Source organism: Zootoca vivipara, chromosome Z1 (genome assembly GCF_965207765.1).
Source record: "Zootoca vivipara chromosome Z1, rZooViv2.hap1.1, whole genome shotgun sequence".
NCBI classification, from domain to species: Eukaryota; Metazoa; Chordata; class Lepidosauria; order Squamata; family Lacertidae; genus Zootoca; species Zootoca vivipara.
In genome coordinates, this window is record NC_142583.1 from 45354302 (window position 1) to 45642659 (window position 288358).

At 42.0% G+C, this 288358-nt stretch overlaps 1 protein-coding gene across 1 annotated transcript; it reads right to left on the minus strand.

Annotated features, from left to right (window-relative positions):
* Positions 1–83792: 83792 nt before the first annotated feature.
* FAT4 (FAT atypical cadherin 4) lies at positions 83793–223701 on the minus strand. The gene is made up of 17 exons (XM_035111643.3): positions 218283–223701; positions 150380–150511; positions 146872–147133; positions 144586–144936; positions 139141–140063; positions 138018–138192; positions 128107–128287; positions 123426–123676; positions 118349–122698; positions 110351–110455; positions 105246–105553; positions 101701–101786; positions 99954–100133; positions 95093–95217; positions 94002–94222; positions 91337–91598; positions 83793–87465 (listed from the first exon to the last, which is right to left on the minus strand). Exons 1-17 carry the CDS (start codon positions 223554–223556, stop codon positions 85598–85600), a joined length of 15054 nt encoding a protein of 5017 aa, XP_034967534.3. The 5' UTR covers positions 223557–223701; the 3' UTR covers positions 83793–85597.
* Positions 223702–288358: the final 64657 nt, after the last annotated feature.

Genomic DNA, 288358 nt, shown 5'->3' on the forward strand with positions numbered 1-288358 from the left:
GTTCACTTCCTCAGTAACTTGGCTGAGAGGCCTAAGGCATAAAGATAAGGTTAGCCAGACTTCCCTTTCGCTGCAATCAGAGCACACCAGATTAATGAACAACAACAAAAAATGCTAAGTTTATTAACAAAACACACAGAATATAGATCTGCAGTCAAGGAAATAAACAGATGCAAATATCAGTTCTCTCTCAATATCTTGGCACTAGTGGATCTAGTGGGCATCTCTTATATGGCACCCAAAAAAAACCTCAGCAAAAGGCAGTAGCTGAATCAAGTACATCTGTGTTCTCCTGGCAGAAGAGGCAGCATGAAATCTGGGAAGGATAGCTTCTGCTGACTCCAAACTGAAGAGCCTTAACCCAAGATGTGGTTGCATATTTACAGGAACTTGCCCTCAAAATTGATGTAATAGCCGAGCCTGCTTTAGGATATAAGGCATGTGTGAAACAAAGGCACTGTCAATAGTAACCATATTTATTCATTTATATGCCACATTTTACCAATGCTTTGAGGCAGATTACAGAAATTAAAACAGCAAGCAGAACAACAATAAATACACACCTGTATCAGCTCCAGGTTTTAGGAGCCAGGCTATCAGTGGTTAAGTTAGACCCAACTGGGCTGCTCATTTTATCACATTGTTGGATAAGCATTTGAGAATTTGGGCATTGTTGTTGCTGTTGTTGTTTTAAAAAATTGTCTCTTAATTTATTTTACCTGTTTGTCTCCCCCCAACTTTAGTTCCATCTAGCTTTGTGTAACTTTATATTATTTTCCATATCTAAGCAATATTCTTACAATCTGAGGTGTTTTTCTTTTTTAAAAAAATAGTTAATATGCATATGAACTGCACTTTTATGAGCAGGAACGCACAAACAGCTGAGAATGCTTCTTCCTCACATAATTCTCCTATTCCTTTATTCCACTCTTAACATGATGCAGATTTAAAGATCGGCCTGAATGATTATTAGACTCATTTTACTTGGGTAAGGCTTTCGTAGATAATCTAAAGAGATGAATAAGGAGATCACAAATTCCTGACTGTAATCATTGGGCATTTGTTTCTTTTTAAAAAGGGATTTCTAACCTAACATCTGTTGTTTGAAGGGTCTGTTGGAATACCTACTTTTACTGGATAGTATTAGCAGGTGGGTTTATAATCAACTAAAATAAATGCTGTCGTTAATATTCCAAGTCTTTCTTCTTCTTCTTCTTCTTTTTGGAAAAGAAACCTTAATACAAATTCTATTTGTAGCAGCAACAGATTGCGTTTACATTTGGTAAACTAAGACTGAAATATATTGCAATTCTTCTTAAGACTCAGAAGCGATATTAAGAGAGGGATGGAGGGAAGGAAGAAGGGAGCTCTGCAGCAGGCGCTTGATAAGCCATGATCTTAAATATTTTCCTCTGAGTGAGGGGTTTAAATCACACACTGCTCTTGTGGCAATGTCATATTTAGGCTCCTCACTCCACAGTCTTAAGCATCACATGATTTGACAGCAGATAATTGCTTCTGGAATGTTAGATAAGTTTGGCACAAGTAGAGCTCTACAAAATATTGCTACTTATTATATCTGACAGATGCAAATTGCAGTGGTTTTAAAGAGGTTTATTCCAGAACCTAACCTGTCACTCTAATTATTGTGTAGTCCCCCCACCCTGCCAGAGAATATCATGTTGATAATCTAAGTGGGTGCAGCACTGAAATAACTTAGATAATTTAAATGCCTTTAGCCTAAAGCATGGAAGAGGCAAATCAAACTAACGTTGAGTGCAAATATGAAACCTTAGAACGACCAGTTCAGAAACACATCTCAATGTGGCTGTAAAAGTTCTTCGCGTGCCAAGGGAGGGTCAGGCCTACCTTTGGCTCTGTTGAACTGTAGCAGAGCTACATGGTATCCTGTGCAACATTCCCAGGGCCAGTACAGCAGAACATGTGATCCCTTTGTCCCCACCCCTGGATCCAAGTCAGTCATGTTGCTGCAGCATCAACCACTTTGCACAATGGCCTTCTGGACAAAAAAGGGGATGGGAAGGGTGGAGCCAAATATGGCACATTTGCAGAATCCAAGAAAATAAGCCTAATTAAGTACCCACAAGGGAGAACATGGGGCTATTAAGTGCTAGGGCTGTGAGCTAGATCTGGATGAATCCTGGTTCTTGAACCAAATTGGGTGGATTTAGGTTGACCTAGGCCAGATCACTTACAGACAGCCCTGGCTTGGATCAGGTCCACCAGGAGCAATATGAACAGTTTAGTACAGAGAAACTTCTCCTACAGAGAAGTTATGTTTCTATTACAAAATCAATGGAGAATCTTGTGGCACTTGGAAAGCATTTATTCTGTTATACATTTATTATATGCATAACATTTATTATGTTATACATTTTTGCGAACTTGTTGTTGTTGTTGTTTAGTCGTTTAGTCGTGTCCGACTCTTCGTGACCCCATGGACCATAGCACGCCAGTTTTGCGAACTATAGCGCGCTAAATCAGATGCATGAAAGTGTTATCCTGAGTTGCAGAGTGGTTGAGATTGAAGGCTTTTAAACAATGAGCTCGGATGGAAATGAGATATGCAGAAAAATACAGATTATTATGATGAAGTGGACTAGGACTATAATCCTCCTTAGTGGCAGTGTTGCAAAACTATGCAGTAAAGAGGATGGGGTAAAATTAGAATTAGCTGCCTCTCCCTGTCATTGGCTCTGTGTTCCACCTACTGTTGGGCCTCTTGCCTTTCGCCCCACCCATCCCAATGGTCACTAGTTAATCCTAACCAGCAGAGTGTTAGCACCTAGTGAAACAAATATGTGATTGGTTGAATGATTCTTCAGTGATTCTAAGAAAGAGAACAAATCAGCAAGATTTAGTGCACAGATGTATAATATCATTCTTCTTGTAACTCATTCCTGGTAACTCTCCGAAGGAAAAAGAAATCCCTACAGCTTTGTGAGCTATGGAGATATCTGTGAAACTCTCTTCATTTGCCAAACAACAACCTTCGAACATTACACCACATGTCTGGGCTATCTCAACCCTATCAACAAGGCTACTCTGTTCATTCCGGGAGGAAAGATTATGGAAGGCGGCATGAAAAGGAGAATCTATCAAACCCCAAAACGACTATCAAGGGATACACTTACTTTTATAAAAAGATCTACTTAGAATACCAAGTCATCAGGCTGTCTCTTTGTGGAGTTCAGAAGGAGGTGTGCAACAAACAGAACTGCAAGCCATTGATTCTCTTCTGTGTTTAGTCAAGGTCACTGGCACCAGGCGGCAGCAAACAAATTTGTTTGTTTGTTTGTTTATTATTCCAATGTGCTCAATTTTACATTTTCTAGTAGTACCTTTCCTACTGCAGTTTGTAGAAGAATTACAATTCTTCTTATTGTAAATGGTTGTAGCCAGGGCTTTTTGAAAGCTGGAACTCACTGAAACTCAATTCCAGCACCTCTCAGGTGGGTGCCATTGCCATTATAAGAGAACGAAGGGAGGTGTTCATGGTCAGTTCAGGCACCTCTTTTTCTAGAAAAACAGCAGTAGCTGAATTTGTTATTCCATTATATTACTCTAACCTGTCTTGAAACTTATGGTGAAATGTGGGTAAATAAATACATAAACCGAGTTAAGTCTCTAGCGATGCTTCATTAGCCATCAAGCAAAATAACTCCTCTGAGTTACTCCAGTGCCCATTATCTACACACATTCAAGGAGATCATTAGTTCATTCATGTTTTGGAAGAAAAAAAGTGGGACTGAGTAGGGAAAATCTACCAAACCACTTGGAAACTTTTGATTTAGTTCTACTCCTGAATTTTTAGGAAAAAAATTACTTGTTCTTTTCTTTGCTAGAAGTTGACTAATCCCAGACAGCTTAAAGATTTCCAGGTTTACTAGTGACCTCATAGGCATGGAATAGTGGCAAGATATCTGCTTCCACAGTGGGAAAAAACAAACCCAACTGTGTATAGTTCTAATTATTGAATTGCATGAAGATAAATAGCAGCCTCAAAGGCGTCTTGCAATCAGCTAGCAGGAATAACTGAATAGGCACTAAGTTTTATTTATCATGAGGAGAATGATATAGAGCAAATATTTTTCAAGGGCTCCAAAAACACTGCCATGTCTCAATGGCTTGCAGAAAGGAAGAATTCACAAAACAATCTATTCATTTTATGTTGAAATGTAAACACTTCTGTAATAAATACAGATAAGTCAGTGAGTTCATCACTTGGCAAATGCACAACTGTTCCAAGTCTATTGGAGGGAAAAGTTAAAATTTCAGTCCTGAAAATGAGCACAAGCACAATTTTGAGAAAGTCTCACACTTAAATCCCATTGACGCCAACAGTATTTAAATGTTTAACTGTACACTGAAGTCTAATTGAGTTCCATTAACATTCTTTGGATGGCAGCAGTGCTATTCAAATTACAAGTGATGCATTGGAAACAATCCAGATTATTGCAAGCAGAATAAATAAAAATTCCATGGGTATACGAGTCACACGCACTACTGGTTGTAGAAAAAATTTTCTGGCAGTTGCTTCATTTTTCTTACACTGAGCTGCTTTGCGTATGGAAGAGAAATTTCTGAATTGTGATTGCCTGAGACCCTCACCTTAAGATCCATGAAAAAATGGTCAAGGGGGAAATGTCAGCAGTGCATTAAGGCATGGGGTTAAGATTCAGAGCAAGGTTGAACCCTACAATAAAGCTGTCCATCATTATTTTAGAGCATTTGTTGTGTTCTATGTTAACCAGACATGCAGTGCTTCTGAGGCAGGGGTGGCCTACAAGGCAGCCTCCAAATGTTCGGACTCCAACTCCTATCATCCCTAATGATTGACCGTACTGGCTAGTGTGGGTACCTTAATGATGTTTTTGACTGCAACTCCCATCAGTCCCAGCAATTCTGACCAAAGATCAGGGATGATTACACATGGTGTGATGGCTGAGGTGGTCTTTATTGAGTGAAACAAACCTAGCATCATCATCATCTAATCATCTTTATGAGTTACCATTAATATAGGGACAATATATAGAGAGCAGTCACCTTAACTTGGTGCCCTCCACATGTATTGGACCACGTCTCCCGTCACCCATGACTTTTGGTCATGCTGGCTGGGCTTATGGGAGTTGTAATCTAAAGCATCTGCAGGACAATGGGTTAAGAAAGGCTAGTCTGGAGTATCCATACTAGAAATATAAATTATGGATCATTTGGGGGGCCCTTTCCCTTTCAAATAAACATGCAGAGATTTGGTTCTTTAAAACAAAGTTTTATCCTTATCCTATTTTCATTTGGAAATGAATTGGCACTGAGTTGGCTTAATCGGTAGAACATGAGAGTCTTAATCTCAGGGTTGTGGGTTCGAACCCCACATTGGACAAAAGATTCCTGCACTGCAGGGGGTTGGACCAGATAATCTTTGCGGTTCCTTCCAACTCTACAATTCTAAGAAAACCTTGGAATGACATGAATAAACATCCTGAAAATGAACACAGTTACCAACCACAATAATAAAAACAGTAAAAAGGTAAAGGTACCCCTGACCATTAGGTCCAGTCGTGACCGACTCTGGGGTTGTGCGCTCATCTCGCATTATTGGCCGAGGGAGCCGGCGTATAGCTTCCAGGTCATGTGGCAAGCCTGGGTCCCCTAATAAAAACAGTAGTCCCCCATTATTGAGATGAGCAAATATTTAAATCATAGGTGCTGCTGAGTGGCTTTTGTTCTGAAACTGGTTATGATTGAACACTAAAATAATGAGATTCTTTATCATTTAAAGCGCTCAATTACACCCACAGCTCCGAAGTCCAGACCTTAAATAAGTTTAATCATGACCAGCACTTGTCAGGCACTTAGCAAAATGAGAGCCATCTTTTTGGAGTAGTTTATCAGCTTTTCATGCCTTGTAGCAGTGCTTCAGCCTGATGCTGCAATCCAGTATACTCTCATGAGTTAATTCCATTGAAACTGATATGATTTATTCATTTATGAGTAAGTGTCATACTTGCAGTACTAGGGGCTGTTATGGTTTTAGGGAGAAAGAGACAAAAGGACTATAGGTTAGCAGGCCAGAACAAAATCCTCAGACAAGTAATTAGCAAGGGCAAAGAGATTCTCATTAGCAGCTCAAGCTACAACTCCAGCTTTTCTCTTCTCACTAAAAGCTTTTGAAAATGGATTGCCACATTCAAAAATAAAGAACAGAATGCTGGAACACACTTTTAACAAATGAGACACAAGTGTGAAAATATAAAAATATGGAAAAACAAGCTTCTATGCTGTACTTTATAGAGGGTGATAAATATATCTCCAAGCTAACAGAGCTAGGGGAACATACACAAACATTTAAATCGCATATAATGTGATGTTATAGAAGAATACTAAGTAGGAGGCGTAAGTCACAGAGGGGAAGAAAAACACGCACTGATTATTGAAATGTGGTAGGTCCATATATAATAAAGTTTGCAGCAATTTTTCTTTCTTTCTGGAACAGGCATTGATCTGACTTGAGAAACAGCAGTTAACTAATGAGTCTTGGTCTGGTCTTGCTTTCTATTACTCTTGTCCTCTTGGTGTTTATATGCATGTGAGCTGTCCCAGCACCAGAAATTCCAAGGGATGCATACCCAGGGCTATCATTTTCAGTGAAATGAATGGGACCATTCTGACTACAGGAGTGGGGAACCTATGGTCTCCAAGGTTTGCTAGACTACAACTTCCCTCATCCTTGCCCATTGGCCATGCTGGCTGGGGCTGATGGGAGTTGGAATCCAACAACCTCTGAGCAGGCCACAGATTCCCCAGTCCAGCCTTACTTGTTGGGCAGCTGCAAACATGTGCACAAAGGGTTACTCTTGTCTGCAGCAAATTGCAGGCCCAAGCTCTAAATGACTTGGAACCCAAGTTCCTAAAATACTGCCTTAACCATTTTGGGCTCTAATATGGGCAGGAATGGTCCTGTTGATTGTGCCACCACTGGGGGCTGAATGGCAGTGCCTGATAACAAGGTCTTATTGTTAGGGCCCCATCTGAATCCCCTCACTGCTGAGGTAACAACAGTAACAATAACTTTTAGGAATAATCTAAAAACATTTGATTTACTGTTTGTTCAAAGGATTTTATATTGCCTTCAACAAAAGTAATAATGGTCGTGATGTTGATGATGATGATTGCAATTTAGAACAAAAGGAAAAAGCAATGAAAAGGACTATGACCCGAAAACAAAATCTTAGGAAGTATCAAAACCATCCAACAGAAATAGTGATTTAAAAACCTGTGAAAATACCTGACAATTCTTTGCCTGGTGTCTAAAAGATAACACTATGGGTACCCAGTGAGCATCTCTAGGGAGTGAATCCCATAACAGAGTGCAACACAAAGAAGGCCCTCTCTCCACTCACCACCTGCATCTTTGAATTCTGCTCAGAAATGGACCAGGAGATGGTAGAGGTCTTTAAATCCTGGCAGGATATGTTCCAAGCAACAGGGCCCAGTTAGGAACCTTGCTGCTGTTTTGATCATAGTTACAGTACCAAGCATATCTCAAAGGCAGCCCTTCATATAATCCATTGCAGTAGCCAACCCTGGAGGTAACTAGAGCATGATTAAGACCATACCCAGGCTACCGTCCCATTTCATCCTATCCTATCTGATCAGGAGTAATGCCATGGGGAAATTCTCCATGTCATTGCTGCAGGTACTACAGGCGATCAGTCCCCCAGGCTTAATGTTCACTTACTGTCTGTTTAATGTTTACGTACTGCTTGGCAAATGTCCCTCAAGTGTTTGTCATAGCACATGACCTCAAGCCAATAACCAGGTAACAAGTCTTCATTCTGGTATCCATTAATCCCTAGATGTTGACAAGGGTGTATTAATTTATCACAAACACGCTGTGCTTCACATTTAGGTTTTCACATAGCTGGGAGTATTGCTCTTCAAAGATACTAACAAAAGACAGACTTAGTTAACACAGTGTAATTAAGAGACTTTATGTGTTTTGATACGGAACTCCAAGTTAAGAACAGACCACAACCTCTGTATCGGTCTAAATTTTACATGAGCCAAATAATATTGAGAGCAGGTTATGTCCGAGACTCCAATTTTCATTCATTTCCAAATATACTCAGGCTGGTGAGGAAATATATATTCTGCTTATCATAACAAAGTTATTTTAGCACTGTGGCTCTTGTGCTGAAAAAAAGAAAATGTCAGACTATCATTCCACAAAGGTAATGAGACATACACTGTGCATGTACAGCTTTTTAGTTATTCCGTTGTCATTTGTCTATTGCCTGAAACAAGACCTTTGGTAAATCATATCTGTCCTAACACTTGAACTTGCCACACAAAACTGAATCCTAATCTAACCTATCTCTGAGCCAGCTTGAAGGGCCATTTTTCACCCCTCCTTTTCTTTTCAGGATGAAAAAGTCTAATATGCTATGGAATGATCCAGATGTAATATAAATGGATTCTTAAATGGCACCTCCAGCACTCTCCTCCAACTTTGCAAACCACAAGTATTTGTAATGGGCTTCAGGAGCTTACTTCTTGAGTCAAGTTCTGCTATACACTTTATGTTTAGCATTACCCTTTCCACCCCTCCCAACTCTCCCCCTCCTCCACCCACAACAACATCATGGAAAAATAAGCTTCTAAGCTTATGCAGGAATGTAAATTGTTGCTGGGCCATGCAAAACACTGCCCTAGAAGGTAGTTGCAGATCTCGACTGGCCAAGATAGGAGATCTTGCACTACTGTGCTTTTTATGATTCCATTTACATTGCAATCTCCATAGGGTGATTGGAGCTATGCAGAACGGCCATAACTCTTGAGCATCTGCTTTGCATGGAGAAGGCCCCAGGTTCAAATCCCAGCATCTCTCCAGGTAGAACTGGCATAGTCTGAAATCATGGAGAGTGTTGTCAGTCAGCTCGAAAGACCAAAGGCAACTTCCTGTGTTTCTTCCTAGAATTGGCCTACAAATCCTAGCAGCTTTGAGGTAATTGAGGTTAGGGTACAGCACAAACGTGCTGCTTCTGCCTCTCTCACAACTCTGCCCAGTTCTAGCAGTGGCTGTGGCAGGTGGTGCATTGTGGGTTGTGTGATGGCAGCGGAGGTTGGAGGCTGGGCCCCCACAGGCCCCCACAGCAAAAAACTTGTGGGTGCCCAGGCCCTGGGGCCCTGGAGATGGAACCAGTGCTTCAGACTCTCCCTAGCCCATGACATCTTCCCACAGTTCTCACTGGCCCTGCTCCACACCTTCCTTGAGTACTTTTGCCTGAGTGGAATGTGTCTTTGAACAATGATAATGCCTATTCCCTGCCTGAAAGGGTGACCGAAATTATGTACATGTATAGAAACATTTGATTTATACATGGCTTGAACGTAGCCTAGTGAAAGCTAAGACTCACATCCATTGCTCCACCCAGTTTTGCCTCTCATCTACCAGAAGGTTCCCCACGGAAAAAGTTCCCCACCCATGATGCTGAGGGACTATCATCTGCACTGAGGGTAGGGCCCATGGACCTCTGAAAAAGTGAAGACGCTCTAAGCTTCCTGCTCTCCTTCAAGGAATATAGAGTCTATAGCAGGCCCTCCAGATGTTTTGAGATTCCCATCATCCCTGACCATCATCCCTGTCTACAACATGGAAGTTGTAGGCCAAAAACATCTGGAGGGCTGAGGTTGAGGAAGCCTGGTCTATAGGCCTATTGTGATAGATGAAGCAAGCCTGTGAAAAAAGACAATAAAGGAAGCATATATGTGTGTTAGATGCAGTTTAAATACTTTTTAATAAAGTAGCATTGACATCGGCTTTATTCTTTCCAGAAGAACATGAACAGATCTAAGAACCTTTAGAAAGGTAAACACGTATTGGAAGCCTCAGTTGAAGACTTCAAGGTTTCTATCTGGTTTCACAACACTCTAAACATCTATAGAAAGGGTCTCCTTTGAAGATTTCAGCCTGCTTTTTCTTTCTCCCTTATCTGTGCAACCAACATCTTCTATCAGCTTTGGCTGGCTATTTTGTGAATTTCTAATGACAGCCTTTCTTTGTGGGCAAAGCTTAATCTTTTGAACTTGAGGAATAATTGTTATTGCAAGGGAAGTGTGTGTGGAGGTTATTGTGTGTGCCGGGGAGGGGAGAGAGTTGACCAAGGGGAAAGTAGCTATGGGGTCATTCATTGCTTCCAGTCTCTCTGCGTAGCAGAACAATAACCTATTTGTTAGTGTTGGAATGTGGTCAATTTTACCGGAGATTGACACTCCATCTACCCAGGTTAACCATATTGCAGCGTATCATAAAAAGTGCATTTAAAAAAGATTTACATCCACTGTTTCTGTTTTTAGGTGCAAGGAACCCATTTTTAAATCTTCAGTGGTTATAGTCACATCACACAATTTCCTGAAAGTATAGAGTGGCATTTGCCTTTTTAAAAATGAGGATTTTCAAAGATGCTTACTTGCATAGGAATTGGGGAAGGGGGGGGGCTCACCTGACCTTTTCCTGTTCTTTTCAAACAGAGGTTTGATATGCAGAAAGCATCAGGTTTCACTTGTAATCCAATTCAGTGTTGAGTTACATGATCATGCACTAATTGCTTCAATCAAACTGCTGCTAAGAGGGCACCACGGGGCCTAATTGCCAACCCTGTGGCTTATGTGTTTTATTATTCAGAGTTAACACCGTCACTTATGACAGATTGATATCAATGAGACTTCTAGGTCTTGATGAACCGAACTTCCATGGATTTCAAGGGAGTCTGCCCTAAATAGGACAAGGTCTGGATCCAACCCAATAGTGTTCTGATCAAAAGCCATCATGAACTTCCTTTGGATGTGTCATGGCAGTTTATTTTATTTTAGTTATATTTGTTGTTGTTATAACTAAAATAAAATAAACTGCCACGACAAATCCAAAGGAAGTTCATTATTTATCTATATATTTTTATCTATCTATCTATGTATACTATTTATAGTTATAATTATCCATTGCTAGTATTTCTAAGTTGCCTTTCAGACCGAAAACCTAAGGTGCCTTACATTTAGAACTGGTGCACATGGCATCTCAAAAATCTTCACCCTCTTTGTGGGCAGAAAAACAGGGAGTCATGTCACCCAGTTTAAGAGCAATTCTCCAACTGTTTCTTGGACGTGGCACTCACTATTATCTGTGGCAACAGGATGTCCTCTTTTTTCATAAGTTTTTGTTTCTTTCTGTTGCTGTAGCTACTGCTGTACAGGAGCTTTTGGGCGAGTGGGGAAGTGGGAGATTGTGGCCTCCACAAAAAAACAGAGGGGAAGGATGAGAAAAATAAAAATAAAGACGTCTTTGGGGCTGAGATCTTTGGCGCTAGCCCTGGCAAAGCATACAAAGTGAAAACATAAAACACAAACTTAAGGCAGCAGGTTCTTTAAAAAAGAAAGAAAATAAAGCAAGATGCTATAAAATAAAAGATCTGACACACTGCCTTTAACTAAATGCAGAGTGAAACAGAAGAGTTTTCAATGCCCTTTAAAAATTGATCAAGAAGAGGCGACATATATATCCCTTGAGAGAGTTCTACAAGACTGAGGCCACCACCGAGAAGGCCCTGTTTTTAGTGTAATACAAAGCACAAAATGCAGTTTGAAGCATGATATCCTGTGCCTTTTTACAAGTGGGGTTATATGTTTTTACATAAGGTAGCATTTAAAAAAATGTAATGCCCTCACCTGCAATCTCAGGTGGTACATGCAATTTCAGCACAGCAGAACTCTAGCCTCTCATTACCACCACTGCTGCTGCCTATGTTGATCTAGTCTCAGATGAGAATAGATGGGGATGCTTCATATAATATTGGTTGAACTGATGGAGTTTAGTTAAACTGTCCAACAGGTTAGGCCTAATATTATCATTTCATAGCTGTAAATAGCCAGCAGGGTGATAATTTTTTGCACTGCACAGCAGTGAAACCTAAAGAGTTTTGAAGAGTTAGAAGCTCACTGATAGGTGTAAAGCAAGATAACAGATCATGATCCTGTAAGCAAAAGACCATTTTGACCATGAAGATGATGAACAAATCTCCACCGAGGTTCAACAAATCATGGGAACAGATAGAACTGGTGAAGTTGGGACTGCTATATCTAATGGAGGACTTTGTTTCAGTGCTGCCTGGATTTCGAATATGTCTCTTAAAAACCATTTTTTACTGGAGCACAAAGTCACTAACATGACCGATGCCACATATGGCCTTGATTAAATTGTTTTGTTGCTGACTCACATTTTGGGCTATTATGGTGATGCATACAGATTTGCATGTCTGTAAACTTGTAAAAGTAGAACCCCAAGTCACAGGGGAGGTAAGATACAGTGTGTGCAAAAGATAACAGTTTCTTGGCATCCCCCCTCCTTTATTCAACCATGTGTCCATGTGCATGATTGCATTAACATTCCTTTCAGTAAGAGTGATTCATTTTACCGAAGTAAAAGTATGCTTTAAAAAACTTCAGTTAAAACAAAGGTTCCAGCTGATCTAACAAGCACCCGACAGCTGATCTACTCCACCCATAAAATTATCCTAGGGCTCTTTCCTAGGTGCGTCCCAATTAAGAGATATTTGAAATAATATATTTTATGAAGATTTGTACACTTGAGTCCCTGAGCTGAGGAATGCCAGTTATAAAGGATAAAAGTCAGTTGTGCGGTATAAGCTGGGAAGGTATTCAGAGTTCTCTGACTCTGGAGGAGCTATGGGAACAGCGGAGCAGCAGCCTCGTTCCGGTAGGACCCAGAGTGCCTTCTGGAGACAATAGTAATGGCAATGCTAAATTTTCATGTGCGGGAGCTCAGCATGGCAGCTGCCATCACCCCCCACCCAGGAGAGTCCAAAAATGCAACCAGTCATGTTGATCCATAGTGCACAACCCCCTGTTGAAGGGTTTGTAGTGCTGTATCACAGTCCTGAGTTTGCAGGAAGTTGCGGATAGGGAAGCAAATGAGGAAGTAGGTTACACAGCAGCAGCACCCATGGTATGTTGGTGAGAATGGAGGGACACTGACAAGGGGAAAGTGGTGGTTTAAAACAACAGCAGAAGTTTTAGGTGAAATTTAAGAGACAGAGGGAACTGAGAGGAAAAATGGAGGCTTTAAACAACTACAGTGGAACCTCGGTTTATGAACACCTCGGTTTATGAATTTTCAGTTTACGAACGCCGCGGCCCCATCTGGAACGGATTAATTCACTTTCCATTACTTTCAATGGGAAAGTTCGCTTCAGTTTATGAACGCTTCAGTTTATGAACAGACTTCCGGAACCAATTGTGTTCATAAACCGAGGTACCACTGTACACACTTTTGAATAAAGCAGGCATGTAGGGACACAGAGGAAAATCATGGTTTTAAGCAACATGTTACTCAGGAAATTGCCACTCATATATTCACTGAATATGTGAGGGGCAAGTGGAGCCACCCAACTCGCTCTTCCTCCAGTAGTGACACTTTCTGACACCTGTATGTGCATTATTAGTATGCAAGGGCCCTAGTCATGTATAGACATACACACATAGAGACCTTTCAGACTAATGCTGTACGCACAGCTGAGGCGCATGCAGGCTTTGGTGGAGGGACATGCTTTGAGAACATGGCTGAGCATGGTCACACCAAATGCATGAGGGAGATTTTGACTAAGGAGCCATATGCACATATCTGAAACAAGCTTGAAACTCAGCTGCATGGGACAGTCACATCTTCATGGACTCTCTTGTCTAGATCAAGATGTTGCCCTTCTGTTCAGCTCTTATTCCCATTAGCCAGCGTGGTTCTAATGGAACCATAGAGTTTTAGGTTGTAGAGAATCTAGTCCAGGCATCCCCAACCTTCGGCCATCCAGATGTTTCGGACTACAATTCCCATCATCCCTGACCACTGGTCAGTTGTAGGCCAAAACATCTGGAGGGCCGCAGATTGGGGATGCCTGATCTAGTCCAACCCATCATTGATGCAAGAAATCTACAGCTACAGCATCAAGAGATGGCTGGCCTGTCTCTGCCTGAAGACCTCCAGCAAGAGAGAGCCCACCATCCCACTAGTTCCAGCAGATTTGGTGAAGAAATGTATTTTATTACATAGTGGCTATCCAAATTCAGTCTCTCCCCTACCTCCCAAGATTGAAATGCAGCTTAGAATATGCCTTTGTCTTTGCACATTAAGATTTGTACTTATAATTAGGATCCGGGAAAATAAAAGCCCTCGGGATAGTAGTGCCAGTGCTCGCTTTTATTGCTGTTTTCATTAGAAGAATCACTCCACAGAGAAGTCATCTATGAGAGATTTCATTGGCTCAGAGCTTCCACTGGCAGCATAATATAGCTAATGACATAGTTATTCCCTAAGATTATTCATATTGGCACACCACTTCGGCACGATTGATCTCTGCTAAATAATTTTTCTTTCTCTTCTTTCAATTTCTTCCTAAGTGGAAAGTAGAAAGCTACTGGTGTGCCCTCGAAAAGTTAACAGCAGTTTCATTTCCTAGTTAAACTATATTATAAATATATGACAGCATGGACCAGTCTTTGTCATTCATTCTAGAACTCTTGCTTTCAGTTTTTCAGTTTTTGGAGTATAATTAAATGTGAGTCATGGGAGCACATATGATCTAAAGAACGGAAAATAAAAATCACACAAGCACAGGTGGCACGGGAGTAGAATTGGCGATACAGCTACAGCATCCAACTCAGTGCCAGCCAAGGTCCAAGGTTTACAGAATGTGCAGTGGCCAATTGAACAAACATTAAATGGCTAGATGAATGGTTTACTTAATAGTAGAATGGGGAAGGAACTAGTGGCCGTCAGCTGACAAAAAAGAAAGAAAAGAGAATATTTTCAAAGGCTGGAATCCTATTGGTGTGCTTTTAATCCAGCCAATGGAAGGGGCCATTTTTAGCAGTCTGCCCTTCTCCCCTAAGCCACCACTACTTCACACACTGTTGAGTCTTCCAACTCTTTGGAGACATTTGGTGATGGGGGCACTGGGGCTTCAGAGGTGAGAAAGAATCAACAAATATTACTTCCTCTTTTCTTACATTAGTGGAGGCATCTGGTGTATTAAAAGCCCTTATTTGAGCACAAGGGCACCCAACTAGATTCCACCCAAAGACTCCAAAACCTCCCAAATTTATTACTCCTAACCGTGAAGGATTCATATAGCTTTTATGGTTTAGATCCATGTAGACCTGCATCCTTTGAGATATCTGGTATGAATCTGGCTCCTAGGCTGCTTTGCAATATAGCAAGTTCTCTCTTTCGTCTACAGTCTTCTTCCAAGACTCATCCTGCTGCCAAAGCAAATCATGTCTTCTTGCCCTGTCTCATTGTCACACTGGAGTGAAGCAATCCTCTTCTCATAGGGAAAAAACCCTAGTAAAATAGCATGTTTCCTTCTTGTAGCTCCTCCCATCTCGTTATATATTTTGTCGAACAGGGATATTTGGATTAAAACTGATAAGATGATGAAAATAGGGTAAAAAAAGAAGGCGGCAGCAATAAGAATTTTTGATCCAAGAGCGCACCATGCCTCAAATACATTTGGTTGATTTTATTGACAGCTATTCACCCCACTCCAACCATCTGCTTTAGGGGCAGAACTTACCCTTATGTGTGAACCAATGAAATCAGACATAAAAGGAAGAAAAACAGTTTGTAGTGCAGCTATTTTATTTTTTAAAAAATAATTTTTATTAAGGGTTTTCTTGGTTTACAAGGAAATGTGCAATGTCTCTCTTAACATTTTTACATATCAGTTTCCTTTGTTGAGACATTGGTGAGGAGAGGGGAGGGAAAGTAGGTGGGGGTGGGTGGGGTGGGTGACAATGTTTCTATTTTGCTTAATAGGTGTGTGGGGGGGGGGGTTCTGTCAGCGTTGCTCGTGTAGGTTCTCTACTGTTCACTTGTTTTCTTTTGATGGTGAGAGATGTTGGGGTTGGCCTAGGACAGGCATCCCCAAACTGCGGCCCTCCAGATGTTTTGGCCTACAACTCCCATGATCCCTAGCTAACAGGACCAGTGGTCAGGGATAACGGGAATTGTAGTCCAAAACATCTGGAGGGCCGAAGTTTGGGGATGCCTGGCCTAGGATATGGTTGTTCCTTTGTGGTTGGCTGTGGTAGTTTTTGCTTTGTGTGAGAGTGGGGTGGGTGAGTGTTTTGGGTCAGGTTAACCATATTGATTCGTATGCTGTTGGTGGATTTTTGTCATTGTCTTGTTGGGCTGTGTATGTGATAAAGGGGAACCATACCGGGGTGAAGCCGTCTTCTTCTGTTTGTCCCCGTGTCAGTTTCAACTTATTGGTTAATTTTTCTAATAGGGCCGTTTCCCATACTGTTTGGTACCATTGGTCCATGTTTACTCCTGACAGGTCTTTCCAGTGTCTGGTTATGGTGCTTCTGGTTGCGGAGAGTAAGTGGGTTATGAGTTCTTTGTGGTGCAGGTGGGCATTATTGTCCTGGAAGATGTTTAGCAAGGCCAATTCTGGGGTAAATTCTAATGTTTGTTGGGTTATTTTACCTATTTCTCTTATGGTTGTTGTCCAGAATCGTTGGATTTTGGGGCACTCCCACCACATGTGGAAATATGTGCCTGCTGAGGTCTATTTTGATGTAACGTTGTTTTTATTAAATTTCTATACCGAACATCTCAAAGCAGCTTACAGCATAAAAAGACAAGATAAAAACACAAAATACATAATAAAAGCAAGAACAAAACAAAACAATATCCCTGATCTTCCACAAATACATTTAAAATGCTGACCTCACACAGGGCGGAAAAGGTTCACTTATACTGAGCCTTTACAGTCAGATGCTGCTGGAAACCAGTTGCTGGAAATCACAGGAGGGGAGAGAGCTCTTGTGCTCAGATCTTGCTTGCCAGTTTCTCATAGGTATCTGGCTAGCCGCTGGGAGAACAGGATGCTAAAATAGATGGGCCATTGGGCTGATCCAGCAAGCTCTTCTTGTGTTCTTTAACCTGTTCCTTGACACTTCCTTCTATGGAAAGACAATACCACCCTATAATTCAGAGTGAGAAACAAAGCAATGACTACGGCTTAAGGCCAGTGAGTGAGGCACAGTGCTCCTGGCAGCAATGCTGCTGGTCTGCCTCTGTAAATAATACACTGATTGTTCCTTTGTAGAAATAACTTTCTTTTCCTGGTAGCCTTGCCTGTTTAAAAATAACATATCCCAGAAATGAAGGAGGGGAAACTGCAAGCAACAGGACACATGAAAAATGCCAAAGGGACTGATACTTCCTGGCATTCAAGACAGGAAGGCACAGCATCAGTGGGGATTGTAGAGTATGATATACACACATTGTTTTAAAGGGTCTAAAACATAGCCGAACTGCCAAGTATACATAAAAAATATAAAGCTGGACATTAGAAAAGGGTTTTGCCAAGTTAGGTTGTAATTAACCTTTCTCCAGTTTTCAAAACAAAACCTCTGCAAAAATTCAATTTACCTTTCCCCCCTCCCAATAGTAAAGGTCTGCATGCATAGAGCAGTGTCCCTATTTCCCCTGATTTTGAGAAGTTGTCCTGGTTTCTGATTTGATCCTGGAATGTCCTACTTCTCCTTAGGATATCCCTATTTTCATTGGAGAAATGTTAGAGGGTATGGAGTTATCTGACCCCTGAGCTGTCTGAAGGCAATCCTGTATAGGGAAGGGTGTTTTAATGTTTATTGTTTTATTATTATTTATTATAATATTATTTTTTTATATATGTTGAAAGCTGCCCAGACTGGCTGGGGCAACCCAGTAAGATGCGTGGGGTATAAATAGTAAAATTATCATTATGGAATGGGACGTCTCTATCTTCTTCAGAGTAATGTTGGAGTATGCAACCTTCTATAAGCACTATAAGTAAGGGAGGAGAATTCTTCTCCCAGTCACAAATCCCAATGGTATGTGGAGTAGCAATGGAGAAGAAAAATGCTCAGTCTGTATTTTAAAGCTAAATGGCCAGATTTGCAGCCATGAACTTGCAGTCATAGCAGCATGTAACAATTGGTTGTTTGTGACTATATCATGTTCAGATTACACGTATTGAGCTGGCAGTTCTGCTAGCAGAAGCCAGCACAAGGACTCCTACTAGCGCAAAAGAATTTTCTCTCCCCACCTTCCTTCCCCATGTGCCCTGTACCTTCCCTAGATTTTTTTCTGGAGGGTCAGGAGAACCCCCAGAACAGCACATGGGGGAGGGAAGGGGTGATTGTTTCATCCGCTGAGCAGAAATGCAAGCACTGGCTGCATTCCACAGCATCTCCTTAGAACTGTGTTGAACTCCACCCACTGAAATCAAGTAACACAACTTACTTAAGTCCATTAATTTCATTGGGTCTACTCTCAGTATGACTTAGTTCACAGGTGGCCAATCTCTGGCCCATAGGCCTAATTAGACCCACCAAGCAGTTTCAGCCAAGACTTGTCCACCTGTACTTTGGGAAGCATTGCCCAACTTTGCAAACCGAATGTGGTTGTAATGGGTCATGTGATATCACTGATGTCAGTAGGTTGCCCAGTGTCAAACTTGGCCTGTAAATGTTTGTGGAAGTAAGGGTTCAGCCCGGCAGCTGGATCCATTTCCCCACTTCTGACTTAGTTGGATCAAATCCCATTATCTTGATTTAGAAGCTTCAATCCTATATACTCCAATCCTATATACACTTAGGCTATATGCACGTACCTGGGAGTAAGGCCCACTGAACTCAATAGCTGTTACTTTTAAGTAGACATAGTCAAGATTCTGCTGTTACCTAGAAGTAAGCCCCATTAAATGCAGCAGGCCTTACATCTGAGGAAGCATGCAATAAGCTTGCAGCGTCAGAGATACAAACTTGATGTTGGGATATTTAATTCAGATGGTGCTAATGAGATGTAGGAAACCCGCTTCTCATTTTGTGTAAACAAAATGGGGCTCGGACTGTATTTGTTTTGCCGTTTCTTCAGATTCCTGCTGTCATTTTTAGGAAAATATTTAAACACAATATAGCATAGTAAACTCAGTTTTTCCAAGGTTATAGCTTGTTGACATTGAAACTCATGCAGTTTTACACTGTCTGCTCAGGCTGCCACAGTGCTCTTAGATCAACAGCACCAGCTGCTCTCCTAATTCCTTTGGGAGCCAACATTTAAGTGCAGCTAAATATTAGGTCTAGGCCTAAATCTATTTTGTAAATATTGTCATTAATGGAGAGGAGATCCTTTTTAACATTTCTTGCTTTGTTGACAACTCCAGCTTTCCATATATATAACTTTTAAGGATCCCCATAAGAAGTGTTTATTTCAGCTAGTTATGTTCCGCAATCTATTTATTTTTTTGCAATGTGTCATTTCTTCCTCCCCAGTAATAAAAGCAGTTGGTCACTCGGCAAAGAATGTCATGATGACATGATGTCAGGTCACACTGTGTATGTGCGTGGTGGTGGGGAGAATTCAAAGGAAAACAACCATAAAAGACTGGGCCTTAAGTCTGGAACACAGCATTTGCAACTGCATTGAATTGAACTCAACATAAAGAAATGGTCATCAGTTCAGATGTGGAAGTTTCAAGGAAGAAGGTCAAGCAATGCAACATGGCTGATAAGTGTGGTGCTATTTGCCTCTTTCCGCTGCCCTTTGGATGTTGCTGCTGCCTTGAATTCCTTTTAATTATTACATTTCTATCCCTCCTTTCCTCAAAGGAGCTCAAGAAGGCATAAAGTGCTCTCTTTCTCCCCATTTTACCCTCATAAGAACTGGGTGTGATAGGTTGAGCTAAGTGACAGTGACCGGCTCAGAGTCACCCAATGAGCTTCACAGCAGAATGGGGGCCAGAATCCCAGTCTCCCAGGTCTTAGTCCAGGTTTAATGATAATTCTGCAGAACTGTAAAGTTTCACTAAGTTTATATAGGAACAGCCATTTGGAGAACTAATTCCTTTGTACATTTGCTGGCATCTTCTCAATATATTTTCTTCTCTTATCATATTACATTGGAATCGTCCCATGCAATTGAGCAGAATAAAGCTCCTATTGTGTTGTCAACTGTTTGTCAGTCACTTGACAGTAGGCAGACTGCTTTAAGGGGTGGAGGTATTTAAACAGAGAAGGAAATATATCTGGGAAGGTCCAGTTTTCTCCTGCCCTACAGATCTTGCATTCTGCAGAAGGTTGAATTACACAACCTCTGGAATAACTTTCAGATCTTTGATTCTATGAATTTACAAAAGATAAAACCCATACCGACAACTATCCATTTAAAATATGATAGGCTAAGAGCTCTACCTTTTTAAAATACTACATTTTGCAACCCGCCTTTCCCCCAATGAGCTCAAGGTGGCCCCTCTCTCCATATTATTCATATTATCAACCTTGTGATGTAGATTTGACTGAGAGTTGGTGACTGACCCAAGGTTACCCAATGAGTTTCATGGCCAAGTAGGAATTTGAACCCTGGTCTGTCAGGTCCCAATCTGACACTTTAACAGCTACACCACACTGGTTCTCATCTAAATTAAGGATAACATGTACATGAGAACATCAACAACAAATGTTCGGTAATACTGTATGGTGGCTGGTTACTGAAGGCAGGGTCTTTTGAGTGGTGGTGATCCTGGCTTTGGAAATTGCTCCCCAGAGAGGCTTGCTTATTACTGGGAGGTTATCAGAGCAAGCACCACTCTTTTTTTATTGTTTTATTCTGGGTTGGCCATTAATTTGATGATACTTTATTTCCCCCTGCTTTCAGAGCATGTGAATGTATATATTTTACCATGTTTGAAAGATTTTATATATTGGATAACTGGTCTGGCTGTTGGTTTCAGATCTTAATAATAAATAGGAGATTGATTGACAGTGTGTTTAGTTACAGCTAGTCCTAATGAAGCTAAAGTTACCTGATGCTAAAATTACACTTTTGTAATGTTCTCCTTTGATCATGTAGTCAGCAATTTCACGGTCCATTTTATGAAGTTTTATGGAGGAGGCTGAAGGGCACAGCACTGAATTAAAATGCTTTTTATTACAAAATTCGTAAGCACTGAAATCTAAATCTTGTAGTTTGTATTATGCTCTATGTTTAGCGAAAGGGTATTTGGCCTTAAGCAACGCTGTGCATTTTTGCCTATAGAAGATGAACTCACATTGAAACTGCTTCTGTTATTATGGTGAATTTGTTTTCAATGAAAAACAGGAAAAAAGAACAGTACTTTCCAAGTCCACTTATGGTGAAGATCATTTTTATATTATTGCATAGTTTTCTGCCCATGGAAATAATTTCCAAGTGATCTAAAAAGCTGGTTGCTCTTCACGTTTTCATTCTTTGCATTTAAATGCATCTGGCTTATCAAACTTTTCAAGGAAATGTAAGCCCCGAAGCACAGGAGCCGTACATAATTTGTCTTGTGTAGTCCCGGAGGCAGCCTCTGCATTCTTGAAATCATTTTATAGTGTTAGGGCAGATGTTTCTTTGTAGGTCAGGTCAGTTAGTGTAGTGGGGAATTGAGAAATCTAGGGGAGAAATTGTATTTAATGTCACAGTAAGTCTAAAAATAGTTTCTTTTACTCTAAGATTGCATTGCCTCAAGCTCAAAACAGCTCACTCCGTATAGTAAGTATTAAGTATCTGACTCGTATTCAGAACCGTGGCACTGGTTTGTGGATACTCAGAACTGACCTGAATTATTGGGTCATTCCATATAAGGTGGGTTTCCTGCCATTCCCCTGAAGGTTATCCAAAGCAAGTAGGTTTGAATGGTAAATCTATTTGGAGAATACAGACCAGGATACTGCTGAGAAGGCATCCTGATGCATATAGCAGATGTTTGATTCAGCAATGTGCTGCAAACCTTCCATCCTGAAAAGTCTAGTGCTTAATGGGCTGAATCTCAATGGAGGGCGGTATGCCTAACAGATTATCTTAGGACACCCGTGGTGGTATTTCTTCTTGTTGTGGCAAATGGTTCAAGAAAGGAAAATGCAGCATTTCTTGTTTCACAGTGGCTGCACATTTTGCAGCACTACAACTCCAGAAGACTCTGCATTCAACCTAAATTATGATACCACACATAGGTAAATGATGGCTTCTTTAAGATGTTAGAGAAATTTTCATTCCAGCAGTAGCATGTCCATTGGGATGTTGGCTTTAAAGGCTTGCTTACCAGGAGGGGCAGATGGACTTCACAAAAACATTCTGTTCCATCTGTCCCTACATTGTCCATCACCCAGCAAAATGCTGAGGACAGTGGCCCAAATTCAAAGGACGTCAGTCATTCTAAAGTCCTGTTGAAATTCACAGGGCATAAATTGGTTGCAAGAAACCTGTCCTACTGATTTCACTGGGATGTTGGCCCTACTTTCTCAGGATGCAACCAGCAAATGATACTTGAGTGCAGAGTCCTTCAACCTTGGGCTCCATATGCTGTTGGATTCCAACTGCCATAAACCTCAGCCAGTTTAACCAATGGCCAGGGGTGATGAGAGCTGTAATCCAGCAACATCTAGACCCAAAGTTGAAGAAAGTTGCTTTAGTGTAAATGCGTACTGATGAGTAAGACCTACAGAGCTCAAAAGGCACCTGGACACCAACATCATCATCATCATCATCATCATCATCATCATCACCATCATCTATTTATACCCCTTCCATTGGGTTTCCCAGCCACTCTGGGTGGCTCCCAACCGAATAATAATAATAATAATAATAATAATAATAATAATAATAATAATGATGCAGTAAAGCATCAAGCATTAAAAACTTCTCTAAACAGGGCGGCCTTCTGATGTCTTCTAATAGTCAGTTGTTTATTTCTTTGAGATCTGATGGGAGGGTGTTCCACAGGTTGGGCGCCACTACCGAGAAGGCCCTCTGCCTGGTTCCCTGTAGCTTCACTTCTCGCTAGACCTCAGTGTCCAGGCTGAACGATGGGGGTGGAGATGCTCCTTCAGGTATACTGGGTCAAGGCCATTTAGGGCTTTGAAGGTCAACACCAACATTTTGGTGTTGGTCCATGGGGTCACGAAGAGTCGGACACGACTAAACGACTAAACAACAACCAACATTTTGAATTGTGCTTGGAAATGTAATTCTATACAAGAATAATTTAGATAAATAATTGGCAAATGTTCAAATTATTCCACAACCTTTGTCAAAAAGTCTGCAGAATTGCAAGGAACAAGTTAATGATATGTCCTATTTAATCATCCTTATTCTCAAATTGTTTTAAAATCAGCTAAAGTGGTGACTGCTCATTTTCATTACAAGTGCGTCAGAGGCAGACTTGTTTCATACAGACATAACTCATGTTTTCTTTGCTACCTGCACATTCTGGTTCTGAACATCTGCTCTTGATCTTCTCTTATGAATACTTACACCTTGAATGTAAAATGATCCCTTCAGACTTTTTGGTAGGCCACCCTTGCTCTTATTCTTGTTTCAGAAAATGGAAAACATTCAACAATTGAAACCACCTCTTACTTCATTTACATGGTTCCCCAAAGGATGTTTGAGACTTGAAATTCTGGTGTTGTTTTGGATATGTGGATAGCACAGCTTATTTATATTGAACCAGTATTACTGTGCAAAAACACAGGGTTATTTTTAACTGCATTTTTATTTCGATATCAAGTCAATTTTTATTTTATGTTACAATATTGACTTGTAGTTACCTGACGATAAGCTCCACGAGACATTTAAAAGATCACTGGCCTGCAGTCCCCAAATATTTGCCCATGAAGGGTTGTTGTCAAGTTCAGAATAGTAGTGTTTCTGTAAGAAGGGACAAATACTATAAACAATATGAACTGTTCTGCATATAAAATTGGAGGGGAGGCTTAATGATCTCCTTCTGTGATGCAGCAAAAAGAAGACCGTAAATGGCAAGGGGAGTGCATCTCATTTATGAAATTGGAAAATTACAGTTTCTTGCTAAGTTTCAACTAATATATGCACTTTTTTATACTGTACAGATGTAAAGAGCGGTTTTCATGATGGTGTTGATATCCCAGTCCAATTTCCAACCTAAAAATGTGCAGAACTAGGATTCAGTGAAACTGTCAATTTTGTTTCCTCTCAGTTTCTCATTTTTTTCTCATCTAAAATTCAGTTCTCTGAATTTCCACACCAGTTAGTTGTTTTTTAAAAGTTTTAATGAAAATTAACCAGCATTTTGCATGAATCTCTCCAAATATAGATACTTTCCCCCAGTACAGTGGATGCTCGGGTAGTGAACATGATCCGTGCGGGAGGCACGTTCGCAACCCACAGTGTTCACAACCCACAGCGCCGTGTCTGCACACGCGCGGGTTGCGATTTGGCGCTTCTGCACATGCGCAAGCACTGAAACCTGGAAGGAATCCATTCTGGTACTTCCGGGTTCGGTGCGGTACGCAACCTGAAAACACACAACCTGAAGTGTCTGTAACCCGAGGTATGACTGCACATGCATTTCTGTACACATTGTTTAGCGGGAGAAGTGTACTGCAAAATTCAGAGAATTGCAAATTTCAAAGGAAGGCTGTGTTTTTGTTTACATATTGTTTCAGAAAGTGCATATTAGGTAGGCTCATCTTTAAATAATAACTGAATCAAATACCTCCCACAGCTGTGGTCAGAACGTATAGTCTGCTTATTTCACTTGGGCATTTTATACTGAAGATACCTTTTGCATATTTGGTGCATGAAAGACAACAATGCAATTTTGTGAGGATGCCACAGGAAGTACATATAAAAGAAAACAACAGAAAAAGCTGTGGCATTTGCCATCCTGCTTCCTGAATTATAGAAATAAAATAAATGGAGGGTGCTGGTGACATGTCCTGAGGTTTAGTAGGACTTTTCTTTACAGTTTGCTGATTTTTTTGGCACTCACAAATCAGTATGACAGCTCCACAAAGCTCCGGGTCTTCAAACTAGACATGTCAAAAGAACTATAAAGAGTAAGTTAGTGAAATGTCCAGTTCAATATCTTTTTCTTTCAGCATTTGCTATCTCCGTTGTTCTGTGACATTGTCATAGCTGCCAAGTTTTCACTTTTCTCGCGAGAAAGCCTATTCAGCATAAGGGAAAATCCCTGTAAAAAAGGGATAACTTGGCAGCTATGGACATTGTGCTAAGAAATGAGAATGATTATTTCTACCATAAATCCATAATCTTTACCCAATAAATTGTGAACCACAAATGAATGCTCCCCTACCAACTCAATTTACTTAGGAGGGATACATTTATTTATTTTTAATAAACAATATTTTAATACTGCCTTTTGGTCCTAACAAGAACCCTCAAGGTGGTATACAAGAAAGGGAACAAGAGAACAAAAGTCTAGAGAACAAGAACAAAGTTTGTTTCTAAGCCACTCTATGAATTGGAGCTCTGTTAGAGGGTTTCCCAACAACTCTTAAAATACTTAACAAACCACATCTCCCAGAATTCTGTGGGGGAAGTCATGACTGTTTTCAGTGGTATCGTAGTGCTTTTATTGTATGGTTTGAATGTGGCCATGGGGAACCAGGGGAGAAAGTGGTACAGTCAAACCTCAGTTGTCAAATGTAATCTGTTCCGTAAGGCCGAGGCACAGCTTCCGATTGGTTGCAAGAGCTTTGGAAGACCGTTCGACTTCCGAAACATTTGACAACCGAGGCGTGGCTTCTGATTGGTTGCAAGAGCTTCTTGCACTCAAGCAGAAGCTGCGTCAAACATTTGAGCATTTACTTCTGGGTTTTCGGTGTTCAGGAACCAAAATGTTCAAAAACGGAACACGAAAAAGCTAAATGAGTAATCTTCCAGCATAAATGTCAAAATAAAGCATTTTCTCTGAATGCCTTGATGTTTTTTTCCAGTGGGAAATAATGCATCTCTCTCCCCCTCCCCCACTTCGGATAGACCATTAGTATATTTGCTATCAGAGCTGTTAAATATTATATTGCCAATCCTGACAACAGGAAATAACTGGAAAGCAAAAGGGGCAAGGTAAAATTGAGTTCAAGGACCCTTTCAACATACTTTGAGTCTTTGAAGTTCATATGACTAACTGGGGGTTGTAGACTATGCATCCACTGGATAGCAAATGACTTGCCATGGATTTATCACTGTAGGAAAGCAAGGAGTGGAGAGCATGATTTTCAAAGCCTTATCTTTATTGCACTTGATGAGAGACCTATCACATATAAATTACTTTGCATACAGCAGTGGCTTCTATATATTTATGTCAAGAACATAAGAAGAGCCTGCTGGATCAGGCCAAAGTCCCAGCTAGTCCAGCATCCTGTTCTCATAAAGGCCAACTGGATGCTTATGGGAAGCCCAGAAGCAGGAACAGAGTACAACAGCACTCTGCCCATTTGTAAATCTCAGCTACTGGCACTGGAAGTGGAACATAGCTGTCCCGACTAGTAACCATGGTGTTGTGTTATGTTAACTTGATCTGAAGCTCGTGCTTTAATTTGAGTAATGAATGGAACTCCCTCAAATCAGCCTTACAGAGTAGTTTAGTCTTGTTTAGAGTGACTCGTGGAGTGTCCATGGTCAGTCAAATGGAATTTGGACCTTGGTTTCTTATACCCAGCCTCAAATATTAGGCACCACATCCCACAGGTTAAAGGTGTAATAACAATATGCTGAATATGTGATTGTGAGGGGCATCCCAATTTTATTTAATTCTTCAAAGCTACTTTGGTTTTTCACACCGGGCTTAAAAATCTTACCTGCCTCTCACTGTGAAATTTTGCAACATCCTCTACAGTTGGCTTGTGAACTTCAGCACATTGGGAGTTAACAATTTATTGAAATTAATTGGACTCAGTATCAAGAACATACACTCAGGCAATCTGGGAATAATGGAATTAGGGCAGGTTTCTTCCCCTCCCAGAACTGGCTATCTCACTCAATCACACACTCTTTATTCAGTATAGTAAAACTGTACAATTGCCGCCACCCCTGTCTTATGGGGTGTTTTTAATGTTTGAGGTTTTGCTCTGTTTTTATATGTACTGTAGGCCACCCTGCAGTATAATAATAATAATAATAATAATAATAATAATAATAATAATAATAATAGAAATCTCCATGATGAAACAATGGTGATCTATTACAGAGTTTTCTTTAAAGTCAGGTAGGAATTGTGTGTGAGCCATGGCCCCAGTCTCAAGTGCAGAGTTGGAGGAGGATGACCAGATTCCAAGGCTGCTGTACTACCAGATGGGAAACTTATTATTATTATTATTATTATTATTATTATTATTGGAGGCTTTTAATGTTTAGTAGATTATTGTATTTTATTTTTCTGTTGGAAGCCGCCCAGAGTGGCTGGGGAAACCCAGCCAGATGGGCGGGGTATAAATAATAAATTATTATTATTATTATTATTATTATTATTATTATTATTATTATTATTATTATATTAACTTGATGCTGCTGGTCAAGAACCTGTAGAACCCAAACTGTCATGGATCCCTTTCCCTGGGCACTCACTTTCAGGCCAGGGAGTTGGCTTTTTAAGCTTTCATACTTTTCAGGCAACAGAAGTAGACTAGATGGAGGGACTCAAGCGGCTTAGGTTCAATTCTAGCCTTCATCAGTTCCAGTTGTCCTCTTGGAGCTGTCCCTGGTGCTACAACTCCTGCCTTTCCTTGTTGCCTTGTCTCCAGGGTACCTATACTGCAGTGAACAACAGTGCTGGTCTGTGACTGTTTTCCAGTGCTGGAAGGGGAAGGCCAAGAGCATGTGCGGAAGGCCTCAGGTTCAATCCATGTCATCTCTGCGTATGGCTTGGGAAAATGCCATATCTGAAATCGTGTTAGTTAGTTAGTTCTGTCTGTCTCTTTGTTTGTTTGTTTGTTTGTTTGTTTACCAGATAGGCTTCCAAGCAGTTTACACAATATGTAAACCAATTGCACAAACAATAAAATACAAAACATTGATAATTGAAATGTGCAATAAGACAATCCCAATAAAACAACACAGCAATTTAAAACACAGATGTGGGACGAGTAGCAGTAGAAGCAATTAAGCCAATGCAAGACTTTTCAAGCTAAAAGTTTAGTGGGGTTTCACCTCTTTTGGAAACTACATAAAAATGACCTAGTTGTGGGTCTGACAACTTTTATTCTAGAAGAGAAACATATTTGTACCTAAGAAATGTACTTGGGCTGCAACTCTATACACCGTTACCTGGAAGTAAGCCCCACTGAAAACAATGAACAGCCATACATAGAAATACACTGTTAGTATATTGCAGCACAAAGACAGCGTTCTCTCCAAATTAAAAAACCGGTTGATAAATGTCATCTCAGCAACTTCTATAAAGGTTTCTTGTGTTATCAAAACTGGCAGACATTAAACAGAACATTTTTCAGAATAATGGCTATGGATGAAAGAATAAGCATTTAGACTCCCAGTAGCCCAGCCACCTGTGCAAACAGCAATCCAGCTTCAGTCTGAATGCCTGGATTCTGAAAAGCAAATTATTGGAGGCTTTGTGAAGAACATACTGCAGAACATATTATCCAGACACGTTTGGATATTCTTATTAAATGGGACTTTCACAGTGCACTTTCACAGTGCCCCAGCCCCCACTCCCTGTAAAGTTACTCTTGGTATGTTTCAGTTTTGTGAGATCAGTTCTGCTGCAACTTTGGTGTATTTGCCATCACACATTCTAACAAGCACCCCTTTTTTACAATTTAAAATAAACTGATTTTTGAGTTTTCTGGCATTGTAAAAGCATTTTTAAAAGTGTGTCATTAATGGCTATAGGAGCGCAGGAAATGCCCTTGGTCCATCTAGCTCAGGCATCCCCAAACTTCGGCCCCTCCAGATGTTTTGGACTACAATTACCATCTTCCCTGACCACTGGTCCTGTTAGCTAGGGATCATGGGAGTTGTAGGCCAAAACATCTGGAGGGCCGCAGTTTGGGGATGCCTGATCTAGCTTGTTATTGTCACCACTGATTGACAGTGGCTCTATTTAAGGGAGAAGTCACAGAACCACTTGCATGCAAGGCAGATGCTCTACCACTGACCTATAAATTCCCTCCACATGCTGAGGCAGCATGCCTCTGAATACCATTCCTGGGGAATAGCAGCAGGAGAGGGCTATTGCCCTCCTGTCCTGCTCGTGGACTTGCCTGGTGGCATGTTGATCGGAGTGAATGTCTTGGGCCTTGCGGATGAATGTGATCTCAGTCTCCCCTGCCCCTCTCCATAGTTTGCCCTTGAGTACATGTGTTTTCTTAGAAAGGTAAGATAAAAGAAAGGATATAGAGAAAAGGACAGAGACATATTAATTGGGAGAGTACTGTCGATACCTGGCATCCATTCAGCAACAGCTGGTCATTAAAAAGTTAGGCTGCTTTCAATCTGCTTTGCTGAAAAAATCAATCTGAACGGGTTGCTGCCAGGTGTCACTCCAAAAGCATCTCTGCTGTAGAAAGTAAGTAAGTAAGTAAGTACAGTATTCACTGGTGGAGCCCAGTCAAAGTTTGTCCTTAGAATGTCAAAGCATGTGGAAGCACCATCTTGCAAATTGCCTGTGCACAGTATTTCGTTTCATTGCAAATTTGTCCTTCCCCTGTTTACTAATATCTCTGCTCATAAAAGGAGGAATATTTATGTGGCTTCATGTCAGATAATGCTATCATGTTTTTTTGTGTGCCCCCCTGTTTCTCTCGCCTCCCCCCTCTTTTGAATTAGTAAACCAGGACCTCTGTTTCCCTTAGCCCCCCGGCAATGTGCTTAAGTGCTTTTTTATGTGTTGATATACATTGTAAACCAAACAGCGGCTGGCCAACTTTGGATTCCCATTTTCAAAACTGTATATATTTGGCTCGGAGGCTGCAAATGACATGAATGGCCTGTCACAAAATACAGCTCTAGGAAGGCTTTCATCTTGCCCTCTCCGTTCCTTTGCAGTTATTAACTGAGCAAGAATAGTTGAAGGGGGAGGCAGGGGAAACAAGACAAACAGAAACTCCAAAAAATCCCACCCCTTTCCTTTCCAGCTGAAAGGCTCCTGGTTGCACACTCTTAACTGAAATAAATGCTCAAAAACACATCATTCAATTTAGGCCACAATTTCAGCCCCTTCTTTGCTGAATGTGGGAAAATTGGCTTTTTCACCTTGAATGCTGTCTGGGGTAGATGAGAAATGTAGTCCTAGAGGGCACCAGGTTGAGGAAAACTGTTCTTGAAGGATTGAAACCTGAGGTACCTCTGGGGGTCCATATGCCAGTGGAGTGTGTGGCCAAAAGTGTTTGTGGCCACCCCACTTCATTGCATGTGCACCCTCTCATGTACACACAGAGGACTTGGTTGCTAGTCATAATGGCTATGTTCTACCTTCACTGTCAGAGGCACTATGCCTCTGAATGTCAGTTGCTGGGAATCACAAGTGGGGAGATGTCAGGGACTGGACTGGACTTAGGAGGAATGGTGGGAGACCCCCCTCCTTTTCTGAACCTTCCCAAGGGCAGGAGGACAGTATTGATTTAGAACAGTGGTTTGCAGAGGGACATAGTCCGGGGGGGGGGGGGAGCTGGGAAATACTGGGTGAGGAACAGCTAGAAGAGGAAACACCAGGAGAGAAACAGCCAGCAGATTCACTGTCATTAGAAAGCATTCCTGACCCGCCTTCACCTAAGAATAGATGGGCTATGAGAGTGATAGAACAGAAAGTGCAGTGGCAACAAACTCAGATTACCTGACATAGGAGTGACGTAGATTAATGGGGACAGAGGGGGTGAACCTTTACTGGGAGCAACACCATTTTTTAGAGAGATATGCATCCTTTGTCACTCACTGTGATTATCTGGTAAGAACGTTCCTTTCATTTGATCTGCTTATTTACTGTTACCGGGAGAGGGATCCAATTCCACAAAGCCTGACAAGAGAGTAGTGCTGGTCCTGACTTTGGTCTTCCCACAGGCATCTGGTTGGCCACTATGAAAACAAGAGGCTGGACCAGATGGGCCATTGGCCAGATCCAGCAAGACTCTCTTATTTTTTATGTTCGTAATGTCTTATGTAGCTTGTGTTTTCACTGATGAACCTGAAGAGCCCTGGAGAGTGGCACAAATACTTGTTTCTTTTTAAAGCTTTTTAAATGATTTTTTAAAAAAAGGAAAAAGCAAAGTTAAGAGAAAGAAAAGCAAAACATTTCTTAAAGTGAGCCACCAGTGTGTGCAAGATCCACCCCCCCCCATTTTGTTACTCCGTTCAACTTTGTTTTTATAGAGCACATTTGTTTCATTATTCGTTCAGTAATGCAAATCACATTCATTTTGTTCTTCATTTGTTGCAGTCACATTAATTTTCATTGCTCACATTTGTGGTCTGTGTGCAGCTACTGTGTTTGTGTAATGGAAGCAAAAGTCTCCTTGCCTCCCCATGGCTTCCTAGTGGGCTCCATTTTAATTACCCACCATATTATATACTCTTTCTATTTTATTTTTAAAAAACACCCATGTCTACTGTCAGTATTTTCTAGGCTTTCTTGCTTGCATGCTAACCCCTACTACTTCATTCGCACATTGTGCTTGCTTCCTTCTTCGAGGAAGAGGCATAGCTCAGGGGTAGAGCATAAGGACACAAGAAGAGCCTGCTGGATCAGGCCAATTTCCCATGTAGTCCAGCATCCTATTCCCACAGTAGACAACCATATTCCTGTGGGAAACCAGCAAGCAGGATCCAAGCAGAAAATCACACTCCGCTCCTGTGACTTCTAGCAACTGTTACTTACACTAGTGGCCAAAACTGTGGAAACCTTTTGGAAAAAGTCTATTTCTGAGGTTTGATGGCTCATAACACCACTTTTGGGGAGTAATACCATAAAATTCTATAACGATGGAAAGATAATTTAATGAGGAATGTAATGCAACAAAGTTTGTTCAACTATCTGTATTCTGTCAAAAGTTATAGCCAAATAACCAGGAAAAGAAGCACAACTTGCTTAGCCTGATATGCAGTAGCTTTCCTTCATTTGAATGTAGCCAACAAGCATGAGTGTTTAGAGAGCCACACAGGTGTTATGAGCCATCAAACTTTGGAAAACACTTTTTCCAAAATGTTTCCACAATTCTGGCCACTAGTGTAGAAGTATTACTGCTCAACTCTGGAGCCACAGCATAGCCGTCATGGCTAATAGCCATTGATAACCTTAAACTCAATTCATCTGCCCAATCCTCCTTTAAAGTCATCCAAGTTGATGGCTATCACTACTTCCGGTAGAAGTGAGTTCCATAGTTAAATATGTACTGCACAAAGAAGTACTTTCTGAATCTTCCAGCCTTCAGCTTCCTTGGATGTTAATGAGTCGTAGAGTTATGAGAGAGAGAGAGAGAGAGAGAGAGAGAGAGAGAGAGAGAGAGAGAGAGAGAGAGAGAGAGAGAGAGCTTTTCATCCACCTTCTCCACACCATAATGTTATCTGCTTTACATACACAGCATTTGCTTTGCATACAGAAGGACCCAGTCCTCAGCATCTCCAGGAAGGGCTAGAAAATACTCCCTGCTTGAAGCCCTGGAGAGCTGCTGCCAGTCAGTGCAGACAACATTGTGCTAGGGGGAGCAGGGGTCTGACTCAGTATAAGACAGCTTCTTATGTTGCTACACTCCACAGTGCTGGTGTATTATTTTGTTATCCTGGCTGTTTTACTGCATAGAAATAACATCCACTTATGACAATATTAATTCTAATAATGATACACTTCTTCCCAGATGTAATAGTGGCTTGAGACAGCTGCAGACTCTACTGTGGAGTAGTACATAAGTGGGATAACAGCCAGGGGAAAGCCTAGTAATAAAGATTAGTTACCTATAATCTTATTTTCTCCCATGAGAGGAAATAAAAGGATAGAGCTTAACAAATGGAGGGATATTCTGGCAAGGAAACTGAAAAGTACAGTAATATATAGAGAGGGTTTTTTAAAAAAAATTTTTAATTAAAAACATTTCATCTTCTCTGTCAGAAGTTATGTCTTCCTATCTACTGTAATAAAGAATATGCCTAAGTGATATTTTTTTAAGGACTAACATTTGTTGATGGCTTTAAAAACAAAAAGAAATCCGCTTTGCAGAGCTCTATTGAAACAAAACAAAACAGACAATTACTTTCAACAAGTTTGGAGGAAGGTCATTAGCACATCAACTCAAATCTTTGTCAGCCGCAGCTTTTGTGATATATAAGGATCACAAAGCAGTTTCGGAACCTCTGAGCATGGCCTTCGTTTTCTCATGACTTCAAACCTATGGGCTTCTTTTCAGAATCAGTTGTTCTGGGATAATGAGGAGATGGATCAATTTGTCCAAATTAAGTTTCTCACTTTTGCAACCTTAAGTTCAGCTCGATTTTTTTTCCTCATTGAAAATTCATTCAAATTTCTGCTAATGTATGCATTTTTGCAAACAGTTCCCCCAAATATGGCTTTGCATGTTATTCTATCATGGAGTTCTCAAATCCCAAAAGTGTGCACACCATTGGGGTTGGAGAACAGCACCACAAAATTTGGAGAAGTGCAAATTTTGGAGGATAGCTATGTTCTAGTTTACTTATTTGTTAGGGAAGTTCAAATTAGATAGGTACTTCTTAAATTGTGAATATGACACTTTTCTCCCTCCTTAACACTTCAGCCCATGATTTCTTCATGTATCCACACAACTGCTAACAATCTGAAGTTAACTAAAGTGGAGGAGAGCAATTCCAGTTTAAAAAGGGGCACTTCTTCACATTGAGATAAGTGATGGTGTAAAACAAGAATAGAGAAGTTACCTTGGAAACATAGCTGTCAAGTTTTCCCTTTTCTCGCGAGGAAGCCTATTCAGCATAAGGGAATTTCCCTTTAAAAAAGAGAGAACTTGACAGCTATGCTTGGAAATTTACAGGTAGTTGGGATGTTGAACTTCCTGAATAGCCATAGGGATTTAGGAATAATTCAGGAAAGTAAATGAGTCACAATCCTATGCAGTTTTACCTGCAGAAAAGAGAAAACCAAAATGATCAGAGAACTGAAATAACTCCCCTGCAACAAAAAGGGACAACATTTGAGGCTATTTGGTTTAGAAACAAGGCAAATAAGATTGGACATGATGGAGGCATATAAAATGATAAATGGTGTGGAGAAGTCAATACAGAGATGTTTTCCCCCCTCTCTTGTAATACTAGAAACCTGAGGTCATCCAATGAAACTAAATGTTGGAAGATTCAGGACAGGCAAAATGAAGTACATAGTCAAGCTATGGAATTTGCTTCCACAATAGGTAGTGATGACAACCAACTAAGGCAGTTTCAAAATGGGATTAGACATTTTATTTTTTTATTTTTAAGAGAAGGCTATCAAGGACTACTAATGGTCTCTGGCCATTGGCCATGCTGATTAGGGCTGATAGAAGTCAGAGTCTGGCAGTATCTGGATGGCCACTAGTTTCCCATCCCTGAACCTCAGCAACCCACAGATGGAGCTCCAAGGAAGTAAAATCCCCCTTGTCGCTTTCTGTGAATTAACCGGATGCAATTTAAACAGCTTGTGTCTGTCATCAGAAACAGTGGCGAAGAAAATCTTTTACTATGCTTATGCACCTGATCACCAATCCAGGGAAGTTGGGAATGGTGCCGCTATTTTCGCCAGTTGACAGGACAGCAGTGGCCAAGTGTCCCTTGGCAAGTGTCAACGTGCACATTGTGGCAAGTTACCACTGAGTAAGTGCTCATCTGTATTCGTCCCATGCATTCCCATTGTGAAAGTATGATTTATGTCCTTTCCCTCACTAACGTTGAGTTTCTACATTTGTTCTGTACAAATTAGTGCAGCGCAGTGTTGCCAGATGAGGTCATATTTGGCTATAGTATATTTTTGGGGACCGCTACTTGTAACCATAGCAGCTGTTTTCTCTGTTTCTTTCTCTCTAGTGCAGAGGGAGGGAACCTCTCTCTTTTTTTTAAGCCCTCAGGCCTCCTCATTCCCACATGGGCAACCTTCCAGGGACTGCATGCCAGTGTGTGGGTGGACCCTGAGGCAAAAGTGGCCAGAGTAACAGATATGACTCTTTCCTTTGTACAGTAGGCTTCATTCCAGCCATGTAAACATATATTCTATGTTTGTATACAGCTCCACTTGCACATGTATCCGTCCTCCATCAAGGCAAGCAAGAGGCACCATAATAACGAAAGAGTCTAAGACAGGCATCCCCAAACTTCGGCCCTCCAGATGTTTTGGACTACAATTCCCATCTTCCCCGACCACTGGTCCTGTTAACTAGGGATCATGGGAGTTGTAGGCCAAAACATCTGGAGGGCCACAGTTTGGGGATGCCTGGTCTAAGAAGAGCCCTGCTAGATCAGTCATTGGGCCATTGTCTCCAGCAGACTGTTCTCACTGTGGGAAATCCACAAAAAGGAGCTGAGCACCAAAGGACTCTCCTCTCCTGTGGTTTTCAGTTACTAGTATTCAACAATATTACTGCCTCCAACCATGAAGGCAGAGCATAGCCATCATGGCTGGTAGCTCTTGAAAGCTTTGTTCTCCATTAATTTGCTTGGTGCTGGAGGAGACTCTTGAGAGTCCCATGGACTGCAAGAAGATCAAACCTATCCATTCTGAAGGAAATCAGCCCTGAGTGCTCACTGGAAGGACAGATCCTGAAGCTGAGGCTCCAATACTTTGGCCACCTCATGAGAAGAGAAGAATTCTTGGAAAAGACCCTGATGTTGGGAAAGATCACAAGGAGAAGGGGACGACAGAGGACGAGGTGGTTGGACAGTGTTCTCGAAGCTACGAACATGAGTTTGACCTAACTGCAGGAGGCAGTAGAAGACAGGAGTGCCTGGCGTGCTCTGGTCCATGGGGTCACGAAGAGTCGGACACGACTAAACGACTAAACAACAACAACAACAATTTGCTTAATTCTCTTTGAGAGCCGTCCAAGTTAGTGGCCATCATGGCCTCTGGTGGGAATGAGTTCATGCACTACGTGAAGAAGTATCTTGTCCTGGTCTTCCAGTATTCAGCTTCATTGGATTTCTATGTGCTCTAGTGCTATGAGAGAGGGAGAAGAATATCTCTCTATTCACATTCTCCATGACACGCATCATTTTATAAACTCATATCCTGTCACAGGATGGAATGGACAGGTGGGCAGAGACACTGAGCACCTCTGGTGTGACAGACCCACTGGCCAAGAAGAAGAAAGCCAAGGAGGCTGAGTGAGTAGGGGCAGTGAGACACATGGAGGGATATTCTGGCAAGGAAACTGAAAAGTACAGTAATATATAGAGGCTATCCCCCCCACACACACTCTCCAGCTCTCCCCTGCTCTTTTTGTGCCACTTTTGCGCCATTTCCTGGTTCAAACAATTTATTTATTTAATTGACATAAACACAGTCATGAGTAAGTGGAAGGCGCTTAAGGGGGGTGCCTGTAATTTATTTATTTTAAAAGCATTTTGTACATTTGTTGGTTGGTTATAATATATGTATATAAAGTATTCAAAATGGAGGGTTTGGGAGTGATTTAAGTCCTGAGAAACGGGGTCTAAGGGAGATCCTCGGAAGATATAACTGTTTGGTAGGGCCTTGGATAAACATCAAATTCTGAGGTTAGCCCACCAACCTGCTTTGAGATGTTATGACCACACTTTTGTTGTTTCTGAGGCTGCAAATAATGTGAAAAGGAGGGGAAACCACCACTAATGAAGTTCACAGCCCTTCGGCTTGATTTCAGACAGCACTAGGTATTCAGTTTTAGAAGGATGGGGAAGCTTGTTCTCTGAAAACAGAACAGACTATTCTTTATATTCCTAAAAGGCATACAATGCATGTATTCTTTGCTTTTACAATAATTGCTGGTGATTTAATTGCATGGGAACTACCATATATTTACAGAGAAAATACATGGATATTTTTGTTCTCTAAATCACAGTGCAGATTATATCATACAATAATTATCCTTTGGACTCTCAATAAACAGTCATGAAGTTTGAGAGAACAAAAGTGCTCTAAAGAGACAAACCTTAAGGCTGGCTGGGTGACTGAACATTTCTTCCATCCCTCCCATTAACCTGCTCAACTAGCTATAAGACCTCTTTTTTTTTTCTTTTTTTTTGCTGCCCAGCTAAATAATCAGTCTTCAGTCATGAACCACTGATATAGCATGTCAGTTGTATGAGGAAAAGGTGGAGGTGGACAACCTGGATGAAGCACCCACTAACAGCAGTTATCCTAGCAACTAGGACCTACCATTTAGTTTATCACATGCCTTATGGCAGGGATGCTATGAAGGTGTCCATCTTCTACATAGAGCATGCCTATTGGATATTTTTATCTTGCCTTTCTTCCATCATGGAGCCCAAAGTGTCATGCATGTGGTTCCTAGGCAGTCACCCATCCAGACACTGACTTGAACCTCCTTAATTTGCCTCATGTGTCTTCAGATCATAGTCCGGGTTATGGAACCGCATAGCTCTTGTGAACACAGCATAAGGAGTACAGGAGAAATGTCCCAGGGAGTTATTTATCTTTACTTTGATAATGTGGGGTAATAGTGTAATTCCATATGCCATTTTTCCTCTTTCGTTTTCAGTTATTCAGCAGGAGGGAGTGGACTGTGGTTCTGTATAATTTTGGTAATGCGGATGGAATTTTATTTAAAGCAAAAACAATCAAACTTAAAAGCACTATTTCTTTTTTTAAGGTGTAAGATTTGGCAGCTTGACATTATGGAAAATGTAGAAATAGTGAAGGGACCTGGAAGGAATAGAAGCTACATTGGTGTGTCAGTCAATCATTTAACACTTCTGTCCATTTGTATTACTCATATATTATAAATGGCCTAACACTAAATAGACAGGTGGTATTATGGTGCCACTGGTACGGTAACTGCAATTGGCTTTCGCCATCAACTGACATCATATAACTGTCAAAGTTGCTATTGCATTAAAAAAGTGACTTGTAGGAAATTGAAGAATAACCAAAGAGCATTGTTCTATTTTATAAATAATAACATTTGGCTGATGCCACTCTAAGGACAAGATTTACAGTGTTTTATTTCTCAAAGAAAATGGTTTAAATACACATTTAATATGCAGAACAAATACTGTAAATATTAAACCCATTGTATTTTAAGGACCTTCAGATCTTAGAGAACAGATAATGTTTTCATTGACCACCTACCTACCTTCTGTCATTTAAGTAGTTTTGCTACTTCAGGATGAATAACTATGAACTCTAGTATTTCATAGTTTATTTATGATGGTAATGACCACCAGTTTAAGGCAGTCTGAGATGGCTGGCTTTGATATTTTGACTCTAGGTTGGTGAAATCTCTATGTCTAGGAGGATTGTTGAAGTGAGCTGTTGTTAGATACTTCTGCCATGTTTATGGTATTAACTTTATATTATACAGTGCATATTTGAGCATGTAAAACTAGTTCACCAGGTGATTGTGCCATATGAAATGAACCCACTTGAGTATCCATAACCGGATTCTGGAAATTATATGTAAGAAAATGCAACTCTGGAAATATTTACACCTTATTGTTGACAAAGTTATGAACAAATTGCCCAGCTCCTCTGTTCAAGATTTTGCTGTTGCTGATCCTTCAGCAGCACAGATATTTGCCTCCTGTGAGATATATGAAAAAAGCAATGTTGTGCAATATTCAAAGCCAAACCACCATTACCCAACCATGTTTATCTTTTGAGAACCATTTCCTTTGAATTTTAGTCTCTACCCCCACCTCCACTTTGCTTTTTTATTATTGGGCTGCTTTTTAATTTATTTTACTAGACTACATAGAGATGTATATTGTTATCAATAAAACATTTTTACACCATCAATAACAATACATAGATTGATTGTTTTACAGATGAGAAACTAGTGTCAGGCTTTTGGGGAAATCAGCTCCCTCCCACAGGGCACCCCAGAATCAGAGAAACAATAAGAGTTCTTACCAAGTTATTTATTCAATAATTCACATAGAATAATAATACTGTCATACCTCGGTTTAAGTACGCTTCAGTTTGAGTACTTTCAGTTTAAGTACTCCGCGGACCTGTCTGGAACGGATTAATCCACTTTCCATTACTTTCAATGGGAAAGTTCACTTCAGGATAAGTACGCTTCAGGTTAAGTAAGGACTTCCGGAACCAATTATACTCATACCCGAGTTAAGTACGCTTCAGGTTGAGTACTCCGCGGACCCGTCTGGAACAGATTAATCCACTTTCCATTACTTTCAATGGGAAAGTTCGCTTCAGGTTAACTACGCTACAGGTTAAGTACAGACTTCCGGAACCAATTGTGTACTTAAACAGAGGTACCACTGTAATAATAATAATAATAATAATAATAATAATAATAATAATAATATTTATACCCTGCCCATCTGGCTGAGTTTCCCTAGCCACTCTGGGATGCAGCCTTCCTAAAAATAGAGTTGCCCCAACTGAGCTCTTCCCACCTCCCTTCCTAGCAACAGCACTTCCCCTTAAGATGGCCGCCAGGGGCTAATTGTCTCTGAGTCCTTTGCTCTTCCACTTTCAATGCACGCCGGGTTCTGGGAGAAGGGGGGGGTCAGAAATGCTCTCCAGTGATAACGTGTAAGCTGGCTGCTCTGTCTCTGTCTCTTCTCCCAACACCTCCCAACTTGTCTGTTCACCTGTCTCTGAGCTGTGACCTTCCTCAAACCACTGCTGTAATTCTATACTGTCTTCCTCTTCTCTGGGAGGAGGTGGGACAGTCTCCACCATTCCTCAGTCTCGTCCCCCTCAGTCCAGTCCCCGACACACTAGACACAAAGGGCCCTTTTGCATATTACATTGGCAGCAAGACATTGCGGTGCGGCTTCCTGATATCATGTGTGGCAGGAAAGCATGTCTTCGATGATATTTGAAGTTCCACATAATTTCCCTAGCAGTGCAAGATGAAGCAGTGACACAGCACCTCCAATACACACAACGCGACCTGAGAAGGGAGTGAAGGGTCTCTGTTGATCATCATACCCTTTCCTAGGATGTTCACATTTACAGTGCCATTAATGAGCAAGCTTATTTGTGGCAATCTGCTTGGAAGGCTACAGACTGTAAAGGTTCTTCAGTAATACTGCTCCTGAAAAAAAATAGCTCTGATAAATCTAACCAAATGTAAACAAGGCAGAGAATGTATGCCAAAAAATAAAAGGTGACCTGACTCTTTTAAGTAAACACACTGCAGACCACCAGGCTGACAGTCAACAGTGTGACCACAGGACACAGTATTAAGCAACGTAATGTGTTCTTCGTAGCTTTTATTTAAAGAAAGTAAGGTTTGATAGGCCAGAGTTTGCTGTCCACTCCACCTCTATGAGAAATGATGCCCTTGAGTGTGAGTGTACACAGAAGATGCTTTGCATTAGATCTCTTCTCTGCATACTCTCAGACAATAAAAGATCATAAAGGGTTGAGTGTGGGGTAGCAATTGCAACACTTTATAGTACTTTATACATCACAAATGGAGCAGAAATGGTATGTTTAATTGTATAACACCTTGTTCATTTCTATTGAAACCCTATATGGGGTAGTTAGTGTGGTAGTGATTTAGGTCCTTTTATGGGCATATACCTAGCAAATGGAGCAGAAAGAATATACAGTGGTACCTCGGTTTAAGTACACAATTGGTTCCGGAAGTCTGTACTTAACCTGAAGCGTACTTAACCTGAAGCGAACTTTCCCATTGAAAGTAATGGAAAGTAGATTAATCTATTCCAGACCGGTCCGCGGAGTACTTAAACTGAAAGTACTCAAACCGAAGCATACTTAAACCGAGGTATGACTGTACAGTATTTAATTGTAGAACATCTTATTTATTTCTGTTCAAACCTCAGCTCAGGATAGCTTAGAAACCAGCTAATAATCTATTACAATAAAATCATAAGAATATCTACAGTAAAGACCTTGTAAAATCTATAATACATTCAATCAGGCACCCAATTAGTCACAGTACATCAATAATCTGTTTCCACATCCTTTTGCTACTGGTGTCTTCTTAGGAAACCTTTGAAACTCCTAGTTCTTCCCTAGGTATAGGAACTCCTTTCCCAGGGGGCAAACCATTAAACAGGCAGAAGATCAGAGCTCATATCTCCTCTGACAGCAGTTGTGTAACATGATTGTATTTGAATGCTTCACTGGCAGATTAAAAGCACCGTGTGCTTCCATTAATGGTGCATTTTAGCGAGAATTGAGATACATATCCACAAATTAATGAAAGTAGGTTAATCCTTTCAGTTTCGATAAATCACTAGAATGCCCTGAAGTGCTAGTCATGTTCAGATACCAGTTAATATACAGGATTGGCATTTGTGTTCTCTAACCTGAGGTTGTAAGTCTTCATGTCCAGTTGGCAAACCCAATCCTCTCTTAATCAACCAGGTTAACCTCAGTACAAGTTTATTTCAGTGTTTTTTTTTATAATTGCAGTTGGGGTTGGACAAATCTTTCAGTTTCTCACTTTTCCTGTCTTAAGTTCCATTTACTCCATTCCTGCGTGAGTTTAAAATTTTGGAATGGGAAGAAAAGTGTGCATGAAAGTTCATACACATTGTGCATCTCTCCTAATATACTCATATATATTTTTTGCAAGCAATTTCTAATATAATGCATTTCATACATTTCTTCACTAATATACAGTTTGTGTGTGTGCATGTTTCCCTTGCAAATACTTTCCTGTACACTTCTTTTAAAATGTTTCACAAAATTAAGAGAACTGTAAAATTCTGTTGACATTCAGTGAAAACTAAGGAAAACTATGCTCTCCCTTTTATCCTATATACTAATAATGAACTATAATGAACTCATTCTCTGTGCCTATCCTTATTTGCCACAATGGCACCATCAATGCACAGCAGGAAGGAACAGGAGGCTCGGGGAATCTCCAAAGTTTGTAGAAGTAACGTTGGAGGAAAAAACCTTCATGGGAGAAAATCTCTATAAGGTGTACACTTCATGTTATAAATCAGTTGGAATGCTGAGAATGAAATCATGTTTTCCTTTAGTGATACATAACTTCTAGGAAAATACTCACACTCCATTAGAAAACCATATGCAATGCAATTAAGAGCTTACCCTATAACTTTCAAGTATATAAAAATAAAAATCTATTTAATTTTATTTGCATTTTTATGTTTTTTTAAATAGTTTACAGTATTCATAATGACCTTTGCCTTTGACATTTCCTCAAAGTTAATGCCTTGTTAAGTTTAGTATGAGCAGGTTTGCTTTCAACTTTCACCCTGTCAACCATCCAATACCAAGAAATACCTTCTCTATTGGTTGCTACCTCTGACTTACATTTATTAATTCTACCTTTTAAAACAAAATGAGAGCGAGTGTACCCCTCATATTTTTGCTTCTCTCTCTTGTCCCCCCACCACCACTACTACGTACATAAATATGTCTAAAGACTTTCCATTATATAATCAAATTCATTTCCAAGGTTTATAAGTATGAAATGAAAAAGAGATCCTCTTTGTTTTGCCATAAAGATTACCAGTGTTATGCACTGACACAACTGATCATTTGTTGTGTGGAGGGAAGATAGACCCCGCCAAGCCAGGAATTTATCCTTGCCCTGGGCAGGGGGCCAAGCACTACTATTGGCCAGTTGGCCCCAAGCCCAGGGGAATGCCCTCTGATTCCTGCCGTCAAATTTGGTGGCAGGAGGATGATCCAGCCTGCAAAAGGCCGGTTTACAGAGGAGACTGGGGGCCTGCCCAAAAAGCCACCCACCCGAGAACAGTCTTCCTGGATGAGTCCTACCACAGATTCAAAGCCTTCTGCTTCACTCACTGATTTGCAGAATGAGAAAGTATTGTGAACTAACATAAGAAGAGTTCTTCTGGATCACACCAAGCATTCTTCCAGTCCACCATCCTGTTTCATACCAGGTGTCTTTGGAAAGCCCACAAATAATACAATAGTCATGTCCCATGGTTGTTCCATAGCAACTGGCATTTAGTGGCATTGGATCTATTACTTCTCAGCCTTTAGGATTATGTGAAGTATGTTTAGAAACGACTATTTAAAAAGCATTTCCACCAGAGACTATGGATCTGTTTTATTTCATACAATTACACCCCACCTTTCTTCCATCATGGAACTCAATGTGGCGTATGTAGAGGCACTGACCAGACCCAGACCTCCTTTACTGCAGCAAGTTGGTTGTGCAAAGTGCCCTCAGGCCATGCCCTGATGTTTGGCAAAGAAAATTAACTTGGGAGATCAAACTCTAAAGAACCTGACACGATTCCAGTTGAAGTTGATTTACAAATCTCAGCTTGACTTAAGTACGTCAGAAACATAGCTGCCAAGTTATCCCTTTTTTTAAGGGATTTTCCCTTATGCTGAATAGGCTTCCTCGCGAGAAAAGGGAAAACTTGGCAGCTATGGTCAGAAATGGTTCAGTATGTGCTGGAAAGCAAGCCAGGAATGCTTCTGTCTCTTCTTAAAGTTAGGCAACTCAACATTCCAGTAATGTCAGAGACACTGCTGTTGAAATCATTTGCCTCTGGAATTCAATTCCCCCTTCCCCCCCAAACCCGAGAAATTGGTTCAAATGTTATAGGTCCATAGCTTCTTAAACCTGATCTGAACATTTTGAAGCCCATCCACCATGATTTCAAATGGCTTATGAGTCATACTTGCAAGAACAAGCATTATGCCTTCTCACAGTGTTTCAGTTTTGTTATGCCAAGCCATCTGTTCTAGGTTTTAGATTTGATTTTTTTTAAAAAATGCTTCCTATATATCCTTAACTCATGGAATAGTATAGGACAAAAACCTCAATGAATCGGAAGGGAATCGTTTTCTAGGATCTGTGGAAAAGGTCAGGGCTATACTCTTGTACATCTCTCATTCATTTGAACGAGGCTTGAACATCAGAACTTCCTCATAGCTTGTCCCCCATCTCTGCATGTTATCACCATCAGTCTTGCCAGAATCCTGCTTCTCAACTAATCTACTGAAATTATAGAGTGTGTTTAAAATATTTCATGTTTGAACTTGGCTCTCTTAGGACCTAATCATGAATGCAGTTTCTTGGAGGAAATGATCATGAAAAGAAAGGGGGGGGAACCATTGTGTAAGCATGCAATCACAGTTTCCCAGAGTTACCTGTCAAGAACATGAATGAATGTATGTGTTGAAATTATGCAGGTTCTTCTTCAGCACTTGGAAACTATTTTTTTAAAAAATGAATGGCTGTTTCATATTATTCCTCTAGTGGCAAACACCACAATTTCTAAAAGGGAAGATGCCATGCTTGAAGCCTGACTGGATTCCACAATAACACTGCCAAACCCAAGTGTGAACCATGCTGTGAATATTTAGTGGTAAGAGAAATGCACTTTGAACAGGCTTAGGTGCTCTTTTTAATGTTGCACATGTTGCAAGATTAACAAATTCCTGAGCTGAGCACTGAGTTATAATGAACCCCAACAAATTCTCCCCCCCCCCAATCCTAGGAATGATTCCTGTTACCTCATTCAAACATTCTACCAAATCCATACATATATTCTGTGTTTAACCTTCGGAAGAAAATCTGCATATGTGTGAAATGACTATTAGCAGACTTTGGCTAAGCTATTCAACCTATAAATAAAGAGGTAGAAAGGATCTAATTTGCACCATTGAGGGAAAAAAAGCCTTTCTTTTAGCCAAACTACACCTGGTGATCAGACAAATGTGTGACCTAGAACAAGGCACATGATACCAGAATTGCCCATAGGTAGGGATCATGCAAAAATCCAACTCAGTTTACATTCAAAGCTGAACCTACCAAATCCACATTTTGCCTAATAATATACAAACTGAAATACAGCCGTCCTTCTAATTTTACACCTCCAAATTTTGCAGTGTAGTTTTTTGGCAACGTGAAATGAAAGACAAAGGTAAAGTGTGGATATAAATGCTTACAGTATATTATTGGAAGCAGGAAACAAAAAGGTACCATACACTTGTACCTTGGAAGTCGAACAGCCTAGTTCTCGAATGTTTTGGCTTCCGAATGATTGAAACCCGGAAGTGACTGTTTTGGTTTTCGAACGTACTTTTGGAAGCCGAACATCTGATTCTGCAGCTTTCGATTGGCCGCATGACCTTCCTGCAGCCAATCAGAAGCCGTGCTTTGGTTTCGACCGTTTTGGAAGTTGAACGGATTTCTGGAACGGATTCCATTTGACTTCCAAGGTACGACTGCATAAGGGTAAACTGTATTGGGGAAATGTGTAAATTGGATACAACTGCAAACAAAAATGTGCATATTAGCACACTAGAATGTTGATGAATTTCCATGAGGATGTTATTTTAAATCTCAAGCTGATGTGGAAATGTGGATAACTGAATTAAAGGAAAGACACAATAGCGATGGATACACAAGGCCTGAATTCAGATCCCTGTGCAAGCGCTCTTATGAAGTGGTTGAGAACAATGCTGTTGGAAGGCCTCATCGCACTGTATCTTCCCACTGGCCCTATGGGTCTTAAAAGGGCTGGAGATCAGTACAAAGCTATATACAAAGGGGAAAGCGAAGTAAAGAAAGAACACACAAGTCAGCTACCTTTTAACAGTTGCTAAGCTAGATGGACCCCTGCACCTCTCGAGGGAAAAGAATGCTAAAGATTTCACACTTCTTATGAAAGCAGCAGAAAAATACACCTTGCTTTTGCAGGAGGTCAGGTGTTTGTTTTTTTAGCGCTAAGAGGGGACCCGGGACCCAGGTGGCGCTGTGGGTTAAACCACACAGTCTAGGGCTTGCTGATCAGAAGGTCGGCAGTTCGAATCCCTGCAATGGGGTGAGCTCCCGTTGCTCGGTCCCAGCTCCTGCCCACCTAGCAGTTTGAAAGCACATCAAAGTGCAAGTAGATAAATAGGGACCGCTCCGGCGAGAAGGTAAACGGCGTTTCCGTGCGCTGCTCTGGTTCGCCAGAAGCAGCTTTGTCATGCTGGCCACATGACCCGGAAGCTGTCTGTGGACAAACGCCGGCTCCCTCGGCCTCTAGAGCGAGATGAGCGCCGCAACCCCAGAGTCGGACACGACTGGACCTGATCGTCAGGGGCCCCTTTACCTTTAAGAGGGGACCCAGCTAAGAGAGGACCAAGTAATTTGTTTGTGAACTAGATTCCATTTCTTTCCATTGGATTCTGAGCATGTTGAAATCTCTTGACTTTTGATGTGTGTTTTTCTGTTTTATGAACAGTTGCATAATTGGTGTATCAAAACTCCCAGGATTCTTCACGGCCCCTAAAATTCCATCCCACTATAACAAAGAAATGAACTTGTTAAACAGTTTCCTCCTCATCAGCTTTGGTATGTGATGGGTGAAAGTTCATTAAATTAATTGGAATCAGTTGGTTAAGTTCAGTGGGCTTTGGCTCAAGCCCAGTGTGAATTATATCATCAGAAAAATATTCTTGGATTTCTTGTCATGCAAAACAAATGAGCAATGAATTTATAAATGGAATACTGAAGCAAGGAAAGTGTGGACTGAAGTAAGGACTACATTGGTGTGAGATTTTATCCTCAGATAATAAGCACCATCTCAGGTGAGTGGTAATAAAACCTTTAAGGCTTTACTTCCTTACCTGGGAGTAAGCACTATTGAACTTACTGTTGCTTACTTTTGAGTAGATGTACATAGGTAAAGTACATTTTGGGCCTTTCTGATATGCAATATCCACTGCATAGAAAACTGTTGAGCAGTGGTACATGTTCTAGGTGAATTAAAATAAGCAATCAATAATCACAATTAACCTTCCTTGCTAATAACATAGAGCAGATTTAAGCACCAGTGCAAACTATAATCTTACAGACATTTGAATCACACAAATTATAAGAGGAAAATGCAGAGGTTTTGTTTTTGCTTTTCCATGGGAGCAAAATGATGGTCTGGAAAAAGAACTTTATCCACAGTTATTCAAACAAATAATCATGATCTGATTATTTTGAAGAACTAATCATCTGTTAAAACATTTCTATTGCATACTGCCAGCTCATCAGTTTCATATGCACCTTGTATCTTCCTTTCTGATTTCTAGGAGAAATGTAAAACTCAAAAGTCATTCCTTCGACATCATTTTATGTTGACACTGCAATTTTGCCAGAAACAATCCTGCATTAAACCTACAGAGTATGAGCCTGTTTTCAATATGGCCTGTAGCTGTAGGGGAAACACTCTTCAATTACACAGGCCCGGTGGTGCTGGCAGAAATTCAGAGCAGCTGCAAAAATTACTAACATAAACTAGGACATCACTTGTGAGTTCTTCTTGTCTTAAGTTTAGGGTGAAACAGCAAAATCTAGGGAACACATCATTTATGAGCACTTTTCAAATGATTTTTTCCCTACTAATATACGGTAATCTAATGACCTTCTAGTCTATTGGTGGCTCTTTTCAACAGAACAGTAACAGTGTCAGTTATCCATGTCCTCAATGTTGGCTCAGTCCTCCAGTCCACACTCCCAATGCTTTCACATTCAGCTGAATGCATAAAAATGGCCCTTGTGTGCTGTCATTTGTTGAACTGAAAAAATGGACCTCAGGGGTGTGGCCAATGCGCTGTCATGGAGGTACAGGAGTGTGGTTAGCTGGTATGGTTCCATTCTCCATACGCATTCAAGCAACATGTGGACAGATCTTCTGAAAAGGCTTCATGTTACCCTGTTATTTTGCCTGGGGGTCAACACAACCCAGTTAGCATGCTGAGAATGTGGATTTTGTGAATTACACTTGTCTTAAGAACATAGGTGGGAAACCTGTAAGCAGGATTCAAGCACAAGAAGGGCACACTGCACAGGTTGATAGTGAATGTGCTTTGGAGAAGTTCTCCTTCCAACCTGGGGGATTCTGGTTGTCCTGTCACCCAGCCCTTGGGTCTCTGGCTGCTGCTGCTACTACTGCTGAATGCCAGGTCAGCTTTGAATAAGACCTCCCGCATCCATGACCTGATTGTGGATAAGGAGACTGATCTGGTTCTGTATCACTGAAACCTGGGCGGGTGAGCAGAGTGGAGTTGGTCTCAACAAGCTGTGCCCACCTGGGTACTCAGTGCAGCATCAGGGCAGACCTGAGGGTTCAGGAGGGGAGACATTGGTGTAGTCTATGAAGATTCCATCTCTCTTTCCAGGCTGTTTGTTCCTGGAATTGGGCGATTGAGAGAGACACTGGTGGAGGAAGAGGAGTGCGGGGGGAGCGCACCGCCCCCGGCAGCGCGATCCCGGTGGGGTGCCATCGTGGCTGCCCCCCCGCCCGCGCTGGGAATCACGCCCCTGCAGGTGGTGTGCCACGCCTCCAGGACACACGCCATGCCCCTGCAGGTGGTGTGCCATGCCCCCAGGATGCACGCCAACCTCCCCGCCTGCCCCCCCCCAAGTGCTGGAGCACGAAGCTCCGTCACTGGGAAGAGAGTAGGGATTCTGCTGGTTTACCACTCACCTCACTACCCAGCAGTTTCCTTGCCTAAGTTGACATAACTGGTTTTGGGGGTGGTGTTGAGGTCTCCCAGATTGCTGGTTTGGGGGGACTTCAGCATCCATGCTGAAGCAGTTAGCTCTGGGGTGACTCAGGGCCCTTTACAACTCCGGAGGAAGTGGCAGAACTCACAGTAGCTCACTGTGATTTGTTTGCAAAGCATTTTGAGGATAAAATCGCTTGCAGCCACCAGGATCTTGACTCCACTGTTATAGCAGATGAATCTCAAGGATTGTCTCACTGGACCCTTGCCCCTCTTGGCTGATTAAACAAGCAACTGATATTCAGAACCATTACTGTTGCTACTTCTGTTGCCATTGCCACCCACTCATCTGGTCCAGAGGGAAGCCACCAATAGCAATCAGAAGGAGCAGAAGGAGCAGCAGTTGCCATTGCCTGCTCGGTCATCTTTTCTTTCTACTTTTGGAAGAGGTGGAGACTGGGACTAGAAGAGCATTGCAGGGTGAAGGAGAGGGTCCCAAAAAGCTCTTGCCTACCACACACACACATATGCACACACCAAAAACTCCTAGAGCCAGTAATAGTTAAAGGAGTGAGTCTAAGGGTTTTTCCAAATGGAAATTCTGAGGATGATGTACGCAGTAATGTAAACTATTTGGAAGGAACTGACCCACTTAATCTTACATTTTCAAAATGAGAAATTAAACGGTGAGCTATAATCAAAGTGTGTTTTAAAGGAACAGAATGGATAGAATGGTTAAAAGAAGCAGAGAAAATTTAAAGGGATAAGGTCTGCTATACAAAATATAATTCCGTTTAGATTAACGGGATGTTTCACCGTTTGGTCCTGAGAATGACTGTCATATATTTTATACAACTAATCAGTTTTGACTTGGTGAAAAAGGTTTTATTTGCAATAATGCTATTAAAGTCTTAACACTTACTGTGTTGTAATTAACATATGTATTTCTTTCCCCTTCACTTGGCTAGTTACAACTTCTCAATATATCTCTCTCTTTCTTCAGCAAGGGGCCTCTCTTGCCTCTTTTATTGCTTTATACAAGAGGGTTATTTATTTTAAAACCTAAACCAAACGTGGGATTGAAAAGCAGACATTCAGAATAAAAAAAATGAACAAAAAGAAAACAAACCTTCACCTTTCATTATGCCTGTCATAAGAGTCTCCTTTATTAAATTTGCCTGATGTTTAAACACTCTTATTTATTTATTTATTTTAAAAAGTCAGGTACATTTGGTTTTTACTATTTCGAAGAGGCTGTGCTGAATGTAGTGATTATTCTAAGCTAAACAAAGAAGTCATTTGCTCTTTGAAAATTAAAGAAAAATGCTTCAAGACATCTCTGTGCAAAACATGATTCATAACGTTCATAGGATTTTACAGATGTCATGGCATACATTGATTCTGCAGAATAGAAAATTTAAATGGACTTGTCCCACATAGTGATATGGCCATGCATTAAAGTTGCACTTTGACTTGGAAATGCTTGGAACTAATAGAACTCAGACCTCAGGCACACCAGAAGAGCAATTTCCTCATTTTGCAAGTACACCTGTCATTGTATCACACTGCTCCTTGATTCCTCTCATGTATGTAGCTCTCAAATGAGGACTTGCCCTTAAACTGGAGTGAAACCAGCTTTCAGAAGAATATGATGAGATGTAAATGCAGCCAGAGCTTTGCTTACTGTTTCATCTAAAGCCGTTCCCACATCCAGAGAGATAAGTCTTTTCTGCCATGGAATCTGCTTGTCCAAAACCAAAAAAGTTCTAGTGGAATTCATGGCTGCCCCTTATGATAGCACAGCTTTTGAGTCCCAGCTTATATATTCTCACTGCTGAAGGGTGCTAGGGAAGTAAGGTTTTACTTAGTGAGATGGTTTTTAAATGAAAGTTGGCTCAGGGCACTACACAGATTCTTTCCTTCAATTGTTTTTTAGACTAACAATATCTCAATCTAGTTCACGGGTGTAGCTAGGAACTAGTGCAATAAAAATATCCAAAAACAATTCTCCATTGGAATGCAAAATCAACATAGATTTTACAGGGAAGATTCAGAACATAGTCAGTCAACAATCCATCTGTTTTCAAGATGAACTTTGTATGGCAGTGTGACATTTATTCTTTCATATACTGCTCCAAACATATTTCTCCACTGAAATCCATTGGAATTTGCCCTGAGTGATAACAGCACTAAACATTGCATATCAAACTTGCAAGTGTGAATAAGTTAATTAGTGTCAGCCTTAGACAGCTCCTCCATCAAAAAGTGAAAATGACCAGACCCCATTTTCTTAGTGGCCCAGAAGATCCCAAGCTTTGCATGGACCCAGGTTTAATATCTGACATCTCTAGTAAAAATGATTAGGTAGACCTCTGCCTGAGACTCTGAAGTGTTTCTGTCAGCCAGTGTGGACAAATAGTCTGATTTGGTGCATAGCAGTATGGAGAATTCATTTTCAATGATGGAAGTTGGTAGCAAATGAAAAAAGAATCTCCCTTTATTACATGATAAGAACATGTGGAAACCATGCGCCAGGTGGCGCTGTGGGTTAAACCACAGAGCCTAGGGCTTGCTGATCAGAAGGTCGGCGGTTCGAATCCCTGTGACGAGGTGAGCTCCCGTTGCTCGGTCCCTGCTCCTGCCAACCTAGCAGTTCGAAAGCACATCAAAATGCAAGTAGATAAATAGGAACCGCTATAGCGGGAAGGTAAATGGTGTTTCCATGTGCTGCTCGGGTTCGCCAGAAGCGGCTTTGTCATGCTTGCCACATGACCTGGAAGCTATACGCCGGCTCCCTCGGCCAATAATGCGAGATGAGCGCGCAACCCCAGAGTCGGTCACGACTGGACCTAATGGTCAGGGGTCCCTTTACCTTTTACCTAAGAACATGATAAGAACAACCCTGAGTGTAATTATCATACAGTTATTACCCCTCTACTTGGTCCATGCTTGATTGCTCAACCATTGCTACTGTGTCCTTTCTTCTAACAGATCAAGATAATCAGGTGACAGCAAAAACTGCAAAAAAAAATTAGCAGGGGCAATTAGAATAAGATCTATTATTTGATTATTGATGTAAACCTCCAAAATGTATTTTGCATAGTTAAGTTTTTACCTCTATCTTCAGTACATTTTATTTTATTGCTATGGCTAGTGGCTGATGTAAATAAAGTTTCTTCTGATCTGATCTATCATACAGTCATAATTCACAAATCTATCCAGTGTAGGGATTTAGCATATAGGAAACATGAAACAGTGGGACTCAGCTTGGGTTACATTTTTTGATCATCAAAAGTGCTTATTTTTGAAATATGAAGATTCCTTAGCTTCTTTTACAACTTGTTTTCTTTTCTGCTTTCAGTCCACATAACTTTCCACTGTTCTCCTCCTTCAGTTGTAAGCACACTCTGAGGCCCACCTTCCATTTCCTTTATTTTCCATATGCAGTTCATGTGTTAAAAATAACTGGAACCCACTATTCTTGTGTCACCACATTCTTGTGATGAACAGGCCTTAAACCAGTTTTAGCTGCTTGGAGGACCAATACAATATAGCTAAGGGTTGAATCGCAGAACAGTACAGATTTGGCCCCATGTATTTGAAGGAATGTCTTCCCTGTATCAGCCTACGTCTTAGCCCTTAGAACTTGGAGGAAGGTCCGTCTTGTCCTCAATTTGTACCTCAATTTGTGGTATGAGATAGGTGGTACAACCTATACAAGTGGTAGCACCCTTACTTTTAAATACCCTGCCCCAAGAGGCATACTGTACCTAACACCACATTTATTGGCAATTGAATGCCAAGCTACCTGCTAATGCCCTTTACCCAGCAACTACAAATGGTTACTTGCTGGTGTAATGAACTTCTAATTATTATGACTGGATCCATTGCTTATGAGACTTACTTATGAGTAGACATGTATCATGGGATTGTGCAATTAGTAAAGTTTTGGGGATCATGGTATAAACCACCCAGCTTCTTGGGCTAGCTGATCAGAAGGTCAGCAGTTCAAATCTCCATGATGGGGGTGTTGCTCTGTTCCAGCTCCTGCCAACCTACCAGTTCGAAAGCACGCCAGTGCAAGTAGATAAATAGGTACCACTGTGGCAGGAAGGTAAAGTGTTTCTGTGCACTCTGGTTTCTGTCATGGTGTACCGTTGTGCCAGAAGCGGTATAGTACCGGTATAGTCATGCTGGCCACATGACCCGGAAAGCTGTCTGTGGACAAACAGGAGCCTACACAACACAAAACACTGTTGCTGTATGTAGGTTTTATTTTATTTGTTTTTTTATCTTATATTTTGGAAATGCACATCCAGGTGTGTTTTTTCTTTAATTTTTTGGGGAGCCTCCAAGAGAGTGGGGCCCTCAACTACAGCTTGTTTAGCTTATATGTAAATCCAGCACTGTCCCTCAGCCTGAAGTGAGATGAGGCCCGGAGTCACCTTTGATGGGGCTTAACCATTCAGGGGTCCTTTTCCTTTTTTTCTTTTAACCTAATAATGTGATGTAGGCCTAGTGTGGCGGACTGAGAGTGGATGTTAGATAAGGATAACAAACTATGGCTAACATTATTTGAAAAGTATTCTGATTCATTCACTGACAGGCTGTGGATGATCAGTATCCATTGTTTACTTTTATGTTTCACATCTGACTCTAGAATATAGTGTTCTAAGTTTACATTTTGGCACCAGTGTGTTTTTATTGTGTTTGCGTTTTTCCTTACAGTTTCTTTTGATTTTATCCCATAGAGTCATATGAGGAATTGGCACTTGGATGCCAGACTAAGAACAGGTGCTATTCATTTTAGGGAGACCAGGAAGGATTTTGTAAATTATCTTCATATTACATATAGATGTGCAATGTATGCATTTTTATTTATTTTTAAGCATTTGCTGGAGTGGGGATCACTAAAAAGACCAAAAAGACTAAATAAGAATATTCAGTTTCACCCTCCAGTGCCAGATACAGGAATAAACATGATCAGATGTACCACAGAAAGCTTTTTATTGACTGCTTGTTGGGATAACACCATTTTGTTATCCCAACAAGTAGTCAATAAAAAGCTTTCTGTGGTACAGTCTTGCTCCCCTCACATTTCAATTCCTATGACATGGGGCAGGAGATTCTGATGGGTGTGAGGTATATATATATAGCCTGGCCACTTTAAAAGAAGGGAAAATACCACAATGTGGCATTATACCTACTTTGGTCTGTCCACTTCCAACATTTTGATGTGCAACTAAGTTAATCACTGAACCAATGTATATAAATCAAAGTATCTTTATATTTGTGCTTATGTCTCTGGCCTAAGAGAACTCCCAGATATAAACAGCTAAAATACTGATGTTGATAGGAGTTCCATGTTTCTGACTGAACAGGCCATTACATACTGTAAATTAAAATGCTTTATCTAAGCATCTTTTCCCGACTCTTTGCTCCCCTTTATTCTTTTTTCATGATGTCAGAGAAAGTCTGTTTGTGGATTACATGAGCTTTGGGGAGTACAAGAAAGGAGAAGGGCCATTAAAACTGAAAACTACAAATTATATATGTCTAAAGAAAGAGAAAAAGAATAGAGAAAGACCATTCTCGGACCTCACACACAGAGCTTTCAACAATAGGAAGAAAAACTCTTGGGAATTCATACCCAAAAGTAATGGAAGAATTCTAGAATAATGACTTCTGGCTCAACCACCACCACCAGACCTTGTCTGCGTGCAGCATAAACAGTCATTACATCAGCCTCTACAACTGAGAACAGACAATAAAAACTGTCAATTTCCATACTCCAGATTTCATAGCTACAGTGTTACTTTTGTGCGTGTGTAACTAATAATTCATTTCCCTTTTTATATGGATCATAATGTCATTAGGTTGCAATATTGGTTTTCTCTCTTCTCACGAGCTAATTCTTTCTTTATGGAAGACCAGCAATTCATTCTGAAATATATATGTATCAGTGCTCTGTTTCCAATGAGCTTTCTCAAAGCATTATGCAGAAATGTGGTAAGTCCACAAAAATCCCTTTTAAAAATGATTTGATTGGCTACAGCTGAAGAGAAAATAAAGCCACAAATTATAATTTGTTTACTGGGAATCTTTCTGTTGAACTTTGGCTAGCACTGACTTGCTGGACCAATCTGTTCTTTGGAAAGTTACAAAGAAGACAATGTCCATTAGTGGACTTTAACAAGGATCACATCAAATACAGCAGTTCTCAGCATGTTTTTACTGTACGTTTGTTTTAATCCACATGCTCCTTTTTGCTTAGCAAATTGTTTTCAAAGAACCTTGCAATAACAAAGAGAATAAAATCAACTCGCAACATAACTCCTAACTCAGTCTTGTTTACTAGTGATATTTCTGGTGCCCATTGAGACTGGTAGGGCAGAAAGCACGGAGGCCAAACAGCAGGTGGAGCCAGAGCCAACGACAGACAAAAAAATAATAATCCAGTTTTCTAACTCCCTGGTGAGTTCACAAGGAACAACACTGAGACTAAGGAAAGGGATGTGACTGCCCCTGTGTTCCAATGGACCACCCTCCACTAAATTTCTGTTCTGAATTGCTTGTGTGGTACCGTACTTTCTTCTTGAACTGTCGGTGCTTTAATATGCCAACATTATAATGCCAGGCCTTGGGAGTGAAAACAGATCCCAAGACTAAGCTCTGAGTGTATTATTTATATCATTAATTTTGCATCATTTACATCATTCTTTGAAGGTGTTGTGAGTCCACAAAGTGCTTCCAGATAGTTACTGTGCCTAACCAGTGAGTAAGACTTATGGAATAGTCATTAGCTCCATTGGCTTGAATCATTGTAAACTACGGTACCTCAGTTAAAGCAAAGTGCTCCTCACATGTTTTACTGCCTTCCTTTGAGTAGGCAAGTAGCTAGTATTGGAAGAGTTCACCAGACCTGTCCCTTCCCCTTTCCCATGCCAGGGGAGTTCAGCTTCCTCTTAGAAACTTTTTCTTGGAGGGGAGAGATGCATCAGGATAGAGAATTATGCAACCATACATATTATATAGTTTATCCTCCCAGGAGTGCCTTTGTTTTGTTCTTCTCTGTTTGGGTGAGTAGAAAACAAAACCACTTCTTCCTTTCCTGTTCAATGTGTTCAAGCTTACCCAAACTTTCTTTTTTTTCCATTTGCAATGGTAAGCAAAATAGAATATACTGACAAACATTGAAACTATTAAATATTTCCCCTTATCTCTTCCTCATGCATATTGCATGCCCTGACTAATTGGGTTGTGGATTACAGTTACTAAGTCAGCAGTTTCACAGCTAAAAAGAGCCCCTCCAGAATATTTTCTTTCCCCTAAAATGCTTACGACACTCCATTAGGATGCAAATGAATTTGAAGGGGGAATCTATTGGCTTTTCTCTGGCATCCACTATCCCTGCACCCACAAAGGACAGATTAAAATGTGGCTTTTGCCTGTCCAATGCAGCACTGCGCAGCCAACAGCAACCTGCCTGTGATCGCTGCCAATGAAAAGGACACTCCTTGAATTGAGGAGTCACGCTGCCTAGAAATCCTGAGGGTGCGCTACAAAACCATTTTTCAGAATCGGTGCTGCAGCACCTTTTCCAAGTTGTCAAAATTTGCTCCTTGCTGAAGAAGTGGTGCTTAAGCTGAAAAAACAAACAAACCCTAAAATAACATTTAATAGTCAATCACACTAGGCCTGACATATTAACACACAGCCACCTGACACAGGAAAGTGTGCTCTTTTCCCTCAAGTCAGTGACAAGAAGAGACAGTTGTTGTAATCAGCTTTCAGTGTTTCACCCAAAACCAAAATCGGTTCCGTCTAAAAGAGCTTTTCGCTGAGAGAAGATGACAGGAGTGGGGCATTCTAACAAGAGCAGGCTCATCTCTAAGTCTACCAGTCGGGAGCTTAAGGTTCTGTTTTATGGCTTTTAATTTCTACTTGTAAGCTGCCCAGAGAACCTTTGCTACTATGAGGTATGCAAATAAGTGGAGGGTTTAAAAAAATAATTAATTTAGGGTAGTGTTACAGTATTGGAACACCTGTGATACAATCCTCTTCAAGTGTCAAGGTGCTGTCAGTGGCTCCCGGCTGGTTGCCCAGGAAAGTATAAAGACAAAGAAAAGTTTCTTACAGTCTTTTTTTATTTCAATCTTTACAGAGAGAGGCCACAGAACATTGCCTCTTAGATAATGGTGTTGTCCTGAGTGAATCTCCACCCCCTGTCTCTCCCACTTCCTCATTCGTCGTCATCATCCCCTTCTCTATGGGTGCTGCTGAGCGCCCTCTGTCTTCAAGCTCTTTGCTCTCCTACTTTTAAGACCTGCTGGGTTCTGGGAGATGGTGGGTCTGGAATGCTTTCTAATAAAAATGTGTCAGCCAGCTGCTCTGGCTCTCCCATTATTTCCTAACTTTTATCTTCATCTTCCTCTGAGCTGTGGACTTCACTCAAACCTCTGTTGTAAATCTATACTGTCTCCTTCTTGCTCCTCCCTGGAAGGGTCAGGATGGGGAGGCAGTCTCCACCTTTCCCCCTCTGCCCAGTCCCTGACATCAGGTGATGGAGGACTCCAAAACAGAAGGCAGAGGGCAGGCAGGTAATACCCCAAGAAGTATTGCTACCTGTGGAACCTGTGTGGCCAATGAGGGGCCAGCTATTGAATTTGGCACTGTCACCCCCTCAGACTCAGAAGATTCCTAATCTGTCACAGGAAGAGACTAATGCAGAGGGCTAAGTCCCTTTAAGCAAAATAGCAACTTCCAATATGGGCAGGGTGAGGGGCACAATTCGGAGGCAGTGCTGCTGCTAAAGAGGGTGGAGGGCTCAGGTTCAAACTCTGTGGTGTTTCTTTAAGGGGAATGGTTTGGGAGAGACACAGGGAGAAAATATCCTTTTATGTAATTGCCATTAAGTATTATAAAAATTGAAAGCAACTGGGGTTACCTGTTCCTTTCCCCCTTTTCTTTATAGTTCATATAAGCAAAGTCTGTTTGTTGTAAGAAAACAAGTCAGCCAACACATGGATGGAAATGACACAGGAAATGGACCTGGATGCAAAATAAGGATTATCAAATAACTGAATAACTATGCCGGAATACATAAATACAGTGAAATTTTTTAGGAGATAAAGAATAAAGATGGAGTGCTTTATAATCTTGAAGGCAATGGTGTGATGTTGGATGGGGAGAGATCTATCATTGACTCTTATATATAACAAGTGGAGACACTCTTTTAGACTCCCTGCAGTGAAAAAAAAGTGAAGGAACTGGAGAGCCCCGTATGTAAAACTGGAAAAATAACTTCCAGCAGAGGGAGGAAGAGTTGAATAATTCAGATTGCGCATTTCCCTACTTTGAAGAAGTATGATATACATAACCGCCAGATGGATAGCTGGGAGTCCCTTTTATCTATTTCCTCTTTTGGTAGTCTATTATTATCTCTGTTATTATTCTCTCTTAACTATATTTAGGTAAGGACTGCAGGCAGATGAAGGTGAAGGACACTTTGAGATGTGGTGGAAGGCCTCACCTTTTCCCGTATGGGATAAAAGTTAAGACATAGTGCTGAGAGAGGATTCTGCAGTTTTCTATCTTTTTTATTATTCTTTGTAGATTAGTTCATTTTTTATTGTATCGTCAAAAAACTTAAAACTTTTCCAAAGAGAGAGAAAGAGAGAGAATAAGTTAGCAAAAAACAACAACAACAACCCAACCCCTGTGTTAAAGAAGCCAAGGTTCTAAGAACAATGGTTCCTCTGAAGAATGATAGTGATAAAGAGAAGAAGAAGAAGAAGAAGAAGAAGAAGAAGAAGAGGAGGAGGAGGAGGAGGAGGAGGAGGAGGAGGAGGAGGAGGAGGAGGAGGAGGAGGAGTTTGGATTTGATATCCTGCTTTATCACTACCCGAAGGAGTCTCAAAGCGGCTAACATTCTCCTTTCCCTTCCTCCCCCACAACAAACACTCTGTGAGGTGAGTGGGGCTGAGAGACTTCAAAGGAGTGTGACTAGCCCAAGGTCACCCAGCAGCTGCATGTGGAGGAGCGGAGACGCAAACCCGGTTCCCCAGATTACGAGTCTACCGCTCATGGGCGTACCCAGGATCAAAACTAGGGGGGGGGCAAGGGGAGGGGCCAAGGCACGGAAGGGGAGGGGCCACAAAGTGGGCGGGAACAGCGAACTCGCGCTCCGCCGGGCTGTGCCCCTCCCCTTGCCCCCCTTGCCCCTAGAAGCAGGGCTGGTGGGCGGAGGCGGAGTTCAGCGTTCCCGCCCGCCGCGCCGCGCTCCCTGGTTCCCCGCCGCGCTTGGCCTTGCCTGAGGGCGCGCCGGGGAGCTGGAGGGAGGGTGCGGCGCGGTGCGGCGGGAATGGCGAACTCGCGCTCCGCCGGGCTGTGCTCCGCCTCTGCCCACCAGCCCTGCTTCTAGAGTAGGGCAGCTGCCCTAACTTGCCGAATGGTGGGTACGCCCTTGCTACCGCTCTTAACCACTACACCACACTGGGTGTTTCAAGACCGTGGCTGTTTCAATATGGTTGAGTAGCACAGCCCAAGCCCTTGCATTCTGCTTGAACCCTCCTACACTCAGGCTTGCTTCATACTCACACCTTGCCTAGCTCTCCTTAGCTTAATAACAGCCAAACTCTCAATGCAGACATTCTGGAGAACATTGGGCTGAGGGAATCTTTGCCTTGCCATGGGACATGAGTTTAATTTGAGCGGGGACACAGCAGGGCTCTTTTGAATGCCAGGGTTCACCCCTTGAGACACACAAAGTAATAATAAAAAGGTAATGCTTATGATGCATGTTGTGCACTTTTACCACTGAATAACCACAGCCAGGTCCCAAACATCTGGGATTAGGGGAAGGGAGCCAGAAGGCACTGAGGGAAGCTTGAAATCATGACCATTTGAACACTTCCATCATGCAGTGGTTATGATAGCACTTGAACAGCACATTGTAGCTAACTACTACTAAATACATTGAATGAGCATAGACTTGGCTGTAAGAAGGGAATTAGCAAAAGCAAAGAATAAAGAAAAGGGACATCATTGAGTTGGAGAGGGGGGTGACTTGAAGCAAATCGGGGGCTGCTGACATAGCATATGGACAAATGAATTCCCAGTTTCAGATGCATTGCTCTCTGGAGACACTAATGTGGAATGAGAGAAAGAAATGATACAATTGTTCAGAAGCCCATGAAGTTTGCACACTTTTCCAAGAGAAAGTCGTCTCCACATTGAATGAATAATGTGCTTGAGACGATGGATGCCAAACGATGATGTCAAGTAGTAGTTGCTAATACCCTGGGGCATGAGTCTCATGTCATATATTGTACTCATTCAAACATTATAGCCAATGATGTAATGAGTGTAAAAGATGCTTTGCCATGTTATTTCCTGCTGCACAGCTCCATCAAACAGACGTGGCCATGTACTCCCAAGTTAGTTCGCTGATATTTTCACTTTTCTGTATGTTGCATGATAACAACGCTCATTCAGTCTCAGGGAATAGATTGAAGATATCCACTACAGAACATGTTACTCCCATTGAATGGAATAGGGCTTACTCCCAGACAACTCGTTATAGGATTGCAACCTTTATTGACTTAAATCTGAGTTCTAGCTCAGATGGCTTTTAAAAGGGGATAGATCTGTTAATGATTATTGACCATTATGGCCACAGAGAAATATTTTGGTCACTATCCTTGATGCTGCGGCATGACAATACATATATAGAGAGAGTCTCTTAAAGACATGTTGTTCTTTAATGGTGTTTTCCCAGTTACCTGAAGGAGCGTCTCCACCCCCATCGTTCTGCCCGGACACTGAGGTCCAGTGCCGAGGGCCTTCTGGCGGTTCCCTCATTGCGAGAAGCCAAGTTGCAGGGAACCAGGCAGAGGGCCTTCTCGGTAGTGGCGCCCGCCCTGTGGAACCCCCTCCCATCAGATGTCAAAGAGAAAAACAGCTACCAGATTTTTAGAAGACATCTGAAGGCAGCCCTGTTTAGGGAGGCTTTTAATCTTTAATTGATTATTTTATTCTTCTGTTGGAAGCCGCCCAGAGTGGGCGGGGTATAAACAATAAATTATTATTATTATTTTCTGTGAGTGCTGCTGACATACCAGTATGTGCACACATGAATTCCCACTTTAAAATGCATTGCTCTTAGGAAACATTCATATGGCAGATTAAAAATATAGAATATATTAAAATAGATATGTCTTATCCATCCCCCCAACTGCCACATGACGATAATAAAATCCAGGAAATTAGGAAAATAATTATTATTATTTGTTTTATTTTAATTTTTTCTCCCTCTATCCAGTTCTCCTGCTGCATGCATTGAATGCTAGAACAAATATAAGTGCAACAAAATATTTAAAATGTTACTTTTTAAAGGGTTTCAATAAATACATTTGAATCTTAGCCCCACCCCAAGACAATAAATCCTTCAAAGAATTAAATCAAGGCTAACCTCACCCAGTCAAGGGATGATGGGAGTTGTAGTCCTGCAACATCTGGAGAGCCACATGTTAGCCACTCCTGCTTTAGCTGATCAGCTACTCCTGCTTTAGCTGATCATTACATGATCAGGTAGTAATGATAACTCAAATTAATAGTAAAGTTTGGCTGTACTTGCTAGTACTTTGTAGCCAGAAAACCAGCTCTTGGAAGAAGAGGGAAGGATCAGCTAGTTGGGGCAAGTTTGCAAAAACGGAGGGGGGGGCGGACCTAGAGGTTCCCTCTCTTGCAAAAATGTGTATGATTGCATGGATGAGTTTTAGGAAAAGAGCAAAATTCCAGGCTGTTCAGCCAAGCCCCCCAAGTGGATTCAAACTGTAGAGAGAAAATATGTCTAGCTAATGGAGGGGAAAGAAGGAGAAAAGGAAGGACATAGAAGAGGCAGAAGACACCAAGGAAGTGAGGGTCTTGTGGGTGGCACAAAAATCTTGTGGAAAAGTTTCGACAATCCACTGGGGAAAATATTGAAAACTGAGTGGTGGGAGAGGAATGGCACATGAATCTGGAGGGCAGTGATGCTAAAGAATTCCTCCTCCTCCTTACTGGGGATTCCAAATATGCATAGCAAGTTTCTGAATATTCTGTTAAGTGTATATGCTGCACTTGGACTCAAAATAAGGCCACTACAACTTGTGACTCATCGAGCTGAAGACAGCCTACCTGCCATGTATATAGAATCACAGAACTGTAGAGTTGGAAGGGAAGCCAAGGGTCTCCTAGTCCAACCTGTGGCTTACTAGGTTCTTGACCCAACTATCCCCTTCCAGTCATTCTATGCAGGCAGCAAAAATAAGCAGTTTATTGCCATATATGCTAGGTGGGTGGTGTTTGGTTTGGTGTGTTACTTTCACAAGTTATTCAAACTTTCCTTAAATTAGTTTTTCCCCCTCTTCAAATTATGCATTGAGCATTTTTTCATCTTTAATACCATTCATTTTTATGACTGGTTTTTTTTTCTGTCTCAAGGCGTTTTTAGAATGTTGCCACTTTGCACGAGGGATTCGATCTCATACTGGCAAATTCCGGTTGCACAGTTAAAGTGGTTTTGTAACCCTTGTGCAATAAACCTTTTGGGGGGGGGGCTTTTTGAAATAAGGAAAATGATGGGGAAATGCACTGGGAAGTGTCAGATAACGTTCATAGTGTGTAATATATGACAGTGGTATATTCGTGTTTTAAATGTTCAGTGTAGATGTGCCCCAACTGAGCTTCTGCAGGGAGTACAAAGGGCCCTTGGGACAGAGTAGTGCCTATCTCCATCACACCAATATCAAGTTTGAAGTGCCTGAAATGGCAGAATCCAGGAAGTCCCAGGGTGACACAGCACAGGGCAATAAGCATTACATGTTTGTGGTAGTCAAAATTCTATTTGCAGCTAAAGGACTACCCCTGTAGTCTCACAACTTATTGTCCACGTTCCAGCAAAATGCTACTAGCTGACATGTAAATCAATGATGTTTTGAAAACATCACTGAAGGACAGGCTTAAACTAGATGACCCGGTGTTGGTTATACTGTAAAATACTTATAAATGAATTATTGTGCAGAGCCCCAAGCTGAAGTTTTTATGTAAATACCGTGATCTTAATTTATGGTCTTCTTATTTGTGTAACATTCTAGCTATTGGCATTTGTCCTATGAATATATGGTTTTGGAAATTGTGCACCAAGGTTATAAAACACTCTTGTCCCAATTCACAGCTGTAACAGAGAAAGAAGAAAGAATCACTTCTTTCAAAAAGATTTGCCTGGTAAACTGTTTTACATTGAAGAACAGCATCACAGACATACGTTTGAGGGAAGTAAAAGCCTAGCCATTGGCAGGTTTAAAGTCAACAAAGGGATTCTTTTATTTTATTTTTTACATGCTGAACAATTGACCTGTGGAAATCATTGTCAAGGAATCAGATGCCAGGATTTTATTTTTAAATTAGGGACATGAAAATCAGGAGAACGTTTAGGGAGCTGTCTTATGCCACAAGACCATAACATGTTATGAATATCTCTCTCCATTGCAGGCCTCCCCAGTGTGGAAAGCTTCTCTGTTGTTGGGCTGCCACTGGTGCTGTGCTGGTGGTGGGGCCAGAAACAGGACAGTGTGTGTGTGTGTGTGTGTGTTCCTTCTGACAACAAACATCCTTTCAGCTACCCCCCCCAACTCATTTCTGTTACACAACCAGCAGCCATGAAACTAGGGGTTATTTACTTCTTGTGCACACCCCACCCCAACCACGGTATCTTAAAACCATGCAGCACTATATTACTTGTGTGCCTGAATACGCATATGAAGGTGTGTGCAATTCTACTGATTGTGTCTTTATTCAAAGTCACATGAATTTCAGCTGGGCTTGAACCAGGCATTACAGCACAGTTGAGAAAGCATAGTGCAATATTAACATCTCTTTCTGAAACAGCGACTTCAGCACTTTCCCACTCCTCTTATTCCCACTGGCTGCTCTTGTGAATGCAGCACCTTTGGATAGAGCACGTACAATCCTGAGATGCCAAAAACTCCTTCCCCGCTTCTGAATCAGTTGAGAATAGGCGTGCCACTCAGTTCAGCCATGACAGCCTGGGAAAGAAAGGGGGGAAAGTGCTCTAATTGCCTGGTCTGCAGAATCTGGCTGATTAGAAGAGAGAAAGGGGAGATGACACAGTGTCAGCCATCAGGCACAGTTGGGTTTGGTTTAATTGCTCTGCCGAGCAAACTGGAGGCTGAAGTCTGAGCAATTTCAGAGCAAAAACTTTGTGACTTTCTCAGCACTCTTATGGAAATGTGTGGTATTAATGTGCAGTGAAAGTTCATTCCTGCTGGTGCTATGAAGAAAGCTCTGCTTTTAAAAAATTGTATAGACAATGGGCTATAATAGATTCTCTTGAATTGGTATGCAAAAACAACAAAGCCTACTCTGCAACTACTCAGTTTCACCTAAAAAGCCTTTGCCCTAGCATCTTCTTCCTTTTCTTTGGTTGGAAGAACCATAGCTTGGTGGTTTACATACATATATTGTTTACATACAAAAGATTCTGGGTTCAATCTCAGTTAAATGATCAGGTAGCAGTTGATAGGAAAGAGTTCTGCCAGATTCCACGGAGAGCAGCAACCAGCCTGAGTAGACAGTACTAGACTAAATGGATAAATTGTCTGGCCTGGTATATAAAGGATGTTGCTTTGTGCTTTTCTTCCTTTCCCGATTTCTAAGGTTTTGAACAACTGGTAAACAGGGAGCCAGCAAGCTTTTACAACCCCTATCAAATGATTTTTTAAAAATGCTCTTACCAGAGATATGAAATGCACAAGGGCTTTCATCTAGATCAGGAGTAGGGAAGCTCAGGCTTGGTGGTGGAGATGAATACTGTCCTCTAGCCTCTATCTGGCTGTTTCCAGGCATGTCAAACCTGAGGGACATTTAAGGGAGTAATCTGTCGGTGGGAAGAACCTAATGGGAGAAGCAAATCTAGATGTTGCTGGGCAGGATCAGGAATGGTTAGGACTTCAAATCTCACTTTTGAGAAACTGCTGTGAAGGTGGACAAGGGATGAAAGAAGATGTTATTCCTAGGATCGCTTTTGCTTGCTTGGAATAGGAACAGAGAATACTGTTGTTTGCTGAGGTGAAACTTGTTACTGCAGTGTATGTATGTTGCATGTGCATTGCATGCAATCTCTGTGCATGTGAGAAGAGGAATGTGAGTTATAGCAATGGAGTGTGAATCTACATATCCAATGAGAGTAAGGGCTGCTTCCTGGCCAGTTTAAAATTTGAGTCCCCTGTTGAGAATACTTAAAGAGAGGCCTCTGCTTTCTGTATCCCAGGTTCCGTTTATTCTTGATGATAGCTGAAAAAGAGACTACTGTTAGGGTAAGATACTAGACAGCTAGATAGTATGTAGAAAAGGAATATTGTACGTGGCAAAGTGCAAGGTCAGCGGTAGCTAAAGTATCTGTTGTTTACACACACAAAGGAGAAAGAAACCATGGCAGGGACCCACTGCAAATCTAGTGAAGGATGAGTCAAAAATTAATCCTCAGTCATCACAGGAAAATGTGCTGAATCATCTGGTCAGCTCTGGGAGTGCCTTTGTTGGAGACAAAGGAGCATCTGTGCAGGTGGGGGAATGTCTGGCTTGGGTTACTTGTGGAATTACAGACAGCTATGGATCTTAGAGTTCTCACAAAGCATAAATGACATCATGCACTTGTGTATATAGTTCATAGCTTAAGAGTGCAAGCGGGAACTTACATGATGGAAAAACACCTAGAAAACAATCTTCTCAAAGAAAGGTTCAGACTTGATTGGTTATAGGGGTGAGAAGGAACGACCAGTCCTTCTTGAGCCCTCAACAACTCATCTGTACCTCTCTAGCTGATTGTCGGATCAAGGATACTACCTCCAGAAATTTGACGATGTCTTTGGTTCTGAGTGGAATATTTAATAAGGAATAAACTGCTAAAACCCATCCCACTATGGACATTTGTTTATTTCATGTATTTATCTACTGCTTAATATCCAGAATTTCTAATTTAACATCACACAAAAACCTCTTTGTAAATTCCCATAATAGACCCCCAGCAAACACTTCCATTTGGAAGAAGATTGGGAGCTAACAAGAGGCTCTAGCATTCCAGCTGGACAACAGCACCCAAGGACAGTGCAGAGCAGGGCTGGTGAGAGGTGAAGCTGGGTGACAAGGTGACCCAGAGAAGAGAAATGGCAACCGGAGAATTCTGAGGACCAGATAGAGAAGCTATTGCTGCACTAAGGCAATGACAGCATCTACCTCCCCTTGATCAATATGTTAATTTCCAGTTTCTCCCTTTCCCCTCCACATGGCTCCTACTTGATCACTGTCCACCTGCCAACTTGTGACAACAAATAAATCCAATCAATCCAAGTCAGAAAATATGATTCCACCCCCCCCTCCAGTAAGGGCATTGGCCACAGAAACACACCAGCCAGGAGGGGTCCTTGTGCCAGCCCTGAAGTGGAATAGATTTATTATATTGTTACAAAGGTTGGGCACACTCTCTGCCAAGCAGTAGCAAAATTCCAGGCGGGCAAAATTCCAGGCGGGATCTGTGTTCCTTTGAGAATCAAGATGCTGTGGAGACTGCTGTAGCTTTAAGAAAAACTCATATTTTCACCTGGGTTTGGATGGAAGGAGTCAAGATCTTACAGCAGGGTCATCTCAAGAAGGTCTTGTTCCACACAGCAGTGTACAGTAATACTGAAATTCAAGGCATCTCTTCCAACCTTCAGCCAGCTTGCCCAAGATGGATCTCTGTGTTTTTGTTCTCTCTCCTTCCCAGCACACCTTGCTAAAAACACTCTTTTGCTGTCACCTCACACCAAGTCACACTGACAAACTTCCATATCATCTTTATGTTCTACTACTGTTTCTGTGGAATTTAGGTAGATGATGCCTATTCAGCCCTCAGGATGCTGTTATGGAGGGTGCAGCAAAGGATGGCACAGCTTATCTCACATCACCTTCAAATGAATGCATTGGGAATCTGAAAAGAATGAGCAAAGTTTTAATATTTGACCTGTTGCTTTAGGAGGATTTTTTTTTAAAAAAAAAGTACTTTAAGTAAGGTTAAAAAACAAACAAAAAAACTTTACAACTTTTTTGATGTTGCCAAATAGTTCTCTCTGGAAACTGTTCCAATCTATAAATGCTAAAGGTTTTACTTTACAGTAATGTTATATATGGTTCTTTTTTTAAAAAAAGAAAAAAGTCTCAAAAGCCAAATTCTAAATTGAAAGAAAAATCCTTTTAAGGCCTTATCCATCCCTTAAATCCCAGGGAATTGGTGATCAGTGTAAAGTACAGTTTTCATTCTTTACCAGCTACTTATTAGTTCCCTCTGTTACATAAAAACAGTATCTCTCAAAATCAATGACACCTTTTTTTTTTCATTGTTTCACATTTTCTGGCAAAAGAAATCAGTGGAGATTATCTAGTTCACTTTCTCGAACCCATGCAGCTTAATCAAAGTCAGTCTGTTTGATTTAACAGACCTTCTGACCTAGTTCTATGTGCTCCTGCAGTGAAGTGATTCTTTATACATCTGGCCACTAGTACATATATTACTGTAAATATAGAAATAATGCACAAGTTGCTGTATATTTCTTATTACTGCTGTGCAAAAAAAGTTTTTTCTGGTAGACTGGGATGGAGAAGGGAGAAAGCCTACTAAGGTCGACCTGTGCTCACTCATTGACAGTAGATGATAGCAACTGTGCTACAACCAACTGTTTTCCTGCATCCAGAGAGAATATGGGAAATGGAAAGAAGGATAATGTTTCTACCATACTTGTCAGAAATTAGATGTTGCTTCAGGACCAGACAGTGTAAGAAACTTTGTAATGAGGAGAATGAATGCAAACCTTCCATCCAACCTACTACTATATTAATGTTTTCCCTTGAAAGTGGCCCTGTCCCATATTACATGTTCGATATTGCTTACCAGCTCTGCTATATAGTGTAAAATGGGCAGTTTACTGAGTAATGACTATGGAAGCAGACCTGTAGGCCTCAGCCAACCTCTGAACTCTTAGGTTGCAACTTATAGAAGACTAGTAACAAAGAAGCAGCAAACAGGCAAAGTTTGGGGCTTGGGCTTACATCCCTGCCTCCCACAAAACTTGTCAGTGACCCTAGATAAGCTACTCTCATCATCATCATTGTCTGGACTTTACAGTAAGACAGCTGCATCAGACATGCACCACGCTGCTTTTGGGGCTAAGCAGTGAGGTGACAGACCAAATTCTCTCATTCATTGGAAAAATGAGAAATGGAGGGCCCCTTTTAACACTATAGCTGCTGTTTTGCTTTCACATAATGTTGTTACCTTTGCATCTATATTCCAGAATATTGCAGAAATCAAACCACTTTTTTCTAGTGCAAAAAAAAGACATTTGTGAAAGATCTGGAACAGTTCTGCAAGATTTTCATTGTGTGGAAGGCGTTTTGTACTATTTCCTGCACTTTGCATGGAGTTTGGGGTGTGTGGTTTGGCCAACTTCTATTTCATACTTGTAAAAACTGGAATAAAGGTAAAGGTAAAGGGACCCCTGACCGTTAGGTCCAGTCACGGACAACTCTGGGGTTGCAGCGCTCATCTCACTCTATAGGCTGAAGGAGCCGGCGTTTGTCCGCAGACAGCTTCCGGGTCACGTGACCAGCATGACTAAGCCACTTTGGCGAACCAGAGCAGTGCATGGAAATGCCGTTTACCTTCCCACTGGAGCAGTAACTATTTATCTACTTGCACTTTGACGTGCTTTCGAACTGCTAGGTTGGCAGGAGCTGGGACTGAGCAACTGGAGCTCACCCTGTAGCGGGGAGAGCTCTTAGAACCCCGTGTGCATGCTCATAACTCCAACATTTACTGGCTGGAGAAGAAAGGAAACAGAAGGGGAGTGCCTACAGCTTTTCACAATTTGTCACAATCTAAACTCATCCATTGTTAGTGCAGATGGGGAAAGCACTCTTCCCGAAATGATACATGACTGGTGGTGTGGATGGTCCACTACAATTCACTACAAGAAAACATTGGAACAAATGTCTATAAAACAGTACACCTGGAGTGGGCCAGAGAGCACCAGCAATTGGCAGATTCAGCCATCCCTAACCCTAGAGAGACCCATTGCTCAATCCCCTGGACAGACCCATTTATCTACAATCCACAATTCGTACAAGCTGGTTTGTAACCCGTGCAGATTTAATCCATAATGTGTTTCTGAATCACAACCTTTAACTTTTAGTTTGAAGAGATCTGGGAGCTCTAGAGTGCCTGCTGCTTTTGTTGAACAGTAGCCTAAAATGTCATGCATCTGGTCTTTTAGCTGTTAAAAATATTTAAAAGCCTGCCCTAGGTACATTAGCCAGGCATCTGATTGCCAGTTGAAACATTTCTTGTTTGTTTTGTATGCAACTTGCTACCGCCAAATGTTCCCAAAATGAGATTAGATTAAGGTACATGCTTTCAAAGAAACATCACAGAAATTAGCCTCCAGTATATCCTTCTCATATATCCTCCCAGCCATTACGTTGCTTTCTTTTCTCTCTCTCTCTCTCTCTCTCTCTCTCTCTCTCTCTCTCTCTCTCTCTCTCTCTCTCTCTCAGCTTTTTCTTTCTTTTCTTTCTTTTTTAAAAAAGAATAGTGTCTGGCATATGTGAAGAATTACTGCACACTCCAAACCCTCTCCTTTAGCAGCACTGAGCATACCAGAGAGCACTGACAGGACAGGCAATATTAGAAGGGCTGTGTGTTTCACTGAGCCTCTGAACCCAGATGAAAACCTTTCTTTATGTGAAGTTTAGATGTTTGGCTAAACCATTGCACATGTACTTTACATTACCTATTACATAGGGCAGAAAATATTTGCCTGATTTTAATTAGAGAAGCATTTCTCAAACATCGCTGGGAAACCAGGATTAGCTCAGACTACCAAAAAGAGAAAGAAGGAGAGAGACGTTTAAAGTAGCAGTGAAATGTTGCTGTGTTGTTGCGGTTTTCTTTGGGGGGGTGGGGGGTGGAGAGGGGCAATGAAACTGCTTTGTGAAGTTTTAGTATTCAGCACACACAGAATCACGCCCAATTTCACCTAAGGATGACTTCTGGCAACTGGTGGCCTTGCTAGGAGAGGACAGATGTGACGCTCCCCTTGCTGTCTCCTATTGCTGAGCACTTAGGGGAAGGCAAGAATAACATTAGATGGGTGAGCAAAGGATTGCCTTCACTTAACTAGCAGCAGATGCGGTGGAGAAGCTGTGCTGCTCACCTGCTGAACTCCATCTGTCTGGGTTGCTGCAGCATACCAGAAGGAGACAGGGGCAAATGCAGTGGTGGTGAAGTTGCTGCGGAGCAAACACACGGTTAGGGACCTCCTAACTATCCTCAGCACCCTCCACAACCTGCAGCTTCCAGAATTCTTTGGGGGAACCTATGACTGTAAAAAATAAATAAATACATGGTGTGAATGTAGCCATATTCTACAGGCTGCCCTGTTCTCAGGTTGCCGATAGGCTGAGGGTGGAACAGAAAGGAAAAGCAATAGAGATAAATGAGGGCAGAGTTACATTGAGGGGGGGGGAGTATTTGATCGCCTGCTAAATTTGCCTGTTTGCCCTCTGATGAAGAAATGACCAGTACATAATTTTAATGGTAGGTTTATTGTAGCTGTGAGAGACAGAATAACAACAGGAAAACCCCCAGAAACCCAGAAGAAGGCCTTCAAAAGATGCAAAAGCCACTTCAAGAAAACTAATGGAATAGAAATCCATTTGTATCCTCCTGTAACCTGGAAAATCATGGGAGTAAAATGACAAAATTGAAGGTGGTATACTTTCATATTTCCTGCTGTTTTCACCTAGAATCATGGGGGGGGGGGAGAGAAGCATGCATGTGTGGAAAAGGTGGGTGAGTAATTACATTGTCCAGTGGCATTGGTTGTTGTGTCACATTGGCCTGAGTTAAATTTAGCATGACATGCCAATATATTGGTCAAAAAGCAACAATTCCATAAAGCAACAAATACTGCAGTTTGAAAAGAACATGAGAAAATGTAATGGAAGTTCTAGCATTTCTATGTGGGTTGTTTGTTGGGTGTTAGCCAAGACTCGAATACAGCAGAAAAGTGATAAACTGCAATGACTCTTTGACTATATAGGACAGAAGTGGGAAACCTCAGGCCCAGAGGCCAAATGTGGCCCTCCAGACCCTCCAGACTCTGCCCAGACCATCACTGTTCTCACCAGTACTGTTCACTGCTTGTTTTGGATACTTTTGCCTGGCAAGAGTGTCTCTTTGACCTATGATAATGCCTCTTCTTTGCCTGGATGGAGAAAGTGTATTCCCCCCTCCCCGGTGTATAAACCTCTGGCTTTTGTGTGGTTGTAATGTAGCCTGACACACAAAATTAAGAGCCCACTGGGAACCAGGCAGAGGGGCTTCTCAGTAGTGGCACCCACTGTGGAATGCCCACCCATTGTCAGACAGGTGAACAATGATACAACTTTTAGAAGACACCTGAAGGCAGTCTCCACTTCTTAGTGGTGTTTTGTTATTGTTTCTGTGTAATGCCTGGAGGCTCACACAATATGTCAGTGGTCCTAAACTGGGAACACATGTGTCCATTTTGGAAGTTACAAATATATACAGAATACAGGAAGTCCAAGCCATGCATACTTCCTGTCCCCTGCCACCATTTAGAATTTCTGAAGCCACTCAGACCATGTGCAAGAATCCGTAGACTTCAGTGAGCACAGAGCCAAGCTCCTAATTCACAAACGGCTGAAATGTTATAGGTGTTAATAAAACATTCTCCCTGTTCATGCTTATCCCATCAAACATGTCTTGATTGGCTGTTCTTGGGTGGATACCTGTGACATGTTTTTGAAAAGGGAGATGAGAGTGCTGATATTAGAGCAGCAGATTGCGTGTGTGTACATGTGTGTAAATGTGTATCCTACTCCAACATACATAACTACTTGTAAATCATGTTGTTGTTGTTTAGTCGTGTCCGACTCTTCGTGACCCCATGGACCATAGCACGCCAGGCACTCCTGTCTTGCACTGCCTCCCGCAGTTTGGTCAAACTCATGTTGGTAGCTTCGAGAACACTGTCCAACCATCTCGTCCTCTGTCGTCCCCTTCTCCTAGTGCCCTCAATCTTTCCCAACATCAGGGTCTTTTCCAGGGAGTCTTCTCTTCTCATGAGGTGGCCAAAGTATTGGAGCCTCAGCTTCACGATCTGTCCTTCCAGTGAGCACTCAGGGCTGATTTCCTTGTAGATCATAAGTGTATCCAATTATGAGCTACAGTGGTACCTCGGTTTATGAACACAATTGGTTCCGGAAGTCTGTTCATAAACCGAAGTGTTCATAAACTGAAGCAAACTTTCCCATTGAAAATAATGGAAAGAGGATTAATCCGTTCCACACGATGAAAAACACCCCCTAAAGCAGCAATTTAACAAAAAATTACTGTCTACCAAGAGGTTTCCTAGGCCTATGGAGGCCTCCACGGAGGCATCGGAGCGTCCGTGACTGGGATGCAGCCACGGAAGCGCTCTGATGCCTTCACGGAGGCAAACTGCGCAGAAAGAAGCCTTTCCCTGATGCAAGTGCCCTGCGCTGCGGCCGCGTCTGTCAAGGCGGCTGAGTAAAGCACGGGAAACCGGGGGGGGGTCCCCTTTGGAAGCTCTTACCGCGCGTTTAGAAAAGGGCTCCCAGCAGCAGCAGCAGCAGCAGCAGTGAGAGGCTTGGCGAGTTGTTTCGCTGCACGGCGGTGGCGGCGCTCGCAGCTCTCCTTCCCTCTCTCCGCGGTGCCGGCCGGGCGACCTTCCTGAAGCCTCCTCAGAGCAGCCGCCGCCGCCACCAGACGCCAGCACTGGCCGGGGTGGCTCGCGGTGCGTCTGGCTTTGGTTGGAGCGGCGGCGGCGATGGCGGCTTCTCTCAACCCCGAGCCTCTCCATTCCGCAGGGGCGCAATGGTGAAGGCCCGGCCTTGGTTTTCTTGACCCCTCCGCGAGGCCGGGCCTTCGCCGTCGCGCTCCTGTGACGTCTCTCCAACTTCGCCGTTGCTCTCCTGCAGCAGGGCTCAAGAGAAGCGGACAGCAGGGCTCGCGGAGGGCTCAAGAGAAGCAGACCTTCGCGCTCCTGCGACACCTCTCCACAGGAGTGCTACGGCGAAGGTGGAGAGGCGTCGCAGGAGCGCGACGCGAAAGCCTGCTTCTCTTGAGCTGGCCTCGTGGAGGGCTCAAGAGAAGCGGACCTTCGTGCTAAACTTCCACTATATCTAGAAGTGGCTTCCCCATGTGAAAGATTTTTAAAAATGCAAAAATTATCAGATAAGGAAATGGCAAGAGAACAGAATGAACTGCCATCTGAATGCATCCAGTGTGCTCCCGATGACAGTAACCTACCTACAGGGGTTCAGGTCAGCTTGTCTGAACCACCTACCTCTTTCCTCCGACATTTTGCTGCTGCTACATGACTCCCACCCACCCCTCTCTCAGTATCAGCTACTAGAGATGAAAGGGGCAGGCCCTGCTGCCAAGTAAGCCCATTCTCTTTGTAAGAGAATGATTTGGTTTATGATTTGGTGCAAGCAACTCTGGATGGAAAGGGAACTCAAAACCTGGTTTTGTGCACACTGCCTCTTGGCTGTGTAGAGCCTGTCTCTGGATTGTGATCGATGGCTGGGATCCTCTGAAAGGAAATGGATTCTAAAGTATCAGTGGCCGGGGGGGGGGGGGAATAGGTGCAATCTGAACAGTTGGGAAAAGATGTTGATTGGCATCCCATGAAAGAAAATGCACCGCTAAAGAGAAGTGTTGCTGAACACTTCTGAAACGTGGCAGAGGAAATATCAAAGCTTCCTCATGTTCCATGCTAATACCTCATTAGCAAAATGAGATTGGAAATAAGCCCGTAAATGCCTGAGAGGCATTTTGTCCATAGAAGGTATATTGTATTGCTGTAGAAATAATAGTGGCAATGCGGGATTTCATCACCGTCATAAACAATTGATCAGCAAGCTGTACTTAAGAGAGACCACATCTTGGTGCCAGCGGAGCTGCTCCTCCTAAACACAGATTAGGTCAGCTAATGAATTTTCCTTCTGTTTCTGAAAAAGACATTTTATATATCTGCTTCTGGCTGAGATGCACTCTGGCTCTCGAGTTTCATACGACATTGGCCACCAGATAGTGGTAATTTTATTTTGCTGGGTAAGATCATGCCAGCCTTCTTAACTATTAGCTAAGGGCTTTTGAGCCCCATAAAGATTTTTCGGACAAGAAATGAGAGCCAATTCACACAGTCTCACATTTGGCTTCTTTCACCATTCTATTTCTCTCCTTAAAAATTAAAATCCTCATTATTAAATATGCACATGTTGGCAAACTAGTAATGTGAATAAGCCACGGGGTCACCATGGACATGATGTGGTGGATGCAATAATTCATAAAACTCATCTTAGGTCCTTACCACATTGGGCCACACCTGCACCAGGCCTTTAAAGCACTGTTATGTTGCTTCCTCCAAAAAAAAACCCTGGGAACTCTAGTTGTTAAGGTTGGTAAAAGTTGCCAGGAGACTTGCTATTCCCTTCACAAGACCTACAACTCCCAAAGGTTCCTGGGAATAAGGATTGTTAAACCACACTGGAAAGTGTGCCTATATGAAAGGGGAGGTTTCCTAACAAGCCTCAGTACCCATGATTCTTTGGGTACCCATGATTCTTTGGGACAATCTATGACTGTTAAATTGGTAAAGCAGTGCTTTCAAGGCATGGTGGGGATGTGGCTTTTGTGTTGTGTTGCATCACATGAGCCCCTCCCTTCAGAAAGTAATCAGCAAAGTCTGCATTGACTGAAGTTTCAGTCACGTGTGGGCCCATTCTCATGACACTTTAATACCCCCGTTTCCAATCGGCAGGTAGTACAGCTCTTTCCTATGGGAAAATGGTATACAAATAAACTAGTGATGTTGGCAATGATTACATCTTTCACTTTTTTACTTTTTAACAGAAAGCTAACTAGAAGTAGACACATGGGTGTACATGGCTGCATTCAGACAGCATTTTATTCCCTTTTCTGATGTTTCTTTACCCAATAATTTCCACTTTGTATGTGATTTTTCACATGATGTAAAAGCTGCTTCTACTGGAATCTAAAAGAAATTTGGCATTCATTTCCATGTTATTTGCTTCTAGGGGGGAAAATGTTTGCAGCTCCAATAAGGCAGAACATTGCAGGAGTTTTGCTTTGAAATTTGGGGTGGTGTTTTGGCATACAATTCTTTTCCACCATTTAAAATTTAGCATTACATGGCAGTAAATCAAGCAAAAAACCACAATGCCATAACACAACAGATAAAACGGTAAAGAGACCCCTGACCATTAGGTCCAGTCGTGACCGACTCTGAGGTTGCGGCGCTCATATCACGAGCATTATAATCAGGAAAACTAATGCAATAACCCCCACATCGGAACATATCATACAGGAATCTTTTTTTTTTGTGGGGTGGGGAATAAAACACTGAAAGTGGAGGGCAGCGATAAATAGGCTTGTTTAGCAGAGGTGTGTGATAAAAATAGTGTCTGTACATTTTGCCTTACGTCTTTGGTTCTACAAATGCTAAAAACTTGCTCTTTTTAAAAAAAAGAAAAGAAAGAAAGAAAGGGGTATCTAGGGATTATGGTTCATCTGCGGGGGAAGCAACTGCCCCCTTTATGGATGCCCATGGTGAAGTATATCCCATCAGATTTTGAAATGCTTACCTTCCATGATGCTTCTATGGCAGGGGTGGTGTGGGAGTGTCAGTGAGAAGGGAGTTTGTAAGAGGAGACAAAATAGTCATGAAACAAGCATTCGGCCACATGTAGTTTAATGGTTTGATTTACTGAGACTTCACTCTGGAATCTGTGTGTGTGGTTTCCCCCCCCCCCCTTCTCGCTGACTGAGTTTGCCATATCAGTTTGCAAGCCTGGCAAACACTGAGGACATTTCTCCTCTAATATAAAAGTAAATTTGCTCAGTAGGCAATTTGCATCTTGCCTCTGTCTAGTCATGAGATCATTATAATCAAAAAGCAGAGTCCCTAGAAATCTAGGTCACTCAGAGGCAGGGTTTTTCTTTCTTCCCCTTGCAAAAAAAGAAGAAAAGAATGGCACAGCATCTTTTATTGGAGGCTGCAGCTGTGGAAACGTGGAGCTAGCTATTCTTTCACACCCTCTAGAGCCTGATGCCACTGAGAAAGCCCCATCCTCTCTGCCTCAGAGTGATCTTATGGTCACAACATTACTCAGATTAATTGCCTTGGATGTGAACAAACTTAGCTGTAAACTTGATGAGGGAATCAGGGTCTTTTCTGAAAAAGAAATTGTGTACCGACTCAGTCTCAAGCCAGCTAAAGTGGCCTGCTTGATGCTCTATTTAAACCAAAAGAAGCAGTTAGTTAATCTCCACAAACTCAGATCCCATCAATTGTAATGCATGGGTTTTTTTTTCAACTCTGTTAAAAACAAAGCAAAAACAAAAACAACTCGCTCCCCACTAAGATTTACTCAGATTAGACCCACTGAAATGAACTGATCATGGGCCATTAATTGAAATGGGTCTTCTCTGAGTAAAACTTAAATACTACATTTTCTGTTTGTGCCATGACACTTTTATTTTAAAGAAAAAACAGCTGTGGGGTCCCAATTCGGAATATGCTCCAGATTCAGATTAGGGCCCTGATTCAATTTCATCCTGACCACACACACCTGAAGTTGTAATTTCCCATTGAAGGTGCTATATGTAATAAACGTCAAGGCCAAATAGTAGCTGGAGGGAAACATACACCCTGATCTGGATTGAGAGAACATTCCAGAGTGTGCCTCTGAGGCTGCTTTTTTCCCAGAGTAAAAATGGCCAGTTCACTCTTGGTTTTTCAAAAGGATGTTTAGCATAACCATCACATTCAGCATAAGATATAGTGTGCAGTTTGGCCCGAACACATGCTGCAATCCTGTATCTATTTACCAGGGAATAAGTACTCAGACATCTTTATGAGAGATGTGGGATAAATTCAACTCAGTTCACATTTAAAGGTGAACCTACCTAATTCATATTTTCAAAAGCAACACACGATCTCCAAACTAGCTGTTTTTTTAAAACAACAACAACAAATTCTCCAAATTTTGCAGTACTGTCTTCCAGTCAAGGAAAGTTTACAAGCATGGATATACTGAAGTGTGCATCAAAATGCATATATTAGTAAAATATATATAGAAAAAAACGCATTATATTAGGAGAAACTGCTTTGTAAAATAGGCAGACTTGCGAACAAACATATATATTAGGATATAGCTACACTAAAATGCTGATGAATTTTAATTAAAATATATATCTCAAAGTGATGTGGAAATGTGGAGAACTGAATTTAAGATGGGAGGTGGGGAATCAGAAATTGAGTGACCAAAATTGTGAGTAAACATATGTAGGCTTGCACTGGTAAACTGTATTGACCCCATAATATATAAATATGCAGTATGTGTGTTACCCTTTTGATATGAAGTGTGGGGAATGTGTGTGTTTTTAAATCTTATGCTTTATTAACATCATTACTAAGCTGCCTGGTCTTGTACCACAAGTATCTGCTTTGAAGCATTTGAGGAAGGATAATGTTCAAGCTGCATCTCATGTGCATGAGAAACAGCCTTTAAAAAGAGAGAGAAGGCAAAGAGGTTTTTTTTCCCCTTCGGTGGGGGAGGATCTGCGCTTAAAATGGTGTGTTTTCAAAAGGGGGACAATGGATTCCCTCTTCTGTGTGTGTGTGTGTGTGTGTGTGTGTGTGTGTGTGTGTTGCATGGCATTCAGGGCTGTGCCGGAGCAGTGTGAAGCCCATCAAACAACTTTTTAAACTCGAGTAAGCAGGAACAAGCAAAACAGAAAGAGGAGACAACATGAGAATTAGAACTCTGCGAGGGGATCTCTAAACAATTTCTCATTCATAAGAGTCTTTGAATCTATGACATTTTTTTTCTAAAGCCTTTGGAAGCGCCAGTCTCCCTGCTGTTGCTGCTTTCTGCATGTAGCGTTCAGCCGGCAGGTCATCAAAAGAAATATACACATCTCCCTGAATATAATAACCCTGTAACATTTGTCCTTTTGGAACCCATCTGCAGGACTGAGGACTGGCTTTCCAGGCAGGTGATCCAAACAGTCACCCAGAGTGCTGGGCTTGTGGGGTGTTTTGACTCAACTGTTCACTCAACAGCTGAAACAAACAGTCCAAATAGTTCATCACCACTGAGGAAACAGGCGACGCTAACCTGTGAAGCCAGCACGGTGTTAGCATTTGGGGTTGTTCTTGTTTACTTGCAACAGCACATTTCAACAATTAGTGTTCACTGTTTTGAATATTGTATTTTAAAATGGTTGTAAGAGGGCCTCACAGTGAAGGGAGGGTAAGAAATACAAAGAATAGTAACAACAACAGTGGCGGTTACAGGTAGGTAGCCGTGTTGGTCTGGATCGAAGTAAAATAAAAAAAATTCCTTCAGTAGCACCTTAAAGACCAACTAAGTTTTTATTTTGGTATGAGCTTTCGTGTGCATGCACACTTCTTCAGATATCTTAGTTGGTCTTTAAGGTGCTACTGAAGGAATTTTTTTTATTTAACAACAGTGGCCTTCAGCAAATGGGGTGTGTGTGAATTATTGAGCACGACTGTCATCAGATCCTTGTGTGTATTCATAGTGGCTTTTACCACAGGGATAAAAAGTGTGTGTGTGTGTGTGTGTGTGTGTTTAATCATGTGATTTAAGGCTGGATTGATTGGAAAAGTCTGACACTGGTATGAAATATGGAATTTGCTTGGTTTTCTGGGTAACCTGGGTCCAGGGGAAGGAGGGAAGAATGAAGTATTAAAAGGGAATTCATTTCTGGTGAAAATTTAAGTTGGGGAATTAATTAATTAGAATGTATGTATATAAAAAATTGAGTCAATAGATAAAATTGAAAGGAGATAATTAGAGAGGAAATTTTAATCAATTGGAAAATAATTGGTATTATGTGAAAAGTGTTCTATAAGGAATTGGAAATGGGGAACCAATGGGGGGGGACTGGGGGAGTCCAAATGATATGATGATGATATAAGATTATTAGATAATTTTTTTCTTTTTTTCTATTTTGTGGTGTTTTTGGTTTTGTATTTCTTTTTGTGTTTTTTCTTTTTTTTCTTTTTGCATTTTTGTATGGTTTTCTTATGTGTAAAATGAATAAAGATGATTTTTTTAAAAAAGTGTGTGTGTGTGTGTGTGTGTGTGTGTGTGTGTGTATTCTAGAGTGCTTCTTCAGACACCCCAAAGCACTTTTTACAAAACATTTCAAACCTGTAATGTCAGGCTGTATGTACACTATACCTTAAAAGCACATTTGAAGTACCTTCTTTTCCGCAAAGAGTTATGAGCCCTGTAGTTTACCCCTCACAAAGTTAGAGTTTGCAGCAATGCTTAACAAACTACAGTGCACAGAATTCTTTGAGAAAAAGAATGCATTTCAAAGGTGCTCTAAAAGTATAGTGCATACACAGCCTAAAAATTGTGAAATGGGATGGAAATACAATTAAAAACGCACACAAGGTATTCAATAGTTAAATAGTGGAAGGGATGCCAGGAACGTTCTTCACCCGACATTTAAGACAAGGGTGAACATTTTTCACCCTGAGAACCACATTCCCTCCAGTAAAACTTTATGAGGGCCACATGCCATGGGTGAGCAGAGCCAGAAGCAAAAGTAGTAGGAGCAAAAGATGGGATTATTTGTATAGAGCTTACACTCTAGCCGTGTAGAAGTCAGAGATTTACACCCCCTCACCCCCTTCCATCCTCAGGCAAACAAGTTGGGACAACTACCACGGTTAGGAACTGGCAAAAGCACTGAAGGGCAGGACACCTTCGTTTGGGGTTCCTTCCTTGTTCTCCTGCGTGAGGGGAAGGACCCTGTTGCAACAGCAAAAATAAAGGCCTTGCTTCTCGAAATTCTCTGGTTGGCCTCTGTTATATTCTCCAACCAATGGAGAAGCCATTAAGGGCTCTTGTGTACCCCATAAGGGAATAAGGGCAGATTTTTGCTTATAACAGGGCCACACAGCAAGGCCTTGATGCTTGCATTTGGCCCTCAGACCCTTGCCCCTGATCTAGTTGATCTAAGGCTGGCCCTGGTACAATTCTGTGCAGCTGTATATGATTGAAGCATGGTTTCTCTTTGCAATGCAGTCGAGGAGGTGAAGCCACCAACCTTTCCTGAGAGCAAAGTTAATTAGATGAGAAAACGTGAAGAGGGCCACCTTAAGCTGCTTAAGCTAATGACGGGTGAGTTGCATTGGAAGGCAAAGGGAACACGAAGAACATGCTGTACTAAACCTTCGAAACCCTGAGATAAATGCACGTCCCATTATGTCATGCTTGGAAATAGAAAAGACCCCGCTCTCTGATGCGCCTGCCCTTCCCTTGCTGTTTTACTTTTGCGTGTTGGATGTCACTTGAAACACAACAAATTGCCTGGTTTGTATCCTGTTACAGCTATCCTGGGAAATCACAAAGTCAAAACAGAAGCCGCTAAAATCATGAGGCAAAGGAAACGTCGATGGCACTGCAGGGGGAAAAAGAAACCCTGTCAGACTCAATTTCTCAGGGCCTCGGCCACTATTGGGAAGGGCTCATTTCACGACAGTCTTGGCACATAGCTGCCAAGTTCTCCCTTTTTTAAGGGAAATTCCCTTATGCTGAATAGGCTTCCTCGTGAGAAAAGGGAAAACTTGGCAGCTATGTCTTGGCACTGCACACGAGGGGAGGAGGATGAGAGGAACAAGGCTTTTTGCCATACAATGGAAAGACATTCAAATGGGTCTTGCATATAACACAGAGTACAAAGAGACACCCAAAGATTTTTCATATTACAAAGGGTGGATGATTACAATTCACACATGGTCAAAGTAAAGGAGAAAGTCAATGCAACTTTGCATGTGTTGTATTAAAAAATAAAAAATAAACTTTTCTCCCAATGTAGACAGCAGCTTCAGAGCAGCTGTTTTTCCTCAAGACTGTGTCAGAGTTAGAAAAGAGTTAGGGACATGCAGTAGGAAGTCCTTATATACTGAGTCAGATCCATTGGTTCATCTTGTTTAGTATTCCCTACGCTGACTGGCAGCAGCTTTCCAGTGTTTCAGGCAGAGGTCTACCTGGAGACACCAGGGATTGAACCTAGGGCCTTCTGAATGCAATGCAGATGCTCTATCACTTAGCTACTGCAATGGTGCTGGTTGCTTCCTCGTGAGTAATCCGCTCCAAACTCTGTGGCTGGTTTTTACAGTTTTATTATATACATATGTACAAAACAGAGCAACAAAAAGCATGACTGTACTATCCCGAGTCAGAATCTGGAAGCACCGCTCTTCGTGACTATCGCCAACAGAACACACTGGGAATTCGGAATCTCCTCCTCTCTGCGCGCCTCTTTTCACCCCTCCGCTGTTAGGGTGATGGGGCTGGTGGAGAAGCCTCCCCACTGGAACTGCCCAGCTGGGGGGCTGGTGCTGTCTCCTCTGGCACATCCCCCTCCTGAGCGCTCTGGTCCAACCCTCCAACGCTTCCCCCTGGGAACCTTCCCCTCTCAGCATCCTCACGGCTCTGCACCGCTTCCTGAGGGTCAGCACCACCTTCTGCGGACGGCTCCGAAGCGCTGCCATCCAGGGCTCCTATTGCATCAGAGAGCCCTTGTCCCCACTTCCTGGACTCTCCGCTGACCCCTGGTGGTCCCCTGACAGCTATGGTCTGTCCTCAAAATGAGGCAAGACAGCAAAAATAGCGAGAGGGACTAATATATGCTTCTGCCATGGAAGGAGGGTCTTTTGTCAGTTCTTGAAAATATTAGTGCTTACATTTTTCAGCCCAATGGCCACATTCCCTCATAAGCAACTTCCTATTAAATATCAGACAGGTGCCAACCTCATAGCTGCCAAGTTTTCCCTTTTCTCGCAAGGAAGCCTATTCAGCATAAGGGAAAATCCCTTAAAAAAGGGAGAACTTGGCAGCTATGCAACCTTGTCTTCTCAGCACCTATTGAAGACCTGCCTCTTCTGTCAAGCCTTTTAAGTAGAGCTCATTTCCAGTCTGCTTCTATACTGACATTGTTTTCAGTTGTTTCAGATGCTTTTGTGCTTGTGCGTTTGCCAGCCATTGGAAGAGCAGGCTATAAATTTAATAAAACAGCAACAGCAACAACCTTTTAAGGGAGCCACATGCCAATGCAGCCAGAGGCTGATGCAGGTGGAGCAACAGATATGATTATTACCTACGTACAGTTGGCTACATTCCAGCCAATGAAAAGTCTGGGGGACTCTAAACATGCACATCTTTCCATTATCCATCCAGGCAAACAGGAGGCATGACCACAGTTGAAGGACACACTCTAGACAGAACAAAGCACTCAAGAGTAGATGGAGCAGGGCCAGTGAGGGGCATGGTCTGATTAGAAGCTGCATGTCCTGCAGTGGAACATAACCAGGGGAGAGGTTTGAAGCCCAGATACAGGGGCTGGAGGGCAGTATCTGCTCCTGGGCCCGATGTTCCTCAACCTTGTTGTAGTGTTCTGAAATAGGCCAAGAACTATTCCTGGGAATAATCTGTCTTTTGACCACGGACCCAGCTTCTGCTAATGGCAAGTCAGGAAAAGAGGGCTTGAATGATCAAATAGGAAGTCTGAAATGCATAGGTCATATTAGGCCCCGAAAGAGGAATACAAACATGTATTCAGAAAGTCATTGGTAAAGGATGCAATATATGTTTTGACTGAGCAAAGAGAAAGAGTGTGCTATATAAATGTGAAGGCTTAAAGGAATGTTATCAATTCAGTTTAAGCCAACACAAGGTATAATTTTCCTGTAACAATATAAACCGATAATCTTAAAACAACTTCTTCTTTTTAAACAGGCATATTGCAAGCCGTAAGAAGCCTGGTGTTAATTTCAAAAGATTTTCATCATTGAAGCCTCTAACTGGAGTTAAAACCAGAGCTTGGCTTGGGTACAGTCAGTATTAAGAGGATAATATCTGACCCAAACAGACAGCTTTTTAACAGATGCTTAATTAGAGCAAGCCCTGAACCCACAGATCAGCTGTAGATAGCCTGTTATTTCAGATGCAACTACTTAGTTGTAAATGAATACTGTTCTGGCCCACTGTCTTCTGCTGAGCACACTGACAATGGGCAACAACTTGACAACAACAGAAACTTTGCCAGAAAAGATTGGTTCAACTTCCTTGTGCAAATGCAGAAGCAGAAATTTCCAAATTTTGCTCCCTGTGAAGAATAGCTAGGGAGTCTTGCTAAAGATCACTGCATTCGTAACTCACATTCATTTTGAAAATATGACTTAGCATAGTTTATTATTATGCATTTTATAAGCTAAAGTCGTTGTAGTATAATAGAAACCACAATACTCAACTTAAATCATTCACAGTTGAAGTAATGAGATGGAGAGAGAGGTGTGGCCTGGGAAGGGTCTTGAGGACCATTGTAGAGAGTTCTGGAAGGCCACACGGGGCCTACAGGATGGAGGCTATTCACTCCAGATCTAGATGAACCTGTCCGGCTGCTTTGCATCTGTCTGTAGAATCACAAAGTTGGAAGGACCTAAGGGTCATCTAGTCCAATCCACTGTAATACAGGACTCTCAACACATGGTCTCCCATCCAACTTGAATATACTTGTGTGAACCTGCCTGAACACAAAGGTTAACTCTGGAGTCCCTGCTGTATGTCCTTCCACCACAAAAAGTCAGGGCCTTTTTTTGTTTCTTAAGGTCCAGCTCATCTTCTGGGCTGTTACATATCCAGAGTGACAGTGACGGCCAGTTGCATTAGCCCATGGCATGGTGGGTCTGAGCTTGTGTTAAATCCACCACTGTTTCCCCAACGTAACAGTTGGGTGACTGTATCAGCCCAAAGTCTGGATCCTTGCCCTTTGCTCCACCAATCTCTGTGTAAGCTGTAACTAATAAACCTGTGGCCATTTTTAACCCATTTCCAGTTACAGTGCTATTCATGTTCTCTTACTCTGTGCGTGGCTCCATGGTGCAGACTCAACTAAGAATATATTTTCCCTGGTAGGGAAGAACAATGACAACCTGGCAGGATGAAGAGTGGCAGATCAAGTAGGAGCTGAGGTGTAACTCCTTGTTCCCATCATCGCACACAAGACAGTTTAAATAAATATTTTAATTCTATTATTGGCATTTACACATAGAAAGCATACGGTATGTTACAATTTTTATCAAAATGCGAAAAAATATTGGATGTTACATAAGTAACAAATGTAAAAAAGGGGGGGGGAGAAAAAAAAGGAAAGCATTTTTCTTACTTTCCCTGAAAGTAAGAAAAGTATTCAGTATAGGAAAATATTGATACCAAAAACATAGTTTAGCTAAAACAAAAACGGGTGAGAAAGGGAGAGAAACAGCAACACCCCCCACCCCACACACACAGAAAACATTTATTTTTTAAATTTTTAAACAGTACTATAGGAGCTGCATGGAAACACAGGGTTTGTTTACACAAAGCAAATTCAAAATGAGGGGGGTTTAGAACAGTCACCTACCATGACTTGGAGTTTAGGCATTTCTCAGGGTCCCTTCTTATGATACAGTTTGTACTTGGGTTGAGCACAGAACACACACGCATCGTATCAGCAATGCATGGAGCCTATATGTATGTTTCCTTTAAAGTATATGCGCTTGCACCAGCAGAACCCCGTTTGCATGCATTTTTAGAAAGAAAAGCAGGCTGGTGCCATTCATAACTGATACAATGTGTGCATCCTTCATACTTAAGGACCTGTTAAATGCATATTCCTCTGATCCAAGAGTGCAATGATTTCCCCCCCAATAAATATTTTTATGTCAAACACTTCAGACGTAGAAAATGTTGTGATGTAGGAAAAGGTCACTCCAGGATCTGGTAGGGAAGGCAGTGCTTACAATAATAGTTAGTGCTTTATGGCTTTTAAAACAACTTTTTATAGGCAAGTAGTCCTCACAATGGCCCCCTGTGAGGTAGGTTTGTAATTTTTGAAAGAGCCCCCTCCCATTTTCATAGATGGCAAAACTGAAACACTGGTATTGAATAGTTGCCAAGACCATACAGAGCTGGTGTTCAAGTTGAGATTCATTTGAAACCAGTGGAGTTCTGTCTACTAACCTCGCCTTGCACTGTACTCGCTCCCTGTTCTACAGATTCTATTATTTGTTCAATTTGATAATCAACATGGTTTCCATACTAGCAAGAAATACTGTTGCTTGGAGGAAATAAGGACAGAAGATTCAGAAGTTCTCACACAACTTTGTCAAATATAATAATAAAAAACCCTAAAGTGCTGATGAGCTCGAGCTGGTTCTAGCACCCTTTGTAATGAGAAAGATAATATAGCCATCGCTCAAGCTTATCGTTCCTTAAAGTATCCAGATCTGAGCAACTGCTGTATACAGGGAATATGTTTTCTGAGAGAACCTGATAGCATTGTTCCTTCACCCAGCCTTTGCAGAATTGCTTCAAATATCTCCCAACAAAAACAACATACTTGATATTCTTGCATTTCAGAACAACTTATTAAAATCGGATACAAACACGCTTTCCACAATAAACAGTCTTGGGTCCATATTTAGAACCAATCACTATTAATTTAAAAAATCACAAACCAAACATGGAATACAGAAAATTCTTTCCAAATGCTGCATGCCAAATACCTTGTTTGGAAATATAATGCATGCAGAGAGAAACAAATTCAACTGATCTCAATTAAATTAAACAAAAAAGATGTATTTGTCCTTTTCAGCAGCATAATAATGATTATTATATTTTTTTTAAAAAATGTGTCCTAACTACTGGCCCTGGGTAAAAAAAAGTTTGTTTGTTTGTTTTTTTAAAAAATCTGCCCTTCTCTTATCTACAATGATAGAATGGCTTGAAAGTTTCGTGCTTTTGCATTTTGACAATGTCAGTATGAAGTTCTATACATACTGTTCGGCTTCCCCGTCTTTGGGTTGTGTTGTACCATTTTTGCTCTCTTCACTTACATTTGTGGTTGCCTTTTCTGGAAGAGATGCCAGATCTTTAAAAACATCCACATAATGCCCAAATCCTGGGCCCCAGTTCAAAAGGTTGTCCCAGTTGAAGTTCCCTCCTTGCTGCCCAAGTCTTAAAGGTGACGTACTCTCATGAACACTGGGTGCAGTTGCTTGTGCACCCACAGGCCCACCACCCTCTCCTCTTCGGCCTGGGTATCTCCTAGGCTTCAACCTAGCCCCGTAATTGTCTTCATCATCTGCATCTGACTCATTAACTTGAGACAATTTGGGCATTCTGGAGGTATACACCATGGGCTTTTCCCTGTCATACTCCATCTCAGAACATGTAAAAGAGTCGTGGGAATCACTGTCAGATGATGATTCCGGGGCTGGAATGCCATCAGCTGGATTCCTTGTTCTGGACAGTGGCCTTCTGCAGTCCTCCTCAGAAGAAGACCTTCCATGGTCAGCGCTGCAGATGCTTGGATTTCTTGGACGCGGGGTGTTAAGCCTCTCCACCTCTTCAATGGAAAGGCCCACAGGAGGACCACTCTCCAGTGAAATCTGTCCTATGGGTTGCTTTAAGCGGCTTCCGGGCCTGGAACTATGAGTTGCCATCATCTGAGGGCTCTTGCTTCTTCTCCCTAGTCGAGTGGGGTAGTTAAAAATGCCTGTCTGGCAGACATCATTGTGCATTTCCAAAGAGCTCCCTTCTCTTATGGAAAGATGCACTTCCCTTGCAGGGCTGTTTCTGTAGAAAGTCGACGATTTGGAAAATGGAGCAGGGCTGTGACGAGAAAGGTGGTTGGGGGTCGCGCATGCAGAGTGACTTAAGGAACTGGTCCTTAGGCCTTGGCCGTACGAAGGCTGGTATGTTAAGCTGCTTGCCCCCAGGGGCATAGGCGACTGCCTTGCAAACCCCAAAGGACTGTGCCTTTGGATGGAGAATTTCGGCGTGTGACTCCGGAACTGCTTATAGTGCTGGATGATGTCTGCGTCCGAAGGAGCTATGCTGCTTGCATTGTCAATGTCATAATGCTCTATCTCAGTGTCAGGAGAAGCGAGAGGAGCACTGGGGATAGTCTCTGTGTTGTGTGGGATATCCGTCTCATCAAAGATGAGGTAAGGGTTTTCCCTCTCAATTATATCAGGCTTCGGGTTTCCTTCAGGCTGCTTCCTGATCGTCATATCATCGCCGTAGGGTGGGATGTTATCGGGGTCGTCGAAAGCGTCATTCTCACTCCCCTTCTTTTTCTTCTCCTTTGCTTTCTTCTCCTCTTTGGGTGCCTTGGCCTTCTTTCCCTTGCACTGATTGCACAGGATCAAGCTCAGCACCAGCAAGGCCAGCACAGTAGCACAGCTGCCAACAATGGCAGGAACAGCCCAGAGGGGCAAGGAGAGCTCAGCTGGGTAGGTCTGTGAGACACAGACATAGGCTCCATTCGCCTCTCCCTTGCACACTTTCCCCTGGGCACAGATGATGCCAAGGCAAGCCACCACTGTGTCACACGTTCTCCCAGTGTAAGATTCTGGGCAGATGCAGGTAAATCCAGACCTTTCTCCAGGTTCACAGCTGCCGCCATTCTGGCAGGGGTTGGAGGCGCAGGCTCCGGGCAGCACACACTTGTATGTATACCACTGGTTAATGCACATCAATTCGCCCCCGCAGGGACTGCTGGCACAGATGTTGGGCCCTCGGCAGCCAATCTTCACAGAGGGGTCCGTTTTAGAGATGGTGGCGAGACTGTGCTTTCCAGTGAAGGGAAGACTTTCATCCCCATACTTAAAGTAGGCAATGCAGCCATCAAAATCTAGGAAAACAGAAAGAAATAATAATAAGGATTTGGAAACTGAAGGAGCTTAGCTTGTTTAATGGAAGTTAACTTCCCCCTCCTCCTTCCCAGTTCTTTTTCTTTCTTTCTTTGTGTGTCATGTTTTATATTGTGACCATCTTAGTACTGATTTTTGAAAGCTGCTGAAGGGCAGGGTATAAATACTGTAAGAAAATAAATACTTTAATCAGAGGGAGCAAGGGAGCAATATAAACCAGGTATGAATGAATGAGTGAATACCACTGGGAGTTATCTACAACACAGCACCAACAAAAGTACATGGACAGTCCACCAAACATGCCAGTGGCAGTTGGGAATAGAACCCTGTACAGTAAACCAGCAACATGGCCAGCAACAGTTGACTTATGAAACAATTATTGGACAAAATATGGAGTGAGAACAGTTATAAATAAATAACTATTTAATTAGTCTAAGTAACTCTAAGCACTTTTGAAAGTCACATTAATTTCAAAGGCAGAGGTAAGCACACACATGGCTACTTGAATATAGGTTCTGTTGAGTTCCATGTGGCATATTGGGTATAGGACTGCAGCCTCCATCTCTCCCACTGAAGAATCTCCTGTTGGAGTCCATCTCTCCCATTCAACTTAAAACTGATACATTTGAATGGCTCACACCTTTACTTTTGCTTTGTTGTACAGTTACACCACAATTCCCCCATTTGCCCTCTAAAATTCCAGATAAGTTTATTTAGGATCGCATTATTGCCCAGAGTTGCTAAAACTTTTGCCACATTTTGCAACAGATCACCGAGTCTCTTCATGCACATTTTCTGTTTGATGGTTGACTGCCTTCAGACGCCAGGAAATAAAACTGATGAAAGGAAACCCCCACGGGCTAAAAAAGGCCACTTGCAAATGGGCACATTTCTGTCAGCCAGTGACCAGATTACATCTGAACTTTGAAATTCAACTGGAGATTTTCGTGACAGTAGCCGGAGAACATGAAAATGTATTGTGACCTACCGACCATCCGATGAAATGTATTACTCCCACAACTCTCCCCCCCCCCTCACTCCCATATCACTGTTTCTGTGCATAACTGGAAAACAAAGGCATCAGGACTACAGTTCTTAAACCACAAACTAAGAAACAGTGCAATGCACTTTAATGAGACTGCTGCAGACTAAGTTGCTTGAAGACTAGTGTCTACATGTGAGTAAGCAGCTACATTCTTGCAAGCTTACATTTTGAGAAATAAAACCTCTGCCTTCGTGGCATTCATTTGCATGATCATCATTTCGCTGTTTTAAATCCCATGGGCTCAATTCATTGTAAGTGCCACACCCATGCATGGAGGGAATCCTTGTGGGACATAGCAGAATGGTAGCGGTGTGGCATGGTGCCTATACAAATGCTACATCTGTACAAGCACATGCCTGTATGTGCACACTATGATGTGGAGGACAAGACTCTGTCACATGCTATGGGGATCAGCAGCCTGAAAAATTTCAGAAGGGTAGGTGCTATGGCTAGGGAGCTATGATGAATGGGAAAAACAGCTTCAATATTGCATTCTGCTTAATCACAGAATCACAGAGTTGGACGGGACCCCAGGGTCATCTAGTCTAAGCCCCTGCAATGTAGGAATCTCAACTAGAGGCTTGGACCCTTGATCACCCTCCTTTGAACACGTGGTTGATGGTTTTTGATTGGCTTCAGTGGGATTTGTTTGTGCGGTGTGAGGTTTGTTGGGTTAAGTTAGCCATATTGAATCGTATGCTGCTGGTGGACTCATGTTGTTGTCTTGTTGGGCTGTATATATGATAAAAGGGAGCCATACGGGAGTGAAGGCGTCCTCTTCTATTTCTCTCTGTGTTAGTTTCAGTATATTTTCTAGTAAGGCTGCTTCCCATACTACTTGATACCAGTGTTCCATGTTTATTCCTGACAGGTCCCTCCAGTGTCTGGCTATGATGTTTCTGGCTGCTGAGAGTAGGTGGGTTTTGAGCTCTTTATAGTGTGAGTAGGCATTGCTATCTTAGAAGGTGTTCAGTAGAGCTAGTTCTGGGGTGACCTCTAGTACCTGTTAAGTTATTTTGCTTATTTCTTGTATGACTGTTGCCCAGAAGAGTTGGGTTTGGGGGCATTCCCACCACGTGTGGAGGGATGTGCCTGTGGAGGTGCAGCCTCTTCAGCATTTCAGTGAGGTTCCTGGGCATATCAGTGCCAGTTTCCATGGTGTTAGGTACCACCTGTAAGTGAGTTTCAGAGTGAATTCTTTTCTTTTTGCTAAAATGGATTTAAAGGGAGGTTTAGACCACATTCTAGTCCTTTGGGTGGGGTTAATTTTGTAGCTGATGTCATCCTCCCATTGTTTTTTGATTAAGTTAAGGGGATTTGTGGGGCTTTGGAGCATTGTTTTGGATATTGTTGGTACTAGTTGAAGATTCTGACACAGACTTTGTTGAATGAATTTATGTTAGAAATAACATCTTCTGCAGACATATAAAAGGGGGAGAAATCTTTCATTTGGAGTTCTTGCTTTGAAGTTGAAAAATAAAATGTCAGTTGAATTACAAACCTCTCTTTCTTTCCTTTTGAATCTATGAATAAAATGAAATATTGCATCTCTGCATTTCAGAAGGTATTTCAAATAGCTCCAGGGAGCAGCAGCTTGATATAAAAAGGTGGTTACTATAGTATTACGGAGCAGGGAAAATGCCCAGGATATATTTTCATTGGATTGTGTTTTGTTCCATTAGTTGTACATCTCTAAAATTTGTTACATATTTATTTTTGCTCTCCTGATTCTTCAGATACCCTGAACATAGGAGTTCACACACAGTTTTATACCTCCCTTCATAAATCTTTGGCATGTCACATGCAGTGTAATCCAATATTAAGAAAACACCGTATGAAAAAATGGTTTTGGAGCATGCATCCCTAGTTCAGGCCAGACTCCTGTAACTTGTCAATGTCCACATCAGTCATTTTAGTTAAATGCTCCATTTCCTCCCGTCTTCCTATCACCTCTGGTCCTAGCAGACTTCCTGTCAATAAGCATACTATGATTTTGACTTCATAATCATTATGCAGCAATAGGTCAGGAGCAGTGAATGCCCTAAATGTGATTTCATTCATACCACATCTCATACCAAGCGAGGCAATTTGGATCTTGTTGTTTTCGTTGGATACGGTGAAAAATGTGAAGTGCGAATTTACAACAGGCAAGGTTATTCTATCTGGTGATAATCCTTTAAGTTAAATTCTTTTTTTTATAAAGAGCTCTCTCTGAAACATCACCCCTTACTGCTGAACTAGTCTGGGTGTCTGTATTTAAAAATCACTTCCATTAAAAAAAAGAATAAAAAAGAATTCCAAGCATGAACACTAACACCCAAACTGCTGATTTAATCCATAAATGTGGCTGTTTCTGTTCATGTGTGGCTCTGATTTAGGTGATCCGAACAACAAGAGGTTGCAATCCCTGCAGCAGAGGGCATGACATGCAAACAGCATGTTGAGTGGAGCATTGTGCTACTAGGATTTTAAGTAGGCAGCAATGCCATTACAAGAGGAGTGCCAGGACTAGTGCTATAGCAAGATGCTACCATTGCTCAGAGATTATGTGGGCACTGGACCCTGTGTGCTCTGGAACTACAGTTGTGCCATATGCATTGTAGAGAACAATGAAAAACTGGATCAATGATATATGGTTTAGGACACAGCTCCTGATCTAACCCTTAAATAGCCCAACTGATCCTGCAATCCTTCTGTGTTGCTAAACTCTGAAGCTTGCCCTGTTGGCTGTTTATTACAAAACGATGCCTACCTAATGATACCCAACTATTTGTGATACTGCTCGTATGTATGGATTCCCTTCTTACCTGGATTGCTGCTTTTAGGGGCATGGTTAGGTGGGATTCCACCAAGTGAAATCATAAGGACATTTAGTCCTCCAAAATCTTGTGTAACATGCAGGACGTCTCTACTGTAGGTCTTGTCGACTGTTAATATTGTGGAGCTCCCATTCTTCTCAACGAAGAAGGTATGCCAGTGGCCATCAGAAACATAAGCTTCAGGAATGCTGCGTTCCACCTTTCCACCAACTCCAGCATCAGAGATATACTGTACTTTGCCACCTTTGATCTACAAGGAAATATATATATGTATTTCAAAATCACAGAATTATAGAATTGTAGTGTTTGAAGGGACCTCAAGGGTCATCTAGTCCAACCCCCTGCAATGTAGGAATTTCAGCTAAAGAAAATGCCTAAGTTGGACATCACACTAAGTCAAAGGCTTGTGTGGCTCATAGTTTGTATGGAAAGAGCTAAACCCCAAGGCCAGATTTGGTCAACATACTAAGCAAGCGATGGCTTAGCTTGACATGGTGCATCAGCAAAATGACCAAGGAGGAGTGAGTGGTCCATGATCTCCTCCTTTGGAGGCCACATGCACTAAGCCATAGTTGGGCTTCCCATGATGTGCAAACCAGGTATAAAGAAATTGCATGTTTTGTGCAGCCTGATAGAAGTACAGCAGAAACTGCAGTGATAGATGGCACGGGAGGCAAAAAAATGGAGACATCACAAGAAGTGGATGGGGAGCCAATTGAATAAGCTCAGGCACCAGTGGCCTTTATCTGGCTACCAGGAACAGTGCACATATGAAATCCTGCTCTGCTATTCCACACCTGTGCAGAATGCATTTACACTCAGTCAGGTGGCAAGGCAAGGACCCCAGCACCTCACTCATCAAGAAGTCACAGCCTTTGACCAACACAGGCTGTTGTGCAGGCTGTTTGTAAAAAGAGAGCCCAAAAGTCTATGTGGCTACAGTCCTGCATCCTCAGCAATTTTTGTTCCTGTTGCCTTGTGTACAGAAGGTAATTTTAAAATGTGTGGTTTAGTTTTCTGAGTCTCATGTTGTCTGTAAGGAGTGACTCCATGTAAACTGCTAGCATGGATGTGAAATCACGCTTTCAACCCAAGAGATGGGTGCTTCTTATCTGTCACCTATATAGGTATAAACTTTATGAAGGTTGGAGTAGCTGCTTCCCATCAAATCTTGCATGTTCTCGCCAGTGCTTCTTGGCTAATTAATGTGTAACATAAAAGGGAAATACACAGGGGCCTTTTAAGCCTGACACTGTGGGAAAAGGTTTGACCTCTGCCCTTGCAGGCTTTCTATAGTGATGGTATCCACTGACTAAGAAAATGCAAATAAAAGCCCATGGTGCTATTGTCTGCTGAAAGAAAAAAGCAGAAGTAATTGCAAATTATGTGATAATATCCCGATAACTTGCTAGTGCAAGCTTTTGCATTGGAAAATATGGGTACCTCAGAGACTGAGAAGCCAGACACAACTGATAGATTAATGCTGGCTGAAGCACAGAATTGTGGTCTTACACTGGAGAAACTTATATGCTAGGAATAAAATGGAAATAATTAAAGGAGTCATGAAAACCTGGATCCTGTAACCATCCAAGAGGTTTGCCAGCACTACGGTTTCACTCATGTAGCGTTAGGGCTAAATTGACAGAGTCAGCCCTAAGAATTGACTCCACTGCTTTCTCTCGTGCAAAAGATACAGCAGAATACTCTGAAATCCATTTCCCTATATTGTAATAGTGACGTTCACATGCTACATTAAGAGAATATGCAATCTGTGCACCTATGTACACAAATACTTGAGCTGTACAATTAATTCACATGCACCACTCAATGTGTGCAGAGGTACACAACAGTTGAACAAGCGTACACCATTTCACACAAACACTTGCAAACGTGTAGAAATATCTTGTACCTGTTCAGTGCAATGTGGGAACAAGCCCAATGATCCTTCAGCATCCTTGTGGGAGCCAGCTATAACTGTGGCTTTAATGAAGCCAAAGAAATGTACAGTGCAATCGTATATATATATATATATGTCTGGTACAAGTAAACCCCACTCAGTTCAATGACTTCCTTTCATCTAAGTGTCTCTGTCAGGAGTGGGGAACCACTGGCCCTTCAAATGGTATTAGACTCCAACTTCCAGTACCTCTGACTATTGGTCATGTTGGTTATGACTGATGGACATTGGAGTCTATAACATCTGGGAGGCCACAGGTTCCCTACCTGTGATCAATAGGATTGCAGCTGGTTAAAACCAAGGACTTTGCCTTAATTGATCTGAGGACTGGCTTGTGTGTGCTACTATGCCTTTAAAAAATCCAAGAGTTCTAAATCTGAGCTTGGTGGTCACATTTTATAGGAGGTCTGAATAAGGAGGGGAAAGTTAATCGGAGAAAAGATTTCACTCTAGCGTGCAATGTTTCATTAAGAACATATGCAACAAACATTCTTCCGGCTGCCATTCAAATAGTCAGTACTTGGAGTCTAGACAAAGCTGATTAGAAGCAAAATCATTCAGCCCTTTTGATAGCTGGAGTTGTGCCCAGCACTAGTCAACGCTCTGGTATTTCTAAAGTAAAAGAACTGGGGCAAATTCAGGAGAAATGAAGACCACTTCATAGCAAGCTGCCCAATCAAATCCACTCGGCCTTACCTTCACAGTAGTATAATTGCTGCTTTCCTGGATGTGAATTAAAACTCCGCTTTTACTCCTTGTCCTGAATTTGACTTCTATACTCTCCATACTACTCTGAGGCTCCAAAATGGTGTTGTCAATGCTATGTCTCATCATGTATTCCCATTTCCTTTTCTGGCTTATTTGGTAGTCTAGGCGACCTTTACCTTCTAATGACAATGCAGTATCAGCCGTAACATCTAGAATAAAGAAGTAAAGTGTGAAAAAATATACCGTTATAACAATTCATCATTCACAATTCTATCTCTTTGTACCACCCACCCAGCACAGATAAAGAATGAAGAGATAATAAATAAATAAAGACTAGCAGGTAATGAAGGAAAAAATCTGTCAATTTTGGCTTCTCAGTTTCTAACTTTTCCAATCTTAAGTTTAGTTATTCAACATTTTTAAAGCCCTTATGAAAACCAATTAGCAATTTTCTTTTACTATGCACATTTTTGTATGCAAGTTACACTACTGTCCATGTTTTAACAAAACTATTTCCGCTGATATAATGCATTTTAATGCTATTTTCATGCATATATGCATTTTTGCACACCTTATTTGGTTGGAGAATTGCACTGCAAAATGAAGGGTAATGTGAGTTGTATTGTATTGTATCAGAAAGTGTGAATTAGGAATGCGAACTGAATCAACCAGCAGACCATGTTGAGAAAATGTGTCCGGTTTTTAATCAGTTATTTAAAACTAGCTTCCTTTCCAACAATTCCCCCAATTCCATTCTATTTCAAACCCAACTGCCTTCAAGTGAAAACAAAAACAACCCTAGTTGCAATTAAGAATTAAAAAATATATTAAAGCAATAGAAAGTGGCTGGCTGGGTGTAATAGATGGATTTCTACTTTTAAAATGTGTTTCTGTTTGCAATTTGCTGATCCCTTGTGGAGTTGGCCAGCATGATATTTTGCTTCATAATTACTGTTATAATGAATTCAACCATTACATATTTCTTCCATGTGCAAAGCAGAAAACACAAAGAAGTTTATGGGAGATGTAAATGTAGGTTAAAAGCAGAAGGGGTGGGGGCAAAGAAACACTCTGTTTACATTTTTCACAGTGTTTTCCCGTCAGTCCTTCTTTGCAGTGACACTGCTGCCAAGACCACTGATCCACACAAGTGCCACCATGTTGGCAAGGGTTGATAGCACAAGTTCCTTCCAGCCTAGGACACCTGAACAAGCAAAAAAAGATATAAATAAAATTAATGATACAGTTTCATTGCTTATTTCTTAAATTCTTCCCACCCCAGAGACCAAGACACCACACATGATCTCCCCTTTCTTTCTCCATAATAGCCCTGTGAGACATTGGGTCACTCAAGCTGACCCATTGAGCTTCCTTGCTGAGAAGGAGTTAGAACCAGAAATGATAAACACCTTTTTTTTTTTCATATGTCTAGCAAAATCAAACGTGATGAGGTAGAGCCACCCTCTCAATACTAATATCCCTACTCCTTACCTGGACTGTCCAATACAAAACAAGCAGCACGCAAGGGCACCAGATTCAATTAAGTTGCAATCAAGTATTATTAATCCAAAAAGAAAACAATAAGAGAACCATATACAAGTGCTGACACAGAAGCCAAAATCAAACGTTAAACAGATAGCATGTACAAATAAATACGAAAAGGCAAACCAGTCTTTATGGTCTTTGAGGCTATATAGTGGTCAGCAAAGTGGCAGCAGGTCGAACGAGGTATCAATGGTAGACAGGCTGCCGGCGTTTTTTGCCTGTTTCGCCCATATGACGGTTTGCCTTTTGGAATTTATTTGTACATGCTATCTGTTTAACGTTTGATTTTGGCTTCTGTGTCAGCACTTGTATATGGTTCTCTTATTGTTTTCTTTTTGGATTAATAATACTTGATTGCAACTTAATTGAATCTGGTGCCCTTGCGTGCTGCTTGTTTTGTATTGGACTTTTGAAGAAATTGGCAGCATTAGCCCATTATCTCTGTTTTTGTTTTGCCTTACCTGGACTGAGCTTGGGTGGGGCAGTGGGGCAAGGTTGGAGCCACACAGTTGCACTGTCAGGGATGCCAAATTGGCAATGGTCCTCCTGTTGGTGAAATCCAACTCCACTGTCACCCAACCCCATCTGCTCCATCCAACATCTTGTGCCTATTGACACCTAGGATACTTCATCTATATGCCACATATCTTTTGGGCTAATCTGCTGTCCCTGAGAGCAAGCTTTGCCAAGGGGAGAGGATAGCTCAGTGATGATATCATGGAAAACACATTAGGGGAGAGGTCTCTTGTGTTCGGATCTTGCTTGCAAGCTTCCCACAGGCAGCTGGTTGGCTGCTGTGGGTACTGGATCCTGGATTAGAGGGGCCTGATCTGGCAGGCTCTTCTTATGTTTTCACGCAGAGGGAGGGAGGGAGGAAGGGTAACAAAACACCAGGGGCCAAGCACTGGGGCTGAGCAACAATGCCAGGATGTTGAGAGAGGCTGTGCACTCTGAGCTGTCATGCAGTCTATTTCTGTCTTATGACAAGAGTGCACGCTCTGTATCCTTCATGGAGATTGTGGTGGGCAGTGGCTTGTCCACCACAAGCCACTGTCCACCACAAGCCACTGGGCAAGAAAGAATGACTTGGCCATTCTTGGCTGAATTTTCATCAAGTCTTTACTACTTCATTTTCTCTGTCTCTTCCAAACAAGGTGGTTAGGAATATAAGCTAGGAGGGGACGTATTTGGATTGATGCCTATATTTTAATTTGAAATTTAATTTCAGGATCAATTCATGCGTTTATAAAATGCAACCCTGCTTCAAAAACCAACCCCCACAACATTCCTCACACCCTCAAGTAGGAATGGGCACAGCTACTTGAAGAAACATAAACCCTTTAACTCAAGTCACACCATCTCAACCATACATCATCCCAACACCTTTCTCTGAAGTGTGAAGTTAAAATGCTGCAAAATGTTCGCTGCTTCCTGCCTTTAATATTGCAAGTATGAGGAAGCTGCTTTGAGGGATTGTTGACTCACACCCATGAGACTGGTCATTTACAGCCCAAGCGGGAGTAAGTCCCACCATATATTCAATGAAGTGTGCGCCCAAGTGAAAAGTGCACAGAATCGTAACCTTAAATGTTATCCCTGAACAAGAGGCATTCACAGTAAAACAGATTCCAAGTAACTATGGTAATGTGTAAAGGCAACCAGGCTAAAACTTCTCAAAATGAAAAATGTAGCCATTTTTTCCTTTTTTTAAAAAAAAAAAGATAAACTCCACTCCCGACATATCTTAATTTTAAAATAGTACTCCTTCAATTTAACTTTTAATGATGAAATACACATTTTATCATAGATATTACTATATTCTACCTATGTTTTAGTGTGTAGCAGGGTAGCCACACTCGGGCTCATCCCCCTGTTCTGTATTTTGATTATATTGTGCCTTCTCATTGTTCCACAGATATGCCTTGAGAAACCCTGATCTTACCAGCTGAATTGGATCTTATCAGATGCTCAGAAAATCTCAACAGAGGTTTTGCTTACTGAGCTTCCAATTCAGTGGGGTAAGATCAGATGATCCCAAGGCACACCCATGGAAAAAACAAGAAAAGTTCTAAACCCATTGGGGGAATGCATCCAATCTAAATAGATGGCAAGTGAAAGTGTGAAGAAGCCCTTAGTGTGTTTCAGCCAAAGACTCTGATGGCACCTTAAAAAGGTAAAGGTAAAGGGACCCCTGACCATTAGGTCCAGTCGTGACCGACTCTGGGGTTGCGTGCTCATCTCGCATTATTGGCTGAGGGAGCCAGCGTATAGCTTCCAGGTCATGTGGCCAGCATGACAAAGCCGCTTCTGGCAAACCAGAGCAGCACATGGAAACACCGTTTACCTTCCCGCTATAGCGGTTCCTATTTATCTACTTGCATTTTGATGTGCTTTCGAACTGCTAGGTTGGCAGGAGCTGGGACCAAGCAATGGGAACTCACCCCGTCACAGGGATTCGAACCGCTGACCTTCTGATCAGCAAGCCCTAGGCTCAGTGGTTTAACCACAGCACCACCTGGGTCCCTTATGCCATGATAAATCTTATCATGATGGCACCTTATGCCGTGATAAATCTGCCAGTATTTAAGGTGCCGTGAAAATCTCTGTTGTTTTTAAACCAGCTTTTAGTTATTCATTAAATATCACATCTACCAACTTCTGCCTGGCAGGATGTGACTGTTCCTGAATTTTTCTCTTGATTTCTCTTGATTTACTTGATTTTAAAATCAAGTAAAATTGCTTCATGGGAATATTATGCCTGATTATCCAGACAGACCAAATGACACACACACACACACACACACACACCACATAATCTTCTGTTTTATAGCTTCATACTAGATACTGGCCACTTGTGAACCTCTGGGTCCCAGCAGCACATCACTGAGAAACAAAAGAGATTCCAGAGCCATTTAGTTGCAATAACTGCATTTCACACAGCATGAAAATATAATGCAGAAAGCAACCAGAGTGGAATAAACTTGAACTGTCCATTGAATTTAGAGCAGTAAGATTTTTACTTTACTGTCTGCCAAGTCAATCTGAAAGGAAGCCTGAAACCACTTTTCTCTGTGCAACTGTCCAAGACATTAAATAAAGAATCCTGGTGGACAAGAGATAAAAAAAACCCCAACAATCTACACATCTATCCTTCACTGGTGAAGGTCCAATGTTTGACTGTCTGTGAAATTGTAATTGATGTTGATCTCTGTGCTACAGAGCTTCAGGAAATCTTATGCCACAAGCTGAGACCATGAAAAGCAGAGGGATGAGCTAACCACTCAGGACATCATCTTATTCCACCCCTAAGTTCAAACAGTGGGATGGAAGAAACAACAGGTTCAGCTAATCAATCATTTTGAAGCAGTGTTCACAGGGGGAGATGGTACAGAGAGCTGCCTTGACATCTGAGAGGAAAAGTGAGATAACAGACACTTGGACCATACGGAGGGCGTTTAATGCACCGGATCTTAACAGTGCAGACAAATGTTAAAGAATGGTGCTTTTCTGGATCTAGAACATCTGCTGGTGGACCTAATAGAATACTGTTGCTGATCTGTATGTCTGTTCATAGGAAAGGTGCCTTCTTATGAGTCATGAGAACATTAAGAAGAGTCCTGCTGGATCAGACCAAAGGCCTATCCAGTCCAGCATTTTCACAGTGACCAGCTGGAGGTCTATGGGAAGCGCACAAGCATAACGTGAACATGATAGCCCTCTCCCCAGCAAGCAGTATACAGAAGCACACTGCCCCCGATGCCAGAGAAAGTGTAGCCACCATCATGACTACCCATTGATGGCCTTCTATTCAGCCCATTGGTCCACCTAGCTCAGGATTATCTGCACTGATTGGCAGTGGCTCTTCAAGTTTTCATGTGGGGTCCATTCTCAGCTCTACCTAGAGGTATCAAGAATGGAACCTGGGACCTTCTGCATGCAAACATGTGCTCTGCTGCGGAGCACAGACCCTTCAACTATTTCATCACCTTTGTGTATGTCAGACTTCATTGACTTCTCTTCCTAGTGGTGCTTAGGAACAAGCAACAACATGATGGGCCCCTTACCTCATGCATAACAATACACAGAAAATCTTGGAGAGTGGCATTCTCATATACTTTGTAATATGGGTGGAGAACTATCCATGCAGTGTGGTACAAATAAAGGGAACCCTCGGATTCCTCTAGTCAAATGCACATTTCAACAGAGAAAGAGCATTTGGTCTATGACACAATTTGCAACCCAGCAAGAGAATCAGCGTGTAGGCACTGACTCCTTGTGCATGTTTCCCTTGCTGTATCAGAGCATTCATGGGTAACATACGTGAATTTTCAGACACTTGAGGATCACAAAACAGAGTTAGTCAATTGTTATTCTGATAGTACGTAAAACACATACTGATCCAAGATTCCTTCAGCTGACAAAGCCTGGCTGGGTTCTAAGGGACGTCCATTGACTGCAAATTCCATTATGCAACCCACAAAATCGTGACTTTCCAGCTGTCCCTTCCTTTGAAGTATTGGCTCTAGGGATCTGATACCTCCAATGGTGACTCTGTTTGGCTGCACGTCTAAAGTCCTGAGGGTGGGGGAGACAAAGAACAAGCAATGAATTCAGAGGGGCTTACTTTTGAGTAACAATAGGCTCCTAGTATAAGGCTACAATCCTCAAACTAAGAGTAAATTCTCCCTAAGTCAGTGGAACTTCTGAGTAGGCATGTTTTAGATAGCACAATTGCTTTGTTACAATCAGAAGTCTCATTTTGACAACTCCACATGTTGTACTGCTTCAAAGCCCTTAGCATGCCTTATACAAAAAGCACCATATTTGATGCACATAGAACAGATTGTTCTGTTCTGTGGTGTGGTGGGGGCAGGAAAAGACCTTGTAATGACAGCTGGGTCTGGTCAATATAAGCTAAAACACGCATAGGGAAACTCAGCCCTCCAGGTGTTTTGGGACTACAACTCCCCTCGTCTCTGACCACTGGTCCTGTTAGCTAGGGATGATGGGAGTTGTAGTCTCAAAACATCCGGAGGTAGAGTTTGTCTATGCCTGAGCTAAGCAATATGCAGAGTGTAACTAAACATGAGGATGCCATTGCAGTCCTGTTTTTTATAAGATGTAGCTCCACCTTAAGTGGCTATTGGCCTGACCATACTGCATGTGATGTAAAAGCCTAGTGCGGCTTATAGCTAAGTCATTGGACCTCTTTACATGTTACTAACAATGAAAAGGGTATGGATGGTTAAGGGGTATGGAACTGTGTGTTTTGCTCTGCTCCCCTAGTTAGCCTTCACTTGCCTTGCTCACCACAATATATGTAGCGTTGGCCCAATTCCACATATGGAGGCTCCCAGAGTGATGGAGAACCCTGTTCTGAAATCATGTGGGGAGCCTTCATGGATAGAGCAGGCTCCCCACTGCATAAGTCATGGGGGAAATGATGGGGGGGGTGCCATTGAATTTAGGATTGGGGCTAAATACATTGCCCGAAAGCTCTTGTCAACACAAGTGTAGTTTTGTTAGGCTTTGCAAACAAATCTGTTTTGCTTTTGAATGAAATCATGAACTTTCTTTTTTTAACCATTTTTTGGATCAGAGTCTAGTAGGGTACTGGAGGGACAGACTAATTCGACTTGATTATTTCTCATATAGGCCATTTTTGAAAATTGACAAAACCTCCGTCACCAAATGCATGAATCTCTCTTTGTTCTTAGATCAAAGTGTTCACCTGAAAGTTAGTGAGTCATACATCCGTTTCATCTCTTTAATATATTGGTGTGTGTATGTGTGTCTTTTGCTAGTAAAACTCGTTACGGCTTACTGAAATTTGATAGCTCGTTTTACAAAGTTGGTAGCTGCATAACATGGATGCTGATGTCATCACAGCCAAATTCTCACTGAATGCTTTTTTCTAATTATTCTCTTTTATATTCAGAAACTAGGGAGGTAGAAAAGATCGCAGTGATAGCTCCTCAGTAGCTTAATTGACTCAGCTGAGGCCCAGCCTGTGAACTAAAGATACATTAAATCCCATACAATCAATAGGCCTCCTTCTGCAGAAAGGCTTCTTTTATTCTAGGCGGGCCAGGCAGTGTCTATTGAGCATAATCACCAAAGGATAAAATGAAAGGTTCTTTACCAGTCGCTAGATGAAGCCACATTGCTAACAGTGCAGTAGCCAGGTTCCTGTTCCTCTGAGCAGGAGTCCACAGTCAAAGACGCTGCCTGAAAAAAAATGCACTAAGATGATCATTTACGCATACCAATCCATCAAGTTTAGATTACATGGAGTACTACAGTAAATATATTTAGGGGTGAAACAATTATATTGTGGCTTAGGCTTTCCATGTATGTCTTTATGCACTGGAGGGGGGCGGATACTTATAGGTAAATGAACTCTAGTTGTCAGCTGCAACTTTCATATTACAGACATAAGGACAGGTTTGCTCCTAGAAAACTAAGGCAGAATTTGGAAGATTTAGGAAACCATGGCACTTAAATCTGTGTATGTTGGCAGCATAGATACCACAGTGCTGTCAGATAAAGTGAAGTGAGTTTTGGAGGTTTGTAAGTTTTGACTCAGAAGAGGTGAAAATGATGCCCATATCGTGCCCCCTCTGTGGCTAATAGTAGCTTGCTGTGGGGAGGGTGGGATTTATGTCAGGGACTTGGATTAGGGTCAGTGGTTGCATGCTCTTCCCCCACTCAATGACTGAAATGCAAAATGGATGGTTCCAGGCTCTAGTATTTTGAGAGAATGAAAAGAAACATTTCTCTCACCACTCTCTCCACAGCATGGATAATTTTACACACCTCTATCCTGTACTCGCCTTTTTTCGAAACGGAAAAGCCACAGAAGCAAGGGAGGTCCGTACAGGAATTTCTATCAATTTATAGATTGCTATATATTCTGAGATGGCAGAGCCATCTGAAGGAAGAGTTATTTCAAACAGTATTTTACTTGGATCTGATTTCATACAATTCAACTTTCTAATGATAGTCAAATGTTCCTGCTTGGTGACTTTAGCAGTTAATTTGCTACTGTTACCTCCTTAGTTATGAGAGTTTCTACTGTGTCACTTTGCTATATCTCAAACCTGACAAGTTAATGCTTTTACCAGCTCTCCATAAAAATTCTGTAGTCCTGTAGGAAACGACAGGTTTTAAATCCAGTAGAGAATTTTGACATGCAGAATGCTTCCCCACCCCCAGCAGAAATACTTCAGATAAAGGTGGTTCCTCCTTCACATTTTGGGTTTGTAAACACAGGGAGAAGGACAAGTTCAAGGCTAGAGATGAAATTATTGTAGAGGCCTATTAAATAGTTCATCACATCTGTTACGAAATCTCATTTGCTGATTCAAAGACATTTCAACTAGAATATTATTGCTACTTGGCTTAATTAAAAAATGGATTCAATGGGTGGTGCCCAGCTGAATAGTTACTTTAGTGCAATGATGTTTCGCTGCACTATGTAACTCCCATTACTTCTCCTTCCCCCACCCCCTAAATCTGTTCCAGGGGTTCCAGAAGCCTCTGCAGCAGATTCAGGGGGTACATGTGCATGTATATGTGGTAAGGAGAAAGGACAGGGCAGGGAAATTACATTGCACAGCTAGACATTGCTGTGCTATCCAATGTATTCACCCAGTGAAATCACATTTAATTAATTCCAACTGTTGTGACTGTGGGAAAAGCAATTTCATTAATATTTGCCTTGATTTCCCCACCAGTAAAATAGGATAGATAGTTTCTACTAAAATACTAAAAACGAAACAAAAATTGTAGGCCTGCTGAGGTCTGCTTTGAATTTTCCAGATAATCTCAATGATTTGGCAGGTACCAACACTGCAACATTGCAGCTGACACAGCATCCTGTCCTGGAAATCATGGAGCCCTCAAAGAATCTGTCGCTGGAGAAAAATATTCCCTCCTTAGAGAACTGTTTTTCTTATGCTGCTTGACATTTAATCTCTCTACTCCTCAATCAGACCATTTGGGAGATGCTGATGATCCCCGAAGAATTGATGCTTTTGAATTATGGTGCTGGAGGAGACTTTTGAGAGTCCTATGGGCTGCAAGAAGATCAAACCAATCCATTCTTAAGGATATTAGCCCTGAGTGCTCACTGGAGGGACAGATCCTGAAGCTAAGGCTCCAATACTTTGGCCACCTCATGGAAAAGACCCTGATGTTGGGAAAGATGGAGGGCACAAGGAGAAGGGGATGACAGAGGACGGGGTGGTTGGACAGTGTTCTCGAAGCTACCAACATGAGTCTGACCAAACTGCAGGAGGCAGTGGAAGACAGGAGTGCCTGGCATGCTCTGGTCCATGGGGTCACGAAGAGTCGGACACAACTAAACAACAACAACAAATCTTTGACGATATGAATCACTATGCAGCATGGGAGATATATTTCAATGGGTTAAAAATAAAACAAAAAATGTGTCTCAGTCACTGAACAGGGCATTTTTGTTGAAGATAATAAGTACTCCGTGATTTGGAATCAGAAATTATGGTCGCTTCTTTCTAGATGACTAAATTTCCAAAGGTGTTTTGTGGGAATTATACTGTATCAGCATATATAAGGTAGCAATGAGTCATTCCATTTCACAGTTCCTTTAGTGCTGTTCATACTTGCTTTCCTCTCCATCTGTCTCCTGTATTTTATATTGAAAATGTTGCTACTTAATTTAGGAAACAATACTTGTGTAGTTTGCTCTTGCCATGTGTATGAATGATGGTGCACTTTGACAAACAGGCCATCTTTTTAATTTTTTCCACCCTTCCTGTGTTACAGTGTGAGAAATTGCACTAACATAGTTGATGGAGAGATCCTGACTTGGTTGTTTGCATTTAGCAAATCTAAGTTTTCATTTGCACCCATTCCTTCCAGTTAATGGAAAACTCTGGAATGCTTATTTTCGATATTAGTGCAGATCACAGTGACCATTGCTTCCCCTTAATTTAAAGTCAGGAAGATCTTTCTTTTCTTTGTTTTTTAAAACATAAATGCATCTGCTCACAATCTTTCCCTTAATAATACATAGTGCCCCGTTAAAACACAAGCCTGTCCACTGGTGCTTAGCAATGGAGGGGGTAAGGTGGTGGCAGCAAAAGATTTGGAGAGAGGTACATTGTCTAATATAAGGCAATTTTCTATATAGCAGAACTGGGTAGTTATCATTCACAAAGAAAACTCCTTCACATTTTGCAAAAATTTCAGAACATTTGGAGAATGAACAAAATTTCATCATCTCTCTTCAAAAATAACATGCATGGCAATTACATAGCCTTCAGTTACAAAGGGTTTTGTTCTTGCATCATTCCAAACATTAAATCTGCCTCTTAATTAGTCTTCAGTGCTTATTCTTTCTATAGTCTGCACCAATTAATTAGATCTGGATAGTCATTAATTCCCTTCATTAATCAACCTCACATTTAGAGAGTGTCCTTTGAAGAAGCCGTTTAAAATGCTTCAGGGTAATTTTTATGGAACAAAAAAAGCTTTTGTATTTTTTAAAAGACTTTTTGGGGGGGGGAAACAAAAAAACCCAACAACCATCCATTTGTACTTTCTTAAAAGCTGATGTGACTTGGAACTGAGAGTGAAGCTTTATTATTATTATTATTATTATTATTATTATTATTATTATTATTATTTCTGTAAAGCAATGCTTACCATTCCAGCCCTCCGGGCAATAACAGTGTGAAACTGTCCATCAGACACCTTCTTTGCTGTGGTGAGTTTGTACGTGCCACTGCCAAGGTTGTATGAGAATCTCAGCCTCTCTTCTGTTATTTCTAGGGCCAGGAATTCTGCCCGATCTCCAGTCTGGTTGTCATAATTATATAACAGAAGGGCATTGCTTTGGATGGTGGCAAACTTGATGTAGATATAATTGTTGTTTGGATCCATACTGGGGAATTCCATGTAAGACAATTCTTCAAATCCGTAGCTATTTACTTCACAATGCTTTCCGAAAACTCCTGCGAAAATAAAAATGTAACAATGATCAAGAACTGCAGAAGCACTCTAAAATATAATTCTTTTAGGGGGTGGCAATCCTGTTGCAAGATCTGTTAGGATGAGAAGCTCAGGGTGCAGCAGATCTTTGGCTCAACCAGCTGATTTGTGGCTCAGCCAGTGCTAAGTACCCAAAGATATGTTCAGACTGGCTGGGCCAAGGCTCAGCCAGCTGAACCGAGGCCAGTGTAAATTCACCCAAAGGGGTGGGACAGGGTGTGGCCAGAGAGGGGGGAACTTAAGCTGGCTACTGTGACCAGGCAACCTGGCATAAAACATTATTTTAAGGGCTTGTTTTCCCTCTGCCCAGCTTAGTCCAAGCAGCAGAAGCAACCCCACTGCTGAGCAGGGTTTGGATCTGGTGTAACTTTATGCCATCTTAATTGACACCAGCTTGCTTTTTGCCAACTTCTTGTATGACTGCTCTCTTGTTGAAGAAGCTGTAAAAAATGAAGATACTGGGTGCGACCCAGCCAAGTTAACACATTTAGGTGCCATCTATTTCAATGGATAAATCATGCATTTATACATATTCCAATAGCACTAAGAGTGGCAAGTTTCTGCATCATCACTATCATTTTTAAGAGAACCACTATTTGTGTGGCATAAATATCCATTGGGAGTGATCATTTTATGTGTTAAAGACATGTGGTCTACATATTTTTTAACTTCCAACAATTTGATTAAGGCTTGTTTACACAGCCTCTTTATTAGCACTCTGGTTCACGTTAACACTTAATGTTTGAATGTATGTGTCACTTTTTCTGCTTTCTTTTTTAAAAAGTATTGTTACATTATGGCATTTTTTAAAAAGGTTTCTATTGTTAGTAGCCTTGGGTGCTATGTCTTTAGCACAGGATATAATTATTCAAATATAATGTAAAAAATAAAATTCCAAAAAAATATATTTGCAGTAGCTTCAATTGTTTTAAGCACCAATAAAATATTTTGGGTTGTAGATAGTGAAGTTGTCTAGTTAGTGCAAGGATTTCTATTTGTGCAATTGAACTTCTCATGCCAGATCTGCCGAAGAATGTTGGGGTAACCCCCAGAACAGATTTTGGGAGAAAGCAGGTGGACGAGAGGCAAATGGGAATCCTTGTGCTCACGGGGTGACTTTGATGGACATAACACTTCCCTTCCAAATGTGTTAAAATATCTCTTCAAGTGTTACAAAAGTGGAAATGGCCTTTGTGACCTGTATTAACACATAGATAATATCATTTGGATAAACAATATCATATTATCTTGCCCTTTGGCATTCTATATGCCTATGAATTTTGCATACTATATGTTCCCTGTTATATACTATTTACTTTCAAAACCAAATTTAGTCAATCGGTCAATACATGTGTATGCATTTCCCTCCTGCCTACTTTTGCTTCCTTTTTTTATTTGTGCTGCTTCTGTTTCCCTTGTTTTAAATCATATTTCATTTCAAAACTAGCCAATAAAACCACCCCCTTTGCTACCAGCATTTTCTAGCTATGCCAAATAATATGGAATAAAAATAAAATCCAATATGGAACCAATGACAGTTGCATTCCTCCTTAATTTTGGCAGAACACCATATAGTATTCTTTAGATCAAGTCAACATACAATGCATTTTGAAGAGCACATACAGTATTTTTCTTTGTTGTTAACTGCTTTCAAACATGCAGGCGCTGCATTCCATCCATATAGTATTTCTTCAAAATATGAATGTTTTTATAATAATATTTTTATAAAATACTTGCCTGCGGTCTTTTAAGGGTTTTAAAATGTACGATATTAACTATATTTTTGTAAAATGGCAAAGACCTTTTTTGCATCCCGCTTCTGACTGGCTCATTATTTTCTGAAGTTAGAAAAGAATGTAGGCAAGTAAGAAACAAAGAGAAAGGGGAAGAACTAGATTGCAGGACAGGGTGGGATTGAGTGGAATCTGAGATGGAGAGGAAGGGAGAAAGAGCAGAATTAGGATCAGGAAGAAATCAGATCTGAAGTAAGGGCTGGGAGAAGTAGAATTGAAATATAGGAATGGGTTGGATTATGGATGGTCCAATAGGTCAATTTTGGTTTCTCATTTTTCCAGTCTTAAATTCAGTTCTCCACATTAGTTTGCAAAATTCAACATCACTATAGTGACCCCCCCCATATGCACATTTTTGTATGCAATTTTGCCCAGTATACATATTTCGCAAGGCATTTCCCCTAATATAATGAATGCATTTGTCAATGTTGTTTTCATCAATGTATCATTTATGGATGTTTTTCACCTAGTGATTGTTAGGCTGGAGGACAACACTGCAAATTTCACAAAAGTGTGAATTTTGAAGGATTACCACATTTCAGTCCACATATTGTTTCAGGGAGTGTAAATTAGATCTTGATGGGTGAACTGAACCAGTGAACCACATTTCTCTTCCATTCCTAGCTTAGGGTTGGGAGAATTGGAATTGAACCTTAGTATGGAATAGGACCGCGGAGCATCAGGGAAGGAGAATTTGCTCCTTCATTGTCCCAGCTCCTTCCTGTAAAGAAGTATCACCTCTTTCTTTCCTTGCTAGAGTGCTTCCTTTAGCAATGAAGAAGGTAATCATTTGGAAGACATTCCCTGTCAAGCATCATCCGTGATAATAGAATAGTTGAGTTGAACCCAATTGCCCCTTCTCCCCATAATGATTATTTGGGGGAAAGGTGATGGGAAGCTGCACAAGCCGAAACTTACAAACAGATATAGATGCAACAGCTCTATTTTTTATGATCAGTGGTAATTTAACATGGATTTTAAGTTCATGCAAGACTTGAATGTGATTGTAGCCAGATGCTGTATCTCCTCTTACATTTTCTCTACACAGCAGGCTCACGGTCTAAGCTAGTGATTTCCAAGTTCTTCTATAATTGCTACCATATATTGGTCTTTCAAAAGAAGAAGAAGAAGAAGTCTTTCTGGCTTCATCCATAAATTTCTTGAGAATACTGCTTGGCAATGATTGCAGGAATAAGGCACAATTGCTGTAAATATAATGTAGTTTGATTTTGACATACCTTTATATATGTTTAAGAGAAGCTTTAATAATTATAACATTACAAGTAATTGTGTTATACTGGGATGTCTGGTACCTCTGAGGCACTGGGGCATGATCTCTCCCAGCTCTTTAATGTTTTGTGGTTCAAATGCCCTCACTTATCCTGTGCTTTTACAGCTGTTCCTTGTCACAGGGTTTTGAAAGTACCAAAGCCCCATTCAGGAATTACATGTGATCTGCCATGGACCCGGTGCAGATGTCAAACAAAAACACAGTGTGGAGATTTGGAGTGGGATGCAATATTTCCTTAACCTTCACACACCCCTTCCATCCAGTGTGTGAATTTCCTTTGCCTACCTTGAATCAATTTTTGTGTCACATATGTGACCATTGCTGAATAAAGTTGAAATGGAACTGTGTATGCTACTAACTTTGAGAACTCCAGTTTAACCAAGGCTCCCAAGGCTTATGGAAATTAAGAGTTTCTTCAGACCTCGTCAATACGTCTTCAGAAGATGCCCTGCTTTGATGTCTCCACCTCCGGAGGCAGGGTGGATAATATTACTTGTGGAACTTCTTTAGCTGTGGATCTCCCTCACCACATCTCTTCAACAGGTATCTACTCTACTGATGTTCTGTCTCCAGGTAAATACTATACTTTTTACCCAAGCTTTTAATTGTCTTCTCTTCTTTGAAGACAATATTGTAGAATGGAGAAAGGTAAAGAAAAGTGCCATCTTTCTCCTTCTACAATATTATCTTCAAACTGGGGACTGGTGGGGGGAGGCAAGAAATGGGAGAGATGTTAAGAGTTTTATAAAATTATGCATGGTGTGGAGGAAGTACGGAGAGTGTAGATTATCTTACTCTCAAATTCTGCAGAACCTGAGGTAACATCCAATTAAGTTAAATGGTGGGAAATTCAGCACAGACCAATGATGTACTTCTTCACTCACTAGCGGTGTGTAGGGTGTACAATGCATGAGGCTCTACAGAAGGCCATCAAGCCCAGCAGAAGGGAGAGAACCAATGGTCGTCATGTCCTATTGTAGACTTCCCATGGCTACCTGGTTGGTTACCATGAGCAACACAACATGGATCAAGATAGGTCTTCAGTCTGATTTGGTAGGCATTCTTCTTATCTTTGTAATGTCAACTGACAGAAAAAGGAGGAAGAGAAACTCCAGGTTCTGCAAAATATTATTTATTGTGAGTCCAAAGGGTTTTAGATTTTTATTTTGTTACTTTTTTTAAGCAAAAATCCTGACACACTAATCTACAGATACTGTATTATTTCCTGTGAATATTGCAACACCCCTGGTGTGTCAGGATTGTTGCTAAAATGCATGCCATTAATAAAATAATTGTTGCAAAACATGTTGGGCTCAAAACAGATGAAATTTTGTAGCACTTGGAACATAGCTGTTAAGTTCTCCCCTTTTTAAAGGGAAATTCCCTTATGCTGAGTAGGCTTCCTCACAAGAAAAGGGAAAACTTGACAGCTATGACTTGGAAATCTTGCCTCACCTTTTTTGACTACTCCAGTTCTTTGTTTGGTTTCCTGCCAGATGGTAAATGAGCAACCAAGTCACATTGCTTTGCTTTATTCTGATTAAAACAATATTATCATATTTTGAAAAATTAAGCAGTAAGCTATAAAATCCATAGGTGGTTGGATTTGGGGACTAGGGTCTAAAGGATTAGGGTTCTGCAAGTGAATCTGAATTAAGTACCAAATTTCTACTCACCAAATGGACAATGACAGTAATATCCCTCCACTCCATTTTGACAGGATCCTCCATGGAAACAGGGGTTGCATTCACAGTAATTGACGGTGGAGTCACACATTTTCCCTGCAATAGTAGAAGACAGTACCATATGGAAACTGAGTTGCACTTAGCCAATTTGCATTATGAACAAAGTGGGATAATTTGCATTAGTCGCAACTGGAGCACAGAAATAATTTGCTTAATTTAAAAGTGAGTTTCATTCTCTGTATTCCGTAGTGAGTTTTTATTATTATATTTTTAATGTAGAAACACTGAACATCATACTAATGTGGAATTAACTTGTAATAGCTACTTTCATGGAGAGTAATGTGTCATGACTAACCTACCTAACCTGCGCTTTCTGAAACAGGACCTGAACTGAGAAACAGCCATTCTTCAAAAATTGCAATGCAGTTCTCTAGCCAAGTAATGTGTATAAAAATGCTTGTAGTGGGGTATATGCATATCTTTCTAATATGTATTGTATCATGGGGAGATGCTTTGCAAATGGGTATATTAGGGGAAATGTGCATGAAAATGCTGATAATTTTCACGAGGATAATTTTATATATGTATATTAAAAAAAACTCATGCTGATGTGGAAATATGGAGAACTGAATTTAAGATTGGAAAAAATGAGAAACTCAGACAAACTGAAACTGACAAACTTGCCCAGCCCTAGTCATAACTTCCTAAAATTGATGTGCAACAACAAGTTATTCCAGTAAGAACTGGCCACTGCTCAGAGCATGGAGGTTCTCTACTTGCTAACATGAACAGAGTTGAGCCTCAAACTGGATTCTAAAATGCTGCCACTTCTATCTTGAAAGAAAAGCAGCCAACTGAGATCTTGATCTGAATCCTGCACAGATTTGCCTCTGATAATTTCCCATGGCTGCTATTTTCCCCTGAAGGTGATGTTTCAATAAAAGAAAGAGGAAGAGGAAGAGGAAGAGGAAGAGGAAGAGGAAGAGGAAGAAGAAGAAGAAGAAGAAGAAGAAGAAGAAGAAGAAGAAGAAGCAGCAGCTGGTAGACTGTTATTTTGTAGAGAAACCTTCATGGGACGGTATTCCAGAACAGGGCCTCGCACAGCTGCTTCAAACTGTTTCAAAAATGTGACTAACGTAATGTGTAGCTTTGCCCTAACCTTCAATCGTTGCATTCTCATTTTTTGTCACTTCATGATAGAACTTACTTGGACGCCGTTCATCACTGCAAGGGTTCACTGCATGGTGCAAGCTGCACAGTTTTATTGCCTTTTGTAAAGATTTCTCCACTGAATTTAATTAAATTTGCAAGCCTGAAGATGGGTTGGTTTTTTAAAAATACATTCCTCGGGCTATTCTTTCTCCTCCAAAACATTTCACAGCTCTATAATTAATTGCATATGGTTCAAATAATAATGTTTTGATGAGAGAAACCGGTGATTTGCTTGGGTAAATTATGCCCCGAAGTTAAACAAATCACCAAATGACTGAATTCATGAACTTTGAAGGTCTACAAGAGGCTCATCTACAAGTTTCAGTTTCACGGATTTTGATCACTTTGCCCATTTTCAACCAAATTGGGCAACGACTAATTTTGATAGGTTACGAGCTATTCTGTACATGCATGCCCAAAGATAAACTGTGAGGATCTGGAATAGGAGCCACATAACGTTTATCTTTTTAACAGGAAAAACTCAGAAAGAATAGCCCAAAGCTGTCTCCTCAGATATAAGCCCCACTGAGTTATATACAACTTACTCACAGGTATTACTATATACAGATTGAAGGCTGGGGGGAATTCAACATTGTGATAATATGATTGTTCTATCAGCGCATGCATCCCCCCCTACCTTGCTCTGGGGCTTCTCCTAATCCCTAGAGATGACTGAAGAGAGTGCCATGGGGAGCAGTGGGAAGTAGCCCATTGCATTAACAGGACTCCTGCTAGCTCTACTATCAAGTCAAATCTGGTTCTAGGTTAGCTTGCTTGGAAGTGTAAACTATTTCTGAGTTATTGGCTTGGCTCACACATCATGCTAAACCAAAGCAGGGCTTAGAACAAATGTTCAAGTGTGTGGGCTTCTGGAGAAGAGATCACAGGTGCTTTGCTCCTTCCCAGGTGTCCTGTTGCTGCACTGAACTAAGCCATGGTTTGGCTAGGGGTGCCATATTTTGAAGGGCAAAAAAGAAAGCACATTTGCCGACTTCTACTTTTAACCATGGATTGCTATGATGACTAACCATGAAAAAGAGGACATCTCTGGAAAAAGAGGAGATATGGCAACCCTACGTTAGCCCAAACCCAGGCTCATGGTTTAGCTCGCCATAGGCTGTTAACCAGAGGGAGAAAAACTTGTTTACAGCTCATTGTTAGTCTGGAAAAAGCTAAGCCATGACCCCAGGTTTGGACAACACACTAAGCCCAGCCATGGCATAGCTCAGCATAGCAGCAACAGAATGACAGTGAGGAGCAAATGGTATGTGGTCCTCTTTTTGGAAGCCTACATACTCCAAGCCATGATTTGCTTTAGCATGAAGAGAGAACCAGTTCTCTGCCTTCCTGGTAAATAATGATCTATATATATAAAAATGTAAAAATTGTGAAATCCGGGGTTCCACTTTTCTCTGTAACCGCTTGACCGATCGTCCTGAAATTTGGACACAACGATCCAGGTCACTCCTAGAGCGTTGTTGGGGACAAAAATACCTCAAATCACACACCTGCGCAGGTACAGAAATGCTTTCCCACCAACTCAAACAGCGCCCTCAAGTGGTGTAGTACCCTCCTCCACCCCCTCCCTTCCTGGGAAACCTAAGCCACACCCACAAACCCCGCCTCCAGCACGAGATCCAACACTAATGGATATCCATCTGTCAGAGGTATCCAGGACCTCCTCGGATATACCCAACACCAGCGTCTGGACCTCCTAACAACCTAAAAGTATACCTTTCCCTCTCACAGTCCCTCAATCTTCCAACCTCTGATCCATTCCCACTCAAACTCACATCCTCCCACAGACACTCAGATACTCTTTCAGCAACCTTGCTCCCTTCCTAACCACCGTCCAAAAAACCTCTCCAGCACGTCCTGCGACCCTTTCCCTCTCAGCATCCTCCGATCCTTTCCCACTCACAAATACACCTCCCCGCAAGCCCTCACAAACTGCTTCCTACAGCTTGCTGCCCTCCGAAACATCCTCCTACAGTCCTCTCCATCATCCTCCAATCCGATCACTCTCACAGGCCCTCAGATCATTTTCCCTCCGTCTTCCTCCCCTCCTAAATGTCATCCGAACCTCTGCAACACCGTCCTCCGACCCTTTCCCTCTCAAAATCATAAACCCCACAAGCCGTTAGAGACGCTTTCCGCCATTTTGCAACCCTCATTAACAACACCTTCCAAAATTCTCCAGGAGCGTCCTCCGATCCGTTCACTATCACCGTCCTCCAATCCTTTCCCTCTCAGAAACACACACCCCCACAGCCCCTCAAATACTATTCCGTCCATCTTCCACCCCTCCTAACCTACGTCCTCCGAACCTCTGCAACACGAACCTTTCCCTCTCAAAATCACACTCTCTTCAGGCCGTTAGAGACGCTTTCCGCCATTTTCCAACCCTCATTATCAAAACCCTCCAAATTTCTTCAGCACCGTCCTCCGATCCGTTCCCACTCACAAACCTCCAAACCCTAAAACACTTTCAAACCTCTTAATACCCTCCTAAGCAACGACCTCCAATCCATTCCCTCTCACCCTTCTCCGATCCTTTCCCTCTCACAAAAACAACCCCCCACAAACCCTCTCAGATGCTTTCCGCCATCTTCCTGCACTCTTAAGCAACGTCCTACAATACTCTCCATCAGCGTCCTCCTCTCCGTCCCTTCTCACCCTTCTCCAATCCTTTCCCTCTCACAATCACCCGCCCAAACCCCATCAGAAACACTCCCTTCCATCTTCCTACCCTCCTAAGCACATTCCTCCGATCCGTTCACTCTCACCGTCCTCCGAGACTTTCCAACTCACAAACACACGCCCGCACAGGCCCTCATATACTATTCCCTCCTTTCCAGCAGCGTCCTACGACCCCTTCCCTCTCTCAAATACCCCAAAACCCACATATACACTTTCCAACAATTTCCTCCCCTCCTAACCACCTTCCTGCAAAAATCTCCACCACCTCCCTCTGCTCCATTCCCTCTCAAAATACCCCCCCATCCCCACATATACACTTTCCGCCATCTTGGTTATCTTATAACCAACAACCACCCACCCTCACCACCAACATCCTTAAAACCATTCCCTCTCACCATCCTCCGATCCATTCCCAATCACAATCATACCCTCTTACTATCACTAAACACCCCCCCCCAAAAAAAAAAATTCCATTATCCAAAAAATCAATCAAGCGACCTAATAAACAGGCAAAAAAAAAAAAACATCAAGGGACAAAGCCCACTCCAATAGCCATTTCGACCTTCTCAAGATCCACCACACACCAGGATAAACTTCTATCAACAAAGCTACAACTCCTCCACTTAAAAAAGGACTCTAAAGGTAAGACGTCTACGAACTAAACTATACCATACAATCTTACCTTGACAACGAAACAATTACATACAAATCAATCGACACAGTTGTCGAAATGGATGAAGCAGTTAACTATCCTACAGACTTCTTAAACTCCCTCAAACTACCAGGAATACCACTACACTTACTACATTTAAAAATTGGTGTACCAATCATCATGTTAAGAAATATAAACCAGCCTAAACTTTGCAATGGCACACGACTATTAGTAAAAAGATTATTACCCAACGTCATAGAAGCCACAATCTTAACAGGACCCAACAAAGGTGAAGATGCCCTCATTCCTCGCATTCCGATCATTCCAACAGATGTTCCCTTTCAATTTAAAAGACTACAATTCCCTATTCACTTAGCATTCACTATCACCATCAACAAATCACAAGGCCAATCATTACAATTCTGTGGATTATACCTAGAATCGGATTGCTTCTCACATGGACAACTATATGTTGCATGCTCAAGAGTCGGCAAACCAGATAATCTCTACATCTTCACAACAAATGGAACAACTAAAAATATTGTCTACCCACAAGTACTATCACATTAAAAAAAATTAAACAAACCCAAACCAAAAACTAACAGTTCCTTCTCCAATGGTGGGGGCTAAGGTATGGAGATACATGGGGGAGGGGCCAACACTCCCCAGGGACAACAGAGGAAAGGCTATCCTACCGAAACACAGGAATGAGCCGGGGTGGAGGGAGGAGGGGCAGGATATGTCATGGATCGGGACAGGATTGGGGAGGGAGGATCACAGGAAAAAACCACAGCAACGCGTGGCCGGGTCAGCTAGTAGTTGGATAATATGCAACTGAATCTCCAGTCAGCTAGCATGTCCCAGCAAGGATGGGGAAAGATTAGTAGTTAAGTTTCTGCTCTGCTGATTCACTGGCAACCATGTGAAAGGCCTTTTAGTTATCATTGCTTAAATGGAGTATTTGCATATAGTTGTTGGGAAGAACTGATTTAAGATAACATTAGGCTTTTTCTAAGATGGCAGTATCTTTCAGATTAACTTCTTGCTTAAAAAAATGAATTGATTTCACAAAACCCATCCTAAAAAGGGTCCAGAAAAGAGGAACTGAGGGGTTCATAGAAAGGGCAGACAACGCACTACTGTATGTCATCTGATATATCCCATCTTGCAACTGATTCATTACAAAACAAAATATGATCATCATTAATAGACATAATTATAACAGATTGCTTAAACCTCAGTGTTACACTGATGTAATCTTTCATTATGCTTGCGCTCACTGCAATGAGCCTAATTGCTTCTATGGAGTGATGAAGTGAAATGCAGCTGGCCAAACATAATAAATCAGTGAAAAACCTGTGTACCCTCTCAGCAAGGTAAGGGAAGCCATTCTAGTGGTCTATGAACTCAGACTTACAGTGAAAAGAAGGAAAGCTTGCTTTAGAAAACAACAGAAGCTACAAAGAAGAGCAGCTGCTTTGATCCAGACAGGGGTCATGCATACATACATTTTGGGTGGTATTCTACTAAGTCACTCAGAGTAGACCCACTGAAATTAATGAACATGACTAAGTGTATTTCATTAATTTCAAAAGGTCTCCTCTTTTGGTTCCTAAGGATTCCCAAGCAATACTGGGAATGAGGCCGCTAGTGACATATATTTTAGATTTTTGTTATGAACAGGATGAAAAGGTCTCTGCCTTTAGTGTTCCTTTTGTATTGTTTTCAAACCTACTTTGGGCTGTTTTGTGATATATTTGTAAATCATCAATTTAATGAGTTATACTGATCTTCCTCTTTTACAATTATTCGCTCCTAGGGGAAAAAACACTGCCACTTCACATTTCTAGCATGGGTGTATTGTGTCTGCTACCATATTGCCTTTTTATTTTTGGTGAGGGAAGACAAGAGCATAACCCACACTCTATGGGAACACTCAATTCTCCCTTCCTCCCTCCCTCCCTGCCTCCCTCTCTCTCACACACATTACTTTTCAAATTTCTTCCATGGCATATTTCTGCTTTCAGCAGATGGGGGGGGGGGGAATTAATGTGTTACAATGTGGAGAAATACTGTATGTGACAAGCATCAGGCAAGACAGTCATCTCAGCAAATCACTGTAGTTTCATTAACCCCCATTACAAGCTACAGGACTGATGTGACTGCATTGTGTGCTATTGTTAAAACGGGTGTTCTGCTGAGGTGTCCTAGTGAGCTGGCAAGTACATGCCTATTTAACCTCTGATGCTAATGACTTAAAAGGTTACCCGCAATTGTGGCATGGAATTGTTCTGCTACGCTGCTGGCCAAATAATTTGATGTGATGATTCACTGTGAAACACAATCTCAGATCATTAGGTTAATTAGAACAGCCATTCAATTACGAATAATTACTTGTGACCTGAGGCTCAGCAGGCTACACTGATGGAGCATACATAGAAAGATCCCATCAGAATCTTTTATGTCAAGGCGGCTCTAACAGTGAACATGTGTCAGTTGCCACATATGCTATTTAAATGGAGATGTATTTGATGGCTCTAGATGCTTTCCTGGCAGAAAGCTAAGAGGCATCACTCTATATCTAACTGATATGTTTAATAGAAGGGCTGAAAATCCTGATTATGATTTTTACACAAGGTTCTAGCTGGGAGATAGGCAGGATGGAGCCGTGCAAGCTTTAATGCTTGGCTAATTTCTGGCAAAAAAAGCATTTTTAAAAAATCCACTGATTAATTTTAGACCTAGGCTACTTCCACATGTACATTTACAGCACTATTATACCAATTTAACAGTCAAGACTTCCCCCAAAGAATTCTGGGAATACAGTTCCCATGATTCTTTGGTGAGGGATGCCATGGCTGTTTATAATGGTGTAATAATGCTTTGAATGTATGGTGCAAGTGGGATCATCGTTTCCACAAACAGCAGATAATGTGATTATAAACTTGGGGTGTGAGCTAACTGAAGACACACAGTGTGATCACTTTATGGAAGCAAAGTAGCTCCAGATCTGGGATTGGGGGGGGGGGGACTGGAAGCCACACATAAGCCACCTTGAGTTCCATGATGGAAAAAAGGCAGAATACACATACGCTACATAAATAATACATCTGGGTTTGAATTGCCAGCAAGAACGCCTATGATTAAATGTTACAGGTAGGTAGCCGTGTTGGTCTGAGTCGAAGCAAAATAAAAAAAATCCTTCAGTAGCACCTTAAAGACCAACTAAGTTTTTATTTTGGTATCTGAAGAAGTGTGCATGCACACAAAACCTCATACCAAAATAAAAACTTAGTTGGTCTTTAAGGTGCTACTGAAGGATTTTTTTTTATTTTGCTATGATTAAATGCTTCTTCATAGGTAATACCATTAGTTCATCTCTGTGTTGCATTCAGAACAAGCACACATGTAGAAGAAAAACTTACCTGTATATCCAGTTTTGCAGACACAGTTGAAGCTTCCTGGGAAGTTCTGGCAGAGAGCACCATTTTTACAAGGGCCGGAGAGGCACTCGTTGAGATCTCTCTCACAGGCCATTCCAGTAAAACCACTGGGACAACTGCAAGAGAATCCGCCCACCAGGTTGTGGCAAGTCCCACCATTGTGGCAAGGTGATGGGAGACATTCATCTATGTCTGTTTCACACAGTGTGCCATCATATCCTGGCATACACCTGCATGTAAAAGGCCGGAGGGGTTCATTTGCCACAACAATGACTGGGATACTCTCATGGCTCCGTAGCTTAGGGCTCACACCCAGTTTTTTCAAGCAGCTGCCGCCATTTTGACAAGGATTTTGTAAACACGAGTCATGATCCACAGACTCTATTCGAACTCCGCTTTGACGGAAAAGGATTTCTTTGATGCTTTCAAAGAAGGTAGTCACACCACCTGGATTCACATACTGATAGCTGTTCCGTTTCACAGCTGCCATCAAGAAAGTCCGATTGTTCTCCTGGTAAGCCCCATAGAGTTGCACAGCAGTCCCTAATCCGGTCAACTGTGAATTGGCAATTCGCAGAAAATGTAGGTAGTGGTTAGTCAAAAATTCTCTCAAGGATTGCACACTGAGACAGAGGAGAATGCTGTTATCAAGTGTGGCATTACTGAATCCTGAAAAGAAAACTCGGATACTGCTAGTGACTGAGTTGTGTAGCCCATCATTGCTCAGGACTGTGAGATCGAATGTCCCATCGGTAGACCTTGCCAGGGAATTTAAATCACAAGTGCCTGCTGGAATATGGAAGAGGCTTGTAACTCCTGATGTAAGAGAGCACTGGAAACTGTCTAAAATATCTGGATCCTGAGGTTTTACATTGCCTAATGTTCCACCAGGGAACAGATTGCCAAAATAATGGACAAAGATCTCTACTGTTCTGGGTTGTGACGGGTTATCATTTTGATCTATTACCTTTACGTGCACAGTTCCTGTGGAAGACATCTGAGGAATGCCCGAGTCTCTTGTAATCACTGACAAGTAGAAATCACAAATTTGTTCTCTGTCAATCTCTCTAGTTGTGGTCAGAACTCCAGCAGTGCTGAGACTGAAATAACTGGTTCCTGTGCCAGTGCTAAGCAAGTAATAAGAAAAGGGGCCTTGATTTGGAGGAAGATCAGGATCGGATGACTGAAGATTCAACACAAGTGTCCCTGCACGGCTATTTTCCATTATTTCTCCTTCTGTGGTGGAAAGGGTGGGTCCATTGTCATTGATATCTTCCAAAGCCACCAATAAAGAGGCACTTCCTGTTGCTGACGGTGATCCTGAGTCAATGGCTAACACAGATAGGTTGTACACTGGTAAAGTTTCTCTATCCAGTTCTGCAGTCACTGTAACCTGTCCTGTCTGTGGGTTAATAGAAAAGGCACCGTTGTTGTTCCCATTGCCAATAAAATAGGAAAACCTGTTCCAGCTGGGGAGAGAGTCAGAGTCGAAGGCACTTACAAATGTCACGTGGGTCCCAACTGGAACACCTTCACTGATTTGTACGTTGTATACCATGAAGCTGAAAACAGGGGGGTCATTGGCATCTAATATTGTGATATTCACAACCACTTCATCAATATCTGCACCACGAATGCTCCCGGCATTTTTTGCAAGCACTTTCAGAGAGATCCGTTCTTCCTTTTCCCTGTCGAGAGGTCCTGTGACATAAATCTGCCCGCTGCTGTCATCAATCTGGAAACCCTTTTTCCTGCTACTGCCGAAGATCAGATAGTGGACTTCTCCGTCAGTTCCCATATCGCGGTCACTTGCAAAGACTTCTCCCACAATGGTGCCTTTAGAAGCTGCTTCAGAAACTTCAAAATAGTAAAGCTTGGACACGAACCGTGGCACATACTCATTTGCTCCTTTTAAATGGATGTTGACATTGGCAAAGCTGCACCTTTCTTCATCGGGAACGTTAAAGGCCTTTATGGTGAGATGATAGCTCTGCTTTGTTTCATAATCTAAAAAGCCTTGGGTGGTGATGATTCCAGTATTAGGATCAATAACAAACAGATCACTGTCTGAAGACTGAACCGCATATGCAATTACAGCATTAGGTCCGGAATCAGCATCAGTTGCAGAGAGACGAATGACAGTTGTTCCACTAGGGGCATTTTCTAAAACACTCGGAAAGTAGTCTTCTGGGCTAAAAGCTGGAGAATTATCATTCACATCAATAACATCTATGGTAATGCTACAGTAGCCTGTTCTAGCAACCCATCCGCCATCTGCAGCACTAACAGTAATCTCATGTTTTTGGCAAAGCTCATAATCAAGGGGTTTGGCAAGCCTTAATGCACCGGTAGATGCGTTAATTGCAAAGTTCCCAGCCTCATTTCCAGAAGAAATGTTGTATTTGACAAGTCCATTCATAGCTGTATCTTTGTCCCTTGCCGACACAGTCCTGAGAATAGCTCCAACAGCATGACTTTCGTGGACAGTTATACTTATATGACTTTGAGAGAACTCAGGCGTGTGATAGTTTTCCTCTGTTACAACTATTTGCACAGGCACTTCTGTTGAGAGGGGAGGGTTACCTTTGTCCTTTGCTTTTACTTTTATTAGAAAGTTTTTATTCATATCATTCCTCAGTGGCGATGCTACTGAAATCCAGCCTGTGCTACTGTCCAGTTCAAATTTACCTGTTAGGTTGTCATTTGAGATAATGTATTGCACTTCTGAATTTAGACCAAAGTCTTTCTCATCAATGGCAGTTACCTTAATTAGTTTGGTACCAACAGCTACATTTTTAGTAACAGGTGTAAAATATTGACTGAAGAGAAACTGGGGTGCGTTGTCATTGCTATCCACAATGTTGATTGTGACTGTTGTCTCGCTCAGCAAGGGAGGGCTGCCTCGATCTGATGAGGTAACAATGAAACTGTGCCTGTTTAGATTGACATTACTGGGGCCGCTGGAGTTTTGGAACTTTAAAGGTTGCTTATTGAAAATCTCCCCCGTAGAAGCATTAATTCGGAAAAACTCCGACTGGGATTTGATGAAGTAGAAGACTTGCCCATTGGCTCCTTCATCTGGATCTGTTGCAGATATCTGGATCACTCGTGATCCAACTTCGTTATGCTCAGGGCAATCCAAGTAATAGGACGGTTTTGTAAACCGTGGGGAATTGTCGTTGATGTCTGTTACAAATATGGTCACATCTGTGCTTACTGTCCACCCAGAGTCATGTGCTGAAACTCGGATTCTGTAGTGATCTGTATCTTCCCTGTTCAGAAGTCTGCTGATTGTTATATCTCCTGTATTGGGGTTTATGACAAAAGGTATACTTGTATCCCTTATTGAATATTTACTGACAGCATTTGCTCCAATATCTTCATCTGATGTTGTGACTCGTGTTACAGTGTAACCCAAAGGGGCATTTTCAGGTACAAGAGCGCTGAATATCTGAGAAAATTTGGGTGCGTTATCATTTTCATCCAACACATTAATAAGCACCCGGACGGTGGTACTCTGAACAGGTACACCTCTGTCTGAAGCTTTGATAGTAAGTGTGTAATGGGCCACATTCTCCCTATCTAAAGGTCGGACACTTCTGACTTCCCCATTGGTACGATGGATACTGAAGCTGTTCTCCTTATTGCCGCTGACAATTTCATAATTTAACTGTCCATTAGAGCCACTGTCCTTGTCCACAGCAGTTACAGTAATTATTTTAGAAGGTGATAGGTTTTCTAGTACTTCAGAAATCAAAGGATCTCGTTCAAATAGTGGTGCATTATCATTTATGTCTATCACTGTCATTTCCAATTTTACGTAAGAAGAAAATGGTGGAAAGCCCATATCTCTCGCCTCAATCCAGATGACATATTTCTGTATTGCTTCATAGTCTAAGGGTTGGCTGATGGTGACCTGTCCTGTTAGTTGGTCAATCTGAAAGGTGTTGCCAAGATTACCGCTAGCAATATAGTAAGACAAAGAATCGCCTCTCGACGACAATCCAGAAACTGAAGTGACAAAAGTGCCAACCGCTTGATTTTCAGGAAATGTGAAAGTGTGCTGTTCAGCCTGAACTCGAGGAAAATCTGCTCTATTTACAAATCTTACAGTCACAGTTGTAGAATCTGTCTTGGGCAACGAGCCACCATCTTTCACATTAACAGAAAATGTCATTTCAGAAGTGCCAGACAATCGTTCGGCAGCCATAATCGCTCCTCGTGATGGATCAATGTGGAATTTTTCGGAATTCTTCCCTGAAAGGGAATAGTGAAGCTCAGCATTCGGTCCTGCATCAGCATCTGTAACTGTCACCGCAAATACAAATGTACCTGCAAAGGAAGACAAAAATAAGGTAATTAATCCCGTGAAACTGAACATTAATAGTCATGCAACTGTTCATAACCAGAAAATGTTAAGTTATTGGACAATATACAAAGACTGTAAATAAAACTTAAAAATAAATAAATTACAATCACTAGCAGATGTATTGTTCATACTTAGGAGATATTTAGGATGTTATAGGCATCCTTGACCAATGGTATATTTATGCAGACAATGGTGCCAAAGTGGATTTAAATCTCACTGAATGCAATGCAGCATGGAAGGCAACATTTTGGAATTTACGTAGTTCACACAACAGGTTATGATACCAAAACTTGCTACTGTGCTGGGATCTCATGAGTGGTAATGGGTGCTTGTTTTGTCATAATGCACTGGTCATGTCTAGCAAAAGGGTGCTAGACCAGTTGCCTCTGTAGTGGGCTGTTGTGCTCATTCTTTCCCTGTTAATTCAGACTGAGGTCAATGCAAGGGATGAATTTTCCTTTGGTCAGATTTCCCAACTGTGATAGATCCTATGACACTATGACCATAGGATCCTTTACGCCATGTCTACTGGATCACATGGAGTTCAGGATCCTCAGCTGGCCAGAAGCAAACAGTAGGAAATATAATAATTGACACCCCCCCCCAAAAAAAAAAATTGAAGCAACTGTTGAACCGGGCAACAGGTGAAGCAGGTGAACAGGTATTTAGGACAGGATTTAGTTAACATACCTGAACTTGTTGGTGAGGGAATATGAGTGACATAAGGGTGGTGCTGAAATTTGGGAGGATTATCATTGACATCTGCAACAGTGACAAGGACACTTGTAGAACTGGAAAGAGCCTTTGGGAAACCACCATCCTTGGCCACGACAATCAAAGTGTAGTTCTCCTTCGCCTCTCTATCTAACAGAGCACTTGTGATGATCTGCCCGGTTGAAGGGTTGATTGTGAACTGTGAGTTTCCACCACTGAGACTATAGCTGCAAAAAGTACAAGGAGGGAGAGACATTTTTAATACCCATTTTAGTATGAACTATACTGCTTTATATGTTGACAAACTGTAAATTCTACAGACAGGGAATCAAGCAATGTGGTGTAGTGGTTAAGAGCGGTAGTCTTGTAATCTGGTGAACCGGGTTCGCGTCTCCGCTCATCCACATGCAGCTGCTGGGTGACCTTGGGCTAGTCACACTTCTCTGAAGTCTCTCAGCCTCATTCACCTCACAGAGTTGTGGGGGAGGAAGGGAAAGGAGAATGTTAGCTGCTTTGAGACTCCTTAGGGTAGTGATAAAGCGGGATATCAAATCCAAACTCTTCTTCCTTTTCTTATATTTATTTAAAATATTTATATTATTCTCTTTCATCCAAAAGGATTTACAAGGCAGATTAACATCAATATAAAACAAAGGTACAAAAGCAAAGTCAAAACAATATAATCACAGCACCAGCAGTGATAAAATGACAGAGCTGAATATGGACATAAAAACAACAAATAATTGCGGCTGAATGGTCTTGATTTACCATATGAAACCCTGTTGGTGCCGTGATCATATAAGCCTCCATAAGAAAAAGCTCTGTAATCTAGGGCACCACCAGTGACAAAGCCCTGCCTTATATAGACCGGCTTCAAGTGACAAAGATGAGTCTGGGAGCACCTCTAGACTATCCATCTTTTCCTTCTGAGGGTAAGCAACCCCATCCAGAACAGATAAATTGTCCTGTCTCCTGGACATGGGAACCACCCACCCACAGGGTTTAAAAAGCTTCACACAAATAGCACTGGGGATCAAATAGTGCCTTGGGCCACACCATAGTGTGTTATACCCCTTTGCACAAGTAACACAAAAGGGACACTAATGTTGCACATATACAAAATGAGTTATTCCACAGAGATATCCCCGACTGAAGCAGCAACAACACAATTTTGAATTATTCAGAAGCCTGACATTATGATAAATACTTAGAAATATTTTATTTGTGGTTTTCAATCAAATGCCTGAGATATTGCCTATAGACAGATGGAGTGAATATAGCAATTGGTCATAACCAGCAATTTATCCTAGGAAAAAGCCCTAGGTAGCAAAATAATTGCTCAGTTATTATTTAATAGAAAAGTCATGACTGCATAATGAAGTGCTATTTGTTTATATAGAGAGAGGAGGGAGAGAGACAGACAGAAACTTTCCACCTCACTGAGTCCCAAGAGACGATTTTCAGGTGAGAGTATCACACCTGGGACTGACAGAAGTATTCTGCTATCAAACTATTCCTCGGCTTTCAAAATGTGGGGATTCTGACTTAGGATGAGGATAGGGCTACCTTCTGCTGCATTATATTTTAAGCCTTGCTGCAGCTCCTAAGGTGATCTTGATTGTGATAACTTCCAGGGTGAATAGCATCCCATGTGTTTTGACTCATGGAAAGACAGTTATACATTGGGTCAATTTCACGCCCACTTGACAGAGTCCTTCGAAGTAGATAATCTGCCACACAGAACTGAATCAATTGCAACTGGGATGCAACAGTAATAACTGCTTCACTCCCGTTTAAAACTATCAAGGATTATTCTCTCCTTCCTTATGCCCTTTCTCTTTAAAAGGAACTATCCTCTGTAAAATAGGACACTTCTGTAAAGTACTACTATGAACTACTAATCGTCTTTCTGTGACTACTTGGTAAAAGGTTGTCTGCACTGCTAAAGTATCAAAATCCCTTCAGCCTCAAAAATGTGGTCACTGCACACATTCACTGAATGACTTTCCCTTAGGTTTGCCTGCTTTGAAGCTGAAGAACAGTCATCTGTCATTAACTACCCCGTGGTGATAGGAGATATGGCAGCTGTGGCTTCTGATGCCTGTTCCCTCCTCAGTCCTCTTGCCCGCTGTCTTCCCGACCTGATTTAACTAGCCAGGGCTTAAGGTTTATAATGCTATACACAAAGAAGAAGATGGACGTATAAGACGACTGGGTGTATAAGACGACCCCCAACTTTTCCAGGTAAAATATAGAGTTTGGGATATACTCGACGTATAAGAGATACGACCCGGCGTATAAGACGACCCCTGACTTTTGAGAATATTTTCCTGGGTTAAAAAGTAGTCTTATATGCAGGAATATACTGTACCTCTTCTCCTGCTGCAGTGGGAGGTATAAAGGTATAGGCCATTCTAACACTTTGAATCTGGCTGAATACTACTGAAAATGATATGAAGTTACCACTCCAGTCAGTGCACAATGGGTATAGCCGGGGGGGCAGCTGCCCCCCTAAATTAAGTAAATCAATAGAAATACTTAACTAACTGAGGTTCTTCCTCCCCCAGCATGAAGCCTGCCCCTCCCCAACATAAAGTCTGGCCACACCCATGCTGTTCACTATCTTCATAAGCTTCCTGCTTAAATCTCCTATTGATGGGTTTGGCTTTTTTAATGACCTGTGCAAACTTTTCTGGGTTGTGTATCTCATGGTTTATAATTCATTTAATCCATGTTTAGTTTCATTCTGAATTGGAGCATATTTTCAAAAGCTAATGGGAGGTTTTTGGTTTTGGGGGGTTGTTGTTGTTTTAAAAAAAGCTTATGCGCAAAGGCTGCAATCCTGATTCCAATTCCCCCATAGTAATATATCAACTCTTTTCAAGTTTCCATATATTTTTGTTGTATTTTAATTTTATTTTGACAAGTGATATGGACTCTAAGTGGTACAGGTAACACAATACAAGAAAGATAAAAATCACTTAAAACTATAAAATCTGAATTCAATTAAAATACTTGCTTTTTTTTTTAAGGCCTTCAGGAGGCAGAAGAATTTAAACCAGGAGGGGCGTGTCTGACCTCAGCTGGAAGTTCCATAAAATTGGGCCAACAATTCTGAATGCACAGTTTCTGGTGTATATGCACTATGCATCTGAGCCTTTAAAAAAAGTTTTGTTGCACAGAATTGTGAAACTGCATTACTACAAATCTGCATAAAAGTTGATACCTGACCTCTGTATTTTTAGGGCCACAGGGTAAGAATAATAAAATAGGATTGTGCAGAGAATCTCTTTAGATGTATATATATTTTTTAAATCCTAGGAAGTGAAAGTAACAGCCATCTCTATTTTGCGATGCCATTTTCACATGGTTATAAAACTTCTCAAAAATGTAAATTTCCATGGGAAAAATGACATGTAATAAAAAACATTATTATGTCATATTTTATTAATCTTATTGGAGGCTTATCAGGCACACCTGGCAGATGGCAAGGGTGGGAGAGCTCAAAAAAGGGAAGAAAATTACAGTGTTTTGATATTTTAAAGTTGTTTTTATTTCTCTTGTACTTTAATAGCTACAAACAATTATGATTTATATTTTTCTTATTGAAAAAAGCTAATTTGAATTTCAAACGAAAAGAAAAAGTGTAGTGAGTTGTTTAGCTTAGTTTGTGCCTTTTATGCAACAATAACCAATATTTATACTCCTTGAAACCACTTGAAAAAGGGCCTATTCTGGTTTCTTGAGTGGCATGTAGTGATGATTGGCAACAAACATGAATCTCTCTGCATTCCATTAGGAACGCATCACTCCTCTGAGCAAATTGCTCAGGCTGCCACTGACACTTAACCTCTCAATTTTTTCTTGCTTATAGCTAGCAATAGGATTTTCTGGTAAAACTTGGAGATGTCGATAGAAATGTGCAAGCCATTTTGCCATAAAACCATAGCTGCCAAGTTATCCCCTTTTTTAAGGGATTTTCCCTTATGCTGAATAGGCTTCCTCGCGAGAAAAGGGAAAACTTGGCAGCTATGCATAAAACCAATCCAGCGAATCATGACTTTTCAGAAGCTGAGTGGCACAAAGGAATCAGTTCAATTGCCATACACAGATTCTTCCGTTTTATGCTGAACTTTGTCGGAACTTGCTCAGTAAGAGCAAGAGAAATAGGTTGGCCAGCAATTCTAAAGCTTTTTACTAAATGAAAAGTTAGGGATCAGCTTCTAAACACTCTTGTGACAAAGCCATTATTGGATACAACCCAGTGTTTTTTCAGCCCACCTAAGTCAAGTGGCTTAAATACAGAGCTATTTCATCTCGTTCATTTCTCTGTCTGTCACAAACCAAACCAGGGTGGACCAACCATTAGGCAAGGTAAAATGGCGGCAGCAGATTTTTGGTGATTTAATTTATTATAATTTTATTGGAATTTTTTTTGCCTCAGATACTAAAGTAGGTTAACTGGCTTTGGGTACTTAGCACACCAGAAGGAAGGACATTTTTTTCAGTTTCATCTCAAGCAGCAAAAAGTCTTAGGCCAGTCCTGAACCATGTTGTATTTGTGAACAATGCAAGACAAAACCCTTTGTTCCCAAAGCATGGAAAGGAAACAGGACCTAAATTAAACAGCATCGGAAGCACCACAAGCGCAACATACCTGATGATAGCATTCACTGATGCATCGGAATCAGAGGCGTTTACAAGCAAAACGTCTGTCCCTGTGGGTGCGTCCTCCGGAATGGTTTTGGAATACATATTAAAGGCAAATTTGGGGACGTTATCGTTGACATCATCTACTTTGACAGCAATAGTTCCAGTACCAGTAAGGGCAGGACTTCCTAGGGGGGGAAAGATATTTGAAATGCTAGAGGTTACCCAAGTTACAATACTAATACTGGATATGCCACTCTTCATTTATTATCTCACACATGAACATGTCACAGGTCACAGAGCTAGAAAGTCAAATCCATGCAAAGAGCAAGGTCACTTTTGTTTTTTAAAGAAGATCCTCTGGAACTCTCAGAATATGAAGTCACATAGGAAAAGCTTTGAATCTTGTATTATCAAGTAAAGGGTTTGCTGCTTGCAAAGAGAGATGAGAACAATACACAAACACTGACCTGCAGTGAACCAGATTAATTTGATGACTGAAATTGGTCATCCAGTGAGTGCCAATGAATAAGAGCATGCCAATAGGTGTAACAAAATCTGGACTGCCACTTTTTGTTAGAGAAAAGCTAGTATGGCTGTGACTATTTTGGGCAGAGAAGCAACAGGGGGCAAGAGGGAAGGCTTAACTCTTTCCATGCCTGCTGCACAAAGGATCTGCTGTCCGGATGCATGTCTGCCAGCTGACAGAGGACTCCTGCTCTCAGGCAACCTCTGCACAGACTAGTTCAACACCCTGGATCATACATAACAATATATTGAGTGCATTTAAGCATAGTTTATGTAGAATGCTTCCCTCAATGATGATAGCTTACCCTGCACATATACCTCAATGCCACTGAGTTTTAGCATATTCTGAAAATGGCTGAAACACCCTGCTTGAAATTTCACTGGACAGAAAAACAAAGTTTCAAGGTCACAGGGAACAAGGTTCAGGTAAGCATGTCTCTTGCCTCCTCTGTTTTCTGGAAATATTTTAGAAAACCAGCACTTACAAAAAACAAACAAACCACCAGTCAATATATAAGCCAAGGGTGGCTAGCCCATTGCCCACGGGCCACATTTGACCCCCAAAGAGTTGTTGTTTTTTGTCACCATGAAATTTGTCAGTTAAAAAAAATACTGCTCCTTGAAATTTGTCAGTTAAAAAATACTGCTCCTGTGGTTCCATAATGCCAAAAGTGTTTTCTCCCCCTAAGCATAAAATTTTCCATTAAAAACGCATCTTTAAATTACAAACATGGAAGTTTGGAATCTGTGAAAACAGGCAACACTGTACAGCAGGTCCTCCAGCCCAGCATAAAAAAGCAGCTTTCTAGTCCTCAAAACTTACTCACTCTTAGTCTGATCAAAAGCGGTAGGCAACCTGGTGCCTCTAGATGTCCTTGGACTATATCTCCTGACCATTGATGAGTCTGGCTGGGGATGATGAGAACAGTAGTCCAATATCTGGGGACAAAGGCTATATTAGTAGCTATGGTGGCTATGCTCTGTCCAGGGGCGTAGGAAGATAGGGGTGGTGGGGGCTGGGCGCCCCAGGCAGCGCAATCCCAGGGGCGCCATCGCAGCTGCCCGCCCCCAAAACGCATGCCCCACCCCTGCATGCAGCACGCCCCGCCCCCACCACCCCTATCTTCCTACGCCCCTGGCTCTGCCTGCACAATGGAATGCTTCTGAATGCCAGTTGCTGGAAACCACAGGAAAGGAGAGGGCTCTTGTGCTTGGATCTTGTTTGATCCTTGCTTCCCTCAGGCATCTGGATGGCCATTATGAGAACAGGATGGCGAACTAGTTGGGCTCCTCTTAATGTTCTTATCTGGAAGGTACCAGGATGCCTAATTCACACAAATCTTGCTGACATGCCCTGATGATCCTCAATGTTCATGCAAAAATAAGTTACTCAGAATTTAACGAGGTTCACTGCCGAGTAAGTGTGCCTATGATTGCAGTTGTCGTCCAGTTTTCAGGCCAGCAATAGTAATGGTGAACCCTACGTACAGTTTTCTTCCTCAACCATAAAAACCTTTACTTGGACTTGCATCTTTTTTTGTTTCAGTGGATCCAAGTAAATGTATTTAGATTGATGGGTGGTTTTTTTTATTTTTGGAAGTAATGAAGATATTACTCCCTTCAGAATCAAAGTGACAGTTCTAAAGATTAAAATGAAATCCCAGAAAACTAATGGCAAACTGTGCAGGCATCTGCCACTCCAAAAAGCAATTGACATGGAAATGAAACACTGAACTTCCACAATGTTCTGCTAAATTCCCAGAAGTGACTTTTACACTTTGTGAAAGATCACATAAAATGCAGAAATGATCAAGCAAGGACAAGTCAGCAAAACAGAATAAAGTGCTGTCTGAATACAGCCTGAGCCACTATATGCTAAGGACTGTAATGATCTGAATGTTCTGAAACAAAGTGCCTTTGTGTATTTGAACAGTCTGTAACTACCCTGTTTCTCATATTTTAAGACATACCCATAAAATAAGCCATAGCAGAATTTTTAAGCATTCAAGGAATATAAGCCATACCCCGAAAATAAGGCATAGTGATAGGTGCAGCAGCAATGCCGGCCACGGCAGGAGGAGGAGGAGGAAAAAAATAAGACACCCCCTGAAAATAAGCCATGGTGTTTTTTTTTGAGGAAAAAATAAATATAAGACGTGTCTTATAATATGAGAAACACGGTATGATACTAATTGCCAGATCCATGTGGCTATTCTGTACATGAATTGCCTGACATGTTGCACATCATATGTTTGACTTTCAAGTGGCCCCCATGTAACTGCAGAGTTATGTGTAAACCACACTTTAGCATAATGAAAACGGTAGCTGTTTTACAATTCTGCAACTCAGAATTCAAAACAGACTATTATCAAAAAAGAAAACAGTGAGGGCTTCGATCAGGCTCCTAATTATCTATGTCCTTATCTGGAAAGCAAAGCAATATTGGGCAATACAAATCCCTGGAAAGTCGGGAGCTTGAAATTCTTGCTTGGAATGGACAGGCTAGCAGATCATCTGTCTATGCAGCAAAGCTGCCATCCAAATCTATGAAGTGATAACTATGTGAAAATTATTGTTGATATGACCCATATTGCACAGTATCTGATCGTAGCCAGATGATTTTACTTTGGATGTTATATCTCCTTTCAAAATATCAAGTCAAGACAATGCGCACTTTGAAGTGATACTAAAAATATGTGTAGTGCATTTAGAAGGTCAAGTATAGACTATAATTCATATTCATAGTCAAAGTGGAATGTGAAACCTACATGGATTGTTTCAGCTTGGTGCAGATTTTTGATTCACCATGCTTTTCTATACCCTTTCCTATGGTCCGTGGGCACAAAAAGAATACACATAAATTTTGTGAAGGGTGACATCCTCTTGTTAAGTATAGGGCTTCAGGAATGTGGGTTTTGCATTGCAATTTTTTAAAAAACAACAACAACAACCCAAAGTTTAAATATATATGAAAATCACTTAACTCTTTGGAAAAGTTATTGCTGTTAGAAGACTAGGAAATCAGGTTATTTAAGAAACCACTGATTAAGCCAGTCTTGCCCCTTAATGACTTCTGCATAACCCACAGTAAGCCTGCCTTTTCTTTGTTATTGAATTATGCTTTAAAAACACCCTGTTTGACTCTTGAAGATTAACCAACAGGATAAGTATTCCTTGCCATATGTTCAGGTTTTACTGGTCTTATCCTAGCAATTAAGTTTTCTTTAGCCTTGGAGCTGAAGAATTAACTCACAGACTTTCAATTTATAAGTTGTAGCATTCTGTTTAATCAGCAGTGTGAGAGCATTGTTGATAGGAAATTTTTGAGGAAATGTTTAAGTTGGGAAATTTGCTTTGCACATCACCACACTGCTCAACGAGCATCTGCTATTAGAGTTAAATAAAACAGCACTGAGAATGCACTATCAAGGTTCCACATTCTTGGGAACCTGCATGTATAGAGCAGACCCCCATCTACTGATGTCCCCCAACCAAGTGGCAGGAGGCAGGGGGTAGGTTGACATAATGGGAAGTACAATGGTTAGCGTGTCGGACTAGGAGTTGGCAGATTAGGGTTCAAATCCCCATTCAGCCATGAAGCTCATTGGGTAACCTTTGGCTAGTTGATGCCTCTTAGCCTAACCTACCTCATGGGGTTGTTGTGAGGATAACATAAATGTGGGGAACCGTATAGGCCACCTTGAGCTCCTTAGAAAAATAATACAAATCTTACACACAGAGAAAAGGCCATAGTTGAGTGACATGCAGAATGCACTGGGTTCAATCCCTGGCATTTCCAGGCATCTGCCTGAAATCCTGGAGAGCTGCTGCCAGTCAGTGTAGACAGTTCTGAGCTCGGTGGACCAAAGGCCTGGTTTAATATAAGGCAAGTTCCTATGTTGCTTTTATCTGCTGGAAACTAAGGTCATGGATGTTCCTATAGTGACTCTGTTAGCGATGCTAGGAGGAGATACAAAGTAGAAACAGGACTATGATGTAGAGCAAAATAATTCTGTAGGAATATGTAAACATTAGAATTTACACAGAACGCTTTAAAAGGCAATAAGTGGCTTGAAGACCACAGCACGGAATGCAATGGGGGTGGGGTGGGGTGAAGAAAAATAGAATAGCTTTCTTGAAATATGTAATTTGCCAAACCACTTAAGGGAACAGAGCTAACTATGAGGAAAGAAGCGTAACAAATCAAGATTGTGAAGCTGCATGGTTTGGATTTATTTTAAGCCTGAAAAAAAAGCATGCCAGTGAGGCAGCTACAAATGTAACCCTTCTCTAGGCATAGAAGGAAGCATGAAAGAAAGAAAAATCTTGATAGATTTTGCAGCGGCAAAGAGAAATACCAAGCGATAAGTCTGCAAAGGTAGAAAAGATCCATCCCACTTTTAAACAAAGAAAGTAAGGAACAACTAATCTGGCAAGTGCAGGCTTTTAAGGTTCTAATCAGAGCAAGTTGGTTGAAGGAGTTCTTCAGGTAACAGGCTGTTCTGCCTCATAAATGTGCAGGGTGGCAGAAGGGGGGGGAGAGGAGGAGGAAAAACCATAGTTCACTCAGATGGCAAGCCAAGGCTGCTAGTAAGGATCCAGATGTGCTACTCTATAGTCAGGCAATTAATAAAAGCAAGAATGGAAGCCAACATTTCTCCAAAAAATGTTCAAAGATGAAAAAGTGAGGATAAAAGCTGCCGCTTTCTGGGGTGGCACACTGCCATTTCGCTCATCTTTGACTTTCAACATATGGCATTATTTATTTGTTTTATTTCCAGGAAAGCTTCTTTCCCCCCATCATTTTCTCTCTCACACACACAAAGGTAGAGGTACTCAAATCTGAATACAATAAAACTGACTTATTTCACTTTGTGCAAAGACAATAATACCTTTAGAAAGAAAATGTGCTCTTTTTCAATGGTAAGGCAAATCCATTAATTATATGTTCATTAAATCTCACTCTTCCCTTGACTTCAAATAGTTGCATGCCATGTTACTAGACATTCACATCTAATAACTGCATCTTCCCTTTATAGACTATGATACAGGTCACTCTAGCAATGGGAAACTGCTTCTTCATTATGACATAACGGTTGTGGCTGAGTTTCCAACTTCATAGGATTTCACTGTATATTTGTGCTGCTAAGGACTGGACCTCAGATTAAAGGCCCATATGAACCACCATCTCAGCAGCCTGCCTGTTCTGGTGGCAGTGGCTCATCATTCCCAAACATACTAGCATGGTGTGGGCTGACTTTTTTGTGCAGCTACCCTGAGCTGACCAGGCCATGGGAACAAATAATGTTACACAAAGGGCAGATTTACACCAAGCCTTTAAAGCACATCCAGCGCACATTTAAAACATATGGCTTCCTCCCAAAACTCTGGGCACTGAAGTTTATTAAAGATGCTAGGGATTTGTAGCACTGAGAGGGGAAACTACAGTCCCAAAGATTATTTGTGGGAAGTCCTATGCCTTAAATTTAGAAATAAAAACTGAAGGTTGGTGAGAGAAGGAGAGGAGCAGTAGAAAAACAGCCATTACCTCATTTCAATTGCTGTTTTGCATAGCTTGCAAATGGTAAGATATATCACCCAGGCTCCAAAATGAACATACAGTACTATAGTGGCCACTATGTGATTGACTTCTTCAGTTTTCCTGTTAATTGAATTGTGGGGAGGATACTATCTCTGAAAGCAAGAAGGCATGCAACCATTGCCTAGGGATATGTTTGCAAAGCAGAACAGCTGGAATGCTTGAGGGACACCTGCAGACAGTGCCTTGTCTAGCTTACAAATGAGTGAGATAAAGAGAATGGCGGAAGAGAAAGGAACTCAATAAAGCAAATCTCATGGTTAACACCAAAAAGAATTCTGCAATCAGCTAGCAGTTGTGGCTATGTGCGCAGCTGATCTGCAAGGACCCTTTTACACAAGCCACACTGGAATGGCAGCTGCTCCTAGAAACCATTGAGGGATAAGAATGCAGGAAAAACTCTCTATGTTTTGAGACGGTCTGTGATACGTGGGTTTGCAGAAGTTTACTAAAACTCAGTGCCTACAAAGTTCCATGTAAGCTCTCCCCACTTCACACAGAGATATCTAACCTCTTTGTATCTGAAGTCCATCATCAATGTGAGTGAGTGACCTCCATACCAAGGAGCCTGGTGGACAGAGGTCCTCAGTTTTTCTAGACCAAAGAAGTATGATGTAACAAGCCAACCCCAGGAGCATCATATCTGCAAGCTAAGTAGCAGAATGTGTGGTTAGATAGAGCTATGGAGCCACTGTCCACATAAACCTACATTGATGTCAAACATGAAGACTAATAAATCGTGTGTGTGTGTGTAGACAGACATTTGGGTGATATAGATTTTGTTAAGTAACATGTTTGGTGGGACATTGGTGTTACTGTTGCTGCTTATTTATTGAGTCAGGATGGTGGAGAGTTTGAGACTTGAAGGATTTCTACATGTCCTGTTCTATCACCCATCTGTCTACCTAGAGACACAAAAGACACTTGCCTCCATGTTTGCCATCACACCACATGTGTGGAGTATGTGTATACTACTACATTACGGGTGCAATCAGAGAAAGAAAACAATGAGGCAACTAAGACTTTGCCCTTCCCTTCATATGGTGCTCTATTTTTGAAAAGCACACGCACAACTTATAAATTTTAAAATCTGGTTTCTTTGTAAGGAAGTACATTCCTGAAAATAACCAACCAGCATTCCCCCACCCCACCCCCAGGTAATAAAAACCAAACCAAGGCCCGTGAGGTAATATCTATTGCATGATTTATTTTCAGAGATTGTATGGATGAGTGTTAGTTTTTGACAAGCTGCCCTTTTTCATGGTTTTGGCACACTCGACTTTGCTTGCTGCAGAGAAATTCTGCCATGTTATCTCGGTTGAAAACTGTGCGAATTACACAAGCTTAAAAATAGAAGTGATGCTTAGAAGGCATTAAATAAATATTTTTAAGGGCTACTATGTACAATAAATGCGGATCCTCATTGTAGCTTATTTGAGACACAGTTGCTTACTCAAGGGTAGTCCCTTTGTCTATTTTGTCCCCATGAGTTTGGAAGTCAAAAACGTGGCAAAAAACCCTTCAAACAATTCCAGATATGCAGTTTATAGCTTCTTCTTCTTTATTTCAGTAAGATTCGGTTCACTGGAGTACAGTGGTCCCTCTGGTTAAGAACTTAATTCGTTCCAGAGGTCCGTTCTTAACCTGAATCACGACTTTAGCTAATGTAGCCTCCTGCTGTCACCGCGCCACCGCCATGCGATTTCTGTTCTCATCCTGAAGCAAAGTTCTTAACCTGAGGTACTATTTCTGGGTTAGCGGAATTTGTAACCTGAAGTGTTTGTAACCCGAGGTACCACTGTATGATGTATTTTTGTGTGTGAACTGGAAACAATGTCAACCAAACCAACAATCACTGGGAAATGTCTATGAACACCTTCCAGTATCAGCTCATACTATCTCACTCTACCCATTGGGATATCTGCTCCAAACACAACCACATATATGGAGATACATGTGAAGATTTCGAAAACAGGGCTTTTGCACTTTTAATAGTAGAAGAGAACATTTAAGTGGATGTATTTTGTTATGTAGGGGACATGGGTGGCGCTGTGGGTTAAACCACAGAGCCTAGGGTTTGCCGATCAGGTCGGCAGTTCGAATCCCTGCAACGGGGTGAGCTCCCGTTGCTCGGTCCCAGCTCCTGCCAACCTAGCAGTTCGAAAGCACGTCAAAGTGCAAGTAGATAAATAGGTACCGCTACAGCGGGAAGGTAAACAGTGTTTCCGTGTGCTGCTATGGTTCACCAGAAGCGGCTTTGTCATGCTGGCCACATGACCTGGAAGCTGTATGCCGTCTCCCTCGGCCAGTAACGCGAGATGAGCGCGCAACCCCAGAGTTGGTCACGACTGGACCTGATGGTCAGGGGTCCCTTTACCTTTATCTTGTTATGTAAACTTCAGTGCCCTCTTCTACAAAACTATTAAAGTTCTAAGAGCCCTGTCCTGGGGTACCCTAGATTTTTACCATGCCAGTACATTTCATTTGGGACACATGAGGAGGTTTCTATTAACACAGCTAAATGCTACACAAAAGACTTGAGGACCATAGCTGCCAAGTTTTCCCTTTTCTCACGAGGAAGCCTATTCAGCATAAGGGAAAATTCCTTTAAAAAAGGGATAACTTGGCAGCTATGTTGAGGACCCATTTGGAAACTTGGCTTCTTAGATGGAGCTCTGTTTACACAGTATGCTGCTGCTGCTGCTGCTGCTGCTGCTGCTGCTGCTGCTGCTGCTGCTGCTACATATGTTTCTATTCCATAAAGAGGCTAAATTCACTGGGCCACTGGAAAATAGTAAATATTTTTTATATCTGTGTGGAATGGCCACAAGATGGAAGAGACCAGTTATCAACACAGCCAGATCTCTGTGTTTGTAATGATTCACCCTAGTGCAGTTCAGTGGTAGAGCATATGTTTTTCATGTAGAAAGTTCTAGGTTTAATTCCTGGCATTTCCAGGGAAGACTAGGAAGGACTCTTGCCTGAAATCCTGGAGGGTCACTGGACGATACTGAGCAAGAAGGAACAATGGACTTACTCAGTATAACACAGATTCCTATGTTCCAGTTCATTTGCTGCTGCTCCTCTTTCCCTTTCTTTATGTGCCAAAAGCAAAATGCTTCAGTTTTTATCCTTGTACACACTCCAGAAAACTACAGCTACCACACCACTGACAACCACATCTTTTATCTCCTGGGCTCCCCAGTGCAAAAGCTAGAAAGAAAAATCCTCTAACACAGAGGACATAAAACGTGTAACTGATAGCAGTTGCCAGTAAAATACAGGATAACTTTCACGGTGCTTACAGGAATGCAGCATTCTATACTTAGTTTTTCTCTATCTTATTTCAACTTGCATTATTTCCAACCTTGGGAAAAAACAAAAACAAATGACCAGTTCCTGCACGGGCAGAGAAGCTACTAAGTGATGGTGACAGAGGTAGCAAATCAATAAAACAAGGACCATGGAAGTTAAAACTAAATATTAAATCCAGATTTTGAGAGCATAGATCTTTTACAGTGCAATCTAATACATGTCTACTCAGACGTAAGTACCATTAAGTTCACTGGGGCTTAGTCCCAGGTAAGGGTATAGCATTGCAGCCTTAATGTTTGTAGCTGGCTTTAGTGGAATCAGGATTCCATCACAAGGGTGTTATCAATTTATCATCATCCCCCTGAACAGAAAGGGATGCTTAGTTTTGTATTTCATCATTTCTTTAAATATAAGACTAATTCTCTTGGTACTGAAATAGGGCTGTGCAACCTGGATAAATAATTGATTTGGCTTACCTGAATCTGCCGCTGTGATCAGCATGTTATATTGCCCCTTTTTTTCTCGGTCCAAGCTCTGCACAAGGTGGAGCTCCCCATTGGCTGAGAGCGTAAAGGCCCCATCTTCATTTCCACCAATAAGAAGATAGGTCAATTTGCTATTTGGGCCCTGATCATCATCCCTTGCTACAACCTATAGAAGTAATGAAGCACAACATAACTGCAAATCCCTACCCAATGTGGCTTTGTTGGCCATACAATTATTTTTCATATATCGAAGGAAAAGTGGCCTTGTGCTTGATGGAGCAGATACATCTATTAAAACTGATTTAAACAATGAAAAGATCCGGCATACCTTTAACAATTCATTTAAAGATACCAATTATATTCCCACCCCCAGCCAGCTGCTGCTGTCAACAAAAGGTTGAACGTAGATATTTAGAAAACAAATGGTAGGCATGCATCCATATTTTTTAAAAAAAGATTTAATAACACTTCAGTAACTTCAGCAAAAAAATTACTGCAAAGCAAAAAACAGAGTGAATAAAGAAAAGGGGTGAAAATGAGAGGCTTATTTATATATATAAAAAAGACGGGGTCAAGATAATAAAAATGCTATTTAGTTTCTGTTTAATGCACTGTCAAGGGCTAAAGCTATCTTAAAATTATGCAAACAAAATCAAGCCATTATATATTTAACTGTATATGGTGGTATCAAACCAAATACTTGTGCAGATGAGACAACTTCCACTTGTGCAATGGGACTCTCCCACCTTGTCCTCCTACCTGCGTTGACCCCAAATACAGTATGCTCCCATGGTTTGGGGAAACAGAATAGTTGGAGGTGCAAGGAAGAAAGCAGGAGGGAATCCCATTGTGCAAGTGGAAGTCATTCTGCTCATGAAAGGAGCTACTTAAAACTTGCAGCGCACATAGCTGCCAAGTTTTCCCTTTTCTCGCGAGGAAGCCTATTCAGCATAAGGGAAAATCCCTTTTAAAAAGGGATAACTTGGCAGCTATGGCAGCGCATGATATGTGCAGCAAAATACAAAATTGACGGCTGACATCCAAGAACAGGTTACTCTGATTATGAAGTTGTTGCCTATTATGCACTACTTATTACTTTCTCACACATACTAACCTGGAGAATGACCTTTGGTAATGTTTCCAAGTTTTCTGGGACATTTACAGAATAGGGAGAGAGTTCAAATGTAGGAATATAATCATTTACATCCCTCAGAATAATGCTGACTGTAGTGGTATCAAACCGCGGGCTACTTCCACGATCAGCTGACTGAACTGTTAATGCATAAGAAGGCATCTTCTCTCGGTCCAAAGGTTTAGCTACAGTTATTACTCCTGTGACAGAGTCAATCCGAAATACATTGTTAGTATTTCCACTGATGATGGAATAGCGAACTTGCCCATTGGAACCCTCGTCTCCATCTGCAGCAACCACCTGAACCACGTCTGTCCCAGTTAGAATATTTTCCGCAATCTCAACTTTGTATAATTGTTGAGCAAAGATGGGATTGTTATCGTTGATGTCAAGGACTATCACAACTACATCAGTAGATGAAGACAGAGGTGGTTGACCTTTGTCCATGGCAACTACAGTCAAGGTGTAATTAGAAACTGTCTCTCTGTCCAGTTCTCCAGTGAGCCTTACTTCTCCATCAATCGTACCAATAGTGAATTTGTTTCTCAAAGGATTTAGTAGATTGTACTCAATGTAGCTGTTTGGACCACTGTCTGGGTCCGTTGCTTGGGCTTTGAAAACTATGGTGTCAATAGGTGTATTTTCTGGGATATAGGTCAACTTAGGAGAGATAAAACTCGGAGGGTTGTCATTCACGTCTAGCAGAATGATAGATACTTGTGCTGTGCTTGTGTATCTGGAGGCTGGAAGAGGAGCCATATCATGGACTTGAACAATAAGACTGTAGAAAGATTGGCTTTCACGGTCCAAAGGCTTCCTGGTGCTTAGAATCCCATTTTTGTTGATGTTAAATTGGCTTTGGCTATCTCCAGAAGTAATGCTGTAGGACAATTGTGAGTTAGAACCTGAGAACAGAAACAAATCAAAAGAAGAGAGATTTAACCACTTTTAGTCATTAAGGACATAAAGCATGTTAGTTATCCTGAATGTTGCATAATCAATTGCATCCTTCAACTGTTACCACCACTTACAGAGAGCACATGGAGAAATGGGATTGTGTCTGCTGCACCACGCCAACATCAGTGCACTCTGTGCAACGTTTGAAAGCAGAGACAGCATGCAAAAGATACAATTTACATTGGGGGGAGGGGTACCAGTTCCTTTTAAAAAGTTCCCATTTAGAAGAAGAACAGTTATTAGGCAGACAAGATTAGAATGGTGAGCAGAGTTTTGGTTAATGACAACTGAGAGCAGGAAAAACCATAACTCGGTGGCAGAGCACATGCATTACAAGCAAAAGAATTCTCAGGCTAAGAAAGACTCCTGTTGGAAGCCATGGAGAATCATTGTCAGTCAGTGCAGACCAAGGATTGGCTACCATTTTGCCCAGATATTTTTCATCCACACAGGCAAACTGCCAGGTGTGTGGTGTTCTCCAGCTGCTGAAGTTTCCTAGTGGGGGACAGACAGTGACCAAGCAGGATTTATCTCACTGCCCATCAGCTGAGAGGAACAGGGGTTAAATCAGGCATCCCCAAACTTTGGCCCTCCAGATGTTTTGGACTACAATTCCCATCTTCCCTGACCACTGGTCCTGTTAGCTAGGGATCATGGGAGTTGTAGGCCAAAACATCTGGAGGGCCAAAGTTTGGGGATGCCTGGGTTAAATACTCTCATCTGCAGGGACTGACTATGCCCAGTGAACCAGCTGTCACCTGATTGACAGACAGGCGTAGTTTCACTAAAATAGCTCATGGACAAAATTAGAATCCTGGTGGGCCAAGGCTAGCCCAGATCCCAGAGGTCCCCTACCACTGGTACAGCTAATAAGGAGTTTTATGAACCAGCCACCTAACTTATACTAACTCAGTATAAGACAAGTTTCCTGTGTTTCGTAGGTTTCTATATATTTCATGCACAGACAAAAATACCCTGCATCCTTACTTCATTGGAATTGAAGGAGCCTAACTCAGCAAAACATTGCACCAAAAGTGGGTAAGCAGCTCTATGCGTGCTATACACTGGGAAATATATGGTGACAGTTTAAAAACCCAAAACCCATTCTGTTTGTATTATTCATTATAAAGTCAAACCAACATCTATCACTTTCTCATGTCTCTCCATTAATGGTTGAGACCTTACAGCGCTAAATAAATAATGTGGAAATTTTATCTGACTAATTGGTCATAAAGATTGAGGTTTGCATTTAATGGCTTTCATTTTCCATCAAGCCCTTCCTCAACAGTCTTTTTTTCCACTTTTTGTAAAACTTGATATTAGTTATTGATACAGTCAATTGCTTTATTCTTTATGCTAACACTTCTCAGTAGCAATCTGAGGTTCTTAGAGGATAAATTAAGCCCTATAATATTCAGTGAATCAATCATGGCTATTTATTATTCTAAAACTGAAAAGGTGCTATTTCATTTTAGTGTGTATATATAGATGATGTATTAAATAACATTCTGCATACATTTTATGCCAGACCAAAATGAAAACTTGATCCTATATGTAGCTTACACTTTAGCAGAGCTCTCTACAGAAAAAAATTGATAAATTGATACGGGGGGGGGGGGTATATATATAAGCCAGAAATTGAAGGAAAAAATACCATATTTAATAACTGGTAATTTATTAGCTGGTAGCAATTTTTAAACTGATTTAAATAGGAAAAATAAGATTACAGAAGGAAGACAACAATTTTGGAATCAATACTGAATTGGAGTCATGACAGTGAAGTCTTTCACATTTATCAACTGAGCTGGTGTGATATCTTGAAATGTTTGGTTCCTCAGGGAACTTATAGAAGTTTGCAATCCAGTTACCATGAGGAAAAGGAAAGTTGTCAATTTAACTGGGATTAAAATCTTACGGAGGCAGAATATTAGGAGGAGGGCAATGCAGAAAGGAACCTGAAAAAGTGGGTAGATGGAAAATGAGACTTGAATAATATAAAATATGATACTGTGGCCAGCTTCTGGCTACCATTATGAGAAGCACTGCTGCCACCATAGAACATAGAATTTTCTTCTATTTTTAATGTTTCTAGTCACAATGGTAAATACAGCTATCCTCAGAAATTCTCACGTACCTGAATTCTAAACAAGAACCTGGAGAACTCCTGCCAATCACAGCACAAAAGAATGAGCTAGATGGACTGATAGCCTCGGTATAAAGCATTCATATATTTACATCAGATAATGTTTGAAACTGGTTTGAATTTTAAAATCCAAGACAATAAGCAGCCCTCTTTCAGTTATTGTCAAATTACATCTCGAAGGTTAACTGATATTATTTTCACAATAACTATTGTTTTCAGAGGGTGTGTTAAACAGGAAATGACACTGGATATTTAGCATCTGAACTCTCTTTTCATCTTCATCATTGTTTATACTGTGGAAAAACAGGAAATTTGCCAGAATCCTGCCAATCTGTTGTTTCTAGATTCATTCTTGGAACATGCAGAAACAGTCAATGTCTTAAGAAGAATGAAGTTTCAAAGTACAGCTGGATTACGTTTTCTGGGGTATTTGTTGAGACATGGGTAAGGTGATTTCAAGCTTTTGATCCATTTACAGGAAAACATTGGCATTATATTGGCAAAGTTAGCCATGCTTGTTCCATTGAAATCCTGTTCTAAATTAAGTCCCAACCATTTCCATAATATATCTTCAAAATAATTCTACAGATACGATACTTTATATGAATTCTTATCAGTGTAAATACAGTGGTACCTCGGGTTACAAACACCTCGGGTTACCAACACTTCGGGTTACAGAACTTTAGCTCAGGATGAGAACAGAAATTGCGTGGCGGTGGCGCAGTGGCAGCAGGAGGCCCCATTAGCTAAAGTAGTACCTCAGGTTAAAAACGGTTTTAGGTTAACAGTGGACCTCTGGAACGAATTAAGTTTGTAACCAGAAGTACCACTGTATATTAAAAACTGAAATTGGAGGGAGTTTACAATCTTTACCCAATAACCTGAAGAAAGTTGGTCACACTCAGGGCTTTTTTTCCAGCAGGAATGTGCCTTCCAGCACCTCTTCCCACCTCTTTGGCTCATGAGAAGACTATCCCTGGAGCACGAAGAGGGCATCCTTTACGGGCACTGGAGAGGGTCTTTTCATGAGCCAGAGGTGCAGCGGGGCTTTAATGAGGCTCTTCAGCCTCCTGAGCTAACAGCTGACATGTGGGAAGAAGCCTCCCTGTGTGTCAGCTATGCAATCTGCCCTGTCTCTCAGGCTTCCGTGTGCAAGCAGAAGGGACGCACAGGGAGCTCACAGAATTCACAGGGCAACCCTGTCTCTTCAGCTGGTGTGGAAGCAGGAGGGACAGGGCAGCGTTTCTGCACCTTTTTCCCCCTAGAAAAAAGCACTGGTCACACAAAATATTGCATGGTCTATCCTCTGTAGCAACACCATGTATCTGCTACATGTTCTAATGGCGCACTTTAATAATATTGTGCAATAATAACACATGTGAGCTGACAAATAAGTCTCAAATCCAATTGTCGGAGAGAGTTATAAGGTACCTTCCACTGTCATGCTTCTGAATGCCAGTTGCTAGATACAACAGGAGAGGAGAATGCTGTTATGCTCAGGTCCTGCTTGCAGAATTGCTCTACACAGGTGGTTGGCCACTGTGAGAACAGAATGTTGGACCAGATGGGCCAGTGTGGCCTGATCCAGAAGGCTCTTCTTATGTCCTTATTTGGAATAAAAAGTGACCAAGCTAGCATTTTTAAATGAATGCCCGGATTGACATTATGGTCTAGGTGCGTCTACTCAAATGTAATGAGTTTAGTGGGATTTAATCTTAGGTAAGTATGTATAGGATTGCAGACCGAATCCTCAAAAAGGGACATCTACCTTCATTTACCATTTACTTAGTGAGTGAAACAAAACTATTTGATATTTATTTCAGATGCTACTAAGGGTGGTGTTGATTATAAGGTTTGTAATATATTTATTTGTAACTTTATAATAATAACTGTTCTTTGACCCCTAATGGGAGATAATACTCATATGGTAGTAAGGTACAAAAATAAATGTGCAAATTAAGGGATCAGGGGGGAAGAAGACAAAGGGCAAATGTGACTCCTTTGGGGAATATTTTTTAAAAAACATATGATACCAAAATTAATCTGCAAGTAGGGGTGATCCTATGAACAACAGTTAAATACAATGAGGGATACAAAGGGGGAAAGTAGGGTGGGTTATTAAACTAATATGCAGCATCGTTAGGACTACCAAGAATGCCATGAAAGGCTAGGTTGGGAGGTCGGTATAGAAGTTATGTTTGATGGTGAATTATGATGTGAAAACAAGAAAAATGGAAAATGCACAAATAATAAATAATAATCAAAAAGAATAAATGTGCCAATATACTCCCAAATGCACACATTTTTAAAAATGGGAAAATACATACCATCATCTGCATCAGTAACATTGAAAATAAGGATAGTAGATCCCGGAGGTTGGTTCTCCATCAAAGATGTGCTATATGATGCCATGCTGAATACTGGTGAATTATCATTTACATCGAGTATGTTGAAATAAGCCCTCACAGTAGAGGATTGCCCACCACCATCTTCCGCACGAACGGAAAGAATGTAATATTGCTGCACTTCATAGTCCAATATACAAGTTAAGTTAAAAACTCCAGTGACTGGGTTGAGGAAAAATGTTCCATCTCCATCATCTTCACTCACAGTGTACGTGATTTCTCCATTCACACCGGAATCTTCATCCGTGGCTAAGATGGCGGCCACTAAAGAACCTAGAGATGAATTAGGAGGGTGGGAAAACCAAGATGGTTCATGTCAGAGAAAATACGTGTCCTGCTATCCATTATTATAAGTGTGTACCAACATATCCATGAAAAGTATTTAAATGATAGTTTATTTAAGAGCATTTGTATCCTACTCATCAGTTGTACCATAGGGACCCAGGTGGCGCTGTGGTTAAACCACTGAGCCTAGGGCTTGCTGATCAGAAGGTCGGCGGTTCGAATCCCTGTGACGGGGTGAGCTCCCGTTGCTCCTGCCAACCTAGCAGTTCGAAAGCACATCAAAGTGCAAGTAGATAAATAGGAACTGCTACAGCGGGAAGGTAAACGGCGTTTCCATGTATGCCGGCTTCCTCGGCCAATAATGCGAGATGAGCGTGCAACCCCAGAGTCGGTCATGACTGGACCTAATGGTCAGGGGTCCCTTTACCTTTTACCATCAGTTGAACAGGAATTGTAAAGCATTAAATCCATAAAGTTGGACAAATGATCACCTTATTAAAAAAAACTGTGTGGGAGAGAAAATATACACTCAAAATATACTCTGGCCTGGTTCACACATAACACTCAGCCATGGTTTCTTCAACAAATGGCGAGTTTGCTACTAATGATCAGACAAGCCACAGCTTTTTTTCCATAAATTTATTTCTTTTCCAGCTGCTCTTGCCTCATAGCTTTTTTAGTTTGGTGAGCTTCTGGGCTGGGGGGTCAAACAAACCATGGTTAAGGAACAGTGCTGATATCACACATAATGCCGAACCATAGTTAAAACAAACCATTGTATGTAGCCAACAACTAACCATTCTTTCAGTTTGTTGTTTGTTGGTAGGAAACAAATAACACAGGTTCACACGGCATATTGAGCCTTGGTGTGATTTGTGAACTCTGCGCAGCAGCTTAACTATAGTTTGTCCACTGGTAGCATCCCATACTATGTCAAATCATAGAACTGTAGAGTTGGAAGGGTAATGTTTTAATAACCCATAGTTTAGTGTTATCATGAACAAAGCCTTTGAATATATATGCAAACCAAAATCTCTGCCCAGCAAAATTTTAACTGAAGTTTAACTTTTTTTCCCCTCCTTGGAAAAAAGCATGATACAGTTATGCTCTTAATGGGAAAATGGTGTTTAAGATAAGGCCAGTAAAACTCCTTTAAGGAGCAACCATGTTTCAATATGGTGTACTACCCTATTTCTTCACAGATCTTTGATAAAATAAATTCACATTTATAACTTTTTTAAAGAGATAACCTAACCTCCTTTCGCAGCCTCTTATGCATAGGTGTGCCAAGAACTCCTGATACATAGCGAGATGTTATAAATGGTCAGCAGCTAATCACTCCACTTGCTGGTTTTGAATTTCTCTTTATACTTGGAACAGAGTATTATATAGTACTTCAGATATCACATGTGTTTTCACTTATTCTAAATTCTGTTCTTATGCCAGTCAAAGAATGATAATTTTTTAAAAAGAAAAAGAAACAGAGGGAATCTAGTGAACTTATTCTCGCTCCTCCACCTGTACAAGCTTGGAAAAGAGAGATCTGGGCTAGAACAAACTAACATTTGGATAATAATGTGCATATATTTGCCTATCTCTTCTGAGAGTGACAACTTCAAGTTGTAGTAATTGTAGTAGCAATGTAAGAGTTTTGTGGGACAAGGGCAGCGAGTCCATAGCGTGCAGTAAACAAAATCATAAGCAGAGAATTTATGCACAAATCAGTTAAGCCTGGATACCTGGCCCTTTTAATGTCATTGGTTGACTGATCATTTATTTAACTGATATTTAATTTGCTGAAATCCAAAAACTTTTGTGGAACGCACAAGACCAAAATATTTCCAAAGAATTCTGAGTTATTATAGCTGTTAAAAGCACAAGGAAGCAGGAATGATAAGGACAGTAATGACATCTACTATTCACCTGGAGTGGTATCTTCTGGTATGTCAAAGGAATAGCAAGGTTTGGAGAACTTGGGTATATGATCATTAACATCACTAATAGTAATGTTTATTCTCATATCTGAAGACTGCAGGCCATCATCAGCACGGACTAGCAGAGAATATTTAGAACGGCGTTCTCGGTCCAAGCGCTTGGTGGCTATCAACTCTCCCGATTCTGGATCGATATGGAAGCTGTCGTCTGCACCACTGATGATGGTGTAAGTGACCAGAGCATTTGCACCCTAAACAGTGAAAAGAAAAGGTCAAAGTGCATTATATTTCCATCCAAATTAACAGTAAGTTTTTGCACTGATTCTAAGAATTTGCTTAGAAATTTTAAAGAAATTTTCAAGTAAGTAAGCAAGCAAGCAAGCAAGTAAACCATGGATTTGGAATGATGAGCTGATCATACCACTTTTATATTAAAAAGTATCCAGAAAAGTTAGAGTACAAAGAGCTAAGATTGGAATCTCCCTATAATGTCCCTCGAGGCTCCCTGGCAGAAAATATTCCCTTGCCAAATAACCTTTTTTTTGCAGCAATCTATCATTCCTGATGTATTTACTTGCACTGGCACTGATCATATAAAAGAGAAAAATACTGCTGTGCCCCTTCTGTACCCAGCACTCTGCAAAAATGGGCCATGTGATGTTGTGTTGTCAGGTGACTCACCAGTGGGCAGCCCTTCTTACCCATCCTGTGGGAGTGGGGGATCCAGTTCTTCACCCCTACTCCACTATAGCACCTGGTTAAGAGATGATAGTTAAGGAAGTACTGTGAGGGTAGAGACTTCATCAGGCAAGGCCTTCCTCCACCTGCATTGCCCCACCCTCCAGTCTCTGCTTCTCAGTTTGCATTGTATTATTTTATGCACCGTGACTTGCTGTTGTTTTATTGATTATAGTTTAGAATTTTTTTTATTATAATTGTTAAGAGCGGATTTCTGTTTAATTTTATATGCTGATATTTAATATTATTCTATATTATTCTAATGGATTGTTGAATATTACTTTATTTGATATAAGTTGCCTGTTTTAAAGTTATGTTTTATTATCACATTTTTTTATTGGATTAGATTGTTATATAGTGTACATTCTTTCTTTCTTCAGCTTGTAAACTGCCTTGGGTATTGTAAAATAGAAAGACGGTATACAAATTAAAAGTGATGATGATGATGATGATGATGTTATAACTGCAGCTTGCTTTGGGGAAAACTTGGAGCCTAACTGGGGTAGGACAGGACAGATCTGAGCTAAGTCTTGAGGAAATCGTATACCCATATGAACTTTTTTGGAGGGCTGATATGAAGCAGAGGGCTGTGTTCCATACTGAACATTGTCTTGTAAAACACACTTCCTCATTTTGGTGATTCACAAGACTATGAAAACAAACAAAATGTTTATCTGTTCAATGGTATGGCAGGGAGTACTGCTCTCACTCTGAATGGACTTCAAAGCCATGTAGCCAAGCAGATTTGTCAATGCGATGACATCATCAAGCCTCATCAGAGTGAGATAGTGCGTCTAGTTTTCACTGTGATTGACTGTGTTATGTTGACCAACGTAACTGGATGTGTGGCTAGGTAACATTTTCTATATGATCCTTGATAGGCTGCAATTCTCTCAGGAAGAAATTGTTTTTAAAAAAATGCACTGTGCAGCAGTTGTGATGACACATAAAAAGAGAAGCAAGGGGTCTGAGAAATCTTTGACTCTGAAAACCCTTATTTTGCCTCCACATTTCTGTGAACAAAAATTCGCTGTAGTCTTACTTCCTTGCCTACTCAGGGGATACATTCCACAGTATTACTTTCATACTCAATGTCTGTGCAGTGTGTAGAACACTTACTCGTAAAAGTATAATTAAAATGTTTGAACAGATTCTTTCAAGAATAATCTTATATTACTCAAGTGTTACATTCTTTATCATCCTAGTTGATACATTGTTTTTACAACAATGTGACCCAGCTATAGACTCCTCTACCATAACTCCTGCTGTGGGTAAGGAGTAAATCCTATAAATTAGGCAAGTAAGAAGAAAATCTAGAAGCTCCCTGTCAACACTTTTGAAGTACAGTAGTACTGTGCTGTGAGATACCATAGCTATCATTAATATTCATCCCATGGCACTAGAGAAAAAGTTACACCTTCTGTGCAGATTGCAAAATAGTGAGCACCTTGATCCCATTAAGCTGAATATTAGCCAAATCCAGCAATCAATTTCTGTCATACGAAACACTCTTTTACACGTTTAGGGAATGGGTTTCAAGGAAGCCTGAACCTAGTCTTGTCATTGGCATGCACACTTTAAAAAAACATGTCACTACAGATTTCAAGTAGAGGTTTTCGTATGTCATGGATTTCTGATACTCTTCTGAAGCTCAGAGGCTTTCTTTGATATAGGTGCATGACAGAAACTTCCTTCAGGCATGAATAACTGTCAAATTACTCAACTTTGGACATGCTGGCTAGCCCTGCCACTGGTGACTATGCAGCTAACATAAATGACTATTGTGACATAGCTTTCACAGATACAGCTGGACACATGAAGATTTCCATATGATTTGGAACTCTGGGACATGTGGAAGCCTTCTTGCAAATCAATGTATGTGCACTATAGGTGGTCAAGCTACTTGTATGAACATCAAGATGCAGCACTCAGATCCTGTGTCGAAAAAGAACATGAGGGGACAACGTCTGAAGAGGGCAAGAGATATAAAAAATAGATTAATAAAATCATGCCATGCAAGGCAGACACAGAGAAAAGGAAGAAATGGTGCCTTAACCCCCCCCCCCAATGTGGCTCTCCAATGTTTAGGAATCTGCCACCTCACACATTTCTGCAAAATGTATTGGATCTATTTGAGGGGGCTGTGGCAGGTGAGGTTGGTCCAAAATGTGTGGCCCCCAATATGTAGGCTTTGGGACCAGAAGAAGAGCTGTTCAGGTGTACCGCATGTTGAGAAAAGGCAGAGAGCATCCAGCAACTGTTAAAAGGCTGGCATGAGGGAGAGTTTGAACCATCTCCCAGCAGAAAGAAGGACCAGGAAAACAGGAAAGGAAACTGTACAAAAGGAAGAGAGGGAATGGATGAAAGATAGGCAAGACAAGAGACTAGAAAACAGGAAGTAGAGGACAGACACACAGGAGAGAAAACATTGTATCTATATTAAATAAAGCAAAGCAAGCAATGCCCTGTGATAGATGAGGGCAATCAAATTAATTTAAGTAAGGTCCCCACTAGGGGAGTCTCTGAGAACAAGAGACCACCTGGGGTTCTGAAATGTCCTGGAATCAGGCGCACAGGGATAGAATGGGCAGTCTCAACTCGCAGGAAAAAATTAAACACTTGCATTTTTCCACTCCACGCCACCCACTTCCAGGCAAAAATCAGTGGGTGGAGTAGAAACAAGGCTGGAAATCTATGCCTAACAACATTGTTGTGACAGAAGTGTCCTGCTACCCTTCAAAGAAGCAATAATATCCTACCTCGTCAGCATCCATAGCTGTCAGCTGCATTATTTTAGAACCATCTCCGATATTTTCTTCGACAGTCAGATCAAGCATATCTGTAGGGAACACTGGCGGGTTGTCGTTGACATCTTGAAGAGTTATTTCCACCTATGAAGGAAAGGGGGAAAGCTTGTGATTCATTTATTAAATATAAGTAGTGCAAGTTGCTTAACCTTACATTGAATCAGGTAAGCAGTGCGCAATCTGATGTTTCAGGAACTTTTCTGAAAACACAAAAGGGAGAAAAAGTCCCGTGATGGTTAAAATTCCACATTGTTATGAAATCTCCCAAGAAAAAGCCTGTAACCTACATAAAGCTAATTTGACTTGTTGATAGTAACTGATTTTAAATGGTCCTAGTCTAGTTTACATTGGACATGGTCCACTGACTGACTGTCAATGTAATCCCTAAAAGTTGGACCCCAGAGGATAGCTGCCAAGACCTGGGGCACGGGATCATTCAACCATTAAATGCTGCTTGACATAAAGATGAGGTGGTGTAAAATTCTCCCTGAAATGTTTACATATTGGCATGTTCAACAGCTAGAAAGAAAGAGTGCAACTTTTAACATTAAAAATGAGTTCTGATTTGCCCTTCCTTGTATGAGAGTGTTAGGGTTTTTTTAAAAAGTCAATATTGGAAGCAAGTTGTTGTAACATCTCTCTGGATCTCTCCCTCTCCCTTTCCATGCTTAAACCCAAACACATTTTATTTTTCACAAGTTATGTTTATATCTTTTACAAACACTAATGGCAGCGTCTGAAATTATTTGCCAAAGCTGTTTACTCCTTCTCCTGTGTAAGCAAGATTGTTTAGTTCTCATGGGCTTGCCGATGCTGCATTTAAAAAGCCAAGAGCTTAGAGTTCCACTGCTAGGTAGACACATACTAATAATCTCCCAATAAAGAAAAGACGGGCAACAGATGGTTTCTATCTATAGTGAAAGCAAAGGATTCCCAGAAGGCCTGGACCAATAAGTGGTCACCAAAACGTGAAGACCACCAAGGAGATAATGGCATAGTTGGGGGGCCGAGCTGCCTTCAGCAAACATTAGATAGCTGATTGTTTAGCAGGACTGGAAAGGGGAGGGGGAGAGCGAGGGACAACTTAAAAGTCAAAAGAGATAAGCAGATTGACAGACAGAAACGTCATTGTACTTCAGCAACACACTTCATCACTACTGACAAGAGATTTCTGGTTTCAGAAACATGGATGGAAATAATCCAAGTATAAAAACCAGCACAAATATGTTTTTGAAACTTGTGTTGTTCATCCAACAAATTTGCATATCTCCCACTCTTCGGGGGATATGAACAATGCATTACAATACCAAGCTTCTTTGATCAGGAAAGCCAAAATCCAACACATTTTGGCATTTTTTTTGAAATGGAGAATTAAATCCAATCTTAACCGAATGAGGGTAGTAAAAATTTAATGAATAGAAAGAAGCTCAGTGGAAAAATAAATTCTGTGATGCTTGCCCGAACTCTTCTCTAATACAATGCAAACTATACAATTAAACTATACAAACGATACAATTAAAGCACTATTATACAACTTTGAGATTTATGGCTCCTGGTTTCCCCAAAGAATCCTTGGAAGTTTCTTAAGGGTGCTGAGAGTTGTTAAGTGTATTTTCCTCATACACTTGACAGAGTAGTTTAAAAATCAATATCTCTCCTGCCATCCAGAAACTCTGAGAGCTGTCACTCTATGGTGGGAATAGGGGGGTCTCTGAATAAATCTCAGCACTCTTAACAAACTACAGTCTCCAAGGTTCTTTGGGAGAGGCCAAAACTGTTTAAAGTCATGTGATATTTTAATGTATTTTGGTATTTGTTGGAAGCCGCCCAGAGTGGCGGGGGAAACCCAGCCAGATTGGCGGGGTATAAATAATAAATAATAAATAATAAATAATAAATAATAAATAAATGTATGGCACGGATGTGCTATATATCAAAATATATGAAGGCAGGAAGTAGGATTTTATAAATATCCCACCTGTTTATGTTTGGGTTGTTTAGCTTGAATGCTTATAACCTGCTTTATAGCCCTGAGAAGCTTTCAAAGCGGCTTACAAAAGATTCACATAATAAAAATCAATACTGTAACAGAAATCATGGTGCTCCTCTGGTGCCAGGATAATTCAGGTGGCATTTCCTTTTTTCATCCTTGGTCTTCCCTGGTGTCACCCTTCAGCCTGTCTCTACAAGGCAGCAGAGTCCGCTGGATCACTTCTGAACAGGGTCAGTCAGCTTGAACTCACTCAGCTTGTGATGGAGGTAGACCTTCTCTGGTTGGCAGTTGGCAACAGCTCCCACGAAGGGCCTCAGAGGTACGAGTGTGGAGCTGAGCTGCTGGAACTAACATGGCCCATGTTGCATCTCTCTCAGGTTGTACCTTCCCATGATAGAAGCTACGATACCAAATATGTATGGCCTACATACACATGCAGGGTGAGACAAGCGCTCTGTCATTTCTCCTCTTCCACATCTCTCCTGTACAGTGGTACCTCGAGTTACAGACGCTTCAGGTTACAGACACTGCAGGTTACAGACTCTGCTAACCCAGAAATAGTACCTTGGGTTAAGAATTTTACCTCAGGGTGAGAAGAGAAATTGTGCACCAGTGGTGCGGTGGCAGAGGAAGGCCCCATTAGCTAAAATGGTACCTCAAGTTAAGAACAGTTTCAGATTAAGAACGGACCTCCGGAACGAATTAAGTTCGTAACCAGAGGTACCACTGTAGTAGACTGTTCCTGAGTACCAACCTGGCCTTGTTGATCTTTCCCCCCAGCAAACTAAAATGCTACAGCAATTGCAATTCAACACACTAAAGTACTAGAATAATAGCAATTCATTATTTGAAGCCCCGTTTCAAAGATTTCCTCTCAATTAACAATACATACTAATAAATGGGGGGGGTTTGCAGGTGGCCCTTTTTTTCACGCACTAAAACACAGTTTTGTTAGTTGCCAATAGGTCCCCAAAATTGACAGCTTGACAGTTGAAACAGGCATGTGCAGGAGTGTAAATCCTAGGAATAGAAAAGGTTGTGTTATTGTGTTTTCTGGGAAAACTGAGGGATGCAATTTATATTCTCGAAAGGTGAATTACGTTAGTGTCGTCAAAATTTAATGACTATTTTGTATGTTTGTAGTGTCTTAGACTTCTTTGTGCTGTCTGAGAAGGTAACACAACCCACATATTAATATTATGTAGTGTTTTAATGTTAGGTGCCAAGTGCTAAAATATCTGCAAAAAAATTAAGCTATTCACATCGTTAAATTTTGTTTTCTTTTGTTTTCAAATAAACTTGCCATGTTCCTGAGTTTACGTTGGAACTTTAGCATGTAATATTACTGTTGTATTTCATGGAGTACACAGAGTTTTCAGAATAACTTACACAACCATCTTTCTATTTCTTCCTTCCCTTCCTTTTCATCATTCCAAATGCTAGTTACAGAGCCTCTCTTTCCATTAATCCTCTGTGTGCTTCATGAATTTTCTCCCTGGTAACATAGCATCTTATGCAGCTTGCACAGCTACCTTAAAACAATAGCTAGATAGATGCTTACAAAGGACAGCTGCCCGTTGCACATTGTGAATTTGGGTTCTGGTGGTAAAATGTCAGCTTGTAGCTGAAACACAAGCTGTGTGTGATATATATGGTATTAATAAATAAACTGCAGAGCTTCGCAGCTGCAGTACCTTGAAACAGGATCTGGTGAAATGTAATAGGTTTGGTAGCACGACTGCTTGCTCTAGCTGTGCTCGTTTCAGGGCCAAGACTTGATTGGCAGCTGTGGCATATAGCAGTAATTCATCTTTGCTTTTCTAATGACCTTAGTATGGTTGTTGTCGATGTGTTAAAATTAATTATTACAATGCTGCAGTGTTTTTCTTCTCTCCCCGCCCCACCCCCCGTCCACCCTCAGCAAACCTCTTGAGTGGTTTAATTCTTTGAAAATTAAACTCTTAAGCTGTTTAATTCTAGAGTTTGTGCTTGGGATGCTGTATCAGCAATGTGTATGCTAATTCTTATGATCAGAAGCTTTAAAATGCAGCTACAGAAAGCTCCAGGTGCAAATTTGGCATAGGAGAGACAGGCTTGAGGAGACCATGATTTTGTAATGAGTTCATGCTCAGTTCATTGATTTATTTACTCTCAAAGACTGAAACTACTGACACCTATATCATCAATGATCAACAGCTCAGCCTGAATAATGACACTTTCCTATCCCAGGCCTTAGGTGGTAGGACTGTTCTTGCTTATTGACAACCTCTCAATCCAAAACAGCTATTGGCCAGCAACACATGGCCAAATAACGGAGATACAGACACAGAGATTAGACGCTGCAGCAAAGGCAGATGTCAACTCTGTGCTCATGCCTACCCTGGCAACACTATTACAGAACCTAATAATGTCATATACAACATATGGGGTTCATGCATTTGCCCATCTTCCAATGACATATAAGACACTATCTGCCAGCAATGCCCTTCTACATAGGGCAAGCCAGCCAATCTCCATGCAAAAGAATAAATGGACACTGAATTATGGTGCTGGATGAGACCCTTGAGACTCCCATGGACTGCAAGAAGATCAAACCTATCCATTCTTAAGGAAATCAACCCTGAGTGCTCATTGGAAGGACAGATCCTGAAGCTGAGACTCCAATACTTTGGCCACCTCATGAGAAGAGAAGACTCCCTGGAAAAGACCCTGATGTTTAGAAAGAGGGCACAAGGAGAAGGGGACGACAGAGGACAATGTGGCTGGACAGTGTTCTTGAAGCTACCAACATGAGTCTGACCAAACTGTGGGAGGCAGTGGAAGACAGGAGTACCTGGCGTGCTCTGGTCCATGGGGTCACAAAGAGTCGGACATGACTAAACGACTAAACAAACCATCAGACATCAGAAATGGCAATATTCAAAAAGCAGTGAGGGAACATTTCTGTCTCCCTGAGCACTCTGTGGCTGACCTTAAGGTGGCTATACTGGAACACAGGAACCTCAAAAGGAGCCTGAAATATGCTGAATTACATCAAGAAGTTCAATGCTATCACTTACAGAACAAATCAAGACAAAGGGTTTTATCTCACTCTGTATTTGTTTATTGACTTACCAATGCCAGGATGTCTGCGTTATCAACAACTCTATTGTGAATGACCACAGTTATCACTTCCTGTACTTTTGCTGCATTTTGTTTGCCTCTGACCTTACTGTTAGGAATTTCAACCATGTGTCTGCAATATGTTGTTGTTGTTGTTTAGTCGTTTAGTCGTGTCCGACTCTTCGTGACCCCATGGACCATAGCACGCCAGGCACTCCTGTCTTGCACTGCCTCCCGCAGTTTGGTCAAACTCATGTTCGTAGCTTCGAGAACACTGTCCAACCATCTCGTCCTCTGTCGTCCCCTTCTCCTAGTGCCCTCCATCTTTCCCAACATCAGGGTCTTTTCCAAGGATTCTTCTCTTCTCATGAGGTGGCCAAAGTATTGGAGCCTCAGCTTCACGATCTGTCCTTCCAGGGAGCACTCAGGGCTGATTTCCTTAAGAATGGATAGGTTTGATCTTCTAGCAGTCCATGGGACTCTCAAGAGTCTCCTCCAGCACCATAATTCAAAAGCATCAATTCTTCGACGATCAGCCTTCTTTATGGTCCAGCTCTCACTTCCATACATCACTACTGGGAAAACCATAGCAATATATATGCCTGCAATTCAGGAGAACACTTCATGCATCTCATGAGATGGTCTGCAGTCTACAAAAGGTTCTGCTGTTATTCTTTAACATGACACAAGACTCTTTGTTGTTTATGCTGCAATAGAATAACAGGGCTACATTTTGGGGGGGGGTATTTAAAAATGAGTTATTTCTTTTCTAATGGGCAAGTATTTTAGGGTGAAAAGATCCTCTCCTTAGGAAAAAAAGCATTGTTTCTACTCTTTTCCTCCAACATCTTTTTAACTGCCTAGCAAAAGAAAGGAAACAGGCAGCCCACAAAAATGCTGAGCCAGCTTATATGTGGCAATTATAGTTTGCATTGGCAAGGCAAGCATCTATTTGATAATCCTTTATACTAACCACTGTGTCCTTGTGCATATATCCCATCAGAGAGCTACGGAAGGAATATGATCTAAGAAGAAAGAGGCCACCAGATGCCTTATTCCATATTTATATTTATTTGCACACTACCATTTCGTTAAAAATAAAACACAGAGGAAACTAGTGTGATGGTGGGCAACTGATTTTTAGAATTCTTTTTGCTCTCTTCCTCACCATGTACATGAATCTGTCACATCCCATAAGATATTCAAATAAGCTTCTCTTTTGCACCAAAGAAACTAATCACATCTCAAGTAATTTTTTTCACCAGGACAAACAGCACCTCATCAAAGAGTACCGTGACATCTTTCAAAACTAACAAATTAGTCAAAGAAAGCTGAGCCCAACACAACAGCTGAATGAAATGACATCCTTAGTTTGTAAGTATATGTGCATGGTTTGTTGGAAGTGAATAATAAACTGTGATCAACACACACACACACACACACACACACACACACACACACACACAAAATAACAACATGCCTCTGATGGAGTCTAGTCCACAGAAGCAAATGCCATAATTAATTTGTGACTCTTTAACTCTTTAAGGTGCCACAATATTCTTCATTGTTGTTTTTCCTGCAACAAATTAACACTCTGGGAATGTCTATGCCTTTGGAAACTTCCCAAAAATTTCAGTTAGTCTAAATACAGCAGCGACCAGCCAAAGGGACTATATCTTCCATTTCTGAAACAACTGCATTGGCTGTTGGCCCATTTCCAAATTCAATTCAAAGTACTTGTGCTTATCTTAGCTCTCAATGGCTTCATCTCAAAGGACCTAGAGGAGCGCCTTCTCCTACATTAGAGGTGACAAATCTTCCCAAGCTTGAGGGCCACATTCCTTTCTGGGCCACCTTCTGAGGGCCGTGTGCCAGCAGTAGGCAGGGTTAGAGGCAAAGGCGGGACAAGCAATGAATATAACTTTTATCATTGTACAGTAGGCTATTTTCTGCACACACTCACACTGTCTGTCTTTCATCCAGGAAAGCAAGAGGCCTAATGGGAGTTCAGTGGCACATTTCTGCCAGTCAAAAACACTCGTGGTAATTGGTTCTCCAGTTCTGATGTAAAACCTTAGAGCACACTTGGCCAAACTGTGACTTGTCATATCCCACCACAGTGAAAGAGCAGGAAAAAAGGAGTTGAAAGCAAATTCTTACAGCTGCACACAAAGCGTGCTTAGGTAGGGGCATACTAAGAGTTCCACTGTTATTTGTACTGTACATGGGAATGGAAGGCAGGCAAGTGCTATTTTTAGTAAAGACTGTAGTGTTTTATCTTCTTGCGTAAAAATCCATCACACCAAAAAAACATTCATTAACCACTGTGGCATGGGAAACAAAATTATTAGTGGGTGAAGAAATGCATGTGCCTGATAAATTTTATCCCTTTCAAACTGCACGGAAACAGATGAATAAACATTACTGTATACATAGTCAGTCACTTAGATACCACTATTTGTACCACTTAATCCTAACACGCCCTCTGTACATTTTCAGGCATGCTAAAGAGAATTCTGATACATTGTCTAATGAAATAAACACTAGAGCCAGGGATTGATCCAAGGCCCTCTGTCCCAATGTATACTTCCTGCCTCGAATTCCCAAACAAAGATGCACTTTGTGTTTCCCAGCCTGGCTCCCCTGATTGAAACAAACTCATTTATAAGTCTAAATATTCTGTCAAATTAGTTTGTGCAAATATTTATTGGGGTGTCAAGTTAAGCCACTCCAGGGCAAGCCTGGAAGGGGAAGGCAAAACATAAATCTTGAGCGCTGTCCCAGTTTCATAAGAGGCAAGCAGTGCAGACAAGGTTTTTTTTTGCGTACATCTTGTCTGGGGCTTCTGCATGTATAGGGCAATTGATTTTATTTCACGAATTAAGATGATTATTTCTATTAATCACTACGTATCACCTAGCAGTCAGAGGCATGTGTTCCTGGGGCCTGAGAGTACTCCTTGTCAAGGGCGAAGGGGGGAAAAACGCAGGATGAATGACAGACAAACCGGGCAGCCGGCCAAGAATTGCAAGAACAGCCCAGTAGTGTGGACAAGAAGTGGTTAGCTCTCCTCTTGACACAGGAATGCCTTCGAAAGCCCACTGAGTGTGTGGTGACATAATAAAGAGTCGTGCTTTTGTGCGCTTGCCATGCTGCTTGAAAAGCTGGAACTGAACAAGTCATTCCCCCTTTTCACTCACCCAAAGTCAAAGGAAATCAAATTGCCCTGTTTAGCTTTCCTTGAAACTATTACAGCTTAAGTAATTGTTAAACTCATTTGCTGACCTTTTAAGATAGAGATAGCAACTTTTTTGAGGAAGGAGAACTGAGGGCTGCAGTGACAGGCACGCCTCCAAGCGCCAAATACCAGTGTGGGTGTGACTATTTTGCACACATCCCCACCTAAATTTATACACATGCAACCACATTTGCAGGCACACAACACACTTACTCTCTCCATCCCTGTCTGCAATATACATTTGAAGCAGTATCATACCACTTGAAACAGTCATGGCTTGCTCCCGCCCCCCACAAAGCATCCTGGGAACTACTTTAAGTGTGCTGAGAGTTGTTGAGATACCCTTATTCTACCTGCAGAGCTACAATTTCCAGAGTTCCCAGGGAAGAGGGGTTCACTGTAAAACCGCTTAGAGAATCAGCAGCCTTAACAAACTACAGTTCGCAGGATTCTCTGGGGCGAGGAGCCATGACAGTTTTATGACGCTGCTTTAAATAAATAGTGCAGGTGATGCCTGATTCTCTCATTCTCACAGTCGTACGAACACACAACACACCTACTCACACTCTCAAAGCAGGACGAGAGCAGCTACACCTAGGGATGGAAATGCAGCACGAAAGAGGTGGAAGAATCCTAGCCTGTCGAAACCTTAGGGGTGTGGAGAAAGAGAAACTGATCTCATAGTTCAGGTGACTTTCTTCAGCTTTCAATCCATAGTGGAGATACGTGTTTGTAAAAGCTAGTACAAACCCAGGAAATGATAGTGATTCTGGACTGGTTTCAGAGTGATCTTGTGTGCAAGTCAATTTTCCCGTTCTTTCAGTGATGATTAAGGTGGGAGCAGGGATCTGTACTGTATAAGTAAAACAACTCACACTCCAAGCAAGTAGACACTTCACATTTTACAGCATACTGGCAAATGTGGATTCTGAAGGCAATTTCCATCTTCTAGACCTCCTAGGTCGATGCCCTCAGTTTTTGACTTGTTCTAATCTTGAGCGGTGACCCAGTCCCAGCTGACAGTGGTCTGTCTTTCTCTTGTAAGTCTACATTTGATGTGGTTTGCGGTGCTACACAACAAATAAAATAAAAATGGTTTTGTGTGTGGTGGTGTCTGAGTATGACCAACTCACCCAGGGCAGAGAGCCAACATACACATCCATTTCAAGTGGCTTCCCAGTCTGGGTCACCATTCACAGGATGTCCTTGTGAACTTGGTCTCAGTAGTTTGCAGTTTCTTCCTAAGGGCAATTTTACCAAGTCGTGAAATCGGTGCTGCATGGGATCTGCATGCCTGGATGTGCCTCAGAGTGTTATATATGAATGGTTTTTGCTTCCCTACTAACTGAACACAGGACAGAATAGGGGAGGAGGATCCCCATGTGAATTTTACACTTTACACCTGAATAACCCGGGCCTCAGAACTTCAGTCTTACAGACAGTGTGTCATTCCCTTCGGAAAAGTCTGGTGATTTTTCTTTAAGCCTGCATTAAACTTTCTGCAGCTAGCATTACCTTCAGTCATTAAAATCTGTTTTAGCCATCTGCCAGGCTGATACAAATGCTTGGCAAGCACCTTTTCATAGGATACGTTAAGAATAAAATACTGGAATTCTATACATTTGGGAATCATATAGTTTACAACTTTATGTTTAACTAAATGAGATGTATCACTGTTTAATAATATATGGATTTCAGAGGCATGCATATTACCATTCTAGGTGGGGGAGAAGCCAGGTTGCAGTTTAAGGGCAGAAATGTCACCGACAGTAAATTTATAAATGAGCAATTAGGTTTATAGGTGTCACTTCATACTACTAGTGCATTCAATGGTGCCTGTTAGATTGAGGCCAGAAATGAATTTATTTTAGATTAATCTTATCTAGGTAGCTGTCAAAACCATTGGTAATGTTCCTTTTGCGTATGTATATCAGAGTCCACATTACACAAGATGTGAATCATCAGAACCTCTCTCTGTGTCCCTACCCCTCATCTTCTTACTGTAACACCTCTATAAAGAACCTTTCTCCTCTGTTATTTCCATTACACACTTCTGAAGTGCTTCCTAAAGATGTACAATAATGGATGTGAAAAGAAACAGATGAAACAGATTGACCAGGATGACCTTTCTAGTGTTTAACAGAGATACTTTTTCAAAATGGTTTCTTGCATATTTACAGGCTTTTCCTTTTTAAAGAAGCCTTCTCTTTCCATGCAGTTTTTGACTCTGCCTTCCATAGTCTGGGATATCAACCAAAAGTCCACCGAGTGACATGGATATTCCTGCTTTCCCAAAACACCTTCTGGGCATGTGGGGTTCTTGTTACACCACCTGCCTCCCCCCAAAAGACCAATTTCACAAACTGATGTGCATTATAGCAAGAGGCTGGGGTGGTTTGTACTGCAAAATCTGATCTGCAAGCACACATACACATATTGGTGTCCAGAATTCATTTGAGCGGATTCTATCTCCACTCACAAGCACTCACACTGGAGAAAGGATGCAGACTATTTTCATCGATTCCTTCTTTCATTCGCACAACTCTGTAGCTTCTGAAAAACTGTTCCAGAAAATAGAGGAACCTTCTAGAACAGGCATCCCCAAACTTCGGCCCTCCAGATGTTTTGGACTACAATTCCCATCTTCCCCGACCACTGGTCCTGTTAGCTAGGGATCATGGGAGTTGTAGGCCAAAACATCTGGAGGGCCGCAGTTTGCAGATGCCTATTCTAGAACAATGAGAGCGATGGTGCAGGGATATGCAGGTAGAAGGGGGGAATTGGCCAAAATCAGCTCTCCTTTCCTACTGTCCCTTCCACAAATGGAAGAAGCCCTTTCCTTAGCAGAAGGGACACTCTGATTCCAATCCAGTGTCGTCGTCCCCTTAATGTTGATCATTAGACTTTCCCCACAAACATCTTGATCTAGCTCTAGATATATGCAGTGATGCATGATCACTTGTGCTGATTTATTTTATTTATGGAAAATACTGCTAACTCATAACAAAAAAATACCAAAGTGGTTCACAACAGCTATATGTAAAACCATACAATAAAAAACATATAAAAACCATATTTTAAAAAGTTTAAATAAGAAATCAGGTAATTGTTGTGGAGGAGGTATTCTTAACTGCTCTCACAAACCTGACAGAATAGAAAGGTTTTCAGCAGTTGAAACAGAAGAAGCCTGCTGAATTTCTATTGGCAGAGTATTATTCCACAGGGCTGGACTGATGACATTAAAGCTCTATTACTTGCTGCTGTCAAATTAGCCTCAAGCAACGACCAGTGACATTTCTACAGATGATCTCAGTGACTGATCTGAGATATAAGGATTTAGGCAGTTCCTGAGATACCCAGGACTTTGCAAATTAATGCAAGGGCCTTGAACCTGGCCCAGCTGTAGCAGCCGGTGCAGATGTTTTAACAAAGAGTTCACGTGTTGTTATTCAGAAGCCCCCACCAGCAACTGCAGGGGCATTCCATGGAGTGTGATGCAGGGCTGATAGACCCAGGCACTTCAATGTACCTTTTATACATCCTGATGTGCCTTCAACCTGTGTTCTTCCCCGCTACTTTCCTTGTGTGAAATCTGTACATCCAGCAGTCAATTGTTGTTGTTTTCTCTAAAGAAGCAAACCCAATAGAACTGGAAATAAGAAAAGGGTTTGACAAGTGCCACAGACAATATAACAATAGCCACATCAGAGATCATGAAAAGCCATTTACAGATTATTCACATTTTCAATGGCATTTTGAAAAAGAATAGGAAAATTTATATATATATATATATACACACACACACACACATACATATACTGTTTTCCAGATTTTGGAAGTAGCCTGGTTTGTCATACACACACACACATTCACACACTCACTCACTTTCATACCTACCAAATGAACAGGGTGACCAGCAATTATCCCAGGTAGCAACTGGTAGCAATGGGGTGCAGCACAAATTAACGTCATATTTCAACACCTCTCCTACTTAGAATGACAAATACAGAAGGGGAAGCCTTTTGGCAAAATGCTTGCAAATAGTCACTGAGTTACATTAGAACTCTAATGTAAACATTTTGGGGGGAAGATGTAATGAATTGCATTTCCTCTGCAAGCACTGGGTTTCTAAACAGATGTAAAAATAGCCCCCAAAAAGAAAATTCAGAGTCCCCCCCCCCATCCAGTAATAATTAGAATCCCTAGAAAAGGCCAGATATCATTGCAAGATGCAGCATGAGGCGGCTGAGTTTGCAGGATAAATCTTTGCTGGTTACTTTGTTATTGTCTTCACAACTGAAACACTATCTGCAAAATGCCAACACCTCTCTTCTCTACACCTCTCTTCTCTACACCTCTTACAGCAGAGGCCTGTATTTTCAACCTAGGCATAAAAGGAAGACTGCTTTCTTGATCCAAGGCTATTTCTGGGGAAGGCATCCAGACTTCCAAAGCAGTTTTGGACTTTGCAGATGAGTCATTTTGGGGGCTAACAGAAGGAAGAGAGAGATGAAAAGAGGTTTCGAAAGTAGCCTAACCTCAGAGGACTGAAAAGCTCCTGTCAAAAACCATACAAGGACAGTGAGGAGTAAATACCTAAACCAGGTTTCTTCAACCTCTTCAAACCAAGGAGCTCCTTTTATAATAATAATATTTTATATTATTTATACCCTGCCCATCCGGCTGGGTTTCCCCAGACACTATGGGAGGCTCCCAACAGATTAAAAACAATAAGACAGACATAAGCAAACTCTGGCCCTCCATATGTTTGGGACTACAATTCCCAAACCACTGGTCCTGTTAGCTAGGGATGATGGGAATTGTAGTCCCAAACTCTGGAGGGCCGGAGTTTGCCTATACGTGGAATAAAACATCAAACATTAAAAACTTCTCTAAGCAGGGCTGCCTTCAGATGTGTTCTAAAAGTCAGATAGTTGTTTATTTCCTTCACATCTGATGGTAGGGCGTTCCACAGGGCAGGTGCCACCATCAAGAAGGCCCTTTGCCTGGTTCCCTGTAACTTGGCTTCTCGCAGAGAGGGAACCCCCAGAAGGCCCTCGGAGCTGGACCTGAGTGTCCAGGCAGAACCACACATGCATTTGGGCACCCATTTCTTATTTTGTTTCACCACATATATGCATAGTACTAGCACTCCTGTTGTGATTCAGCTTGAATCTGGCTACAACCCATTGGTGGATCTCAAGCCAGCAATGATCTTAAGCACTAAACCACCAATAAGTGGGGGTGGGGAAAGGGAGAGGGAGAGAGAGGAAGGGGAGGGAGGGAGGAAAGGGAAGGGATACCCAACTCCCTTGCTAGCTTAAAAGGATTTTCTTCCACACTACCTTGTGACAACACACGCTAAGAACTTTGTAACTTTGTATGGTACCTATTAATGGCAAGAAGAATGTGCCGAAAGTTTACTGACTAAGGTAGAGGCTATAAAATTGTCCATAATAGAGCAATTAAATCATAAAGAGATATGGCTAGCATCTGAGTTAATTTATAGATTTTTTAAATATATATATATTTAGATTCCCATCAAAATCTCCACATTACTTAATCACTCTGGAGACCATGGCAAAACAGTGAAACTGCTTAGTTCTCCTTTTTTTGCATACCATTCATTTCCAGAGCAAACTTATTATGTTAAAATGACATCCTAACAGTGAAATATAATATCCACTAATGATTTTTGCAGATATCGTCGTAGAGTAGTAACAAATTTCATCAGTGTCAACCTCTGAAGGAAAACAAGGATTGTAACCAAAGAAGAATGATGAAAAATTAATTGGTTGGATGAAGCATTTGAAGGCTGAAACAATGAAATGAGAACTAGTGAGCATGTTCAGGAGAGCATCATCCTGCGTTTCAAGTATAAACCTAGTTCAACTTCCATATCCATTTTTTAAAACATAAAAATAAAAAGACAATGCAATAGATGCCTGCTTTGGAGACTGAGATACTATAAGCTTTCTGGACACCACCGCATTTCAAGAATGAACTCCAGGAATATCTCCACAATCCATGCCACGCTGTGGTAGGCAAAGAGGGGGAAGAGGAGGATGAAATTGGGAAAGAGCTGAGACCAGGAAACAGAGACTAGAAGAGGCAGATACTCCCCTCTCCCATAAACCAGGAGCTCTGGATTGGGAAGCAGGAATCTGGCCTTTTCTCTTCCTTCCCAGGAACAGGAGAACATCAGTGGAGTCAAGAGGGGCTTCAACCAACTGCTGGGGGTGGAGGAACCAGAGTCAGAATGGGGAATAACAGCTGAGCCACTCAGGACTAGATCTATCACTGAAACAGACCCATCCTCCTCAATCTGCAAACTTAACATTCCCATAAAGCACAGCAGCCTTGCAAGTAAGCTCGCCTCACCTCACCTCACCTTTACAAGCTTGGTGGATGGGTGTGTCAATTCATTGGGACAACTCTGTTGCTTCTGTGCTGTTTTGAACTCCTTGCCTGGTTTCTTGGACTCCTTAAACTTGGACTTTTGCTTATGGCCCAGCTAGTCCCACTGTTCCAATTATTTGTTCTGAGCTTTGAGGCTGCTGTGACTCTATGTCTGTTGCTGAGCCCATACCGTTCATCTGCCTCTGTAAATATGAATAAACTATTAAGAAGATAAATTTGGGGGAAAGAAAAAGGATTTTTAAATGTTATATTTAATCATGATTATATCAACAACTGCATGGAAATGTTTTCAAATACTACATTTAAAAAGTTAAAATGTTTAAAGGAAAAAGTAGAATTTTTAATTTAATCAAAATAAATACTTGCATTTATTTCCCATTCTTAGGAAGCTAATAGCCATTCAATCAGGAAATCCTCTTCCTCAGTACGTCAATTAGAGTTTGAATAAATCTGCAAGTAAGTGGCAAATGACAAGTGCATTTGTCATCTTCACAAGATGACTGAAAAGCAAAGATTGGTTTGATTTAAATTTAGTTAGCACGTACCAATAATTAGGGATTGGTAACATTTTATTTTAACTGCTGCTAAACTAATCTTGTTTACTCTAAACTGAAATATGCATTATAAATACATTATATTATAATGTATAATATAATATGTAGGTTGCGGGAAAAACAACCTACAAAACTCTCCTGTTTAGTGCTTAGAAATTCTTTTTAAAGTTGGCTGTGACTAATGCTAACACCTTTATTACATAGCTTCACAGTAGGACTTCTTTGCCTTGTTAGCAAAACTAGACAAAAGCCATAGAGTGAAAAAAAATGAATGAAGCCATTTGTATCTTCAAAAGACTTCAGGGTAAAAAACAGCAGAGCACCTGCTGGTATTTCTAGCCTCAAGCATGCTTGACTGAAGCCTAAACCCATAATAATTTCTGATCTATAAAGTTCACAGTGGCAATTAAGAATGTTGCAAACTACTTGTGCTCCTGGGAGAATCCGTCTGAATTCAACAGGGTTTCTAAGTTAACATCTTTTGAACCACATCCTAGGTGCTCTAAGAAGCAGAACGGATTGACTGGGAAACCAAGGAGAATGATGATCTCTCAGGAAGGGGGGGGGGGAACTCAGCTGATCCCAATAGACAGTTTTATTCTGTTCTTAGTGTTCTATTGGGAGCCGCCCAGTGTGGCTGGGGAAACCCAGTCAGATGGGCGGGGTATAAATTATTATTATTATTATTATTATTATTATTATTATTATTATTATTTCTGATCCTGTTGCATATGGGATAGACTATGTATCAGTAAGTGATATTAGCAGGAAATCTTCCTCTAATTAAATTGGCACTAATTAAAGTGAAAGAATACCGGAAACAAGACCACAGCATGCCAAGACTATTTTTTGATTCAACCAGAGAAGCTCCACTGAGTCCTCATGAGCCATCTAATTTGTTGTTGTTGTTTAGTCGTTTAGTCATGTCTGACTCTTCGTGACCCCATGGAACAGAGCACACCAGGCACTCCTGTCTTCCACTGCCTCCCGCAGTTTGGTCAGACTCATGTTGGTGGCTTCGAGAACACTGTCTAACCATCTCATCCTCTGCCGTCCCCTTCTCCTTGTGCCCTCCATTTTCTCCAGCATCAGGGTCTTTTCCAGGGAGTCTTCTCTTCTCATGAGGTGGCCAAAGTATTGGAACCTCAGCTTCAGGATCTGTCCTTCCAGTGAGCACTCAGGGCTGATTTCCTTCAGAATGGATAGGTTTGTGCAAGCCCATCTAATGGGCTTGCACAAATACTACATAGATGATAAAGGAAGTAAGGCTTGTTTCCGGTATTGGAAATGTTGAACAGGGTATGAATGTTGGCAGTGCCAAAAGAATTGAAATGAATAGCTTTGTCCACCTCAGCAGTTCTTTGTGTGATGTGATACATACCTATATTTGTGCAAGCAGTGGTTGTTATGCATACCACATTGCATGAACTGACACCACTTCTACTTCATTTCCCTATTTTTTTATGCATGCCAATGAAGAGGCATGAGCATTTGCATGATTACTGAAGATTGAGACTGAATTGCCTAAAAACCTTCCATTGCTACTTTTGGGAGGTGGGACTGAAACTAGAGCACTGCTCTAGTAGCTCTAATTGGTTCTGTAGCAAACAGTGTTTTAAAACCACATAGCCAGTATCTTAGAACCTCCCTGACACTCAAAACTAGCTATTTCATAATACCTCTGAAGGCATCCATCTTCTTTTGTTGTCTACAATATACTAAATGGGAGGTGTGCAGAATTGGATAATTGCAATTGGACAAATTCAGCATCTATTTAAAAACAAAAACACCACAACCATGATCATGAGCATGAGCATGTAATTCTGGCATCAGAGACTTCCAAGTTTCTGGAAAAGACACAACGAATATTTCAGGACAGTGAGAGGCTAAAAAACCTGAAATGAAATATGACCAGGGTGATGGAGCAGATACTGCCTGGAATCTAAGAAACAGGAAGGAGAATGAGACACATGGTCAGGAATCCACAGGGGCATCAGAGAGTTAGAGAGGGGCCAAATGAAGATGTCTGTGAGCTGGAACTGCTTGAGATGCAAAGAACTGAGGGCTGGAGTCTGTTGGGATTAAAATAAGAAAACAAACCCTGGAAATGTGGTTGAACTGTAACTAGAAGCAGGGTGCCTCCATTCAAAGGAAGGTCAGTATGTTTGCTGTTAGTGGAAGCTTGAGAAATGTGAGCTGGGAGTGCAATATTGGTTGTTGTTGTTTTTTAAGAGAGTTTATGGCAATGCATGTCCTATGTGCAAAGCTGAGAAGCAATGATAAGTGAAACATCATTAGAAGAATGAGTGTTAGAGAGCAAGTAGGCAGAAACAAGTAAAGTTGTCAAGATTGCTGCTGTATCGATAATTCATTGGATTATTTCTAACTGAGATGTTTGTGTTGTTTTAAATTGCAGTTATGTCAATCAGAGCAAGAATTTCAGTGTTTAATCCATTGGTGGTGTTTGGTAAAATATTCCCCTGATTTGCATCTATGAGAAAAAAATGAGTATCACTGTTCCATTAATCAGTGTGCTATTTCAGACTGTGGTACAGCTCATAACCCTACATACTTAACAGTGAACATTTTTATTTTATTTTATTTTATTTTACATTTAGGACCTCAAGGTGGCATACATGGTTCTTCCCCCTCCCTCACAACAACCTCATAACTTATTGGCTACATGTAGTGGTCAGGTTGTCAGACCCGAGAGACCAGGGTTCAAATCCGTACTCAGCCACAAAGTTCACTGGATGACCTTGGGCCAGTCACTCTATCTCAGCCTAACCTACCCCACAGACCTTTTGTGAGGATAGAATTAAGGGGACAGAGGCAGATTTAAGGCAGCATGACCGATCCACCACACTGGGCATCAAGCCTAAGAGATGCTACAGGGTGTTGCAATGATGATGCAGTGAATTGAACAGAACGAAAGGAGAGAGATGGTGGGGTGGGTGCCAAATCTTGGGCTCACACAGGGCACTGCTGAAATTTGAATGACCAAAATCTATTCCTAAGGGGGAGAACCATGTACACTACTTTGACTTCCTTTGAGGAAACATGGGATACAAATGTAAATAACCATTCAGCTTGCCAAAATGTTCAACCACTGACTATTCCTAGAAACTAACCCGTAAAATAGTGTGCTTAGTATTCTAGTTCTGCATGAAGTGCTTACAGATAGGAAGTGACTTTGGTAACTAGAGAGACCAGCAAAAGCTGTAAAGAAAAGAAAAATCTGTACATTATGTTAATACTGAAATATATTGTGTTAGACCATTGTAAATTCTAAATGAATCCAATTGCATCAATGGCCTTCTTCTCACATTACACAAAGTGTCTTATAAGCTCACTTTTGCTGACCTCCAAAGCAAAGAAGGGGGTGGGGAGGTTAATCACAACATGCGAGTGCAAAAATGCAAACTACTCAGATCTGTCAAAATTAATGATGGTGGCAAGAAGGAAACAATACAGTTCTCCTTTCTAGACTGCCAGGATCTGCATGGTCTGCATCATGTTAATAAATGTTGTAGAAAAAAAAACTATGCTGTTCTTCTAGTTGTGGTATTTATGTATTTTATAGTCTATGATTTTAAATGCAAGAGGGAATACTCTATTAAACAATGGAATCTCCTGCAATCTGAATGGCCTCTTCAGGGCACAGAAAATTCTAAACATTCCCTTAGCATTCCACAGAAAATATATATGCTAAAGGCCAACATATAAGGGGAAATTCGTACACACAAAAAAAAGATAGACTGGGCATACCATTCAAAAAAGGTTTACATCCGGATATCCCAAGCATAGAGCCAAACCACGCATTATGCTGAATGCCTAGTTTGCACTTGTATTGTTAAATCTAAAAGGTAGCGTGATCCAGAATGGAACTTGAGTAGAGTAGGATTAACCTTTCGCAACACACCATACAGCCACAAGTGGCACAGAGTGCTTAAAAAACAACCAAGGAGAAAAATGAAAACAGTAACAATCCCCTCCTGAAGATTTTGGTGAATTTCCTCTTTGGCTCCACTCTCCATCAATCTTTCTAGAGGGGTTGTTGTTGTTTTTTACCCATCCAATCAATGAATGTCAGGGGGGGGGGGGGAAAGTTTGAAACCTTCAGCACAGCTCTAGTTAAAAATAACAAATCTGAATCTGAATCTATGGCCAAATCATCCTGTTTCTACAGCATAAATTCCTAGTGCTGCATTTATAGTTACATTATCTCTGTTGAATTCAGACCTTACTTATTAGCTTACATTCCTAAGATTGTTCCTGTCTGTCTGCATCTCATATACAGCTTTACGTATCTCCAAAGACGATATTCAATATTCACAGTGTTATTCAGCCAGATCTGAAACCTGCTGCCAACTATAAAGATATCATACATTCAATTCTTATTTAATGAGAGTGTAGCTCATAAATTATATCAGCTTTTTTTAGAGAGAGAGAGAGAGAGAGAGAGAGAGAGAGAGAGAGAGAGAGAGAGAGAGAGAGAGAGAGAATAAGGGAGTGGTCTCAAAATGATGTGTCACCGAGTGTATATTTGCTTGGAAAATGCAAGGTCAAAGGCCCATTTAGGCCACAGCCTAAGCACATGCGGACTTGAATGCAGAGTTCTACTGAAATAAGAGACTTATTTTCAAGAACTGGCTGGAATCCAAAAAGCTACTTTAGGTGAGTACAAGACCTAGCGGGCACCCAGTGGGATTTTCAAATGTTGTTCTTTCAGCAAGAGACCCGCATATCACAAGATGTTTGGAAACTTCTTTCAGTTTCAAAACTACTTTGCAATTTGGTATATGAAAACCCTTTCCAAAGGTCCCTTCGGCACACACAGCCAGTCGCAACCCGAATTAAAACTCCAAAGACGACCTCAGTATGCAGACAGCTGGTATGGGAACAAGCATTCATTCAAGTATCTTGGTTCTAACCTTTTAACGCAATTTAGCACCAGCACTTTGAATTGTGCTTGGAAATAGACCAGAAGGCAGTGCTGTTCTTGCAGTGTCTGTAAGATACGCCAGTCCCAAGCTGTGTACAAATAATAATAATAATAATAATAATAATAATAATTTATTATTTATACCCCGCTCATCTGGCTGGGTTTCCCCAGCCACTCTGGGCGGCTTCCAACAGAAGAATAAAATAATCAATTAAAGATTAAAAGCCTCTCTAAACAGGGCTGCCTTCAGGTGTCTTCTAAAAATCTGGTAGCTGTTTTTCTCTTTGACATCTGATGGGAGGGGGTTCCACAGGGCGGGCGCCACTACCGAGAAGGCCCTCTGCCTGGTTCCCCGCAACTTGGCTTCTCGCAAGGAAGGAACCGCCAGAAGGCCCTTGGTGCTGGACCTCAGTGTCCGGGCAGAACGATGGGGGTGGAGATGCTTCATACATTTGGTGCACATATAAAACACATTCCCTCGAAACCCGAGAACTACAGTTTATCCCTACCATTCCCAGCATCTTAAACAAACTAAAGTTTCCAGGATTCTTTGGGGAAAATGGGCTTTAAATATATACTGTGTTCACTGCCTCAACCTAGTAGATGTACTTAACTATCTGCAATTTCTTAACAGTCTTTGAAGCAGGTCCAACTGTGAGACATTGTAGCAGACTCTCCTAAATGCTACCATAGCATGGATAGCTAACTCGCTTCATTACTTTGAACTGGATTAATTTTCTTTGGATCAGGTCCACACTGTTTTGGCAACGATTCTGAATCAATGGTTACAACGATTAAATTTAGCTGTAGCGATAATAACACAGCCACTTATAGTGAAATGAGACACTGAAAATCACCATCACGCCACATCATTTTGCTTTTATTGGAAGGGTCAAAGCTTTTAGGATGATAAAAATGAGTTCCTCTTAGTATTTACCCATAATTCTAAATCACTAGTCATCACAGCTTCAAAAATATTGAAATAATTGAAGCAAATGAAATAAAAGGATATGCATCTTTTCTGGAACTCGAATCGTTCCCACCAAAGAAGGAAAACCATGCATAGAATTCTCCTGCTAGTCTGGAAAAGATTTAGAGCTGACCACTACAATGTAGTAGCTTGTATTTCCATCCACTGTTTAATTAAAAAATGAACCTTTTCCCCATCTGTAGTTGAATGCATATAATAATTCATTTAAGACAGTAGCACTCTGTCAAAATTCACTGCTTTCTTTGTGAAGTTTGTCAGTTTACAAGACTTTCCAGACACAGCCATGAGCAAATTATGTTCATACAAATTATGCTGTGTTTCAGTATTATTTCCATGAAACAAAGCAAGTAATTAATGCACATGATTCAGAATTACATCTGAAACAAAACAGTCACAATTCTTCAGGGTACAAAAAGTTCAATTCAGCCATTCAAGCATGAACCCAAGTTAAAATACAGTTAAAATAGCAATTATTTAAATGTTAATTATTCAAAGTCTCATTTGTGCAAATTCAAATGGTAGCAGTGTCATGATGTATCAACTCTCTTAAGGATCACACTTGTATTAACTTCTGCTTATGTGAATGTTCACCAGTTCCTTCTGTTCAGTGATGAGTTCCTATATTCAGACTGGATTGTTAACTGAGTACTTACTTGAAAAGCAGAAAGGCAAAAGCAGTATTTTCTACCATCAAGAGGTAGCTGCTTCAGATACCTGATTTGAGTGGTCATGAAAAGGCAGCAAGTTGTTTGACAGATTTTCTAACTCAGGTGCCAAAATAAATAACTCGATCATGCGTAATATGACCTTAACTTGAATCACTAAAAGTCAGCATGGTTTCTGAAAAATAAGTCATGTCAGACTAATCTGACCTCATTTTTTGACAGAATTACAAGCCTGGTAGATGAAGGGAATGCTGTGGATGTAGCCTATCTTGATTTCAGCAAGGCCTTTGACAAGGTGCCCCATGATATTCTTGTAAAGAAGCTGGTAAAATGCGGGCTAGACAATGCTACCATTCAGTGGATTTGTAACTGGCTGACTGACCGAACCCAAAGGGTGCTCATCAAAGGCTCCTTCTCATCCTGCAGAGTAGTGACTAGTGGGGTGCTACAGGGTTCTGTCTTGGGCCCAGTCTTATTCAACATCTTTATCAATGACTTGGATGATGGGCTTGAGGGCATCCTGATCAAGTTTGCAGATGACACCAAATTGGGAGGGGTGGCTAATATCCCAGAGGACAGGATCACACTTCAAAATGACCTTAACAGATTAGACAACTGGGCCAAAGCAAACAAGATGAATTTCAACAAGGAGAAATGTAAAGTACTACACTTGGGCAAAAAAATGAAAGGCACAAATACAGGATGGGTGACACCTGGCTTGAGAGCAGTACATGTGAAAAGGATCTAGGAGTCTTGGTAGATCACAAACTTGACATGAGTCAGCAGTGTGATGCAGCAGCTTAAAAAGCCAATGCAATTCTGGGCTGCATCAATAGGAGTATAGAATCTAGATCAAGGGAAGTAATAGTACCACTGTATTCTGCTCTGGTCAGACCTCTCCTGGAGTAGTGTCCAGTTCTGGGCACCACAGTTCAAGAAGGATACTGACGAGCTGGAATGTGTCCAAAAGAGGGCAACCAAAATGGTCAAAGGCCTGGAAACGATGCCTTATGAGGAATGGCTTAGGGAGCTGGGTATGTTTAGCCTGGAGAAGAGAAGGTTAAGGGGTGATATGATAGCCATGTTCAAATATATAAAAGGATGTCATATAGAGGAGGGAGAAAGGTTGTTTTCTGCTGCTCCAGAGAAGCGGACAGGGAGCAATGGATTCAAACTACAAGAAAGAAGATTCCACCTAAACATTAGGAAGAACTTCCTGACAGTAAGAGCTGTTCGGCAGTGGAATTTGCTGCCAAGGAGTGTGGTGGAGTCTCCTTCTTTGGAGGTCTTTAAGCAGAGGCTTGACAGGCATATGTCAAGAATGCTTTGATGGTGTTTCCTGCTAGGGCAGGGGGTTGGACTGGATGGCCCTTGTGGTCTCTTCCAACTCTATAATTCTATGATTTTATGATCAGAGCATCTAGCAGTTCTAACAGAAGCCCTCACATTACAGAGATGTGCCACTGAATTTGAAGAAGGGGTTGTGTGTGTGTGTGTGTGTGTGTGTGTGAGAGAGAGAGAGAGAGAGAGAGAGAGAGAGAGAGAGAGAGAGAGAGAGAGAGAGAGAGAGAGGATGATTCACTCCACTGTTTGTTGAGTTGCCCTGTTTACAAATAATAATAATAATAATAATAATAATAATAATAATAATAATAATAATAATAAAGACACATCTTTATGTCTTGCCAATGTCTTGCCAACCTTTTTTTTTTTGGTCAATGGAAGGGCAACTCTTGAACCAAGCCAATGTCAACAGATTAATATTGCAATCTTATACACTTGGCTAATACCCACTGGACACAGGAGTACAACTTAATTCCAAGCACACACACATGAGATCATGCTTTAAGAACACTACTGTCTGCAAACGTTGACTTTGCTGATTTTATAAATTCATGAATACTGTACTTGGAAAAAAACCACAGGGGCTGAAGTCTAAATTAATATCTTAGTCAAATTGGTTTGAAGTAAATTATGTAGCAATCTCTCTATGTCCTCTGCCTAATCTTCATCATTAAAAGGTAGGGACACTTTTGAAATCCCTGGTACTATATGCTGTTGGCGGGGCAGTCAGGAACTGCTGAGAACATCGAAAAGCATATGATTTCTATTACACTTTGTGGTTAAACCATTTTGACCTTTCCTGGTTTATTCTCGCAACACAGATTTCACGGTATTCACCGTAGTCAGTCCAATTCCCAAAGGACGTTTTTAATGCACACGTTCCAAATTGCAAACTCTTAGCAGGGAACCCTCCATTTACCAATAAATTCCTTAACAGTAAGTTCTGTATAATTGCATTATGCTGGAAAGCGTTGAAGAACTGTTAGTACTTTGACCCAGCAAATCTATATGTATTCCAGTAGGGCGATGTAAGTTAGAAACTGCTCGTGTGGGGAGCGCACTTGCATATTAATGATTCATATCCGATTTGCATCTGAGATTTGATTTTTCTCTTTGCAACGGGCATAAGAATCTGTATCTGCTCCTGTATCGGAGTTTGACAAGTGATCAAACCCCAGATAGAGAAGAAAAGGCACACTTCGCCAACATCAGAAGATAAACACAAAAAAGTTTGGTTCCTGGTTTTGTTCTGTGCAAAAGGCTGCATTATACTCAGTGGAACATATCCTCACCCCCTTCATTAGGCACACTGCATTGTGCAGAATATACAGGGATGCAATTGTGAGCCTCCAGGCCTTTCCATCAGGCTCTTGGGACTTTGGCCATGTCCCTTCCCTAGACCACACCTTTCACTGGCCCTGCTCCTCACTCTCCTGGAATGTTCCTGCTTGACTGGAATATGTCCTTGAACTGAGACAATGTCTCTTGGTTGTTTGGACACAGAGCAGTAGGTGTGGATGGGTGCCTGTGCCCAGAAACTCCTAAAAAAGTAATAGAATTGTAGACTTGGAAGGGATCCCGAGGGTCATCTAGTCCAACCCCCTGCAATGCAGGAATCTCAACTAAAGCATCCATGACAGATGGCCACCCCACCTCTTCTTAAAAAACTCAAAGGAAGGAGAGCCCATAACCTCCCTAGGAAGTCCATTCCACTGTTGAACAACTCATACTGTCAGAAAGTTCTTCCTGATGTTTAGTCAGAATCTTCTGTCTTTTAACTTGAATCTATTGGTTTGTGTCCTACCCTCCCAGAGCAGGAGAAAACAAGCTTTCTCCATCTTTCATGTGACATACCTTTAAATATTTGAATACAGTCGTACCTCGGGTTGCGAACACCTCGGGTTACGAACAACTCAGGTTACGAACCGCACAAACCAGGAAGTATTTTTGCCCCGCGCACGTGCGCAGAAGCGCCGCGTGCATTTGCGCATGTGCAAAGCGTGAAAATAGCAAAAATAGCGCTTTGCGCATGCGCAAAATGGCGGTTTCGGGTTACGAACTTTTGGGGTTACGAACTGCGACCCGGAACGGATCGCGTTCATAACCCGAGGTACCACTGTATGGCTATTGTATCTCCTCTTAGTCTCCTCTTTTCCAGGCTAAGCATACACAGTTTCCTCAACTGTTTCTCATAAGGCTGGTTTCTAGACCCTTGATTATCTTGGTTGTCCTCTGCACACATTCCAGCTTGTCAATATCCTTCTTAAATTGTAGCACCCAGAACTGGACACAGTATTCCAGGTATGGTCTGACCGAGGCAGAATAGAGTGGTACTATTACTTCCCTTGACCTGGGCACTATACCTCTGTTGAGGCAGCCTGGAATAGCCTCAGCACTCTCTCTCTTTCTCTGCTGCATCACACTGTTGACTCATGTAAATTAGTGTTAATTAACCCTGTGGTCTACTAAGACCCCTGGATCCTTTCAACACGTACTACTGGCAAGCCAGTGGACTCCCATCTTATCTTTGTGCAGCTGCTTTTCCTAAGTGTAGAACTGAATGTAGCCTACTGTACAAAGGTAACAGTCACATTGGCACATTTCACAGCTTGAGGAGAAACAAGAAGTGTTGTTATTGTGCTGCCCCTGCCAAAGCATCCCTTACCTAGGTTGCAAGGTGGTAGCAAAGTGGTGATGGTGAGGTTCTGGCAAGATCTCACCAAAATCCAACAAGATCTCATGCTCTCCACAAGATGTCACAGGAAATCACCACTTCTGTGACAGCAGAGGTGACAGGATGGGTACAGCACTCATTGGGGTGCTGTTTTAGGGTTTTCCACTGCCAGCAGTGACTGCTTCATCTTGCCTTAGGGGAGGGTTGGCCCTACTATGTGGGAAGCTCACAAGCTACAGTGGTAATGTCCAGAAGACCAGGAAGCAGAGGTTAGTGAATTCTCCTGGTAACCTGTCCATATGCTACAAGGTAGTTTCTCATGTAGTGACAGGTGTATCATGACGACTATGTGGGGAACTGGCAATTGTGCAATCACTCAGCTACTGCCATCATCTCCCCAAATAACTTTTCACCAGATTAAGACGAGTTGCTTTTGAGCATTGCTCAGTCTAAAGTGTGGAGCTTGGAATCTCTGATGCTTAAGTTATGTGGAGGCAACGTGCTTCCTGAGTAATTTATTTTGAAAATAGGTAATTAAATATCCCACCCATCCACTGTCAAAACAGCGCTCAGGGTAGCTCACATCATTCTGGAATGAATAAGAATAAGAGTATTCTGTACAAAAGTTTAGCAACAATAAAAGCTGAGGCAACTGCAGCCAACAAAACCAGCTAAAAAGCAACAGGATAAAAATGAAAGCCAAGGTATGCTTTAAATCAAGACAGGTCAACTTGAAACTTCTTACAGTCATACTTCGGTTTAAGTACGCTTCGGTTTGAGTACTTTCAGTTTAAGTACTCCGCGGACCTGTCTGGAACGGATTAATCCACTTTCCATTACTTTCAATGGGAAAGTTCGCTTCAGGTTAAGTACGCTTCAGGTTAAGTACAGACTTCTAGAACCAATTACACTCATACTTCGGGTTAAGTATACGCTTCAGTTTAAGTACTCCGCGGACCGTCTGGAATGGATTAATCCACTTTCCATTACTTTCAATGGGAAAGTTCGCTTCAGGTTAAGTACGCTTCAGGTTAAGTACAGACTTCCGGAACCAATTGTGTACTTAAACCGAGGTACCACTGTAGGTGTTCTACCAGGGACTATAGGCAGCATACATTGGAGGTAAAATAGAAATAACACTTATGCATTATTCAGGCAGTTTTTATGTACTGTAGTGCTTAGATCCTATACAATGAAGGAACCTAAGAGAGAAGAGGAATATTATGAATTTCTTAAGTGGCATGGCAAATGCCAAGTGTTTATCCAAAAAAGCTTATGTTGGATAACCTTGTTACAAACAAAGTGACTAAAATTGCAGACCTTGCAGAGAGACAAAGAAGCAAATTTGTTGACACAAATGTAATTCGCTCTTAAAAGCATTGGCTCAAACAGAAACTGTATCACTCTAAATCAGGGTCCCCAAACTACGGCCCCCGGGCCGGATGTGGCCCAATTGGCCTCCCAATCCGGCCCGCGACGACCCCCGCCGCCCGCTGCTGCCGCCCGCTCTTATGGCGCACGGCGCGGCGGCGATCTTCAAAATCGGCAAAAAATCGCTGAAAATCCTTTGTGCGCATGCGTATGGGCCTCTCCCGACCCAGAAGAGGTCATTTCCGATGCACTCCCCCGCCCTCCGCGCGGTCGGCGCGGCGGGCACCGGCCCGAAGCCAGGTAAGTCTGGGGACCCCTGCTCTAAATGGTAAGTGTGGAAGGGCCTCTGTCCCAATACTCTAGCCATTTTTTACTGATTGTTAAAACAAAACAAAAAATTGGTGTTTTTTTTGAAGTTACTATTTTAGTTAAACAAGTTTGCTATCTTAGTCTGTTGTGGCAGGGGCAGGAGAGTGGGGTGGACTCAGCAAGTCTTGTGGCACTTTAAACCAATGGCATTTTGGGGGAATAAATGTTTGTGGTCTACAATGTGTTCCTGAAGTCCATTCTTAAACCGAATCTGTTCTTAAACCGAGGCATGTTTTCCCTAATGAGGCCTCCCACTGCCTGTGCCCTTCCATTGTTCAGATTCTGTTCTTAGACCGTGGTAAAGTTCACAAACCAGAACACTACTTCCAGTTTTGCGGAGTTCGTAAACGGAATCGTTCATAAACAGGACTGTTCTTAAACCGAGGTACCACTGTACCTGCAGATGGAGCTGGGGTTACCAGAGCTTCAATGCCTTCAGATTCAAATTGAATAAAGTAGCGCAATGTCAGATAAGTCATTTTTCAATTATTATTCCTTTATATAAATGTACCTTTGAAATTAACTTTTCACATGGGGGGGAACAAACCCCATCAATTATTATTCTGTTATATAAATGTACCTTTGAAATTAACTTTTCAGATATGGGGGACAAACCAGACCCTATAGTGCAATATTCTAAAGTGGCATTTTCCACAATTAATACACTGAAAAATTCAATTAATGTTTTATTTCTAATATACGTTGTGTGCCTTTCAGGCCTGCTTGAGGCAAAATTAGCTTCCCCCACCTACTGCTACCCTGCTGCTGAGGCCTCTCCTCTATTACCTGCGTTGTGCACCTGCAAACCATTAGCAGTGGTGCCGACTGTCTGAGAAATCTCGTGAGCTCGATGAGATCTAATGAGATCTTGCCAGAAACAGGTGCTTCTGCCAGTGCCACTTCTCTGCTGACGATGGAGGCGGCAGGACAGGAGGAGGAGGAGGAGGAGGAGGAGGAGGAGGAGGAGGAGGAGGAGGAGGGTGCTGCCTCTTGGGCTTCTGCCACTCAAGATGGACACCTCACCCAGCCTCATCAGCTCTGCCAAGTCTCCCGTTTTCCCCGGGAAACCCCCCTTTTAAAGCCGTTTCCCGCTGTCATCCTGAATGGCAAAATATCCCGTAATTCCCCTGATTTCTTCCGGTGCCGCTTTCGCTGCGCACTGTGTAATAAAGTTAGTGGGGCTGTCTCAGTATGTGCTAGAAGCGGCAGTGAGTTGGTCCGATCTCTATGGAGGTGATGGAGGGAAGCACTCGGTGGCTGCTGTGGTGACTCGGAGGCCCGTCCTGCCATTTACGCTCTGCCCACTCCCTACCCCAGAGTCAGAGCCCCTCCTCCAAGCGACTCATCGATTAAGTTGCACCTCAGAAGGAGCCAGGGCTAAGCTTTCTTCCACCCCGAGAAGCCGGGCTTGTGTGTGTGTGTGTCCCACCGCTCTGCCTCTCCCTTTCCCCGCCCTCCCCCGCCTTGTGACATGCACATTGTGCGAGTGTGTGGAGAGGGCTCTTCCCTCGCCAGCCCCCCCTCTCTCCCTCTCTTTCCTGCTGCTGTTGCTGCTACTGCTGCTGCAGTAGTCATGGCTGCAGACGGGGTAGATGAGCGATCACCGTTGCTGTCAGCCCCCAGCTCGGGGCTCAGCTCCGATCCCCGGCTCTGTCTCCCCCTCCCTTCTCTTGCCTCTCCCCAGCCCTCGCTGCCGCCGGTCCTGGGGATGCTGACAAGACTCTAGGGAAGGTGAGGGGATCTCTGTCGTCGGTTAAGGTGACGGGTTGCGGGTAGCCGGTGGCAGAAGTCGCTTCTACGCATGTCTGGACATGCGTAGAAGCGACTTCCAGTGCCGGCGCTGCTGACCCCGTATTTTTCCAACCGGGACTTGGCAGCTATACTCATCAGTGGCATAGGCCTGGTCTTGCAGATGTACAGACACTGACATATTAAAAGCAATGGATAATACCCACTGTCAGTTGTACTCAGAGTAGAGCCACAGAAATCTTAAACTTAATTGATAATGGTTCTTTTATGAGTATATCTCACTTGGATATCACCCAATAATTCTTTCATTGTCAAGCCACCATTTGCGAATTGCTGAACATTCGGATCCTGACTTGTACACCCATCCTGCGAAACCAACTTCATATTTGGTTCAGCCAGGAAAACATTATGCTTCTTGCTAACACACCTGCCAGTAAAAGGGTCGTTCTCTGGAAGCCACTAAGATCCAGCTGTGGAGCCACTGAAGAAAGATTAAATTGAATTAGGCTATCAGAGACAACGTATTATTTCAGCTACCCTGTCAAAGCTGTTATGGGTAGTGATAATAATGCAGCCATCCATCTGACCTCTCAGTGTCTTAACCATTAAACATTTACCAATTCACATCATACACATTTCCTGCTGCAGCATCCTGTCATTGCTCCCTTCAGTCCACACCTGCAGCCATGAACGACCTCTTTCCTTCATTTATTTTGTTTGGTTAAATATTATTTATAGGCTGTGAATAAGAACTGGCTGAATATTCTCTCCTCTGGCCTATGAAAAGTCACTCCTTCCTATTCCCCCCCCCACAATATTATTCATCTTTGGCCCAATCTGGGTTTAATTTCTTCTACTTGGAATTTCCCCCCACCCTTCATATCCTTCCTGAACCAGAAGAGTGATGTTACAGGTGGATGCTGATGCCTAAGGACTGCACAGAGAGCTGTGTACTGTCACTGCATTATTACAACTTCCTATATTTTATAACTGATGCTGCCCCCTTACATGCATCCAGAGTGACGAGGGACCTGGCTCTACGATGTGACCCAAAGGCTAGCAGCTGCTGCAGCTGCCGCAGCTGCCTTTACTTCCCTATCTTTTTATTATTATTATTTAAAGAAATTAATATTGATGTCCTCAGCCATTGCAAGACCATCTGAGAGAATGTCTTAACTATTACACAAAAACTTTTGATGGCTTTAAGAAGCAGCAGATCAGTGTCTAAGTCATCACCTGCAGAAAAAGAAATCTCAGTCCTGGTGCTCAGCTCAGCCTTCTGTAGAGATTTCCAAAGTAATTTAAAAGTTAGCAAAAACATTTCCCAGCACACAGGGCACTCTCAAGGGTGCTGACCTCTCAGGCCAAGAGACTTCAGTATAACAAATAACACATAGCACCAAAACAGAGAGAGAGACCCACAAAGTGGTACACAACAACAAAAGACAAGATGAATTTCCATTTTCACTGTGGGGTAGAACAGAAATGTGTGCCTTCAGTGATCTGCAATCGGATAGATCTACAGAAGGTACCCATATGTATATGCACAAGAAGGGAATCTCTGCACCCCACACTTTCCAAATGCAACAGAAGTCTGCACACACAGAACAGCTGCTCCATGCACAGTTGTCTAAAGCAATTCCCAGGTCAGGGAAATCAAGGACAGTCAATATATACAATGCACATACAGACACAGTTTATAACGCGCACCATTCTTTATCCCTTTTCACACTCTCAACGTCACCTTGAGGACCATATCCCTAATAAACGTCGAAGTCTTTATGCAAAAAACATCTGCATCTGATTTGTTCTTCCTGCCGTTGAGCTTACCACCACCACAATCACAACCAGACGGGTTTGGCTGGACACACTGCCCTTTTATTACGTTATTACGCTTCACTGCCAATCCTTATGACAACATAATATGCAAAGTCATGGACTCATATTAAAAAAAATATATAGCACACAGCTCTGTTCAGGAAGATCCCATCTGCTTGTAGATATTGTAGACGTTTCCTGGAATTGTTTTTATTCTAATTTCCTTTCATACTCAATATAATCACCAGAAATGTGGTCCCTGCAACAACAGTATGCTTAAAACGAATACGCTGATGGATAAATAAAGAAATAACCTTAGTTGTTTCCTTCTTTGGGCTCCCAAGTATATTTTGCAATTTTATTTAGACAGCAGTCCAATCGTGCAAAACTTGGAAATGTTGAATCCTGTGAAATTTTGCAAGTCTGATTAATTCCAGGCTTGTGCAAAACTGAACTTCTAGTTTGCAAATGTATACAAAGTCTCACTTGAGCTTTCTTCAAAAGTTACCCTCCACAGGCTCTACGAATGTGTGCAGGGACATGCATGTAGAACTCTTGTTCTGCCTCCAATGCCACCATGTTCACTGGCTCCAGATCTTTGTGCATTGGTTTGATGGAAAAATCTATGCGCAATTGCATTCTTTTGGCATTACATGAAATTTATAAGCTAGCCTTTTATTTTATTATTGCTTTCCTAAGGGTATTTATCTCACCCTGATTTGTATACAAGCAAATATCGAATAGACTGTAGTTACATGCCAGCTATTTTGCCCTATCTGTCAGAATATCAAATATCTTTTAAGAGAAATCCAGAACTCAGAACCAAATCTATGAAAATAACTCAAGCATTCTTGGAATCATTTCAGTTTAAACCTATAAAGTGTTCCAAGACACAACCAGCTAACAAAGAATTAAGGGGGTGGGGGAGAGAAGCAACTCTCTTCGACTAATTCTATTACATGTATAAATCACAAAGGTTTCTCATGAAATTACTGTACGTACTGCTTTTAGTAGCAGCCTGTGCTAATCCTGCCTCTGGGGGGCATCGGTCTCCATTGTGACAGATTAAATAAGGGCGGCAGAAGAGGGCAGGTCCCTAAACAAAGCATCTTACCAGGAGAGGAGAACACTCAACAGAGACCCTTTTTCAGCCTTAAGAGCAGAATCACTCTAAGTTCGTTTCATACAGGGATAATTTCCACAGCAGGAGCAAAAGAAAGGCCGAAGAATGTGAGTCAATTTATGCTAAGCCTCATTCTTTGCTGGGGTCTTAACAATCAAATGACACCTTCAAATAGATGTAAATTTTTAAAATAGATGCATTTCCCCCTCCCCTTACAACATTGGTTTCTTCTAGTTATATGAGTTTAGCATCCTAATCCCAAGATTTTATTACTAAGAGTGGGGGCATATCAACAGTTGGGCTCGTGAAGCACCACAATGGAAACTGATGCCACCTTAGGCCCTTTTGGAAGGAAGCACAAGGTATACATTTAATTAATTACTTAATAAAGGAGTAATGCTGGCATTGCGGGAAATGTTTGGACCCTAGTGTTGCAGGCAGTGATTCCAGTGCAAAGGTTTAGAACCAGAGTGTTAAGTGTATGTGCTCTTAACAGCAAAGAAACAGCAGACATGTGAGATGGGAACTATGAAGGTGGAAAAGCTCATTAACCTTATCTGCATCCATCTGAAGATGACTTGACATCGCCAACCATGAATGATACTCACAATAACTAAAGGAAGTGTTAATATTTTCTTCCCTAGAGTTGGACTGTAACCAATCATCTCTGCACAGCTGTATATAGAATACGGCTTTATGTCTCATCCGGGACCAATTTCTTACATTCCCCTATACTGTAGTTGTTTAATTGTAAGTCACAGTAGGTAACTCCTGCCCTCCATATATAGTTACCGAAAAGACCTTAGGTAGCCATGCCATTTGCCACAATTATGAGAATTGATAGCAATCCTCTCCAGCAAGAAAACATGCACGCATGCACACACAAACAACTTTTTATTCATTAAATGTAAAAAAACAAAACACAAACACTTGGATATGTTCCCGTACTCTTTAATGATAGATAGATAGATAGATAGATAGATAGATAGAACATAAATCTGTTACTCTAAGTTCTTTAATAGAGCTCCACATTTTTTTTTAACTAATAGCTGCATTTAGGAGGGGAAAGTTTTTGTATTGCATCCAAAGCAAGAGTAGCTGTAATCTCCAAGCTATTTACTTTGGAGTAGGTCTATTAGTGTCGTTTGTGTGACTGAAGCGAATGGTTTTTGGACTGCAGCCAATTTTTCTCACTTTTATTAGGATGAAGATCATCCTAGATCCTCATTCTGCTCCTTTATTGTCTTCTGCTAGAGAGAGATTATTAGTCAAAAATCGTGAATAAAGTATTAAATAGCTATCTATTCTGATGCAAATCCCTGTATAATGGGTTTAGATTTTAAAAAGCAACTGTCAAGCTCTGTAGTTTACAACAATCTTTATTACTTCCATGAGATCTTTCCAGAGAAAGCCTTGAGATTTTCAATATAAGTTTCCTGAACCGTAGATCTAAAAATAGAATTAATAAATGCTTAAGTGTGATGATATTCTGCATTGCTAGATGGTTATTTTGACAAGCTGATGAAGCTAATTGAGACTGGACTGGGCAATCTAGGGCCTTTATATATGACTTGTAGTCTGACTACACATTATTAATCATATTTAAGACATCATATGAGGAGGCAAAATTCCAGAAGGGTAACTACATTAATCTATTACACACAGAGCGAAAAAGTCTTGCGACATTTTAAAGACTAAAGCTGCAATTCTAACCTCACCTACCTGGGAGTAAGCCCCATTGTATTCAAGAAGACTTGCTTCTAAATAAAGGTAAAGGTAAAGGGACCCCTGACCATTAGGTCCAGTCATGACCGACTCTGGGGTTGCGCGCTCATCTCGCATTATAGACATGGTTAAACTTACTGGTTCAGTCCTCATACATGAATGAGCTTGCTTGAGCTCTGCCAATACCTCCCCTCCCATTCTCTTTGATCTCAGGAACCATCATGCACAATTTGGTTACAATATCTTCAGAGGAGTACAAATGTATAGCAAAGAACACCACTTTCCAAACTATATACCATAGGTGTATGGGCCTCAAACAATATGACACATATACTAGACATGGAAATTTCTAAGGAGGGAAGGATCCTACCTCCTCAGAATCAATAGTGTGACATTACATAACTTTACTGATTAAAGAGAGGAAATGCTTACTCTAGCCACTGAGTGAACTATGGTGTGATGGAATGCTTACTAACATTATGACTACTAAGTGAAGTATAAAGGGCCAGTTAGGCCAATTTTAGACATAGAACAAATGATCAGATTGGAATAAGGTGGTAGAATGCATTAATAAAATGATACTAGATTCAGGTAGGTAGCCGTACTGAACCATTTCAGACCACATGCAGGAAATCCACAATGCTGCTCCGCATTATAACAAGCAAACAAAATATTCCCTGGAATTTGATAACTAGCACACCAGGGTAAAAACTAAACTACAATATCAGTGAGCTAGCTTCCAGCTATCATTGAAGGAATGCAAGAAGGGAAGAAACTGCGGTAGAACAGTAGTGATTAACTACTACTGGTAGGTTGAGCACATTAAGGTCCAGTCATTACCTACCATATTCCATCATAATTTGTTTCCATTGAACCTGACCCATACCATTTCATATACAGATGGATATAATCTCTCCCTCTCTCTCTCTGGCACCCTTCTCTCGCACTGCCAACACACACATTTGTGAATATTTCTAAACCAAAGAAAGGAATAAAATCAGCAATGGGTTTCCTAATTTATTTAATTAAATGCAGTGCTTATATAAAACGCCCCTCTCTTCATGAGTACAGTTGTTGGTAAAATGAATCTTAATAATCGACTTGGAAGCTGCCAACATTATTTATTTACACACCCCGTGGCTCTTGTAAATGATACGCCTACCTTCCTTTGGGTTACATGCTGTGCTACATGAATATTTTAGCGGTCTCTGGTGTGTCAGGTACATGTCTTGAGAGGCTCTGATATAAGCTGTGACAAGACTTTAACTGCAGTTCTGTAGAGACGAACAGGTACATCTTTGAAATCAGTAGGATTGGGGGATGCACAGCTAAGAACCGTACAGAAGAAACTTTCAATTACTTTCAATGGGAAAGTTAGCTTCAGTTTATGAACGCTCCGGAACCAATTGTGTTCATAAACCGAGGTACCACTGTACACACAAAAATACCCCCCAAATCCCTCAACTTTCCATTAAGAGGTACTTTTTGTGCCATAGCCAATGTCACCTGTTGGAGGTTCCTCCTCCTGATTAATTACTGAATTGGTGATGCAAGTTTAAGTACATAGATAGTTTTCCTTTTGAAAACCAAAAAGAGACCAGGGAAAAGAGATGTATCCAGAAATCTGCTTATTTTTCCATTATGGTGCGCTTTTCTTTGTCCAATACAACATTCATACATTGGAATTTTTTTAAAAAAATCCCATGGCTTTTTCACAGAAAAACTGATCCAGAAAAGTAGATTTATGTATCTTCTTCTGACCCAACACACATGGCTTTGTTTTGGGATATTTTACTACGCCAAGATACATTGGAGTTCAGTCTGAGGTGGGAAATGTCCCCCCCAAAAAATATCCATTCATGTTGTGTTTTTCAGAAGTCTAGGACAATGCAAATAAAGAAATAGTACACAACCATTACAAAGCAAAATCGGGGGGCGGGCTGGCAGAATTTTGTAGGCTTTAGCACCTTTGTGGCTTTCTCTCTATGCAGATATGCACCACAAGATGTGATGTTCAATGTGGTTAGAAAACACGTAGGACACAATGGCTGAAAGTCAGCCAAGTTTGAGAGCAGTAAAAGTTCCTCATTATTTACACTGTGTGTGAGAGATGGGAGGCAAGGGGTTTTGGGTGCTACATTTCAGAAGAATGTAAGCCAGCACCATTGTGGGCACCATTTTGTTTCACTTGGACCAGTTTCAATCTTTTAAAACGTCGGTTATTGACAGACTGCTGAAACAAGTGTGAGTGACTACATATGAACCGTTTCTGATCATTGTGGCTGGCCAGGCCCTGCAAGAAGAGGTTGGTTCTGTTTTCAGTCAGCACCACATGTTAGAGGAAGGGTAGCTGGGATGTCAGGAGGTGGGGGTATGTCTCTCCTTATCGTGGTAAGGCTGTGAGGATTTTAACAGCTACAAAACCATTTCTTAGACTTTCTTTTTAGTATGTAGTTGCAACACACACACAAACACTAAACACCATGATAAAAAGACCTGGTAAGGGAACATCTATCTACTTTAAATGAATTCAAATTTCTAACACATGATGAGCTGTATCCAAGGGTACTAAAGGAGGTAGTGAATGTAATCTCAGAGCCTCTGTCTATAATCTTTGATCCCTGAATGGGACAGCTGCATATTCCTGCATTGCAAGAGGTTGGACTAGCTGACCCTTGGGATCTCGTCCAACTCTACAATTCTGTATTCTATATTTTGAGTGGTGCGGTATTTTTTTATTGTAGGTTTGTATGATTTGGCCATTAGCTAAGTAATAAAAATTTGAAATTCTGTTGCATCCTATTTGCTTTCTGCTGTTTACAAAGAGTTGTTTTGGATATTTTCTTCCTCTGTAGAAATGTGGATTGTATTATCTGCAGTAAAATGGCCAGCAGAATCAATTGGAGAAACACTGATTCACATTTATTTTTGTAACCTTCAAGCCAAACGTAAACCCCTCTGGACAACTGGGCACAGGAGACATACTCGGTGCCTTCTGTTTCAGTGAAACTTTAGCAAGCTCTTCAGTACAAACAATGGGTAGTAGGGGTTTCCTTGCAAGCCCCTTGGGAGCCATATGTTATGATAAATCAAGAAATAATTAAAATAATTTAAACTTAAACACATACTATGATCTCTGCATAGTTCCTTCATCTATGACAATATTTTAGATAATAGCCAAACTATTCACCCAATTTATGCCTTTTATCAAGTCAGCCTGTGTATTTGTTGGGCTATAAAACCCTTGACCACTGGCTAGCTGGCGCTGATGTGACTTGTAGTTTGGAGGGCACCAGGTTAGGGACAGCTGTTCTCCAACTGATAAGCTACAGCTCTCCAGGGTTTCAGACAGAGATTTGAGCTATGGCCCTTCCCCATGAAGATACATCTTGCTTCACAAACCTGGCAGCCTCCAGATGTGTTTGACTATTTGTGAACCAAAACATTCTTTTTTTCTTTTTCTTTGTTTTCTTTGTATTGTTTTTGGAAGTCACCCAGAGCGACTGGGACAGGGTATAAGAAGTTGTTTATTCTTATTCTTTTTCATAAAGGCACCAGGTTGGAAAATAATATCTGGTCAAGCTGCCATTTCTTTAATATGTCATAAAGAAACTAGTATTCCAAGATAATATTAAAATCACTTAAATAGGCGGAATCCAGGGTTGTTGTTGAAAAAATGAAGAGCAAAGAGGTACTCAGAAATAAAACTGTACTGTAGGCTTATTGTTTCCTTTGAAAAAGTCTTCCTTCCTCTGGTGATTATTTTAACACTAAAAGAGTTTGTGCCTATGGGTGAGTTTGTGCCTATGTGTTTTTAAAAAGAGATTCAGAACCCCGGGCTTGTAGCAAGAGAACCGTGTGTGTTTCAATAACCTTCAGTTCATACAATGGCCAGTCAGCATTGAGAAGATATGCTATTGGCATTTAGGTAAATTCCTAAAGCTTTCATTTTGGCATCTGGCAAGCCTTCTGCAAACACATCTGCGACCCATTTGGGGCTGTGCTTCAGGAACCATAAGCTAACCTTTGAACATTAATGCCCCCCCCCAACTATGAAACACAAACTCATTGCCTTGGGCTTAATACCCAAACATCCCAGATTACAGTTATGTCTTCATTTTACTATACTTCTGCCATCATTCTTACTGCACATTTACAGCCACTGGTCACAAATACACATTAGATGCTAGGCTGGCAGAAGGTGGGGAGAGGCAGAGAACTAGTGTACACACGATACCTTTAAAAGACATTTCCCCCCTCAAAGAATTCTAGGCACCATAGTTTGTTAAGAGTTCCTGGGGATTGAACCCCTGTGATGTATAAACTGCAGTGCCCATAATTCTTTGAGGGAAAGAATATACCTCAAATGTGATTTAAAGGTATAGTGTGTATACAGTGTCAAGAGGCTACACCAGGCATAGGCAAACTAGGCCCTTCAGATGTTTTGGACTACAATTCCCATCATCCCTGACCACTGGTCCTGTTAGCTAGGGATGATGGGAGTTGTAGGCCAAAAACAACTGGAGGGCCGAGTTTGCCTATGCCTGGGCTACGTTTGAGGAAGCCTGGTTTAGCACTAAACTGTGGGACCCAGGTGGCGCTGTGGTTAAACCACTGAGCCCAGGGCTTGCTGATCAGAAGGTCGGCGGTTCGAATCCCTGTGACGGGGTGAGCTCCTGTTGCTTGGTCCCAGCTCCTGCCAACCTAGCAGTTCGAAAGCACGTCAAAATGCAAGTAGATAAATAGGAACCGCTACAGCAGGAAGGTAAATGGCGTTTCCATGTGCTGCTCTGGTTTGCCAGAAGCGGCTTTGTCATGCTGGCCACATGACCTGGAAGCTGTACGCCGGCTCCCTCGGCCAATAATGCGAGATGAGCGCGCAACCCCAGAGTCGGTCACGACTGGACCTAATGGTCAGGGGTCCCTTTACCTTTACCTTGTGAGGATAAGAGGCAAGCAGCATGGACCTAGCCATGCCTACTCATAAGCAAGCCCTATTGAGTTGCATATTTATATTTAGTCAATTTGTACCCTGCCCTTCCTCCCAAAGGAGCCCAGGATGGCAAACACATCAATTACAATCCAAGACTCCTGCTACTGTGGCCTGCACTGTGCTGAACTCCCTGTGCCGTCCCCACCCCCGGGAACTGGCAGCAACACTCGATGTGCAAAAGGCTGGTGTGTAATGCTGCTCTGCTTGCACTGCCCCAGCCCCACAGACTAATGTAATGAACTCAATGCAATAACCACAGTTTATTTCCTCTCCGATCCATATTTTCCTTCTCTTGCATACCTTAATGCAAGAGACATCTGGGCTTTATTAAAGCACAGTTTCCCATTACATCTGAACCAACAAACTGTGGTTTAAACTCTTACAATCCAGGCTTGCAACCTAGGATCAAACAACTATAGATTAAGAAAGCATTGAAGTATTGCATTAAATAACATAGAAGAAAGGAAGGAGGGAAGGGGGGAAGCATGGTTTATCATAGAATTGTAGAGTTGGAAGGAACCGTGTGAGTCATCTAGACCAGGCTTCCTCAACCTCGGCCCTCCAGATGCTTTTGGCCTACAACTCCCATGATTCCTAGCTAGCAGGACCAGTGGTCAGGGATGATGGGAATTGTAGTCTCAAAATTTCTGGAGGGCCAAGGTTGAGAAAGCCTGATCTAGACCAGTCCCCTGCAATGCATCAATCTTTTGCCCAATGTGGGGCTCGAAGCCACAACCCTGAGATTAAGAGTCTTGTGCTCTACTGAGTGAGCTATAAACCTGGTCCAAGATTGAGATCATTACATCTGAACGAGCTCTGAATCTCAGTAGGTAATGAAACCTCTATGTACAAGCATGTATTCACAAAGGTGGCTTCTAACGTATTATTTCACAGAGAATGAGTTTGTCTCTCACACAGTAAAGTACGGTAATTTTAATTAGCCCTGTGAATAAATGTGTGACAATAGCAATTTAGGGCTGCAGTTGTATACATTCCTTTTGTTTGCTTACTGAGAAATGTGCAGCTTTTCCAAGAAGCTGTTAGGAAACGAATTCTCAAACACTCAAGAGTCTCAGAGTAAGTGGATTTAAAACCAGACATGCCACAGCTGCTGGTGGATTACCTTCCCTTACGGCTTTCTCATGAGAACAGGTGAAAAGCAGACACAGCTCTCATTGGCACTAAATGAACCTAATTTCCCCAGTCACTAATCTATAGCTTCCTGGAACTCATTAATGAAGTGAGCATTCCTTCATCATCCATAGCGGTTAGTTCCTATTGTTTAATGTTCACAGCTTCCACATCAGATGATGGGGCATAATTTCCAAGAAAATGTGTGCACCTGTAAATATCATGTAAAAATAATATTGTCAAAGTTACATGAGTGCTTAAATTGTTATCAGAGATGTGTTTAACTGAGAACTGATAGAAAGATTCTCAATGGTAATTTCTGACTTCCCCTGAGAATCTGAACTACAGTACTACCATTAATAGTTTTTAGCCATTAAAAAAATATGGTAGAAGAGAAAGCTATATTGTGAAGCGTCAGAGTGACATTTCCCAAATTCACGCTTATGGCTCCCCTAACTAGATTCTAATACATGTATATATATAATTTAAATAACAGTTATTTATATTAGTATTGACTGATTTTTAATCATTTTTTACATGGGTCTCAAGGAGATTTACAAACATACCCTATACACAGCTACAGATAGTTTTAATAGCAGTATAAAGAACCTACTCTAAGTTTTCGTTTTGTATTGCTCTTAAACATTTGACATCCGGATGGAAATATTTGTTGAAGAATCCACCTCTCCGTCTCTGAATCTCCACATATTTACTTATATAGTACTATGATAAAACTATTATTACTAATAATGTTGCACCATCGGTGCATTAGAGCAATTTTACAGAGAATAAGATGAAGGTTAGCTAAGTTAGTTAGCCTACTTTTGTAGTTCACACCATGATGGATTCTTCTGTCCCCAAAGACTCTAGGTCTCACAGGTCGAAACTACAACAAAATGTTGCACTGTATCCCCAGCTCCTAACAGGACTATTCCTGTTCAGGGCTCCAGTCAGTTATGCTTCTCCACAACGATAAATGATCCTATTCCCTGTTTCATTTCCTAACTGATGTGCAACATTTAGTGGCCACTGAACATGCTTGGTCTTCATTTGGCAATTGTTTTCTTTTTGGATAGATGGAATTTTGTATGGTTTTATACAGGTTTTTAGACTAACATGCTTAGGTAGACAGATAGTTTTTACTGTGCTGTATTGTTATCTTCTCTGATTTTATGCTAACTATGTAAAATTCTGTCACATTAAGATGATTAATTTAGCATTTGTTGGAAGCCAAACTTCATTGGAATGGAAACGGCACTACACCTGAAGAACACAGGTCGGAATGGAAATTGATGCTTTCTTACATCTGTAGTAGTGTTAGTAGTAATACTTCTGCAGACCTCAGGATTCCCCAAACATGTACTGGTACTGTAGATATCTCCCTCCTGTTCCTCAGTGGCCTTGTTTTGGCTCCATTTCTGTCAGGACTCTCCATCTGAGTTTGCTATTAAAGGGAGTGCTGAGTAGATCATAATGACGATATCCAACCTTAAAATATCAAGCATAAATGAATCCTTCTCCAGGTGGTTATATCCCTTTGAACTCGCAATAGGTTTATTTTTCCCCTGCTGTTAATATGGTAAAATTCAATCAAAATGAAAAACTTTGTGGAATAGAAATGGTGATTTAGAAAAAGAATAGCCTTTAAAGATTAATCTTTGAAATAATGCATTTTAAATAGACTGTGGCCAATGTTATTAATACTCACAGAAGACCCTTTGAAATTAATAGGCATTACTGAGGCTGGAATCCTGCCTCTACATACCTTGGAGTAAGCTCCAATAGGTTTAACAGAAGTTACTTCAGAGTAGTCATAGTAAGGATTGAGCTGTAATATAGGTCCATTAATATCAGGGGGTCTACCCTCAATGGAATCAGGTTAGGTGCAACCCACAATTATTTTATGTATCACGGCTCTGAAATTCAAAGCAATTTATTTAGGTAAGGCAAAGATGATGAACTACTCTAATCTTACAGAAGAAGAAACCTCATCTATCTACTAAGGATTCTTGGTGTCAGGTATATGCCAGAACAGGAAATGTGCCTTTTTGAACCCAGAGACTTGGGTAGTTACATATCATACTAAAATAAATACTGGTAACGTTACCAATAACATTATTTTGAGATATTTATCAGCACTTTACAAACAATCTTTTGGTACCCTGTTTCTCATATTTTAAGACATACCCATAAAATAAGCCATAGCAGGATTTTAAGCATTCAAGGAATATAAGCCATACCCCGAAAATAAGACATAGTGATAGGCGCAGCAGCAATGCCGGCCGCGGCAGGAGGAGGAGGAAAAAAATAAGACATCCCTTGAAAATAAGCCATAGTGTGTTTTTTCTGAGGAAAAAATAAATATAAGACGTGTCTTATAATATGAGAAACACGGTAATATACTATCCCTGCCTATATTTTTAAAAGCAGCCTAATTCTCACAGCAGCTTTCCAATAGGCTACAACAGTTGCAGATGCATAAATATGGCTTGCATTACATACATACAGACAGACAGACAGGCAGGCAGGCAGACACCAACATTGCCAAAGCAGGTATATTGACTGGCACATGCTAAATTTGGGCATCATTAATACAATTTAAAGAGAAATACACATCTCACCACAGTGGACAAAACTGTGAGTAGCTGAATGTGAGCAGCTCAGTCTGTTGTTCAGGTGTGAGCTTTCGATGAGCAATTCCAAGGCCCCTGTTTTTTATTCTTATGGGTTTTTTAAATCTTTAAACCAGACTTGGATTAGACAGCCCTTCAAATACAGAATTACCTATCCTCTAACAGCTCTTTACACCAAAGGCTGTCCCCTGTGAAGCAGAGAGCATGGCCACCCCACCCCACCCCAAACCAACACTATTCTTTTGCCTACGTCAAAGAACAGAATACATTCCTGTTTGCTGAAAGTAATGGGTGCCTTTCATTACTTAAGAGCAGAATTTTGGTGAAATTTTGAATGCTCTACACCTGAAATTTACTGCCCAGTTGTTAATTCACTGTAGGTATTTCAAAGAATTATACTGTCAGGGGATTGTTGCGGCTACTCTCGAGTAAAGATGCTCCAATCTGCTCTGTCTTTAAGAGCTTTATTGTGCATATTATTTACAGTACAGAGATATCAGAAAACATGACTGCCTAGTCCGATTCAGAACCCGGCAATGACGCTTGTCTGCTTTTGCACCAGCATAATAGTCTGGGAACCCCAAAACGCCGCCCCCTTGCCCTACGTCTGGGTGCATGACCCGACGTTGGCGCCGGAAGGGGCTGCGTACCTTCTCCCGTCCTTTGGCTGGAGTGTTGCCGAGGCTCTGACACGTCCTTCCCCCTCTGGCCAGCTGTCCTTCCCCCTCTGGCCAGCTAGGTAGGTGCCGAGGCTCTGACACGTCTCGGAGCCCCCTCACTCCGCTCCATTCCTCATTCCCTCCTCCTGACCCACTGCTAGCGCTGTCACTGGGCGAAGTGCTGATCAGGATGACTGGGGGTGGGTCCCTGTAGGGAGTCCCCCTGACATACACAGAAGGAAGGGATCCCAAGGGTCACTTAGTCAAACCCCCTGAAATGCAGGAATCACAGCTAAAGAATCCCTGCCAGGTGGCCATCCAACTTCTGCTTAAAAACCTCCAATGAAGGAGAGTTTACCGCTGCCCGAGGAAGTTTGTTCCACTATCAGAAAGCTCTTACCATTACAAAGTTCTCCCTAATGCCTGGTCAGGATCTCGTTTCCTATAATTTGAATCCATTGGTTTGGGTCCTACCCACTAGAGGGTTTTGAACCTAACTAATTTTATATCATTTTAGTCAACTTCCAAGTGGTTTAATATAAAGCAATATAAACGATTCATTCAAAATGCCAGCAAGATCAAATATTATAAAACCCTTTTTTATTCAAGTACTGTTAGGAATAGCAGGACTAGATTAACCATTGTTCACGGAGCATTACAGATGACAGCCTCAATAAAAATGGGGCCCTGCTGTTCTCCATGACAGCACCTCTCTGTGACCTCAGCCCATCGCTTGTGCTGGATTCTCATTTGACACACCTCTCCCTTCCCCTTCCCAACCCAAACAAGATGAGCAAAAGCAGCCTTCCTCCAATTTGTGAGAAATTTAATATGTCATAGCAATAACCTTGCTGCACAAGAATCTGGAAGATAAAGATCAATGTATCACGGCAGGCTTCAAATTGGGGAATATAAACTAGGCTCATTTGTGTTAGAGGTCCAGAGCTACAGGCCATGTTTGATGCCATTTAATTTAGCCCCTTTGGTTGCAGTTGGGGATTTTGAGGAAAGGAGGATATATTGTTTTCCAATTGAAAGAAATAGCTTCTCCTAAGGGGAAAGGGAAGATTAAGGCTAATCTTTGACTTCAATTTTTCATTGGCCTTCTAAAGTTCTACAGAAATATAATACTCTCTCTCTCTCTCTCTGTAAAATGTTTTCTAAAGCTCAATGGGAGGAAGGAAGTCTATCATTTGGTATAGTAACAAGAACATCAGAAAAGTGGGTGTGGGGACACTTTCTTTCTTGATAACTTTTCCTCATATGTAAGCAATTTTTCCTGTTTTCTCCCTAATAACAGAAATTCAATAGTTTAGTAAATAATTCTTTACGGGGTGAAACCCCACAAATATCAAATCATTTGGGAATATATATAGAGAGAGGAAGGTGTTTTAATTAAGTCGCTCTATGACCAATGTCTGTAGAGATTTCTTTTAATGCAAAGCATAGTGACTGTTACGAGGATTCTGTGACAAAAAAGTGGCCTTTTGCATCACTTTTGAGCTTTTCCCCATAGAAGCGTGCCTGGTGCCACTATTGCAAGCTTTCTGTGCCTGGCAAATATTTATTCTCTCAAGCATTTAGTCAACAATAACGGTTCTATTTTTAGTGGCTATATTTTGGTGTTCATCCAGCTGGGGGTGGGTAGCGCTGTTTAAGTGATTTTGTGGATGAAGCCTTTTACATCACAGAGCCCTCCAGCTCACTGCTCTTTTGCGAGGATTCAGTGGCATACCAGCAAATTTGGGTTTCTGCAGTTAAAGTGGATTCAAGTGCTCCAGCATAACAATCTGCTTTTGGAGCAAGGAATGCAATGGGAAACCGCACTAGAAAGTGTGGGATAACATCCGATTGACCTTTGCGCAAATAAATCAGGAAGAATGTTCAATAAAAAATGGGCATCTTTTTGTATGCAAACAAATCAGGATGAATACTGAAAAAGGAGGCGATCTGGAGGTGTCCATTTCGACTGTTTTAATGAGTATATCCTACAGACTGTATTTTGATATTTTATTCTTTTTGTACGTCGCTTTGGGATTTCCTTTGGCTATGAGAAGCGATGAATAAATCTAATAAACTAAACTTAATAAATGAAACTGTACTGTGGAGATTGAAGACAGATGGGAATACAGAAGACTAAATTGCTTAACAGGAGAAATCTTATGATACGTAGTATTATCATTTTTATGCTTAGATTTTGAATTAGAGTTTCTGGCAAGTTCTGCAACATGCCAAGCAGAACAGAGTGAGATGGAGACTCCAGTAAAAATCTGCTGATAAAGGTGATACAACAGACACTACAGGTTTTCCATTGCGCGCACATGCGCGCGCACACACACACACGATTAAGCAAGAACTACAGAAGATGAGCATTTACACAGCAGCCTCTGCAAACAGGACCAATTCCTTTACTCACTTACATACAATAATTTGGTAAAGCTACAGATGGGAACTGAATACTTTCCCCTGACTTACCTTGCTTAACATATGCTTTTTCCAACTTATCAAGTTTGACTATTGTTTTTATTGGCTGCTCATATAAAGGATTGAACTGCAAAGATAAGGAATCAAAATGAAAATAAAGCATGTTAAAAACAAGGATGTCAGACATCCGACATTACTTTTTTCCAGCCCAGCTCGAGGGAATTTCACAGCTGGTCTCCGTGCCATTTCCCAGTGCTTTCACTTTCATCTGCTTCCCCTCTTCCATGCAGCATAACACACCTGCAGCCCAAGAAAACCCATGCAAAACTATTGGGGGAAGCCTAGCAAAGTTCCCCTTCAAACGCTTTCTGCAGCGACTCAAAAAAGGTTTGAGGGATGCCAAAAATCACAAGCTAAACAAACAGTTCAAATGTATGAAAGCATAAGGGGAGACATTACAAGGTAAGCAATAAAGACCTATTCAGTTGAAAATCACTCAGTGCGAATTCTTACAACTTACTGTGGATTTTTCCTTTGTTGTAGTCTACTTTTTCTAATCTCTTCCAGGGTATGCTTTGATGACCTACAATGCTTTGAGATCTTGCCTAGTGCAAAATCTCTTATTATTTGGAAATTAATACTTGTGCTCAGAGGTCCTTATGCACAATCCTTGCTAATGGAAGAGCTAATTTCCCCACTGCTCAATGGGGCTTTACCCCCCAGGAAAGTGTGCTTAGGAGCATCTTCCACCACACTCCAAAATGTTTGTGTCTATGGAACCTGCAGCAAACTCACGCATAATCATAGCTACTTGATATCAGGTTATGTTCATATCAGCATCCAAAATGTACTAGGCACCAGGCACATTTTGCACCTATCAGCCACTTGCAAACAAGTGAAGCTTCCTAGGCACCAGGATTTTGCCTGGTGTCTCTACCATCTGGAGGTGCATGCCTGGGAATCCTTGGATCTTGACTGTTTTCACACACTAGCAACACATCCTGTGGAATTCTGTTATATTTTATCTGCACAATCAGAATGAATTTCAGGAACCAAAAAGTTGTTTTGAATAATATGACTCTCAAACAGTCTGACCCAAAAATGGCAACTAGGCATTCTGTTTGGGCAACTGTAACCCTGGTTTAAGGCACCATTGGTTCATATAAGATTGATAACATTGGTTCATATAAGATTGATAGGTACTCAAACTAAACAAGATGGATGATATCTAACTAAGTCTCACACAAGACCCATTGAAGTCCATAAGGCTACCTAAATCCATTGATTGCAGCAAGTCTGCTCTGAGTCTGACTCATGTCATATATCATCCTGAGGATGATATCCAGCTAAGTCTCAAAAAACACCCAATGAAATCAATGGATTTTAAGTTGCTGTCATTTTCAATAAATTTTGATTGTAGTTTTAAGTGGTTTTGCAGTTTTCTCAATCTGAATCTTATTGGGACTCGTGTACTTTGCTATTAATTATTTTAATATTGATCCAACTGCATTACTTCTTTCCCTTTTTTTAAGGCTTGGTATGAAGACTGGAGGAGCTGTGACGTTTGCAATGGGATACAAACCCTTTCAACTTGAGGTCAACATTTCAGATACTGCTCAGGTCATCACTCACATAAGGCTGTTGCAGCCTGACAACAGAGGGCATGTGGAACTGACAACTGGAAGTATCACCCACGTTGTTTGTAAAAATGCTCGGTTCAGCTGAATAAAGTATCTCACAAAGCAACACAGCAAAAAATCAATGCCTGACGCAAGCAACTTCCAATTCTTAAAAAAAAGAAGAAGCATTCCATTAAAGATAGGAATGCTACCAAAGCAAGAGAAGTATTTTGAATGAACCTTAAGATTGCTTTCAGTCATAAGAAAAATGCAACGTGAGGTTCTATAATCAATAAGAGATAGCACAGACACTCTACAGCCAGCAACAATAGTGACAGTAATGTATTGTCTTTAAGATAACTGGTACATAGACAAAGAGTAACGATTATAGAGCAGTGACCTTTCATTTCAAATCTCTCTCTTAATTTGGCATTAGAAGGCAGGGTTGTTTTCTCCAGTCCTAGTACTGATATTATTAAGCCGGGGGGGGGGGCTTGCCATTTTTTGGTATATATATATTTTTGCTAGATGTTATTAATGAGGAGAAAGTTTCACTCTTACTTGAAATGTAACTTGACTACACACTTAAAGTTTAATTCTTCAAATACCATCACGATTGCAAACACACGGCTGAAAAAAAATCATTATTATTTCAATGAAACAAAATTACATGTACATCAAACTTGCTGAGTGCTGTTTCACCAATGTGTTCCCTGAAAGGAAAACACTGGCAAAGCTGACCCCTCCTACCCCATCCCTGTGGGTAGACTTTGACAGATAGGACCAGTCACCTGACATCACCACAATATCAGATGACTGATAGGTGTGTGGTCCTGCCCACCTCTGAGAGTTGGCCTGCCAAGCCAAAAATGTTCCCCACCCCATCAGCAAAAGCTTAGGCTGATTCAGACAACACTTTATTCCATCTTCCCAATATTTCCTTACCTGTTAATTTCTGTATTTTAAATGATCTTTCACACAATGTGAAATCCACTTCTGGAAATCTTGGGGAATCAAATGGAAGTTTCCATGTTAACTGTTTCCATAAATCCACCTGCAACCCTTAACTTGGGAAACTGCAGCTTTGCAATGTAATTCATTCATGTCATGAACGTTTAAGTTTAGTATAATGTGGTGATATAGTAAGGAAAAAACCGTAATCCCATACTGCGATAGGTGTAAAAGGAACATTAGAAACCAGGAGAGGAGCGCTAATGTTGTAACCACAACGATAAACCTCACATCTGAACGCAGCCTCAAGTACACTGGTGGTACACACTTTTGGAAAGAATAAGGATCTCCTCATCTTCTCTGGTATGATTTTAAATGGTGCAAGTGTTCCCTTCTGTGAAGCGGCAGGAAGATGGGATGAGGAAAACCACAGTCCTTTTGCCCTGGTTTTTAAGAAGTGAGCGTCAGTGGATTTATACAGTCCAGAGAGCACAAAAGGGTAGAATTGTGCTCACTCAGCTTTATTATCTTTGTCATTAATACCACAAAAAACAATGTCAGTGTTGTGAATACCTTTAAATATGATGCCTCCATTGCCACCCTGGTAAATGCTCTCCAAACTCTTCAAAGGGGTTATATAAAGAGCCATTAAAACATTCAGCAGTTCATTATTTGCAGCCGCTGCCGGATAAAAGGAATTGGTGGTTGAACTAAATAATGACATGCACCACTTTGCTGGGAACAAATTATTAGGTTGCACAAAAATGAGGCCACCCTGGCTGTCCATGTGAGCAATAAGGCAAGTGCCACCTTGTCCTCTGAAATAATTCAGAGAGAGTTACAATGACAAGGCAGCTTTTATCAGCTCTGAGCTTGTGCCCACCGAAGAAAATACTGCTGATATACAGCTGACAAATGCGTGTGTGTGCGCGCGCACACAATCAAAACAGCAGGATCTCTACTTTGATGGAATTACAGTGTCAATCAGGGGATGCAGCCGTGGTACAGACAGCTTTGCAGCATGTCTTAGGTATGCCAGTCTTTGTCAGGTTCACCTTTTAGCCACCGTGCTGAAGTGATAGGAAGCCAGAAAGCCTTTTCGGCTTCCAAAAAATATTTCAGTTCACTCAGATTCATCAGTCTGCAAATGAACAGACAGGTCAAATTTTCAAGGAAGGATAAGCCAGACCTCCCTGCTTATTGCGGTTTGTTGTGAATCAGCAGCATGCTGGGGCACACTGCATGACTGCTCCGCTTCTTTCCGAGTGCGAGGGGCATAGACAAAGGGGCAAGCCTTGGCTTCTCATTACATTGGAACCAGGGACTGTGGTTTGTTGTATCCGAACAAGCCATGACCGCTAGTCAACTTTAAGCCATTGTGTATTGACATCTTGCTGGTCGGGGCTTCTTAAGGAGCAGCAAACCATGAACTTGCGCACTCCAGGGAGCCAAGTGGGAGTGGGTAGTGGGCTCTAGGATGCTGCTCATTCACACCAAGCCATAATGTTTGACTTATTGTTATGCGCAAACACAGCCACCAAGGGTTGTAGGCAATGTAGCACCAAGGAGAACTTCCATCAGCACAAGGATACCTCCTTGCACACAGCAAGCTTTTCTTGCTCTCTCCTCTTCCACAGACCCTAAATCTGTTCTGGGTTCTCTCTCCAACCTCCCAGAGCAGATTTGGGGTGTGCAGGCAGAGGGGGAAAGTCCCTTTGTGCCAGTGCTAATCCTTGCACCGGTGTAACTATTTAGTTGAATGTAGCTGCTCGCTTGTAAATAATTTATATATAAGTACTGAATGTGTGTTTCTCCTTGATTCTCTCATGCAGTTATCGGCTTGTGAAATTATCTCTTGTGAACCATCAACACCATTTAACACATAAAGGCACACAATGGCCCAGTCCATTGTGTGGAACTGAGCTGTGGCTGGCCATGCTCAAGAGTGACAGCACCTTACATGCTACCTTCTGCATTGGCTTCTGACCAAAAGCTTTAATTGTGTGTCAAGTACATTTCCAGCCATGGATTTTAACTAGTTGATCTTAATTAGTTAATATGATTAGGGGAGGCAATCTTGCACCCAGCTAAACATATGGAAGTCACACTGGTTGCAATCGTATCCTCGTGTTTCTAGCAGAGAGCAAGAACTGTGGCCTTTATTTAATATTTCAATCATGAAAAAGCAACAGCAAAAAAAAAGCAGGCTAGTATCAATGTATATCTATCAACAAACCTGGTGATGGTTATATAAGAACATGATTTTTGTGCTATGAGACATACCATATGTGTAAATCCTTGCTTTCTTGCAGTCTACATGCAACTTTGAATTTCAGCTGGAAGTTCAGCTCTGGTTTAACATTACATGGCGCCCAAAGCAACCAGCAATATTTAATACCAATAAGGAATGATTGGCCCTCTTTGGAAAGTGCTGGCCTTTTGTTTTGTGGTTCTATTTGGGCCTTGGAATGTTGTGTCACGCTCATTTGGCTGCTAGAAGGAAGAGAAGACACCTTTGTGTACAAAAAAAATGTTCATTGGAAATAGAATCAGAATTGTAGATGACATTTTTCCTTCTCAGGATTAACAAATTGTCGCCCTGCAAATCAGATGAAGACAGATAATCTCTTAGGCAGAGTGTCAAGATTACTGATCAAACCAATTCCATTTTGCAGTGCTTTCTTGTGACAAATTGACTCAGACATTTCAGAGCAGTGACAAGAACATGGGCTGATCTCCTATGCACTTCACAGGCTGATGAGTTATATACTTTGCAATTGTTACACAGAGGATACACAGAGGATTCAGAACTTTGTATAAACTAGGCAGAAAGATGTGGCATCAAATAGGAGCAAAAAAAGAGACTTTATTCTGATAGGACTATTGACACTCATGGGAATTTACCCACACGCCATAGGCATGACCAATACTGTATAATAATCTGGTACGGCAAATATATCAGTGGCACATACTGTAAGTACTGAAAGAAGAAAATTTAGTTAAGAATGGAGATCAAGGGAGGCAACCTGCGCCTATAAATATCACATTTTCAGGCATGAGGAAGAAAATAAACAACTTAAGAGTTACAGGTAGGTAGCCATGTTGGTCTGAGTCAAAACAAAATTAAAAAATTCCTTCAGTAGCACCTTAAAGACCAACTAAGTTTTTATTTTGGTATGAGCTTTCGTGTGAAGAAGTGTACCTTCTGAAGATGTGTGCATGCACACGAAAGCTCATACCAAAATAAAAAATTAGTTGGTCTTTAAGGTGCTACTGAAGGAATTTTTAAAATTTTGTTTCAACTTAAGAGTGTGAGAGGTGTGTATGAGAAAACCCATATATGTTTATGGGTGGATGAAAGTGACACACACAGAGAATAACAAGGCTGTAACTAGCAAATGTGTTAACTAATATTTAACAGTACAATTCTAACTTTGTTTACTCATAAGTAAGCCCTATGGAACTTAGTGGGGCTTGTCCCCAGATAAGCAGGGTTAGGATTTCAACCGTAATCATGCACACATGGGGGAACATGTATTTTTAAAATAGAAAACGTTGGCTCAAATCCTTTTGCATTCACCATACATTCAGCACTTATTTCGTAAAAACAACAACAAACCCCAAAACACCTAATAACGGTTTCTGCCCTGTGCACAGGCAAAAAGAGTAACTCCTCCTTGATTTTGTTTCCAATCAGAGTATACGGAGAGCATTTTTTTTTATTTTCTCCCCTTCCATTTAATTAAGTGGCATTGGTCACTTTAATGATAAATATTTCTCCTGTCACAATGCTAAATGACATTTTCAATGAGAAAGCCTCTAATAAGAAGCAGCCAGTCGGCGGCCCCCGGACACTAGAACTACTGTTCTCTTTCAGTGCTTTCTTTTAAATCTTGCCTTGTTTTGCCTCAACAACCCAATGTACAAAGCTGTTGCAGGCTGCCCTCCCCAAAGCCACAGCTGTCAATATCAGGTTGTTTAGCCTCGGAGTCTGCGAGCAGGCGAGAGTCAGTCTTCCCATGAAAATCGAGTCAATGACCTGCATCCCTTGCTCCTGTGAACCAAGAGATGGCTATAATTTTTCTTCCCCCCTCAGTTTTCACATGTTGTAAATGTTCACTCTCAAGTCATTAGCCAATACAAAAATGCATCAGTTCCTGCAAAGTTAAGGTCTCCTTGAATGGTCGTATTGTGGCTGATTAGGCACAGTTTTCTTCTTTGTCAATTTTCGGGGGGAAGGGAAGAGAGAGAAAATAAAAGGAGGGAAAATCAGGGGGTGTTAAGGTATTTTTTTTTTACTCACAGGCTGTGTTCGCCTTACTACCTAATCAAGTGGAAAGAGCCTTTCTCTGCCATGTTCCATTGTAGAAAATTGCGGCAATAAAAAAAGCCTAAATATTTCCCCAAACTTTGGTCATTTAAAACGCGCACGTTTAGTCAATTGCTGTCACATCAAAATGGAAACAGTGAACTAAAAAGGAATAATTATAAAGGGAGAGGGGGGGAGAGAACCTGCTTCTGTAGCCATTTGAAACTGCAGCCAATGAAGAACCATATACACCCAGGAATCCTTTTACTTTTCAAAGGCGTGCACTTGAAAAAAAAGACGGTACAGAGGCTTGAATGGGGAGTTGCTTCTTGGTGACCATAGAAACATTAGAAATGGTCGAAGATGCAGTCCACTGAACTTCAAATGACTTTATTAAAGCGTCACTAATCAGAATCCCGAGTTTCAGCAATGGGGACAAAAGTCTGAATAGCCTTCTAAAGTCAAATGACCGCCTAAAAGCATCATTTTGACGACGACAATTTTTTTAAAAAAATCTTTTGCTGAAACATTTACAAGAATTAATCTCCACAAGATCACACACACCCAAATGAACCATGACGGTTACCATATACCATGCTGTGGCTCAAGATGGGGTCAGAGCAGATAATGGTGAGCGAGGGGAGAGGAGAGTGAGCGATCAGCATTTCTGTCTATTAAATAAATTAACCATCTTGTAATCTCTGGTGCAATAACATCTGAAAACAATGCCAGTGTGATCCAATCGAAGTGAGGTCTTCTTTTCTTGTTTTTGGCCCCATTGATTTGATCCCATAAGTTTCAATGGACAAGAGAGAAGCATGTGCTTAACTCTCTCACTGAAATCAAAATCACATATAAATCTACTTATCACTGGGCTGTCAACTAAAAACTTTCAGTTGCGCATCAGCGGTGAATCGCTTGCAGGCCTTTGCACGGCAGTTATTATAACATACCTGAACATCGCACAAATGGAAAGAGAAATATTTACATACGGCAAATTAAATGGTCTGCTCCCAATTTATCAAAACAAGTCAGGGAGCTTGTAAAGGTAGGAGTAATTTATGGAAATAAACACTCTTATCAGATCCATGTGTTGACCTAGCACAGTACGAATGCTCCTGCAAGGGCTTGATCCTTCTTTTAGCTTTTTAAATGGAATACCTCAGAGAGGTATTCTCTTTCCTTCAGTATTGCAAAGCATCTTACTTATTTCTCTTACTTATTTCAGCACATCAGTCTTCATAAAATATTAACAAAAATGCTATTATTATCTTCATATTATCCATCTGTATAAACATCCATAAGCCATACCAGTGTTTTCTAGTGCTAGACCTACAAGCTGCAGCCATCTTTTGTAACGAAAACTGATATGAAGAGTCTCACTTCATATACTGAATTTCCACATCTCTTTCTGCTCTCTTATAAACTCCATATTGCACATTAGAGCCTAAAATCAGAGGGAAATGATGCATCCTCCTTTCTGGATTTTGCCAGATAAATAACATCACTTTTTAAATATATTTTACAGATAACAACAGTAAACAAAAAAACAAATCCCAGCATACAAACACGGAAAGTTAATATTGCTCCTTTTTTACTCTTTATGCTTATATCAACCATTTCTGGTATGAAAATACAAACTCATTTACACAAGTTTGTTACAGGCTATGATAAGTATTATTATTTTTAAGAAAAAATAATTGCTTTCAAAGTTTAGGTGGCCAATCTGTAGCCTGGGTGTCACAGACCGTATTTGTATTATATGGACACTATTTATTATGGATAAATCACTGTGTGCTAGTTTCTGAACTGTTAAAAAAAGACAAAAACATGTAGGGACAAAACATGTACAAAAACATGTAGTGAAGAATACAGGACGCCAAAGTTAAATACATTAAATGGGAGAGGTTCACAGCTCAATGGTAGAGCTAAACGTTCAGTCCCAGATAGCACCTGATAGGGCTGGGAAAGAATCTTGCCTGACACATAGGAGACCTGCTACCAATCAGTGCAGATAATACTGAGCTAGATGGGCCAATGGGCTGACTCGGTATAAGGCAGCTTCGAATGTTCCTAACATTTAGCATCATGCATGACAACAATTCCTTTACTTCACTTGTTCAAATTGTTAAGACACTTGTTGCTCTGATCTATTTAGTATTTTTATTTCAGCCTATTTTCTGAAATGTGTTCAGTGGCACTTCTTTTGGGCTCGGGGTAATAGGACTTGAATAGTTCTGACAAATGTTATCATTTGCTGCCTTAAGAATAATAATTTAAAGTTAGATGGGAATGCAATGAAGCACAGCTATTTACAAAACAGAATTATGCTATAGTTTATCCTTTTATATTTTATTTTTTAAAAATTGCTTAAGGCAAAATGCACAGGACTGGGAAAGTGGGTCTGAAGGTCTTTTGAGCAGCCGAGTAAATTCCTTTTTCCTTTTGTTTTAAGGGTTCTTTATCTCAGCTGTACTACATAGAGTTCTGTCCCAGTCACTTCAAAACCTGAACCAAATAGTTATAAATGGACCATATAATGGGATAACAGCTACTGCACATAATCCACTAGTAACAAAACAGGAGGAGTAAAGGAGAGATTTCTGTTAGGAACCCCGGGGATGCCTCACACAGACTGCCTACTAAGAGTATCTCTGAACATTCAATGAAGAGACTCCAGCTATAATCTTTTTTCTTGCTGTTAGAAAACGTCTTTGTTTCTTGAAAGGTTGTACTACTTCAGTAGTAAACTCACAATGAAAAGAGAGCACTAATTTGCATTGGCTTTAAATATGTGCTTTTCTAATGCCACAAAGCTGATGTCTAATAAAGCCCAGCTATACATAATGGTGGTGCAAATGCAAAGTGCTGGCAGCAAGATATGTGCATCTGAATTACTCTCTGATGGCCATGGAGAATTTGGAATATGCCCTACTGTACTACGGGGGGGAAATAAGGAAAGTTCCAGCTTTGGCGGTAGCTGTGGAATGTGCCCTCAGTGGGTGGCCCTTCCTGTGGGGGTCCCCTTCCTCCACACCACCAACACTGTTGCCCATTGGCTTATCCCTCTTCTCCTAGGTCCAATCTGTACCATCACAGAATATTAAGCAAACAGAGGCTGCTGTTCCTCCTTTCCTCTGCCCTTTCACTCAGAGAGGGCAGGTAAACAGGTGTCAGCAGCAATAAAAATCAGCTCGAATAACAGAATTGTAAGGTTGGAAGCGACCAAGAGGGTCATTTAACCCAACCCTGTGCAATGCAGAAATCTTTCACCCAAGGTGGGGCTCGAACCTACAACCCTGAGATTAAGAATCTCATGCTCTACTAGCTGAGCTATCCGTCAGGTGGCTTGGGCTCAGCAATGTGTGCTCTGCTGGGTTGCAGATTTGGGCAGGTGCCTGATAATGCTGACCGTTGGGGCAAGCTTAGGAACCTGCCAGAGTCTGCACTTACTGTTGAGTTTTTTCTTACACAGTCCCATGGGATGAATTGCATGCAAGGGGCTGGTGCAGAAGGAAAACTGTGCCATCTCTAAGCCTTGCTTAAGAGGTCAGAATCACCCCACATGTTTGTGTGCTTCCCTACCCTACCTCCAATTTCCTGGTGAGTTTCTTGGCAGTTCACGTGAGTTTAGAAGTGTTCTGTTAACTGCTACAAAGGAGTACACTATTGCTTCACTTCAATTACTTGCATAAAATGTGCTTTCCAGTAGGATGTCACACACAATCGGCCATCATGAAGAATGTATCGCGATGTTGCTGTTTTAGCCGTTCTGGGCACACGATACCCAAAAAGGCAGCCTACAATGTTGTAAATAAGTGAAATCTGGAAATTGTTGCAAAGGAATGTACACACAGCATCCCACAATGACTTTGCAGCATATGTAACCACTCATGAACAACTAAAAGGGAAAACAGCAAACTAAAGCCAAGTCACCACACTCCAGGCTATTCTGCAACTTTCGCACTACACTATGTAAACAAAATATCTGTCAGCATTTCTAGAAGTTTTTCAATGGAGCAGATTAAAAAGTACGGAGAAGACAGAATTTCCCAGTACTAGTCTGAATCGCTAATTAGAGTTGATGTGAAAGGAAATTACTATTTCACAGTATGTAACTGAGAATCATCTGTAGATGGCAGATCTATCTGATAAGAGATCAGGTTCTTAAATTTGTTAATACTTAAGGCTAGACCAGGGATGGGGAACCTGCCGCCCTCCAGATGCTGTTGGAATGCAACTCCCATTGGCCCCAACCAGCATGGTTGATGGTGAGGGATGCTGAGAGTTGTAGTTCAGCCACATCTGGAGAGTCAGAGGTTCCCCATCCCTGGGCTGGATCACACATGTGGAAAAGCGTTTCCCGACTGCACCACTTCAGGCTGGGGACCTTTACAGAGGAACTCTGCACCTCCTAACAAATATTTGGCTAATCTGATCTCTGTAACTCTATTATTCCCATACAGAGTTTTTGATGTAGGGGAGCAGTGGTACCAAGTGGTACTATATAGGAAAAGTTTCAGCACATGATTCTGCTGGTTGTATAAAATGGCCCTCTGTTTCCCTAAAACGAGCAGAGGAGACCCCACTGTTCCAAGACTCCTTGAGCTTCCATGACGGTAGCTCCCCTTTCCCAAAGCCCTTATTCTATCAGAATTGGCCCATTCAGTAGGCCAGGAACCAAGGTTCACCAATACAGGCTCCCCTATGCGTATAAAGAAAGGTGTTTTAATCAGTTATTCAACCATTTCTCCCCAGTTCGGAAGAACTTAGAAAATATTTGAAAATAAAAAAATAAAAAAACAATAATTTCAATAGTTAATAATGCCATCTTAACACTTTCAAGTCTTCTTTATGCATGAACTGACAGCCAGCTGAAGAGTTTTTATACAAACACACAAACTCTCTCTCTCTCTCTCTCTCTCTCTCTCTCTCTCTCTCTCACACACACACACACACACACACACACACACACTCTGCTAGCTCCTCAGTACTGTATATGCCTCCTTATTAGAGCACCCTTTTTTGCATTTACCACACTTCTTGGCGGCGTAAGCAAAACCCGATTCCTTTGTATTCTCTCAAAGGAAAATGGGAAGACTTTCTTTAGTCTTCTTAAAATTATATCCCCAAAGAAGCCAAAAAATAACAAAAAATATTCAAAAATGCCTGCTTATTAAGAGACATATACAATAAACACTGCTTTGGATGGAGTCTAATTGACTCCCTGACAGAGGTTTCTATAGAAGGGTTGTCTATTAAGTTGCACTGTTGTCCTCCTAGTACTTGAATTTATCGCTAACCCCATTCAAGTGGGTACTGTGTTAACAATATTGCCTCACAGCTCTCATTAAATGAATTCTGCCCATGCAGACTGTTTTATTATGGGGCAAAGAATACCTTGATTGCCAAGCGATTAATGCTGATAACACAAACTGTGTTTCTCCTTTGACAATTTCACCATAAAAGACTTGTCACTGAGGCTGAGTTTTTTTTCATCCCACAGTGAACTTAGGCATTTGCAGATATTCTGTGTGTGAACCGATAACATGCAGGAGGGGAGAAGGGGAACCTGGGGTCGTAATTCATGGTCCCAATCTTTCATGCACCCAACCCGTGCTTACGAAGTTCTGTCAGAAGGAGGTTTTATATATATACATCCCCAACATTTCTACGCTCCAAACTCAATTTACACTCTTGACAAAATAGGAGCTACATATGGTATATGTACGGTAGGGTCCTTTAAAGGCAGAAGTTCAAATACAAAGAAGTTAGATGTATTCACAGAATGTTTACATAGGATTCTTTTCTTGTAGTTGGACTCCAGACAGAATTTGGCAGAATCCCACATTAAATATATTGCTTCAATAAGACAATTTTAACAGCTTGAGATGTGCACATATAATGCCCAGTCGTATTCAGGATCCTAACCCAACCCCCTTTCTTAGGTTTATCACACCATAGAATTAGACCAAGGTGATAGGAATTGCTGGCAATTAACACTTAACATTCCTATAATACTGTAAAGTATTCATAGTATTTTATATGCATTATTTGAATAATCGTTACAATCACAGTTTTAGTTTTCTCATGTTTGGTTTCAGCTATCCCATCAAGTAAGTTATTGCTATTCATTTATTTATCTATTTATAGGTTAGACCAGATATTTCAAACACTACAAACTGTTATGAAAGCCACCATGAGCCAGCACGGCAAATAATATTTTACAGGATTCATCTCATCCTGGCTATAGTCTTTTTGCACCATTGCCTTCAGGCAAGAGATACAGAACAATTAAATCAAGAACAAATAGATTGAAAAACAGTTTCTATCCAAGAGCTATAACCATCTTAAATGCTGTAACTAAATAATATGATCCCGGGGAGTTGTGATGGGTGTGTATGTATGTGTGGCTGTAATTGTGTTTTTATTTTGTTTTTTATGGGATGGCATTCAATTTCATTGTACTATGTACAATGACAATAAAGTATTCTATTCTAAAAACCAAAACAAAAAAAAATAATTAATTAATTGTTCAATTAAAAAAATTACTAGAAGCAGAAAAACCTATAGGAAGATCAATACTATTAGAAATTATCAGCTGTTCATCAGGGACAGTGTTATCAGAGAAATGAAAGACACCGTGAATTACTGCTCTGCAAACACATGTTGAAAATTGGTTTAAGAGAGCAATAACTCCTGCTGGAGAAAGTCTGTTTAACTGCCTCTAAAAAGAAAAAGAAAAATCTTCTCAGGGGGCAGGCCTGAGCCTCAGCAGGCTCACCTTCCTTTGGCTATTAAGAAAAACAAAGAATGGATTTTTCATGAGTTATTTATTGCTCATTTGTAACACCCACTATGGGAGCTTTTGGAAAACGACTGTCTCTTGCTGCAGTGCTGATGACCTAATATAATGGACATCATCTCAATCCTACTGAAGTAAATGGCTAGGATATGATTCAGTGCTCCAGATCAAAAACACAATTTACCCTTTCCCGCTGTGATTTTGGGCCTTCCCCACCCCCCAGCTTCATAAGCATCACACAAACTTCTTTTGAAACTCCTCACATGTGATTTGTTATGCCACACAGAGAGTTGCAGCAGGGAACATCGTAGCATTGTTCCCCGTGACCAGGAACACAACTGGAATGAGGAGAATTATATGGCTCATTCACCCTGTTTGGTATGGGTCCTTTTGGAGTTCTTCACAATTCCTTTTATTTTAACCACACTGAACAACAGCAAACTTGACCACCTCAAACTCGCCTCGAACTCTAGCCCATCTGCATCCATGCTGAGACATTTTCCTCTGGCTGCCTTCATAGGGTCCCTTGCACCTGTCCAAGGTCCTGGATACCCTCTGCTTGGCCTGGCCTTTAACTCTTATGAATCGATATTGCCAGCTTTCCCTGAAAGCCACAGACCTGGACACAAAGTGTCATTCAGAAGCCTTTCCCAGCTCAACCTGGAGATACCAGGAGTGAAACCCATAACCTTCTACATGAAAGACATGTGCTCTATCACCCAGCAATAGCTTTCCCTTCTATGGTCCATACAGAATAAATAGACCAGAATGGAGTAAATTCATTCAATACATGAAGAGGAACTGTAGAAGTTTAAGGACACTTGCAGGACTAAAATAAATCCTATGAACTGACTTTGAATAAGTAGGTAGAAGAAACTGTGGGATAAGAGTGGAAAAACAAAGCCGAAGGATGGGAGGGAGGGAAGTCTTAGCTCGGCGGAGCGAATTATATTAAGATACAAGAGTATAAGATGCAAGAGGTTGTGTTATGTGTGTATTTCTTTGTGTGTGTTTGTTTTATGTTTGTTAATTTGTGTGTTTATGTGAAAACCAATAAAAATCTTTTTTTAAAAAAACAGAATAAATAGACCATTCACTGATCACTAACAATGCCAGCACACCAACCACTGATGCCCCAACAGACCACAGCCCCACTTGTGGGGCAAAAAGATCCTGAAGGTGTTATTAGCACACATGGACTGGCTTATAGAACAAGGAGACGGACTTGTTATTGGCATCCATTTGTCTTGAGAAAGAATGGAGGGTGCCTCCGGGGGTGAAGTCAAACTGCTGTGTTAGCAGCACTGAAGTGACCTCCCCAAGGTGCAAGGCCCAGATGACAAGACGCCCTCTCAGCCTCATTGATGAGGCCCAAAGGAAAGCAGAGCAATACATTTGGCACCAGTTGACTGCAGGAGTTGCCGGAAGGGACCATCCAACCATCTTAGGGACTCCACTCCAGATTTGGGTTTGCTCCTTAGCCTTTTCTTCTCCCAAAGATATCCCACAAGGCAGTGGATGTTTAGGATCAGAGTCTTCCTTCCTCTAGATGGGCTACCATCCCAGGTTGAGGAGCCCCATGTATCCCTTACTTCCTTCTACATCACATGCAGAAACTGCCTTTTTGACTGTTGGACCCATTATTGGTCTTGTCCGCTCAAACCCCCAGAGCCTGTCTTCACATGCAGGGGGAAACAGTCCCAGAGTACCGATTATTATCTTTCCTGTAGTATAAATATCAAATAGTCTTGGTTCTGTGCTGTTCCTTATGTTCGACTTACATTGCCCCACCATTGAAGAAAGTTGCAGCAGAACAACGAGCTCTCAACATTTATTTCAGCCTTTTAAATGGCTGCTCTCACTATCTTACACTTCTATATTTCATACACAAAGTGCTGATCAGAAAAAATAACAATGGACATATTTATCAGTCACAGCCATCTGTGTCCCTTTCGCCTGAGCCAAGTATTTTGGCAGGCATGTGTATTTCTGTTTCTTACCCAATAGGATCTTGCCTTGCAAGGAAAGTATTTACTCCCAATTCAGTCTTTCTCTATCAGTGCAAAGGCCATGTAGTGCTTTAAATCTGTCAAGAATTGGATTTAAAATAATATGGTACCGTTCCCTGTGATTAATTAAGGACAAGTTCAATTTGATGGCTGAAACTGAGTCTCCCCACTAAATAACAAACTTAGTTGGTCTCTAAGGTGCTACTGGAAGGATTTTTGTTTTGTTTCAACTACGGCAGACCAACATGGCTACCTACCTGTAACTAGCTTCAAATTATACAGCTACCTTTCTACTCTTAAAAGCTTTCATTCTGCCCATCATGAATTTGATTTTCTTTTATAAAAATAAATAAATCACAGGGCAGATTTTATACATTCCTCATTTTCTTCTTCTCCATTTTCATTAGGAAAGCAGGTGTGACCCCTAGGGAAATTTGCTATGAAAAATATCAGTGTCCTGTCGTCCGCAAGGCTTTTCTCTGCAATCAAGTAAATGCTGGATTAAGACATGCTTTTCTGTCTCGTGTTGTGCACATTGTCTCCCAAGACTAACAAAATGGCATTTGTAGAGGGACATGTTCCTATCATTTTCTCTGCCACCTGTTCAATAAAAGGCCTTTCCCCCCCTAATAACTTCACATCTTGCTATGTGGATCAACATGGCAGCAATACACTAAGTCATGATAGTTATATCCATACATAGAAACATCCATACAGAGATCAAGTGAGTCAAACTAAGTTAGTCAAACAGTCAGTCAAGCTGTTGATCAGGTGAATTTGGAGTTCTGCCCCCATTCAGAACCCAAGGCAAGCCTATTCCCCTCCAAATGCAGGACTGGGCTTGTATTGGTTCGCATTATGGTATGCCTAGCTTCCCTGTTGCTAGCTCACCCTCTCTCTCCTCCCTTTCTTTTCACATGGGTGAGGAACAGAAGAAGCAATGCTTCCCTTACCTCCTTCCATCTGCCACAGCACCCAGAACATCCCAACAGCAGCATCCCAGCTGCAAGGGGCTATGGGAAACATAACTCACCATGTCTCCTAAGTCTAAACTGTAAGGACAAGCTCTAGAGAACTATATTTTCCTAAGCGCTTTATTTCTGTGACGCTGCTTTCTCCGCACTCCAGGTGCCACACCAGAGAGAAGAAAGCTTACCATTCCCCATTCAGGAGCATGGCAAGGTTCCCAATTCAGAATTGGCTGGCAGGGGAGGCATAATTCAAGGTTCCAAAATCTGGAGAAACAGCTGAGGCTGCAGAGCCCAAACCCAGGAGATTACACCCCTCTCTAGAAATGAATGAAACAAGTTGGTCCAAACTAATGGTTCAATCAGGAACTACTGTATATTTGTACAATATACTATATTTAGGCTGCAATCCTGCAAACACACTTAGTTAAGAATAAGTGAGTGAACTTAACAGGCCTTAAATTTGTGTAGATATATATATATTGGACTGCACTGTTATTAGTACTTAGTCAGTATACTAATCATGAGCATATTGTGGTTTTGCCATTAATCAAAGATCAGTTGGAAGGGGGGAAATCTACATTTAATTGCTAGATCCTTGAAACGCTGCAAAATAGCAACCATGCTCCTGCTGTGTTCTTATGCAGAAGACTTTAGACCTGATAAAAAAAACTATTCACAACAAGCAAAGCAAAAGAAGCTCAAACAATTAAAAGGCTGAAACAATCCCTGCCTCTTTTGGTGGCAATATTTCTTTATCATTCAGACAGCATGAGGCTTTGTGATACCGTGTTTCCCCCTTTTTAAGACACCGTCTTATTCTTTTTTTTACTCAAAAAAACACACGGTGTCTTATTTTCAGGGGGTGTCTTGTACCTTAAGGCCTCCTCGGAGGGGCCAGGCAGCTGGCTGGGGTGCTGCTGGGCGCTCTGTGCGGCGCTGCAGCAGCAGCTGGGTCCAGGCACCAAGGCAGCAGGCCGCTGGCTCAGTGCTTCGTCCGGCGCTGCGGAGCGCTCCAAGCCTCTGAGAGCCAGCAGGACGAGGAGGAGGCTTGCCGGGTCGTCGACCTAGCAGCGCGCGCGGAGCGCCCCGAGCCTCTGAGAGTCAGCAGGACGAGGAGGAGGCTTGCCGGGTCGTCGCCCAGCAGCACGCGCGGAGCGCCCCGAGCCTCTGAGAGCCAGCAGGACGAGGAGGAGGCTTGCCGGGTCGTCGCCCAGCAGCGCGCGCGGAGCGCCCCGAGCCTCTGAGAGCCAGCAGGACGAGGAGGAGGCTTGCCGGGTCGTCGCCCAGCAGCGCGCGCGGAGCGCCCCGAGCCTCTGAGAGCCAGCAGGACGAGGAGGAGGCTTGCCGGGTCGTTGCCCAGCAGCGCGCGCGGAGCGCCCCGAGCCTCCGGCAGCCAGCAGCAGCAACAACAATCCCAGAGGCTCGGGGCGCTTCGCGCGCGCTGCTGGGCGACGACCCGGCAAGCCTCCTCCTCGTCCTGCTGGCTCTCAGAGGCTCGGGGCGCTCCGCGCGCGCTGCTGGACGACGACCCGGCAAGCCTCCTCCTCGTCCTGCTGGCTCTCAGAGGCTCGGGGCGCTCCGCGCGCGCTGCTGGGCAACGACCCGGCAAGCCTCCTCCTCGTCCTGCTGGCTCTCAGAGGCTCGGGGCGCTCCGCGCGCGCTGCTGGGCGACGACCCGGCAAGCCGCCTCCTCGTCCTGCTGGCTCTCAGAGGCTCGGGGCGCTCCGCGCGCGCTGCTGGACGACGACCCGGCAAGCCTCCTCCTCGTCCTGCTGACTCTCAGAGGCTCGGGGCGCTCCGCGCGCCCGAGCCAGCAGCCTGGCCTCTCTTTTTTTGCCTGCCCGAGGCGGCCTGCCGCCCCGCCACTGGAACCGGCGGCTTGCTCGCAGAGGCTCAGGGTGCTCCGCGCGCACTGCTGGATGCCGACCTGGCAAGCCGCCTCCTGCTCTTGCCGGCTCCCAGAGGCTCGGGGCACTGCTTTTCTATACTCTTGCCGCGGCCAGCGTGCTGGGTCCCGCTGGCTGGCTGGGGCACTCAGCGGTCTCGCTCCTCGGAGGTATGGCTTATTTTCAGGGTATGGCTTTTATTTCCTAAACGCTTAAAATCCTGCTATGGCTTATATAATGACTACGTCTTAAAATAGGGGAAACACGGTAGATTACAAAAACAACAGTGGCGGAAGGGGAGATTGGGGAGGGGGAAGAAACACCAGGGAGCCTAAATAGTTATATGAAAACTCCAAGGAAAACATCAATCTTTACTTGTTCAGGGGTATTATATATTTTTTAAAAAATCCAGGCATCTTAATCATGCTTCCAACAAATTCCTTTAGAAATTGCCTGACATCTCACACAGAACCAAATGAAAGCAACAAGCTCTATAAACGTAAGTTTCAAATACATTTGTAAAAGTAAGTTACCCCCCAAAATTGCATTACACAGCATGATTGCCCCAGGTTTAGGTCCCTTCCCCTCTCCGCATCACCAGAGCAGCCTTGGGGGCTCCCTGGTGTTTCAGAATGTTCTCTCCTGTTCAAAATACTTGCTTAGCACAGGGCAGGAAAGCCCTGTCAGATAACTTAAATAAGCAGTGTAGAGAACACGAAGTTATGTCTACCTTGCCCTTCCTCCCCAGAAATGATAAAATCATGGAGTTGGGAGGGATCCTGAGGGTCATCTAGTCCAACCCCCTGCAATGCAGGAATTCTGCCCAGAGCCGTCCCTGGGTGGGCACGAACCACCAACCTTCTGGCTAAGAGTCAGACGCCATGACCCATTGCACCACGACCAGGGCAGCAATGTGCTGTTACTTTTCAAGGATGCCGCTATTTTAAAGGGGGAGGTGGATTATTATTCTGCTTCATTGGGAAATGTATAACATTGGGGTTTTAATCCTATGCAGACTTCCCACCACCTACATCATTGGTTTCAGTAACAGACAGTGTGGTGCAAATGGAGGCACTTGCTTAACCTCCCGGCAGGTGAATCGCTGAGGAAGAGGAGGAGAAGAGAGGAGTTGCAAACACACCACCAGGAATGGCGTGTTGGCTCTGCCAGTGCCTTTGCACCAAGCTAAACTTGCCACCACCTTCCCTGTCCCCTCCTCATGATAAGCCTTTGCTACTCACCTGCCATTAGGTCAGGTAAGAATCTCTGCCCCACTATGCTGTCCACTACTGAATGGTTTTGTCAAGCTGGTGTTTAACCTATATAAAGCCTCTTGAGAGCTCCTGGTGGAACATTTATTTGAAAATCAGTTGCCTTGGCATGGTGATGCCATGGATCCAGCCTCCCAGTAGCAGCGTCCTACTTAGTGGGACAGGGCGGAGGTAGCTCGGGCAGTGCAGGTCTTCTAAGTAATACCTGTTCCTTCCACAGGCACCCGGTTATTTGCATGAATAGGTCTTGAAGCTTCAATTAAGTGCATGGAAGTAAGAGATTGCAAGCTTATACTTAACTTTCCCATAATTGGATACTATATATTAACACCCCAATTTATAACACCTTTAAACTCAAATGTGAACCTTGTTTTGGCTTAGCTCCTTCAATATAACTGAGCTGAACTCGTAGTTGGAGCTGAAAACCTGTTGATAACATTATTTCTTCCGTAATAAAGCACATTATGATTCCTTCTAGTAATATGAATCATTCATTATAACATAGCTGAAATCTCTAATGTGGTCAAATTCCTTATTGATCTTTCTAATGAAGCCCTAAGAAATCATGTAACAACAAATTATGCTCTTTTCAGCCACTTTCTGCCTTTAAAACTTATTGTGAAAAACAAATGCAAACGACGTTTTTGCAATCGCTGCTGTCCACACACTCAGTTCATCTCAAAGGCATAATTCCAGAGTAAACTGATGCAAGTACAGTATACTGACGAAACAAGAAAATGTGGAGTTTTACAGTGCAAACCTATGCAAGTTTACTCAGATGTATGTCCCAGTCAATTAAATAGGGCTTATTTCCAGGATTAAAGCTTCCAAACTTTTCCAACTCCCAAGTAAACTTGCAGAGGGTTGCAGTGTGGATTAGCATATTGACGTCAGTCTTTGGAATATGCAATTGTGCTCAGTTTCAGAACTAAAAGGCTGAAGACCGTAAGGGAAATGTTTGACTCATTCTACACTTCCGGCATCCCCTGCTGGTTGGCTATAGAAGAGGTTCCAGTGCACTTCCAGTGTACAAAAATGCAATGACTCAGAGTGCAGTGCAGAAGTTAGAGGGGTCTGAACAATGTCAAAAGGGGGGGGGAGCCCTGCCTTGTTGGCTGAGAAGTTTCCAAATTTATCTCTCTGGAAAACAATACATATTCTAACCACATGAAAGATTATACAAATATGCTTGCTTAACAGCAAAACACCTTCAGCAGAAACAGACACTTGGCAGAACATTAAGATATCATAACTAATGTTTTGGAATCCGTTCACTCTAAATCACCAATCAGGTTACTAACAGAGTCTTTTTAACATTCACCATTTGGCTTCTGTAACAACCTAAGGGTATCAGCAAGTCTTTAGACACAATCCTGAATATTGGCAAGACCAGAGGAATAGAAGCTGTGTTCAGAGGTGAAGGGAAACTCATTTGGAAGAGGAGTCAAAATTTTCCTGGGCCTTGTCCAAATGCTCTAGCATTGAACAATGATCAGTAAGAAAACAGTCCTCTCTCTCGTAGAAGCAGCTAAAAATTCAAAAGTCTACTTAGCAAGTTAAGATAAACTGAAGTGACCAGCAAGAGGCCTAAGAGAAAGCCCCGTATCATACAGCATTTTTCATACATAGAGAAAATGTCAGAGCCCACAGTTAAAGCCAAATAGTTAATACCGAGTGAATTGGCATGTGCAGTTAGAACGAAAAGTCACTTATGCAGAATGCTAATCAGCTCACGGATGTCAAAGGAAAAACAGCTCTGCTTTGCTCCAACACAATCTGTTGAGTGGATATTAATGCTGAAGAAAACACAGCGAAGAACAAAATTCCAACAATGAAAAACCTTGATACCTGTAAAACAGTTGACTTCTGCAAGACAAAGACTGCAAATCTATACATGTTTTCCTGGGAGTAAGTCCCTCTGAACTCAGTGGGACTTACTTCTGAGAAGTCCATGCAAGTCTACTCTGAAGTAAATTCCTCCGGAAGCAAGGGGACTGGGTACAAAAATATGTAAAGGAGAACAGCATAAATGAACTGAGCTGACAGGACCAAAAACAAAACAGCTATTTACTTTTCAAATAAATAAATAAAATAGAAATAAAATAGATGTTACCTCTGCTCTCTGAGTTCGTGGCAAAGCAGCAGATTTTTCGATGGCATAAACGTCCACCAGATACAGGCGAGCTCCTTGTTCCCGGTCCAAAATGGCTGCAGTCTGGATCACCCCAGTGTGGCGCCCAATGGTGAAGAGTCGGCCAAACATTTTGTCTTCACAACGCACCGAGACTATGAAATACTCCACTAGAGCTTCAGTGCCCCTAGGACTAGCTGCCTCGATGGATATCACATCTGTCCCAATAGGCTCACCTTCTTTTAAAATGGTGATGTATTTTGGCTGAGTGAATACAGGCCCATCAAGTCCTTGCAGAATTACAGTCATCTCAGTGGTGGATTTCCTTCTCTCTGGGCCAAGATCTGTGGCTGCAACAATGAAGCTGTAGATAAGCTGAGATGGCACTAAGGTTGTTGACACTCTCAGGTCCCCACTGTATCGATCCACAATAAAGGTGTCTGTGTCCCCATTAATGATTTCATACTCCACCTCTCCATTTGCTCCTTCATCAGGATCCGCGGCAACAATCGTGGTTAGAACTGTGCCAATCACAACAGAGGGGTCTGCAGCAAGGGCATTTTGTGATACAAAAGTAGGAATGTTGTCATTCTGGTCAGTTACCAAAATGGTCACATTCTTCAAAGCAAACTTTCTAGATTCTACAGGGACAGCCTGGTCAGTTGCTTTTACTGTTAGCTCAAAGAGATTAGCAAACTCACGATCTATTTCGGCACTGGTATATATTGTTCCTTTGACGTCGTCGATACGGAAGTGGTTCCCTCTTGGCATCTGCTGAATGATTGTATAGGTCAGCTGCCCATTAATATCTGCATCTGGGTCATGAGCAGTTACAGCAATGACTGAGGTGCCAATGGCAATGTTCTCAATAACAGACTTAAATATATCTCCAGGTGGGAATTTGGGTGGGTTGTCATTATAATCCCTGACATATATTACAACGGACATGGTAGAGGATTGAGGAGGCCTTCCTTTGTCTTTTGCGGTGATGTTTAGTTTATACATGGACTGGGTTTCAAAATCCAACTTTTTGGCCAGGAAAATGCTGCCAGTGTTGGGACTGATGCTAAACGTCCCGTGGTTATTTGTTCCTGTAATGCTATACTGAAGGTCAGCATTGTCCCCCGAGTCAGAATCAGTGGCAGTAACAGAAGACACAAGTTCCCCAATCCTCATGTTTTCCAAGACATCAACAAACAAAGTTGACTTGGGGAAGGAAGGGCTGTTGTCATTTTCATCCAGTATGTCAATGTTCAATGTACAAACAGAGCTTAGGGGAACCACCCCAGAATCTACTGCTTGGATGGTAAGTGAGTAAGCTGCAGTAGCTTCGTGGTCCAGTTTGCCAATTAAAGTCACCTGACCAGTGCCACTGTCTATTGTAAACTGGTTTTCTTCGTTGCCCTTAATGACAGAATAGTGGATCAGTCCATTATTGCTTTCATCAACATCAGAGGCAGACACCCTTAAAACGTGTGTCAGGTTTGCAGCTAGTTCTGATATTGTAGCTTGGTAAAGTTCTTTTAAAAACTTGGGTGCATTATCATTGATATCCTTCAAGTAAACCTGCACAGTTGCCTGGTCCCTTAAAGGCTTTGGCAACCCCTGATCCATCGCAATGACTGTAAGCGTAAACACAGCTGCTCCCCTCTGCCTCATAAGGGATTCCCTGTCCAACTGATGTGTGCTTCTTATTTCCCCACTCATGGCATTCAACTCAAAATCAGGCTGCATGTGTTCAAATGAGTATCTGACTTCACCGTTCGACCCAGAGTCTTTGTCAACAGCACTGATTTTACCTACAAAGGACCCACCCTTCTGCTCCTCCTCATAATAAAAAACATAATTGGTACTGTTAAACAATGGCCTGTTATCATTGACATCTTCTAGAATAACAGTGACATTTACAGTGGCGCTGAGCGGTTCTACAGCTCTATCAGAAGCCTCCACCAGTAGCGTGTATCTTTCCTGAAGTTCACGATCCAGCTCACACTTTATATACAGCTGCCCATCTGGAAATATGCCAAAGGCATCTCCAGTATTTCCTCCCATTATGGCATAAGCTATTTCTCCATTTGCGCCTGAATCTCGGTCAGAAGCATGCACGCTAAAGAACCTGGAGTTCACAGGCTCCAGCTCAGAGATGGTGACTTCGTAGGAGAGCTGATCAAACACAGGTGGGTTGTCATTTACATCATGGACAGAGACTGTTAAAATGAAACTAGAGGAATGCTGAGGGACCCCCAAATCTGTGGCCATAATCTCCACTTGATAAGACCCAGCATTTATGTCCAGCGGCCCTGTCAAGGTTACAGCACCACTCTGCTCATTGACATTAAATAGGTCCTTGGGATTTTGCTTAAGGCTGTAGAGGACCTTGCCGTTCACCCCTTCATCAGGGTCAACTGCTTTGGCTTGGAAGATGGTATGCCCAGTACTCCAGTTCTCAACCACATTCACACTTTCCACGGCATGCAGGAAGTGGGGGGAATTGTCATTTAAATCTCTGACAGTTATATTGACCAAAGCATCCCCTGTTATTGTTCCACCACTCGCCACCACTTTGAGATGGTAAAAGGCCTGCTCTTCCCTGTCTATGACACTGGCAGTGGTAATCAGGCCTGTCATCTTGTGAATCTCAAAGATACCCCTCTGATCGCCTGTGGTAATCAGGTAAGTGATGTTGGTGCTCAGGTCCATAGAGGAAGCAGAAACACGGCCTACATGGTAACCCAAGGCCACATTTTCAAACACCACAAAGCTATAGATATCCTGGCTAAACACCGGGGGATTATCCTGGGTGTCTAAGACAGTGACAGTAACGATTGCCTGGTTCTGGGACTGGAGGTTGCCGCCATCACTGGCGACTACCTGCAGCTGGTAAGCAGTCTTTTCCTCCCTATCCAGGACTGTTTTGGTGGTGATAACTCCCGTCAGGCTATGAATCTGAAACCTGGAGGTGTCTCCTGCCGAGATGCTGTACCTGATGGTCCCATTCAGCCCAAGGTCGGGGTCACTGGCAGACACAGTGGTTACGTAACTGCCTGCAGGCTCATTTTCTTGGATGTGGGCAAAGTACTGGACAGGGTAGAACAGGGGGCTGTTATCATTCACATCAAGCAAGCTGATGTTAACCTGAGCCACTGAGGAGAGGGGAGGAGAGCCCAGGTCAGTGGCTAGGACCTGCAGGGTGTATTGCCCCTGTTCTTCCCGATCTAGCTGTGAGATTGTGCTGAGCCTGCCTGATATAGGATCCAAGCGGAAAAATCCCCACGGAGCGACCGACAGACCACCCGCCCCCCCTCCTGGCTCAGACTCTTGCAAGGAGAAGCGCACTGTGCCATTATCTCCTAAGTCGCCATCGGCAGCAGTGAGGACTAGCAGCTCAGTTCCTGAAGGGGAATTCTCTGCCACAGACACATGATAACCATCTGGCTGGCCAAACTGGGGCCTCTCATCATTAACATCCAGGATATTCACGACCAGCTGGGCATAGGAAACTTTGGGCTGCACACCTTGGTCATGAGCGCTGACGTTTAGCACTACCTGGGAAGCTATCTCCCGGTCTAGCCCACCAGAAGCTGCTGTGCTTGGGCCAGAAACCCCCAGGATAGGCCTAGCCATGATGGTGTCAATGGTGGTGACTAAGCCGCTGTGCTCACTAATACAGAACCAGCCCAGCTCATTGCCAGAAACAATACTATACTTGAGGTTGGCGTTAAGACCAGAGTCACGATCCGTAGCACTCAGGCCTTGCACATAGCTCCCAGGTGGCACTTCTTCACTGATATTCACTTGGTACACCGACTGCCCAAAGACAGGCGGGTGGTCGTTAATGTCATTCACAAAGATCACCAGGCTAGCCACAGAGGAACGGCTCACCGGGGCAGGAGCAGCTCCTTTGGGGCTCAGGGCAGAGGGGAGGGCACTGGGGGATGGCGGGGGAGCCCCAAAGTTGTCCATCACAGCCACGGTGAGGTTATAGGTGGGTATGCGCTCCCGGTCGAGAGCAGCGGCCACTTTTATAAGGCTCAGGTTGGGGACTTTGCTGCTCTGCACCTCAAAGTGGCGCTGCTCGTTCCCACCCAAGATGGACACCGAGATATTCCCATTGGCCGTCGGCGAGTCGGCATCACTCACAGTCAACAGCGCCACCACTGTGCCGGGCGCCGCATTCTCATCCACAGAGGCAAAGCGGGAGGAGGCCGGGAAATAGCGGAATTTGACCCGAGGCTCGTTATCGTTCACGTCAAGCAGGCGGATCAGAGCCTCGGCGCGTCCACTTAAAGCCGGCACCCCGCGGTCTGTAGCCTGGACGGTGAGGGAGTACTGCCGCCGGGACTCGTAGTCCAGCACCTCCCGGATCCGGATGACCCCACTTTCCGGATCCACCTCAAAAGGAAGCGCGCCCGTTCCATCGGCAGCAACACTTTCTGCCCCCTCCAGGCGGTAGCGGATGTCAGCATTGGTGCCCTCATCAGCATCTGCCGCCGTCACCTGCAGGACACTGGCCCCGACAGGTGCATCCTCAGGCACACGAGCTTGGTAGAGGGTCTGGCTAAAGACTGGTGGGTTGTCATTTATATCCTGCACCGTGACGTTGACTTGTAAGTATCCACGCCTCCGTGGCTCCCCTTTGTCCTCCACCTGCACCAGCAGTTGGTAGGCCGGGGTGGCCTCTCGATCCAGCCCACCACGAGAGACCAAGTGCAGGAAGGCCCCTTCCCCACTAGGGTTGAGAGTGATGTTGAGCCGGAAGCGGCCCTCTTCGTTGCCACCCACGATGCGGTAAGAGCTGTGGTCCACACCATTGGTCCCGCTGTCTGCATCGGTAGCCGTGTCCAAGATAAGCTGCCGGCCGCTCCCCGTGTCCTCCTTGAAAGTCACCACAATGGAAGGGTCCGGGAAGACGGGAGCATTGTCATTCAGGTCCAGCACCACCACACGCACCTCGCTGGGGTAGGTCGGTTGGCTGGAGAGCACCACAAGATCCATCACATCGCTGGCCAGGCTCTCGCGGTCGATGGTGGCACGGGTGTGGAGGTCTCCTGAAGTGGCGTTGATGGAGAAGAGGGCATGGTGCTCACTCAGGCGATAGGTGAAGCCCGGTCGGGTGGCAATGGTGCCCACCCAGGTGCCCGGAGGTTGCTCCTCCAGCACCTGGAACAGCTGCCGGGGCTCAGCTGAGGCGTGGAGCGGAGGCAGCAGCAAGAAGGAGGCGAAGTAGGGGAGAAGAGGCCAGGTGGAAGAGCCCATGGTGCAAGCCAGGATGTGGAGCAAGGCGGGGCAAAGATCCTCACTCACAGCCAAAGGCCAACAGAGCAGGCAAGCCAAAACAACCCAGAGATGCCCAAAGTCCGTGGAGAGTCAGGCGGACAGCGCCAATCCACATCACCAGCGGAGCCCAGGTGGGGAAGCGCGGGTTGTCATCGCCTCCGCAGCCGCGGGCATCTCTTCTCGCGTGCGGGGCAGGCGCCAGATGAAACAAGCCGTCGGTCCGAGAGCCGTCGCTGCCTCCCACCAAGGCGCAGCCTTCTCTTGTTCTGTTGCCCCTTCCCCTCCCTTCAAGCGACTTGTGCGGGCTGGGGGACCAGCGTTTGCATGGCTAAAATGAGCCCCCCGCGGCTCCGGGATGGATGGTTACTCACAGAGAGCAAGAAAAGTCCGTCCGGTCCTTTCAGCAAAACTCGCGCCGAGAGCCGACGGGACGCGCGACGGAGCAACTTGGCGTGAAAAGTGCCAGCGCTCCCCTCTCGCCACCGCTCTTTGCTCGCTATAACCAAGCGTCCTTTCTTTGCAGGGAAAAGATGCAGCAGATTCCTCCTCCTCCTTCTCAGCTTCTTTGGATTGCCTTTTCTCCGCCGTCTTGTCCCACCTTTAGCCGTCGCCACCGCTGCTTGGAGCCTTTCTGGACGTGCGCGCAGCTCGGAGCGCTCCTGGGCATTGTGTGAAAAAGTTCTCTTCGGCTAAGAGCGGCCGCCACGGCTCGCCTCTCTTTTGTACATCCCTGCGGGCTGGGCATCCGGCGGCGCGCACAGTACCCACAAGGCGCGCAGAGACACCCCAGTCCCTGGCGAGCCGCCCTGCACTCCACCTCGCCGGAGATCAGGGGTGCAAAACGAAAAGGGGAGACGCGGGGCGAGGAGACTCTTTTTTTTTTAACTCTGCCGAGACGAGCAGGAACTTTTTTGGTTGCAGCGTCTCCCCTGCAAGGCTCGGAGCGCACGGCAGCCGCTCAGCTGGGCGCGAGTTTGGGTCCCCCCTTCGCCTCCATCAGCTGCTCGGCTCGCCCAGCCGGACGGCAGAGAGGAGAGCGCGCGCGCGCGAGGGAGCCTCCTGCCCGCACCCACCGCGCAGCAGCGAGCCCGGCAGAAACTTTGCACTCCCCTCCTGGCGCTCTCGGCTCTTCACTCGCCGGCGCGACGCCCTCCTGCTCGGCCCCTCCCGCCCGGGCTCGGCGAGCACTCCCCGTCCCTGCCTCCCATTGGCCAGCCGCCTCCCGGCCCGCCCAGGCGCCTCCCCGTCGAGTCTCAGCTCGGCGGCCGGCTCCGCCCCCAGCCCCTCTTCCTCCTCCCCGCGTGGAGAGCCGGGGTTGCTTCGGCTTGCGCGCCACTGGCTCCTCGGCGCGTCAGTCAACAGGAGCTAGAGGAGCCGCCGCTCGTCGGAGGGGTCGGCCAGAGCAGCTCCGTCGGGCGGCCGCCAAGGAGCATGGAGAGAGACGCTGCTGGTTACTCCGCAGAGGGGGCGGGGGAGGCGATCGGCGACTCGCCGCTGTCAACAATGTCCGAAAGGGGATTAAGCAAAGCATGTCTGGGAAGGCGCGACGCGGATTTGGCTTTAACCGCTTCGTCGCCGTCGGAAGCGGGCGATTCGCTTTCCATCCCCAGCTGCGGGTCTCGGGAGCGTCGGCGCGGTTGACTGCCGGGACTTAGTGAAGGCAAGAGGCGGAGGTCAACTTTGCCTCTAGATAAGGGTCGAGGCTTTAGACAAGGGGGAGGGAAGACGTCGACATTCTATTCTTGGGGGCCCCCACCGCCTTTCCTCGCCCGCCCCGAAAGGTAGCGGTTCTTATGGGATTTCCGCATCCCCATCAGCAAACGGGCAGTTCTCCCTCGCTCTGTGCGCGCGCGCTCCCAGGCACTTGCTTAATTTGCAAACGGGTCACAGAGGTCTTTTTTTTTAATGATAATATTTTTTCTTATTTTTTTTTACCCACCCAAAGGGGTAAATTGACAAGTATGGGAGGGCAGCCGGTGGCTGCTGCAGGAAACTTGGGTGCTGCTTCTTATGCATACTTCTCACAATAAGCATGTCTCTTGCACACCATTCTGGCCAGTCCTTTGGGTGATTCTAGGCTGCCACTATTTCCAGGTGGAATTGAATCACAATCCCCACAAATCAGAATGACCACAACCATGTGACTCAGACATTGCTGAACTTGTGCCAGCTGCCGTTTGTGAACCTAACCTCCCTCACAGGGTTGTTGTGGAGGTAAAATGGATTGGTGGAGAACCATGCATGTCTTTTTGAGCTCCTTGGAAGAAAAGTGGGATATACTTATGTAATAATACATAAAATACATCTTGTCCTTTGTCTTACCTAGCAGAGTGACTAGAGCTGGCCTGACCCTGATTCCAGCAAGCAACCAATGAGCAAATACTAGAAATTGGCACCGCCATTGCCTCTGTCTCTCTGGAGCTAACTGGATGGAACCACCCCACTTTTCCCTACCACGCTGCTTGGAGAGAGAGTGACCAATTTCCTTGTTGGAATGGGCAATATACAGGCAGGAATTGCTTCAGGGTCAAAGCCACTGCACTGCCTTCTCTGGGCAGTGTGATGGACGGAACTGGATCATCTGCACCAGCCAAAGGGCAAGGTGGCAACTGCTGTTTGCCGTCATTACTTGTTTTCCCAACTAAAGAGCGTTTTTTGTGGGTTTTTTTGTTCGTTTGTTTTGCCCTTCACCTGCTTACTGTCTGGGCGGCAGCCTGATCTCCATCAGCATCCACAGGCAGGCAGAAGTTGCACGAATAGAGCTGTTCGTTGGCCTGCTTGGGGGAAAGGGTGTGGGGAATGGTGCTGCTGAAGGCTGCTCCTTAAAGGCAGCTAGTCAAGGGTACTGCATTTAATCCCACTGATTTCTACAAGAGACATTTAAGCAGATGCTCTTTCTTTGCTATTACATCTAGTTATAATCCAAACCTGAGTCCAGTCAAAAACAGGTGTCACAACTGAGCCCCAGGGATTCCTGGTTCAAATAAAACACCTTTAATCACATCGATTTCTTGCAAGGGCATCAGTTAGTGCATTCAAGGTGCTGTGTTCAGAAAATGCAGGGGGAAGAGTTAAGCAGTTGGTGTTTGTATAAAGTGGATTGCTTCTTAAGTGGGACTTCAAAATCTCTCACACATCATATATCATTTCCCAATTTTCCAGATTGTTAGTTAGCTTTGAGTGCTTTTGTTATCATTCAAACAAGTATCCTGATAAGACGTTCCTGACAGTAAATATAATTTTATTTAAAAGCAAAGCGCACAAGCTGTCACTCATGGTTCTATAAGAAAGTAGTTTGCTTTGGGGGGGGAGGGGAAAAGATGAATACAGACTAAATAAAATGTCTATTTTGCTTTATATGCAGAAAAGGAAGGGGAACTTATGGACCTTCAGATGTTGATGAGCTAAAACTTCTGTTAGCATAGCCAGTGATCAGAGATGGTGGAGACTGTAGTCTCAGAAGATCTTGTGGGCACCAATTTCCCCAACCCTGATTTGAAGGAAACCTTTCTTTAAACACAAGAAGAACCATGTTGCAGAGAAGATACCGTTAGCAGAATGAGCTTTGCACTGAAGAACACACATTTGGCCTTTCCAGGAATGCAACCAGTGTTGCACATTTTTAAAAATATTTTTTTCACAATCATTCTACAAGTGAACGAGTGTCATGGCTATATCTCACAGAGGAGCCATGATGCCACTTGTAATGATTTTGAGTGACATAAAGGACTTGCACTAATTTGGGAAGGTTATATATATATGGTGTGAAATATATAAAAATATATAAACAGCAGCCATGCAATGCCCATTTCAAAATGGTGCTTTTTTCTTCTGGGTGCCTGCAAGAGGCATGCAGTGATTTCTGGCTTTTTCAGACACATTGCAAAGATACAGTGCCCCAGTACTGGTATTATGCTCTATATGAGGTCAAGGCAAGAATTTCAGCTCACTTCTCCTGACCTTTCTCCAAGTGCCAGGATCAACCTCAGTCAGACATGCAACTCAATTTTATTCTCAGAACAAGTAAATCACATTGTGTCCAAATGGACTTGCTCTCTTATTAAATGGACTTAGGATTGCAACCTAACTCTGCTGCCGCTTTCAAGCAGTGGAAGAGGTGCTACTTTCCTAAGCACTTCCTACGAGTAAGCCCCACTCGAGCAGAGGACATCTTCCAGCGAAACAAGCATCCTGTTCCATGCCATGGATAGGAACGGAAGCTTTTTTCACTCACACATATGGTAGTTTGCTGAGTCCCTTCTGGGACTAGTGGCAGAATCCACTTAAAAGAAACAAAAACTGAACCCAGTGTGCACACTCTATATATACATAACTACACCTGTTCCCACTCAGGAAGGCTGAGAAAGGCTATATTCCTTCCATACATCACAAGGAGAAGGGATATTTTTTTCTGCTGGCTCCCTAGAGTGTGACGCTAAAAAGAAAACCTTTTAGAAAAAATGTCTGGGCAGGCCCTTTGTTTATGAAAGCACACTGTGAATTTGCCATTGTAAGCCTGGTGTAAATACTTAAATGTCAATCTCCTAATGTGTTTCCAGTCTCATCTGCGGATTACTGTCTGCTGTGCCGGTGCAGTGCAATTCAACGGCAGGTCAAGAGTGCCCCCTGGCGCTCTTATGCTATAAAACGTTGCTGGTTGTGTGTGTGTTTTTATTCGACTGCCCCATTTAATTTTATTCGTAGAATAGAGGTCTCTGATTACAGTGCTATTTCCTCTTTGTCACCTCGGGACAGTAGCAGGGGGGGGGGGGACAGAAAGATTTGTCGGAATCTCTGAATAGCACCTTTGGGGGAGAAGGTATAATTTCTGCTCAACAATAACTTCAAATTGCATCCAACCACCAGTTGTTTCCGGACGAAGAAACTTCCTGGAAATTCCAGATTCTCAAATTGCCAAAAACTAAATAGCATATTATGAAAATCAGGGGATGGCAGAGCACCAAACCCTTCAATAAACGCATATCTGGATGCAAGCGAAAGAGCTATTCGTAAGGCCTTTGGTGCTTTATGCCTTTTTTGCACATGCTGCGAAGGGACCGTGTCCCAGAGCCAGTATATGCTGCACGAGAGTTCAAGGAAGGAACTTCAATTCATTCCCCACAAATTTGAGGACCAGCCCCAGCCAAACATGCAGCACAAGCTTATGCTTCAACATAAATTCCACTGAGTCCCATAGGATTTAACCAACTTAGGAAATGGACATAGGATTATGGGCATACTCTGCTGCCCCTTTCAAGCCTTGCAGGGGAAGCTGAAAAAGTAAACTTTATTTTTTTTAAAAAAAAAAATCCAGTTTCCAGTTTTTTAAAAAATATTTCAACAGCAATACAAATCCAATATTACAATAAATATTATTATTTTTTACTTCCCCCACCCCTTTTGCAGTTTCTCATTTTATTTTAAATTATAACCCTGCATTTTCTTCATTAATCCAATTATTAATTACTCCATGGTTTCCTTTTAAGTTACATTTTAACTGTTTGGCTTTATTTAATCCTGCTAATGAACTAACATGTGTACAATAACATTTCAAAGAATCTACAAATGTTCTTCAGTCTCTTTTAATAAAGTTTTTTCTCCTCTTGGTTCTTTATTGCTCCCATTAATTTCGCCATTCCGGCATGGTCCATAAGTTGGTTTTGCCACTCCTCCTTGGTTGGTACAGAATCTTCTTTCCATCTCTGAGGGTAAAGCATCCTGGCCCGAAAAGTTAAACTTTGAGGCTCTGTTCCTAAGCACACCGGGAGTAAGCCCCACTGAACCCAGTACGATTTACTTCTTGCATGCAAACAGGCATCAGATGCACATCTCTACGAAACAGAAATGCCAGGCTTCTTCAGTCCATGGGAGGTTCAACCTACAGGGACTATATGTCAATGTTGTTTGGGACCAGAAGCAACATAACAGAGGACCACAGCTTCTATTGCTTTGTCCACTTTTGCTTCCAGCCACAACTTCCCCTTCCATCCATTACAGATATGCCCAATTATCTGGTGGTTAAAGAATTTGATCTGCCTATTCATTCAAGGAAAATGTATGTGTGTATCTATTTGCTTCATTTATATCCCACCTTTCCGCCAAGCTGGCATAAATGCCCCCCCCCGCCACCCCATTTTTATCCTCACAACGATCCTGTGAGGAAGGTTTGGCTAGGAGAGAGTGCCTGCCTCAAAGTCATTTATTGTCCCAAACTGCATCACATGTTATCGCTGCAGACCAATTCGAGGAGACAGTACAAAACCTATTTTTAGCATCTGCTTGTGACTAAAAATGAAAGATTCAAGAACCTATTTTGCCTTTTGTTTCAACAAGACTCAGGAAAAGCAAGGAAAGGCAGAATAACTGTGAAAATCAGCAGAGATAGAAAAAGCAAAGATCAAGGAATCCTCAGTGACAATGAGGTGCCACCATGTAGAGGTTTACCCCCCCCCCTCCTGTTGTGATGCTTTCTTGTGGCTGAAATGAAAGAAGAGGATCGAATCTAAACATTACTAGGAGCCTTGGCTGGAGTTCATTACTAAAGAGATGTTTGGGCTGATTCCTGGATGACTTTGCTCTCTAAAACAAAGAGATATCACAGGTCATTAATTCTTGCAAGTCTCCTTTCTTTTATATGAGTAATTTGGCATCTGGCATAAATATGGGAGAGCAGCAGCAATTTGGTTATGGTCTTTACAGATTAAAATCTTTCAGAACAAGAGAGAAATAAATACAGATGGCGATGCAGGAAGACTTTGATGTGCATCTGATTATCACATTTAGTTGCATCCTGTTGTCTGGCTACTACTGACTCCTTGGCTACTTTTGCCTGTAACTGCCTGAACAAATAAGTGGCACTCTTTACTGCCTCTGTCCCTCGCAAGCGACAGCTCTTCCAGACTCTGGTGCAGGACTCCCCCAGATGGCCAGTTCATTCACCAGTCATCCTTATTTGTTTGCACAAAGTTTATCTGCTGGTTGGACTGTGCCTAGTCTCCATTCTGCCTTGTTTTGCTTATGGGGCAGTGATTCACCAATCATTCGTCCGTCCTGCATCCATCCTGATTTCCTTGAAGGGAGTTTCCACTTCCTCCTATTAACTGTTCCTTCATTCCACACATTTCAGTCCATTTCCCTGACACTTTTCAAACCACAGAACTTTATTTATTTTTATTTAAAGTGGATTCCTTGTGCTAGGGCAACAGAGCAATTTAATGCACGTCAATTGTGCAAACCTTGAATCCTTCCCACAAAATAAAGGAAGTCGGGTAAATGTTGGCTGCAGACCCTTGTACTCAGTGGGACTTACTTTTGAGTAAATGTATACAAAATTGTGCTGAATGGTATAAATGCAAATAGTTTCCCTTTAACTTGGTGTGGGTGGGTGAAATAGGGTAACATTGTCCCTTTCTACACATAATGGAAGAATTTCCAGCTATTTTCAGAAAATTCTAGTGAGCTAAAACTACCCCCAATTAAAAAAACTTCAGTGTTGTTGTACACCAAAGGAAAGGTTGGGCCTCATTTGCATATTTGGATATAGTGCATATTTGGAATTTGTGGGTACCAGATTCCCCTAAATTCCTGGGTCTAGTAGGGGTTATAATTTAATCAATGCAGATGTTAAAATATAAGCCAGGTCAGTTTCCTGATCAGGTAATTGCTTGGGAGACGAGCCATTTAGAAAACATAGGGAAGGCAATATAATAATAATAATAATAATAATAATAATAATAATAATAATAATAATAATATAATTTATTATTTATACCCCGCCCATCTGGCTGGGTTTCCCCAGCCACTCTGGGCGGCTTCCAACCGAATATTAAAAACAATACAGCATCAAACATTAAAAACTTCCCTAAACAGGGCTGCCTTCAGTTGTCTTCTAAAAGTAAAATAGTTGCTTATTGCCTTGACATCTGCTGGGAGGGCATTCCACAGGGCGGGTGCCACTACCGAGAAGGCCCTCTGTCTGGTTTCCTGTAACCTCACTTCTTGCAACGAGGGAACCGCCAGAAGGCCCTCAGTGCTGGATCTCAGTGTCCGGGCTGAATGATGGGGGTAGAGACGCTCCTTCAGGTATACAGGACCAAGGCTGTTTAGGGCTTTAAAGGTCAGTACCAACACTTTGAATTGTGCTTGGAAACATACTGGAAGCCAGTGTAGATCTCTCAGGACCATTATAAGCCATTAGGAAAGCCAAAGAGGGGTACCCTGTGCGATACGGCAAATGGGAAGGGCCCCTCCCTCAACTCAGAGTTAGTTAGTAAACAAAGGCAGAGTTTGAAGTAGAGTTCAGAGTTTAGGGTTGGTTATGGTGTGACCTAGAGGAGAAAAATGGTTGCAGGCTGTTAAAAGCAGCTAAAGCTGCAGAGGGGGTCAGGCTGGTTTCTGTTTGAATTTACAGCTCAGGTTGAATCCATCATAGACTCGGGTTGTATATATGTGTAAATAAACCATATATCATAAAGACCCCACAGTCTCTGCTATGCCTCATTTCCAAAAGGAAACATGGTCCCTGGGTAAGCCCCCTGGATCCCTTGGCATCCCACACTGCTCGGAGATTGGGGTCATGTGCAACAATATTTCACCAAAATAAAAAAATTCCTTCAGTAGCACCTTAAAGACCAACTAAGTTTATATTTTGGTATGAGCTTTCGTGTGCATGCACACTTCTTCAGATACCAAAGTGTGCATGCACACGAAAGCTCATACCAAAATATAAACTTAGTTGGTCTTTAAGGTGCTACTGAAGGAATTTTTTTATTTTGCTTTGACTCAGACCAACACGGCTACCTACCTGTAAATATTTCACCAGTTGGCGTTTGCATTAACGATGGTTGCACATATTATTTTTTTGCAAAAGTTAGGGAACACCCCTTTTCTCTTCCCCCACCCTCTTTTCCTCTCCCTTTCTGGGTCAGTTCAGATGGTCCTTGAGGTATTGCGCTCCTGAGCCATTTAAGGCTTTTTAGGTCAAAATCAGCACTTTGAATTGGGCCTGGAAACTAATTGGCAGGCAGTGCAGTTGGACCAGGATCTGTGCAATATGCTCAGATAGTCTTGCCTCCGTGAGCAACCTGGCTGTCCAATTCTACACCAGCTGAAGTTTCTGAACCATCTTCAGAGGCAGCCCTATGTATAACATGTTGCTGGGTCAGAATGAGATCCAGTCTTTTTCAGCTTGCTGGTCCAGCCAAGATGACACTCATAAGCATAGCCTGAAGTCACCTGGTATTTAGAGGTATGCTGTTAGCAGGCTCACAAAACTGGCCAGCCTGTTAAAAATGAATCTGCCTGCTGGGAAAAGGGTTGGCAGAGGAGGAATGGGGAGCCAAAGCTGGCAACAGCACTTAGCATGTTTGGGAAACTGCCAGAGTTCCAGCGCCATGGCAGTGTTCACCACCGATACATTCCTTGGCCCTGTTTTATTTACTCATTTGGCCTGATACTCCATGCTGGGTGCCTGGATCTAACTATCATTTCCATTTCCCACAGTGCCCCACTTAGTGTTGCTGTTGGGCCTTGTGAAAAACTAATATGGCGACCCCATATGTACCTGAGTCTGATGCCAAGCAAACCTGCCAGGACCCATTGACAAAGAACACTTACTTGGTAGTATTGAGCACCTTGAAGCAGGTGTGCTCAAAGAGATATAATGTACATTTTAAAAATCACAATCAGGATTGTGAGCAATTTCGTTGTTCCCGCAGGGGGACAATGACAATAAAGATTATCTTATCTTAGAATCTATTGTTACAAATCTAGAGTAAAAAACACACACATTAAAAACTGATATTCTGGGATCAACAACTCATTTCTAAAGAAAAACATGTTCTAAAGAAGAACATTAATTATATTTGGTTACTACTTCTTTAATACCCTGTTTCTCATATTTTAAGGCATCCCCATAAAATAAGCCATAGCAGGATTTTTAAGCATTCAAGGAATATAAGCCATACCCCGAAAATAAGACATAGTGATAGGAGCAGCAGCAATGCCGGCCGCAGCAGCAGGAGGAGGAAAAAAATAAGACATCCCTTGAAAATAAGCCATAGTGTGTTTTTTTGAGGAAAAAATAAATATAAGACGTGTCTTATAATATGAGAAACACGGTAGGGATATATTTTACTGTGGTTTTCATTTTTTAATTGTGTGTTTTGCTTATTTTTTTAAAAGAAAACTTATACCCAGATTTACCCACTGTCAGGGGCTGGACTGAGAAGGAATGGTGGGAGCCCCTGCCCCCCCTCTCTGCACCTTCCTGGGAAGAGGAGGATGGTGTAGATTTAGAACAATGGTTTGCTGAAGGGCATAGTTCAGAGGCTGATTGGGGGGAAGCTGGGTTATATTGGGGGAGCAGGAGGAAGGAAGGGGAGCATTGAAGAAGAGGCAGTTAACAGTGTCTCTTGAAAGTGTCTCTTGAAAGCATTCCTGACCCTCCTGCCAAAACTAAGTGAGCTTTGCGTGTAGCAGAACAGAAATCTCAGAGGCAAAAAGCACTGACCAGCCTGTGCGGGAGTGAAATAGATTAAGGGGGACTGAAGGGGTGGGACTTTACTTGGAGCAACACCATCATTAGCGATACAGTGTTCTTTGTCACTCTCTGTGAATTCTGAATCAATTCCGTGGTAAGAACTCCTTTCGTTCATCTGCCTTTTGATTGCCACCGGGGAAGGGGTCATAATTCCCTGAAGCCTTGCCAGAGCCCTGACATCCACCACCCCCCAAAGGAACTCAGAGTGGAGAACAAAGCAAACCACCATAATCATTGTCATCATCATCATCATCCAGGGTGATATCTAATGGTGGCTTCCCAAAGACAAGTAGGACTTACCCTAACTCCAGCCTGCAGTCACTATGCTCTCCCAAATCTGCTATGGAGGGTTGGGAGACTCCCTGATGTAGTTTGCAGGGAGGGCAGTAAGGAGAATGGATTGAAGGGACACTGGATATTCCCTGCAGTATTTAAATGTGATATATCATATCCAGTGGTGTATTTTTTGGCCCTTGAAGCTTGCACTGTTATGGGGGCCCCTTTGCAACCAGCAACAAGGTGGGGTTCTGCGACAGAGCACCACAATTTTTAAAAAAGGAGTTAACTACTACATTTCAGTTTTTGATTAAAATTGCTACTGGATTGCCCCATGTTACATGAAGCACATTTTACAAACTACTCTTTTTTTCTGGTTTTTCTAGCAACATATTCATGTACAGTTTCGTCATATGAGAGCTTCCTTGCAATGTCATTTTCTAAAGGCAACATGTATACAGACTTTAAGTGCTCTTCAGCAGAACATCCAGTTTACCATGACAGTCCACCGTTGCAACATCTATGCTACCGTGTTTCTCACATTTTAAGACATGCCTATAAAATAAGCCATGGCACGATTTTCATGCGTTGAAAAAATATAAGACATACCCCGAAAATAAGCCGTAGGGCTAAGTGCAATTTAGGAGGGCCTCGCCAAAACACCCAGCAGCGCGCGCCGTGTGGAGCCCCGAGCCAGCAGGACCCAGCTGAAGCGCCAACAAAGTGCCCGGCAACGCCGCACAGAGCGCCCCAAGCCGCAGCAGCAGGAGGAGGCTTCAAAGTGCTACAGAGAACTGCTGGGTCCCGCTGGCTCGGTGTGCTCCGCGTGGCGCTGCTGGGCGCTTTGTCGGCGCTTCAGCGGCGCGCGCTGTTGGGTCCCGCTGGCTCGGGACTCCACGCGGTGCGTGCTGCGGGCCCCGCTGAAGCACCGACAAAGCGCCCAGCAGCGCCACGCGGAGCACCCTGAGTCAGTGGGACCCAGCAGTGCTCTGTAGCACTTTGAATCCTCCTCCAGCGGCTCGGGGTGCTCTGCGCAGCGCTGCCAGGCGCTTTGTCGGTGCTTGAGCAGCAGCAGCAACTTACCGGTTAGTAAAAAAATTCGTGCTGTGGTCCATGGGGTCACGAAGAGTCGGACACGACTAAACGACAACAACAACAACAACCGAAAATAAGCCATAGGCTTATTTTCTTGAGTAAAATAAATATAAGACGGTGTCTTAAAATGTGAGAAACACGGTACTCATTCTCAAACTTTGGGGTTGCTGAAATATATGCAACAAAAAAATTAATCAAAATGAGTTGTGCGCTACTGTGGCACTACTGTGCAACAAAATCCCTTGCCAAAGGTGGGGGGGGGCTTTCTGCTGCAAAGAAAGTGATGGGGAAATGCCCTGGAATGTGTGGGATAACAATTGCTTGACATGGCACTTTATAACCTCCCCACAAACAATTCAAAATCAACAGCCCATATCGTACAGCCACCTTGAAAATTTTGTGCAAACAAATCAGGACGAATGCTCAATAAACAGCACCCCCAGTTTATGGGAATAGCAGTCAAAACAGGAACAGCATTAAGAAAAATACACCTTGAAAAGGAAACATTCTGCCAAAAGCCTTTCTGAAGAGCCACATTTTGTCCACTTCATAACAGAATAAATGCAGGGCCCTGGTGGATATCAGTTACAGGTTTTTAAACAGTAAAACACTCTCACACACTCACATACATACATACATACATACATACATACCCTGTTTCTCATATTTTAAGACATACCCATAAAATAAGCCATAGCAGGATTTTTAAGCATTCAAGGAATATAAGCGATACCCCGAAAATAAGACATAGTGATAGGCGCAGCAGCAATGCCGGCCGCAGCAGGAGGAGGAGGAAAAAAATAAGACATCCCTTGAAAATAAGCCATAGTGTGGTTTTTTTTTTAGGAAAAAATAAATATAAGACTTGTCATAATATGAGAAACATGGTACATGCATACATACATACATACATATTAATTCAAGTACTGTACTTCGAAACTAAAATCCTGAAATTGCTATTTGCAAAAAAGACCACAAGGTGGCAGGATACACTTTGACACGTTATTCCACTGAATGTGTATTGTGAAAAGATTATGAATGGTTGTTTTTGAAATTTATAATTTGATGCATTAGATTAGACCATACAAAAATGAATTGCTAATGTATTATCTGTAGATCATCAGCTATTGACCGGATAAACTCATTGGTGACTGTAAGCAAGAACCAAAAGTGAACTATTTTGTGGCAATGCTATATAGATAAATAAAGAAATAAATGGAGGACCAGCTTAATAGACTCTTATCTTTGATCAATGGAATAAAAATTAGTACACGGCATGTACAAGTAACGAAGGCATACAGCCTATTATAATGTACACAAGTTGGGTTACTGCAGAGGAGGGTGGTAAGGGTTTTTCTACGTCCAAGCTCATTATTCAGACCTGAAAATTAGAATAACCATTCAGCACTCAGGATGCCCCATGCTTCCCATTGCATTGCAGAGTTTTGTGCAAAGCTGTTTTAAGAGAAAGCTCGACTTTGCATTGTGATCCAGTATAGCTGGGGGAAGGCTCAAAAAGCTAAAAAGTGACATAGGAGCAGGGGGTTGATGATCCTTAGGGTCCCTACCAACTCTACTGTTCTATGCTTCTAGTGAGCACATTGATGCCCCGCACAATCACACACATTTCTACACCACTCCACAAATGCAAGCTCTAGGAATTCTTTCAATATCCTCTCTACAAGTTTTGTTCCGATTATAGGTCTCCAGTCATTTAAGTTTTACGCTCAAATATAAATATGAATAAATATATCTAATAACAATTCTTAGCTCAATTACTGTGACAACAACTTGTTTGTTGTTTGGCAAAAGCAAAGATAGCCAATGTGGTACCCTCCAGATTTGGCTGGACTACAAGTCCCATCAGCTCCTGGCAGGATATCTACTGGTCATGAGTGATGGGGTTTGTAGTCCACACTATATAGAGGGCATCACACTGGCTGCCACTGGTTTAAAGCATATAAGCATTTTCCTGCACTTTTTCTTAACTGTTATCTAAAAGTGAAGACTAGGCCCAGAGTTTTCTATACCATGGAAGCCCAAGGCAATCACTTCTGTAAATGTGATTTTTACAGATGACTCGCACAAAGATAACTAATAGAAATCTAGGAGTAAAAGTATGGCAAGCGCTGCTTCTACCTCCTGAAACACTTCTATTCATAACATTCACCAGCTTGGTGGTCCCACACCAAGGGCACAAGCAATTACACTGTGGCCAACACTATTTAACATTTTTATTACCGCAATTACATACTTACACAGAAAGTGTCAGAATGGCTTCCACTTACTTCCTAAGGAAAGTTAACCACCTGCCCATTTAAACTGCAAGCAGCCCTTTGGAGAACTAGAATGATTTAATTCCTAAAGCTTTCATTGCTATAGAAGGCATACAGGAGTTGTGCTGCTACGTATATCAAGTTCCTGCATTGAACTACCATAATGCTATGGCTGCAATCTCACTTACCTGGAAACAAGCCCTATTGAATATTGTTGCTGTTGTTAATCATTCACATTTATATCCCCTTTCCTCCAAGGAGTCCAAGCTGGCTCTCCCCCTCTCCGTTTTCACAATAGCCCTGTGAGGACGGTTAGGCTGAGAGACAGTGGCTGGCCTAAAGTCACATAGTGAGCTTCATGGTTTAGTAGGGATTTGAACCCTGCAATTCCAGGTCCTCTCTCAACATTCAAAACCTGGACCACTGACTCTGCTATGGTTCTTACCTCTTAAGTGAGCGAGCACACACAGGATTGCATTGTAAGGCTGGAATTCTATGCATATTTGCCAAGGAGTTATACTCATTGGTCATAACTGGCCTTCCTCCTGACTAAACATTAGCGCTGTGCACTACATACAGGACAATTGCGATTTTCCAGGACAGTTGACGGGCATGGACTGTCTGGGCCTGGTTGTGTATTCCCCAGGACAGCATGGATCAGGTCAGGAAAACTGCTTTGCAAAAAATGTTCAATAATTAGGCAAGATTGCATACAAACATCTATATGTGGAGATTTTTGCACTAAAGCGCTGAGCAATTTTCATGGGGACTTTAAAAGGGGAAACAAACAAGCAAACGTGGAAATGTGGAGAACTGAACCAAAATTGGAGAAATGAGAAAGAGAGAGAAACCAAAATTGCCAGATTCCCCAATTCCTACTTATAAGGTGCCTGGGTTGAATCCTTGTTTCCTCCGTCCCACAGGGGCAAAATGGTCCCTCTGTGATTTCCTGCCAGTTGCACTGCCTGGAATGCCTTGGGAGTACTGTCATGTCATAGCAACAAAGCAACAGTCCCAAGGCATTCTGGGAAGTGCATTCACTGAAAAGCTTTCCACTGGCCACACTTCCCAGGATGCCTTGGGCACAGGCACAGATCATGCCATGTGGCATCAAATCGTGTCCTCCCTCAAAGAGGGCACATGTTGCGGTGAGACCTGGAGACCGACCCCTTGTGTTGTGGATGGGTAAGATTAGTCAGCCACAACACCCAATTGGTAGGTCCCTCGATGTTGGGTTCAATCTGGCCAATGGGGTGCAGTCCAAATGGATTGAGAGACCTATATATGCCCATGCATGTGACCCAGAGCTTCCTCTTTCGGTGCATGCATTCAGAACAGCAACAGTGTGTCCTCTGTGCAACCGAGAGAGAGCACAATTTACCTTCGACTGATCGTCCTGGTGATTTCTTTCCTTTATCCCCCCCTTTCCCCTTGATTCTTCCCGTAGTTATTCTTCCCTCCTTGGTTAATCCCTTGCCTTGCCTTTCCCTTCCCCCCAGAGGAGCTTTCGCCCCACGGGGCTTTGGCCCCTTGAGCGCTTCTGGTATGTGGCGCTTGCCGCTGCCTGTTTAATTTGCCAGTGGGCTTTTGCGCAGCGGCTTTTCCTTCTCGGTCCCAGCTCCAGCTGCAGCTTTGTTGCTTGGAAATTTTATTGGGCATTTTGTCTGTTGTGGTATTTGGCATTCTGTCTAGTCTATTGCTTTTGGGCATTGCAGAGAGTTCCCTCTCTGAGTGAATTGCTGCGTTTCGCTACTGTTCTGCTTGGTGGCTGGTGGGGACAACTGAAGCAGCCTCTAGTTATAGGTAAAAAGGTAAAAGATAAAGGGTCCCTGGACGGTTAAGTCCAGTCAAAGGAGACTATAGGGTTGCGGGGCTCATCTCGCTTCAGGCCCAGGGAGCTGGCGTTTGTCGACAGACAGCTTTCCAGATCATGTGGCCAGCATGACTAAACTGCTTCTGGTGCAACGGAACACTGTAACAGAAACCAGAGTGCACGGAAATGCCATTCACCTTCCCGCCACAGTGGTACCTATTTATCTACTCGCACTGGTATGCTTTTGAACTGCTAGGTTGGCAAGAGCTGGGACAGAGCAACGGGAGCTCACCCTGTCATGGGGATTTGAACTGCCGACCTTCTGATCAGCAAGCCCAAGAGGCTCAGTGGTTTAGATCACAGCACCACCCACATCCCAGCCTCTAGTTATACAGCTGGGCCTTCAGGAAAACTCTGGTCTTTCCCTTTACTTTCCTGCAGCCTCTGCAGAGCACACATTAATTCTTCTTAATTAACCTTTAATTTGCCTTTGGTAAATCATATGGAAAGCTGATCTGAGCACAATATTTGATTCATCTACATGTTTATGTGAAAATGCAAAGTCTTTAATTGCTTCTTTTTGTCCCTCTGGGCTTTGGATCACATTTCCGGAGCATCTATGAAGAGATGTGTAACACTAGAGGCCGCGAGTGTCATTTAGGTTTTCCACAGTGTTGCTTATGCAAACAACCATTCTGAAAACGTGGGTGGGTTTTTATTATTATTATTATTTAAGGGGAGAAATGATTTGCATATTCATCACTATGTTCTGTAGTGCTTTAAATATATATTCTTTGGGTGGGGGAACAATCTTTTGAAGCCTTACCCCTGGCATGCCTGCAGTTGCTTTTAAATTTAAATAACGGTACGGTTCTAATGAATAACTTCAATTACAAAAACTTCAAGGAATCACCACAAAAAAAATCATCCGTCTTTGTTGGAAGTAAATGGTATACTGTTAATTACAGCAGCAATTTCAATAAGCCATATGTCCTAGTCATTTGTCTGAAAGATTATATAAATATATAAATTTATATCACACACATACACATATGAATGAGGCTGGCTATAATTTTCAAACAAGACTGAAAAATCAGTGAAGACGGTTCTAAAGGAAATAAAATCTATTTTTAAAAATATTATTTATTATTATTATCCAGTACACTGTATTTCATCCATATCATGTTTATGATTTTTATATTTTTAATGATTTATATTGATTTTATATATAAACATGTAAATACGTACAACATTAACCATACCATATGTAATATAATACCAAACAGTATGATTTTTATATTTTTTGTCTCACAGGCCTCCCCTTTCAGAATAGAGTCATCCTTAGAGGCTCTTAGGATAGAAACTGCTTCCATTGTCCAATCTTCCATTATGCAGATTGGTTCTGGAGCTCTCATTCTACCGGGCTAATCAAGGTTGCTCTGTGTAGACAGTAGCTGCATAACTATCTTTTCATGCTCAGCGCTGAGCAGCCTTTGCTCCATCTGCTGCCCATCCCTAAAGACAGACACACAAAAGCCTAACACTATCCCAGTTTTGCCAAGTAAAATCCTTTCATATGTATGAAACCAGCAGCATGGGCATTACCTCTCGGGTTGAAAAGCAGCCTCATGAAATACACATTGTGTGCACATGAAGGAAGTTTCTTAAAACCAAATTAGGAAAAAGATATAGAGAATGCTAAAACTCTACATTTTAAAAACGCAGTTGTGCCATATTCAGCCATCCAGGTGCATTGTATTAGCATGTGTATCAGTTTACCCCTGAGGGAATGTCTCCCTTGAGAGAAAAGCATTGTGCACCCTTAACAAAAGTCTTATAAACAGCAGAGAATAACCCATGGACCAGGAGTTGGACTCCATGATGGGAACTGTAGTACATCAACCATTTTTCCACCTCTGGTTTAGATACTATAGAGCAGGGGTGGCAATTCCCAAGACACTGCAATCTACCTCATAGAGTTAAAAACTGCCAGTGATCTACCCCCTTTTTTGGGGTTCAGGTCAAAGCTGTTGAGCTTTTTTAGTAATTGATTTATATACATCAAATATAGAAGCTGACTGAGTTTATTTTCTCGGGTTAGTTTATTCTTGCTTTCAGGTGGTGACATTTTTAATCAGCATCCAAATACGAAGCTGACACTGAAGACCACGGTGAGTTTAGCTTTGGAAGCAGCAACACGCAACCGTCCCTTGGTGCACTTCATTCCTAGCACACAATGGTTTTTGCCAAGCAGCAGCTACGTCTTTTTATGTACATACAGTACAGCTAATCTTTTCCTAAGAAAATAAAATGATTGCCAAAAGCAGTCCTGTCTTTAATAAAAACTAATGAAGTCTGGGGCTGTATAAATGCCTCTTCTGCGTGCTCCGCCATGCTTACGTTCACAAATGTCAGGCTAAATCATTGCTGATGGCCAATCAGAACAGAGCTCCTTTTATGTGTGCCAAGTTGTGTTTCTTATTTTACAGGGGATTACAAACTCAACTTTTGCCCGTTTCCTTAGCTGAGATCAGTGGAACGTATGTTGTGAATAGGGCCTAATGGATGTACTCCTACACCTAATGGGAAGTGACCCCGCCTAACACAAGGACCAATGCTTTCAAGCAAAACAAGGTTAGCATTCAACTGCCAGGCTTCAACAGAATGATTCTTCATGTCTACCAGTGTCAAATCTGGCTCAATATAATCAAGGGCAGAAAAGTTTATGGATGGGAATTCATTCTTGTGGTTATTGTGATCTCTAAAGTTAATCATTTAGGAGTCCTAACGGTGTTGGTTGTACTATTTCACTGTTAGCAGCAATATGAGGTTACCGTTGAGCTTCAGGTACTAGACGCATATAAGGAAGGGTACCCTGTTGTCTCCACATCTGTTTTGTAATTGGTCTCTGTGTGGAAACAACAACAGCAACTGAAGTCTCTAATTAGGGATCAATATTGACCAGTACTGAATTATAACCTGTGACCCAGAGGTCAGGCAAGCTACATCCCACCATCACATCAATGTGGCATTTGTCACTATAGATTAAGTCAGCAGTTCATCATATTTTCTTGCTAATATAATTTCAGTCCATAATAGCCATTCCATTTCTAAGCCATGGAAAAGTGACCCGGAGAGAGAGAGAGAAAGAGAGAGAGAGAGAGAACATACACTTTATTTAGGTCAATGAAATTTGTTCTGTATACAAGGAAAGGTTCTGTATACCAGTGAAGGGTAAGGTGGCAATACCCCCCCATGCCCTTTTGATAACACAGCTGTGTCCCAGGGGACATTGATCTAGATAAACGTAATTATGAGTCCAGTTCCCCTGAAACCAAGAGGACAAATTAGCCACAAATAACTGCAGATTTATTGCAATGGGGGCTTCAATCTAAAACCCACTTACCTCAGTGTAAGCCCCATTGAATTCAATAGGCCTTTCTTCTGAGTGACATGATTAGGGTTTTGAAGTTAGTCACAACTATCTTGAGCTGGCTTAGAGGTTTTAATTTACACAAAAGGGCCTCAGACCCTGTACTATTTCTTAAGCTATTCTGCCACTGGTCAGCACATACCAGGGATAGGGAGCCTGAAGTTTTCCAGATGTACTACAGCCCTCACCACCCCTGGACTACTGGCCATTTTCAATGGGGCTGATGTGTATTTGAGTCCAAGACCATTGAGAGAGCCACAGGTTCCCCATCCCTAGTATACACAGGCCATTTGTGAAAAAATAAACCTATAACCTGGCTAAAGTGTTGGGCCACCTTCAGGGTTAATGAAGAGATGGCATTTTGGGTGTCTCTATAACCTTAGTTTCAGAAGGATATTTTATTTTACAAAATATATATATATTATAGAACCATCTAGTTGTTCACAGTCATAGAATCATAGAGTTGGAAGAGACCACAAGGGCCATCCAGTCCAACCCGCTGCCAAGCAGAAAACACCATCAAAGCATTCTTGACATATGGTTGTCAAGCCTCTGCTTAAAGACCTCCAAAGAAGGAGACTCCACCACACTTCTTGGCAGCAAATTCCACTGTCGAACAGCCTTACTGTCAGGAAGTTCTTCCTAATGTTTAGGTGGAATCTTCTTTCTTGTACTTTGAATCCATTGCTCTGTGTCCGCTTCTCTGGAGCAGCAGAAAACAACCTTTCATCCTCCTCTATATGACATCCTTTTATATATTTGAACAGTTAGTCAACATTTAGCTGTATTACCTAAAACAAATGCTTTCAGATTAAACCCAAAGCATATATAAGAATGAACCTGTTTTAGGAGCCATGGGCTTCTGTTTTTATTCCCACACACCAAGCAAGTACATATCACACTAACACTAACTGTAAAATCCAGCCTTATTTCATCTAAACAGAAGGTAGCCTTCCCTGATTTATATCTCCCCTCACAGTTCAGGAAGAAGCTCTAACAGACTCCAAAGGGATTAAAAAAACACACAAACTAAGTGGCATTTGAGATGTGCTTATCATTATGCCATGTTTCTAAGAAGTTCGCTTATTAAATAACTTAATGCTAACATTTTTTCCTCTCTTGCTCTCTCCCTCCCTCCCCCCGCACCGCACCGCACCCCCGCTCTCTGTCTCACATACACACCAAACAAAGGTCTTCTTGTGTGTGTCGACTGTGAATTCCTGCACCATAGGGTATTTTACCTTTATAGGAAACTGCTTTCAGTCATCTTTCACGTTAATGAAAAACCTTTATTTCACAGCCACTGTAATCGGGCTGTTGGGTTTAAGAGTTATACAATGATGGCAGTGTAACGGTGTATTGATGTCGAGCTTTTAGGCTCTTTATCAGTTGTCAACTTCAGGATATTCAGCCAAGTACAAGCATTTTCAAAGGGCCTGGCTTACAAGCAAGCCTGCCCTGCAATGCTCAGAACAGAGGTGGGCAGAATGCAGATCAAGATCTATTGGCAAATTTCTGTGTGATTTGCAATAGATCCTGGAGCGTTTCCGACTCCCAGTCATTTAACTCCAAGAATCCCATTTTCTTTCCTTCTAAGTTAGGCTAGTGAAATGAATAACATTTTTGTTGGAACCAGGAGTGAGTTTTTGTGTGACAGGTCTGTAAGCTCACCTGGGTGACTAAAAATAAAATGGCCAGTGGCGCCCGGTTCCTTAATCCCTTCATGTTCTTCACATACAGAGACTAAGCCACTATTTTACACTTAACTCTGATTGGTAGACCTAGGAATTCTAACAAAAAACAAAGCATATTCTGTAATCCAGAAGTCTGCCCACTCCTGGCTTAGAATGTCAGGCATTATAAAGACAATAGCTGTGTTCAAGTATTTGGCTGAGATGGGAAATGTCCAGGATACATCCCAAATGGCTGAGTCCTTATAGGCCAGCTTGATTTTTGACATCAACACCCTGCCAATAGAGATTCAGTGAGGGCCTTTTGTGCCAACTTTAAAATTCCTGCTAAGAGCCTTTCTATTCCGCCAGATCTGTGCAGGCACTTAAGAGGACATAATGGCCTAGAGATGTTCGTTATTGATTTGTTTTTGCTTTTTAAAACTATTTTTATCTGGTTTTTATCTATTTTATCTGTTTACGGTTTTATGGTTTTATATTTTTTGTAAACTGCTGTGTTGTTCTTGTTTTTAATAATGCAGTGGTATATAAATATTTTTATAACTACCTAAATGAATAAAGGATATATTTCAAGATCCCTTACTATCTCACATTAAGACGAGGCTTAAGGAAGCATCCACTAAGATGTCATAAAAGTTCATGAGGCACACCTCTCTATCTCGTGCTCCTTTTTTGGCACCCCAAAAATATTTCAGCATGAAACAAATCAGGCTGGCCTTGGGCCCATTCTATAAACACAGATACTCACATTACGATCATCTCTTTCTCAGTGTTCCGTTATAAGATAACAGTAAGGAGTAATGGGCATTCATTCAAATATTTCCTGCTTGTCCTTATCAGAACAGTCTTATTCAAATTGACAGTCATAGTGAAGATTAGAGGCTATCTTATAATTTTGCAGGCTGTAATCCTCACCATACCTGCTAACAAATTAGTCCCATTTGACTAAGAAAACATACTTTCTAAATAAGCAGTGCTAGAATTACTGTATCAGTTGTGCTCTTAATATTGAAAAGTGTTTGGTATATCTCTGAAGAGTGGCTGGGGAAACCCAGCCAGCTGGGTGGGGTATAAATAAATTGTTGTTGTTTAGTCGTTTAGTCGTGTCCAACTCTTCGTGACCCCATGGACCATAGCACGCCAGGCACTCCTGTCCTCCACTGCCTCCCGCAGTTTGGTCAAACTCATGTTCGTAGCTTCGAGAACACTGTCCAACCATCTTGTCCTCTGTCGTCCCCTTCTCCTAGTGCCCTCAATCTTCCCCAACATCAGGGTCTTTTCCAGGGAGTCTTCTCTTCTCATGAGGTGGCCAAAGTATTGGAGCCTCAGCTTCACGATCTGTCCTTCCAGGGAGCACTCAAGGCTGATTTTCCTCAGAATGGATAGGTTTGATCTTCTTGTTATCCATAATAATATAATAATAATTTATTATTTATACCCCGCCCATCTGGCCGGGTTCCCCCAGCCACTCTGGGCGGCTTCCAACAAAACACAAAAATACAGAAATCCATCAAACATTAAAAGCTTCCATGAGACTCTCAAGAGTCTCCTCCAGCACCATAATTCAAAAGTATCAATTCTTCGGCGATCAGCCTTCTTTATGGTCCAGCTCTCACTTCTATACATCACTACTGGGAAAACCATGGCTTTAACTATACGGACCTTGGTCGGCAAGGTGATGTCTCTGCTTTTTAAGATGCTGTCTAGGTTTGTCATTGCTTTTCTCCCAAGAAGCAGGCGTCTTTTAATTTCATGACTGCTGTCACCATCTGCAGTGATCAAGGAGCCCAAGAAATAATAAATATATTATTATTATTATTATTATTATTATTATTATTAGTTATATTACTAAAAAAAATCCAGTCCCCTCTCTCAATCAATGGAAACTTCTAGCCTCATGATATAATATATTAAATTAAAACATACATAAGGTAAATGAGGGAGAATAGATCCACCCTCTAGGTTCTGCTATGCCAGGCAGTATTCATTCCCCTCATTTCAATTTGGAATCATATAACTATTCATAAAACAGAGGGGTTAAGTTGAACTGATTGCAATTTCCTGTGCTAGGTGACAAAGTCCACCAATGACAGGACCCCAAAAATGTTTACTGTGGGCTCTACTCCTTATAAGGTTTAGGGCAGCAATCCTGATTGAATTCTGTACAAAACTGTAGTCCTCACCTACTTAAACAGGTTGCCTATGGAGGAAATAGTCTGAGGGATGCTCCTGTAAGATGCAGATATGTTATGTCTGCCAGCCAGTTGACACTAGCATTTGCTGGCATTGAATGTGGGTGTGTGCATGCAAACACATGCCCTGTTGGAAGCTCAAGTGCTGTGGGCTTTTAAACATCACTCTAGTCCCAGTTCCCCCACCCCACCCCAGTTGTGAACAATAATGCCTTATACATCCAGGGTCCTGACACATGACACTCTGAGCTGAGCCAGCAGAGGAGAGCAGCTGCTTTGCAAGCTATGCATCTGAATTTCCTCCTTTCTCCACATCGTCACAGCAGAGCCAAGCAATTCCTTTCAGGAAAGGCAACCACCATCCCTGGAGTCTTCTGCAAATGTGGCTGGAGAGGAAATAGGCCACTTGGTTTGTGCTAACGCCTTAATGTAAAACAAAAGGCAGCTTCTATTTTCCAGCTAGCAGCCTTGTGAGGGCTTTGTTTAACACCCTCTCTAAAGCCATTAGGAGAAGAATGCATTCTGTCAAGTTCTGTTTTTAGGATCCTTCATGATGCATATTATTATTATTATTATTATTATTATTATTATTATTATTGGCATATTTGCTATAAGGATCAAGAACTCCAGATGGTGTATTTTTACTTTCACCTACTCGTGTTAATATAATCTCAGTAATCTGCAACTGAAACAATTACTAAATGGATACTACTGATGGATACTATAAATGGATACTAAAATGGAAACTAAAAAATGGAAATAAAAAATCCACCAGTGGATTTTTTTCAAAACGAATGTTTTACAAGCAGTTGTTACAGGGACTGAAGCTTTTCTGAACTGCCATACCCATTGGACCACACACGATTTGACAAGACCCATTAATGGTAGAACAGTCTCATCAATTAGATAAATTTGTCTTGATACCTAACTGTTAATTAAAAGCATAATCCTACCCACATCTACTAAAAAGTAAGTTCCGTTGAGTTCAGTAGGGCACTTTGAGAGAAGTAGGTATAGGATTGCAATCTAAGTTGCCACCTAGTCCTTACATACCTTTGTCTTTGCTGCTATGGCCAGGGGCGCACCTGTCAGACTTTGGACAGGTAGGGAAGAAAAATGGTCACAGTTAGTGGTAGAACACATGTTTTGCATGCAAAAGGTTTCAGGTTAAATTTGTGGCATTTCCAGGTAGGGTTGGGGAAAACTCCTCCATGAGACCCAGAAAACCACTGCCAGTCACTGCTTACAATGCTAAGCTAGATGGACCAATGGTCTGATTTTTTATAAATTAGTTCTCTACGGAGAAGAAACTTTACTGTATCAGCTAGGGGTGAACAGATCAGCCTATTTCCTTTCCATGCCAGCTTTGCATGTGTTTCACACCAGTGTGGTATAGTGGTTAAGAGCGGTAGACTCGTAATCTGGGGAACTGGGTTCGCGTCTCCGCTCCTCCACATGCAGCTGCTGGGTGACCTTCGGCTAGTCACACTTCTCTGAAGTCTCTCAGCCTCACTCACCTCACAGAGTGTTTGTTGTGGGGGAGGAAGGGAAAGGAGAATGTTAGCCGCTTTGAGACTCCTTCGGGTAGTGATAAAACGGGATATCAAATCCAAACTCTTCTTCTTCTCTTCTTTCATGCTGTCTTCTGGATTAAAGAAAAAGGCAGAGCAAATCCAGTGCTTTTGCCACTGCAGCCATGCCACCCTGAGCTTGCCACTGTCCTACCTCATCCCAATAAGTGGCAGCAATGCCACTGCCTGAAAGCTGGCCCCAGCACCCCAGCTGGCCACTCCTGCCAGAAAAGAGGGTGCAGGCCTAGAATAAAATCCTTCCAGAAGTGGCCCGAGGCTAATGCTGGCCCTGACTGAAGGATGTAGGTGAGCAAGCATAAGGACAACCTAGGAAGATTCTCAGGATCTTCCCCAGCCATAGTCCACAAAAGCATACAGGTACGTGTAATGACACAGAGGCACGCTTTGTACTAATATGTATCACAGCACAGACAGTTCTGGCTGAGTGGAGAGCTGGCCAGAAATGCAGGTGCTGAGGAATGGAAACCTATGGCTATGTATCTGCAGGAGGACTATGCTTGGGAAGAATTGGCCCCCCAGACACTTCTGTGCCAAAGAGTTACGGTAAAAACAATCTGCTTGTATCAGAGTGATAGTCACTTCCAGCCTTCTTTTAGCCACAGTATTTAAGTGATTTTACATTTGCTGTAACCTGAAGTTCTTTGTGGTTGTTGCCAAAGACTTGAGTGTAATCTTTTCCTTGTGCAGTGACTGATAGTTCTACAGACCAGTACAATGGCCCATGTATCTCTTTGGGGATTTATGCATAGTTTATTTCTTTAAATATTGAAGAGTTTATTATCTCAAATCATGAACACCAATATACAGCTTGCTCTGGATTCTTCAACCTACGGGTAATCTGTTGCATCTGTGTTTATGTCACACAGTGCCAATAAGCTCGCACTGACAATTAACAAATCGTTTTGGAAGCTCTGAGCTTTGGCTGGTTTATAGTTGTTGTTTTTTTCTACTGTATGCATAAATCAGTAGCTGAATTTTCTATGTATACAAGCAATTCATAAACTGTTTTGATGGTTCTTTAGGCTTATTTTTATGGATGGTTACCAATGTAATTTATTGTTACTATTAAACCACTCCGACTAAGAAACATGTTTCAATCTCGCCAAGTAGAAGTCTTCTAGCAAAAGGCAATCCACCCTCAGTCTTATCCGGCAGAAAACTTCAATATAGTGGAAGTAAAAGCATTAGGAGGGGGTTATAGAGATAGTACAGATGTGCCTGTGTTTATCAGAGTCAGATGAATCACAAGGTGAAGTGGGAAGCCTCGGGGGTATTTAGGTCTTGTCAAAAGTGGAGCAGGACCTCTAGGATGTGGTACAAATCAAAGCAGGGACTCATTAATCATTCTGTGATATCTCAGTGATTCAGACAACAGCATAATGCTGCAGACAAGTATTTGTGGGAAGTAATGTCTCTGAGTATACCTTAATGCCTTAAAACCAGGGTGGGATGATGCAGGGAAGAGAATGGGATGAGGACACAGAGAAGGAGCTCAGTTGTGATTAACAGCTTGTAATCAGAGGGAACAATTTTTCTAGCACTCTCAAATTCAGTGCTCTCAAATTCAGGTCCTTCTTCTCACACCCACATCAACTTTAAAGGTACCTGGTACAGAAGCCCCTGTATTTATTTGCCTGCACTTTTGTATGTTTCTTCCCAGGGGCACCTCTCTGATTTTTTTACAACTTTCAGTCATATTGCCCACAAAACGTTAGGGGCAACTGATTACCTTTTCACCTGGCCCCAAACTGCCATGGCTGTCCTTGCATTTAGTCTTCTTGGAATGGGTAGGGAAGAAGCCAGAAATTATTCTCTGGCTTGGATTTGAGGGTGCTTGGAAAACACACCTCCAGTTTGTGGTGGGTTTCTGTGAACTTTTGAAGTTCATATCCAATCCTGGCATGAGATAACTTCCCCCGCACCTCTGCCAGGCACTTTGCTGTGAACTATTAGGCTTCACTTTCTGACACAGACAAAAATGAGAATCCAATCTCTTATAGTTTTACCACTAAAACTTTAAAGACTGCCATCAAACATATATTTTGCACCTGCAGGTCTATATGAGGCTTGAATAGGGGTTTGCCATTTCAAATCGATTTACAGTTGTTCTGTGAATGTTATCTTAGGGGAAAGATCAGATAAGCTTGCTTATATATAGGAGTGAAATTGTATTGAAATCTATGCTGGAACAGAAGATTCTTGTCAGTGTGGAATGTTTGGCTGGCTTGTAATTTTTGTCCTTTATTACAGTGAATGTGCATTGATGACGGTATGAAATAATCTGCCATATGTTGGGATGCAATACAATGAGGCATTATTGCTTTTGTGTATGACATCTGGGGTTACAGTAAACAATGCTGATGGTGAAGTTAATGGCTTGATTAATTTACTTTGCAACAATAAATGTAACAAGGTTGCTGCAGCTGCCTATGAACAATAATTCTATGAGTTAAGCTCCTTAGTTTAAATTAAAATTGTTAGTTCTGCTCCCCTCTGTGGAGCAGAATCTTGGTTCATCTTCCCTGTGACAGCCCTGCAGATAGTTGAAGATGGCTATCATATCTCCCCCCCAGTCTCCATTTCTCCAGGCTAAACATATCCAACTCTCTCAACAATTTCTCATAAGGCTTGGTTTCCACACCATTTATCATCCTGGTCACTCTCCACATTTTCCAGCTTGTGAAAGTCAGGCATTTGTTTGGTCCTAGGCAGATCCTCTTTAGCATCATGTATTGCCAAAATGCTGTTTTTATTTGGGGTGTGGGGTTGGGGTGGGTGGTTTTTGGACCTTAGTCTAAGAGCTCTCTCTTTCTCCACGGCAATCCTACTCCAATATTTCGGGGTTGGGGGGGGGGGAGGACATTTTGAAGTTTGCAGACTTTCTTTCCAGAAACAATAAGAGGCTAAATTCCTTGAGCTGACATATGCTATTTTTCATTGAGAATCTTGTCATTTGTAATCCATACCAAAGAATAGGTTTTTCCTCCCCTTCTGTGCATTTGTTTCTGTTTCAGAGCCAAACACATACACTGGAATTTTGCCAGTCTAAGAATAGGAAGGCAGCATCTTTTGGAAGACATGGAGAAAAGGGGAGGGGAGCCTGCGTAATCTGTAACCCTGTGGGATGAGAACCTCTCATGGATACAGTGTTAAGCTCTCCTACTGCTCTCACCTGCCAATTTAAGCAGAAATGAAATGGTCTAATTGTAGTTCATAACTGACCTATTTAATTTAACAAATAAATCAAAAAATCCTTACATCCCCCCCTTAACCCCCCCTTTCAATTTTGGTGTGTGGGCTTATGCACAACTCTAAACTGAATGCCTTTCCTTTTCTATACAGTTTACTTAATAAATCCCAGTGCGTTGTAATTTGTAGCCTTGTTAAATGTGTTTTCCACTGTTTGGAACACAGTGCAGTGTTCCTTTCAGTAGAAGAAGCAGATGGAAATCTGGAAATCAAATATATATTCTAACAAAAGCAGCTCAAGCTTCTAAAGATGAATAAATAAGGTGCTTGTGTTATGTGCGTGTGTGGCTAAAGCATAAAACAAATGTGCTGATTATATAAATATGCACAGTGCTTGATTCTCAAAATAAAAAGAACAAACAATCTTCTCTTTCAGACAAAGGAGCCAAAACTGAGGTGAAAGATTTCATTTTTCAAATTACCAGCCTAACAACATCCCCAATGGGTTTAGTGTGCTAGGAAGACTTTTTAAAGCTAAATAGTGACTGAAAGTGAGCAACCCTTTCTGATATCCTTAAATAAATGGAGGAACAATTTTATGTCCCTGGTTTTGGTGCATTTTGGTCCTCAATGAAGAAGTATGAGCAAAATGCACAAACCATTTTAAAATTATTCCTTTCAAGAGATGAGACAATTCTGGGAATGATGTTTAAATAATTAAATAATCATTTGATGAGGGAAGTGAAAAGTTGTGTATTAAACTAAAATATGCTCTTTTCTCTGTAAGTCATAAGCACACTTATTGCACTTAAGTACATTTGAAAATGGTTAGGATTACTGCTAAGTAAATGTGCTTAGCACAAAGGTAACTCGGTGCAGTTCAATAGATTTCTTTTGGTGTATATCTATGCATTTTTCCTTTCCTTTTTTGATGTATGAATTAGGACAGCTTTTCATATACTTCAAAGTATGATGGGCAGAAGAGAATTTGGAAGAGGAAAAATGGGAGATATTTGATGCACCCAGAAAGCTCATGTTAGGGCACAGAGTAAATAGATTTCCTCTGCTGTCTTCCCACAACAACTGATTTTCTGAAGATGGGGAGCGGGATCACCATTGATAGAGCTGCCCTCCATGAATTTGTCAAATCCATTTTAGTAAAGAACAGGGTCTGAGGTTTGTTTGACTGATAACATCTGAAGACTCAGCAAATCAAAATTAGCTTAACTAATAACATTCAATGTTATCTCCACCCCCATCGTTCTGCCCGGACACTGAGGTCCAGCGCCGAGGGTCTTCTGGCGGTTCCCTCGCTACGAGAAGCCAAGTTACAGGGAATCAGGCAGAGGGCCTTCTCGGTAGTGGCACCCACCCTGTGGAATGCCCTCCCACCAGAGGTCAAAGAGAACAACAATTACCAGACCTTTAGAAGGCATCTCAAGGCAGCCCTGTTTAGGGACGCTTTTAATGTTTGATTTCTGTATTTGAATGTTTTGTTGGAAGCTGCCCAGAGTGGCTGGGGGAACCTGGCCAGATGGGCGGGGTATAAATAATAAATTATATTATTATTATTATTATTATTATTATTATTATTATTATTCAATACTGTGAAAGAGAAATCCATTCTTTTCTTTCTTTCTATTTTGTTCAGTGAAATCCAGCAGGCACACAAATATCTATCATGCATAAGTTCCATTGATCTTCTCTGTGCTGGGGAGAAGGAGGAGGAGGTGGTGGAGAAGGAGGAAGAGAAGAAGAAGATGAGGAACGCAGGACAGATTTTATGGAAGCCCAGGGATTAAAGGTAAAGACCCAAGAAGATTCTGAAGCTCTTTAAAGACAGCCACTTGTTATTTTATGCTATCTGACAATAATGAAGAAAGAAAGTTTGACATAAAATAAATTAGAAAAAAATGGGCTGTGCTGGAAATCTAATTATTAACAATGTAAACTGACAGACTGAAGAGCGCCAGAGTTTCACAGTTAATGAGCAATATTGCAGAGCTTGAATTAAAATCCTTTTCTAAAGATGCAAAGACAATTTGACAGATTCAGGACTCCCCCCCCTGGTATCTACGTTTACTTTATTTTATTTCCTTTGGTGACTAATCCATCACCACCTCCAGAACAATGATTAGTCCGTTAATTAAATCTCTTGTATTGTTTTCCTTATTTAAATAATACTGGCAGTTCTTTCAGGGTCAAACTAAGCATGAGAGTGGAGATGAGTAAATGCATCTCTGCTCCCTTTAAATCAGGGACCCGATGGCTGCATTAATCTTTGGCCAGCCCTACAGTGGTGACATGCTGCCAGTGGGTGTGGTCAGCCTACCCTTTCTCACACTCCCTCACCTACACATGTACACACAAACGGCACAGACCCCCCTTCCTCTGCTGACTCATGCAGATCATCTGAGGAGAAAGGCTATTGCTCCCTTCCCTTCATCAAGTGATCCGACTGATGAGTTGAGAGGGGATGGTTTGCATCTCCCTCGGGGCTCCAGGCACTGCCCACCCCCAGCACTGTGCCTACTTTGTTTTCTTTTCTACAGTCACTGCCAAAATTGGTGGGATCTTGCATGGCCTGATTAGGCCTTTGAACTGGGTTTAGCCACCCCTGTTTTAAATCTTTGCAAATAGCAATCAGGGGAGAGGGAAGGTCCCCAACAGGATCATAAGAGGGAGGAGGTTAACTCTTTCGCACTGTGCCATTTTCTCAGTGAAAATTCCTCCCTCCCTTCCCCTTCAGAGGATTAAGCTTGGGATTCAACATGGGAGAGGGAATTTCCCTCAGAGCCAGCCCCATGTATGTGTTTGTGTGTATATATTCAATTAGAAGCACTTGCTTCTCCATATAGAGGAGGGAGAAAGGTTGTTTTCTGCTGCCCCAGAGAAGCGGACACGGAGCAATGGATTCAAACTACAAGAAAGAAGATTCCACCTAAACATTAGGAAGAACTTCCTGACAGTAAGAGCTGTTCGGCAGTGGAATTTGCTACCAAGGAGTGTGGTGGAGTTTCCTTCTTTGGAGGTCTTTAAGCAGAGGCTTGACAGCCATATGTCAGGAATACTTTGATGGTGTTTCCTGCTCGGCAGGGGGTTGGACTGGATGGCCCTTGTGGTCTCTTCCAACTCTATGATTCTAACATTGCATTGTCTTCGTCTGATTCAGATGACTCCAGCTCAGAAGCCCTAGTGGAACCACAGTTTCCTCACTCCATCGGAGTCAATGACAGCTAAAACAGGCTGGGTTCCTTTAAATTATGAGATTCCTCTCACTGAAGACAGAGCTAATAACTAAGAAAGAGCTGCAACTCACATTTAAGACTCAGTTCTGAAGATAATTGCTGCTGAAGCAACATCTGAATTCTGATCTTATACATTCTCCAGCCTGAGTGCTGAATGGAACTGTCCAAGGTACCACTGAAACCCCACCTCTGTACTGCTGAGACCATTGCTCAAAACACAGCAGTCTCATTCGAAAAAATATATCTACATGCAAAATGATGTGTGTGAAGAAAATAGCAGCTTGGGGGGCGGGGCAAGGAGTTATAAGAATAGAGACAGAGGGAAGAAAATAATTGGCACCCCCTTCTTTCCAATCCTTTCCAATCTGAATAATCATATTTCTCTTCAGATCTTAAAGCAAGTCTCAATAATATTGAGATTTACCCATCATCACATTTAGTTGGGCTTTCAATCACATCATCACATTTAGTTGGGCTTTCAATCTTGGGTTGCTTTTGGTCCTGATTGCGAGAAGGGCAGGGCATTAACTCAATCAGTCAATCAAATATGAAATAAATGACTACTCAAATCAGGAGATTAAGAATAAGAAGCTCAAATCCCACTCAGTTCTTGTGATAATAGCAAGATATTCTGTCTTACACAATACGAGGTGACAACTGAAGACTGAAATCATTGATACCGCATGCTTGCTCCAACAGGTAATTTGCTTTGCAAAATCTGTCATAAGATGTGCGTGTTTTGAAGAAAATAAAAAGCATTATTCCTAAAAGAGCTATAGTGGGATTCTGTGTTGATATTTTCACCTTCAAATCTATTTGCACTAGACAAAGTAATAAGGGGTGTCCCCTCTGCTGTCTTAAAGCAACACTCTTGACAACATAATGAAACTGATACCTGGAAACATGTCAAAAGAGTGTTCATTACTGTGTCTCTAGAGATCAATTCGTCTTCCATGCTTTGCAGGCTACAGTTTCAAAGAGAGAGAGAGAGCTGCAATTCTTGGGCCACTACCTCTGGACTAATTAGGTCTCTCCCCCACACAAATACTTTTCAAAAGGTGATTAGATAAATCCATGGAGAATTTTGGGCCTGCCTATCATGACAGCTATATTACCTCCAGTATCAGAGGCAATAGACCTCTGAACACCATTTACTGCAGATCGCAATTGGGGAGAAGGCTGTTGCACTCGGGTCCTGCTTGTAGGTTTCCATATGCAGCTGCTCAGCCACAGGACAGTGGAATATACGGGCCTTTATTATTTATTTAATCCATTTATATCCCACCTTTTTCCTCTAAAGAACTCAATATGGTATACGTTTTTCTCCTCCTCCTCAATCTGCCCACCAACCCTGTGAGGTAAATTAGACTGAGAGGCAGTGACTGGTCCAAGGTCACTCAGTGAGCTTAATGGCCAAGTAAGGATTTCAACCCTGGCCTCCCATCCCAACTGCCAACTCACTCTGCCTGATGATAAGAGTGGCCCTGCCTTGATTGCTGTAGCACCAATGGATGAACTGCATGTGAAAATCAGCCGTCACAGAATGAATCCCATAGACATGTAGCTTTAATCATCACATGGAATCCAGTGCTTCAGTGGAGGAAATATGTGGAGTCATCTCCCAGTCATTAACTAAGCTCTGAGAAACCCAGTTATGTGCACACATGTATGCACATACCGTAGTTAAATTGTAGTTTATTCTTATACTTCTTTTCAGCTGAAACCCTCCTTGAAATGGCTCACAAAGTTAAAATACAACACCAAAAAGTAAAGCAAGAAAATATAAATCTCAAACGAACTGAATCCAAAACAGTAGCATCAGATAGTATAAGATATGCAAACTGCATCAGATAGTATAAGATATGCAAACTCACAGGGCCAGGACAATGATTCAATTTCCATTAAAAATATTGTTGAAAGAGAACACTAACTCCTTATTCAACAGAAGAGGAGAAAATCCTTAGCGTGATTTCCAGGGTAATGAGTCCCAAAGACAGGGTACTATAGTAGAGAAAGCCTACTCCTGCATATCTACCAGCCTAACCTCAAACTATGATGGGATGTGCAGATCAGAGACCCTTAGGAAAATTTCAACTGGTGTCAATATTGTATGGAAACAGAGACCTGGGGCCTAAGATAAGGCATTCTTAGTGGAGGCACCCCAGCTGCAGAACTCCCTCCCAAGGGAAACCAGGTGGTCCTCGTCTTTTCCTTTACTCAAGAAACACATAAAGACTTTTTATTTTATTCAGAGTTTTGGCCAGCGGTTTTATGGCATGTTCGCAGTCCTAGTTTTAACTGTTGCATTCAATATGTTGTTTTTATGTAATTTTTATTACTGTGAACCAATCTGAGCTCATGTTGGGGAGGCAGGACAGGTTATAAAAATTGAAATAATTAATAAACAGTGTAGACAACTCACCATGTGTACAGTTGAGCTTTGCACAGGGCATCACAGATGTGAACCACCAACTTCAGCCCTACACTCTTGCATTTCATGCCTTTTGTTCATTATTTTTCTCTATATATACCTATGTTATATCTTTATTCATATATCTGCCAACTAGATATAGCACATCATGCATCTGTTGGAAAAGGACTATAGTCCACACATTTTTTATACCTTGATGAATCTGTTAAATCTCAGGGCAGCCTTCCCAAACCTGCTATCCTCCTGATGTTTTAAACTACAACTCTCCTCGTCTTGGATCATTGGCTGTGCTGCCCAGGGTTGATGGGAACTGTAGTCCAAAACATTTGGAAGGCACAAGGATAGGGAAAAAATGCTTTAAGATACCACAAGACTCTTCTTTGTAAACTTGTTGTTCTTTCCTTAGACTGCACTCCTAAACACACATCATAAAGGCTAAGCGCAACTGGAACTCTCTTCTAAGTAAACATACCTATCAATTACATTACTCAATGTCTCAGGGACTTATCTAGAGCCTCAGCAGAAGGAGGTTCATCCCCTTTAAACAGTGTCAAAGCCTTCATTAGGACTGCCAAACTAACACCCTCCATCAGTGAAGGGTGACTACCAGTAGTTGGTAGAGAGCAGCTGCCATATTACTTAAATGATGGAAGCATTGCTGGAGGAAATTAGTGTGATCTTGGATTCTTCTGACAGTTTGGGATTCAGAATTAATATCTGTCATTTGAAGTTCTCTTGAACATGTTGTACTAAGCTGTAAAGGCAGCCTTGAATACTCTATACTTTATATTTGGCATTCCGAAAGTTTAAGTCAGTGAGCAGATATTGAAATGACAAAGAGCAATAAAAGATTACAGCAGTGATGGCAAGACAAAACAGGAGATAGCAGAGAGAGCAAAAATCTAATCCCTATCTTGTTCCAAAATATCAGCTAAGAATTTTTTCAGAAGGTGTAATAGGAATTTGGTAATGTTACCAGGATTTCCATCCATGTGAAAAAGCTGCATTTTTTAAAAAGGAGATATTCTTCTTATTTTCAGTGCAGACTCATAGTCACATCATATATTTAAAGCACAAGGATATCACATCAGGAAGACACAGCTTCCCCTCAAATTATGAAGCCGGGAGCCTCCCATACCCATTTTAAAACCCTGATTTTCCATGGTTCTGAAATACATGTACAGGAGGCTCCTCTTAATGGATTCTTCCTGTAATACAGGGGTAGGCAACCTAAGGCCCATGGGCCACAAGCGGCCCACAGGGGTCATTTAACCGGCCCCCAACCCACCCTCGAACTGAGCCGCCCATTCGGCGAGTCCCCGCGTGCTGTGCTAAACCAGCACAGTGCAGCATGGGGACTCGCTTCCGTGGCACCGGAAATCGCGTCTGCACAGACGCAGGCGCCGGAAATCGCGGGGGCTCACGCACAATCCGGGCCATGGAGGGATCTCTGCTGGAGTGAACCAGCCCAGGTGAGGTAAACCTTGCTGACCCCTGCTGTAATACAATGGAGGCAATTGGAAGAATGATGTGGGGAGGAAAGAGGTAATTGTTTGCTGGTTGTTCACATATTGACCTAACCCCGGTGCAAAATTCCTAAAGAGGGCTACCGTTATACAAACATGCTTCATCAGCACATCTCTCTCTCTCTCTCTCTCTCTCTCTCTCTCTCTCTCTCTCTCTCTCTCTCTCTGTGTGTGTGTGGTTGTTGTTGTTGTTTTTAAAAAATACATGGTTTAAGGGCAGACTTTAACTAGACTGCATCTGCACTACACATTTAAAGCAGTATCATCTGACTCCAAACAGGGATAGGATAGGATAGGATAGGATAGGATAGGATAGGATAGGATAGGATAGGATAGGATAGGATAGGATAGGATAGGATAGGATAGGATAATAATTTATTGGCCAAGTACCAACATACTTGGAATTTTGCTTTGGCTACATTGCAATGTAAACGTATCTTATACCAGTGTTTCTCAACCTTTTTTGGGCCAAGGCACACTTGTTCCATGAAAAAAATCACGAGGCACACCACCATTAAAAAAGTTAAAAAATTTAACGCTGTGCCGCCCTATATTGACTATATAATTATGACTGTAAGAAACACTTGCCAATTGCTGTGTTGGTTGCAATCTCCTGTAATAAGGCTTCACAAGCCGCTGATTTCTCTGCCAGCACAATCCTTTGCTCAGCAAGTTTCAGGTTGAGCTCATCCAGCCAGCTTCTTTAAGTTTGTCTAAAACCACCCTCCCGTGGTGGTGGCTGTTGAGAGCTGCGCTTGCCCCGCGTCGTGACCCGGCCGGCTTCCTTTCCGGCGGGTCTGTGTTGTCTATTGGCGGCCGCCAGGCACATGACAATGCAAATCGCCCTTCTCGTCGCCGCACGTCGCAGCACACCAGCCAGCGTCTCGCAGCACACTAGTGTGTCGCGGAACAGCGGTTGAGAAACGCTGTCTTATACAAACACTGTTGCACATTACAACAGCACTGCAAATGAACCCCACCCATAACTGGCCTCTACTTCTGCTACACAATTACGAATTTTGGGGGATGGCTTCCCCCAAAGCATCCTGGGAACTGTAGTTTGTTAAGGGTGCTGAGAGTTGTTAGGAGACCACTATTCCCTTCACAGAGCTACAATTCTCAGAGTGGTTTAACAATCAAATCCATCTTCACAGGGAACTCTCAAGTTTTATTCAAGTTATAACAAAGATCATATTCTGTTGGGTCCAATTTGGACTCACAAAGGACTCATGGGATTACACTTATCATGGCCTATACTATACCAATTCGGTCTCTGCGTGTGTGTTGTGGAAAATAGGATATTTCATGTCTGAATGGGCCCTAAAGGGAGAAACACCGTTGTAGAAAAAGTGCAGGCTATGAGACTAGGCTAGCTTGCCCTTGAGGTGCTGGTAGTCTCTAAGCACTGGGAATTTCATTTTTCATGGTGAGACACAAAGTCTTGTCACCTGCCCGTGCTTGCAGCTTGAGGTTTTGTAGCCTAGAAAACATTTTGCCGCTTCATGATACCAATTCAATAAACTGTTCCTTAGTGCCCATTCTGGAAGGTATTATAAGAGGTATTAAATTTTACTGTAATAGCAAAGCAGACTGAAGCACCCTTTTATCTGTTACAGTTTGTGCCTGTTGTACATAGTTATATCCTCAATAAATATATGACAGGACAATCTATTTAAATGAGAAGGAACAAGGGGCATAGAGGTTCAAATCTCAGATTCATTCTGGAGAATCTTTATGTCGCTCCATTACAAAAACAGAGACTGGAGTTTAAAAACAGGATGTTGGTTAATCTCAGCTCTGGGAAACCAAGCAGCTGATTTTCTCAGTTTCAACAAGCAGGTGTTGACTTTGCAGCAGGAATACACAGAACAATATGCAGTCTAGGAATTCAGGGGGATATAGTCTGGTGAGTTCAATATGCCTCAGGAACAGCAAAAGGCACAGCGGCAAAATGCAAACGTGACAAAAATATGCACTTGTGTATAGCATATGCAAATATCCAAGTCTTCTCCCACACATCTATTTGCATTCCAAGAGGCTTTGTACACATGCAAATATCCGTGAAGTCGTACAGCTTGTCTGCTGACATAAGATAAGAGTTTGATTTTAAACTCTGTTAAGTGTGGACCTTCCTGTAAAAATCTACTAAATCTATACACAGTATCTGGAAAACACAATCACTCTGGGATTAATTCAGGCTAGATTCCTTGCACAAAGGAATATATTCATTGAAAGTGACAAGAGCATAATGAGACACCCCTTCCCCTTAAACATGTGCATGGGGGGGGGGGGCTGATCGCCTTTCAGGGCTTTTGTTTTTAGTGAAAATACCCACATTCCTCTCAGCCTGCTGCTGCTATTGGTGAAATAGCCATCTCTCCCCCCCCCCCCTATTCTTTTTCTGAGAAATAAAATTCAGGGAATTGTTTATTTATTTAAATGTTTACACACCACACTTTGATGAAAAAGACAACACAGTGGTATGCCTAAGAACGCAACACCAAAATAAGATCAGTAGAAGCATAAATTAAATGCTGCCTGGTAATAGAAATTCACATCTCAAATGCTTTTATGAATACAAGAAAGCAGGGATGATTCCGGCTGAACCTCTACTGGTTCCACAGGGCAGGGTCATTCATGCTAAGCAGGGGCCAACCAAATTTCAGGGGTGTGGCAAACCACAAGAAAAACCTCCATCAGAGGACCTCGGTGATAGTGGTGTAACATAAGGTCAATGTATTAACTGATCAAACTGAGATCAACTACAACGGAGATCTCTCCACTTTAATAAGGAGGGCATGTGAGGAGGGGAGAGAGAGGTGGGGAGAGGGGAGAGAGAGACTCACATCCATTGCTGGGGTTGCTGCCTGGAAGTAGCTCATGGCTTTATCACTCATAACTTGATATTCTCCCAAATATGGAATGATGATCTCCCCTTGCAAGTGGGCCAAGTCTATACTGCTATAATTTATTACTAATGCAGTTAATGATGATGAAAGGGGCTAGAGACAAACATTTACTAAATGGAGTGTGCACAGTGTGCATGTAGCTACTAGATAAACTGGTTGAGTCCACACAGATGACCAAACCAGGGTAGCTTGGTCATCTGTATCATCCTGTGAAATGTGAAAGAGAATTAACAAGGTGCAGATGTACAGTAAAATGTTTGGTTAAAAAGCCATCTGTGTGCATTCTTAATTTTAAAAGAGGAAATTTTTATTTCATTACCAGGACACCAAGCCTCCTGTTACTAATTGTAGTAAGCCGTGAAGTTCCATAGGAATGTGTAGGGGTGGGTGGGAGGGATTTCTCAATGTGTATTTATTGTGGTTTACTCCTGCTTTCAGTTTGAGGGCCCATCTGTGCCAGACATTTAAAGCACCATCACAGCACTTTAAACAGCCACGGCTCCCCCCAAAGAATCCTGGGAACTGTGGTTTGTTAAGGCTACTGAGAGTTGTGAGGATGCTCCTATTCCACTCTCATCATGTGTCCATTCCTTTTACATCATTTGTGAAGGCAGGCTACAAATGCATGGGCCAATGTATGTGAAATTCATCCATGTACAGCAGGTCCCTTTCAAACTAACATTAAATGAACAGACATTTGCGATGTGAACTGTACGCACAGTCCCAGTCCTCTGTGCATACAATGTGTGTGTGTGTGTGTGTGTGTGTGTGTGTGTGTGTGTGTGAACATACCTGTAAACAAATAAGTAAATACAGAGAAACCCAAGGAAGGAAAAATCTAGGCGCATACTGCATTGCAGTTGAACTGCCAAGAACATCATTTCTAACGAGAAGAGTTTGGGACGTGTATTCAATTGAAACAATATTAGCAATGGATTATATTACCCAGCCTTTAATTATTGCCCATGTGCAAAATATTTCAGGGCTTATGAATGTCACCCGTTTTTATTATTATTTTCATCCCCAGGACAACTGAACTCAGCTCTCTTATCTACACACACACACACACACACACCCCTACATACATGCACATGCATGAACACAAGGGGGCAAGGAAAGGAAATGCTATCATTTGCTGCATCTTCCAGCTTTGGCTTGATTAAATGCTTTCAAAGCATAATTGCCATATTCTGGCTTTGGCAGGAAAATAGCTCTGGGCAGGTGTAAAGGAAGCTTGGAAAGGGTCATGAGGACTAAGGCCAGGAAAGGAAATGAGTTCAGTCTGGGAAGGAGATTAGAAAAAGGCAGCAAGAGCAGCAGGGACCAAAGCAGAGCTGACTGACCTAGAAAACAAACAACCCTGGAAATGTACAAAGGATGCAGCAAAGGGGTTGTTAAGGACGGGGAAGTGGGAGGAGGATGCACAGACACACAGATGGGGAATCCATAGGAAATATTAGCTGGGGTAAAGAATTCGAGCCAAAACTGAGCTTGTACAATATGGGTTCAATCCACTGGGAAGTTATTGCTGTGTAAGCCCCGCCAAAGTGGAGATGCGTTGTGCAACTGCTTCCATTCCTCTTTATGGGACCTGAAATGCACAAGGGGGCTTGTAAGAGATTCTCAGAAGGTTGTGCCCTGCCTGTCATCCTCATTGCAAGATGTTAGGAATTTGCCTAACGCCAAGTCAGATCGCCGGTCCATCTAGCCTAGCACTGTCTACACTGACTGGCAGTGACAGGAAACATTCCCAGCCCAGCCTGGAGATGCTGGGCAGGGGCAGGGATTTAATCTGTAGCCCTTTGATTGCAAAACTAATGCTCTACCACTGAGCGATGGCCCTATCTGCAAAGCTGTTCACTGAGAGTTTCTAGAAAATAATATATTTATGAATTGCACATAATTTTAGAAACAGAAACCCACTGCAATAACAGTACCTCCCCCCCCCCATTTTAACCTAGTGTTCATAAAGGGTGGTTAGATTTAGCCTGCTACTTTCCCAACATTGGCATGGCATCAATCAAATAGTTATATAAATATACAGTAAAGGTCATTCTACCTATGGGAAACACAAGTGTGATTTTCTTCCCCAGAATTTTCCTGCACCAGAGCTGTGGTATCTCCAACCTAGTGGTCCTTCCTGGACCATAGTAAAAAATAAGGACTGTAGCTTAGTTGGGAGGAGTGCTAGGTCAATGGTACAGCAGTTGATGCTTTGCACACCAGTTAAATCCCTAACATTTGCAATTGACAAAATCTTTGTTTGGAACTAGACGTTAGGGGGAAATGGGACTTCCACTGAATACTGATGCCAGTACAACATTCTCCACTCTTGTTACTATCCCCTCAGAAGTTCAGTATTGCTTATCCTACATCCTGAATTCATGACATTCTGCATTTCCTTGTCCCACTCCACATCACTGGTTGCTACATCATTGGTAGAGATGCAGAAACCTGATTATTTCACTGTGTAAATATTACTACATTACAGAAGGAGAGAGGAAGAACTCAGCACAGAGGTATTTCTTTTAATGGCAGTCATGATTTTTATAATGTCTAGTTCTGCCTCCAGAGAGATGAAAAAGACCTCTCTCTGAAGACCAAACCCAGACATTAATTGCATGAAGGTGCTATTCATGCAAACAGCAGCCACAGGGAATCCAGAGCCATCCTGGGATGGAGCAGGGCAGGGTGGGCAAAGTGTAGCTATTTCTTTCCCTGCTGTTGCTGCTGCTGCTGCTGCAATAAATAATAATAATAATAATAATAATAATAATAATAATAATAATAATAATAATAGAACTCTGAAGAAGCTATATGGATGGCGAGGGAGCTTCTTCTGGTGGCATGGAATCTCATAGGTGTCATAGAAATGGAAGGGACTCCTGAGGATCATGAGACTGCAATACAGGAATATACAGCTGCCCTATACAGGGATCCAACCTGTGACCTTGGCATTATCAGCACCACGCTCTAACCAGCTGAGCTATCAGGCCCATCTTCCCTTGAAATGTAAATAGCAGCTTTGAAAGGGAATAGTTGTAGAATGTGGCCAATAAATCATAATGCTATGAAATCAGAAGGTGGGGTGAGCATTACTGTACTGTGGATAAGTTAAGCTCCATCCTCCAACCTTGCACGTTGATGATGGCTCCTCCACATTTCCGCTTGTCCTGCATCTAGAAAGCTCGGGTCCAAGCAGTTTCCCACGTGACCTGCCCTTTCTGGGAATGGGAGCGAGTGGTTTTGCTGTTGCTCTACTGCTTTCCCCTGGAAAACCTGCTCTTTAGTGCTAAATTGGAGCAAATGTCAGTCTGGAGAAAACCTGACTGATGTTTGCTCAGATTCATCAGTAAACGGTGGGTTTTCTTGAGGGCAAGCAGCATGGAAGGCAGAAGTGTGGATGAGCCTTAAGATGACTGCTCTGTCTTCCCCTCAACTGTTATTTACATAACAAAGACTGTGCACATTAGCTGCAGTTTCAAGCCATCACTTCCTATCTGAGTAGACTGTGCTTAGCTAGATGGACCCATGATCTGTGTCAGTATGAGGCAGCTTCATATATTCATGAGCAATGCAATCCAAAGAGCAGCTTTTCCACAGCTTAAGGTTCTTGCTTATTAAGTGGTATATACATATTATTAATAAAGAATCAATAAATATGGAAATGTTTTGGGGGAAAGAAAGGCTACCTGTTTTTCTCTGTGTGCAAAAATGGTCTACTCAGAGCCTTACATTGCTATTGCCCTATTTAAGTAGGTTGCAACAGCCCTTTCTTATGAACAGAGTCACCACAATTTCAAGAACTCTATAGGGGGGAAAAAATCATCCGGGAAACTTTTTTTTTTTAGTACAAAGTTGCATTGATGATGGAAAGCTACAGATGTTGATATTCAGCCTCTCATACAAAGCTCCTTTGTATTAAAAAAGATGGTAATCCTAGATATGTAAAAGTTCTTCTGAAAACTGCTGCTGATCACAATGAAAAATACACATCCTTCAAAATGTCTACCGATTTTTTTTTCCAGGCAAGACGACTGTAGATTCACCTCCAAATCCTCTTTAGATGAAATCTGGTATCAGCTCTAATTCAAATGCACTATTCCTTTCTCTCCTTTATTTAACACGGCAAGCGTTCATTCGTATGCGGCTGACAAACGATGGAAATCTCAAATCTCCAGATTACTGTACGATCCAGTCATTTTATAGAACATTAATTGTACAATTGTAGAAGTGGTTTTATTGCTTTTATTTATTCTTATTGTGTGCTGCTTTGGTAGCTTTTGGTTGTGAAGCTGTTTATAAATATGCAAATGAATATAAATACACCCATAAATAATAGCCAGTGAGGTAAGTCAACTTTCTGGGATGAAAGCTAAATTATTTCTAGTGGAAGCTTATATAACCACAGGGACCCAGGTGGCGCTGTGGGTTAAATAACAGAGCCTAGGGCTTGCTGATCAGAAGGTCGGCAGTTCGAATCCCTGCTACGGTGTGAGCTCCCGTTGCTCGGTCCCAGCTCCTGCCAACCTAGCAGTTCGAAAGCACGTCAAAGTGCAAGTAGATAAATAGGTACCGCTCCAAGTGGGAAGGTAAACGGCGTTTCCGTGTGCTGCTCTGGTTCACCAGAAGCAGCTTTGTCATGCTGGCCACATGACCTGGAAGCTGTACACCGGCTCCCTCGGCCAATAACGTGAAATGAGCGCTACAACCCCAGAGTCGGTCACAACTGGACCTAATGGTCAGGGGTCCCTTTACCTTTACCTTATAACCACAGCACCAGTAACACGAAAGCTCATACCAATGACAAACTTATTTGGTCTCTAAGGTGCTACTGGAAGGAATTTTTCTTTGTTCAGTACGTTACACACAATGCAGTAGTTGAGATTTCAGTATATGCGTTCAGCTATGAAAATGTCTGTTAATACACATCCATGTTACAATGTGTTTACATATTTTTGTCTATCTGCAGAGATGTTAACCTACAATTATGTACCAGATAACCAGTTGTTTGAGAGACTTACACACACATGACAAGCCTAGCTCATCAGATATTTCTTTTGACTTCTGAGTCCCTTGCAGTTTTTGCCATTGCATTTTGCCACATATATTTTACAAGCATCTGTATCTATAGCCATAAAACTGAGGATTCTTCCTACATTAAAACTGGAAAATTGAAACACGTTACTATATTTCACAATGCTACAAAGAATATGTGTGCCCACACAAGGACTACAGGGGGCTCTTGTAAACTAGTCCTTTTCTGACTCATTGGGATAGTTGGTCTTTGGAGTAATTTTTGAATTGGCTTCTGTTATAAAAACCTGAAAAATATACACCGTTGGAAATGTCTCAGTATAAATGTGCACCATTATAAACTGTGAAAATTAACCAAACTACAGAGCAGAGTAATAATCATGATCACGTACTTGCACATTTACTAATTGATCTATCTTCATAGCCAGTTGCAATTTATGACTTCTTTGAAGAACGTCAAAGAGGTCTTCAAATGACTGCACCTACATCTATAGAGAACTAATAACAGTGATCTCTGTGGTCCCTCAGTCATAGAGTACAATAGGTATTCTGTGTGAGCAATACCGCAGTGTTATTTTAGGAATAAAATTATAGCATGGCTTCTTCCTTTTTGATTACAGAGGAAATACAGATATTTGAAGTCAGAATGTGATTTGGCAGTTTGGAACGTGGCCAAGCCACAGGGGTTACCAACCCATCGCCATGCAGAAAGCTTGTTCAGCTCCTAATAGCACAACTTCTACAGCTTTGATGATAGCAAGTCATAAGTACTGTTGTCTGAAGACAAAAGACATTCATGCCTATGTCGTTTATGGCACAAATAACATCATGGTTTGCTTATCTATTTTTCTGTATGAATTATGTGGATATATTTTTCAGGTTTTTAACATTAAGTGTCTTTGGACTGTGGGGGTGACTTGTGCACACGAGTAAAGAAAATAAAAAAGATATTAAGAATCGTCCCAAGGCTTTTTTACAGAGCCAATTACGCACAAATAACCCAGTGCATCATGGCAGGAAAGGCTGTTATCACACTCAGCTCCTCTACTGCAAACAAAAACAAACTGACATTGTAGCAGTCTCCGTGAATATATGCAGGATCCAAAAATCATGCCCTCGGAGTACATCTAAGAACACTAAAAGAACCTGCTGTATCAGGCTAATATCCTATCTAGTCCAACATCTTGTCTCACAGTGGCCACCCTGTGGGAAACCTTTAAGCAGGACCTGAGCACAATAACCCTCTCCCCTCCTGTGATTTTCAGCAAGACCACTCCCCTTTCCCGGGGGATGGAGTTGCAGGAGAGTGTCTGGGACCTCCCAGTGACCCGGCAGTGGGCAGAGAGATGCCGCCTGCGTCATTGGGACTCCCAGCCATGTCGTGCCCCCCAGCTGACCAATCTGGTTAATCGGGGGCATGGCCACTGCTGTTTAAATCGCAGCACGGCTGGAGGGTAGCATCCTCCTTTTCGCCTCCTCATCAGATCAGACAGAGCTGGTGTTCAGAAGCATTGTTGCCTCTGACCAAGTAACAATGCTTTCTTTACCTGCATGAACAAGGGCATCTCAATGTAGAAGTTATGTGAGTTATTGGTGGTGCGTACTTGTGAAAAGACTGGGGCCAATATGATTAGTGTGATGAGATAAGCATGTTGATAAATTAAGTCATTAACTTCAGCTTTTAAAAAGATTTAAATTGAGATTGTTCATGGTGGAACAGTGCTCAGTGCCAACAGCATTATTCAAATAGCCCATGGATATCTCTTGAATCTAGCAAGGAATTTATGATGACCCCCCTCCCTTGTCCCAGGCTTATTTTTAAAGCCAGATAAATGATTACCTTCATTAAATATCAAAATATATTCAGTGCTGTAACTCAGCAGTATTTATTTTACGGCACAATGGTACATATGTCTGCAATGAAGTAAGTTCCATTGAGTTGCATAGAACCGACTCCTAGGTATGTGTGAGAAAGCACCATGCAACTCTGTGACACTTCCTCATAAGTAAATGTATAGAGGAGGTGCACTCTTAATGATTTAATTCCTTAGTTTCCAAAGGAAGGAAGTAAAAGCACACACACACACACACACACACACACACACACAATATTTCAGGAGTACGCAAACAGGACAGTTTTGACAAAATTTACCCAATACAAAAATTTGACACCCAATAATAATTTTATGGAGGGGGGTTCTTTACACCTTCTTCCCAAAGAAAGGTGGCTCCTTGCCAGGATTTAGCAGCTGGGTATGAGGAGGAGGAAATCCAGTGTCATGCAGATTTAGTGCCTGGGAAAGCGGCTGTGGTGCTGCAGAGGTAACAGCTGCTGTGCCAGCCCAAAGGATGAAAGAACACAGGCTAAGTGGCTTTGCTGAGCCCTACAGCCACCCTCAATAGATTTGTATCCGCCCACATTGAGCCAATTATTCTGCATAATATACAATGTATTTTTAAGGTAGTGAAAAGCATGTGCTATTCCTTGTTTTGTGTGGGTTATGATAGAGTATGATAGAGTAATAGGCGTGGGGCCATGAAAAGAAGGCAGAAGCATTTGTAGCCATTAGGACTTAATTTGAGCGTCGGCTAAACTGGGATTAGCTCAAATTAGATTCCCAAATTGCACGCAGCCACACAATAGTATGCTTTGAAAAACGTAAGGCACCTTGTTGCATGTATCCATCACAATACGTCAATCAGATTTTGCAGGTCCTGTGCGGCATTGATAGCTGATCTGTTGGTCAACACAAGTAGTAACAACAATGGGGGGAACTGAAATAATGTGTGAGGGGGTCACAGGGGTCGTGTGATTAGCCCTGCCTCCATGGCTGTCATGCTCAGTGCCCCACCACATGCTAAATCAGGTGAAGGGGCTCTACATGAAGGGACTCTTTCAATACATTGGTTAAATGCTTTGAGTCCCATTGACATCTGTAACGGTGCTGTTGCGGCTACTCTTGAGTAAAGACGCCCAAGTCCGCTCTGTCTTTAAGAGTTTTATTGTGCATAGTATTTACAGTGCAGAGATAGCAGAAAACATGACCTCTCAGTCACTCGCAGAATCCGGGAGTGGACGTTTCCTGTTATGTGCCCAGCATAAGAGTTTGGGCACCCCGAAACATCTCCTCCCGACCTTACGTTTGGTGGCGCACCTTAATTCAGGCGCTGGAAGGGGCTGCCTGTTCCCCTCCACCTGTTGGTCAGGGCGTTGCAATGGCTCTCTAGCATAGCCGAACCCTGACTCCTCCAACCCACTAACTTCCTCATTCCCCCCACCTGACCCCCTGCTGCTGCTCTCACTGGGCAAAGTGCTGGTCAACAGGAGAGGCGGGGGCTCCCTGTGCGGAGGTCCCCTGACAACATCATTTGAAGGAAGGGAATCAGGATGCACTGGTATCCCTTAATACACCTTGTGCTTCAACTGACACAGGGCAAGGTTCAAAGCTTCATTGGCATCCCCACCTCATCCCCTAGTACAGAGCCCTGCATTTCAGATTTTAATTCCCCTGGAATCAGCAAGCATCCCAACTAGCACCTTGTCACAAAGACACAGCCTACGATTTGCTCAACCCCATCATCAGGGGTGCCAACTTGAATAAAATATTGTGGGGACCCAGGTAAGCCCCGCTCCGCATAATCGATCACATGATGCAGTGCGCACACACCAATTGAATGGGAATGCTGATCAACTTTGTGAGGTCCTGGCCCCCTCAAATATTTCATTGTGGGGGGCTGAAGCCCCCACAGCCCCTAGGAGTTGGTTCCTATGCCCATCGTTCTAGTGTATGCAGCTTCAAAATGAAAGAATGGGATTCAACTAAAAAAAACCCCTACCAGCCATTGTGCAACAGAGCTTTCCCCCCACTCTGTCCTCCATGTCCCCTTAAATTGGCTCTGTGGAGGAACAGGTGAATCTCCAAACCAGTGTGCAGGGAGAATCATTCTGTCTGGCAAGCTGATGTGCTCGGGCAGATGGAACCTCTGTGATAGACTGATGTTGAATTCCACCCAATGTCAATAGTAATGACAATGTGAGGTTTTCTATTTATTTATAGTCATGGAAATCCGTGTAGCAAAACCCTTGCTCCAGCAAATGGAATTTCTGTTTCTTTCATTCTTCTAGTCTACAGCAACAACCAAAAGCTGAATTTCCATTTGAAAACAAAAGATGTTTGCTTTATAGTACATAGGCATACCACAGCGAAGCTTTGTGGAGGGTTTTGTCCTTATATAGTTCATAATTGGAACTGGTTGTTTCAAAAACCATTGAAAATCATTAACAGGGATACCAAGGGAGCAGGCCATTTCTTCTAATAGAAATGAATTGGTGATTAACATTTGAAAAGCAGCAACTGCATATGTGGAATCATTTCTGACATCTTTTAAAAATACATTAAGGGGTGCTGTCTCTCCCCTTGGGGGTGGGGAGGCATAGTAATTTAAAGAACTGCAACTCCCAGATGTACATCCAAGCTAATAGAGACTGATGAGGGAGTGTCATCTTCCAAACATTCCCCACTGATTTGTCTTTCCTTGAAGATTATTAAAAATGAAGTGACGCATTACTTTTTAAAGAGATTTTAGTAATGTTAATATAAAGGACTTTTAATTATTTCAAGCTGCAGCATATCCACCACTTCATTTGAAAGAATATAACATTACAACTAAGGACATAAGAACATTAGAAGATGCCCATCTTGTTCAGCATCCTGTTGTCACAGTGAAAAACCTGATGCCTATGGGATGTCTGCAAACAGGAGTGAAAAAAAACCAGCAGCTGTTATTAAGAAGCAGAGCACTTCTGAAGCTGGATGTGGTACACAGCTGTCATGGTTGGTAACCACTAATTGGTCTAATCTGAAATTTGTCTAAACCAGTGGTTCCCAATGGGCAGTCCGCGGACACAAGGGAGTCTATGTAACCCACCCAGGCACCATTCACATACCATAGAGATATCAAAAATTTCAAAAGTAGGGGGTCCATAGCTTGGCTTTTTTGGGGGGAAAGGGGGGTCTGCAGTACTTAGCTGATTGAGAAGCACTGGTCTAAACCATGAATTTGATTCAAGCACAGCTTTGAAAGAATTCCTCTGATTATCTGTTGAGGGATAACTTGGCGAGTAGCTAGCTGAAGAGAGTAGCTAGCCAATCACCCATTCCCACCACCCTTCTGAGTTATACCCCTCCCCACCCTCTGACTATACATAAGGATCTGATGACTTCTGTTTCAGTGTATCTGAAGAAGTGTGCATGCACACGAAAGCTCATACCTATGACAAACTTAGTTGGTCTCTAAGGTGCTACTGGAAGTATTTTTTATTTAGCTGAAGAGATGCAAACATGTGGGGAGTTTCAGGAACTCCTTGTGTACATTATAAAAATTAACTCCCAGATATCTTTCCTATTCTGACTTTTAAAATGCATATTAAAGGTGATCCAGATCAAAGGTTTAAAACATCTCTATTGCTGCACCAGGATTCAAATCCTGCACTGGAGGCTTCAAACTATGCCTTGTGCCTTGCATTCACTTTCTAAAAAGCTATTTGATCAATTGCTAATTCTGTAAATGCCACCTTAAGGCTCGTTTACATTTTTACATTTCTCTATGAAAGTTGTGCTGCCCTCATACTACCAGTGAATCTTGACAGCAGGGGAAAGAATGCAGGCACAGGGCAACTGCCCGGTCAATAAAGAGAAGCAAGTGGCTAGTCACTTCTCTTAATTTATGTGCTGCTTCTCTTAAGCATGGGACATTATGGGTATAGCATTAACATCAGAGGGTGTGCAGCCTTGTGTGTGTCCTCTAAACCCAACTGTTCTTTCCAAATAATGCTTTAGGGTGCAAGCAGGACCCACCAATCACAGTTTGAAAGACAGTGGGGTTGTCACATTCATGTGCTCCAGGGACTCAACTGCTACCTAGTTTTCTTACTGACCTTCTTCACAAGAACTTCTGAGCAAGAGAAAAGAGGTGACCCTTCCCAACTTGAAAAACTATGTTACTAGGGGATGTTAGGTGCATCACACATTCTCCAAGTCCAAATCTTCCATGAGAATTAGAAACTGTGCATCTCAGTGCAGATTGTCTATCCATCTTGCATTACTTCCGATGGAATGTGGACTCAGACGTACATTCAAGTGCTCTGAGTCCACTGAAAGTAATGCAGATATACCATCCTCACACATGTGCTTATTTGCACCTGCATCTAACTGCATATTCAGCACTACTGTCTGTCTGAATTACACTTGAATCTAAAGTCCACTGACAGCAACACAATGTGACTGCATTATCTGCAACAGGATATATACTTAAATGGATGCAAGCAGATATTTTAATGAGGGACGCGGGTGGCGCTGTGGGTTAAACCACAGAGCCTAGGGCTTGCCGATCAGAAGGTCGGCGGTTCGAATCCCTGCGATGGGGTGAGCTCCCGTTGCTCAGTCCCTGCTCCTGCCCACCTAGCAGTTCGAAAGCACGTCAAAGTGCAAGTAAATAAATAGGTACCGCTCCGGCAGGAAGGTAAATGGCATTTCCGTATGCTGCTCTGGTTCGCCAGAAGTGGCTTTGTCATGCTGGCCACATGACCTGGAAGCTGTACGCTGGCTCCCTCGGCCAATAAAGCTAGATGAGTGCTGCAACCCCAGAGTCGTCCGCGACTGGACCTAATGGTCAGGGGTCCTTTACCCTTACGGTACTTTTTAAACGTCTTCTTACTAACCTGCATGGTATCCAAAGGATGCTACAGAATTAAGGGGTGCTGAATTTTATACTATGTTCCATGTGGATTCTAACTCCTCATGCAGAGTAGTAAAGAAGTTAAGATCACTTACAGAAGGATTGACATCCATTTTACGTGGCTTCTTTTTGAAGCAATTCCTGGACTCTGAGGACGAAAGGTTCAAGAGAGACTTCATCACTTTCATATTAATGACAGTTTCTGCTACACTATGCACTTAATATTGTAATTAATTTGAGGAGAAAGTTTTCCCTCTGCATACGTCAGGAAGATTTGACTCTCAGTGCTTGTCTTTTGGCTGTTCACCTTGGTTGGCAGCCAGCTGTTGATAAATGGGTGCAATTCACCTGCTGCAGATTCCATTTCAATATGTCAGGAATTATGGATAGATTTTTTTTTTAAAAAAAATCTAATAGTCTGGACACATCAGAAATAATGGATTTAACCTCTCTCCTCCAATTGCAAAAAAGTTGCCATGTCACATTTCTCTGAATAGTAATTTGAAAGAGATTTAAAACTAATCCCCACTTCTTGACTCATTTTAGATGATTTAAAATTTTATTTTTCTAGGTGAGATTTTACAGAGTACAGCTTCTTTTCCAGCAACAGCACTGGATATCTTGCTAGGGGGATGCTGAAGCTGTCTATTGCTTTTCAGTATATTAGCTAAATCATTCCACCTCCATCACCAGTAATAAAATTGCAGGTTAGTCGCATTTAATCTATGAAGTATTACTCTCTAATAAGTATCCCTATATAATACAGGCCCATGATCAAATCAATTACAATGCAGTGATTTCCATCATTGCAAAAGAGGTGTTTTAAATCTACTTAATACTGACATACAAAATGTCACATTCCATATCTGAATGGAGAAGATCTTATATGATCTATTTCAGGCAATTTTGGTTTCCATTCAAAATTTAACCATTTAAACAGAGATAGCAACCACTTGCTGGAAGCAGCTAAGATATCAGTTCTGTGAGCCCTTAACCAGATTTCTCTCTCTTTATCTGAAACTATAGGGTCAACCATATTCAGGAATGAGAATCAGATAGAGCGCCTTGCAAAACACTATTCTGAGTATCACTTTGCAAGGGGCTGGGTAAAATGGGACAAAATGGCCTTGCAGGCCAAATGGGAATCCCTCATGGGTGCAATTAGGCTCTTGGGGTGGAAGTTCCCCACCCTTGGTATATAACATACAGTATTGAGTTGCACATACCCAAGTGCACTGTGCTGATAACTAAACTTGTGACCCCAATCTTACAGCTTCCAACTCTTGGAAGATAAAATTTTGGAACTTGAGTGAGCCAGGCAAAACTGGCAGGACCGCGTTGAAACCCTGAGGATCTGGGACTAGGAACACAGCACAGCAGAGGCAGTGGTACAACCCAGTGGGAAGTGGTAGACCCCAAACACCTAACAGCAGAGTCTTGCAGGCAGCAGTGGGCGTTCTCCCGAGGAGGGTGTGGCATGGAGGGTGCCCTCCCAGGTGTGGGATAGCCACTCGGATGCCTGGAATGGCGTGCACGCCCTGTAGCTGCAGCAGAGCGAGCCACCTTAGAGGGTGGAGCGAGCCACCCATGGCGGACATTCAGCGCTCCATCCGCCTGCAACTCCCAAGCCTTTCCCAAGCTGTCAAAACGAAGGGGGGAGGGGGAATGCTGCCAGCAAAGCGGTGCAGCTCGCCCCCTTATCCTGATGGCTCGGGGTAGGCTTGGGAGTCACGGGCAGGCGGCATGCCGAATGTCACCCCCCTCAGTGAGGACACCCGGGGCGGCCCGCCCTCACCGCCCCCCTTCCTACATCCCTGCTTGCAGGATCAGGAGATGATCAGCAATGAAGGAGTGCAGCGGGGGGCGGGGGTTGCCAAGCACCCTGTTGTCACAGTGGCCAACCAGATATCCACGAAAAAGGCATGTGTTCTCCTACTGAACTGTACCTCTTGCCCCTATGGCCAGCATTGTCATATGATGAATAGAGATATTATTGGAGATAAAGAAAGGGACAACATTCATCAGATGCATCAGTTTATACCCTTGAATTAAGTCCTGTATATTTCAGTGGCTTTAGCTTGTCATTGCAGTGTCAAGGTTTGCAGTTCCAGACACAACCTCAAAACATACATCAAAGAAAACGACGGAATCTTTAGCAAGGTCCATTAATAGCTAAAGTCCATGAATTTTAGTCTTCAGGCTTCTTCGTGTATTTCTTTTGATGTCTTGGTCAGGCAAGCAGGTGTGATGTACAAAGTGGCAAAATGATATAAAATTACTCATAATGCAATCTAATGTTCTGGAGGAAGAGTGTTTCCATTCAGGTCGGGATTATGAGGATTTATGCCCACTGAGGCCTCCCATCCTCTCGTAATAAATGTTCTAAGACTTTCACAGGTGGTCATACATCGAACCCTGTCAGGTTCTCTTTCCATTTCTTAGTGTAAGATTAAGTTCCATAGGCCAAGGGGTAGTGGAGAGGAGAAAAGCATCTGACTGGAATATAAATCAAGAGCTCGAATAGAATTCTCCTTCCACTTTTCCTCTACTCGCTCCCTTGAAGCAATTCCATGCTGGTGCAAACTCATCTGTATACTGAGGATTATGCCACTGGTGTGCAGGAGGGTTTCTTTCAAAAGAAAGGGATGCTCTAATTTATTTGGAAGGCTTGATCTTCTGATCTAAGTTTTGATTCAGGTGAAAACTTAAAGGATTCCATCTCTCAGCAGCATGGCCAGCCCAGTATGTTTTGCTACCTGGGGAGAGAGAGACAAGATGGCACCTCTCATCACCGCCGCCACCATTCCATGTACAAAAGCCAACCAGATTGGCAGTTGTATCTTACCTCAGTAATGGCAATGGGATGTGACTTCCACCATACCTGAAGGCACCAGACTAGCTTAGGACAGGCTGTATAGCACTATATAGACTATATTTCTATTCTGTCATTTCTTGAGAAACACTGCTGTTGAGCTGAGCTGTGTACATTTGAGACAGCCATTGCAAACAGGAGTTCCAAGGTTTTCAGGGGTGGGGGAAACCAAAAATATAATACAAACTGGGTGAAGATCTCCCTGCTCCCTTTCTGGTGTGTACAGCAACATGCACATGTGACTTCAAACACAATAGAGGACATGCGCTTGTTGTGTTTTAAGCTGCTAATGTGAACATAACCCTAATTAACTACATACCAGGCCTAATTCTAATCAATTGCACTTCAGAAGCTCTTGCCATGGTCTATGTTTTATCTCCTCCTCCTCCACCGAAGCCCAGCAAAGCCACTTTAGGGAGGTTGATAGATTTCTTAAGCTAGGATTATCTAGCTTTATGCATTATTTATTTCCACCTCAATCATATATGACAATCTGACTGAAGTATATCAGAGATATTTGTATAAAGCAATGAGAATTTTTCTGTTTGTCAGATTAGGGGGAAAGCAGCCACCATGCTGAAGAGTTCCTATGTATTTCACACCGATAATTGCTTCACCCTCCATCTCTTTAAATTCTTTATAATTGGCACTAAAGAGATTTGCTCTGTATTAACGCTGACTAATTTTATGCATTGGGAGGGAAGAATCAATCTTATTTTTCAATATATATGTGGATTTAGAATTTCAGTATCACAGACACAACAGAGTATCAATAATATGGATAGGCTCGGTGAATTATTCATGTAGCTATATCTGAAATACGTGATTCATAAAACATTTACAATGGTGTTCTTACACTCAAAATGGCCCAATGTCTGACAAATCAGTGGTATGTGTATTTTAGTCAAGTTATGTACTACTATTAATAGTAATAGTCTCTCTACTGAAGTCAGAGGAGCTATTTATATTCCTGTGTGTAATTACGAGAGATATTGTACTTGGTTGTATAACAATAGGCTGGGATCCAGAAATATCTTAAGACATGTACAACCAAATCGGGCATTGCTTCTTGTTTTCTGGGCCGTTTAAATGAAACTGCCTCATTTTTTTCATGCATTCTTCTCCCTTAATAGTTCTCTTTAGAGATGGTCCTCCTTTCCATTTTGGCTTTCTCTCCCAGCACCACTATTCTGACAGTTCTTATACCTCCTCCATGCCTGCTTAGAAAGAGTTTTAAATCACACAGTTCCCTGAGACTGAAAGCCATCAGCTGTGCAAATTACAACAGGATCAAGTGGTACCTAGCAGGAGGCTACAGCATGAAGTTGCTTAGCAACATGGTTATTTCTCCCCTCCCCTCCATTATCTAGGATTATACTCTTCCTCACATAAGCAGCCAAGCAAAGATAGAGGCACGGTTTTAAGTGACAATTCTGCAAATAAATGAATGGGTAGGTCCTCCCTTTCAGGGCTAGAAATCTCTTTAAATATACCAGCATCATCCCTTTCCTCCACGTACTCTTCTAGGGTTATTTAGAACTGAATAGAAAAAGACTCATACATTATTATTATTATACCTTCAGATGAAAATAGTCAAAGAGTCTTTACCCCCACTGCTTAAATTCTGGAAAGAAACCAATAAATTCATCCACAACTTGTATATCCTCTTGCTGTTATTAAATAGATGCTATTGGACTCTGTTGGGTACAATGGTCAATAAGTTCAGGAAACTGAATGAGGGCACATTCATGACCATGATAAAGTGGGCTTGTGAAAGGACTTTTGTATATTGCTAATTGCCTTGCCTTGAAATCTGGTAGACAACAAGCATTTTCCAGGGCATGGTAACTCAGGATCTTAAGTCATGACTGACCTTTCAGAAGATCATTTCTATCACTCAATAATGAAGCAAAATTTGATCTGCCAGCAAATGTTAAAAGCTGGGATTTAAGACTGAGTGCTGCAATCTCCTCACTTTGAATCCTAATTAGGGACACAGGGAAAATTTGTTTGGTTGTCATTTTAATGTGCACTTCCTGAACCAATACACAAACCAAACATAGCTTAGCTATCAAAATTTATTTTACAAAACTCGTGTACAAAAATGTATTGATGGTGATGATATATTTATTCATTTATACCCCACCCTTTCCCCAGAACTGGGACTCAAGGCAGATCGTGTCCTCCCTCAAAGAGGGCATGTGTTGCGGTGAGACCTGGCAACCAAACCCTTGTGTTGTGGGTGGGTACAATTGGTTAGCCACAACACCCGATTGGTAGGTCCCTTGTTGCCAGGTTTAATCTGACCAATGGGATGCTAGCCAAATGGATCAAGGGATCTATACATGCCAATGCACATGACCCTGAGCTTTCTCTCTTGGTCAGTGCATCAGAACACCTGCCCACCTCTCCCTATATTTAGGGCTTGCACGCTTGACCTTGGTATGCCGTTGTGTGTCGTCTGTCGCTGGGACAGGGGCATGGCAGGAATTTTCCCCACTTGGCTGATTGGCTGGTGCGATTTGGGTTTTACCTGCCGCATAGCAAATCATCACAACTTGTAAGGTTGCGGATAGGCTCTGGTTCAGGGGATAGGGATGGGGGAACGCTCTTGCCATCCGTATGTGAAGCGGTATTTCATTTAAGGAATCCAGGGACTCAATGGTTTGGTCAACCCTGCGATGGGTTGTGCCCGTGCCTGAGTCCAGGGGGATATCTGGGTGGTAGACATAGCATGTCCCCGGCTTTCCGCCTATCCAGGTGTTTACCCTTGGCTGACCTACGATAGAGCTCTGGGTCAGCGCTACCTGCAACAGTGCAGGGAGCTGGTCGAACCAGAGCCTATGCAACCACTCACTTTCTGTAATCAATAAATTTGTGGCCTAAATTCTGACAAAAACCAAACCAAAAATTTGAGTCTTGTGTGAATTTATTTAAGGGGGAGGTTTAAAGGTCTGAACACACAACTTACAAAAATAAAAACAAACACTGCTAAAACACAGAAAACTAAAGACGTATAAAAGATAATAGTTAAAAGGGAATTAAGCTACAATGAAATTAAAACAAACAAAATATATTAAGATGCAGATAATAAAAACACTAAAAACATTGCAACACTATTTAAAAGTCCTTTCCTTCAAAGCAGTCAGTTTCCAAAGGCCAAATAAGAGAGTCTTCACCTGCCAGCAGAAGAACAAGGAGGGAGCCAGAGCCTCACTAGGATGGGAGTTCCAAAGTCTGGGAGCAGCCACAGAGAAGGCCGTCTCCTGCATCCCCACCAAACATGCCTGTGAGGGTGGCAGGACTGACAGAGGAATCTCCCTTGAAGATCTCAGAGCTCAGGCAGCTTCATATGGGAGCATACAGTAGCCTGGGCTACCCCTGGGACACTGAAGAATAGCCAGGAGAGCTGTTGTAAAAAGAGAGTCCTATGCTCCGTATAACCAGCGCTGGGCAACAGTTGCCTGTAGCACTTTGGGCTAGTTAAAGTTTCTGAGCACTTTTCAAAGGCGGCATCAGAGAAAACTGATTGCAAAAATATCCATATTAAGCAACATTGTGAATAATAATTTAAAAAACCAGCAGAAATGCACACACAAATGATACAATGTTTGTGCTGAATAATAATAATAATAATAATAATAATAATAATAATAATAATAATAAATAATAATAATAATAATAATAATAATAATAATAATAATATTGCAGAATGGGAAGGGACCCCAAGGTCCATCTAGTCCAATTAATTCTCTGCAATGCAGGAATCTCGACTAAAGCATAATAATAATAAATTGCACCCTGGTGCAGAAATTGGGCAAACTGAGTTTAAGATGGAAAAAGAAAACTGAGACACTGAAGACAGATTCACCCACCCCTAATTCTGATATGAAAATGTTGGCAACCATTGGGAAATATGCAATGCTTTTGATGACTCTGCTATGACTCATGCTTGCTACACATTATATCCTCTCATGATATTTGCAGTCTGTGTTGTTGCTATGCCAGCATCATCCATCTATTATTGAGAAATTGCTAGTTAGCCTCCATTTCATATGAACTGCTGACATCACTTTAAAGATGGGACAAAGCAGAGCAGATTCTTTTTTCTATAGTCTATATTTTTTGGCAGGTTTCTGCTTCACTTTGCCCCCAACCCCAGTTGTTTTTGATGCTTTTGTTTTGCATTATAGGTTTCCAGACAGCATGCATTAGATTAAGAGCATTCTGAACCCTCCTTTGTGATTTTCTTCTTCAGTTGCAGCCACAGAGGAACTGTAGTTCTCAGAAATCAGATAAGGCCAGAATGGGTGTTCAGCTAACAGAATGTCGGGAAGAGAGTGAAAACAAATATAAGTCCCGGGGGAGAAACATTTTCCTGTCTCCTTCAAAACTCATGGTCAATATTTCCACCGTTAGCCTGCATTTACATGACACTGCAGATGGTTCACATATTTTAAATTTAATTACTGCATTCATGATGCAGAACTACCAGACCTTCAGTGAGGTCTTGGCATGTTTGTGATCATGATTATTCTAGCACAAATGTGGCTTTAATACAAGGGCACTCATTCATAATCAAAAGCCTTTTAAATTATCTGAATATTTGGGGTCAGAAGAGGACTTGCCTTTTATGCATGGTCAAGTATTTCTTTTGTACGACAAACTGGCCTTATTTCCGCTTCAACATTTAGCTATGACAGAAGCCATTCCTTTGCTCAGTATTCTAAGGTCATTTTCTCAAGTGAGGTTAAGCACAATTAGGTTTTCCTAATGTGATAAAGAAGGAAAGAAGTGTATTAAAAACAAAAATTCATGATTCTCTTCAATGCCATTCCTTATCTCAGTTTGCAGGCACCAGAAATGCAGGGCAAAATACCTGCAGATACCATTTTCATACCCTACAAGTGTCCCATTTTTCCAGGGACAGTCCAGAAATTATGAAAGCAATCCGAGTGTCTGATTGGATCCCGGAATGTCCCTATGTCCCCCACCAGTGCTGCTGCTGCTGAGCTCAGGGCAGAGGATGAGCCAGTGTTTATCTCAAGTGACAACTGCGGCTACAGCTACAGCTTGCCTCTCCAGGGCCACCACTGCCATCCCCCCCCCTGACCCGGGCAACTAGCAGTGGCTGCTGGAGAGAGGGTGAGCAGAAAAGGCTGCTGCCACTGAGGCCTGAGATAGTTGAATCCAACTCTAAGTATTCAGCAGTGATAGAGTGTAGCTCACATTGGTTTTTATCAGAAAACTACCGAATTCCAATGAATCCCATGAAAATTGTAGCAACCACCAGTGTAAGTGATTACAAATCAAGTGAGTGGTTGCATAGGCTCTGGTTCCAAAGCAACCTAGAGTAGCGCTGACTCAGGATACACCTTGAGTCAGCAGCCAGGTTCACACCTGGGACGGGGTCCTGACTAGTGCCAGGCCTGATTCCGCCATGTGTGCCCAGAACTCTGGCGAGGGCACACCCCACTTGGGGGCATACCAACCAGTAGTCCAATGGATTCCTTTAAGAGGAATACCCAGAGATAGGGTGGTAAGGGCTCGTTCCTCCCCTATCAGCATGAACCAGAGCCTATCCGCCAACCTTACAAGTTGTTACGAATTGCTATGCAGCAGGCAAAACCCAAGTGGCAACAGCCAATCAACCAAGTGGGGAAAATCCCTGCCACGATAGCATAGCAAGGTCAAGCACAAACCCTAAAATTAGGGAGTGGTGGGCGGGTGTTCCAATGCACAATGCCGGAGTAGAAGGTAATCCACAGCTCCGGCAGGTGTTATATAAGTGGTCCATCTGCCTCCTTGATTTACATGCCCTTAGTCCAATTGCACCCTGCAGATGGACCACCAATAGGGTGTTGTGGCTGTTCCAATTATCCCTGCCCCAACACCTAGTCCTGGTTGTTGGGCACACCACAACGCGTGCCCTCTCTTGCAAGGAGGACCCGATTTCTAATACCATTATCGTTTTAGTTGGCCAATTAGATTATATGTACAGTGGTACCTTGGGTTAAGAACTTAATTCATTCCGGAGGTTCGTTCTTAACCTGAAACTGTTCTTAACCTGAGGTACCACTTTAGCTAAGGGGGCCTCCCACTGCCGCCGCATGATTTCTGTTCTCATCCTGAAGCAAAGTTCTTAACCTGAGGTACTATTCCTGGGTTAGCGGAGTCTGTAACCTGAAGCGTCTGTAACTGAAGCGCCTTTAAGCCGAGGTACCACTGTATTGTTTATAAAGCCAATGAACTGGGTCCCTGTGAACACTTGGGGAGGTGTTTTTTGTAGGGCTGCATGCCCCAGAGGTCCACTCTATAGATACAGGGGACAAAACCTTTAGTGTACCAACCCAATTATGGGACTATGATGACATGGGAATGACTATGATAAGGCATGTATTCCTCTTGATGTGTACATCACAAATTGGCTGTGGGAATCAGCTTCCTGGCACTACTATCAAGAGCAAAAATTAAGCGGCTTGTCCATTATCATGATGATACAAAAACATTATCGTTCACAAGTTGGGACCTTTGTATGAAAATGTGGGAGTTGGGCCTTGCTAAATTAAGGATGAGAGCCAGCCTCCTTGCAGCCCAAGGTTACATGAAGCACATCCTTGCACCTCAGGACAAAATTGTGCAGTACAAAGTCTCAAACTTGCATGAAACAATCACCTCCAGTCTTGTGACCACTTAAATATTTTAACCACATGGGCATCGTGTTCATTTGCAGCTGTCAGCCACATAGTGAAGTAAACACTTCTATACCCCGCCCCTTCGCCCCTGAATTTCCAAGCAATTTCAGTAGCAAGAGGCTAGGCATAACCAGGTCTCCTGGCAGTTACAACCACCACAAGGTGAGATTTTAATTGGCTGCCATGTTGCAAATGAATCGCTCGATACAACATCATTGAGGTGCTTCTGTGGCCAGGAAGCTGGCTGCAAAAGGTATGCAACAGCTGTGTGCTGAGCAATTGCAACAAAGAATTTAGCTGTGCGTATTGAAGAATGATAACAACATATCTGTTGTATGACAGCTGCCATAGTGTGCGTGCGTGTTTGTGTGGGGATGTGTATCAGTCCTGGTACGAATATGCAGGAAATAGGAAAGAGGGGGCTAAAGGTTAATGAGGATTGAGTAAAGGGGCTGTTTTTAGTCATGAATGCATTTGCTGTCTGGAATTATGCTGGAACTCAAATCCAACCATTTGGAATCTCTTCAGAGCAAAGGAAGCATTATAATAGTATAAGAGCAGTCACTGATAATGTTCAAAGGAAGGGAAATCAAATAATTATATCCTGAATATAAATAGATTACATTTTAAAATATTTTTCAGGCCAGAAAAAGGGATTCCAAGACCTGCATTCCGTATCTGCATTCTAAATATAAATTCAATCAGCGAAAAGAATATTTAGAAAAAGAACTGCAATTTGTGAATGCTGAAGAAGATTCTTAGTGTTGTTCTTCCTTCTAATTTATATCACTTTGAAAGTTTCACAGTGATTACAGTGTTTGCTAGAAAGGAACTTAATTGCATGCACACACCCACACCCATTTTGTACCCTTTTCTCAATCATCTTGTACAATTTCTCAATAATTGTAATATCAGTCTATTACTTGTGAATTTCCATATGAGCACTGTTTCAGGACACGCCAAAAAATAAGGCAGCAGATTCTAAATGACCCTATATAAGCAGAAACACATACAGTAATCCTGTGAATTGCAAGAAAATGGCATTTTAAAACAACCCTTCACTGCATGACAGGGACCTGTGAGCTTACAGAATGTTGGTTGAAATTGAGCCCACAGAGAGAGAGGAGAAGGGTCCAAAAGAGGGGTGGAAAGGCTTTAGTCTTGTGGGATCTGCTTTCTTTTTCTGCTCTTACTAGAACATGAGAAAAGCCTTCAATTTGATGAAGGCCCATCAAGTCCACCATTCTGTTCTGGTATTCAGAGACATACTGCTTCTGATACCCATATGCAGGCATCATGGCTAGTAGACATTGGCAACCTTACACTCCATGAATTAACCCTTTTTAAAGGTAGCAGTTCTTACGACATGTTGTGGCAGTGAATTCCATAGCATGAACGAGTATTTCCTTTTCTCTGTCCCTAATTCTCCAATATTCAGCTTCATTTGATGACCCCGGGTTTGTATTATGAGAGAACACCCCCTCTGTTTTTCCACTTTATCTGTTGTTGTTGTTTAGTCGTTTAGTCGTGTCCGACTCTTCGTGACCCCATGGACCATAGCACGCCAGGCACTCCTGTCTTGCACTGCCTCCCGCAGTTTGGTCAAACTCATGTTCGTAGCTTCGAGAACACTGTCCAACCATCTTGTCCTCTGTCGTCCCCTTCTCCTAGTGCCCTCAATCTTTCCCAACATCAGAGTCTTTTCCAAGGATTCTTCTCTTCTCATGAGGTGGCCAAAGTATTGGAGCCTCAGCTTCACGATCTGTCCTTCCAGGGAGCACTCAGGGCTGATTTCCTTCAGAATGGATAGGTTTGATCTTCTTGCAGTCCATGGGACTCTCAAGAGTCTCCTCCAGCACCATAATTCAAAAGCATCAATTCTTCGGCGATCAGCCTTCCTTATGGTCCAGCTCTCACTTCCATACATCACTACTGGGAAAACCATAGCTTTAACTATACGGACCTTTGTCGGCAAGGTGATGTCTCTGCTTTTTAAGATGCTGTCTAGGTTTGTCATTGCTTTTCTCCCAAGAAGCAGGCGTCTTTTAATTTCGTGACTGCTGTCACCATCTGCAGTGATCAAGGAGCCCAAGAAAGTAAAATCTCTCACTGCCTCCATTTCTTCCCCTTCTATTTGCCAGGAGGTGATGGGACCAGTGGCCATGATCTTGGTTTTTTTGATGTTGAGCTTCAGACCATATTTTGCGCTCTCCTCTTTCACCCTCATTAAAAGGTTCTTTAATTCCTCCTCGCTTTCTGCCATCAAGGTTGTGTCATCTGCATATCTGAGGTTGTTGATATTTCTTCCGGCAATCTTAATTCCGGCTTGGGATTCATCTAGTCCAGCCTTTCGCATGATGAATTCTGCATATAAGTTAAATAAGCAGGGAGACAATATACAACCTTGTCGTACTCCTTTCCCAATTTTGAACCAATCAGTTGTTCCATATCCAGTTCTAACTGTAGCTTCTTGTCCCACATAGAGATTTCTCAGGAGACAGATGAGGTGATCAGGCACTCCCATTTCTTTAAGAACTTGCCATAGTTTGCTGTGGTCGACACAGTCAAAGGCTTTTGCATAGTCAATGAAGCAGAGGTAGATGTTTTTCTGGAACTCTCTAGCTTTCTCCATAATCCAGCGCATGTTTGCTATTTGGTCTCTGGTTCCTCTGCCCTTTCGAAATCCAGCTTGCACTTCTGGGAGTTCTCGGTCCACATACTGCCTAAGCCTGCCTTGTAGAATTTTAAGCATAACCTTGCTAGCGTGTGAAATGAGCGCAATTGTGCGGTAGTTGGAGCATTCTTTGGCACTGCCCTTCTTTGGAATTGGGATGTAGACTGATCTTCTCCAATCCTCTGGCCATTGCTGAGTTTTCCAAACTTGCTGGCATATTGGGTGTAGCACCTTAACAGCATCATCTTTTAAAATTTTAAATAGTTCAGCTGGAATATCATCACTTCCACTGGCCTTGTTATTAGCAGTGCTTTCTAAGGCCCATTTGACTTCACTCTCCAAGATGTCTGGCTCAAGGTCAGCAACCACACTACCTGAGGTGTACGAGACCTCCATATTTTTCTGGTATAATTCCTCTGTGTATTCTTGCCACCTCTTCTTGATGTCTTCTGCTTCTGTTAGGTCCTTACCACTTTTGTCCTTGATTATGGTAATCTTTGTACGAAATGTTCCTTTCATATCTCCAATTTTCTTGAACAGATCTCTGGTTTTCCCCATTCTATTGTTTTCCTCTATTTCTTTGCATTGCTCATTTAAGAAGACCCTCTTGTCTCTCCTTGCTGTTTTTTGGAAATCTGCATTCAGTTTCCTGTATCTTTCCCTATCTCCCTTGCATTTTGCTTGCCTCCTCTCCTCCGCTATTTGTAAGGCCTCGTTGGACAGCCATTTTGCTTTCTTGCATTTCCTTTTCCTTGGGATGGTTTTCGTTGCTGCCTCCTGTATAATGTTACGAGCCTCCATCCATAGTTCTTCAGGCACTCTGTCCACCAAATCTAAATCCTTAAACCTGTTCCTCACTTCCACTGTGTATTCATAAGGGATTTGATTCAGATTGTATCTTACTGGCCCAGTGGTTTTTCCTACTTTCTTCAGTTTAAGCTGGAATTTTGCTATAAGAAGCTGATGATCTGAGTTACAGTCAGCTCCAGGTCTTGTTTTTGCTGACTGTATAGAGCTTCTCCATCTTTGGCTGCAGAGAATATAATCAATCTGATTTCGATGCTGTCCATTTGGTGATATCCATGTGTAGAGTCGTCTCTTGTGTTGTTGGAAGAGAGTGTTTGTGATGACCAGCTTGTTCTCTTGACAGAACTCTATTAGCCTTTGCCCTGCTTCATTTTGAACTCCAAGGCCAAACTTGCCAGTTGTTCCTTTTATCTCTTGATTCCCTACTTTAGCATTCCAGTCCCCTGTAATGAGAAGAACATCCTTCTTTGGTGTCATTTCTAGAAGGTGTTGTAGGTCTTCATAGAATTGGTCAATTTCACTTTCTTCAGCACCGGTAGTTGGTGCATAAACTTGGATTACTGTGATGTTAAAAGGTCTGCCTTGGATTCGTATCGAGATCATTCTGTCATTTTTGAGATTGCATCCCATTACAGCTTTTGCCACTCTTTTGTTGACTATGAGGGCCACTCCATTTCTGCTACAGGATTCTTGCCCACAGTAGTAGATATGATAGTCATCCGAACTGAATTCACCCATTCCCTTCCATTTTAGTTCACTGATGCCCAGGATGTCGATATTTATTCTTGTCATCTCATTTTTGACCATGTCCAGCTTACCTCCATTCATGGTTCTTACATTCCAGGTTCCTATGCAATATTTTTCTTTACAGCATCGGACTTTCCTTTCGCTTCCAGGCATATCCGCAACTGAGCGTCCTTTCGGCTTTGGCCCAGCCGCTTCATCAGCTCTGAATCTACTCGTACTTGTCCTCCGCTCTTCCTCAGTAGCATGTTGGACGCCTTCCGACCTGAGGGGCTCATCTTCCAGCGTCATAACTTTCATATGCCTGTTGTCTTTGTCCATGGAGTTTTCTTGGCAGGGATACTGGAGTGGCTTGCCAGTTCCTTCTCCAGGTGGATCACGTTTAGTCAAAACTCTCCACTATGACCTGTCCATCTTGGGTGGCCCTGCATGGCATAGCTCATAGCTTCTCTGAGTTATTCAAGCCCCTTCGCCACGACAAGGCATTGATCCATGAAGAGGATCCACTTTATCTACAGAATGCATAATTTTATATACCTTTATTATGTCTCCTTTTTTAGCCTTTTTATAAACTAACTTCTCCCCCCAATCTTTTTTAAAAAATTTCATAGGGCAGTTGTTCCATTCCCTTGATCATTTTGATTTTTCTTTTCTGAATCTTTTCCAATTCTACAAGATCCTTTTTGAGGTGAGGCAAGCATAGTATTCCAAGTGAGGTCACACCATAATTTGTATAACAGCATTAAGATACTGGCAGTTTCATTCTCAACCCCTTTCCTCATTATCCCTAGCATGGAATTTGGCATTTTCACAGCTGCCATGCATTGGGTTGACATTTTCATTGAATTATCCAGCATGACTCCAAGATTTCTTTCTTGGTCAGTTGTTGCCAGTTCCAACCCCATTAGCATATATGCATATTTAAGATTTTCTCCCACAGCTAAAAGATTTTTTATCACTGGCACGTAACAACAACAACAACAACAAAAGAGTTAAAAATGTG

Bases quoted from the DNA above. Each gene is read 5' to 3' on its own strand.
- FAT4 (XM_035111643.3), bottom strand. From the start codon at position 223,556: ATGGGCTCTTCCACCTGGCCTCTTCTCCCCTACTTCGCCTCCTTCTTG. The intron at 147,134-150,379 runs GTAGGATATTAT...TTCACTGTTTAG, and splicing joins CAGCTATGGATGCTGACGAG to GGTGCAAATGCTCTGGTCAC. The intron at 140,064-144,585 runs GTATGTATTTTC...TTCTGTTCTCAG, and splicing joins TGTTACTGATGCAGATGATG to GTTCTAACTCACAATTGTCC.